Here is a 288,358-nt window from a genome sequence, read left to right on the forward strand (position 1 = left end):
TTTGAACTGCGAGGATAATTTTTCGCTGAAGTCAACAAAAGAGGAATACAAGCTAGAAAAAGGAGGAAATGAGTTGTTTTATGGATGCATTATTCCTACATTATAGTATTCTACATTAGGAATGACTCAAAAGTCATCATAATGATCAGAATAGCATTTGGGAAAAAAATTTGAAGCAGCTTCTCCACTATAGGTTTTCAACCCTAGAAGTCAATTTTTTGACTAAGGTATTTGTAAGAGAGAGAAGCAAGTAAGTGGTTTCCTTTTTTTTTTCATTTTCATAGCTCTTTTGAGACTTTCTAAAGTCTAGAGACATTAACTTAAAAGGCTAGGTGAAAATAAAAACAAGGTGGAAAAATAGAAGTTTCCTTCTCCGCGGCAGGTTTTTAACCCTTTGAAATGATTTTCTACATCCATTGAAAAATCAATTCTGCAAGCATGTTGCACTCATAGATCAATCGTAGGATGCTTATAAAGGATAATGGAAGCTAGTTGATCACATTCGAGAAGGAATCTTGAGTGAAATCTAGCTAGGCAGATTTTTCCCCATGGAGTACTTCATTCTTAATTCTCCGCAACTTGGTGAAAAATGGGAAAGTAAGTCTATAATAAAGGAAATTAACCATTAGGTCAATAGGAATAATGAAATGACATGTAAAAATCTATGAGAAACACCTACATTTATTGATCTAAAGGATTTATCCTTTAATTCACTTGTCTGGCGCGGATCTTGAAGATTAACAGGTGGATTGAGATTTCTATATAGAGATGAACATAACTAATTTTTAAACTACCACTTTCTTATTTGAACTATTATGTTGTTGAATTAGAAAGTGATTTTAGAATTCTCATAGTTACAAGGCCTTACTCTTTGTACTATTTTCAATTTTAAGATTTACAGTTCCTCTCTATTTCAATTAAGATGGCAACAAGATTTTATAGTTTCGATGGACTGAGTGGGATTAAGTCAACATTGCAAAATGTTATAGATACTTCACTCTACTTCTTTTACATGCAATATTTCCAAATAAGGTTGAAGATGGAGCCAATCCACCCAATAATAGAGAAACTTTGAGGAAGCAGTCTAGTGGAAGTAGTCGAGTTCCTAGTAGCAATTCAAGCCCCCGAGCTGATCGTTGAATGCATTAACCATTACAATCTAGATACTAAAAAAATTCTATTGCCAGATCATATAGTTTTAATCTCCATTGACTGGAAAACTATAGTCAGTTGCCTCCAAATTCCAGAACAGGAAGAATTTTCCAAATTGACCATGGGAGGAGCCATGTCAGCGTTCTCCTTGAAGAAGATGGTGTGGTGAAAGGAAATCATGAGGCCTTGGTTCCAAAAACCATGAGGACCTAAGAATAAGGCTCCTAAGACTCTTTTCAACATTGATCTTAAGCCCAAATTCATGGACATCTTGGTTCTTTTACATCGGTTGAAAGGTGAGGTAGAAGCACTCAATTTCATAGAATAATATTTCCTTCTACTGCAAATCATTTGTTCAAACACACATTATGTTGATTGGGCATATGAGGTGAGTGAACATCTATCCAGAGCTTTGAGTGCTGCAAAGTTCTACAATACCTTCTGCATGTCCTCTTTCCTAATTTATATGTTGGTTTCTTTACAATTGTGGTCGAGCCTTCCCTAAATAGAGGATTTTCCTAATGATGTAAAAAGTTATGAATTTTATCTGTGCTTGTAGTTACAGAATAGTTATGAAGAGTATGTCAAGGTTAATAACTCTTTTAGAATGAGGATTTTTATGGAGCTATAGGGATGCCTGGAGAGGATCAAGTAGGATTGCTAGATCCACCTTGTTAGAGGATTTACAAACATACAATGAAGTATGCACTCTGTTAGGAGATTTACAAAAGACTGTTAAGTCTACCTTGTTAAAGGATTTAAAAACTGATTCACCTATTAGGATGAAGCAGTGGATCTGGTTACAACTAATTTCTGATAAGATCCATTATGCACTGATCACCTGATGTGATAGATATAACTTTTCTGCATCTATGTTGACCTTGTTGTATTCCTCTGTTCTGCTGCTGATTCGCTTTCACTCTTCTCAAAATATTGCAATACAACACCATACAATGATATACAACATTTCTATCATATTTTTCAAATGATATAATACATTACATATATATCATTCCAATATTTACACTCGTAAGGTCGGCCAAACACAAGTGAACAAAACATTATTGAGTCAGCCAGATAGTAGAAAACTCGGGTTCCTCAAACTGACTCGATGACCTTCTGATACTCGGCATCCACTACAATACACTGCATTGTCATGCACTTGGTAAGAGTTGAGGCACAGTCCATACTAATCACTCTAAGTAACTTGGAACTCGGTAACCATTGGTGACTTGGTGAATATTGTGTCACTCGGTAAAAACTGAATCCATTGATAACCTTCTTCACTTGGTAAACAATGATTCCTTCATTTACCTTGTTTACTTGGTAAACACTAAGTCCTTCATTTACCTTGATCACTCAATAAACACTAAGTCCTTTGTTTACCTTGATCACTTGGCAAACACTGATTTTAGCTGATGACTCGGTGAACACTGAGAACTTGGTAAACACTGTTGAACTTCCCATTTTCTCGGTGACCACTGTTCAGCATGGTATGAACTGTTCTGCTTGGTAACCACTATTGAACACTCGGTATGAACTATAGACTGAGTGATGAGCTCAGTAAGCATTCAAAATCAAATAAGTGTTGTAACTAATGACAAATATATCATAATTCCAACAATCTCCCCCTTTGGCATTAGTGACAAAAACACTTATGAGCCAAAACTTATATACAACATCTGACATACTGACGTCTGATTATGTTGAATATACATGGCTTCCTTACATATAACTCCCCCATACAATATACACAAGGTATTTACATGAGTTATATGACTTTTATTCACATTATCTCTTTGTCCCTTTTGTACATTTATCTCATCAATATCTCTTTCTGAGTATCTCTTTCTCCCCCTTTTTGACAATAATGCCAAAGAATAAAATAATGTATTTACATAGAGACACCAAAATGTGAGAAAAACTCAGAATGTACCTTGAGAATGAGTTGTAGAGTCTTATCCCAATTCTCTTGCAAGATTTTGCATGTGGATAGAGCTACTTGAACTTCTGCAGAAAGTCCAATCATGATGCAGGAGCATCCAGAGGTATAAGGGCAATCCTGTGTCACCCAAAAAAAATGTACTTAGACTTAGTTTTTGTTTGATGTGTTTTCATTTTTGGATACCCATTTGGGTCAAATAAAGGTTTCAACTCTCACAGTTCCACTATCAATGCGTTTGAAAATCCTAAAAATATAGGAGCATGTATTTGGGCCATCATTTTGGTAAACTAGAAGGTGTGAATTGGCCAGATGAATGTAATCATGATTTAGAGCATTCCAAAAAAAAATCAGGTCAATAGGCCCCACGGTTTGAAAGTTATTGCATTTTTTCGGGTTTTGGAGACCTCCTAAGAATGCTTCAAAGTCAAGTTTGGGGCATTAAATGACCTCAAAAAGGGTCAAAAAATGGGGGACGAGAAAAGCTGGTCCATAGGGCTATAGAGCGCTTCGAGAGCTTTCTGAAAATATAAACGATTCATCAATCGAAGCTACGGTTCAAAAGTTATGCCTCCCGAAAGTTCGGTTACCATTTCTGGATTCTTCTAGATTTGCACCAACTTCTAACGCAGCTTCTAGAACCTTCTATTTTGTCAGTGAATGCCTACTAGCACTTTTTAGTATGTACTCCTAGTCCTTAACCCTCTGGGGTCTATTTAAGGAGATTTCTGGCATTGTAAAAGGCAGTTCGGAGTGGAGTTTGAGAGGAGGTACTGAAAGGAGAAATTATCTCTAGATTTATGCTATTGTAAGCCCTTTGGGCATTTTTTGAAGTTTATTTTCTCTATACTGTTTGTACTAGCTTATTCTCTTAGTTAATGCAATTTCCCTTTTCTGTTGTGTCTATTCTATTGTTGGGTTGTGTCCCCATCAAATCACATGGTCTACAACAGAGAAATTGTTGTCATGGATCAATGTTTTGGAGTATGCAATATGTTTCTGCATTGTGTCCATGATAGGAAGAATCATGTTCTGGATATCTAGCAGTGTAGACCAAATCCTTCCTTCTTCTCTAAGAAACTCTACCTGCTTCTCTGACAAAAATTTGATCCTGAGGTGATGAGATGAGCTTGAACTAGGGTCAAGATTCAGCTTTTGTGCACTTGCCTTCAGATCCTCATCTATCTTATTCAATTTCTCTCTTATCTCCTTAGTATACTCGATAACATCACAAAGCTTAGCAAAAAGAGATGTTACATTATTAAAAGAATTTTCAATGTTGGCCAAAACTATGGTTAATTCAACCTATTTTATTTCTATATGCTAAGCAATGTGCTCAAGCACCTTATTATCAAACTTCTTTTCTGCCTTCTCCATCAACTTTTCTTGACCAAAGATATCCTCATTGAATTTATTAACTACCTCTTCTAATTGTAACAAAATGTGTTGAGAAGTATCAACATCAACACCTATAACCTTAGTAATAATATTCTTCACTCCTTCAATAATATTAAACTCTCTATCTCTCTCATTCCTTAGTTGTTTCTGCTTTGCCTTTAGATCTATATGCTGACTGAGCAATCTTAGTTCATCAACTAAAGTAGTATCCAAATCTATCTTGGGAATGAAAATTTCATTATCCAAGTCTACATCCTCATCCACTATCTTTCCTATAAGCAAAAATTTTAATGGAATCTTTGGTTTTTCTGCTATGCTAACATCTTTGCCTTTGAAAATAGAGACAATGGTTGATGAGGCTGGACTGGCTGTCAAAATTGGAATAGGACCAACTAAAGGAAGACTAAGAGAAGTGCTAACTATGGGAAAAATTGATGTTCTGATATCCAAAACTGATGTACAAATTGGAATATTTGCAATAGAAGAGCTAATTGGAGCAAAAATTGGACCCAATGTGGCTGGGAATGACAAAATTGAAGTGAAAACTGGAAAACTTACTGTACATACTATAGGAGGAATTGATACACCTGATGTAGTGACTACTGCAGTGGATGACTCGATGACTGAAGATGTTTCCTGATGCTCAATAGATGAAGAAGTGGTCTTCAGCGCAATAGATGAAGTACTTGATACTTCCATTGTAGATACCTAGAGCTAAGAGGTGACTGGAGGAGTTTGAGCTATTGATGTCTCTATGGTGCTCACAATCTTGCTCGAAGAACCTATCTCCATAGATTTAACAATTTTAGGTGGAGAGTGAGGAAGGGAGGCAATAAAAGCTGCTACAATTTTAACTGGATCATCCTCCTCCTCAACTGCTTCTTCCTCCTTTTCTTCTTCTTCCTTCTTCATTAATTGCTGGAGATCTTCATCAGTTACATCCATGGTGATAGAGTTATCACCATCCACATCCTCTTCATCAATACTATCATCATCCTTGATTTCCACAGGTTCATCACTTGGCTTATGCATTTTATAAGTATCATTCCAAACATCAGTTGCATTCTTAACAACTGGTTCAATATTCTTTAACAATATGAGACATGTATTGAATCTCATATTCATTCTTCCTTCCTGATCCTTCATTGCCTTTTTGATTTTTGCATCTGTCAGGCTAGGTACCAGTTCTCTCAATTTTTGTTCAAAAATGTCTCTAACAGTTTGCTCGGCGTTCTCCCATTTTACCTTTATTTTATCAAACAATATTGCAGGAATTTGGGAGACAAATTGGTCTGGGGAGAATTTCCAAGTTCCCAACTTCTCCATTACCAGATCTTCAATTTCCTTTTGCTCAGCAAGAGTCTTGGATTCATACTTTAAGGCTTTAAAGTTGCTGATTCCTGCACCAATCCTGAGTTGTTTTAGCCTATCTACAAATGTGAGAAGAGGCTTGCTAAACACAACTTCACTTTCCTTTTTTCCTTTACTTGTTCTCCTTGTGAATACTGCTTGAGGTTTGGTAATGATTACCCTACCTTTCTTCTTCACCTACCTCCTTTTTTGGCTCCTCTTCTTCAGATTCTTCTTCTTCTTCATCCTCACCTTTTCCATCGGTAAGCATTAGAGGTCCAGTGTCAGTTTTCAATTTTTCTATCTTCCTCTTTCCCTTGGAGATTGCCTAGGGAAGCTTGATCTCAAGTTCTATTCTTACCTTTGCCTCATCAAATGTTCTGAATGTAGGCAATTTGGGATACACTGGTTCATTTACCAGTGCCTCAATGATGTCTCTAGTTTCATCAATGTTCAATTCATAGGGAAGTTATTTTACCAATGCAACGCGGGGTTTGACTGCCTGTATATATACTTTGTCACAGTCAACCATGAAACATACATCTTCCTTATAGTCTTCAACAAGTTTAGGAGGAATCCTAAACCTGTTGTTCATTCTCTCCTTGAAATCTTCAAAGTATTTATCCATAACCTTATCAAAATTTACACCCATTTCTACAATAAACTCATTTATCTGATACAAAACTTGAACATCTTTTCTCCATACAACTGTACCTTTAGAAGGGAAAAACTTTTGTACATAGAAAAATAAACAAACTAACAAAGAACCAAATTTACAAGGGTTGGTCTTTGAGGTCCTTATACTATCCATGTTCTTATTTAGTTGTTTCAATAGCACATCTGCTAGGTCAAACTCCATGTTCTTCTTCACAACCTTATAGGCTAAGTCCATAGCCTCACAGGGCACACTATTCAATCTGTTGGAACTACACAGCTTGTATGCAATTACACTAATTCCAAATCTTAGCTCTATAACTAATACATTGTTAAGTTTTAGTCCTCTGCCATCCCATTCAGCTAGGGTTAACTTCTGAAGTTCATCCTGACTTAGGGTTTTAGTGGTTTTAGATTTGCTCAACATAGGTAAACCCGTGATTCTGTGAATCATCTTCTTTGTAATCAGAGCAGGTTTCTCTAACCACAATTGACCATTATGAACACGGCTCAAAATGTATCTTATCCATTTCACTTGGAAATTTCTTGGCAAATGCAGGATATGGGTTAAACCTTTGGTTTCTAGATGTTTGAACTCAGGTTTAAGGGTTCTGTCCACGTATAACTCAGCTAGGGCATTATCCATATCTAGTGTCCCTATCTCTTGAAAAGTGCATTTGAAATGAGTACAAATGTTGTTTATAAGTAGTACCTTGGGTGGAATCTAAAATTGAGCTCCATGTGGGTCGAGTGATTTAGCTATGGCGAGAACGAGCTTGAAGCTAGGTGATTTCCATTTGACTCCCTTCACAAGCATTTTAGAGCCCCTCTTCGCCTTGTTGCTGCTGGTGCTCCCGAATGCCATTGCTGCTCGATGAGTGAATGATTTTGTAAAATAAATTCTTCACTAGAAAATCACTTCAAATCACTTGAACTCACTTGCGTGCTCTTGGAAATCTCTTCGCTCTGTATATTCTAAATTCGCGGTGAAAAATGAGATCAAATTATGCCTTTTTGATGAAAAATCTACCATTAATGCTCAAGTACAAAGGTAGCTAAGATGACCTAAGGTTTTTCAGATAGTCACTGACTTACTCGATAAACCTTGAAGCTCGGTGAACAAACAAAACCTTTCATATTCTCGACCTAGCTCGGTTAAGTCTGAGACCAACCTTGCTCGGTAGATGCATCACAGTGAACTATGTCTTGTATCTGAAATACAGATTTGTCATTTGCACTCCTTCATTCTGGAACTGCTTAGGATATGGCTTGAAGATGCAGTCCCTGATCCTCCTTGATGAGTCTAATTAGAAATGGTGGAGTCACCCACTTCTTGAGTGACATTGCCATCATTTGAACTTTCTAGTTCGGTAGATTTAGGAATCCACTATTGTCTCATCTGTTTTCGAATGTTGTCAGCTCTGTCTTTCTTTTCATCTTCAACTCTTCCTATGTTCATGCAATTCTTAGATATATGACCAAGTTCGGTACATGTATAACATCTTATGGTAGTATCTTTCTTCCTTAGGTGATGCCTTGTATAGTTTACTCCAATGTGTCCATATTCTCCATAATAGTGACATCTGCACCAAGTATTGTAGTCCTAACCAAATAATGCTTTGACAATTTATTCTACTAGATTGAATGATTTAGATCTGCACTTGGATGCCTTGTGACCTTGTTTCTTGCATTTGTGACATTTGCCTTCAAATTTTGGTTTCTCTTTGCATTCATTGGCTTTGTGACCATGTTGATTGCAATTGTAGCATTTACCATTGAATTTTCCTTTACCATTGCTCCAACATCTATTAGATGTATGACCTATCTTGCCACAATGATTGCAAGTAGGTCTTTGATTCTTTTGGGCACCTTGTCTAGAAGATTCACCTTTTTCATTGTATCCAAGGCTTGCTTTACTTTTTTGTCTATGAAGATTCTACTCATTTTGCTAATTCAATTGATCCACGTCTGTTTGAGATTTTATCATCCTTTCATTGACTCACTTTTCAACATTTAAGTCATTTTCCAAACTTTCATTGATTTGTCTTTCAGATCTTAGGTCACTTTGTAAGCTTTCAGTGATTTGTCTTTCAACATTCAGATCATTCCTTATTCTTTCATTTTGTGCTTTGAGAATTCTGATTTCTTCATTTGCATTGGAAAGTTGATCTGTAAGATCCTCATACTGAAGGGATTGATTTTGAATTTCATTGTTCCTTCCTTCTATTTCATCTTGCATCATGTTCCTTTGTTCTAAAATTTCACATAACCTTGTTGACTGGATCTCTTGTTCTCTTCTTAGCATTCTTACTTCTTCTTGCAGAGATCCATTCTTCTCTAAGAGTTCTTTGATTGCATTGTTTGCCTCATTAGCTTCATTTGAACTACTTGATGTAAAAGGTCTTCAATCTTTTCTTCAACATACTGATGATCATTCATTTGTATTGCAAGTTCCTTTCTTCTTTTTAGAGATTGAGAAAGATGCTCCTTTGCTTCTTTGAGTTGAGCCATGGCCACTTCCAGATCTAGCTTTTCATTCTCAATAGATTTGTCAAGTCTGAATATCTCCATTGTCCTTGATCTTTGCTCAAGCTGTCAAACTTTATCCTGAGAACCACAATGCTTTAATACCAATTGTTGGAAATAATCAGGACTAACAAGGTTACTGAGAGGGGAGGGGTGAATTAGTAACTCTAAAACTTTAAATCAATTCAGCATAATAACATATTCACCATTCATCCATTTAATCTACTGTATGCATGAAAAGATAAACATTCATAACACATAAACACACTAATTTGGTGACTTAGAAACCTTCCAATTAGAAAGTAAAACTAGGGTGGGGATGATACCCACAAAACTTCAATACTACAGTATAAAGTTGGCTTGTTAAGGCTTACAATGATCACTTCTGGTGATCTACCCTGTTAGGAGCAAGTAGGATTGCTAGATCCACCTTGTTAGAGGATTTACAAACATACAATGAAGTATGCACTCTGTTAGGAGATTTACAAAAGATTGTTAAGTCTACCTTGTTAAAGGATTTACAAATTGATTCACCTGTTAGGATGAAGCAGTGGATCTGGTTACAACTGATTGCTGATAAGATCCTTTATGCACTGATCACCTAATGTGATAGATATAACTTTTCTGCATCTATGTTGACCTTGTTGTATTCCTCTGTTCTGTTGCTAATTCGCTTTCACTCTTCTCAAAATATTGCAATACAACACCATACAATGATATACAACATTTCTATCATATTTTTTAAATGATATAATACATTACATATATACCATTCCAATATTTACACTGGCAAGGTCGGCCAAACACAAGTGAACAAAACATTACTGAGTCGGCCAGATAGTAGAAAACTTGAGTTCCTCAAACTAACTCGGTGACCTTCTAATACTTGGCATCCACTGCAATACACTGCATCATCATGCACTCGGTAAGAGTAGAGGCACGGTCCATACTAATCACTCTAAGTAGCTTAGAACTTGATAACCATCGGTGACTTGGTGAATATTGTGTCACTCAGTAAAAACTGAATCCATTGATAACCTTCTTCACTTGGTAAATATTGATTCCTTCATTTACCTTGTTTACTCGGTAAACACTAAGTCCTTTGTTTACCTTGATCACTCAGTAAACACTAAGTCCTTCATTTACCTTGATCACTCGGTAAACACTAATTTCAGCTAATGACTCGGTGAACACTGAGAACTTGGTAAACACTGTTGAACTTCCCATTTGCTCAGTGACCAATGTTCAGCATGGTATGAACTATTCTACTTGGTAACCACTACTAAGCACTCAGTATGAACTGTAGACTGAGTGATGAGCTCGATAAGCATTTAGAATCAAATAAGTGTTGTAACTAATGACAAATATATCATAATTCCAACAGTTATGAGGCCCTTGTTCGACCCAAATGGATATGCAAGGGAGGTGCTTCAGATTGGGAGTTTGATCAAACATGTCACCACTCTAGAGGATTATTGGGCAGATTGCAGAGATGAGTTGGAGAGCCATGATTGTGCATTTGCCAGACTCACAGTGGAACAAATAAAGACATATAGCATTGATCTCAACATAGAGGGATTAGAGGATGATGATAAAAATATGTATAGCAATACATATCTTACTAAATTAAGAGGAATTCCTATCAATTCTGAGCCATATGTGGACATGGAGGAGATTTTCGATATTATGATGGCAAGGATAATCAAAAGAACTGGGAAGTGGGTTGACTGGACAGCCAAAAAGAGCTTGAGTAAGGGTGCTACTACTCAATCCTCTCTTGCAGCTGCAAAACCTACCTCATCTCAAAGTATCACAATGGGTGTGACCATAGCTTCCACCCAAGGACCAGCTCAACCAGTGGGCGGAGCTGATCAACCCCCAGACAAGAATATTCCTATACCCCCAACATGTTATGATGGATCCTTGCCAATTATAGGAACCCAGACTGGCACTAAAGAGAAGAAAGTAGAAGGGCCAAAAGACAGTGTTCCTACTCCCGTATCTTCCCCACATACTACTCCTATTCCATCTCCACGCATTACCCCTGTTCCTTCTCCTCATACCACTCCAATCTTGTCCCCTCATCATAGCTCTATGCCATACACAAGTGCTTCCCTTTTGAGACTAGGTGGTTCCCCCATATAGATAGTGGACTTAGGGGATGGAAAAAGTAGCACTAGTAAGTCAGCTAAATCAGATGAAGAGACAAGGAAGACTTTAGAGATGGAGAAGGGCTAGGCTTCTTCCAAACTCATCTTCAAGGACTCAAAGAATGCTTTCTCTTCAACCACTATAGCCATGACTCCAGTGAAAAAGATGTTTACCATCGAATCACTTGAAACAGCTTCCAAGGTGATAGGAACTAATTCTTGGCTAGAAGATACTTTGGAGAGGAAAACTAAAAGAAAAGATGAGAGTATTTCTGCAAAAGACATTGTATCCCACACAGTTTGTTCTAGAACTGCATTGGCAAAGGTTAAGAAGCAAAAAACTTTGTCCATACTTGGACAAGATCCAAAAATAGGGAACCTGATAATGGAGATAGCAAAGCCAAACAAAGGAGGGAGAATTGAGGATATGACTCGTGATGATTTTACTTTGCATTCAATCGACCTTGGGGAAGCCAGGCATGACACAGGTTGGTTTATGGAGATCGAGCAATGAAGTGATAGAACAAGAATTAGAGAGTCTCAAATTGTCCAAGATCAAGATGAAGGTAGAAATAGAAGAGTTGAATAAGTTTATTAGGCAGCTAGTCACTCCACTAGAAACTATTTCTAGTATGTCTATGACTCAAACTCCTAGTGCAGCCAAAGTGCAAGCTCTCCTTTCCTAGCTCCAGGAAGATAGGCACTATGGCCAGATAGGTAGAGAGTGGATTGAGAGACTCAAATTAGAAGGAGTTTCTCTTATAGATCAAATTGGAAATTTTATCCTCAGATTGGAAACGTAAAAGGATAGCATATTATCTAACAATAACACTCTAGTTGGAGAAAGAGTCAAGTGTGATGAATGCCTCTCCCTCTTAAAGATGATCATGCAAATGAAAGCCAAAGAAGTAGTTGAAGCCAAGATTCTAAAGAAAGGGAATGAACCTTTGTTTGAATGGTTCCAAAGTATGTAGTTCAAACTAGAGATGATCCAAGAAGCTGAGAAAGGGCTCAAGGAGATAAAGGGAAAAATAAAGAAGACTCAAGATAGAGGATTTGAGCTAATGAGAGGGTTACACACTGACTCTCAAACTAGTGGCCAAGGAAAGGACTTCATTAGAATAGAAGTGATGAAAAGTAATTTCTCTACCTTTTTAGATAATTTGTTTGTAGTAGCTTCTAGTAGCCAGAATAGAACTGCAGAACTCCAAGTGCTCAGTGGATGGATACATGTGGCCGCAGAAGAGTTGCAAGATTAGTTGAATTTGATAAAAGAGTTGGCAAGGGAACACACAAAATGGCTTTTGAGATTCACCAATATACACGTGCCCAATCATGAAGAACTAATCCCAATAATGGTTGATGCCAAGTCACACAAAGCGAAAATAGAAAAGGGGAAGAAATCTAAATGATTCATATTATACCTGTTGGTGTTTGAAAACGTGTTGGTAAACAGATTGTTCTTCTTCTGATTCTCCTTTTAATTTTCCCAATTTGTAATGAAGAACAACTTTACACAACAATTGGGAAACTATTTCTGAGAATAACTAGTTTCCCTGTGAATTAAGGTACAGCTCCCTATGTGAATAATGTTCAAGGAATTATGTTTCTCTCCTAAACTAACATGGGGTATGCTCTTAACCCGAGAGCAAAGGAGGCAAACTGAATTAAGCCTAAACAAGACTTAATCCAGGCAAGAAAAACTCTCTAATTTATAAACCAAGCAATAGAACTCACAATTCTTATTAATCCATATACTCAGCATCAACTAAACTATAGAACCTATCAACGAAAATATAAATGAAATGATCAAGAACTTCCAATGAATCCTTCTCTGAATCTCCCAAAGCATATCTTACCTTAGTTAATTCATATCTTCATAACGAAAGAATGAAACATCTTTTCTTTCTTTCTCTAATTTGGATTTTAAAGAAAGAAACATAGAAGCAACCATTAACTAACTAAATGGGATAGGAACTTATTGATATAAAACACCCTTCCATTGACTCTACAATATTAAGTCTATTACATCAACAATTTACCCCCTCTCTACTCCAACTCTTTGACTGTATGCAAAAAAGGCTGAACCCCCTTTTGTTTCTTTTACAACCGCTTCTATAAAAATCCCAAGCATATGCCACTTATGGGAATGTGAAATGTTATGAATTCTAGAATCTAAATGGACTAGAGACCACTTTCAAAACCAAAAGAAAAAGGACTATGCCTTTTCATCTATCTCTCCATATGTTTCACCTTCGAGAAAGTGAAATGAACAGACTTTCACCAATAGATAGGAACTTGGAGATAGCATACCACATCTTCCCTAGTTACTACTTCTTCGTGCAATAGCTAAAAATGTTCAAACAAATTATCATCATGCCTTTCTTACATCAAATGGGCCAGCATAGAAATCTTCTTTCGTATCATGTCTTCAAAAGTTGTGACTATACCATCAAGTCAATCTCAAACAACTTTTTAACTATTTTAGTATATGCAGTCTCATGGTGCTTCTCATTTGCAGCAATACTTCCACATATTTGAGCTAGTTCAAGATCACCATGATCTTTGGCAGATCTTGTAGTATTACCATGTGATATGAACATTGCCCTATCCTGGAAAGATGTGTGCAAAAGCCAAGAAAAGGACTTTTTTTGTTTGAGGATCCATTCCTAATCCAATGAGATACTGTATGGTCTTTTCTATATGTCTCATGTCCACACATCCACATAAGTAAAGATACTTATTGAGAAGATCATCATGTCTGTTCTCTTCAGTTGTCCACATATGAGTCCACATAGCCAAGGATGTGGGACTGGCACCGCTCTCATCTCGCACCCCATCTAAAGTGTTAAGAATAGTCTGATAAGCCGGCGATGCTTCCTTGGTAATCATATCTCTTACTAGAAAAACTAAGTAATCATCTATTAATTCACGAGACCACTCTTGTAACTCTTTCACGTCATCGACAAAGGCCTCAGAAGCAGGATTGGATGAAGAGTCTTGTGTCTACCAAGAATTCTCGATGGGTTTATCATGATCTTTGGGATTCACAAACTTTGTGACTCCAAAATCTTTAGCAATCACAAACTTCTTGGGATCAATGTCAATGCCAATAACATGTGAAGCACTTATTTTTTTGGTACCCTTTGCCACCGCAAGATCAATTGTACCAAGACCAAATATTGCAACAATTGATCTAGCTTCCACTTTTGTTGTATTCCAAACCGCTCCAAGACCTGCATTCTGAGATCTTAGAATCGTTTCTCGGGATTTCTACAAGCTGTCTCCATTCAAGATCTTCGTTGGCCTTGCGACTTTTGCCATCTCGGGGATCAAGTCTAGACATATTCTTCAACTATTTTCCTATTCGTTCAACAGATTTAAGACCCTGATTCTCATCACCAACATCGATTCAATTTCCTCCATTGTATGCTTTGTATGGTTGGGGAGTGATGACAATGATAATATTGGAAGTAAAATCATTTTGATGCTTCCTTGTCCCATCGAATTAATGCTTCCGCGATGGCAGACCATGCTTAGACTAATAACCAGTGCTATTCAACAAATCCCGCACCATATTTGGTCACTACTCATTGAACACAGTGCCACATTATAATTCATGATGTTATATTCCTTGAATATCATCAATTGTGATGAATGACTGGTAGTAGATCTTATATTCTATGGTAGAAACATTCTTTAGATCTTGATGTGACAACCAAGTTCGCCATCTTCTTTAGATCTCTTTTCCATAAAAGTAGTTGCAGTTGTGTTTCTTATACATTTATAACTTCAAGAGCTAAAACTGCATGGTAGAATTCTTCCTATTCATCATTTCATAGTGTGCATCTGAAATCTTGATTCTGTGTGCATAATACATCTTCTCGGGGCATCATTGCTACATCAATCGATAGTATCAAGAGTGGACTAACCTAAATAAATTCAACTCTCAAGATAGATTCTTGAATTAGTTTCAAGGCTCAAAGACTATCCTTCATGTATCATCATCGTTAACTTATCAAGAGGCAGATAATTCTCTCCATTTCAATTTACACCCTCTGAGCATTTGAGTTAAATGGCTTGTTGCGGGTTGCTACTCTAAACCGACAACAATAGGCTTATGTGATGGTGCCTGGTAAGATTGTGAAGTGATAGAAGGTGAAGCCTTGTTCTTTTCCTTTGATGCCTGAAGAATGGAGGCATAAGTATGCTTGGTGACTTCAGTTGTAGTTTCTTTAGTAGATGCAGAAGCTGAAGCAAAAATAGAAACACTATCCATAGAAAAAAAAGCAGCATATGTGGCCCAAGTCAGCAAAAACTAGAGTGAAAACAAGGATATTCACTCCCTCCTTCTATCTTCGTGATCATGTTTAGTTGATCAATCTATGATTCATCTCGAACCTCTAGAATAACACTCCCCTTTTTGCATGCAAATTTCATAATTAGTTCCTTAATTATTGATTGAACAGGCTATGCTCTTTTAGCATTGTAAAGAAAATTGTCAATGAAAGCTTGCATGTGAGATGACAATTAAAGTTTTTGACCATTTTAAAAGATATATTTCTAGCCATAAAATTGCATGTAGATCAAGGTGATTAGTGGGTTCATCAAGTAAAAGCAGATTGGGTTCTATAAAAAAAGGCTTGTGTATTAACCACCATCCTCACTATCATAGTAATATCATCCAACTTTCCTCCTGTAACAGAAGAAGACTGTAAATTTCATTCTGAGTAGCATTTTCCACACTAGAATACCATATCATCAGATCTCTCAATGCCACTAGCCTCTTGCAATCTTGAAGATTTTCCACTAAAGCTCTCTACTGCATTACTCAAATAAAGAAACTTTTTCTGATTCCTTATGAGTGTCCAAGAATCATGACTTCAATCACCATTCCATCTGAAAGAGATTATCAATGGGAGCATAATATCCTTGCCGGGTTGGGATCTATCACCTACCCATCATGACAGGACTTCCAAATAACCCACCTAGCTTGAAAAGAAGGCAATTTGAAGGGGAACTCGACAAAGATTGCCTACCTATAACGACTTAGACCTAGACTCAAGATAGACTAGACTGACTTGATATGACCAATATTGCCAAAAAAAAATAGGTGACTTAAAGTTAGGCAACAAAATGCTGGAGGGTTTTCAATTATCCCAATGAGAATATGACATATCTAGGGGCAGCTAACTCCCATTTTCAACATGCCACTTTAGACATCAGGCCAACTATAAGGTTTGACCCTTCTTCTACTTCAGGCTCTGCAAGACCTAGGCAAGTAGACCTTAGATTCAATTGATATTGTACTAGTGCAACACATATCCCTGAATCTATTTACTGTAGATGAAACCCCTTATATCTCCTAATAACTTATGTAATAACACAGATCTATAGTAGCTGAATGGAAATCTATGAAATGCATAAGATGAGTGAGGGTCAAACAATTATGGCTCTTCAACATAAAATGTAAAGATGATTTGAATTTGATTTGATTTTATGTGGGTGGGGAAAGCAGATGAAAACCATGTATAGACAACAACTTAATGACCCTATAACTGATCGGTGTCTGATCCATTGGGAAAATTCATAAATCTCTCTTATGTATTTTGGATATCTAATACTTATTCATATATTCAGATCTCTAATATATCTATTCACCTTGTAAATAGACATCAATGTTAAATTTAAATCTCATTCTTACTTGATATCCTCCTCAATAAACCTGCAACCCTATTGAATCTCTAAAGCATTTACATAATTCCTTGAATTAAAAGCAACAATGAAGCAACATACAGCCTTAAGGGACTACAACTATGACCTAACCTCTTTGTTCCAAGACCATAAAACATCATAGCTCAATTGAGAAAAGAGACAAGATTTAAACTGAAACTAAACATTTTTTGTTCCATGTATTGATTTCCTTGAAATAATACATTCAAATGCATGAAATTGACTCACAAAGAACCTAATAAACTAGACTATTCAATGAACAAATGCTATCATACAAGAGAGAAAATGGTGGGAATGAGAAACTAATGGGATGGGAAGGGGGTATCACAACCAAAGCAAAGCTTCATGGTCTGGAACTAGCACATCCTAGATCTTCCATTCAGAGTTCATCAATTCCAAGGCTAGCTCTACTAAATGCCTTCATTCTAGATAACTTTCCAATATTTTCCAACCCTTACAAAAGAGAAGAAGAAAGTATAAATAGAAAGGAAAGAAATCTCGGATTGAATTTGTAATTGACATGTGCACCCTTAGAATTCCTTCCCAAGAAGATGAAAAAACCTCTCTCTACCTTGTCTCTGTAACTGCTTATCAAATCCCCATGATTTTTGCTTTCAAGTGCATCAAATATCTCAAAAATTTGATCATGAAAGCAAGTAACTGGTTTTTAATGTCAAAGTGAACTCAGAGTAAAAGTAAAAAATCAATTGAATAAGACCTTTAGAAACCAAGAAAACCTCTTAAAATCAGTTTTCTTCACATTCACACCTCTACAAGCCTTTATATCTATTTTCTAACCAATTCTGATGATCAATGGTGAAAAACACTCATTCTGTTGAGAACACCCCAAAATTTGCAAATTGGCTTATAGCACAAACCGGTGAGCACCTGTGCAAAAACTAATCTCAAAAATGCCCCAGATATGCCCTTCTAAAGATTGGACCTCTATCTCAGGTTTGCACATATAAGAATAAATTTTAAAATTTTTAAAAAGGTCTATAGTTCAAACTATAAAAATTCATTATTTGGAAACAAATTTTTCAAATTTGAAAGAACGTGCAGCATATATTTTTTATTTTAAACTTCTTTATATCCCTTCCACTTGTCTTATGGCACCACATGTCATCATGTTACTAGCCAATGACCTCGACCTCACTGCCATGTGTCACCTTTTGACTGGCTTTGAACTCGAGCGGGACCCACCCTATATTCTACCGATTTCTTCAAATTTTTAGCAAGTCTCCAAGCTGCTTGCTAGAATTTCTCAACTTTTTTGATGGCGACTTGGCGACCACTGAATTTCGATGAGATTTTTCAGCTACCTCACCTATCCACATCAACGTCACTACCTCACTACAATTATCTTGTGAGCATCTTTTCTTGGTGAGGTAGTGGCGATCGTCAGATCGTCCACATGTCAGCAATCTCCACCCTCGATTTGTGATCTCGCCATGTCATCACGAGTGCATCTTCATTTAAAATTTCTTCCTAGGCAACCTACCAGCTATCCTTTGAATCCAAATTGACCACGGTGACCCACGAAGCACATGGTTTTCAAAAGGCTTCTCTTTGAGACACAATACATTATATCTATGGGAGAATTTAAAGACATTAAGATGCCATCCCTTCCCAAATGTGGGATATATGGTTTTTCAACTGCTCCACCCGGCTGCATATTTGGCATGAGGGTCTCTTTAAATGTGCGGGCTATAGTTTTTTTTTACACAGGATCCACTCCTTTTCAAATGTATTGAGCTCCTATTTAGGGTCTTTCACTTGTTGATGTGTGGATACTTTTGTTTTAATGTTGTTGCCTTTTAGCTCTACCTTTGCGTGAATCTTCTTTTACATCATGGTGTGTGAGCTTTTTATTTTTTCATCCAAGGTGTTACAGACCATGGCTTTTCCAATTATGATATTCTCCAATGTGTGTTCTACTCATGGCTTCTCCCCTGCTCCTTCTCTCAAAACCGTGGCTTCCTCCACCTTGGTCTTCTTTTAATCTGTCGGTTGCGTTTCTTTTATAGTTGTGCCTTCTTCTATGGATGTTTATATTATGTCTGCTCCTCTTTTATGCATCATAGTTGTCTTCTTATTGTAGGGTTGACTTCCTCCAAACGCCCTGCCCTGCTTATCAAGTAGGTTCTTCCTTTTTAGGCACTGGCTTCTTTGATATGTCATGGGTTACTTTTCAAGTGAGCTTCCTATGGCTTTCCTTTCACTAGTGTGTTCTCTATGATTTTCCCCTTCTTATCATGTGGGAGAGAGCCGTCCATGCCCCTATTTGATGCTTCATCTGTTGTTGCGGCTAGGCAAAAGATGTTTCATACCATCTTTGGCTCTAAAATCCAAATCTTTTAAATCATTCAATAGGTCTTCACCAGGGGCACGTTGTTCCCACAATTTATTCTCCTTAGCAATAGTCTCGAACAAACCTTGGATCTATGATTCATCATATTTTGGTGAAGCAGAATCAATAGATGTTCTCACCAGATGGAGAGCACTTGAATCACCTTTCAACACAGCAACTAGAAAAGGATGATAACTAGATACAGATGAGGTATATTGCAAAATGGGATGAACAATTACTTTCCACCCATCCCTAAGTAGGGAAAACAACAATTCTAATACATGTGTCTGAACTAGGCTTATGCAAATATATTTTCCACCTATTCTAAGCACTTGCTTTACCTCAGAACGAAATTGAATCCCCAATTTAGGACCTGATTTTGGTTCCATTAATGTATCCAAGCCTCCTTTATCTAGAACAACATCAAATGTCCCATCGAAGAACTACTCAACAAGTTTCTCATTGTCATTTTGAACTTGGTGATAATCTGTTTGCAACTCACTCACTTTGCTTTGGAGATGAAATAACTCCTCATTTAGCTTTGAAACTTTTTTAGCCAACACTTCCTATCTTATTCAAGTATAATTGTGTGAAGTAGGCCTCATTCAATTTCTATGTTACTTGAACAAGAACAAAATTGAATCCCCAATTTAGGACCTGATTTTGGTTCCATTAATGTATCCAAGCCTCCTTTATCTAGAACAACATCAAATGTCCCATCGAAGAACTACTCAACAAGTTTCTCATTGTCATTTTGAACTTGGTGATAATCTGTTTGCAACTCACTCACTTTGCTTTGGAGATGAAATAACTCCTCATTTAGCTTTGAAACTTTTTTAGCCAACACTTCCTATCTTATTCAAGTATAATTGTGTGAAGTAGGCCTCATTCAATTTCTATGTTACTTGAACAAGATTCACCTCATATGCCATCTTGTCAATCATGTCTTTTTTCCATGGTATGATTTCCTTGAGAAGTTTCTCTTTGTAAGTTCTTGAAACAAAAAGTCTTCATGGCTTAATCAGACTAGTTTATCCTTGTGTCCCCATCATACCACTGTCAATTATATTTTTATTTGATCATGATGTTTTAATAAATAGATTCATCCCAATCCTTTTCATTTCCTTAAAAATCCCAAAATGTCCTATAAATCTGATGAAGCTTAGTCAGGCCCAAAATGGGTCCGGCTAAAAAAAATTTTGCATTTCAAACAACTGGCTTCTTAAACTAATCCATTGAACACTTGAATCTGACTGGAAATAATCTATATTATTGGTTTGACTTTTAAAACTCATTTTCACCATTTTTTGCAACTTGTCGACTTTGTGCGAGGAGGTCCTTTGACTAGCCTTAAAAAATGACCAGAACACCTGATCAGGCTCTAAAAACTAGCACACTGCTTCTTTGCTCTGCATTCTTGCACCATGTTAGATCTCATCTAATGGAAAATTCAAGGTCAAAAGATATTTGCTGTCAAAGTTGACCTCTCAAAACTGCCTGCACAAAAACATGTCAAAATACAATAAATTGGGTTCGGATTTGGTTTTAAAAATTGGGCAAATGGATACTTGGGAGAACAAAAACTGGGATATTGGTTCTCTATCATGAGAAAATTATGGATCTGTGATTTGGGCTCATGACAAATAACTGGGTGCAAATGGAAATCAGTCAAAGTGGGTTACTTGGATTTTCCAAACTAGAACAATGACTGAAAAGCGATTTTTGCAAATGGAATGGAACCTAAAAAGTGTGCAAATGCATTCGTCATGACTTACAAACTAACACACTTGGAGTATTTTCTGAGGACAATACAAGTTTACAATCCATTTGACTTGACCTATCACGAATCAGGAGATATAACATCATGAATAGGGGTACTAATCAAATCTGCAAATGTTGACAAAGTAAAAAGATAGAAATTCCATTTGGAATCACGTTTGAAAACTAATCAAACGGATTCATCATAAGATGAAACTTGAAACACAATAAGTTTCTAACATCTAAAATGTAATGTAAAATGAATTTCAACATTTTGTTTAACTGGGTCAAATTTATAACACGTCAAACAGGGCTTCCTATAATTCAAAATAACTACACAAATGCACAGAACAGTAAACTACCAACTTTGAGGGGTTCAAAACCTAATCAAATGGATTCAAAAGGACTCAAAATCTGAAAGATAGGTTCTCGGGTATGGACACTAGGCATTCCCAAAGTGGTGAGTTACAAAAAATTTCTAGGTGCAAGATATTCAGATGCAAACACATCCTCTTCTTGTTGTTTGACACTTCGGGTAAAATGCAGATTTGAAATTTGCTCAAAACGAGACTTCACAGAATGGCTCAGAATGGCAATTTAACTTCATAGAATAGGTAGATGCACTAAATGGAAGGTGTTAGAAGCACTAAAAAACTCTTAAGCCTCAAAGGTACAGCCAGGTACAATCTCATTTAAAAGCACTCATAGGGCTCAATTTTCTCAACAGTGCTCAAAATTTGAGCTACAATTTTGAGCGCCAACAATACCCTATTTTTGTTTTCTTTTGTAATTTTGTAATATGAAAAACTGGCACATTTCCATTTGTCACCCTCAGAAGATGAACCAATTAAACTTCCTTTGTAATGGTCATCTCAAAACTCTATATGTATGAATTGAAGAGATTAATGAAAGGTCAGCAAATTTTTTGGTGTGAAGTATTATTTGTTGTTGAGACAATTGAATGGTATTTTATGTCAATCATTTTCTATTCCAGTTACTATTATATTTATTTTGCATTTTATCTTTTATTTGGAATTGGAATAAGGGAAGAACGGAGTTTTACCTCCCCTGTTTCGAGGCAACAAATGAATGTGATAAGTATTGTTATAATTCATTCGACGAAGGGATTCCACTAGTATTTCCAATTTATTAATCATAGTTTAGATTTGAATTAGCTTAGTGAAGCATCAATTAATTATGTGGATGGAATTTATGGATTCATAAGATGTGTGGATGCATAAATCTATTTTAGAATTGAGAAGTTTTACCTGCCTGAGTTGGATTTTAGTTAGGTCTAGCTCGATTATTCCTCTACTATTCTCGAGTTAATAACATACCCTAAAGTAGTTTAGGAAGAAAATAGAATTCATTGTAAATCTATTTTAGGGAGCTATATCTAACAATTCGGAAGAAAGCTAAAATATCAGTAAAGAGCTTTCCAACTATTTGTGATCAGATATTGTTCCAAATTGGGCATTAAAGAGTAATAATCTAAAAGAACAAATATGTTTACCAACATATTTTTAGTGACTCTATTGGGGAGACGAATAGTCACTTGACCATAAAAGCCTATGTCATGAGGGAAAATGGTACTACCTCATGAAAATATAATCCCAATGCTCCAACCTAACCTTGGTTTTCAAGATGACTAAGAGGATATAATTTCATCCCTTAACACATTCATTTGGAGACATAGAAGGAACACTGAACATTACAGGAATGCTAGTCAAGTATTAGAGGAAGAAGAAAGAAAAGTTGAAGCCTTGGAGAGAGTTGTTCAAAGGAGAGATATTCGGAGAGCACAAAGACAATTGAGATGAGAAGCTCAGAGATAAACTAGACCCAGCATCCTAAAACAATTTAGGTTCCTCAAAAGTACCAAGGAACAGGGTGGGCAAGACCCTATCTTTGATAAGCTTACAGAGCTCAACTTTCCTATTTTAGACGTCCCAAAGCAGAAAAGTGAAGGTAAAAGCTAGGGAAGACCCCCTTCCCCTATTAAAAATCAAGATGCCAACACTTCTCATTCCACTTGTCAAGTATTAGCACTACACGAAGTCACTGCCCCTCCAGTTGTTAATTTCCTGCCATATACTGCTAGGACAATCATGGCTGCTCCATGGGCTACAATAGAAGGACCCTTAGTGTTAAACATTTATCATTCACTTTCAGCCAGTTTGAGGAAGAATTTCCCTGAATTCTCAAGTGATGGGAAAGTCACTAAATGAACACATTAAAGCTTTCTTCACAGCCACACATATCTTAGGGGTGGGACATGAAAATGTGGTTGTAAGGTTGTTTGTAGAGACCCTCATAGACAATGTAGTGGACTGGTTTTACCATCTAGCCGACAGCTCAATAACTGATTGGGATACATTGAGGCCAACCTTTGAGACAAGATTTAAGACCATGGAAGATGAATATGCCCTGCTAACATAGTTGACTTCAATTAAGAAGCAACCAACTATGAGCATGAGGGATTTCATTGCCAAATTCAATAAGATTATCAGCAGAATTCTAATTGCTAACAAACCAACACTTGGTAATTTGGAAACTTTATTTATTAGTGCAATGCCTCTAGATGTCAATTATGATTTAAGGAGGGCACATCCCATGGATCTAGCTGATGCACAAAAGAAGGTGATTGAATGTGAGGATGATTTGATTTCTCGAGAAAATGGAAATGAGAACTTCAAACTAAAAGAAGTTCTAGTAATACCATGTCATCAAAGGAGATGATTCAGAATTTATCTAATGAGATGGTAGCAATGAAGAAACAATTACCTAGATTCAATACGAACTATCTGTAGAATTATCAAAATTCACTAGGAAGAATCAATGAAAGTAGATTTCTACAGCTTGCAAGTTCACAACCCAAGTTGCAAATTGAGGCAATATCAAAAAAAGGAAATATGTGTGTCTTTAATTTGACCACAGATCATGATAGTGAGAGTTGTCCTGAGACTGCTCGCATGATGTAGTTATTATCTACTAATGAATTAACCACTGAGACTCCTTGTTCAAAGCCTGATTCTTATCCAAATGGTGACTCTAGACATTTATTTTTGGAATACGAATCAGATTCTAAATCAAAAAGGTGAGTGCTATGCAACAATTGATGGAACTTCATACATAGTGCTTACCCATTGACAAAGGTTGAAGAATCAATCCTCAAGTCATACTCACAAAAATGATTCCAGTCCTCTGATAAGTAATACACATGCTGATCAAGGAAAAACTACCTCACAAATGGGTAAGGATAAGACATCCTTTGATTTCATTCAATTTTGTGAAGAGTCAAAGATTCAAATTTATACTATTAATTATTTAAAGTCACATCCTTCCAAGTTAAAAAGACTGGTAGACTGGTGTAGGGGAAGTACATCAGATGCAAATTGTAATGTAATGGTTGAGAAAGAGGATGAAACGTTGACATTTGGTTTGTTTAACCAACAAGACTCTACAGTTTTAGTGACATCCCCAGGGCAAAAACTTGAGCCTTTTTATATTTCATTGTATATCAATGGATGTAAACTTAGTAATTGTATAATAGATTCTGGTGCATCAGATAATGTTATGCCTTATTCCATAGCCAAAGCCTTGGGTCTCAATCTCACAAAAGTACATGGAAGGTGCTACTCGATTGATGCTAAACAAGTTCCCTTACTTGGGTAGATTAAAGACGCTTAGGTAGCCTTAGCTTCTCATCCAGAAAAGAAGCTCCTATTAACTATTTTGGTAGCTGATACTCCAGCTAGTTATGGACTTTTTTTAAGTAGAAGTTTTTGTCGAGACTTAGGAGGAGAAATAAAGTTGGATTGGTCATAAGCGGTGATACCTATCGAGAATAAGAAGGTCAAAATAGAACCCGAAGAGAAGGCAAAGTTCATAGTTTTGAAATGAGATGACCCTAAAGCTTAGATTCTCTACCAAGAGCTAGAATTCAGCATCTATATGTTGTTTACTAAAGAGGGCTTAGATGAACAAATAGATGAGAGTCAAAGAAAGGAATTTTTTAAAAGAAATGAAAATGCATCGAGTATATGGACACTTGAATTTGATGGAAGTCGTGCTACCTCTAGATCTGGAGCAGGTGTAATATTAATATCCCCGAAAGGAGAATTTGAACCTATGGCTTTCAAATTAGAATTTGGGAACATGAATAATACCATCAAATATGAGGCCTTATTTATGGGGATAATAACAGTGAAAGAAAGAGGGATAAAGAGTTTAAAAGCTCAAGGTGATGCGAAGCATATTGTAAAGCAAGTAAAAGGATAATATTAAGTTAAAAATCATAAGTTGAAGAATTACAAAAAGAGAGTCTGGAATGAAATTGAAGGCCTAGATGTCTTCTCTATTGAAGCAATTCTGAGAGAGATGAATACCAAAGTTGATTCCTTAGTAGTCTCTGCGTCCCTGTTACTTCCTCACCTAGATTTCAAAAGCAAAAAGTATCAGATCAAAATTGTGTATCAATCTACCATTCCAGATAACACGGAATCATGGCAAGTTTTCAATGATGATAAAAGTTTACAAATGTTCCTTGAAAATGACAAGTCTAGTTCTGAGCATGAATCCAATGGAAGTAATCATGAAAGCTCTGATTCGAGTGGGGAAAAGAATCAAATCAAAGAAATTTAGCTAAAAGGTAATATTATTCCTCCATATTTTTGGCTTTAGACAAATTATTTAATAGACATGATGCTTACATAAAGTAGAAGAGAGCAAAAAAGGGGCCAACAATGGGTGAATATGAAGGAATTAATATTGGGGATATTCATAATCCCAGAATGATTAACATTGGGAAGTGTTGTTCGCCTGAAGAGAAAGAAGCTGCAAGAAATCTATTTATGGAATATAGAGATGTTTTTTATTGGAGCTATGAAGATTTGAAAAGTTATAGAGATGGGAAGGTAAAACACCAAATCCCACTGAAGCCTAATGCAGTTCCTTTTCACTAGAAACAAAGGAACTACAATCCTAAAGTCGTTGATGCCATCTTCTAGGAAGTAGATAAGATGTTAAAAGCGAGAATCATTTATCCCATTTATCATTCCACCTAGATAGCCAATATAGTACCCGTCCAAAAGAAGAACAAAGAAATAAGAATTTGTGTTGATTTTTGCAATCTAAATCAAGCATCCCTGAAAGATAACTTTGCTCTTCCTAATATGGATTATTTATTACAAATAGTGGCAGGATCTAAAATGATGTCTATGCTTGACAACTTCGTAGGTTATAATCAGGTCAAAGTTGAGGAGAAAGACCAACATAAGACGGTGTTCACTACTCCTTGGGGTACATTTGCGTATCACAGAATGCCTTTTGGACTTATCAATGCTAGTGCTACATTCCAAAGGTGCATGAGTAAGACATTTGCTGATTTGAAAGATTGAATCATAGTCACATACCTGGATGACCTCACCGTGTTCTCAAGAAAAAGGAAAGATCATATGGAAGATTTGAGGAAATTTTTGCAAAGATGCAAAGAGCATGGAATTTCTCTCAATCCCAAGAAGTCATTTTTCTATGTAACAAAGGGGAAACTCCTAGGTCATATAGTGTCCAAGTAAGGCATTAGGATTGACCCTGAATAAGTAGAGGCTATTCAAAGATTGAGCTTGCCTTTGAATAAGATAGGAGTTAAATCCTTCTTTGGGCAGGTGAATTTCCTTAGAAGGTTTGTGCCTAATTTCGCATAAACAACTAAACACAGAGCGGATATGATCAAAGGAAATTCAAGTTTCAAATGGAATGAGGTGGGAAAGTGAGCCTTTTAAGATATAAAGACCACTATTGCTAATGCCCCAGTGTTATGTCATCCAAATTATAAATGAGATTTCATCATCTATTGTTATGCTTCTGAACACACCCTATCTGCCATACATATGCAAGAAAATGATGAGGGTGTACAAGCCCCAATAGCTTTCATGAGCATACCTTTGAAGAATCATGAATTGAAATATTTGTAGATTGAAAAGCACACCTTTGCAATAGTTAAAGCCCTTAAAAATTTTTGATTTTATACCTTGCATTCACATTCTGTGGTCTTTATCCTAGATGTAGTAGTGAAGAGTGTATTGACACAACAGGATGTGGGTTGTAATGTCAAAGGAGCATAGGTGGCAAAGATACATGAGTATGATATAGAAATAAAACCTACCAGGATAATAAGGGAAAATTCTTTATGCAAAGTGATTACAGAAAACAAGATAACTGAAGAATCGAAAGAATTGGGGGAGAAGCAGTTGGTGTTGGCTGTAGGTCTCTATGATTCATGGTTTGAGAATATTTCTTATCTGTTGACATATGGTGAATGCCCAGAAGGCTTAAATGCAAAATGAAGGTGAGATCTCAAATTGAAAGCAGCCAAGTATGTGATTTGGGATGGTAAGCTATTCAAAAAATCCACTGATGGCACTTTCCTTAGGTGTGTAGATAAACAACAACAAGAAAAGTTGTTGAAAACATTTCATGATGATGCTTGTGGAGGTCATTTCTCATCTTCAGGAACAACTTTTAAGATACTAAGGTAGTTTTATTACTAGCCTAGGATGTTTAAAGATGCATATGCCTGGGTAGCAAAATGTGATAAGTGCAAGATGTTCTTTGGACGTCCTCAATTAGCTGCTCTGCCATTGAGACCTGTTATCATTGAAGGCCCTTTTCAACAATGGGGTCTCAACTTCATTGGTCTGATTAGTCCTATATCTAGTGTCGGTCACTAATATCTGATAACTACAATCGACTACTTCACCAAGTGGGTGGAAGCTAAAGCTACTAAGAAAACTACTTCTGAGGTGGTGTGTGAATTCATAAAGGAGAGTATATTGGTCAAATTCGGTGTTCCTATTAAACTGGTGATAGATAATGCATCTTATTTTTCTTCCATTAAAATTACTGAATTTTTCTTTGGGTATGGAATCACTATGGGTCATTCATCTGACTATTTTCCCCAAGGAAATGGCCAAACTGAGTCAAGTAATAAGAATCTGATGAATACTGTTAAGAAATTGGTTTCAGATAATCAAAAGAATTGGCACAAAAAGATTTATGAGGCATTGTGGGTAGATAGACTGACACCTAAAAGGGAAATTGACATATCTCCCTTTGACTTGGTTTATGGAACCGAAGCTAATCTTCCCTTACCTCTGGAATTAGCCACAAATAAACTAAGAACGGTGATCGAAGATGATGTTTTCAAGGATGGTTTAGAAAAGAGGATCATGTACTTGAGTAAACTTGAAGAAGAAAGGAAGAAAATCATAGACTGCATCACACAACACCAGATGCAAGTGAAGGATCTCTTTGATAATAGAACAAGACCACGAGAATTCATGGTGGGAGATAGTGTGCTGCTTTGGGATAAGTGAAGTGATACTAAAGGAATGCATAAGAAGTTTGATACTTTATGGAAAGGCCCATTCAAGATTCATCAGGCATTTGAAAACAATTCTTTCAAATTGGCATATGAAGATGGCGAAGTACTACCCCTGACCTATAATGGTAAGGATTTGAAGCTTTATCAAATTGCTAACTGAAAATAGGTAACCCCTGTATCTGTATTATAGTTAGGCCTAGTATCTCCTTGTGTTTCCTAAATAGTCCTTTCCCTTTGCTTTTTTTTTCCTATTCTTTTCTTTTTTTTGTTTTGTTGTGTTGCCACCTTCTTCTTTTTTTTACCTTCTTTGTGAAACCAGAGATTTTGAGTTCCTTGCTTGAGTTTATTCAACCCAAGTCCCCAATCGGAGCTAGCTATTGCCCCACTTTTTATCCTGTACCCATTATGAAAAGTGGAAAATGGTCTTGTGTCTCAATAAGGTTTAGGTATGTTTGAGTCTATTTATTTTCCCCAAGTGAAAAGTCTCTCTATCAGATTTTCATCTTCCTCCTCCTGCATCACATAGTCGGGTGGGTTTCCCCTTGTTGTCATGAGTTTTGTGGGTAATCTAAGATCCTTTTCGATGGAGATTCTTAGTTTGCATCACGGTCTTCACAAAATCATTTCCGAGAATGAACCTTCTCACAACTTATTATAGTTTGCACATAAAGAAAATGAAGTCTACAAAAAACCTAGCATCAACTTCTCCTTGGCGAAATTTTGAACTGCAAGGATAATTTTTCATAGACGTCAACAAAAGAGGAATACAATCTAGAACAAGGAGGAAATGATTTTTTTTATGGATGGATTGTTCCTACATTGTAGTATTCTACCTCAAGAATGACTTAGAAGTCATCATAATGATCAGAATAGCATCTAGCAAAAAATTCTAAAGCAGCTTCTCCACTGCGGATTTTCGACCCTGGAAGTTAGTTTTTCGACAAAGACATTTGTAAGAGAGAGAAGCAAGTAAGTGGTTTCCTTCTTTTGAGGCTTTTTGAAGTCTAGAGACATTAACTTAAAAGGTTAAGTGAAAATAAAAACAAGGGCAGAAAAATAGAAGTTGCCTTCTCTGTGGTTGGTTTTCAACCCTTTGAAATGATTTTTCGCATCCATTGAAAAATCACTTCTGCAAGCATGTTGGGCTAATAGCTCAATCGCAGGATGCTTAAAAAGGATAATGGAAGCTAGTTGATCACATTCGAGAAGGAATCTTTATTAAATTTTGGCTGGGCAGATTTTTCCCCATGGAGTACTTCATTCTTAATTCTCCACAACTTGGTGAAAAATGGGAAAGTAAGTCTGTAATAAAGGAAAGTAACTATTGGGTCAATAGGAATAGTGAAATGACATGTAAAAATCTGTTAGAAACACCCACATTTACTAATCTAATAGATTTATCCTTTAATTCACTTGTGTGGTGTCGGTCTTGAAGATTAACGGGTGGATTGAGATTTCTATATAGAGATGAACATAATTGATTTTTAAACTACCACTTTCTTATTTGAACTGTTATGTTGTTTAATCAAAAAGAGATTTTAGAATTCTCACAGTTACAAGGCCCTACTCTTTGTACTATTTTCAATTTTAAGATTTATAATTCATCTCTATTTCAATTAAGATGGCAACAAGATTCGTTGGTTTCAATGGACTAAGTGGGATTAAGTTGACATTGCAAAATGTTATAGATACTTCACTCCACTTCTTCGACATGCAAGATTTCCAAAGAAGGTTGAAGACGAAGCCAATCCACCCAATAACAAAGAAACTCCAAGGAAGTGGGCTAGTGGAAGTAGCCGAGTTCCCAATAGCTATTCAAGCCCTTGAGCTAATCGTTGAATGCATTAACCATTACAATCCAAATACTAAACAAATTTGGTTATCGAATCATACAATTTTAATCTCAATTGATTGCAAAACTATAGTCAATTGCCTTCGGATTCAAGAATGGGAAGAATTTTCCGAATTGACCATGGGAGGATCCATATCCAAGTTCTCCTTGAAGAAGATGGTGTGGCGGAAGGAAATCATGAGGTCTTGGTTCCTAAAACCATGAGGACCTAAGAGTAAGGTTCCTAAGACTCTTTTCAGCACTGATCTTAAGCCTGAAATCCTAGACATCCTAGTTCTTTTGCATTGGTTGAAAGGTAAGGTAGAATCACTCAATTTCATAGTACAAGATTTCTTTTTAGTGCAAATCATCTGTTCAAACACACATTATGTTGATTGGGCATATGAGGTGAGTGAACATCTGTCTAGAGCTTTGAGTGCTACAAAGTTCTACAATACCTTCTACATGTCCTCTTTCCTCATTTATATGTTGGTTTCTTTACAATTGTGGTCAAGCCTTCCTAGAATAGAGGATTTGCCTAATGATGTAAAAAGTTATGAATTTTATCCATGCTTGCAGTTACAGAATAGTTATGCAGAGTACGTCAAGGTTAATGACTCTTTTACAATGAGGATTTGCAAGGAGCTATAGGGATGCCTGGAGAGGAGGTTTAGCCCAGAAGCGATGGCAGCCATTAGCTAGTTTGGTAGCTATTTCATTCAATTCTCATCCTTCTCATATTTGCATCTTGCAACTTTTGACGAATTTCCTCTAAAGCTGCATAGATACCCAAGTGACATGATCATGCTCATAGAGATCATAAGACAAGCTATCCAAGTGAATGTGTTGAGTGCCAGTCTAAGGAAGAAGGGATATGAGTTCACCATGAAGGTTGGGGCTTACAGTTGTGATTCTTGATCTGATGCTAAAAACATGCTCAAGGCATTTGACAATATGTACAAATTAGAGGAATATGAAGGTATGAGGCCCATGTTTGACCCAAATGGATATGCAAGGGAGGTGCTTCAGATTAGGAGTGTGATCAAACATGTCACCACTCTATAGGATTATTGGGCAGATTGCAGAGATGAGTTGGAGAGCCATGATCGTGCATTTTCTAGATTCATAGTGGAACAAATAAAGACGTATAGCATTGATCTCAACGTAGAGGGATTAGAGGATGATGGTCAAAATATGTATAGCAATACATATCTTACTAAATTAAGAGGAATTCCTATCAGTTCTGAGCCATATGTATATGTGGAGGAGAGTCTTGATATTATGATGGCAAGGATAATCAAAAGAACTAGAAAGTGGGTTGAGTGGATAGCCAAAAAGAACCAGAGTAAGGGTACAGCTACTCAAGCCTCTCCTGCAGTTGCAATGCCTACCTCATCTTAGAGTGTCACATCGGGTGTGACCATAGCTTCCACCCAAGGACCAACTCAACTTGTGGGCAAAGGTGATCAACCCGCAAAAAAGAATGTTCCTATAGCCCCATCATATCATGAAGGATCCTTGTCAATTATAGGAACCCTGACTGGCACTGAAGAGAAGAAAGCAGAATGGCCAAGAGATAGTGTTCGTACTCCTGTATCTTCCACACATACTACTCCTGTTCCATCTGCACAGATTACCCCTATTCCTTATCCTTATACCACTCCAATCTCATCCCCTCGTCATAGCCCCATGCCATCATCAAGTGCTTCCCTTTTGAGACTAGGTGGTTCCCCCATTCAGATAGTGGACTTATGGGATGGAAAAAGTAGCACCAGTGAGTCAATTGAATCAGATCAAGAGATGTGGAAGACTCCATAGATGGAAAAGGGCCAGGCTTCTTCTAGACTCATCTCCAAGGACTCAAAGAATCCTTTCTCTTCAACCACTGTAGCCATGACTCTAGTGAAAAAGAAGATGTTCAACATCAAATCACTCGAAACATCTTCCAAGGTGATAGGAATTGATTCTTGGCTAGAAGATACTTTGGAGAGGAAAATGAAAAGAAAAGATGAGAGTGTTTCTGCAAAAGACATTATATCCCTTGTGGTTCATTCTAAAACCACATTGGCAAAGGTTAAGAAGCAAAAAAAATTATCCATACTTGGACAAGATCCAGAAACAGGGCACCTGACAATGGAGATAGCAAAGCTAAACAAAGGAGGCAAAATTGAGGATATGACTCTTGATGATTTTACTTTGCATTCAATCAACCTTGGGGAAGCTAGGCATGACACAAAGGTTGGCTTGTGGAGATCAAGAAATGAAGTGATAGAACAAAAATTAGAGAGTCTCAAATTGTCCAAGATCAAGATGAAGGTAGAAATAGAAGAGTTGAATAAGTTTATTAGGTAGCTAGTCACTCCACTAGCAACTATTTATGGTATGTCTATGACTCAAACTCCTAGTGCAGCTGAAGTGCAAGCTCTCATTTCCTAGCTCTAAGAAGATGGGCACTATGGCCAGATAGGTAGAGAGTGGATTGAGAGACTCAAATTAGGAGTTTCTCTCATAGATCAAATTGGAAATGTTATCCTCAAATTGGAAACAGAAAAGGAGAACATATTATCTAATAGTAACACTCTGGTCAGAGAAAGAGTCAGGTGTGATGAATGAGTCTTCCTCTTAAAGATGATCATGTAGATGAAAGACAAAGAAGCAATTGAAGCCAAGATTCTAAAGAAAGGGAATCAACCTTTGTTTGAATGGTTCCAAAGTATGTAGCTCAAACTAGAGATGATCCAAGAAGTTGAGAAAGGGCTCAAGGAAACAGAGGGAAAAATAAAGAAGACTCAAGATAGAGGATTTGAGCTAATGAGAGGGTTACACACTGACCCTCAAACTAGTGGCCAAGGAAAGGACTTCATCAAAATAGAAGTGACGAAAAGTAATTTCTCTACTTTTTTAGATAATTTTTCCATAGTAGCTTCCAATAGCCAGAACATAACTACAAAACTCTAGGCATTGAGTGGATGGATACATGTGGCCATAGAAGCGTTGCTAGATCACTTGAATGTTGTAAAAGAGTTGGCAAGGGAACACACAAAATGGCTTTTGAGATTCACCAATATACACATGCCCAATCATGAAAAACTAATCCCAATAATGGTTGTTGCCAAGTCACATAAAGCGAAAACAAAAAAGGGGAAGAAATCTAAATGATTCATATTATAACCTTTTTTTGTTTTCTTTTGTAATTTTGTAATATGACAAACTAGCATGTTGCCATTTTTCACCCTCAACAGATGAACCGATTAAACTTCCTTTGTAATGGTCATCTCAAAACTCTATATGTATGAATTGAAAAGATTAACAAAAGGTCAGAAATTTTTTGGGTGTGAAGTACTATTTGTTGCAGAGACAATTGAATGGTATTTTATGTCAATCATTTTCTATTCCAGTTACTATTATATTTATTTTACATTTTCTCTTTCATTTGGAATTGGAATAAGAGAACAACGAACTTTTACATCCCCTATTTCGAGGTTACAGATGAATGTGATAAGTATTGTTATAATTCATTCGACAAAGGGATTTCGCTAGTATTTCCAATTTATCAATCTTAGTTTAGATTCAAATTAGCTTAGTGAAGCATCAATTAATTATGTGGATGGAATTTATGGATTCATAAGATGTGTGGATGTATAAATCTATTTCAAAATTGAGAAGTTTGACCTGCCTGAGTTGGATTTTATTTAGGTCTAGCTCGATTATTTCTCTATTGCTATCGGGTTAAGAATATACCCTAAATTAGTTTAGGAAGAAAATAGAATTCATTGTAAATATATTTCAAGGAGCTATACCTACCAATTCAGAGGAAATCTAAAATATCAGTAAAGAGCTTTCCAACTATTTGTGATCAGATATTGTTTTGAATTGGGCATTAAAGAGTAATAATTTGAAAGAACAAATTTGTTTACCAACAGACTTCTTTTCTATTTTTGCAGCACCCTTCTTTTTCTTTCCTTTAGTTCCAATTTCCATGACATCATCACCTTCATCTTCAACTTCTACTTCTTCAACCAGAACCTCTTCAACCTTCATGTCAGCCATCTTTCTACAAATGTATTTCAAATTCCTGCAACAATAACATAGAAACTCATGAAGCTAGGGACACCTAAAATTCTTAGAATAGAATACATGAGCTCTTTGGAATGAAAAATACTCTGAATGTTCAATCAAATCTTTATATTTTAATCATGCAACCTACTAGCTTCAATAAATTTTGCATGCACGAGCTTTAATACCACCCTTGTAGGCTATCAGCAAAGAATATCAACTGTGTAGTTTGGCCCTAGAGTAATTTTCTATGTTTTATTTTACTTGGCCATGGTTAATTTGTCCTTTCTTCTTAACTGGCATGACACCTCAGCTGTTGTCTTTTCAAATTTGGCTCTCATTTTTACACTGAGTCAAAACCCTTCAATCCTCGTAACCCTAGAGATACAGCTAGCAAACCTTTATGTATGTCTCGTGATGCTTCAAAAAACTCAAAGCATAGAAGCATTAGGGTTCTTTAAGCATGACATTGTAGTTTCTTTTACATTCTTAAGCGACCCCTTTCAACATAACATCTGAAACCCTCTCAACATGCCTCTCCATGCTTACGCTTCAACACATCTTGTACTAGCGTAAAACATTTTTTACAGTTTCATTTTACCCTTTCAGCTCCTATGCATACTTCAATTTGCAAAGCATCGTAATACTTCACAAATCCATCCTCTATTCGTACGCTTGAGACCTTCCCCATAGCATTGTAATGCTCTTTGCCTTTTCAGTATTTTTCTTTACGCCTACACAAGTTGCCTCATTCTCATAGAATCAAAAAGCCTTTGTAACCCACCTCCCACTCTTATGTTTCATCATCCTTCATAGCATTGTAAAGTGCTCATCTAATTACTCATTTACCTTTTTACGCTCATACACTCAAAAAATTCTCATTACCATGGAAAAGGAAATGAAACAGCTCTTCGTCCTCATGGTATACTTAGAAATGTAAGAGCATAATGAATTTTTTTTCCTTCTCAATGAATCAATGACCCAAATCAAATCTCAAAAAAATTGAAGGAAAAACCACCATTGATTTAAGCACATGCAAAAAGGAAGATTTAAGTTAATCTCCACGTGGACTGGGCCCATCTATCATCTTTGACGTGTCATCACTTGATTCACTCATCTCAGGGCCCATGTGGTAGTTTGTTAGGTCCCACATGAGTCTCCCTTATATGTAAAATTGTGAAAACCACTTCATGTCTTCTCATGAGATATCTTTTATACTACAATGGGCCTTTACGCTCTTATGACATCCAATGAAACATAAGTGCGTACACCAAAATGATCCACCCTTCCACTTGTCTATTCAACACATTACTCATACCCCAGTAAAATAATAGGCATGGTTACTTTTAAAACATATTATTCTCATACACTCAAAAGGAAAATGTGTGATTGGAAATACATGAATGAATTTCTTTCATTGATATGGGTTAACTCATCACTATAGAAACGTAAGTCAAAACTTACAAAGAATGTAAAGTGCTTTATACTTCTCCACCCAAGGATCAATCGTGTGCCTGGAAAGCTTCATAGTCCATCACTTTGTTGTTATGGGTTACACAACCGTATGCTCATAAATCAAAATGACTTTACACCTTTACGCCAAAAGATGAAACATGACCACAAAAACAAAAGAAAGAGTGTTCAATGCTTCTACAAGAAACTATAACATCGTAACACTGTAAAGGAGTAGATTTAATAATTTTGCAAACCCTTTAAAAAATTTGAATATAACCTAGGGTTTTATCACACTTAGGGTATTTTAATGATTGTGTTAATGACAAACCTTGAGAATTTAATAAAGTTCAAATAGTATAAGGATCAAGGCATGACTAGGGTAACACAAAATTTTGAAAAAATATTAAAAAGAAACTCTAATCTTTAGGACACAATGATTACATGAATTTTCACACATATTTTTGAAACTTCTTTACATTATGAAAAATCAAACCATCAGTGGCTCTGTCTGGGGATGATAGACTACTTGAGACTATGCAAGAATTCAGAATCTATGGTAGAGCAGACCACATACTTGACACAGTAATGACAACTTCTTCAGAGAGCACAGAAATAAGACAACAGAAAAAAGGAACTAGACTATACAAGAAAAATTACAGAGATTTACAAAATATACATAATGTACAAGGACACCAAGAAACCCTAAAACCATTGTTCATGGAAAATAGATACTTTTAGGAAAAGTACCTCTTCAACAATTGTCCATGAACTGTAAATTCAAGAATATCTCTAGTTAAATCCCTCGGAAAATATGAATCTTCACCATTTGTATCACAAATGTTGTATGGGCCAATCCAGATGGGATCAAATTTACCATGCTTTCCTTTATCTTCCATTCTAGCATTGCACATCAGTACCATATCACCTATTTCAAATTTTCTCTCAATGGCCCTCTTGTCATATAAATGCTTCATCTATGACTGTAACTTGGCATTTTGAATAGAATAATTTCTTCTTGCTTCTTCCAATTGTACAATATCATCCATCCTGAGTTGCATCTCATCAATGATATCATCTTCATAAAGTTGAACATATTTTACATTTCCCTTAAGTTATTCTGTGGAAGTCTAGCTTGTATGCCATAGACCAAATCAAAAGGAGCACATCCAATGGTCCTTTTCATAGTACCTCTATCAGCCCACAGAGCTAATGGTAGTTTTGAATCCTAGGCCTTTTTGTTATCTCCTAAAATCTTCTTGATGATTTTCAATATACTTTTTTTTCTTGATTCTGCCTGACCATTCCCCTGGGGATGATAAGATGATGAGGTGTATTATATAATGTTGTACTTCTTACAAAAACTCTTATATTCCTCAGATCTGAAACACATAGCATTATCATTTACAATTTTCTATGGGCATCCAAACCTAGTCACAATATTATTTAGAATGAAATTAATCACTACTTTACTTGTTGCATTCTTAGTAGGAATTGCTTCAACCCACTTAGTGAAGTAATCAGTAGCCACTAGGATCCAAGAATGTCCACCACTAGACTTATTTGAAATCTCACCAATGAAATCATTCCCCATTGTTGAAATGGTGCATGCACTTCAACAAGTCTTAATGGTAAATTCCCAAAAAATTTCAACTTTCCACTAAACCTTTGACAAGCATCACATATCTTCACAAACTCATGAGCATCTCTAAAAAGTGTTGGCCACCAAAAGCCAGTCATAAGAATTTTATGAGCAGTGGTTTTATCCATATAATGACCTCTACATACACCTTCATGCATATCTCTTAAGATCCTTTTGGATTCAGTTTCATCTAGACACTTCAAAAGGACCCTTTCCATATTTCTCCACCACAACTACCCTTGCATTATAACATATCTGATAGCCTACAACTTCAAAGATCTTTTCTAGTTATCTATTAATCTTGGTGGGGATCTCATATTCTACAAGTAATAAATCACATCCATATAGCGGTCAAAAGTATCCATATCACAAAGATTATCCCTGCAATCATCATCAAGTTGATTGATTTGATTTGCCTCTAAATTGGCTTCTGTTATCAATTTGGCCAAACCTTGACCTCTAACTAGTTTGGTGATCTAAATATCAATGTTAAATTCCTATATTTTGTTAATCCACCTACATCTCCTTCTAGATACCTCTTGTTGTGAAAAGATGTATTTTACAGTAGCAGTAGGGACAAATGCAATAACAGTAGCTCCCATATAGTAACACCTAAAAGATTTTACTCCTTTCACCAGTGCATATGCCTATTTTTAATTTATATCATACTTGAGTTTTGCTGCCTGCAAATACTTGCTAAAAAATGCAATGGGTTATTCACAACCTTCCTCATTTTTCTGTAATAGTACTGCAACAATAGTGTGAAAGGAAGCAAAATAAAATATATGCATTGGCTTATCATAATTAGGTGCTCTAAGAATAGGAGCATCCTTAATAGCTTGCTTGATCTTCTAGAATGCAATGGTAGGTTCCCCATCCCACTTTATTTCAGATCATTTCTTTAACATCCTTGAAATAGGCCTACTAATCTCTGCAAAGTTAGTCACAAATCTTCTGAGAAAGTTAATCTGCCCAAAAAATTACTGCATTCCCTTAACAGTCTTAAGCTTTTGAATTTTTTCTATTGCTTCTACTCTTTCAGGGTCAATCCTCACTCCATGCTTACCAACTAGATGCCCTAACAACTTTCCTTTAGTAATACCAAAATTATATTTCCTTGGATTTAAAGAGATACCACACTTAAGGGCTCTGGTAAATATCTTTTCTAGATGTATGCAATGATCATTCTCATCCTTGGAATAAGTAGTGAGATCATCCTAATATACAACCAAAAATTTATCAATAATATCAAAAAAATCCACATCCATAGCCCTTTGAAAAGTAGCCCCAGCATTAGTAAGCCTAAAAGGCATCCTAACATATACATAAGTAGCCCATGGAGTAGTAAAGGCAGTCTTAAATTGTTCTGATTATTTAACATCCACTTGATTATAACCTGAAAACCCATCCATCATAAACATAAGTTCAAAACCAGTGACCCTTTGCAACATGGCTTCCATATTTGGCAATCCATAATTATCCTTTAATGGAAATATATTAAGATTCCTAAAATCAACATATAACCTTATGTCTCCATTTTTCTTCCTAATAGGAACTAAATTGGACGCCCAAGAGGAATGTCTAATTGGCTTTATAATTCATGCATCTCTTAACTTGATTAATTTCTCTTGCATTTTGAGAGCCAAAGTTGGATTTATTGGCCTTTATTTTTCCCTAAAAGGTTTAGCATCTAGTTTCAAAGGGATTTCATGTTGAAAAAGATCTTCCCTATAAGCTCTTAGGTCATCATATGACCATACAAATACATTTCTATACTTTCTTAACAAATCTATCAAGTCTTGCCTAATTTTAGGAGTCAATTTCTTACCAATATATACCTTCTTAAGTGTTTCCTTAGTTCCCAAATTTACCTCCTCTAGATCCTTAGCTTCATACTTACTTTCATCAACCTGTGACCTATCTTGGTTGTCAAAAATAGTTTCTAAAACAACTAAACCATTTGGGATATTGTTTGTCTTTAATTGCACAACTTCCTACCCAAAAATAGTATCTTTTCCATTTATATTTTCTACATAAGCTGCACATTCAATTTCTTGTCTTGACAACAAACTCTCATAATTTAAAAACCTTAGAATATCTTGATCATCCTCAAATACTTACTAGTTTTGGACATTATCAGGAATAGAAGGTCTAGTTCAAATTTCAACTTTGGATATACCAGCAAATGTAATATCATCAGGATTTATTGCTATATTTGCTAACAAGTCTACCATTTTGTTATTAGTTCTATCTTTCCAAGTTATCCCATATGCATCAAAAAATTCAATCATATCCCATACAACATTCCTATTTTGTTTTAATCTTTTATTTTTTGACACATAAGCATTCCTTACTAATTCAGCTTCTCATATAACATGCAAACATTTTATCCCATGCTTATGAGCTAGTCTAATGCCTAATAGCAAAGCCTCATATTTTGCTATATTGTTGGTACAAAGGAAACTCAATGTAAAAGAAAATTTGTATGTTACCCCTACTGGAGATATCAATAAAATACCTACACCAAATCCATCCTTGCAAGCACCATCAAAAAACATACTCCATAGATCACCTTTGTCTATCTTTGTGTCAACTTCTACTTCCATCTAAGAGTTATACTTGGATTTTTTCAAAGCCAAAACCTCAGCTTGGAATGCATTGATATCTGCATCCACAAAGTTTTTCATATCATCCTCTATGTCTTCTTCTATCATATATACACTTTTAGGCTCCCTATTTACTTTTAACAAATTCCCCTCAATGTTGAAAGTTTCAAAAGACAAATCACATTGTAAACTCCCTCCCATGGTAGCACTCCACTTTCTAGAAAACAACATTCCATATTGAGGTGGAATGTCAATGACCAACACACTCATAGTTAGCTCCTTCTTAGGACAAGTTGCCAATCTATATGGTAAAGCATTAATGGTACCTATGACTGTCACTTCTCTTTTATCCATAGAACAACATCTTCCCTGAGTAGTATCAACCTTAAGGCCTAGTTCATTCATTATTTCAAAAGACATCACAATATTGGAAGCACCAGAGTCAATCATGCAATTTTTCAATGTCTTACCATTTACTAAAATACTCAAGAAAAATGGCTCAACATTTCGCAAACATTGATTTATTGAGTTATCCAAAAATATCTAAGGAATTTGAGACACAACTACTTTAGCTTCTTTGTCTTTTACTACTTCCTTACTGCTTTCTTTGGGATTGTGATTTTCATTACAAGCATATCTCACCTTCATATCAGTGTTCCCCAACCATGATAAAGCTTTATTTATATGTTTAGGGATTCTTAATAATTCAGATAAAGGGACTTTGACAGTGATTTGTGATAACACGGTAGTCATATCTATAGAAGAATCAGATGGGCTATCAATAACCATATTCCTTTTGTCATGATGTTTATCCAAAATGTTTACAAACCTTGGTGATTTATGTCACTTATAGTGATTGCATTTTATGTTTTCTCATCTAACTTCTTGGGAGCATTATTTGGGAACTCACAAACCTTGGAATCATCCATCTTCTTTGGTTCTCATTTTTTTTTCATAATTTTAACCCTCATAATAGGGATTTATTTAGGTTTCACAACTTCCCCCTTTTTAAGATTAACTCATTTTATAAACATACCAGCCACCTTATCATTACCTTCTTTCTAAGCCATGTTTCTAGTTTGCACTTGAGCTATCATGTTGGCAATAATTTTATCAATCTCTTCTTGAGTAGGCTTCCTTAATTTCACTTCTTCTTTGGCATTTATCACATTACATACATTATCTTCACCATCATCCTCATCAGAAAAGACTTGCTACTACATTTCACTCTGAAACTGCCTTTTCTCATTTACATCTCTATTATAATCTTCACAATTAAAATAATCATAGTGTGACTCAAACATGTTACATCCTACATCATCATTGTTTTCTTCATGTTCTTGACATCATTCTACTACAGTCTAATTTATAGGGAAGGACAAGGCTACTACACAAGATTTAGGGGCATCGGGTAATTGACATACAAAGCACCATATAGGCTCAGTTGTAGACTCAAGATCATCCACTAAATTTATAGAAGTTTTGGACAAAGGAGCAAGGGTCACCTTGTTGTTGGTATTTTTAGGAGGAGGGACACTAGGTTGACCATCTTTCCAAATGGTGTTATAGGGGAAATTTTGCAACCTATATTGTCTATTGAAATTTGATTGATAAGGGACCCTGTTTTTAGTGGGATTCCTATCATTCTTTACTTGAGGGAGATTTAGGCTCTTTATAGCATTTAGAACTTGACTCATCTCACTAGGCTCTTGCTTTTTTCCACCTACACTTTTGTGGTCCTCCTTTTTATTTCCCTTGTTCCCAAACAACCTAGGATCATCTCTTTTACTTTCTAATCTCCCTAAAATTCTCAGATTATTTTCTACATTTATAGCAATCCTGAAATAATCTCTTAAAGTCCTAGGTTCTTTATCCCTAAGCTAATATGCCATTTTGCAATCAAAAGAATTCAAGTAGGTTATTAAATATATCTTGTCATCAACTTGCATGGCTTGCATGAGCTTATACATCCTTTTTTGGAATCTACTATTGAATTCAGTGATAGACTCATTAGGTAACCTCTTAATGTTACTAAATTCACTTAGGATATAGCTTTGATTTTGCTTGTCACCATATTTCTCTTTAAAACAATAGTCAAGATCCTTCCAATCAACAATAGATAATTTAGGGAGTTTCTTGAACCATTCTCTAGCATCTTCATTTAGTGACTGAACAAACAACTTCATAATAGCATCTTTAGCCTCAACTTCATAATCACTCATCATATCAAGAAAACTCCTCAAATGGTCCTCACAAGTGATAGCATTGTTTCCAATAAATTTAGGCAATATTTTCCTTATTTCTTGTGGAATGGGGTTAGGGAAACTAGGGATTCCATCAAAACATATTTTCCTATAACCCTCTAACTGGATAGGTCTCCTTTGTAAATCAATCTTAGGATGATGGTCAATATTTCTCTTAGTATTATCCATAGTATTGCTAGTGCTAGCATCACCAACATATTTTTTAAGATCCACTTTCTATGAAAATGAAGATAAGAAAGAAGTAGGTACCTTAGTAGTATTTTGATTTGCATCATTAGATCTACCATCATCTTTAGGCATAGCTGTAGACTGTCTCCTAGCATTTTCCAAGAACTTAATCTTGTTGTTTATCTCAGCTATAGCTGCTTCATTTTTTGCAATTTCCAACCTCTTAACCAAAGCATCCTTTTCTTTCCTTTTCTTCTCCAACTCAATATCAGAAGGTGACATGGAATTATGGCTCTGAATAATCTTTGGTGGTTCCTTATTCTTGACACCAATCTCCTTCTATTTCCCTTTATCTTTAGCCTCAACAGTATGCCCTACATCTTTTAATTTATTGTTGTTAGCTTCTAGAGCACTATAGTTCTTAATATGTTGTATTACAGGTCCTTCTAGTTTCATATTCCAAGTTTCCAATAACTTTTGTTCTTATATCTTAAGTTGTTCAACTTAACCTATAATCTCTAGTTGCCATGCATTGGTTGTTATTTCATTTTTCTTCTTTAGGGCAGAAATGCACCTAAGTAATGTCTATTTTTCTTCAAAGGCTTTTGTAATCTTTTCTTTCCTCTCCTTTTGCAATTTCTTATTTATGGCTTCTTGCTCAGCAAGCTGCATTCTTAGGACCTCAATCTCATCAAGATCAAGGATAGTAAACTCAGAACTAGCAGTTTTTTCATCATTAAAACTCTTAGGATCTAAGTGTTTGGTCCTACTTCAATCAGATCCACCTTTGCCTCATTCATGAGTGCAAAGTGTTTGAGGTTGGATATCTCTTTGCCATTAGTGTTGTCCAATGTCCAAACAATCATGTTTCCCTGAGTAGTCTTCTTGATATCCATCATTCTGGGTTTCTTGGTGTCAGGGGCAACACTCCATACTACTAGGGTCTTTGTATCTACACTGAAACCTAACCCTCTTTTTAGTCCTTCATTGTTGTTGGCTTCATAGCTAATAGCCTTATCTTTCCTTCTCATTTGGTCAAGTACAAAGGCTTTCTCTATATCCCACCCTAGCACAAGAATCGTGCCACTTCTATGAACCAGCTCCTTCGCTTCTGCAGGGGTCATTGTTTCACTGTCTGGATCATATGCCAGTAGCTTAACAACCAATTATTTATTCTTTTCAAGACCCTCTCCTGGCATGAGGCTCAATGTGAGCTCATTTTGTTTAATTCTATATAAAAATCTTTTAAATTCAGATGATTTGATAAAATCATCATCCTCCATGAAATTCTCAAATTGGATGAGTCTATCATCCAATCTGGAGGCTACAATCTACAAATCACTTGAGGCTCTTCCTGCCTCTATAGCCCTTTGCTACAAATAAATTTTCCTGATATCAACAAAATATTGGTAATTTCTTGGCATGACTTGCAAAGCTTTGCTCACCACCTTCTCTAGTATATGCATTGTTTTTTTTTCTATTATTTATTTTGGCCACCCAAGTGGAAGATGATGGTTGTTCTTCCTCTTCAACATCAATCTCCAATTGAACATCTAGCTTAGGGGATTCTCTATTCACCGTTGCCTCCTCTCCCTTTGGCTCATTTGGCATTTGAGCCATGATGTGATCAAAATTTTCAACCATTTTTATTAAATTTTCAAGATAAGAGATATAGGTATAAAAACCCTTGAAATATGGGTTAGTCTTCTTGAAAACTTCCTCCACTTTCCTGATTTCACAATATTTTCCTAGCAACTCATCTACCTCCCTTGTTGCTACTATATTAGCAATTAGGTATTCTATAGGGATTGGTTTGCTAGGAGGCAGAATATAACCCCTAATGGCTTTCACTTCATTGGTTATATAGTTCTCTAGGTCATACATTCTATAAGCTCTATTAGCAAACTTATACTGGCATGGGTAGTCACTCAATTCTTCATATGCATTCTTCCCAATTAGAAAATCTCCTACCTTAAAACTTCTACAAAAAAATGTAGGTTTGTGCAGAGAAGGAGGGATCATTTCTGTGTTCATTAGTAAAAATTGCCAAAAGAATTCTAAAATAACTAATCTATAAGGAAGATATTTAGGCAATAAATGGGGTGGTTGTGGGCATGCATAAACTCTCATCAATGTACACTCCTTAAACACAAATATATCACCCCAATTTTGATCTAATTTCATTTTCTCATCTAAAAAGGAGGTTCGAAATAAATTTTTGAAAACATTGGGGGCCCTAAAGAAGGTATGATCTACCATTCTCATAATAACATAACTGAACAAATTGAAAAATACATTTTCATTTGAATAATGAAAGTTATTATCCCAAATGTGAGTCCATAATTGCACAAGAAACTCACCAAATTCATCAAAATTTTGATCAATTAAGTCTTGACTAATGTAGCCAATGTTCTTGTATAGGATCATGTGCATGAGAAATGAATAATGGTGGAATTTGAAGTCTTTCAATTATCCCTTCTTAGCATTCACAATTTGATGGTGCATGTTGTCCATGATGAATCCCACATAATCATACTCTTTGTTGTGGAAGAGGTCTTGTATGTCACATGCTATCAGAAATAATGAACCGTATACACAGTCTTCTGCCCCATTACTTCCCAACACCTTGCGTAATCCATATACTGTATTCTTAAAGTAGTTTTTGAATTTTCTCAATGGCAAGTAATCCTCTACTTTCTTTGGAATTTTCCCTGCCTTTTGACATTGTAAGGGATGTGGGGTAACATTACATGGTTTAGAAAATAAGTTTTATTCCTCCCAAATTTACCCTGTAAATCATCAATATCAATAGGCACATCCATTTGTCCCTCCAAACCAAAAGCCTCTATGAAAGAAGTCTTGTTCAATGTGCAAAAAATACTTCCATTGTGCCTATGGAATGACCTTGTGACCAAATTGTAAGAATTTATCAAAGCGTTCAACAAGTCCATGCCGACAGATACCTCAAGGAGTATCAATTTTTCCATATTTTTATTCCATGAGTTGCACAATGGCACTTTTTTTGTTTTGTTTTGATAGAAATACAAAAACAAATTAAAACCATCAACCTTAGGACATATTGCATCCCTGCACAAGAAGGGTCCTTGAAAACATGGTGATTTGCTAAAATTGTGTTGGATGACCTTGGAAGAATTTTTAATCAATCCTCTGCATGTTTGTTTGGCTTTCGAATCCTTGACTTCTTAACTGGTGTGACACCTTAACTGCTCTCTTTTCAAATTTGGTTTCTCGCTTTTACGCTGAGTCAAAACCCTTCAATCCTCATAACCTAAGAGATACAACTAGCAAACCTTTATGTATGTTTGATGATGCTTCAGAAAACTCCAAGCGTAGAAGAATTAGGGTTCTTTAAGCATGACCTTGCAGTTTCTTTTACATTCTTACGTAGCCCCTTTCACCATAACATCTCAAACCCTCTCAACATGCCTCTCCATGCTTATAGCGTAAAACATTTTTATAATTTCATTTTACCCTTTACACTCCTACACATGCTTCAATTCATGAAGCATCGTAATACTTCACAAATCCATCCTCCATTCATATGCTTGAGACCTTCCCCATAGCATCGTAATGCTCTTTGCCTTTTCATTATTTTTCTTTACACCTACACAAGTTGCCTCATTTTCTTAGCATTGGAAAGCCTTTGCAACCCACATCCCCCTCTTACGTTTCATCATACTTTGTAGCATCGTAAAGCATTCATGTAATTACTCATTTACCTTTTTATGCTCATACGCTCAAACAAATCTCATATCCGCGGAAAAGGAAATGAAACAACTCTTCGTCCTCACGGTATACTTAGAAACGTAAGAGTGTAATGAAATTTTTTCCTTCTCAACAAATCAATGACCCAGATCATATCTCAGAAAAATAGAAGAAAAAATCACCATTGATTTAAGCACATGCAAAAAGGAAGATTTAAGTTATTCTCCATGCAGACTAGGCCCAACTATCATCTTTAATGTGTCATCACTTGATTCACTCATCTCAGGGCCCATGTGGCAGTCTCTCAGGTCCTACACAACATATTCCTCTGTATGATATTGGTTTACGATTGCTCGCAAGCCAGAAAAACAAAGGATCTTAGAAGAAATCAAAACTTATCTTGCCCTTACGAGTCTCCCTTACATGTAAAACCACTTCATGTCTTCTCATGAGATATCTTTTACACCGCAAAGGGCCTTTACACTCTTACGACATCCAATGAAACATAAGTGCATACACCAAAAAAATCCACCATGTTACTTGTTCATTCAACACATTACTCATTCCCCATAAAATAATAGGCATGGTTACTTTTAAAGCATATTACGCTCATACGCTCAAAGGGAAACGTATATTCAAAAATTCATGAATGAATTGCTTTCACTAATACAGGTTAACTCATCACCGTAGAAACATAAGTCAAAACTTACAAAGAATGAAAAGCGCTTTATGCTTCTCCACCCAAGGATCAATCATGCGTCCAAAAAGCTTCATAATCCATCACTTCGTTGTTACGAGTTACACAACTATATGCTTATAAATCAAAATGACTTTATGCCTTTACACCAAAAGATGAAACATGACCACAAAAACAAAAGAAAGAGTGTTCAATGCTTCTATAGGAAACCCTAACACCATAACACCATAAAGGAGCGAATTTAAGACTTTTGAAAAATTTGGACATAACCTAGGGTTTTATCACACTTAGGGCATTTTAATGATTATGTTAATGACAAACCTTGAGAATTTAATAAAGTTCAAATAGTATAAGGATTGAGGCATGACTAGGGTAACACAAAATTTTGAAAAATTATAAAAAAAAAAGAAACCCTAATTTGCAGGACACAGTGATTACATGATTTTTCACACATATTTTTGAAATTTCTTTGCACTGTGAAAAATCAGACCATCACACTTGGTCAAGCTTGGCAGACAAACTTTGTGTAACTTGTTCTTCTAAACTTTCTTAGTGTAACTAACCCTTGTAACCTTAAGTAGATTACCAATACATCATGTCATCATTGTCTTAACTGATCCTTGTACTTCATTACATAATCATAACTCAACCTTTCCTCTAGGTACTATTGTTACATCTTTTCATCAAATCCTCTTCATCAATGAAATAAGTGATAGTACTTGAATCTTACAAGCAGTTGTCTTATCAAAAAATAGAAGGTTTGACACCAGTGAAAAAATAATGATTGAAGCATACAATCTCCCTATTTCAACAATCTCCTTCTTTGATTAGCTTCTTCAATCCATTCTCAACAATCTCCCTCTTTGGCATTGATGGCAAACCAAACCGATCAACCAAATGGTAAACACCTTTGTTCAATCAAACTAACTAGGTTAAAATAGTAAGACAATACCAAAAATAAAATAATTCCTTGTATTGAAATCTCTCCCTCTATCAACAACTTCCATCTTCTAATTAGGTTAAAAAATTATTTCTTATAACTCCCTCTGAGTTTCTTCATATTACTCCCTCTTACTAGGTAGTTATGGATTTCTCCCTCTTTTGTGCATTTTACTTTCTTCCTCTTATCAATAAATCTCTCTTAGTAACTCTTGATCAGTAATCTCTCCTTCATTCTGATCAGTGAATCTCTCTTGGCAATTATCTCTTGATATCTTCCTCTTGATTAGTCAATTTCTCCCTCTTTGACAACAATGCCAAAGACTTATCATCTTAATATGATGGATATAGGCTTTTTAATTTCTTTAATTTTTCCCTCTGTCACCTTGCTTGTGACTGATTTGGAGTTTCAGTTCCTTGATTACTTTAGGTAGCTCCTAAGGTAACATCCACTACACCAATTTGTAACATATGAAATTCAACTTGTTTGATGTAGGGCATTCCTCTTGTTACTTAGATAGCCTTTGATAGGGGTATTGCCCCTGTTTACCTCTTAGATACTCATGAGCATCCTTAGGTAATGCTTTTGTGAAGATATCAACACTTTTCTCCTTTGTGTTAATATATTCCATCTTCGCCTCTTTATCTTGAAAGTAATGATACTTGATTGAAATGTGCTTAGTCTTTGTGTGCATCACTGGATTCTTTGATATATTGATAACACTAGTATTATCACAGTAAAAGTATTACTAGTTCTCTGATCTCTTCCTTCATACCTTTGAGTAGCTGTTTGATCTGTACAATGTTTGTACAATTTACAACAACTGCAACATATTCAGCTTTAGTAGTAGATTGTGAAGTACTATTTTGTTTCTTTCTAGTCCATGTAACTAGTCTCTTTCCTAAGAAAAATGCTCCTCCACTGGTACTCTTTTTGTCATCAATGTTTCTAGCCTAATCAGCATCAGTGTAGGCTCTCAATTGAAATTTTTTATTCTTTTTGTAGTATTAACCAAACTCTTTTGTTCCTTTCAGATATCTCATTATTCTTTTCATATCCATTAAATGATTCTCCCTAGGATTAATAGAGAACCTAGCAACTATCCCTACTAATAATGCAATATCAGGTCTTCTATGTACTACATATTACAATTTTCCAATCATAGACCTGTACAATGTTTGATTCACCTTAGTTGAATTATCATTCTTTGACAACTTGTGTCCTATCACCATAGGTATACGTACTGGTTTGGAATCCTCCAATCCAAAAGTTTTCAATATTTCCTTGACATACTTTGATTGAGTGATGTATATACCATATTTCATCTAATATACTTGCAAACCCACAAAGAATTTGATCTCTCCCAACATAGACATCCCAAATTCTTGCTTCATCTAATTTGCAAAATCCTTACATAAAGCATCTTGACCTCCAAATATGATATCATCAACAAATATTTTAGATGAGAAAATACCTTTGCCTTTCTCTATCTTCATGTACAAATTGTTGTTATCATCAATCCTTTCAAATCCAATATTCACAAGATAATTATGAAGTCTCTCATACCATGCTTTTGGTGTTTGTTTCAAACCATATAGAGCCTTGTGTAGTTTACATACCATGTTCTTATTGTTAACATCAACAAAACTTTCTAGCTATTCTATGTAAACTTCTTCCTCTAATATACCATTTAGAAATGCAGATTTAATATCCATTTGATAAACTTTGAAACCATTGTATGCAGAGTAAGAAAGTAAAATTCTTACTCCTTCCAATCTAGCAATAGGGGAAAATGTCTCTCCATAGTCATTTCCTTCTTCTTGTGCATATCCCTTGCAAACTAGTCTTGCTTTGTTTCTTGTGACTTTACCATTTTCATCTAGCTTGTTTCTAAATAGCCACTTGGTACCAATCACATTTTTGTCTTCTGGTCTAGGAACTAGACTCCATGCTTTTTTCTTCTCTATTTGTTCAATCTCTTCTTACATGGCTTTACTCCAATCATCATCTTATAATGAATCTCTCACCGATTTGGGTTCCTTCATGCTCAGCAAACATGTATCACTTCTTAATCTATTTATCGTCATTGGTCTAGCATCTTTATCTCCAATGATTTGAGCAGTAGGATGATGTGTTTTAACATACTTAGGCAATCCTGGTTTAGCTCTGATTTCTTCATTCTATCTTTCAACTTCAGAGTCACTGTGTACATCTCTGTCAAGTAGCTCAACATCTCTTTCATGTACACTAATCTCAAAGTCAAAATGTGTATCCACTTCATTTTGTAACTCGACATCTGAATGTAGCTTAGTTTCTAAATACAACTCAACATTCATAGGGTGTGACTTGGCAGTCACTAAAACTTGATGTTGATTTGTAGCTTGATTTACAATATCTTCTTCAACAGGCATACCTTCATAGAAGTATACAAATGATTTGTATTCTTTTGATTCTTTTATAAGTTCAGCTGTATATTCATCAAAGTTCACATTTGCACTTTCCACAATTTTGTTAGTGTTAGTATTTAAACACTTATAAGATTTACTTCTTGTGGAATATCCTAAGAATATACCTTCTTCACTTTTTACATCAAGTTTGTCATTCCTAACATCTTTAAGAATGTAACATTTACTACCAAATACCTTAAAATATTTAACATTGGGTGAGTATCCATACCATCGTTCAAAAGGTGTTGAATGAGTACCTTTCTTGATTTGCACATGGTTCAAGGAATAGACAACTATACTTACAACTTCTCTCTAGTATTTCAAAGAAACATTCTTCTCCATCATGATTGTTCTAACATAGTCCATTATAGATCTATTTCTTCTTTTAGCTATTTAATTTTTTGGAGGTGTTCTAGGGGCAAATGTTTGTCTTTTAATTCCTCTAGCATTACAGAACATCTCAAACTCATTTGATGTGAATTCTCCTCATCTGTTAGATCTCAAACACTTTAGACTTTTACCTGTTTCTTTCTCAACTCTTGCTAAGTACCACTTAAACATTTGGAAAACATTAGATTTTTGTTTCAAAAACATAACTATCATCATCCTAGAATACTCATCAACAAATAACATAATGTACTTATCTATTTTGTAGCTTTGCACATCAATCGGTCCACACAAGTCAGTATGAACAATCTCTAGTATTCCTTTAGAGGTATAAGTTTTGCTCTTAAAACTTGACTTTGCCATTTTTCCTAACTGACATTGTTTGCACATTACATTATCTAGCTTCTTCAACTTAAGAAAACCTCTAACTTTCTTCATGTTACTGATACTAATCAAGTTATCAAAATTAACATGACATAACCTCTTGTGCCATAGCCATACATCATCAAATTTTACAACAAGACAAGTAGCATCCTCTATATCAAGATAGAATAGATTACTTCTAGTTCGATCACCCTTTCCAAGCAGTTTCCCATTTGTGTCATATATCTTAGCAACCTTGTTTTCAAACTCAACCTTACATCCCAAATTATTCAGTTGTGACACATTAAAAAAATTATAGTTAAGTCCTTCAACATATTAAACATTTTCACATAAAATCTTATCTATGAGTTTGATAGAACCTTTTTCCTTTTATCAAACATGGTGCATCATTACCAAATCTTACACTATTTCCATCATAACAATTCAGGGTAATGAACTTACTTTTGTCTCCATTCATGTGATGTGAACACCCACTATCAATGATCCATCTATCATTCTTGTTCACACAAGTCACAAGTGCAGTTACCTCATCTTCATCAAATTTGTCCTTCATTGCAACATACACCACTTCATCATCATGTTCATCAGACTCATCCTTTGTTTCCTCTTCAAAAATTTAACAAGACTTCTTGCCTTTGTCTTTGTAATCCTTACTATCTTCGTCTCTTCTACTCTTGTACTTGTCACCTCCTTTGTAGTTTTTCTTCTCTAGACATCTAGCAGCAATATGACCAAACTCATTGCAATTGAAATAAATGATAGGTAACTTACCTTTGAACTTGCCTTTACCTTTAAGGAATCTTCTTGCTAGTAGTGCTTCAAGTTGTTCAACATCCTCCTCATCTATATCACTGTTAGTAGACACATACTTCTTCTTTTTCTTCTTTTTCTTCTCTTTAGGTTCCTTTAATGATACCTTAGCTTCGAAAGCAAATTCAATCTTTTCAGGTTTGTAATTATCAAGGTTAGATAGTTTAAAAGTAGTTATTCTACCTACCAAACCTTCAAGTGATAGTGTATTCCATGGAATACATCTCATTTCTTGAATTGTAGAAACTCTAATAGCATATATAGGCAATAATGTCCTTAAAAATTTGCTTAGTATAATATCATCATCTATATTACCAGTAGATCCTCTTATTGCATTAACAACTTCTTTTATCCTTTCAGCATATTGAGCAATATTCTCAATTTCTTCCATTCTCATATCATCAAACTTGCCTCTAAGACTTTCAACTTTGGCTCTTAGAACATTTGCATCTCCTCCAAAGATAGTGGTTAGGACATCCCACATTTTCTTTGCATTAGCAAGACCTTTGATATCATCAAATTCGGCATAGCTTAGGGTAGAGGCAATCTCCAGTATTGCCTGGTTGTGTTTTTTCTTCTTCTTCATATCCTCAGTAGTAGGGGCACCAACAAGATCAACATGCTCCACAAAAATGGTAGATTGTGCATGATCTCCAAGTCCTCCAAGGCGTAGCTTCATCAAACTTTTCCATGCAAGAAAGTTATCTCTATTGAGCTTGGGTACTTCTCTTTTTGACATCTTGATCTTTGTGCTTCTAGTACCTTCAAACTAGTCCTCTTAAGCAAATGGCTCTGATATGAATTGTTCGAATACTTTAGAATAACTAAGAGGGGGGGAGGGGTGAATCAGTTATCCAAGGGCCAAATGTATAAATAAAACTTTTCATAGGTTAGTGAACCCATAAAACATTTATACTCATGCATGCATCCATAAGATTATGCAATCACTTAAAACTTGTAGGTTACTGTCAAATCAACTTGTAGAAATGTAAAGCATGAAACATAAAAGATTCATCAACACACTTGACACAATGATTTACATGAAAACCCAATTTGGGAAAAACCACCAATAGCATGCTACTCTTTTCACTCTTCTGAAGTGATGCCTTGTGAAAGGCCAACCCTATTAAAGGTTACAATAAACACTATTAAATGTGACCCTATTAAAGGATTTCAATCACCCTATTAGAAGTGATCCTTGTCAAAGGACTTTAGACCATTCACTTGGAATTTCACCCGGTTAAAGGATTTACAAATGACTGTTAGGTCAACTTTAATCCAAAGGATTTACTCGAGACTGATACAATTGTTAGAGAGTAACAATAAGGCTTTGATCTAATACAATTTACAACTTCATTTGTAGATTATAGATCACTGTTCAGTCCTCAATTCTGCTTGGCCTTCATACTTTGCAGCTCTGATAGCTTGTTCACCCTTCAAGCATTAATCTCTTTAAGCCTTCTTGCTTAACATGCCATTGCAAACTCTTCTTTTAGGTCACTTAATGAAGAGAAACCCTCGACTCCTTGTCTCTCTTAGGTTCTTGCACATGACAACCTTGAAATTATGACATTTCCACAATCCATGAATTATGCAACTATTTTTCTAGGCAAGATTGTGTAAAAAAAATTATCATCAATGTTTCGGATCATACTCCATGATCCATCATCAAGATGAGAGAGTGTAAGAATGTCAAAAAGAATAAGATTGCAAACCAAAGGGGGTATAAGAAGAGGGAGAAGTGGGATGATAAGGGAGGGCACACGGATTGAGAGAAGGTGAGAAGCAAAGAAGAAAGAACAAGAAAAAGAGAGGAAGTCAAGAGAAAAAGGTTTAATTACCCAAACAGAATACTAAAAACCAAGCATTAAGTCAATGAAAAAAGGGGAAATTAAGATATATAAATATAAATGTAAAAGGAAATGATAATAAAAATAAAAATAATATTCAATTAAGAAAGGACATATAAGTATAAATATGCGAGCGAGTATATTACACCCATAAACATGCATGCATGCATACAAATTAAATAAACAAAAGAAAGTAGAAAGTATAAACAATGACACACACACACACACACACAAAATAAATACAAACAAAAATCTAATAACACTCAACTTAGTCATGGTGAAAAAAAATTAAGATTTTAAGTGAATAAGTGAACCTTTCTTCATGACCAACCATTCCTATATACAGGAAATTAAGATTTTTTTTGCTCATTCTCCATCATCCAATTTAGGTTTTGGATGGATTAAGTAGGATACAATGTATCTACCCCATATCTCATATCTCTTCTAGAAACTTTTTCTAGAATCCACTTTGAATTTTCCTAAAAATGGTTTACCTTGAATTTTGTGCCACCAACTCATCAACCTTATCTTCCACCTGGTTCACATAATCCAAGAAAATAAACTTGTCGACTCAGATTCATCAAATTTACAATCTTCTAAACATTGCAATAGCTCGACATTATCAAGCTTCTAATGCTCAACATATACTGCATTGCTCAACATCAATTGTGAAATTACTCAGCACAAACTAAAGTCTATTGGTGCTTGACATCAACTAAACTTTACTCAGCATCCACTACTATGCTCGCCATACACTAGAATGAACTTTTACTCGGCTCCAACTAATTTTCTGCTTGGCTTGCTCTTTCTTTGCTCGACACCTACTATCCACTTGGTCAAGCTTGGCAGACAAACTTTGTGTAATTTGTTCTTCTAAACTTCCTTAGTGTAACTAGTCTTTGTAACCTTAAGTAGATTACCAATACATCATATCATTACTGTCTTAATTGATCCTTGTACTTCATTACATAATCATAACTCAACCTTTCCTCTAAGTGCTATTGTTACATATTTTGATCAAATCCTCTTCATCAATGAAATAAGTGATAGTACTTGGATCTTATAAGTAGTTGTCTTACCAGCAAACAGAAGGTTTGACATCAGTAACAAAACAATTATTGAAGCATACAATCTCCCTCTTTCAACAATCTCCTTCTTTGAATAGCTTCTTCAATCTAATCTCAGCATTAAGGAGACATGAGATGTTTTATGTTGGTTAGTTGGTTGGTGAATTTGTGAATAAGTGAAGAACATAGTTGTAGAGGAAAAGTGAGAAGTTGGTGATTGCGAGTTTTCTTGAAGAGTTGCCAAGCACATTAGAGATGGAGTATGTGATGAAGTCTAGTCAATGAACCAAGAATGAGTCGAATGGAGATCTGAATTTGTCAAGTGGGTTGTATTTTATCAGATCAACCTAGTTGTTACTTTCTAACCATTGTAGCAGTAAAATCCTTTAATCAAGGTTAACCTAATAATCATATGGTAAATCCTTTAATCAAGGTGACATTCTAATGCAATGTTCTAAAGTCCTTTAACAAGGCCACTCCTAACAGGGTGATTAAATCTTTTAATAGGGTCACACCTAACAATGTGTTTTGTAATCTTTAACAGGGTTGGCTCTTAATCGATCTCACTTCATAAGAGTGAAAAAGTAGTAGCATGTTACTTGGTGTTTTTTTCCAAATTGGGTTTGCACATTAAATCCTAGTGTCATACATGTGTGAATGTTGTTTTCATGTTTTATGCTATTAACTGTTATATTTTTGTCATCGACTAAATAAAGAGCTAAGTGATGAGATGAATAAGTTATATTACTAATGAATTTCTATATTGGTTGAGTGGATTTATGAGTTTGAATGAGTTTTTATAAGTTGAATTAGTACATCTAGACCTAAGGATAACAAATTCACCCAACCTCCACCCCTACCCACCCAATTCTAATCATTCTAACATCTTCCACCAACAAAACTATGGTCTTGGGGGGAGGCAAATATGAGAACCCACCCTCCACAACATTCTCCTTTATAATCTATAATCTATAAGTAACCCACCTTCTCAAGTTATTTTGGTTGAGCGACTTTGCAATCTTAGACCACGTGACCACAAACTTATAACATCTTTGGTAGTATAATCCAATATTCTCATAAATAATAGCTTGGGATTTCCCCCCATTTAGTGTTGAGAGTAAAAAATTTTGGTAAGGCTTTGTTAACTACCACATTGACAAAAAATCTAACATACACCAACTTTGATTTCTGTAAGTTAACAATATCAACAAACACAAATTGGCCAAAGGAACTTCCTATACACCTAAAAACTTTATTATCCCAAAATTCCAATGGAAGGCCATGCGATCATATCGAAACTAGGGCTAACCTATAGAGCTCCATGGTAGGATCAAAACCAAGATCCCATTTAACTAAAGCTAAAATATGTATCTAATAAAACTAAGAAAGTGAGAGGATCAAAGCTAAATCTTCAACCACAGTGAAAAGGAATGACCCACTAGGCATAGCCAAAACACTCACACTTTCTTTCAACTTCCATTTATGAGAACATCACTTTTTGACCATGTCAATGTTGCTGTAAATAAGTATTTACTTATTACACTTTACTTAAGTGTACTTAGGTCAATGCATTATTTTATTATTTATTAGTTTGACACTTAGGAGTTTGCGTACTCTTATGAGTTGTCATGTTGACAACATAAGAGTAAGCAACTCTAATTCAACACATGGTGTCTACAACACTAGAGTTTGCATAATAAACTAAGTTGTCATGTTGACAACATAGTTATTAGCACTCTTATTTTAGCACATGGTGTCTACAACATAATTTTATGCACTACACCTTAGTAGGCTTATCCTCTCATCATCTCACTTACTCCTATGCTTAAAGAAGGATAATCCACACTTGATGGACATGTGCTTGGTTGTAAGACTTGTGAGTGTGTTGAGTCCTAGGCATTCTAGAACCATTCCAGAGGCCTTTATATTTAGGCACTCATGGTGTGTATATACATGACATTACATCAATTCATTTTGATATTGTTATTTTGATCATACTCTGTTGGTCTATTATGTGGTTGTGCTTGAGTTACTTGATCTTGGGTGATTTTTCGCAAGGCAAATTCTTACATGGTACCAAAGTTGAGGGAATTTCTCTTCACATAGTCATTCAAGACCATTTTCTTGCTTCACCTCTTGGAGGACCTCAACCAAGATCCAAAGTATCATAGTCATTGAGAGTGTCTAGAGCCAAAGCGGACCTCGTCATTGTGTTTGGAACGTCGATTCGATGAAATTTGACTATAAATTCACCTACCTTAGGCCATAGTCAAATATGAGACAAGTTTATTTTGCAAATCAGCACCCAAAGGACCAATTTGCAAATACAGTATGATCATTTATTAGATCTGTTTAATCTATTTTCAGATCTATATTTTTCATCTGTCATTTTTGTGCAAATTTTTCAGCCCGTTGGGGAAAAAAATTTGCAGGAACCAAGCAGTGAAACCCCAGCCCCCATAGGGAATATTCACAAGGAATATTCCTTTATATAATTGGCATCACTCAATTTGACTTTAGTGCAACTCAAAGCTAGCAGTTTATTTTCATAAATTCCCACTACACTTTTTGGCAAGCGAATTGCCCTTTTCAACACAGTGGCCCGACTTCACTTTATTTTATGCATGAGGCTTTGTGTTTATAAACACATTGGCATCACCTTTTGTGCTAAATGTGGGATAATTCCCATGAATTCTCAACTGTCAACAAAGCATTTCTGTCACCGTCATCATTTCCTGGTAGACCTATCTCCGGTGTGTAGCATTTCAAACTCTGACGCCATAGAACATATTGTCGACCGTTGCTACTTCAAATCCAACACTACATGTTCAAGTGTTTTCATCATGATGTCACTTTTTATCTTCTGTTGATCAACATTTCTTAGTCAGTGAACAACCCTCATCAACATCTTCTATGGTGACACGCGGTAACTACATAAGCTTCCACATGTATAATCAGTAGCAGACTTGACACGACCACAAACCCAAGATATGTGGCACTACCACATCAAAAGACCATCTTAATAAGCTAGCCACATCAATCTTTAATAGCTTAGCTCCTAACATCAGCTACATCATCACCCTGACCATACGCCTACATAGGCCAGACACATGTCCATTTGTACAGTGACATCAATAGTAACGTCATCTAGGGGGCCAACTTTTCACTAACATTAGCATTTTACTATGCTAAATTTGATAGTCGTATGACCGTCATTTCTAGGAAAAATTGAACTACTACAACGGTCATTTGACCATCAAATTTAACCTGATAGTTTTCTACCCAAACCCCTCTTCAGATTCAGTTTTGTTTTGACACTCTGACTTTGGGAGACCATAACTCAGTCATCCAAACTCCAAATCAGGTGTAATTATTTTTTATTTGGGTAGAATTTCTCGAACTTTTTAGTGGTGTTGTTCTTTTCTAGTTTTGGTGCATGAATTTGTCAGAAATTGCATTTTTTGGTGATTGTACTTGTCAATCCTGCATTTTGCAACTTCAAACACTCTGTACGGGCTCATCTAGACACATTTTCAAGTTTTTTTTTTTTAAAGTGCTTAATTTTTTGTCTACTTTCTTGATCTATAATCAGATTATAGGCTTGTGTGGACAAAAATATCACTTTCAGAATTAGGTCCTTTTTTGCATTGTAATGCTTTGATTACTCTTCAAAATTGTTGTACATTTGAGCTACAGTGCTTAGTGACAGATTTGAACCTCAAAAGGTATTTGTAAATAGAAAAATAAGAAGTCCACTTTGTACATTTTAACAAGTGGCCTATTGTACACGCACTACATATAAAGTGCCAAAAGCATCATTTTTGGGGGGGTCTTTTGATTGAGTGAATAATGGGGGTGTCTCTTGTGTTCTTATGTCTCTCTTTTGTGCTCTTTTTCATTTTATGCATCATAGGTTCACCTAAAACTCCATTTCTAACTTCACACAATTATACTACATGGAAAGATATTGTATGGAGTAGATTAATGGAAAAAGGTTTAAATCTATATGTTGATGGTAGAATTACCAAACCCATAGATGCTACAAGACTAGTTGATTGGAAAATTAAAGACAATTAGGCTTTAGGAATCATTTAGAGTTGTGTTCATAGAGATCTCTTCTTCCAAATTTCCAGCTTTAAGGAAGCCAAGCTTGTTTGGGACAAACTTGAAGGGTTGTATGGTAAGGTGGATGAGGAAAAGGGATATCAGATTGATGATGAACTACTTCTCTTGGATCCTAAGAATTTTGACACAATTCAAGATTATATCAACAAAGCTAATGAGTTGAGAGCACTACTTAAAGATTGTGGTAATTCCATGAAGGATGATCGGTTGAATCATCACATTTTGAAGAGGTTACCTTTATAGTATGCATCTTTTGTTTCGAGTTACAAAACTCACAAGTTGACCATGGGAAGTGCCTTCAATAAGCCTACATTTGATGCATTTGCATAAATTTTGATGTTGGAACAATCCAAGTTGATAGGTATGGGACTTCTCAAGTCATCAAAGACAAAGACATTGGTGGCTACTAATGAGAACCAATCAAATCAACAAGGCAAAAGTTCTACCAACAGCAAGAAGAAGAAGTGGAAGCAAAAGTCACAATCAGAGACACAACAATCTTCCTCCTTATAGCAAGGCAATTCTTCTTCCACCAAGAAGGGAAACAATGACAAGAAACATAAACTATTCTATGCATATTGCAAGAAACTAAATCATGATGAGCATCATTGCAAGACTAAGCAAATCGATGAGTTGGAAAACTTATTTAGGAAGAACAAAATCAATGTGCCAAATAATTCAAAGGATTCAACTTCACCCACTTCAAAGGGAAAAGGTCAAGCACTTATGGTTGGTTCAAGTTCTTCATCGAAATGGATTCTTGACTCAGGTGCCTCATATCATATGGGTTCTTCAAAAGGAGACTTTTCTTCATTGAAGCAGTCTAAGGTACCGCACATCTTTATAGGAGATTATACAAAAGTGGAAGTTGAAGGGAAAGGACGAGTGGAGATGGAAAATGAAGAGTTCAAAGAAGTTCTCTATGTTCCCAAGCTTAGCTCTAATTTCCTTTCAATCTACCAAATCACTCACTATGGAGATGTCAATAAAGTTGAGCTCCTTCCAGATTCAGTAATGGTGCAAAATCTCAATGATGATTCAGTGGTTGTAGTGCGTAAAGTCAATCATCACAAAAGGCTTTATTCTTTCTCCCACTTCGTGCCTAAGTCTCCTTCACATGCCTTGTTGACTCAATCCTAATCTCAAAGCACATTATGGCATGAGTAGTATGGTCATCTTGCCTTCCTCTATCTTCATCAACTTTTCTCAAACAATATGGTCAAATGTTACCTACAGTCAAATTTTCTAAAGGTGAATGTTCAACTTGTTCCATGGATATGCATCCAGAGGAGAAGTTTGATAAAGGGAAGTCTTTTAGAGCATCATCTGTTCTCGAGTTGGTTCACACAGTTCTAATAGGTCCTTTTCTAGTGACATTAGTTAGCAAGGGCTAAATCCTCACTTTCATTTATGACTTTTCACACAACACATGGGTCTAATTTCTTGATCACAAGAATGAAGTGTTTAATAACTTTCTAGCCTTCAAGAGTCATGTTGAAAAGCAATCAAGGAAAGCTATTAAGGTTATTCGTATGGATAATGAAAGCAAATATGTGAACTCAAGACTTAAAGACTTTTGTAAACTTGAGAGTATTGATCTTTAAATCCTAGTAGCATTCAGTTCACAAAAGACAAGTGTTGCAAAAATGAGGATTAGAACTCTTAAGTCTATGACAAGTTGCATGATTCAAGCCAAGTCTCTTGATCCAACACTTGAAGTCGAAGCTATAAGTAGTGCCAATCACATATTTAATATATCTCCTCATAATGTCTTAGATGGAAAGACTCCTTTTGAGGCATGGTGTGGCAGAAAACTAGTTGTGAAACACTTCAGAGTTTTTGGTTGTCCATCATGGGCACACATATCTTCAAAGGAATGAAAGGCACACACCAAGGCCTTGTACTTTCATCAGATATGAAGACAATGTTAAGGCATATAGACTTATGGATCCTGAGACTCATGAGATTTTTGTAGAGAGGAATGTTCACTTTGAGGAAAGTTCACCTAGCTTATCCTCTAATCCTCTCTGCACTTCATACACAGTGGAAACTAGTACTAATTCAATAGATTTAGATATGTGGGATCCTACTGACAGATGCAGAACAAGGTCATAGAATCAACACATTCCACATGCATATATTGCCATAGTGATAGATCCATGCATTTCAACACAATAGGGTACACCTTGTCTTCTAGCTCCAACATCAGGGGATGACTACATAGCAGATATTTCAGGTTTGTTTGTGAAGTCATACATAGCAAATTTGGGAGACATCATTGATGATATACATCTTCTCTTTGATGAAGAAGATCCTTCTTTAGTTGTTGTGAGGGCTCACTCTGACCCTCCTGTCCATTCTCTACATGATCAGTCTTTCCAGGTTGATATTGTAGACACCTAAAAATCCTTTAGAAAATAAAGTATTTTTATTTTCTGAAAAATTCCCAATGACATCATCATTTATTAATTAATTAATTATTTAATTAATTAATTAATTAATTTTTATGCCATTAAATCCTTTTATCTTAATTAAAAATATTTAATTAAGGAATCCCTCCCAAAAATGTTTAAATCTTATTTAAACATTATTTCCTTAATTATTAATTATTTAATTAATAAATTGACCAAAAATCCTAAAATAAATAAAAAATTTATTTTTTTCCCAAAAGTTGGCCAATTTCCTTATGACCAATAACCTCTTCCAAAATCTTCTAATCCTTCTTTAATTTCGATTAAAGGCTAATCTCATCATTTCCTACCCCTAACCCCAACTCAAAATATTTAATTAAAATTAAATATTAATCCTCATGTTTATTAAAAAAGTTTTAATAAATATCTCCTCAACCCAAACCCTTGAAATAAATAAAACTTTATTTATTTCCTAAAAATCTAATTTATCCTCATCCTAAGAAGTTCTAGACTCTTCTAGAAAGTCTTCATCCTCATCCTAGGAAATTCTAGACTATTCTAGAAAGTCTTTATCCTCCTCCAAAATCTAGACTCTTCTAGAAGATGTCTTTAAACCTAATCCTAATCCCCTCCTAACCTTGTCACATTCCCTAAACATGGGTTAAGACTTACTAACCCAAGCCAAAGTTAACAAATATCTCCTCCTTCACCCACCCTCATTAAATGCCATCCACTTGCCTATCCCTAAGCTAATTCTAAACCATCCTAATCCATCTTCTAATCATTTGCACAAGCCTAAGCAAGCTTAAAACCTTCCTAATCAAGTCCAAGTCGAATTTGTTCTCATCACCCTCAAAATATCTCAACCATAAAACTTTATGAAGTCCACTAGGTCATAAATGACTCTTACAAGCCCTTTTATTGCTCTTACAAGTCATTATGAGGGTCTTTATGAAGATTTTATCTCTTGAGCCTCCTTTGTTGACTCATCCTTGCCCTTTACTCCATCCTCTCACCATGTGACATGTGTCACTCCTTGATTGGCTATAAGGAAGCACAATCCATGTGCTCTCCTCTCATGCAATCTGAGCCTTCCATAAGCTTTTTCCCATCCTTGCATCTTAGCCCTCAATCCCTCAAGCCTCTTGCCTATAAATTGGATCCTTCCCCTTTGCAAAATAACACAATCCATGAAGTAAAGTTATAATGCTATTTTGAGAGCCAAATCCATTCTAAAGCCATCTATCCACACCAAAAATCCACAATCATCCATTGAAGCCTTTGGAAGCATATTGAGCATACATCCTATCCATTTAGATAAAGCTACTCAACAAGAGAGCTTCTTATTGAGAGAGTCCATTAATGGCTCATATTCTCAATTGAGAGCTCATCTTAGTCTATCTTGAAGTTTATGAATATTGTTTAGTTTGTAGAAGCTTTATTTCAATTTGGTTTCTATTAGCATACTAACATTGCTCATATACATTTTGGCACGCCCGGTGGGACCCTGCATGGGTCATCTTCATTAACTTTTTTAGTCAAGTTTTGTATGTTATTTGCTGATTTTGGCTAATTTTTCTTGTTTTTGTGATTGGTAGGATTGTATAAATTGGTTTTGTAGATCCACATGAGCATGAAGAAGACAAAGGAACTCATAATCTATCTCATAGTGTTTGCAGATTTTTCAAGCTTATAGGTGGACAAAGAACTTGAAATTCTTCTTCTTCTTCTTGTCTATATTCTTCTTATTCCATCTACTTCTTCTTCTTCTTCTTGTGGGAGATCTTGGCCATTTTTTTTTAAGAAAGCAAAATCATACACACTTCTTTTTAGTGCTTAAAATGAACCCCCAAATCATACTTAAATCCATTGAAAAATTAAAAATTTGCAAAAAAGAAAAAATCTTTTAACAAGTGAAACTAAACCAATCTAATCATTTGCATCCTTGCAACATCAAGGTTTTAGATACATTCATGCAAAATTAGGAACACTTCATTTTTGGGAATTTAAAAAGAACTTCAAGTTTCCATTTCAAAAGGTTCAAAATCAACACTAAGTGCACACTAAAGTTCTTTTAAAAAATCTCATAAAAACTAAGAGTCCTAAATGGTTGCCAAAAATTGTCCTAAAAGCTTTGTTATTTGTTCCAAACAAATGTCTTATTGCAAAATCTTGAATGTTTCTTAGGATTTTCATGCATCAAAACAATCTAGGAATATCATTTTTGGGCTTAAAATATGCAAACTAGAACACAAAATCTTGAATGAAAACCAAAGTCCAAATAGTCATTTTCACTTTTGAGTCCAAAACAATCTTGAATGATCTAAGGTTAAAACAAAGCACTTCAAAGTTCTTAAAACAACACACAAAATCTCAATCTTGAATGCTCAAAAGAAAACACTTGAATGTTTAACCACTTTTCTTTGAATGCATGTTGCTAAAATCACTCTTGAATGCCATGGATTAAAATCAAATTTTCCTTGAATGCATGGTTAAAACAACAAATCCAATCTTGAATGCTAAGGATCAATTAACTATTGCAATATCAAACACTTCATTTGGAGCTTCTAAAAATTGAACAAAACAAATCTCTTTTCCACATGCAATCTAGGTAAAGTTTGATTTTTGGACATTTAAGAAACCTTGTTAAGTTAAAATACAAATTTGCAAAAATCAATTTGAGTAGTTCCTTGGACTCACCTCTTTTCTAATCACCCATCAAATATTAACCATTGGTTGCAATCTCAGCGCCATTTATGGGGATGGGTCTACTTGAAAAAGGTGTTAAATGTTCCACAATCTAACTCACTCACTTGGTCTTTGAATTTTTGCTTTAACTTTAACAAAAATTTTAAATGATCAAAACTCTAGATTAAATCGATCACACTTCAAGTTTGGGCACTAAAATTGAACAACAACTGACGTGGAGAGCCTCCGAGCGCGCGCTTGAAATCGAATCTCACACACTTTTGTTTTGGGCTTAAAACAAACTCACACTCAATCTTGAATGCCTTAAAGAAAATTAATCGATACTTGACGTGGAGGGCCTCTGGGCGCGCGAGTTTGCTTTTGTTGACCCTAACTCTTCTTATTGTTTTCATTCTTCGATCGATTTACTTTTGTTGGCGCTTCAAGTTGGAATAAACATTGTATCTTAAACATGAGTGCTTGCAAAGTCTAGATCAGAAAACTTAAGCGTCAGTTGGTAAAAGAACAAATGTGTTTTTTTAGCCCAAGGTCATCCAAGTCTTCTCTCCCCTTGTCGTCTTTCGAGGCCATCTTGGGTGCATAAGATTAGGATCCAAAACCTTGTTTCTTTTTAGGAGGCCTGCTTGGGGATTTCATCACCCCTTGGACGACCTCAACTCCAGCGTTCTGGCGGAGTATAAGAATCGGAAGGTGAATCGAAAGACACCTCTCTTGGCATCAAGATTTTGTCACTCGGGCTAAGCCTCAAGGAACTTTATACCCTTGAGAAGTGAAAGAGGAGAAGTGGGTTACCGCTCCTCTCGGCTGTGTGACATCTTTTTGGTCTCATCTACGGATTTGGGCCTCACGTACCTTGGGTATATCGAGGACTCCTCAGCTAAACCAACTGTCAGCCTTGTAGACAACCATCTAGGATGTTAATGTGTTTGAGGTGACTGATCGAAACATTTGTAGAACATACACACTCCTTGGCGCAAGTATCACTTTCTGAGAATCAAAAACTTCTATCTGGTTGTTTCTATCTATTGCTTGATCTTTTATTTGTTGAATGAATGTTTGCCAAACTTGGTCAATCCTAGCTTAGGGCATACTTAGCGTAGTCATTGCCTATTCCAGAAGTTGAATGAGTTGAAGCAAAACAACCAAGATCTCTCAAAGCCAAGCAAATTCAGAAATTGATGTCAGAGCAACCCAAACCCAAACAGAAGTTCCACAAAGTTAAACTCAAACCATCTCTAGCATACCAAGAACTTTCAGCCAAGAGAAAAGAAATAACACCAAGCCCACGAATTGCCAAACTCCACAAAGTAGAGGCAAAAGCTACCGACGAAGCACTTCAAGAGGCCTGGTTAGAGCGCACCATCAAATTTAGCCAACATCCAGGAGTTAATACTGCTTATACCTTACCAACTAGGCATGATTTCTATGATTAGACACCCTTGTTTCCCCACATCTTCTTGGATAAGCTTCACTTTAGAGTCATTTTTGTAGAAAATCCAGCCATCTTAGGTTATCCCCTTAAGCATTATTAGCTCATCCATCTCATTTAGAATCAAACCATCTAGCCAGCAATCAAAACCTCACATCCAAGCCTTCACAATTGTTGTCACTTTTGCCAAAAGTTTGCCACTCCTAAAATCTTCCAAATCCATCAATCTCACCAAGGTTATCCCTTTGACAGAGCTTTGTCTAGGGTGATCCAGCTTTGTCACTTGTTATCCCTCATCACCTTGAGCTAAAGGTTGGGATCCACAAGTGGTCAATCTCGTGTTCTTCCTAAAGGATCATCAGTCTATCCTTAAGTTGACACAATCACCACCAAGCTTACACATAGGAAAGCAGACCTTTCGTGCTTTGGCAACATATCTTTGAAGTTAGAATCTCCAACCCAATCCTCCTTAGGTTTTGTCGTATAGCTTTGCCTTAACCTAGGAAATCATTTGCATAGAGAAGCCTTCCCCCTTTTGCATCCATCAACATTATTGCATCTCATCCCTAAGAGCATTTTTCATGCCACCCGTCACTCGCTTAGCCAAGAAGAAAGAAACAATGGAGCCCTATCATTTGGATCGAACAGCCTCACCCCCCTTGAGCACTCAGCCATCCTTCAGCGCAGAGAAAGCTATGCCATCACATACTGACATTGAAGCTTTCATGAACCAACCAGGAAATGCAGTATTGGTAAATGCCATTATAGACAAGAACAAAGAGACAATCATGGCTAATTTTCAAAGGGAAAATGTAGGAACCTTTGACTTTGGAAGACCCCCTCCATTATCAGATCCATCTCACCCATTGTTTGGGCAGCTACCACCACCCATAGGCTCTTATGATCCAAATTATCCTCAATATATGCCAAAAGAAGAGCCTCCAGCCAATCCATATGATCCAACAGACCCAAACATACCATCATCCACCCAAGTTGAAATCTCCATGCCGCAAGCCAACCCAGCCACCACCACTCCATCCTTGGTTCATACCTCTCTGCTCCAAACCCCCTTTACCCAAAATAGCTCACCGTTCACCCCCTTCACTATTGCTGCTGTTGCTCCCCAACCCAGCCTTCCAAATCCACCCATCTCCCAAATCAGTGCTAGCATCTTTGGCCAACCTCAGCAATATACAACAGGGATGCCACCCATGGGGCCAAGTAATCAACCTTTCATCACCCCCAGCTTGTTCACTGCAGCCCAACACACAATCCCATCATTTCCATTAGGTCTTGGGAGCTCAATACCATTAGCCACAAATCTACAAGCTACTACCCTCACTCCACAAAGCTATCAAATCCCACAAGCTACTACCAATTTTCTACCAAGCTCCCAAGTGACCCCAGCCCCTGCCACCACTCTACCAAGCTTCCAAATCCAACCACAAAGCTATCAAACCCCATCAGTTCCATTCCCAAGCTTTCAATTCCCACCACCTCCACCACCAACTAATCCATTACCTCCAATTACCAACTACTTTTCAATGCCACTTCTAGGAGGTAATCCACCACCCCAGCCAACCACCAATTATTTGCAAATACCATCCCAAATGGGGGCACAGCCCACATATATTGGTCAAACCCCACAAGCCCCCCGATCCTTTCCCCAAGCCTCTCAACCATCTTATACCTTACCTCCACAAAGCAATCCATTTATCCCATAGCCAGCTTATGTTCCTCAATCCCAACCTCAAATCCCATATCAACAGACCGCCTCGCAGCACATGCAGCAATATGCGCCACCTCCCCCTCAGCAACCTGTCATCCACCATGCAGCTGCCCAAACAATGTACAATCCCTATCAGCAAATCCCTCATAGCCATCCATATTCAATGGCCCCATCCAGTACATACCTACCTCAAGGCACTCCTACATTGGGGGCACCCCAGCCATCACCTATCAATTCAGAATGGGAGCAAATGAAGATAGCTCTGAAAGCCATCCAAGAAGGGAATGATCCGAAGACATTCAGGTTTGAGAATGTGTGTCCTTACCCATTTGACAGAGCCATTACCATGACACCATTTCCCAAACACTTTGAGGTACCCAAATTTGACAAATTCAGAGGAAAAGGAGACCCTGTCACACATATCAAAGAATTTTACATGCACTGCCAGGATGTAGCATACAATGATGTCTTCCTCTTGCGCCTTTTTCCCAAAAGCTTAGCTGGACCAACTCTTGAATGGTTTTATAGAATCCCCTATGGTACAATTAAAAACTTTGCTGAATTATCTGAGGCATTTGTAGCCCAATATGCCCATCTTGTTGAAACAGAGCTATCAATAGTTGATCTTGTCCACACCAAGCAAAAAGGTGGAGAAAGCCTTGCCGAATACCTGCAAAGATGGCAAACCCTTACCACCCGCATATCCTGCACCTTGCCAGAACGCCATGTTGTGAAAATGTTTATTGATAATGCCCATCCTAGCTTGGCTCACCACATGACCATGAACTGTTTGCAAACCTACAAAGATATCAAAGAGAAAGGAATGATCCTTGAGCAAGGACTCATTAAAGATGGTGTGGTCAAGCTTTACAAGGAAGCCAACCAAAATCAATCACATTCCAATGACAAGTCTAGGTATTGGAACAAAAACAAGCACGTTGCAACAGATGGTGTCACTGACACCAAACATGTGAATATTGTTGGTCCTTCTCACAACCAGTCCAACCCACCATATCAACCAAAAAATCAACAAGCTATCAACTACCAACAACAGAATAACCAAAGCTATCAAAACCACACTCCAAGACCCAACTTTCAAGGGTCTAGCAATCAAGCTAATGCCATCAATGTAGCTGTAGGACAAAAGCCTAGATTCCAACCTACACCTAGAAACTATACACCCCTTGGTGAGCCATTGGATGTCATTTTTGAGAAATTAGTCAAAGAAAACCTCATCAAATTTCCTCCTACCCAGCAAACTGACCCAAGCCAATCCAAAGCTGCATGGTACAAAGATAATGAGTACTGCAAATTTCATAGGGTAAAAGGTCACACTACCCTCAGATGCATGAAATTGAAAGACTATGTGCAAGACCTCATTGATCGGAAGGAAATCACTGTTGGTGCCCAAACCTCTCCCAATGCAGGCTTACAGATCTATCAAAATGCTTTTCCTCCACACCACAACCAAAATCCTAGAAAAGCACCTATCCAAACCAACAACAACAACACCAACAACCGTCAGCCAAACCAACAGCATGGGAAGAACAATGACCACACTTCATCCTATATAGACTATGGTAGCCTTATAGGTTGTATATCTGAGAAAGAGCCTTCCGTCAATGTTATCAATATCAAAGGACCAAACAATGAGTGTGCAGTCACCACTTGAAGAGCGCAATTTAACATCGCAGGCCCACCTGTTACACCAACACCATCAGCTCCATCAAAAAGCCAGTACAATATCTTGGAACACCTTGGGAACATGCCAGCCCAAATCTCCATTTTAGACCTTCTTCGCACTAGTCCTGTGTACAAGAACATCCTTGACAGTGCTCTCATAGAATCTCGTGTCCCTTCTGATATCAATGCTACTGATTTTCATAATCTTGTTGGACACCTCTCATCCTCATGTGCCCTATCGTTCAAATCCACCGACATACCCGTGGTCGACCCAGATCACACCCTTCCGCTTCGCATAGCCATAATGGTATCCAACTTTGTTGTAAAAAGAGTAATGATAGATAATGGATCAGCCTTGAATATTTGCACCCTAAAATTCATAAAACAAGCTGGGTATACTGAGGCAGATATCATCAGTGAGGTTATCACCATCAAAGCTTATGACAACTTGGAAAGAACCACAGAAGGAACTATTTTGCTGCCAATCAAGGTTGGGCCAGTCATCCAAGAGACACTCTGCCATGTTATTGATCTAAACCTACCATTTAACATCCTCCTCGGTCGCCCATGGATTCATGCCATGAAAGCCGTTCCATCCACTTACCATCAGTGCATCAAATTTTTGCATCAAGGCACTGAGGTAACCATCCATGCCGATCCAGAACCCTTTGCTTACTGTAATGCGGTTGAAGCTTCATATACAAACCATTGCCCTGGAATTGATATCGGCACATCCATCGCCAGCTCATCCCACACTTATAATGACCCAGAAACCATCCTTGCCTCTACCCTATCTACCGTGAAGATCAATAACAAAGGTTGTGGAGAGTATAGTCTGTCAGATGCATTTGCTGTCGGGGCACTCCCACTTGATCCACATGCCCATGGACGACCGACATATCACAAAGCTAAGGAAATTCCACCTCCTCGATACAAACAGTTTGGCCCAACAACCTTTGTATCCTCGAAAATCCCTCTTCATGAGGAGCTCACTCCAGATATCAACAAATGGTTACATAAGGATGCACCTCAAAGAAATCAAGCACGCCTTGATCACTTCAGCCAAAAGTATCCCCAAGAACATAAGCTCATCACTGACAAATGGAACTATCAAGGTGGTGGTCTAGGACCAGAAGAAAGAGGCATGCAGTGCCCCATCGACGTACACAAGTGGGAATCAAAGTCAGGTCTTGGCTTTGGCATACCCACAACTGGGGGCACCAATGAGAACGGTCACGCTTTTTCAAACATTCACCGCAACCTTGTCGAAATTGAAGACATTCCTGAGGAAGTTGAAAAGAGAGCCTTCGACGATATCCTAGACCAAATCTCCCTCAGAGACTCTGTTCTCCAAGAACTATCCATCCACCTCATTGACCTACCACTCGCCCATCCACAACTCATGGATTGGGACCAACCAAGTGTCATACACATCGATGAGTTCACATCAGAGGAGGCACTTCTAAGATTCATGGGAGCTAAAACTCCTCACAAGAAAACAAAGCCAGATTCTGCCTATATCTACAAGCTAGATCCCAAGGGGTATTTTGGAGAAAATCCCCAACCTAGTTCCGATACACCCAAAACTGGAACTAAGGTGAATCTAAGACTAGCTAAGGCAACGAAGAGAACCCCTCAGCAAGAAAATCCAGAGCCACAAGAAGAACATGAGGATTTAGCATTGCCTCCTCAAGATAATCGACCAGAGGTGTCTTCTATTCTAATTGAAGATACTCGAGAAGTCAACATTGGTTCTTCAGAGATCCCCAGACTTGTTCACATTGCTGCATCCCTATCACAAGACCAAGCTGACCTCCTCTTTGAGGTCTTAAGAGAGAATATTGGCCGATTTGCATGGTCATATCAGGACATGCCAGGACTTGATCCAAAGCTTGTAGTTCATCATCTTGCAGTTGATCCAAAGATCAAGCCCGTCAGACAAAAGCTTAGAAAAATGCACCCCAAGGTGGCATTATTGGTCAAAGCTGAATTAGAAAGAATGTTAGCTGCTAAGGTTATCCGACCTATCGACTACTCAGAGTGGATCTCCAACATGGTCCCTGTCACTAAACCTTCCGGTGACATCAGAATCTGCACTGATTTTAGAGATCTTAACAAAGCTTGTCCAAAAGATGATTTTCCCTTGCCCAACATAGATATGATTGTAGATCTTACAGCTGGACATGAAATTTTGTCCCTCATGGATGGATTTTCTGGGTATAATCAAATCAAGATTGCAGAAGAGGATCAGCATAAGACAGCATTCACTACCCCTTGGGGAACCTTTTGCTACAACATGATGCCTTTTGGCCTAAAGAATGCTGGGGCTACCTATCAAAGAGCTATGACAGCCATTTTTCATGATCTCATCCATAGCATTTTGGAGGATTATGTGGATGATATCTTGGTCAAGTCTCATACCTTCATGGATCATCTTGCTGACTTGGAGAAAGTCTTTGATAGGTTAGCCAAATATCATCTCATGCTGAATCCCAAGAAATGTGTCTTTGGGGTCACATCTGGCAAGCTTCTAGGCTTCATAGTTTCTAAACGAGGTATAGAGATCGACCCCAAGAAGGTCAAGGCTATCTTAGACATGCCTCCTCCCCAGACACTGCGACAACTTCGCTCTCTTCAAGGAAAGCTCCAATCTGTTCGGCGCTTCATCTCCCAGCTTGCAGATAAGTGTACACCATTTTCACATTTACTAAAGAAGGATGAGAACTTCAAGTGGGATCCTTTATGTCAGCGCAGCTTCGACCATCTCAAGCAGTATCTCATCAATCCCCCTATCTTGGTTCCACCAATTCCTGGTCGTCCCCTAATTTTGTACATATCAGCAACACCTACTGCTCTAGGGGCACTTCTAGCACAGCTTGATGACTACAAAAGAGAAAGAGCCATCTACTACATCAGTAGAACCCTAGTTGGTTATGAACTCAATTACACTCCTATGGAAAAAGCTTGTTTGACAGTTGTCTTCTCAACTCAAAAGCTTCGCCATTACATGCTAAGTCATACCATCCAACTAGTCTCCAAGATTGACCCTCTCAAGTATATGCTCTCTAGAACAGCACTTACAGGCCGTTTGGCCAAATGGGTTATGCTCCTTAGTGAATTTGACATCCAGTATGTGGATAGAAAGGCAATCAAAGGGCAAGCTATAGCAGATCACCTAGCTGATGTACCTCTAATAGATGCTTATCCGTTGATCACAGAATTTCCAGATGAGCATATCTGTCTAATTGAAGAACAACCCCCATGGAAACTTTATTTTGATGGCTCATACACATCTCATGGATCAGGGGCAGGAATATTGTTGGTCACACCTCAAGGAGATTACATTCCAAAAGCCTTCAAGCTACAATTCCCTAGCACCAACAATATAGCTGAATATGAGGCCCTCATAGCAGGATTAAAGATAGCTGTAGAATGGAACATTGTTGAGCTACAAATCTTTGGCGATTCTCAGCTCATCATCAAGCAAGCCCTAAATGAATATCAAACCAAAGATGAAAAGCTATTACCCTACAAAGAGCTAGTTGATCAGCTAACCCAACATTTTACAAAGCTTCAGTTTACACAAGTGCCTTGAATACAGAACAAAGCAGCAGATGCTATGGCTACTATAGGCTCGCTCTTGGAAATTCCCCAAGCAGCTACACAATATGAGTTTTTAGTGGAGCAGCTCCTCACACCCGCCTATGCGAATGAGGATTCAAACCGTGTTTGTATCTTGGTTGGTTCCCAATCCCCTTGGTACCATGAGATTCACGCTTACCTTAACGATGGTATCATATCCCCTCACCTCACACGTACCCAACGCCAGAACCTCATCCGAAAATCATCCCGCTATGTTATCATAGCCAATACCCTATATCGTCGGGGTTATCACGATACTCTCTCTCGATGTTTAGACCAAAATGAGGCCGCGATGGTGTTAAAGGAAGTACACTCTGGACTTTGCGGTGCCCACACGAGTGGTATTGTCCTAGCGCGACAAATCCTTAGAGCAGGCTACTATTGGCCTACCATTGAAGAAGACTCCTGTGACTTTGTCAGAAAGTGTCTCCCATGTCAGCAACATGCAAATCTTGTGCACGCTCCAGCACAGGATCTACAACCTATTGCACTACCTTGGCCTTTCGCTTGTTGGGGCCTTGATCTAGTTGGAACTATCACACCCCTCTCATCTGATGGACATAAATGGATAATAACAGCTACAGACTATTTCACTAAATGGGTGGAAGCAGTCCCCCTAGTCTCAGCTACAAGAGTTCAGGTCTCCAAGTTCATCTTGTACCACATTGTTTGCCGCTTCGGCATCCCATCCACCATCTTCACTGACCACGGAGGTAACTTTGAAAATCTCAACATGGAAGAATTATGCACTTCCCTTCGCATCCATCACCGCTTTTCTAGCCCATATTTCCCACAAGGTAACGGCTAGGCAGAGGCAACTAACAAAACCCTCCTCAAAATTCTAAAGAAAGTTGTCAATGATTCCGGCCGTGATTGGCACCTACAAATAAATCCATCCCTATGGGCCTATCGAACTTCCTTCCGTACATCCATAGGCACAACTCCATACTCCCTAGTCTATGGTGCCGAAGCAGTACTACCTATAGAGGTTGAACTTCCCTCCTTGCGCATATCTTTGCAAGGGCAAATATCAAATGAAGAATATAGAGTAGCTTGGCTCACCCAGCTAGATCTCTTAGACGAGAAGCGACAACAAGCCTATGATCATCTCACAGTCTATCAAACTCGTCTCAAAAGGAATTTCAACAAGAAGGTGCTTCCACGACACTTTCAGCCAGGTGACATGGTCCTTAAAGAAAACATGAAAGTCCAAGCAGATCGAGAAAAGAAAGGCAAGTTTGAACCTACATGGCTTGGTCCTTATGTTGTCACTGCTTCCTTTGGCTCTGGAGCTTATCAGCTATCTACACCAGAAGGAGAACTCTTGAATGATCCTACTAACATCATTCATCTCAAGAAGTTCTATGCTTGAAGATCCTTGGTATACCAGGCTTTTGAAAAATACAAAAGAAAAAAAAAATAGTAAAGAGAAACAAGCGTCCAATGGTGAAAACTTGGCAATTCAAGCACCTTGGATAGGTACCTTGGTGAAAACCTGGTAATTCAGGCGCCTTGTGTACTAAAGACTAATCCATTATCTATCACTATCCTATCCCTCATCCATTTACCCACCATCCCATAAGACACACTTGCTTGTTCCCTTGGTGTTCCAACCAAATATCCAAAAATCTGATGAAGCTTGTAAATACCTCCTATACAACTTGTAAATCTTGTACCAAAGCTTGTATTATACCTTGTAAATCTTGTACCATACCTTGTCTATCTGAATCTTGTCCAAGGTTTGTACCATATTCCAGCCTATAAATAATCTTGTATCCTAGCTTGTATACTATCACGTGCACACACAAAACCCCATTTTCACTTAATCTTTTCGCAAACCATCTACCTATCCACCTATCACCTATTATAGACATCCCATCCTTCACAAACATTTCCATCTCACAAAAACCAAAACATGAAAAAACTTGTACATTTGTAACATATCTTGGTCCATCATCTTGTACATCCTCTTTAGCTTAGTACCATTGTATCTATCCAACGTTCGTGTCAGTTCGTCCTTGGTCAACATCTTGCACACATCGCACACTTTGGTTAGATATTCCAATGCATCCTTTAACTAGATTTCCTATCACCAAAGTGTTATCTTTCTTAGTTCAGCTTGCCAGACGCATCACTCATCCAAATCCACCAGCTTAGGTGCTCTCCGATAGGTCCTTGCAGGATATAGCTTTCCTCATGTCTGATCTTGGTCCGTTAGTACCTCGTCCTACCCATCTCGTTGGCAAACGGCTCTCTTTTGGATTTTCACTTTCTTTTGATTTGGGATCTTCCCTTTTGGGTCTTGAAGTATCTTTTCCAAGCAATCTCCTTGTTCCCTCCTCAAGGTTGCCATGATCTTCCATATCATGGTATGTTGCGAATGGGGCAATTAGAGCGTAAGGTCTTGATCAGGTCTTTCGTTTGTTTTTCTTTTCTGCTTGTGGGTTCTCCAGTGTCGTTTCCACGCTGCTTCCTCTAGGATTCATGTGTGATGCTGGGGCAATCCTTGTGTGTTTGTTTTGAGTTAGTTTGTCAGTCCTTTGGACGGTTGGTGAAAAGGCCTTGATGTTCTTGGTAACCTTGGCAATTAACCAATAGTCCTATAGCAAATCTAGTGCTCAACTACATGGTGGTACTTCTCTTTGAAGTATCCCCCCGCTCAAAAAGCTTCAATGGTTTTCCTTCATCTCCATTATCCCCCATCCATATCCAACATCCGTCTCTCCTACCCCAGCTGATGCATCAGTATCTCTTTGAATCACTCATCACTCTTAGCTTTATTGATCCACAATCCTAGTCTTAGGGATCCACCAATCCAAATCAACCCACCAAGCCTCATCTTTCGAGATCCACAATCCTAGTCCTAGGGATCTCCGAAACCCATCTTCCGCCAATCTAACTCTTTGAAATCCTGTTGCATCAGCTTTATAATCCCCTCATCCATCTCCCTATCCTGGATTCTTTTTTATAGCGCTCTGCTCCTTCATCCTCTACAATCCCTAAGATCTTAAGCTTGCTTCCTCTTGTGCCTCTGATTCTCCCTTTATCATTCTCTCATAGTAAGAGTTTGAGCTAACTAAACCTCTTCTCTTAATCCAATTTGAGTCTCCTTGCTCATCCCAGATTCTTGTATTTTTCAAGAAGCCACCAAGCCTCGCTTTCTCTCCCCGCTGCCTTCTTGAGGGGGCATCTCATAGTCCATTCTCTCCTCTTCTGTTCTAGCCTTGGGCATCTTATTTTCTTATCTTTGATGTCATGCCACTTGTGGCATCACATCAAAGAGGGGCAAAATGTAGACACCTAAAAATCTTTTAGAAAATAAAGTATTTTTATTTTCTGAAAAATTCCCAATGACATCATCATTTATTAATTAATTAATTAATTAATTAATTAATTAATTAATTAATTATTTAATTAATTAATTAATTAATTTTTATGCCATTAAATCCTTTTATCTTAATTAAAAATATTTAATTAAGGAATCCCTCCCAAAAATGTTTAAATCTTATTTAAACATTATTTCCTTATTTATTAATTATTTAATTAATAAATTGACCAAAAATCCTAAAATAAATAAAAAATTTATTTTTTTCCCAAAAGTTGGCCAATTTCCTTATGACCAATAACCTCTTCCAAAATCTTCTAATCCTTCTTTAATTTCGATTAAAGGCTAATCTCATCATTTCCTACCCCTAACCCCAACTCAAAATATTTAATTAAAATTAAATATTAATCCTCATGTTTATTAAAAAAGTTTTAATAAATATCTCCTCAACCCAAACCCTTGAAATAAATAAAACTTTATTTATTTCCTAAAAATCTAATTTATCCTCATCCTAAGAAGTTCTAGACTCTTCTAGAAAGTCTTCATCCTCATCCTAGAAAATTCTAGACTATTCTAGAAAGTCTTTATCCTCCTCCAAAATCTAGACTCTTCTAGAAGATGTCTTTAAACCTAATCCTAATCCCCTCCTAACCTTGTCACATTCCCTAAACATGGGTTAAGACTTACTAACCCAAGCCAAAGTTAACAAATATCTCCTCCTTCACCCACCCTCATTAAATGCCATCCACTTGCCTATCCCTAAGCTAATCCTAAACCATCCTAATCCATCTTCTAATCATTTGCACAAGCCTAAGCAAGCTTAAAACCTTCCTAATCAAGTCCAAGTCGAATTTGCTCTCATCACCCTCAAAATATCTCAACCATAAAACTTTATGAAGTCCACTAGGTCATAAATGACTCTTACAAGCCCTTTTATTGCTCTTACAAGTCATTATGAGGGTCTTTATGAAGATTTTATCTCTTGAGCCTCCTTTGTTGACTCATCCTTGCCCTTTCCTCCATCCTCTCACCATGTGACATGTGTCACTCCTTGATTGGCTATAAGGAAGCACAATCCATGTGCTCTCCTCTCATGCAATCTGAGCCTTCCATAAGCTTTTTCCCATCCTTGCATCTTAGCCCTCAATCCCTCAAGCCTCTTGCCTATAAATTGGATCCTTCCCCTTTGCAAAATAACACAATCCATGAAGTAAAGTTATAATGCTATTTTGAGAGCCAAATCCATTCTACAGCCATCTATCCACACCAAAAATCCACAATCATCCATTGAAGCCTTTGGAAGCATATTGAGCATACATCCTATCCATTTAGATAAAGCTACTCAACAAGAGAGCTTCTTATTGAGAGAGTCCATTAATGGCTCATATTCTCAATTGAGAGCTCATCTTAGTCTATCTTGAAGTTTATGAATATTGTTTAGTTTGTAGAAGCTTTATTTCAATTTGGTTTCTATTAGCATACTAACATTGCTCATATACAGATATGATTGTGTATCCTTATGTACAATATTTGTAGGAGGTCTCTTTATCATTTGAGGAGACATTTGGTTCTTTGGAATATGTTCTACATTCATCCTTGCTAGATCCGACATTGTTCTTTTCAACAGCATTGGAAGGGGCGACAGTCAGATTGACATAGGGACAGTTGAACAGGTTTTAGAGACATCATTAATCATTGGGATTTTTTCTACACATTGTGGAATCATCTCATATGTACCTATGACATTGTTTCTTCCAAAAGGGAGGAACATTATTCAACAATCATGGATCAGCTTCTACATTGGAGCAGCTATCACTAATCAACATTCTCATTTGGTGGGGGGGGGACTACCTTGTCTCCTTTCTTCTTCTCTCTTTTGGGTGGGACCTTTTCCTCTATTGGGACTGTGTTCTTCTCATACTTCTCTATTGTATATACTTGATGTATGTTGTATATACTTGATTACTCCATCCATCCATGCATCTTAACTTTTCATCTCTCTTTTTGGGGGAGGGTTTTTCCCATGAGGTTTTCCCTCTTTCTCCACTTTATGAGAGATTGCAATATATTTTGTACATGGATACCTAACATGGCCTAGTAGCCAGGACCCATCTTGCATTTTCATCCTAACTTTTGTAAGCTCAAGTGCATTCCCCTAAGTTGCACTTAAAGGGGGGTGTTGGTGTAAATAAGTATTTATTTATTACACTTTACTTAATTTTACTTAGTTCAATGCATTATTTTATTATTTATTAGTTTGACACTTAGGAGTTTGCGTACTCTTATGAGTTGTCATGTTGACAACACAGGAGTAAGTAACTCTATTCAGCACATGGTGTCTACAACATTAGAGTTTGCATAATTAACTAAGTTGTCATGTTGACAACACAGTTATTAGCACTCTTATTTTAGCCCATGGTGTCTACAACATAATTTTACGTGCTACACCTTTGTAAGCTTATCCTCTCATCATCACACTTACTCCTGTGCTTAATGGAGGATAATCCGCACTTGGTGGACATGTGCTTGGTTGTAAGACTTATCAATGTGTTAACTCCTAGGCATTCTAGAATCATTTTAGAGGCCTTTATATGCAGGCACTCCTAGTGTTTTTGTACATGGCATTACATCAATTCATTTTGATATTGTTATTCTGATCATACTTTGTTGGTCTATTATGTGCTTGTGCTTGAGTTCCTTGATCTTAGGTGATTTTTCCCTAAGGAAAATTCTTATAGTCAATTGATAACTTGAAGGCAATGAAATGTCCAATGAAGCATATTTGAAGAGACGATGATATACTATCCACCACACTATTCGAGAGAAAAATCTTTGATCCATCTAAACCATGCAAATTTTTTGGTTCTTCGAGTTGGTTAGAAAAACTTGATTTTCCCACCAAGATCTGCTTTGAGCCATCACCACTTTTAGTTGACACCACCTTCGTCTAGTCCTTTGGAGCCTCGACTATCTTGGAGAAAGTGCCCAAAAAGGCCAAGTCATCTTTTAGAGAATTAACAACAAGCTCAGAGAGTCAACCCCACTCATAGAACAACTGGGCCCAAAAGCCTTAAAATCCACCTCCCCCGGGGCCCCTTGGTTACATTTCAACACCAAGAGTAGGCCTAGACATACAAAAGGACCTAGATTAAAAGATAGCCTACCCTCTCGAGCCATACAAGTCAAGTCAGAATTGAAAGTCAAAGTTGGGCAGGAAATTACAGAGCACATAAATGTTTACTTTCTTTGTAAAAAAATAAAAGACCACCTCATTAATTTTTTTATATAAGTTTCTCCAAAAGAGTATGCTTATTTTAATGTTAAACAAATTTCAACTTAAAAAGCCTTCTTGTGTTCAATACAACTTTGTACCTTATTAATTAAAAATGTTTGTGCAACAACACACTAAAACTAATTAGGATCTCTTCCTTGAGCTTCTTATGCTTCAATTTTTTTAATAATATGAGAATAATCTTTGATTTTTTTCCCCATCATTAAAGATTTCCTACTAATTCATGTATGAAAGATTTACTAAATTACAAAAATATGAGCCACAATTTAACTCTCTTTATAGATTTTAAATTTAACTTATATTCAAAATTATATATTTATTTCTTTAGTTTTTAACTATTTTTCCTATAAAATTTCTTCTCACTAGAAATAAATTACCAAATTAAATTATATTTTATAACATGAATATTTATATATCATTTTATAATTTTTTTTGATGGAGCGTTCAGCTTTGTTTACCTAGCCTCTTTAGTTAAGAATGAAGGACTGCAAGGTATCTATTCTACCAATATTCAATAATTGAATAATAAATAAATAAAACAAATACAACAACAACAACAATACCAATAATAATAATAATTCCATAAGTTATCCAATACAATATCCTTAAAACCACTTTTTCTTAACAAAAGTTACACAAATTAGAATCCTAAAATGGCATTCAAATCACACAGTCAAAATGGTAAAATCCTTTTAACTTCAGAGAACAAAGTCATTTTCAATGCAATGCTTGACCAACAACTTTGAGAATACAACAATCTTTTAGATAGTGACAGGGTTAATGGAGTAGGGGAACTGATTCATAGCAACCACTTGACTGTTATTATTCAGAAGGCTTTAGAGGCATGTAAAAGGTCAAATAATAAAAATAAGTCTACTAATACCTTTTCGACAAATCCTTGGTATGTTGAGGAGTGTAAGGCAACAAGGAGAAATATAAAATGGAAAGAGGCTAACAAAGAGACCAAGAAAGGGTATATCAAACTTATTCGAACCAAAAAAGTAGAATATATCATTGTAAGAAGGCAACAACTAATATCCTTGGGAAAGCATGACCCCAAACAGTTTTGGAAAGAATCATAAAAAGAGAGAAAGCATATAAAAAACAACATTACGGATAAGAAATGGCTCGAGTATGCAAAGATTCTTTACGAGCACCCACAAGAGGAGAACAATCCTCTTAAGGTGAATACTTTGAAGGAACTCTTCACGATTGATATTATCATAATGAGGATAAAGAAATTGGCAAGTGGCAAAGTGAGTTACATTGATGGTATGCAAGCTGAATTCATGAAATGGGGTGCAAAAATTATTGCGTCTCATACAAAGGATATTTTTAATCACGTTTCTTGTCAAGTTTTCCCATTAGATTAGACTACTAGTATGTTTATCCCACTTTTTAAGAGTGGTGATATCAATAACCCATTAAACTACCACACTTTTATGGTTAATCCACTTCTAAAAAAACTTTTTGGGAGCATGATTGAATGTAGAATCAACAAATGGGTAGAAGGTGAAGGTAAAAGAGCAAGAGGGTAGACAAGTTTCAGACCCAAACACTCCACCATTGATCATTACATCACCCTTTGACACATAATCGAGAAAGTGTGGGACAGTAAGGGGGAAGAAACTTATTGTTGTTTTGTTGACTTCAAGAAGCCTTTGACACGGTACTTAGAGACAAGCTATGGAATACAATGATATGACAAAGTTAGAGCCAAAATCAAAACTAGTGATGGTATGTCCGAATATTTTGGGAGTGACATTGGTGTTAATCAGGGATTCCCTTTATCCCCTACCTTGTTTGGGCTATACATCAATAAACTAGAATATTGGTTAGACAACATAGAGGGGAATGGTGTTCAGTTGGTAGGGTATGTGGTGAAGCTTCTTTTGTATGCGGATGATCTTATTTTGATAGCAAAACTGACTCAAGGATTAAGAGATCATTTAGGGGCCTTAGAAATTTTTTGCCAAGAAGTTGGGATGCAAGTGAATATCTCCAAAATCAAAGTCACGATTTTCTCTTTAAAGAGAAAAGAAGAGAATACTACATTCCTTTTCAAAGGCAACCCATTGGAAATTGTGAAAGAATACAAGTATCTTGGGATTGACTTTCATCATAAACTCAATTAGGAGACACGTAGAGTGAAAATGATTCAAGGGGGTTGGAAAGCTTAATTTCTACTTCAGAATAGATGCTAGACATAAAATTTATGGGATTGGAAAGCTAAGAAGACTCTCTTCAATTTGCTGGTCACACTGGTGGTTCTTTATGGTTGCACGGTGTGTGGGGTGGGGGCGGGGGGCAACATATCAAAGTGTGGATGGAGATAAATAGAGAGAATTCAAAAACACTTTTATCAAAAGTAATCTCAAAGTCAAATCCTTCATTCTTTATGAAATACTATTGTCAGAAGCTGACACTTTTTTGGTAGAGGCTTCAACGTTAATTTGGTTAATTAGCTACTTAAAAAGGATAGATAACATGCATGATAATCGATGGCAGAAAATTGTGAAAGAAGAAGCTCTTAACTATAGGAAGAAAACATGGATGAAGCAAAATATTGAATGGATGGATAAATGAAACATCAAGGTGCATGAGTGTTCGAATGGTAATGTGGGCATAATAAAGTTTGTTAGGGAACAGTTTCAAAGTGCCATGTGGAATAATAACATTGGTAGAAAAAAGGCTTATTACATTAAATAATTCAACCCAACAAGGGACCACGATGAGAAAGCATACCTTGGGGCTGCCATTAAAGGTAAGGCAAGGTTATTATTGGCTTAGTTGAGGATTGGATCCCATCACCTCAAATGCGAGGTAGGCAGATGGAAGATACCCAAGGAGGTTTGGGAGGAGAGGATATGCATGTTTTGTAAGATGGGAGCTATTGAAACATGATGGCATTTTTCTTCTGAGTGCATAGCTTACAACAACATCCAAATATACTATACTTTCATCCAAAAGGTGGTCAACATGCATAATTTGTAATGATAGACTTCTTGATTAAGATCCATATCAAAAGATTGGAAATGGAAAGAAATATAGAATCTGTTTAACACATTCTGTTGGTCCCATAGACTATTGTGGTCTCGTGGATGTCATTGAAATCACATCCATTCATTCACAACTAAGATGTCATAACATCATGTCATATAAGCCAACTGTATGAGCTTCAAATTCCTCCCACAGTACTTGTTTTTCCCTATATTCACTATGGTTTTGTTTGTCGTGCTATTTTTGGTTGTTAGTTCCTGCCTTGGCAGGATACTATTGCTTTCATTCAATTGATTTTTTCAATTCAATTGACCAATCAACTCATAAAATTTAAAAGGTTAAAAGAAACTTCAAATGTTTATATCTTTTTCAAAATTTTCATTATTTTATAAATCACATTTTTTATTCATTCTATAGGACCATCCTATTTTTGGTAGGAAGAAAATTTATTTTTCTTCAACAAAAATACAAATATTTTCTACCAACTCTATCATGCATTAATGAATGCATTAATTACAACTTTATCTTTTCCACATTTGTGACAAGTTGATTAATTTTTTAAAAAATAATCATTTTTATCTTCTGCCTCAAACCAATTTGGACAAAAATGAATGTCTAATCAATATTAATTATCACAATCTATTTTCTTACCAAGATTAAATATAGAGTTAAATATTCTATACTTCTTATTTTAAATATATTTATTAGTTTTAGATTGATGTTTATTTTTGCCAATTGTAAAATGTTATTTCTTTAAGTTTACACTATGTTTTACTAGCTACTATTTTACAATCTTGCTCTAATTTTTTTTAATACCATTTTACAAATTTTAAAACTAATACTACCCCTCAAATTTACTAGATATTTTAATAGTTTAAATTAAGTAATCAACAATTTATTTTTTAAAATTAAATATTTCAACTTTTAATTGAATTGGTAGAATGAGTAGTTCATGCATATAATATAATTGCTACTGTTATTTATATTTCTTAAAACAATATAATTATTCATATTTTTAAAATTCCCTTGAACTCTCTTATCATTCTACATTTACTTGTCCTTCCAATAACATATCACTGTCTCTTTTAACTCTCTCTCCATATCCTTCATTTCTATCTATAAATCTCTATTTTCCTTACCTCTCTTATTTTGTTTTTGTTTTATTTGCAATAAAAGATCCTCTTATCTATTCGAATGGAAAGACATTTTGCTAATAAATCCTAAGGCCTCAATTAGGGTCTGCTTGGTTCGGGGAATTTAAAAAACTAGGATTTCTACAAAACTTGGTTTAGCCAAATCAAGGTTTTGCAAATCTTCATCCCCATTTTTGGGATTTTACTTGAATTGTTTGTTTCACTTGGAAGATGTGTGTTGTGACACATTTTTATGCGTAAGCTTAGAGTTGAAGGCAAATTTCAAGAAGCAGTCCAATCTATTGTTTTTTGACTTCTTAAAAAACATAACCAGATTTTGATTTTCAATTCCTACTTGCTAGTAGGAAGTTGAAAAACCTCATTTTGAGGCAAAATTGGAAATCTGGTATGCTAATTCCATTTTGCCAATTTTGAAACAAATGCAAAAATTTTCAAATCCAAATTTTGAAAAAGCCAATTCCTGTCCGTTTGGTTGCAGGAATTGGGCGAAAATAGGAAAATTTAAATACCCACGTTTGCCAATTCAACGTTTGTTTGTAAAATACAAAATTGGAATTAGAATTTGTCTATCCTAATTTGACCCCAAAATGAGCATAGCGAAATTCTTAAAAAAAGATGGAATAAGAATAGCTTATTCTTATTTCAATTTTTAATAAACCCAATTTGATGGGTTGTCGGGTCCGTGACTTTGTCGTTTGATTATATTTTGTCACTCAAATGCATTTTTGGACTATTTTCTCCATTTATCATAAGATATAAACTAGATCAACATTATTTAACATTTAATATGTATTTTTTTAAAATGACAAAAAAAACTAATATCAAATTTGATATATTTTCTAAACTTTTATAAATTTATCTTTACAAATAAATTTTGTGTTTAGTCTTATTATTAAAACCATGTTGAAAGATCATTTACATATCATATTAATGATATTGATTTAATTTGTATTTTTTATTTTTTTTAATAGATTTAAAAATAAAATGATTTTAGTTTTGAATCTTATACTCATTAAATTAATTTGATTTAATTTAGAATTAAATTTATAATGTACAATATATTATTCTTTTGAATTTCGATGAATTTCAAAGGTTAAGGTATATAAAGTCAATTTAAAAAAAAAAATCTAGTTAAAATAATTTGGCTTTTAAATAAATCAATAAAAAACCATTTTTTATTAAAATAAATTTATTTTTTATAAATAAAAAAATCTTGTTTATTTTAAATATTTCCAAACAAAAACATTATAATTTAATTATTAAAATTTTAAAACAAAACTTATTCCAATTTTTATTTCAATTGTTGGAACTATTTCGATTCCTGGTTCTTGAGGTCAACCAAACATGGTCAAATATATATTCCAAGAATTATTTTAAGAATGCACAAATACCAGGGGAGAGCTTATGCTAGCATAGAGGAAAATTGCATTCGGCAGGGCCCTTTTGAGGATTTCCGGGTCAGTAATTGAGCATTTTGACCGAAATACACCTATAAAAGTAAGGCTCAAATGGGGTGGAGAAAAGAACTGAGTGACCAGAATGGAAGGAATATCGCGACTCATATCTCCTCCCGGAGTTCTCAGGGAGAACATTGCATCAGATGTTACGCAGGCACCCATTGAAAGCCCACCTCTGTAAAATTACCTATGAACATATAAAAATAATTTTAAAAAAAGATTTTTTTTTTTTCAATCTTTAGAACATTTTTAGGTCTGAAGTATTAGTCCAATTTATGGCACTGTTATGCAGTTAATAGGGTGGACTCCCCTGGTGGAGATGAAGCGGATCGCGCAGGCAGAGGGTGCTGTTGCGAGAATTGTTGGGAAACTTGAATTTTATCAACCCCTTTCTTCTGTCAAGGATCGAATTGCTCTCAGGTGTGTCTACAAGATGGGCAGGAGATATTGTCAACTTCTTTTTTGGTTTTGTTTTCACTTAATTAAAAATATGATTGGGTTAGGTTGCTAGTTGTCTTCAACATGTCAACTAGACAAGCTCTAATTATATTCTCAAGATTTGTTAGCATAGTTCACTGTCATCGTATCCCGTCTAATTACTCCCTGATAGGATCACTTCACTTCTACTAGAGTTATGGACTACCTTGTCACGGGGGGAAAAACTCTTAGCTGCCGCCTATAATTTACCTTGTGCAGTCACTATCATCGTATTCCGTATAATTACTACCTAGTAGGATTCCCTCACTTGTGCTAGAGTTATGGACCACTCTGTCACAGGGTAAAAAATATGCAGTACAGTGACACCCATTATTTACCTTGTGCACCTTGTGGGAGGTTGGAAAATGGACCACATAAAATAGAGCACCACATGAAGCACCTGTTACAATATACGATATATGCCCAGGATGGGCAGTCAAATTTCATGGATACTACATTCTATACAACGGACGCTAAAGTGAGAGAACACAAGATCGAAATCCGATCACATCATACAATACATCAGTATGTCAAATATCTTTTCCAAACTGAAATATTCTTTCCTACAATCCTTATTTTTCAATTTCAAAAAAATTGAAGAATCTCAATGGTCGAAGCAAGCTACAAAAAATTATATTTCACACCTAACACTAAACAAAATGTCATGTCAAGAAAAGTTGGCTTAACCATCTCCTGTGTTCTATAAGTCTAGTAGTTGTATCGAGCATTACAGGTTAATCTTTTGGTGCAACGACAACCCTAGCTTGTAACAAGTGGTATCAGAGCTTGGTTACAGGTTCGAATCTCCTCGGGTAACGGTGAGGGGGGAATTATTGGACTAACCACCAACGTTCCCTTCGAGATTCGTGACATGACTTAACTATCTCCTGTGTTCTATAAGTTTAGTGGTTGTATCGAGCATTAATAGGTCGATCTTTTGGTGCAACGACAACCCTAGCTTGTAACAATATTTTGTGCATAAGTGCCTTAAAATTTTTATAGAAGTTGATTTTCCATACTTACATTTGTCAAAATCCTAAGAGAAATCAAAATTTCTTTATAAAGTACACAAAATCTGGACTTAGCGTAAAATTCCCTGGTGACATTGATGAAAATCTGGACTTAGTATGAATTCCCACACTTAATTCAAACAAAATCCAAACATGGCATGCATTTCTCCACTTTAAGTGACATATTTTTGAAAAATTTCTTAAGTGTTGAGATTTTGTCCAAACATGGGTCGATTCTACTCACCTAAAAAGTTAAGACAAAAGGTGTGAACGAAGAGTCTAAATGTAAGATAGTTTTCCCCTTTCGGTTTACAGTAAATTTTGGTTCCCAATATAAGGATTATATTATGATAATAGATAAGCTTCTTGTTACATCCCAATTTTTGACCTAATTTAAAATATAGCCGTTGAGGTTCACATGAAGTTAGTTGATAGTTTAATTCGTTATAATCTTGTGAAATGGTAAGATGGTTAGTCGTTATAATTTCAAGAGAAGATAACAAGCTAGTTGATCATTTATTACGAATTTATGGAATTGAGAAGATGATTAACCGTTATGATTATTTATGATTAAATAATTTATTATGATAATATAATTTAATTACAGAGAATTTCCTTGCAGAAAACACATCGAAGGGGTGGAAGCATTGTCAGAAAAGAATTAGGCATAGGAGCATCACCATCACTGGGCAGATGGGTTGAGAACCTAGCGACTTCAAACAGGATACATCTATGGGACCCCCATGAGGTATTTAAATAAATAATTTGAGAAACATAAATAATTGAGTTAAAATATAAAACGTACCTTAGAGGATTTAATTTGATCATTCACCTTATTATTATAATAGATATATTTATATACGTGCATATAAATATAAAAATGATATGGCACCATTACATTATAATAACTTAATATAATGATGTCACCCTGTTAATATATTTACATGTACATGTATAAATATAAGATTATAATAATATTCAAAATATAATAACATTTGAGTTATAATATTCAAATCATAATCTTCCAACTCTATTCTTTTCTTTTTAATATTCTTTGCTTTTAATCGATTAAAACACTTGGCATGATAAAGTGGCAATAATCAAACTTTAATCTTTCCAATTTCTCTTCCAACCTTTTTATTTTCTTTTTCTTCTCTTTTTCCAATCGATTTAATGCTTGGAATTCGAATGGGCAAATAATCTTTTTGTAACCGGTAGGAGCCAAGGAGTCATATTTCGCTCTCCATTTAAGGAAGCCGTGAGAGGAGTTGGATTTATTATTATTTCCATTCGTTTTACACATTTCCGAATTCCTTCTGCTGTTTTATTTCCAAATTTTTTTAGCACCTGACTTCATCTCAGTATTCAGTATTTTTTACTGTTGCCAATACCCTGCATTTATCAATGAGTAACTTTGATCAATCAGAATGATGTCTTCCCTTTGTCGTGCAGGTAATTCAGCTAAGAATATGAGATTCTATGTTTTGTAGGTGACATCTCAAGCAACTAGAGGAAACCAATTAGATTTCAAGATCTTCAAAGCATTACTGAAATTCTTATCAGCTATCGTTTCGATATGTTTATTTTCAAAGGCAGCTGGCTAGGCACTTCCGGTAGCAGCACCCGTGGCACCTGCCATAAGTCAGCCAGCAGCAGTTGTTACCGTAGCACAGTCAACAGAAGCTCAGGAACTTCCAGTAGAGAACGTACCAGACGGAGGAATGTAGGAATATACGGACCCAGTGCAGCCCGAACAACCAGAGGTCATGGATAGAGCCAGTGTTTTTTTGAGACAGCAGTTCCGACTCGTTCCTGACTGGCGTGGCCCATCCATTCAGTCCTCCAGCTATTCCGGAGTAGCACTTGAACCAGAGCCTCAGTCTCAGGAGGAGGGAATGCCACATGCCGTGATTGCGCCGACAGCAGAGGAGGTGGCACTGGATGTGGGCATGGCTCCCGCTGATGAGGAGGACAATAGTGATGCAAAATGGTCATTGGAGGACTTCGCCAAGGAGGATTACGGGTCGGATGAGGACAGGTGCAGGGACTACCTCAGGACTATGAAGTCTACATTGAAGAAGGGGCATGATGTGGCGATTCAGGCTCTCACTTGGCGAAGGGAGTGGCATTTGATCCGAGCGTATATTCGTGAGATTTGTCCTAAGCGATTTCAAACTTGTTTTGTGGATAGAGGTTGGCCGGCAGTTGAGACACCAGAGATGTTGGCAGATTGGGCCACTGAGCCAGAGTTGGGACCGAGCGACACTCCGATGATGAAGTTGGCACATGAGATCGTGGGACTGTACAAAGAGGTCTACGATGCGCGGCAGCGTGCGGAGGCGGATAGGGCAGCAGACAGTTTTGCAGCTCAGAGATCTCTAGCGGTTGAAAAAGAGGCAAGAGAAAAGTTAGCCACTGATAAGCAGGCAGCATGGGCAGTAGAGCGGGCAACACTATTGAAGGATATGGCAGTAGTGGTACAGGAGAAGGACGCGGCTATCCGGGATAAAGATGTGGCAGAGCATGAGTTGCAGTTGGCCAAGAGACAGGCTATGGATGCTGCGCTTCTCCTGAAGGAGGCCGTAGAGGTTAATTCACAGATTCAGACAGATCTGTGCATCCGTACTGACCAGGTGTATGAGTTACGTCGTCAACAACACTCTTCTGAGACACCTTCTTCTCTCTAGTATTTCTTTTATTGTTTGTGGGTTGTCTCCTAATTTTGCTAGTCGTCAGGAGACGACTTTTCTTCTTGGGGGGGATGATGTCGTCAGTAGAAATTGTGTATCAGCTGACAGGACCCTTCGGAAAAGTTTTCATATCAGCCGACGGGTACCTTCGGGAAAGTTCTTGTTATGTAGCCGACGGGTCCCTTCGGAAAGGGTTTTTGTTATGTAGCGGACATAATGTATCTAGCCGACGGATACCTTCGGGAAGGTTCCTCGGAAAGTATTTATAACCCCTTCGGGAAGCATTGTAAGGAGGATACCAGAACCGAATGTACTGATTGATATATGCGAATAATAATAAGAGTTCTGCTATTCGTGCTCGGGTTCATTATCTGTGTGCGTTTCTTAATTAATCTATGCAGTAAAACATAATCCCTATGATTTATAGTGAGCTTTCTTCTTACTTTCATTGTATCCAGTTGAATAGTATCTCCTATGGGAGAGTTTTCCCAAATGAAATAAAACCTGAAAATGAAAAGGTATAATAACATTGAATTTCATAGCAACAATTTTCAACATTTATCATGATGATATCTTGTTTGAATTTACAGATTGACCTTCTTTAAATTTAACCTTGTTCATGGCAAGTGAAAGCCAAGTAAACATGGTATGGATCCATAAAATTATTATGCCATTGGATATTAGAATCAACTCTAGAATCTTTAAAAAACATAATCATGTAATCACAGATTGTGAAATGGTGAAGAGGTGTAAACAAAACAGAATGATCATAATCTTTTAGGCACCTAGGATTCACCGGCAAAGAAGCCATGAAATGGTGAAGAGGTGAAGTGAATCTATAAGAACACAGAAGAGAAATCAGATATGATTAAATTAATTAATTAAACAATTAATTCTGCAATCTTTAAGAATATCTTTTCCAAATCAAAAATCGTGATAAGTTAGAACGTATATGTTATTCATGAATTTGTTGGGAATCAATAGAAAGAGCCGGTTGTTCTAAGAATTTCGAACACCTGGGACTCACCTAGTTGTGTAGCCAAGGAAATGGGTGACGAGGTGAGAGAAAGGAATTTGCAATAACATGAAACAGTATCGGTTATGACATAACAATGTTTATCATTTTTATTTGAATTATTTAATAGTTCATGTATGATTCTGTTAATTGTATCCTCCTGCTTTCAAGTCGAATTGAGTGTTTAAATACCAAGATGCTCAGTAGATGATAGATGTTCCAAGTCCAATTCCGGGTAGGGAGTACCTTTCTTGTTAGAGATTGTGTGGCAGAATAAGTTAAGGTCCGAGGTTGGGTGGTTAAGCCCTTGACAATGTTTCACACCTCCCTAAGTTGTCAGACGTGTATCAAACAGAGATACGCTATGTATTCAATTGTTTGTTGGAAACAAGTATTTTTACTTTTATGATGTATATGCAAGACTAAGGTAAGAGTAATTGAGTTATTTTACATTTAGTTGCGAGAGATGGGTTTATCTGGTGGATTGTTATCTTTCATTTATATGAATAATAACTATGAGCATATCTTCTAATCATATGTTATTGCCATAGTGAAGCAATCACAATGATAGAAATGATACAGTGGTATCTGAAGCCCTAGTTGATCCAATGATAATTGAAGCCCTAATTGATACAGCGGTTTGTGATGCCCTAATTGATACAGTGGTATCCGATGCCCTAAATGATCCAATGGTAATCGATGTCCTAGTTGATACAATGGTGTTAAATGGTAATCGCCATTTGATTATGATATAGTGGTTTTGGATGGTAGTTGTTATTTGATATTATTATAGTGGTATTTGTGGACTAACCTGGGTGGTTGCAGAAGCATACCTACAATGATTTCTTGGTTCAAATTCAATGGTATGTGGATTTTAAATTCTATAGTGAATTCATTTATGGTGTTTTAAGTGCTTAGATAAGAAATTTTGTTTAACTAATTTTTAACCATCAATCTCTTTTATATGAACGAAACTGATTTAACTGTCTTCCTATGAAAATGAAGTGATAACTGTATTTCTGTGAGTATGTTAGTTGTTAATTAAGACCGGGAAAGTGGTTGTTACACTTCTATTATTTGTTAATGGTTATCTATTTATAATCGATTATAAATATTAAAATGTTTCTAATATTTTGTTAGCTGTAGTTTTTTGTTAGCTTTCTTTAGCATTCTTTTAGCTAGAATAGAATATTTCTATTCTTTACGATCGTTTCCTAAGGAAACATCGCTTTATTCTTTTGTATAAATAAGACCTCTCGGTCTTTGTTAATAACAAGTAAGTATATTACCAATTACTTCATAATATGGTATTAGAGTCACTTCTTCAAATTTTTTCAAAATCATAATTTCTTTTATGAAATTATCATACCCTAATTTTTGAAATTATTTTTTTGAAATATTTGCTTCGAACTAGGGTTTGTTTAAGAATATTGATGATCAATATTCATGTTTTTTTTTCCAGCCGTTTTTGAAAAAATGTGACTGATTTTTGGACATTTTTGTCCATTTTTTCTGCACATCTAGGGCTGGGAGTGACGCCAAGGGTTAAAAAAAATCCTTAGTAACACATTTGTGTTAGAATATATAGTCCACTGATATAATTGAGAGGAGGGGCTGAATTAGTTGGCCAACTAATATCACAATTATCAACCTTAAATAAGCTTAACCATATGAGTAATATAAACTAAAACCACAACAAGATACTCATACACACTAACACTAGATATGTTAACTAGGGAAACCCTTGATTAGAGGGAAAACCTTGGTGGGGATGGTACCCACAAGATTATGTACTAATATAAATATTCCTTGTTAGAGGATGAACCTTGTTAAGAGTCTATGAATACATCTAGGACATACGAGTCCCTATTAGGAGACTTTGAATCCCTGTTAGGAGATTCCAACCTTGTTAGGAGTTGTGCCAATCCTATTAGGAGTTGTGGAATAGAACTAGATCCACTGCCCAAACAACTTCAAGGGCAAGACTAATGAACCCAATGTTCAAATGATCTTTGTATTATTCCTTACAGAATAATAGAATTGTATTGTACTGTTCCTTCCTCTTTCTCTGTCTTGTCAACTAGACCTCTGCTCCTTATGATCTTGTAACCAGATCACAAATCTCACATTCAATAATCCCTTGGATCGCTTACTCGCATTCAGTAAGCACTCTAATCCTTTTCACACTTAGCACTTTAACAATGATAACAATACTTGAATACCCACTTTACAATTAAGGAAAACATCTTTCATTTATACCATATCTTCATAATAATTCCTTGAGTCGGCCTTGAGGCTTTCCTAATTAATTATGATAAGCTAATCAATTAATTACAATTACAATAGCACTGTCGGCTCACAGTCTATACAAAACTTCACACGTGTGATACTAGGGCTTGCGCACTCGCTGACATCATTAGCTGGCTGTTCTTTATCATTGCCTGACTGTGCATCTCTTCATTGCATCTCAGATGTAAGATAGCCAAAAAAATCAGGAATTTCTTTCCCAATACTCAGTCTCTAAGCTACTCTTTGTAAATTAGGTACATCTTCCGTACATCTTCGATTTAGACATTGCACACTTAACTATGTCATAAGGACATTGTGACAAACATGTCTGTAACTGCACATCACTAGACAATCAAACCATTGTCCGTACCATCAAGATCTCTGTCTACTACTCAGCCAGTCTTTAGAGAAATCGTGCTATGTTGACATCAATGACAAACACAATCATGAATGCAACATGTCAATACTCTTGAATGCTCAGGATACTCCCCCAAAGTACTATCATCAACATTCATGCTAATAATCTCCCCCTTTGGCATTGATGACAACATAGATTACAAAACATCTAAGTTCCAACAATACCAAACAATGTTCTGATGCTGCTGCAGACCAACATCAGTTGTCCACACGCTAAAACAAATATAAAAATAAATAGATCAATTGTTTACTTCAAACTAAACAATTCACAATACATCAGATGTATATTCTTGCTTCCTTTCACGAATCTTTCTAAATCTTTCTAAAAAGATATCTCTCCCCCATACTTAAGAGATGTGTTTTTCATGCATATTCTCCCCCATTGACATCAATGTCAAAGACCTCAATCTCAATGTTACAACATACCAATTGTTAAATGCCAATTGCTAATATGCTGCACCATTTACCTCAATCTCAATGTTACAACATACCAATTGTTAAATGCCAATTGCTAATATGCTGCACCATTTCATCGACCAGCTCAAGGGTCCAAAGGCATTATTCAATTCCAAATACCAAGAGTCGTCAGTGACTCAGATTATCATAGATACTCCCCTATACTGGAAGCATCAACATCCAATCCAAGCTAACAATAGTGCTGTGTACCACTGGACTAATGCATTCTTTGCATCATCTACTCAGAAGTAGGCAGGGGCATAACCCCAAGCATACCTCTCAAGTATTCAAATGTATCTTTAGGCAAAGGCTTCGTAAAATATTTGCAATCTGATCTTTAGTATTCACATACTCCAATCTAATCTCCTTTTTTACTGCCTTCTCTCTTAACACATGATACTTAATAGATATATGCTTAGTCTTAGAATGCAATACAAGATTCTTAGACATACTCACTGTACTTGTGTTATCACAATAAATGATAATAGGTTCTTTAAATTCAATTTTGATATCCTTCAACATCTGCTTCATCAACATAACTTGATTACAATTATTTGCTGCTGCAACATACTCTACCTCAGCAGTTGTTTGTGAAATACAATCTTACTTCTTGCTTAGCCAAGAAACCAATCTTCCTCTAAGAAAGAATGCTCCACCACTGGTGCTCTTTCTGTCATTCATACTGCTTGCCCAATCTGCATCAGTATATGCACATAGAGTGAACTCACTCAATCTGCCATACCAAATTCCATAATCAGACGTCCCTTTTAGATATTTGAATTTTCTCTTCACCACTGCAAAATGATATTCCTTAAGATTAGCTTGAAATCTAGCTACAATCCCAATTGCATTTGTTATATTTGGTTTTGTGTGAGTCAGATACTGCAAACCTCCAATCATGGATCTGTACTTCTTTTGCTCTACTGCAGGTGTCTCATCTTTGCTGGATAACTTGTGACTAGTTATCATAGGTGTACCAACAGGTTTACAACTTTCCAAGCCAAACCATTTCAATAAATCTTTCAAGTACTTAGCTTGTGAAATGAAAATACCATCACTATTTTGTACAATCTGCAATCCTAAGAAAAACTTCATTTCTTCTATCATACTGATTTCAAACTCATTCTTCATCTCTTCATCAAACTTATCAATTGCTTCATCATTACCTCCAAAAATGATGTCATTAACAAATATTACAATAATCAGCAAACCATTTTCAATTTCTTTCAAATACAAGTTACTTTCTGCCATACCTTTAGCAAATTCAAGCTTTGCCAAATAATTGTCCAACCTTGTATACGAAGTTCTAGGTGCTTGCTTTAGACCATATAAAGCTTTCTTTAATTTGCATACCATGTCTTTATCTTCTGATAAAGGAAAACTTTTAGGCTGCTCAATATATACCTCTTTTTCAAGTTCTCTATTCAAAAAGGCTGATTTAACATCCATCTAATAAACCTTGAACTTCTTATTCGCTGCATAAGCCAAGAACATCCTTACTGCTTCCATTCTGGCTATAGGTGCATATGTCTCCTCGTAGTCTATGCCTTCTTGTTGTGAATATCCCTTGCATACAAGTCTAGCCTTGTTCCTCACAACTTCGCCTTGCTCATTCATCTTGTTTCTAAATACCCATTTGGGTCCTACCACATTCTTGTCTTTAGGTCTAGGAACTAACTCCCATGTATCATTCTTCACTATCTAATCCAATTCTTCCTTCATTGATTGAATCCAATGATCATCTTTAACTGCACTTTTAGGTTCAACTCAAGATATCAGACATCTCCTCATTTAGTCTGTTCCTTGTCATCACACCTTTGTCGTTGCTTCCAATTATCTGCTCAGGAGGGCGATTCCTTGTCAAATTCCTATTAGGGGTAGGAGTTGACATCTCAACTCTTATCTTTTTTCTCATTTCAGATCTCTGTTGTCCTATTTGCCTGTCTAACAATTCTAGAATTATCTTCTACTCCATCTAAATTATAATCTACTATCTTTTCTTTATTTCCAAACTTTTCATCAATCTTTACATTTGCGCATTCAACTATTGTCTTAATTTTGTAGTTGAAACATCTATAAGCCTTTCTTTTCAATAATAACCAAGAAATATACCTTCATCACTTCTTGGATCAAACTTACCAATGTCATCATCTCTCTTAATGTAACATTTGCTCCCAAATATTTTGAAATACTTAACTGATGGTGAATGACCAAACCATAGTTCATAAGGTGTCTTGCTCATACCGTTTCCGATCCGTACTCTGTTCAAAGTATATACTATTGTATTGACTGCTTCTCTCCAAAATGTCTTAGAAACATCATTCTCAAACAACATGACTCTTGTTGTTTCTGCTACTAATTTATTTCTTCTTTTAGCAATCCCATTTTACTCAGGTGTTCTAGGTGCATAGAGCTGCCTTTTGATTCCATTCTCTTCACAAAATATGTTAAACTCTCTAGAGATGAACTCTCCTCCTCTATCAAATATCAAACACTTTATCTTAACACTAGATTCATTCTCAAATCTATTATTAAATCTCTTAAACTTTTCAAAAGCTTCAGATTTCTCTTTAAGAAATGCCACCCACATCATTCTAGTGAAATCATCATCAAAAATCATAAAATACCTTTCACTATAGAATCCTCTTGTTCTAGAGGGACCATTTAGATTTGTGTGAACGATGTCTAGCTTCTTTGTGGTAGTGAACTTCTTGCTAGGAAATGATACTTTCTTTTGTTTAACCAAAATACATTCCTTACACACAACATTAGTAGGCTTTGTAATCTAAGGCAAGTCTTTGACTGCAAAAGTGCTACTAACTTTCACAATATTATCAAAGTTTATGTGCCAAAATCTTCTATGCCACAACCAACTGTTATCCACTTTAGCTACCAAACATGTCACTTCAGTAGGATTCAATTGAAATACACTACCTTTGGATCTAGTGCTAGTTCCAATCATCTTACCATCTCTGTCTTTGATAATGCAAGTCTTCTCAGTGAATTGCAACAGATAACCCTTGTGTTAAATTCTTGAATCTCTGCAAATGTACTAACGATTGCCATTGTAATTGATTGTTTTCCAAATGCATATTGAATGACTTATAAATATGAGAGGAAGAGACATGTCTCTTCATGAAGAGACATGTTTCTTGAGGTTAATCATCATTATATATAAATAACATAGTAACAATAATATATATATATATATATATATATATATATATATATATATATATATATATATATATATATATATATATATATATAATAAGTATATATATAATATAATTGAATGATGATTTACCAACAACAATGAATCTCATGATCGAATCAATCTGCCTGTAACTACAAACTTAATTCCTTGTTCACCAAATGTCCAACACTCAACAAGTTATACTTCAATCCATCAACAAAATAAACATCATCAGTGTTAGTTTTACCATCAAGAGTAATATATCCAATTCCTGTTATATGACAGACTGCATTGTTACCAACTCTAACAATACCTCTACCACGATTCTTGAACTTAACAAACTTATTCATATCACCAGTCATGTAATGTGAACAATCACTGTTAATTATCCAATCAAATTTCTTTTCTACTTGGGAAACTAGAGCTCTTTCTTCTCTAATTTCTCTTTCAAGATCATCTTCCTTGATAGCCACAAATCCTAATTCATCATCACTTTCACTTTGACCTTTTCATTAGATTCTTCATCTTCATTTGCATACAAACAGTCTCTATCTCTATTTCTTCTAGGTTTGAACTTTCCCTTATACTTTTTCTCTCTTTTAAGACATTTAGATGCATAATGACCAAATTCATTACAAGTCCAACATTTAAAGATTTTTGTACCATTTTTTTTTTTCTCACAAGAAGGGCTATTTCTTCCTCAGTCTTCTTGTCTTCATCAGATCTGTTGCTAGCAACAAAATCTCCACATATGCTTGCACTCCTTGTCAAATTAGGTCGAATGTTCAGGGCACTGAAAGCAGTTTCGACTCTTGCTAGATCTCTAGACTCTCAGATCTGCTTCTGCTAATTTTAATCTTCCAAGCAACGTTTCCTTTGTGAAATCCTTAGTGCAGGGCATTACTAGCTGAATCATTTGAGCTACTAGCTTGAATGGTGGTGTCAAGATTTTCAAGATCTTCCATATAACTTCATCATCTTCCTTGGTTCCACCATGAGACCGAATTCGTACAACAATTTCTAATATTTTGCCAACATAACTTCTTATAGATTCATCTTCCATCATTTTAGCATCTTGAAATGCACATATCCAATTCTGTAATCTCATTCTCTTTGCATGATTATCATCTTCAAAAGCAGATTTTAATGCTTTCCAAATTTCATAAGATGTTACAAGTGACTTTACCTGACTGTATTCATTCTCTGGAAGAGCTGTTGGTAGAGCTTCGCTTGCTCTCATGTTACGCATGAATAGATCTCTCTCTTGTTCATTGCATCCTTCAAGCTTTTCTTCTTCAATGATTGTCTTCTTTTCCTTTGTCAAGATCGAATATCTTGGACCCATGCACAATAGATGAGTCTTCATCTTCTCCTTCCGACTGTCATAGTTGGCCTTATTAAATCTAGGACTATCCTTTCTGAAAATATTCGCCATTGATCTGCCAAAGCTGTTAAGCTTATCCTTCAAGGACCTGATGCTTGGATACCAATTGTTAGAATATATAGTCCATTGATATAACTGAGAGTGGGTTGGGGGGGTGAATCAGTTATCCAACTAATATCACAATTATCAACCTTAAACAAACTTAACCATATGAGTAATATAAACTAAAACCACAACAAAATACTCATACAAAATAACACCAGATATGTTAACTAGGGAAACACTTGATTAGAGGGAAAACCCCGATGGGGATGGTAGCCACAAGATGATTTACTAATACAAATATTCCTTGTTAGAGGATGGACCTTGTTAGGAGTCTATGAATACATTTAGTACATACGAGTCCCTATTAGGAGATTCCAACTTTGTTAGGAGTTGTGGAAGACAATTGGACCCATTGCCCAAACAACTTCAAGGGCAAGACCAATGATCCGATTGTCCAAATGATCTTTGTATTATTCCTTGTAGAATAATAGAATTGTACTGTATTGTTCCTTCCTCTTTCTCTATCCTTTCAATCGAACCTTTGCTCCTTCTGATCTTGTAACCAGATCACAAATCTTGCATCCAATAGTCCCTTGGATCGCTTACTCGCATTCAGTAAGCACTCAACTCCTTTTCGCACTTTGCACTTCAACAACAATCACAATACTTGAATATTCACTTCACAATCAAGGAAAACATCTTTCCTTTATACCTTATCTTCATAATAATTCCCTGAGTCGGCCTTGAGGCTTTCCCAATTAATTATGATAAGATAATCAATTAATTACGATTATAATAACATTGTTGGCTTACAGTCTATACAAAACTTCACATATGCAATACTAGGGCTTGTCCACTCGCTGACATCATCAGTTGAATGTTCTTTGTCACTGCCTGACTACACATCTCTTCATTACATCTCAGATGTAAGATAGCCAACAAACATCAAGAATTGCCTTCTCAATACTCAGTCTCTGAACTGCTCTCTGTAAATTAGGTACATCTTCCGTACGTCTTCGACTCAGACATTGTGCACTTAACTATGTCATCAAGACACTTTGCTGAACATGTTCGTAACTGCGCATTACTAGACAATCAAACCCTTGTCCATACCATCAAGATCTCTGTCTACTACTCAGCCAGTCTTTATGAAAACCGTGCTATGTTGACATCAACGAAAGACATAGTTATGAATGCAACATGTCAATACTCTCAAATGCTTAGGATACTCCCCCAAAGTAGTATTATCAACATTCATGCTAAAAGATTTGCGCCTATAAACTATGTTTTTTGCTGCAGATTTGCCATTGATTTCAAGCTTTTTTCAGCTTAGGACTTTTATGTTCGAAACTCTAATTTTTGGGCCCAAAATTTTTGTTTGATTCCTATTTCTTGATGGGTTTTTCGAGAGCTCAACTGGGTTTTCATCTGATTTTTCTAGGTGCCTCAATTTTGGAGCTAGCAGATCCAAAAATTGACAACATATATTTTTTTTCGAGCTCTTTTCTAGGTCACCTTTCAAATTTTTGGGGTCTTCCATTTTTTGCTTTGAAGAATGTGCCTTCACAGATTTTCACACTTTTCATTGAAAAATGTGCTATGGCATCGTTGACTAATATTCTACTTGAGAGCAATTCCAAATTCAACGGTCAAAATTATGGCACTTGGAACTAGCGAATAATAGCAATTTTTGATTATTAGAATACTGATCAGGTTTTTTGGGTGTTACACAACTTTCGACTGTCTGTGATGTTGATTAGGATACATGAGATTTGAATAATCGGGAACCGGTGATGCTTCTCAAATTATCTGTAGCTGATGATTAGCTCAGATTCCATCTAGTAAGACAGTTGCCCAGATATGGGCACATCTCAAAAATCTTCATGAGACTTTTGACAAAAGTAGAGCTTTCTTTTTGAATAACACTCTGTTTTCTATTATCATGGATGGGCGAACATTGCTCCAAGCTTACCTAAATAGGATTCAGGAAATTCGTGATCAATTGCTTGTCATTGGTCGCAAGATGGAGGAAGAGGACATTGTGATTATCACTCCCCGAAGTTTACCAAAGTTCTACAAGCATTTTATTGAGACTCAACATCAGGTCTTTCGGTGTTGATCTAAAGTTCACGAATCTCTGCACACTTCTGCTTTAACAAGATCGGTAAAAATAATAGTTCGGTAGCAGTTCCAGCTCCATCTCGATAAAGAAAGCTTTTACTACTAAATCCTTTCAAACAGATAAAGGCAAGTCTTAGCAGTCTTCTCAGTAGAAGTCCTTATTTACCGCATAGATTAATAAATGCACATAGATAATGAACACGAATAGCATAACTCCTTAGATTATTCACATATGCTAGAACATTACATTATGCTTGATAAGATGAATGATTTACAATGATCCCAAATGGGGTATAAATACTATCCGCCGAACATTTTCGAAGGAGTCTGTTGGCCACAAACATTATGTTCGCTACAAACTATTTACCCGTCGGCTACAAAATCTTTACCGACGATGTCGGCTACAGAATACAAAAACACTGATGACAATCAAGTCAACTGACAGTTTCTACCGACGACATCATCCCCCCCAAAAGAAAAAGTCGTCTCCGGACGAAAATTACAAAATATCTGAGACAAAATATATTAACGAACTGATTACAACAAGATAAATTTGCTTCTAACACATCACTTTCACCTTCGTGCCATGTCTGTAGCCTCTGCTAACACAATACTGCCTCCTTAATGAAGCTGACCTTGATAGCCACCTGTGCTGCTTTTTCTGTTTTCAACTCCTCGGTACCCTGAGCCAAGTGTCACTGCACTGCCTCCAACTGGATGATCAGCTCCTCCTGAGCTCTCTACGCAACCACCAAGACAACCTCTCGGCCAACGCCTACTCCCAGTGCCTCTGGTACACAGACACTCCATGCCTGTAGCAGCTTCAAGTTTTCTCAACTAGTCACACTTCACGACTAATATCCGCAACGACTGGGGGTCCAGGGGGCAACGCCCTCGGCGGGGTCGAGGGGCATCGCCCCCGTGGGGTCCTGAGGCAGTGCCCCTCGCCGCCAAGACCAAATTAGCACTCCGAAACCCACAGAAAAGTCTATGGAACACACCATTTCTGTCGTTTTTTGCCGATTCTCAACTCGTTCTAGCAACCACTGATGTTTCCCCTTTCCTTTAGCATCATTAGTTACTCATTCCGAACTGCTTCAATTTGTCGATGTTTTTTTTTTTTTTTAAATTTATTTATTTATTTTTATTTTTTAATAGCTCCTCTGCAATCCACCACAAATTCCTTTGGATGAATATGCGCTTCAATATCTTGCATGGGAAACTGTCCGTGGAAGAAAAGCTTCGAAATGCTGGAGCCGTGGACTTTAACGGAGGCGGCATCCACCCAATCGCAACTGGCATTTGGATACAACCCGCGGAAGAGGAGTCTCGACGCGGGAAGGGGAAATCGGGACATCCGCGAATGGCTGGGAGAAAGTCTCTGCGAAAAGACTTACTCTTCCTATGATCGCTGCATGAAACCCAATCTGAGTGGCAGTAGAAGATCTTCTCGTTGCTACTCCTTTAATAAGCTCTGGCCCCAAAAGGTACTCTACTATCACTTCGCATATCAATCGCTTGTTTATTGATCTCCAATCAAAGGTTTAAACACAGGAAAGAACTCCGCGGAAGACCAAGGCACCACGTGCGGAAGGGAACAAGCTGCGGAAAAGAATTAGAACCACGCAGAGAAGATAGAGTCCCCGAGAGAGAAAAAAAAGATCCGTGAAAAAGTAAAGGTAACCCGTGGAAAAGACACGTGGGAGGGAAAGGTCTCCGCGGGGACATCCACCGACGGAGCCCGCAGGAAGGGTCCACTGGACACCTCGCAGGGAAATGCTCGTGGGACATCCTGCCCACGGATACTTTCTTTTTCTTTTTTTTTTTTGAACAATTAAAAAAATACAGCACCTTAATTTTGCCTCAAGGTGTTGCCGTTCTGCAACGACAACGACGAGGGAATCATCTGATCATTCTGCGACAGTGACGGCGACGATATCTTCCTGGCACGGTAGGATCCGTTGACTGTGTGAGGTACCTCTTGCCCGTCCAACGTTCTCAACTTTATCACTCGATTGTCGCCGACCTCCCGGATCTGATATGGTCCAACCCATCTTGCCTTAAACCTTTCCCGTTTGATTTCATTCCGACTGTCGTACTTGAGTACAACTACACCGGCTGAAACCTGTCGAGTTTGTCGTGCCACGCCTTATGTCTGTTTTGTGTCACCTCCGTCGCCCACTGTGCCTGTGGTTGTCGCGCATCTAGCTTATTTCCTTGCTGTCGGCACTCTTCAAGTAATTTTATGGTGCGATGCATTCTTTTCTTCTTGTGCGGTCTGTTCATCGTGTACCGGACAGTGGAAATTTTTTTTTTCTGGGTTTGTATTGTATGTCCTTCCCTTCTTCAGCCGTAACCTCCTTTGCGTCATCTGCTTCTCTGTATTTCTTTGGACACTCATTTTCCTCTTTTTTCTCACTCTCGTCGACCCTTAGCATATTACATCTCAGAAAGAGTTCGTAGTCTTCTATTTGCCAGTGGTAAAGGCCATTCACCAAGTTTAGGTTGTCGTCATTCGATCCTCTTTCAAGTGTCAATACTCCTTCGTCCGGTTCCATTCTCCTCTTTCCTTCGTCGTCAATTTCGCCTTCACCTTCTGAATCTGACGATGCTACCTCCTCACCTACCATTTGTGTGTGCAGGTCAATTATGAATCTTTTGCCTCCGCGCTCCATTGATAGGGTATTTTGTTTCCAATCATGTTTTACTTTTGCTTGCGCGAAGTTCGTCCCAGAATAACATCATATCCTTTTCTTTTCAATGGAATGACCACGAAGTCCAATAAAAATGGCTGTGTTCCAATAGTTACCGGTTGCGCCCTTAAGGTTCCCAACGGTTTGATCCCGTGCTGGTCTGCCGTGAGCAATTGGAATGTATGTGGCCACAACGTTGGTTTTCCCAACTTCTTCTAGGTCTCCTCCAGTAAGACATTTACGCCAGACCCTCCGTCGACTATTGTGTCTGTGAGAACATGTCTGAGGATCCCCATCTCGACAACCGCCGGATGTCGTTTGGATGTGAGTGCCAGCAGCATTGGGTCTGTTGTCATCACTTCCGTACTGTCCCTTCCTGTGTCCTCCATTGCTTTCGAAAACGGTGTATGATTCAGAATGGCCGTTCGTAACTGGGGTATTGTGAGAAGGAGGTCACTTATCTTGATTAGTACCTCCATTTGTAAGATCTTCTGTACGATGTTTTGTTTCGCGTAGTTCCTTGCCAAGGTGTCGGTGATGTCTTTTAACTGAGAGGTCTCCGCGGACGATGCCTTCTCAATTCCGCCCACGCTTCCCCCAGTTTTCTCTTTTCTTCCGCCGGGTTTGGGTACACCTTTGCTTGCCTCTGTGTAATTGCCACAACCTCCTCTTCATCCGTGTCGACAATGATCAAATTTACTCTAGACTTTGGGCACTTAGCATCTTCATGGTCGTTGGGTCCGCACCATCTGCATAATAATTTCGATGTGTTTACCATTATACAATCCCGCCCAAAATGACCCCACAAATTACATGCTCGGCATTGAACGATCAGCCATTCGTTTGCATCATACTGGGTTTGACTTCGGCTCCCATTATTATTGTTATTGTTCGCATTGTTGTTATTTTGCCCTCTGCTATTATTCCTGTACCCACCCAAAGTGGCATCATTAATGTTTGCATTTCCGTTCCCACTTGACGTGGAAGCTGCCTGTGTAAGAAGCACCTACGGAGATCCTTTGGTTTTCATGTTAAAGGGGCATTCCTTTGTCGAATGGCCCATGATTTGACAAATGTCACATAATTGGTTCTTTGGACAGGATCCTTTAGTATGATCGTCGGTTTTACACATCGTGCACCACAGCTCACTGCTCTTTGTCTCCTTCTGCATATTTTTAAACTCCTTCATCATGCGGATCATGTCTTTTTGTAGGGCATGGACCTTCTTGCTGCTGCCTTCATCGTTGCTGCTATCTTCTCTGAAGGGCTTGTCGTTATCAGAATCAGATGAACTCGTCTTCTTCTTCTTCTTTGTCTTCTACTCACTTTCCAAGTTCAGTGCTCTGTTGTATGCTTCTATTGTGCTTTGTTGTATGCTTCTGTGTATGACAATGGTGGCACAATTTTCATCTTCTACCGCAACTTCGAGCGTAGGCCTTCCATGAACCATCTTTTCTGAAGTCCGTCTGCTAGCTTACTTTCCATTTTATTCATCAAATCTTTTAATTTCCTGGCATAAACACGGACAGTTTCATTCTTCCCCTGCTTAGTATTGAAGATCTCTGCTACAATTTCATTATCATTCCACAACAGTTTAAATTCTGCCAGAAACTCTTTTTTAATGTTATCCCAACTGTTTAGCTTTTGTGGATCTGTATCAGTAAACCAATCAATTGCCACCCCCTGTAAGGTGGTCGGAAATTGCCTCATCCAGTCATCTTCATCAGTTATGCCATTTACCCTCCAGATCGTTTCACATGTTTTGCAGTGTTGAATGGGATTGGCCGTACCATTGCCATCAGACTTCGACAGTTTTTCTTTTGGTCCCGCCATTATGATTGGTTTTTGTAAACAGGCGTTGCTTGGTCCTGCAACACTGGCACTGTTCACTCCCACACCGGTGGACTGTTCTTCCACACCGGCAAACTGTTCTCCCACACCGGCGGTCTGCACTCCCACACTGGCGGTCTGCAATCCCACACCGACAGACTGTTCTCCCACACCGGCGGACTGCACTCCCACACCGGCGGTCTGCACTCCCACATCGGTGGACTATTCTCCTACACCAACGGACTCAACAGCTACAAACCTTGGTGAAGAAGGGTCTTCTGAAGTTGTCCCCTGTGAAAGTATATCCTGGACGAAGAGTTCACTCCATGCTCTTGCTTCGTCGGCACTCCGAGCCGTGTGAGTCGATGCTCTTCCGTCTGGATTCTCTTCCCTCGGCGAACACAAATTCAAAAACTCCTCTGATGCTTCTTCCACCAATTCCACCTGCCGCCGAGTTTCCTCCAACAATTCTTCCGTGCTCCAGTTTCCGTCGGCAATCTTTTGAAATCTTCGCCGTCGTTCAGCTTGCTGTGCCAGAATTAAATTCTCTTGCGTAGTACGAATTCCATATTTTTCCTTAGCCTTATTTCGATCTTTGTTAAGCTGATTTGGCATTAATCTTCATTCCTCCCACCTTCTAGGTTCATAAGGCAACGACGCCAAATGTTTACCGCATAGATTAATAAATGCATACAAATAATGAATACGAACAATAGAACTCCTTAGATTAGTCACATATGCCAGAACATTACATTATGCTTGATAAGATGAATGATTTACAATGATCCCAGACGGGGTATAAATACTATCCGCCGAACCTTCCCGAAGGAGTCCTTCGGCCACAAACATTATGTCCGCTACAAACTATTTACCCATCGGCTACAAAATTTTTACCGACGACGTCGGCTACAAAATTTTTACTGACGTCGGCTACAGAATACAAAAACACCGACGACAATCAAGTCGGCTGACACAGTTTCAACCGACGACAGTCCTCTGCTCCATCTTCCAAAGGCTCTCAGAAGAACATTCAATGCAACTACTACCACAAGTTTGGTCACATGAAGGTTGAATGTCAGAAACGCTTAGCTGCCCAATCTAAGCAATCAAGGGTTTGCAACCCCAAGCAAATAGTGCATTGCACACTAACTAGACAAAATTTGCCTTTTACGCTTGTTATCTACCAAAATTGCACCCTGTTAAGTTTGCAGAAAACTTAACCTTTTGGAGTAACATGGAAACCTTCCAAGGTTGTGGGTGAACCGTGGATGGAATGAATCTCCGGATTCTAGACCGGCTTCCTATCTGGTAAATCACTTTACACTGCCTGAAATTAATTCTTTTTATGGAGGAAAAGGGAAGAAGGATAACAGTAAATAAAATTTTTAAATCCTAAGGGTGATGCACCTGGAAAGTATCCTTTGAGATCTAACATATAACCAGCACATAGTAAAACGGTAACAACGAAACTCCTTTGCACGACTCAATAATCAGAATCCCTGCAGCAATAACTGATAAGAAGGCTAAAATAATAGTTTCTAAAGTAGAATAAATTACTCACAATCTAAAATTGCTCTATAACACAACTTTCAACCTGCAAAAGACTGAAAAAATCCTGTAGAAGGCATCAACATGACACACAAATACAGAAAAAAGAGAAGGCACAAGCTAAAATCACTGTCCAAAAGTGCTGCAAATCTGTATATCTCTCCGAATAATGGGTTACAAAAAGATCTCTACTACTGTCAGGAAGTCTGAAAACTTACAAAACAGCAAGACAGAGAAAAAGAAGAACCTCTACAAAATGAGCCTTCAACTCATACTTATCCACCTTTCACCCAATTGCATTTTGAAAGCCATAAATGCTGGGTCGGATTAAACCCCAAAGGCCAAAATTCAGTCTTTGAAAAGACTCCAAAAGGTGTACAAAATCCCCCAAAAGGCATGGCCTGAGATATCTTCACAACTGCCCTTCATAAATGCAGTCACATCTCCCATCAGACTCCAAAAGATCTCCAAATTGCAATAACTCCACTTTAAAGATAAAAATCCTCACTCTTATGACTCAACACTCAGTCATAATGATTTGCAAAATATCTGCTTTTAACTTTTTGACTCAGCAAAATATCTGTTTTAACCTTTTTGACTCAACACTTAGTCATAATGATTTGCAAAATATTTGTTTTTAACCTTTTAAAATAAAAGTAAGCATTTATTTCTTTGCACAATAATAATTATTAAATGATTTATATTCCGTAAACAAAATATAAGGCATTTAATATTTATTAAATAATAATTTATTATAATATAGTTTATTCTTTTTGTTTTATAAATATTAATTATTTTATATAAAATATTAAGTGATAATATTTAATCACTCAACATTTTATCAGAATAATTAATATTTACTTAAAATAACAAAAATAAACTATTTTTGCAAGAAAAAATGTTTAATTTTAAACCCTTTAAAAGAATTAAATAAAAATATAATCTTTGCAAAAAATTAAAAAAACCACTAAGTATTGAGCAAAAGGTGAAAAAAATGTTTTTTCTTTTCATGTATAACCTTCCTGCAGCAAATCATAAAACCTTCCTGCAACGAGTTGTAACTTTCCTGTAGCATGTCATAGCCTTCCTGCAGCAAGTCGTAACTTTCCTGCAGCAAGTCACAGCCTTCCTGTAGCAAGTCGTAACTTTCCTGCAGCGTGTCACAGCATTCCTGCAGCAAGTCGTAACTTTCCTGCAACAAGTCACAGCCTTCCTGCAGCAAGTCGTAACTTTCCTGCAGCATGTCATAGCCTTCCTGCAGCAAGTCGTAACTTTCCTGCAGCAAGTCACAACCTTCCTGCATCAAGCTGAAACAGCCCCTGAATGCTGAGTTATCTCTTTCTATAATATTCAAAAGAACATTTTATGAGGTTCGAGCACGGGCTCGTGACACTCATAAACTATCTTTCCGTGATTTGCATCTGAATTGAGCCTTGGTGAAAATTTAGATGACATTCTTGGCGACATCTACTGGAAGTCTACCTGCTAGACTTTGGGAAACCAGTAGCCTTGAAAAGTCCATTGGGCATGGAGTCACTCATTTCTCAAAAGCAACCTACTTCAATTTTGTCTTTCACTCCTTGTTTACCGAGCATAGATGTAGGATTTGTGATAGTAAAAGCAATTTTGCTGTCATGAATTTTAGGTGTATTCTGAATAAGGAGTGGGCAGTAGTAGCAAACTCATAGTTGTAGTTGTAAACAGATTGATAGCTCTTGGAGGCTTATTGAAAACTGGGAAAACTGGAAAAACACCTACTTAACTGTGCATAACAGCACTTTAGGGAAAACCGAAAACTGACCTATCCTAGCCTAACTAACAATGAGGAGCTAAACAAAACCATTAACTGGTTGACAGAAATATTGGCCTTTCCTTCTTAATTTGCAATGATAAATATACATGTTGATAACCATGACGAGATGGAACCATGATAAAATCTTGATCATTTTTTGAAACACCTTTAGCTTGATAAGACTTGTACTTACTTGACCAAGCTGATCGAAAACATCATCGTTGTTGGATGAATCTGCAGTAATCCACACTCCTACAACAACATCATCTGATGAAAAGTTGATATCAGGTGTGTGTGCACCTGCTCCTCCTTCAATGGACTTTATATCCGCCAGATGTCTGATAGGACAGCCTCTAGAACAAACAAACTTGGAGCTTTGTTTGCTGATTGGTTGCTCATGATTAATTGTTTGAGGACGATGGCCTGCTGCTACAACATCTTGTTGTTGATTTAAAACAACTATTTCAGGTTGCAATAGTATCTGATCTGGTACCTTGTTAGTTTGTTCATACACCATTGCTCTTGTTGAGGATGGCTTTGCATCTAGTTTTAAACAGAACTTTTCTAGATCATCCCAGAATTGTTCTTCTCCCAAATCTTCTTCATCTTTCAGCACAGTTGATGTATTCAGAATAGCATGAGAAGTTGCAGAAATCTCCTGAAATAAAGGCAACAAATTGGTATCATACTGAACTAATTCTTGATCTTCCGTATCTTGAGCGGATACTTTGTCAGGTATAACTTCATCATTTATGTCCTGCTGTTGCAAAGCTTGGATGGATATACTTTGAACATCCATACTCCCCTCTTGCTCAGCAAATAAGGGTAACTCTTCAAAGAAACACACAATGGTTTCTTCTTCACCTATGTCTTTTCCTGCAACTAATAGAGCCCCTTCATCATGCTGTTCAGAACCTTGCTGTTCAAAAACGTTTTGTCCCAACTTGGCTTCCACAGTTATTTCTTCATTCCGTAGTTCAGAATGAGTTGTAGTAACCTCATCTTTAGTCTCTTGACTTTGAATTGGCTCCCATGGGGTATCTTTGACAAGATTAGGCATTTCATAACTAGGATACCTGGTCCATGAAAACTGCCTTGTTTGAGGATGAACAGGAAGATGGACTTCTGATTGAGCCTCTAGTTGTTGTACTTGTGCAAGTAGCAAATTAATTTGCTTCTCCTTCTCTCGAATTTGCTGAGCAAGTACTTCTTCATGATGAGCTTGAGCATCCTTGTTCTTCATGAATTCATTCAATAGGAGTTCCATTTTTTCGCTGTACTTCTCTAGCTTTTTATCATGAAATTCTTCATTAACTCTTAATGTTCTTTGCAAATCGTCTTCTTTTGCAGCTACAGCAGCAGAAATCTTTCCCATCTCTTCCTTATAAACCTTCTGTAATGTTGTCAGATTGCTTGTAAGGGCCGCCTGATTCTGTTGTTGTCCTATAATGACCTCTTCATACTGCTTCCATCTGGCATCAAATTGCTTCTTTGCTTTTGTTCGCATATGCTTTTTCTGGGTCTCCAACAACTCTTCATGGTATTTTCTTTGCTCTTCCATCTCTTGATGATGTTGCTCCTGACCGACCAACATCTCTTGTTGTTGGGTATGAGCTTGAAAAATAGGCTCTTGTTGCTGCATATCAAATCTTTGTTGATGCATCTCTTGATGAGGCTGCTGGTACGCATGTTGACGCTTCCACCATCCTTCAATAGGGGTGGGTGGGCAGCGAGCATAAGATGAATGCTGTTCTTTAAATTCTGGCATTTTGAGGTGACTGAAATTTAGAGAATGGAGGAAGAATTTCATGAAATGGAGGATGATAATCCATTGTAAGCACTAAATCTGCTTAAAACTAGTAGATATGGTTGCTGAGTCGCTAGATATGCAAAATAATGACCTCTCACAGGTCTATTCTATGCTGACAGCATATCAGAATCAGCACAAAATTTGAAAATACTATCGTAAAGACCAATTCTAAAAGAGCTTAGTCAATAAAACTATCCCACCGGGCGTGCCAAAACTGTTATCTACCAAAATTGCACCCTGTTAAGTTTGCAGAAAACTTAACCTTTTATAGTAACATGGAAACATTCCAAGGTTGTGGGTGAACCGTGGATGGAATGAATCTCCGGATTCTAGGCCGGCTTCCTATCTGGTAAATCACTTTACACTGCCTGAAATTAATTTTTTTTATGGAGGAAAAGGGAAGAAGGATAACAGTAAATAAAATTTTTAAATCCTAAGGGTGATGCACCAGGAAAGTATCCTTTGAGATCTAACATATAACCAGCACATAGTAAAACGGTAACAACGAAACTCCTTTGCACGACTCAATAATCAGAATCCCTACAACAATAACTGATAAGAAGGCTAAAATAATAGTTTCTAAAGGAGAATAAATTACTCACAATCTAAAACTGCTCTATAACACAACTTTCAACCTGCAAAACACTGAAAAAATCCTGTAGAAGGCATCAACATGACAGACAAATACAGAAAAAAGAGAAGGCACAAGCTAAAATCACTGTCCAAAAGTGCTGCAAATCTGTATCTCTCCTAATAATGGATTACAAAAAAATCTCTACTACTGTCAGGTGCTGCAGTAGCAGAGCGGGAAATAGAATAAGAAAGGTTTATGTTTGTGTGTTTTAAATTTAATGTTTTCAATAAACGTTCTACATGTGGTGGCATACCTAGAGTAGCAGTTCGATGAGCTCTCCAGATATAGCCACCTAGGACCGGGTGTAGATTCTTTAAATTAGAATAGTTTTAATGATTGTCAGATTCCAATAATAGGTAGTAGGCAGTTTCGGATTCTTATCCTTTTTTTTGATAGAAGACGGAAAAGAAACATGTGGCCTACTGCATGATTGTCAGAGTCCAATAATAGGTAGTTGGCGGTTTTCGGTTTCTTATCCTTTTCTTGGATAGAAGACGAAAAACCGTTTCTCATCCTTTTATTAGAAGAGGAGGGTCAGTTTTAAAAGGCCAGTCGGCTATGTAAAAGAATCGAATTTTTGGAGAGAGGGCAATAAATTTTTTCTTTTCATGCAGGAATCGGTGGTCCAAGTTGTGATTCAAATTTTGAATGAGATATAGAAAGTTTTTCAGTTTTGTGAATATTTGCAGAAGATAGAATACGGAAGAGGATGTCACCTTTTCGAAACCCTCCAAACTTCTGAACTTTGCGGTGTCCACCATGGAGGGATCGAATTTGGGAGAGAAGTCCTCCACTCTACTAACTGAGCTAATGATCGGACCTGAGACTGCATGTAAGTAGATCGAGATGCTCCAGAATCCGCAAGTCGCTTTTTATTGGAAACTCGGGCTGAGACAATAATCGGGTCTAAACTCCAGTACCGGTTATGAAGATCGTGTACAGGAAGTACATGCAGCCGCACGGAATCTAAGGGTTAGATTGGTAAATTGATTGATCTTCGGCATTTTGTTTTCTTTCCCGTAAGTCTCCAAGAGGTTCGGCTAAGAGGAGAAGTAGATAATAGCTTGTCCGCACCAACAACGAGAAGATATTGAACCGTCAGGATCCGTGTGCAATGGTCTACGATCATAATAATTCTTACAATCTTTGCATGTGATAACTTCAAACAATGGATTGACTTCTTCATCGACGGTTTTGTTTGAAAATCAAAGCCAAAAGGACGCGGACTGTAGAGATGATGAAATGGATGAGAGGGGAAATGGGATCAAGATTCAAATCATTGCCCATTGGAAACATTAATGAAAACAGCTGCCGTCACCCATGAAATTGTTGATCTTGAAGTGATATCAGATGATGAGATTTCTCGTAATAAAGATGTTTCAATAGAATGAGTTGCAGATCCTGTCTAGTCCAATGTTAAGTCTGGGTCCGAGTACAATCCTGAAGGTTGTGGATGCCCCTTGAAGTAACTCAGTTGAGTGAATATTCCTCCTGAGCTTTCCAAGGTGCGGCTCTGCATCATTAGGAAGTCTGAAAACTTACAAAACAGCAAGACAGAGAAAAAGAAGAACCTCTACAAAATGAGCCTTCAACTCATACTTATCCACCTTTCACCCAACTGCATTTTGAAAGCCATAAATGCTGGGTTAGATTAAACCCCAAAGGCCAAAATTCAGTCTTTGAAAAGACTCCAAAAGGTGTACAAAATCCCCCAAAAGGCATGGCCTGAAATATCTTCACAATTGCCCCTCATAAATGCAGTCACATCTCTCAGCAGACTCGAAAAGATCTCCAAATTGCAATAACTCCACTTTAAAGACAAAAATCCTCACCCTTATGACTCAACACTCAGTTATAATGATTTGCAAAATATCTGCTTTTAACTTTTTGACTCAGCAAAATATCTGTTTTAACCTTTTTGACTCAACACTTAGTCATAATGATTTGCAAAATATTTGTTTTTAACCTTTTAAAATAAAAGTAAGCATTTATTTCTTTGCACAATAATAATTATTAAATGATTTATGTTTCGTAAACAAAATATAAGGCATTTAATATTTATTAAATAATAATTTATTATAATATAGTTTATTCTTTTTGTTTTATAAATATTAATTATTTTATATAAAATATTAAGTGATAATATTTAATCACTCAACATTTTATCAGAATAATTAATATTTACTTAAAATAACAAAAATAAATTATTTTTGCAAGAAAAAATGTTTAATTTTAAACCCTTTAAAAGAATTAAATAAAAATATAATCTTTGCAAAAAATTAAAAAAAACACTAAGTATTGAGCAAAAGGTGAAAAAAGTGTTTTTTCTTTCCATGTATAACCTTCCTGCAGCAAGTCATAAAACCTTCCTGCAACGAGTTGTAACTTTCCTGCAGTGTGTCACAGCCTTCCTGCAGCAAGTCGTAACTTTCCTGTAGCAAGTCACAGCTTTCCTGCAGCAAGTCGTAACTTTCCTGCAACGTGTCACGGCCTTCTTGCAGCAAGTCGTAACTTTCCTGCAGCAAGTCACAGCCTTCCTGCAGCAAATCGTAACTTTCCTGCAGCGTGTCACAGCCTTCCTGCAGCAAGTCGTAACTTTCTTGCAGCAAGTCACAACCTTCCTGCATCAAGCTGAAACAGCCCTTGAATGCTGAGTTATCTCTTTCTATAATATTCAAAAGAACATTTTATGAGGTTCGAGCACGGGCTCGTGACACTCATAAACTATCTTTCCGTGATTTGCATCTGAATTGAGCCTTGGTGAAAATTTGGATGACAACACCTTCATGGCAAAAAGACCTACAGATCATGTGAAGTCATCTGCCTGGTGCATTGATTTAGGCGCCTCTCATCACTTCACCCACCAAAGAGATTGGTTCACTGACTACCAACCTTACTCAGATTCTGTTATTTTTGGTGGCAGAGAAGAGTACACTGTTTTTGGTAAAGACAACATTTAGATACAGTCTGTTGGGAGGAATCTCATTTTCCTTGATGTGTATTATGTTCTAGGGATGAAACTAAATCTACTATTATTCAGTCAGTTACTGTGACATTCTCCACAGTTGGATGTCACCTTCAGTTCACACCAATGTACCATCACTGATCGGACGACTCAGTCAATTGTTGCAGTAGGTCTTGAGGATCATGTTCTTTTTTGACATACTAATTCTAGTGATTCTTGTGACTTAGCTATGGTTGCTCGACAGTCTTTTGTTAATACACTTCAGCATCAGCAGTATGGGCACTTAAATGTGTATTATCTCTCTCAGCTTGCTTAGGAAGAGCTTGTCCTCGGTTTGCCAGAGATTCAAACTCAGTAGCTTAGAGTTTGCGATGCATGCCAGGCCAGGAAGCAACATCACACACCTTTCACCAGTGGCGATTCCTGGCAAGCTTCTTAGGTACTTCAACTTGTTCATGCCGATATTTGTGGCCCTATGGCCACTCCTTTTGCTCTTGGGTCCAAGTATTTTCCATTGTTTGTTGATGATTTCAGTTGAAAAATGTGGGTGTATATTCTTAAAAAGAAATCCGATGCATTTCTTCTATTTCAGAAGTTTAAACCTTTAGTTGAAAAAGAGTATGAGAAATCTATTATTACTTTCAGATTAGATAATGGGGGCGAATTAGTTCTAATGAATTCTCTAACTTCTTGGATACTCATGGCATCAAACGCTAGTTAACCACACCCCACACACCATATCACAACAGTGTAGTTGAACGTTGGAACAGAGCAATCACTGAGATGGTTCAATCCATGCTCGAACAGAGACATATTCTCAAGAAGTTCTAGGCAAAAGTAGTCAACACTGTAGTTTATCTTTTGAACCGATCACCCACAGTGGCAATCAAAGGTAAAACTCCGGAAGAGGTTTGGTTAGGTCACAAGCCCAGAATCAGTCACTTGAAGGCTTCTAGCTCCCTTGCTTTTGTTTGAATCCTTGATGCATCATGTACCAAGTTGGATGCCAAGATAAAAAAAACTCATGCTTGTTGGATATAATAGTCTTCACAAAGCCTACCGCTTGATCAACACTAAGACATCTCATCTCCTGTACAGTAATCGTGTAGTCTTTGATGAGCAGCGAGGCCCATTTGTGCTTGTTTCTCCTGTTCTTGATCCAGCTGACTTGCCTACGAAGGCTCATGATTTGGGAGTTAGGCTTCCATTAAGTCCACTTGATGGGAGGGCTCTAATAGCTCCTGCATCTCCAGCTATACCAGTGATCCCTGCACAGATACCTCCATCTTCTCCTACAAGATCACCTCGCTTTGTAGATGCTTCACTTGAGTTTGATCTAGATTCTTCTGATGAGGAACCTAATCACCAAGCATCTCTTGATACTAATATTGGTGATTCTCCTCTTTGGCCTAAGCAATGGGCTAAGACACTTGCTAATCTTCATAATGATGAGCTCATTGATGGGCGAATTGCTCAGAAAAAGAACAAACCTATAGAGTTTGTTAACTTTGCTTTTCAAACATATTCTGAGGCTAAAAGAATTCCAGAGTGAGAATAGGCCATGACATCTGATTACCAGAGCCTGCTGAAGAATAACACCTGGGTCCTTTATGATCTTCCACCAGGGAAGAAACACATTGGTTGCAAATGGGTTTAAAAAGTCAAATACAAATCTGATGGAACTTTGCATAAGTACAAAGCTTGTTTAATTGCAAAGGGCTTTTCTTAGAGTCAGGGCATTGATTATGAAAAGACCTTTGCTCTTACTGCAAAGATGAGCACCATCAGATTAGTCCTAGCCATGGTAGCATAGTTTGGCTGGAAGGTCCATCAGATGGACGTCAAGATTGCTTTCCTGAATGGTGATCTCCATGAAGAGGTCCACATGACGTAGCTTCTTGGTTTCAAGGTTGTTGGTAAAGACTATTAGGTTCTTAGATTGGTGAAAGCTCGCTATGGCTTGAAGCAAGCCCCTAGAGCATAAGTACCTTAGTGATCAAGGCTTCCAAAGTTCTTTAGACTCAAATTTGTACATCAAGACTACTGACAATGACATCATCCTTTTGGTTATTTATGTGAAGGATTTGATCAACACTGACAGTTCAACATCTGTGATTGAGGGAATCAAACAGAACTTTGATATGACTGACCTTGGGCTCATGCATTATTGCTAGGTGTCGAGGTTTGGCAACAGTCTTTTGGTATATTCATCTCTTAGTCCAACTATGCCAGGGCTTTGTTAGACAAATTCCGTATGTAGGATTGCAAGCTTGCATCTACACCCATGGAGAAAGATCTCAAGTTATCAGCCAAGTCTGATTCTCCTCTTGTTGATGATACTACATACATGCAATTAGTAGGCAACCTCATCTATCTTTCTACTACTAGGCTTGATATCAGCTTCACAGTCAGCTATATTTTACAGTTTATGACAACTCCTAAGGCTGATCATTGGATGACAGCCAAGCGTGTGCTTTGTTATGTGAAAGGTACTTCAGATTATGGACTTCTTTACACTTGAAGTTCTAATCCTAGACTCAGTGTGTTCACGCATAAAGATTGGGCAGGTTCTTTTGAAGATAAAAAGTCAACTTTTAGATGTGTTCAGTTTGGGATCAGGTGCCGTCACATGGACCAGTAAGAAGCAGCAGGTAGTTTCTCTTTCCTCTATAGAGGCTGAATACAGAGGGACAATCAAGGCAGGTTGTGAAGTTGTTTGGCTTCGTCGGATGCTTGGGGACATGCAGATGTCACGAGTAGGACCAACCACTTTGTTGATAACGAAGACATTATCAAGTTAGCTCAAAATTCAGTCTTCCATGAATGAAACAAGTATGTGGATGTTCACTATCACTACATAGGATGATTTTTTGAAGATGAGACAATAGACCTGCAATATGTTCCTACCACAGATCAGATTACAGACATTTTCACCAAGTCTGTTGGTCCTGATAAGTTTGTGAAATTCAGATGACAACTTTGTGTTGTGGATAGATTAACCATTAAGGAGGGTATTACGATACTAGATAAGCTTCTATTATTAGTTAATGGTTATTTGTTTGTAATCTATTGTAAATATTAGAATGTTTCTAATATTTAGTTAGCTATAGTTTTCTATTAGCTTTCTTTTAGTTAGAATAGAATATTTCTATTTTTTACAATCATTTCGTAGGGAAAACATCGCTTCATTCTTTTGTATATAATAGATATAGACCTCTCGGTTGCTATTAATAACAAACAAGTATTTTACCAATTACTTTGTAATAGATTATCCCTTTAAATGTCTGAATTTATCTAGAGACAAGTCAATTTTCCTTTTTGAGATAATTATTTATTAAGGATGATGAATTTTTTTGTAAGGGAACTAGTCTATCCAAACATGGGTCGAAATTCCCCATTTATGAGAGGAAAACACAAAAGCTTTTAAATAAGAGTGAGTATTTTTCCTTGCATAAATCAATTTTCCTACTTGGATGAGGAGAGAGAGGTGTGGATAGACTTTATGGAAGTGTGGAGAATTAGTCAATATTTGCAAGTGCTCATATGAATCACTTTTCCCTTGGTGTTTTTTTTAGTAAATAAATTAATTCAAAAAGGGGAATCCATGGAGTCAAATGTTCAAAACATAAATCAAAATAAAAGCTAGAACCTAGAAGACTAAGGCTTAGAGTAGCCTATACTAGTGACCAGTTGACTCCACAACCTTCCTAAGTGTACGTCTAAGATAGTTCATGGAAAAATTTACAACCATTTCTCTTCCTGTGTTCGGTGCTCAATCTCAGTGGTATTCTCATCCTCACCATCCTAACCCTCAACCTCAAGGTCCTCCAATGGGTCTTGTTACACTCTAGCCTCCTCTGTCATTGCTATTGCCTTTGGCTCTTGATCGACTTGATCAACCCATTCTAAGTCTTCATCATTGAAGACAAGATCATCAATCTCAGCATTTCACTTTGCGTCTGGATTAACCTCTAAAATGATCAAAGATGTATTAGTGCCCAAGATCTGTCTATGACAAAGGCAAAGGTTGTAATGAACAAACACAAGATCATTCATCCTTTTCATTGCCAACTTGTTGCGCTTCTCTAAGTGTATATGCTTAAACATATTTGTATTGTGCTCGCATCCTGAAGCACTACATGGCTGGCTCAAGATACGATCTGCAATCCTTTGTAGATGTGACACTGAAGTACCAAACATTTCCTACCATGCATTTGTAACAAGAAAAAAATTAAAAATCAATTCTACAACTTTGACTTTATCAATGTAAAATGGTAATAGAATGGGAAATTAGAATCATAGATTTTTACTTGGCATCAATAGCGTCTAATTTTTTGTAATGTCCCTACTTACAAGGGCTTATAATATTGTCCTATTTTTTCCAAGGAATCAATTTAAAAGATTATCATTGCATTATTTAATCAAAATAATTCTTCATATTTGTATATATTCCTATCCTATCTACTGCATTATATGTATAGGCTAGGTCATTCCGGGATTGGACAAGGAGATTGCATTAAAGGCTTGACAAGACCTTGGTCCTCGCCTTTCAAATGAGTGCTTTCCATCCCTCACCATGCCTAGATGCTATACCGTACCTCAGTCGTCGAACATTATAGTGGGTTCTCATAGCTTGATAAACCTAGGCCCAAGAGTTGATATATTCCCCTCTTGCCTTAGGACTCAGCCCTACCCTCTTATCCACTTAGTTCTTACTGATTATCATAATCTTGAGATCTTTCTTGAATCATTATCTCTTCTTAATTAATTACATCGATTAGATGTTTATTTCTTTTATTTAATTATATCAAATGAAAGAAAATGTTCATTCTTATTACCTTGGTATTTCTATATAATTATGTTACCTTATTATTATCATAATTAATATTAAACAACATTTAAAATAACAAATATTTACCTTATTACCTTTTTTCCGTGGGTGTAGAATGACATGGTTCTTGGTTGATGTGGAGACATGTAGACTAACTCCTTCCATGCTGTCTTGTCCTTTGGCGAATTAGAGGATATTCTTGGTTGATGTGGAGACATGTAGACTAACTCCTTCCACGCTGTCTTGTCCTTTGGTGAATTAGAGGATATTGTTGGCGGCATTGATTTGCTCCTTTCTCCACCTTTTTCGGTGTTCGTGTCCATTTTTTTCCTGCCATCCTCCAACTGTACGTACTTCCCTTTATAGAACTCCAAAAGGTACGATGTTTTCGATTTAATTAAGCGGTTGGTAATTTTGTTCTATTTTATGTTCATTTGTGTTTCTTTTTTATAAGTGCTTTATTTGAAATGTTATAACAATTATGTCAATTAATAATAACAAGTATATTTTATTAACAATTATACTTCTTTTAATTTATTATAATATCTAATCGACAATTATGTTATAACAAGTATGTCAACTAACAAGTATATTTTATTAACAATTATACTTCTTTGATTTATTATACTATCTAGCAATGCTTTACACATTATATTTATAATTTATTTAACGATTATATTTCTTGATTTACTATTATGTATAATCAACAATTTTAAATAACAATGATTTACACATTATATTTCTACACATATATCTGAATATCTATGTCAATGGTGGCTCATGACAGTCCGCCCTTGTCCTCAAGCAATTTGGGGTGGCTCAAGATTTCTTTGCCCATCCAGGTAGCATCTTCTTTTGGAAGATTTTTCCATTTCACCAAGAATTGTGGGATAACTCTATTCCTTAACATTTTTTCTCGCTTATCGATGATAGCCTCTGGATCTAACACAAGCTTTCCCTCATCATCTAATGGTGGTAGTTCCTTGCATGGGTTAATTTGTCTTCCCAAAACTTTCTTGAGTCTGGATACATGAAAAACATTATAAATCTTGTTATCTTCAGGTAATTCGATCTAATAGGCTACTTCGCCAATTCTTCTTATGACTATGGTCCATAGAATCTAGGCTTTAACTTTTCCACTCCACTTGATTTAGTTGATATTTGCTTGTAAGGTTGCAATCGCAAGAAGACCATGTCTCCCATTTCAAATGTTCTTTCAATATGTTTCCTGTCTGCATAAATGTTTTGTTGGTTTTTGGCATGATGGAGATTTTCTTTTAGAGTTTTCATCATGTCTAGATTGCATTGAATGAAATCTTTTGCTCTAGGTACTTTAAAATCTGTAAAAATCAAATTCCCGAATGATGTGGCTTCATAGCCATATTGGGCTTTAAAAAGGGTCATATCTACAGACATATGGTGAGTAGTATTATAACAATATTCCCCTAGGTGTAGCCACTTGACCCAGGCATTTTGTTGTCCTGTGACAATTTCGTAGATAACCTTCTGTCCATTTATTTACGATCTTTGTTTGTCCATTTGTTTGTGGGTGATAACTTGTACTAGGAGTCAAATCTGTTCCCGCAAGTCAGAATAGTTCTTGCCAAAATTGATTGAGAAATCTAATGTCTCTGTCGCTGACTATATTTTGTGGTAGTCCATGTAGCCTAAAAATTTCTTTAAAGAATTCTCCAGCAATTTGTAGAGCCTTATAGTCTGTGCTTATTACAAGGAAGTGTGCATACTTAGTCAAACGATCCACTACCACATAAATACAATCCTTTCCTTGTACCTTGGGTAGACCTGTTATGAAATCCATTGAAATGCTTTCCCATTTTTGGCTAGGAATGGGTAAAGGTTGTAAAAGGCTTGTTGGGAGGCTTGGCTCTACTTTATTCCTTGGACATATCATGCATTCTTGGACATATTTCAACACATCCTTCTTGAGACTCTTCCATGAAAATCATTCTCTTATTTGTTTATAGGTTTTATAGTATCCTAGATGCCCTGCTAATGGATTATCATGATGTTCTTTTAATATTTTTCCCTTCACTTGGGAATTTGAGGTTAGCCATATCCTTCCTTTATACAGGATGAGATCGTGCACTATTTTATAATCATCATTAGGTAGTGTTCTTTCCATTATTTCTTTAGCTTGCAGATCTTTAACATATTCTGTGATAATATCATTTTTCCAATCTGCTGTGATGTTGGTTATGATATTTATAAAATTCTGTCATGATAGTGCGTCTGCTACTATTGTTGGTTCCTTTGACATATTCGATGTCAAAATCATAGGATTGAACCTTACTAATCCATTTCTATTGACGATCATTGAGATCCTTCTGGTTCTTAAAGAATCTTAGGCTGTTATGTTCTGTTTTGATGTTGAATTTACCACAAACCAAATATTGTCTAAATTTAGCTAGTGCATGAATTATTGCCAACATTTCTTTTTCGTAGATAGAATAGCGTCTTTCAGCTTGTGTAAGCTTACGGCTCTCGAATGCTATGGGGTGTTTGTTCTGCATGAGGACTGCTTCGATTCCTTCTCCTGATGCATCACATTGTAGTTCAAAGGGTAGTGTGAAATTTGGAATAGCCAAAATTGGGCATGTCCTCATTGCTTCTTTCAATTTGTCGAACACTCGTGCGATGTCATTCCAGGCGAATGCTCCTTTTTTGGTTAAATTAGTTAAAGGGGTGGGTATTTTAGAAAAACCTTTAATAATGCGCCTATAATAGCTACATAATTCCATAAATCCTCCGAGCTGTGTTAAGGTTTTGGGTTTTGGCCAATCTCTAATGACTTGGATCTTTTCATCATCAACACTCACTTCCTCTGCATTGATTTTATGCCTAAGATAAAGGATTTCTTTTAATCCAAATTCACATTTTGATGCTTTAGGAAATACTGATTCTGATTTAAAATACTCAGAATTTCTTCAATGTGTATATGGTGTTCTTCCCATGTTTTACAGTAAATGAGAATGTCATCAAAGAATACAAGTAGAAATTTTCTTAGTTGTTTCTTGAAAATTTGATTAATGCATCATGATTGAAAAGTTGCTGGTGCATTAGTAAGGCCAAATGGAAGAAAAAGGAATTCAAAATGTCCAGTGACATCTGAAAGTAGTTTTATGCACATCTTCTTTCTTCATACGAATTTGATGGTAGCCAATACCTAAGTTGCTGGTACAGGTACGGGGACATTGATATGATATGCTGGCACGGCAATTTTTTGGGGGCAGTTTGGGTACGTTTGGGTACGGCCATAAATAAAAACATAAAAATTATAACTATGTAAATATTTGCAGGCTTAAAAGTAAAAACAAGATCAAAATTCAGAATACCACAGATTATACATGGTAAACAAACTCAAAACTGCCATTAATATTAAAAATTAAAAATATCTCAAAACATGAACTTTATGATAGATTATTCAAAATTTCAATGCATTCATTGGTTCAACATTAAAATAGCACACTTAGTAATTATTATGTATCAATGATATAGGCATCATATAAGATCATCAACATCAGAATAGAACAGATCATACATGCTGCAGCTAAACAAACTCAATACTGCCATTAATCTTAAAAATTCAAAATATGTCATAACATGAGTTTTATGACAACTTATTGAACTCATTGTTCATTGGTTCAACATTAAAAGAATACGCTTAATAATTACTAATTATGCTTCAATGATATATGATGCCGCATCATATAAGATCATCAACATCAACATCATCAGTGACAGTGACATTAGATGATGCAAGTAGATTAGAATCACATGCAACCTCACTACTACTTGCACTAGGAGGACGGTGGCTACCCGATTGCACATCCAGTACAGATTGTGTAGCAGCTGAAAAATCCAAATCAGTTCGCTCCGGATCTACATCCCAAAACTTTATGCCCCCTTCCTTGTACTCATTTGACTATGAGCAAGAAGGCGCAAGTTGGAATGCACATAAACCGGCTCTTGCAACCAATCGATTGCATTTCACTGAGTGAATAAAGGAGTATGTACTCCAATTTCGCTCAGATGAGGAGGAACTAGCAACCTATTGAGACAAAGTGAGGGGCATAAAAAATGTCATTCAAATTTTAAAGTTAAGAATATTTGTTATTTTTACAAATTGTAAACAATATAAAGTTAGAGAGTGCAAAAGGAATGGAAAAAATTTACTTCTGATAAAAGTTTGATTGCAAGAGTTTGGAGGTGCGGTGATGTATGACCATTAAGGTACCACCAAGCATGAGCATCCTTTGTATACTTGTCACAGAGAGCGGAAGCACTTTGACCATTGGAAGTTACAAAATCAGCAAACTCGCTTGTAACTATATTCTCCATTTCACGATCAGGGAAGAGTTTTGCAAGTGCTTTCCTATACCCTTCACTAACTTTTGCATCTCTATATGGTGGTACCCTTGATGGCATAGCAAGAATTTCATCACTATAAAATTTGGGAGTCAATGCAAATGCAAGACGATGGAGTGGGATGGTCATTTTATTCCACCGCTCAACACAAATTGTTTGCACCTCTTTGAAGAATGTTTCTTCAAGATCGCTCCTTTTCATTGATGACATGCTTCATTTTCTCAAGCATTGAATCAATTCCATCATATACCTCTCCCAAACATGGATGATCCGTGTCGGTATAACGGATCATACTCATGATAGGCTCAGTAAAACTAAGAAGATATTCCACTCGTTCTCACCAAGTGTCATCCAATATCATTTGTTTTACATTTGTAGCCCTTTTAGTGTTTGATTGCCTCCATAATGACCAGCTTTGACTAATAACCATACTAGCAAGTGGCTCTCGTACCTTCACAAGTCTCCTCAACACAATTGTGTTGGATGCAAATCGAGTCTCAACAACCTATTAAAAAATAAAAAATAAAAAATAGAATTGCAAACTAAAGATGTGCTAAGTTTAAAAACTGAATTCATAATTATTAAAGTGAAATACAAAATTCAAAAGTTAAGAACTAAACTTAAAAGTATTTCAATTACCTTTAGCAACTCCAACTGCGAAAATGATCTAAAAATGGCTTGTGATATGTGATGGTTTGTGATGAACATTTGGATCTCTTTAGCTTCTGCATAGATATATTTGATCCAATTTATTTTCCTACCCAACTTTTGTAGCATAAGATTGAGAGTGTGCACTGCACAATGGGTCCAAAATATGTGCTCAAACCGTGTCTCAATCAACATGCCTGCAGCTTTACAATTCTTTGCATTGTTTGTTATTACTTGGACAACGTTTTGAGGGCCCACATCCTGAATGCATTGTATAAGGATGTTAGCAATAAATTGTCCATCCTTCACTCGCCCTTCACAATCCACAGCTTTAAGAAACATTGCCCCTTTGGGGCACACTGCAATCACGTTCATTAATAGACGATTTTTGGCATCCTTCCACCCATTAGAAATAATTGACACCCCTATTTGTTTCCATGAATTCCTAATTGGAGCCAATGTAGTGTCTATGCTTTTTACCTCCCTAGCTAGTAAAGTGCTACGCACCTTCTCATATCCTGGCCCCATGTACCCTTTTGGAGCCTCATTTACTTTTCTCAACATATCTTGCCAATATGGTGATCTCACAACATTAAATGACAAACCATTTGCATATAAACATCTTGCAACACTTCGATCTGCAATCTCCCTATCATCATTTTTAAATGGACTCTCTAATGGCCCCTTGCTTTTCTTCACATTAATAGGTTCTTTAGTTCTACCTAAAAATGGGTGGCTCTCTACTTTAACATCAAGAAAGTCATTATGAGATGGAGGAGGCTTACTTGATCTCTTCCCTTTCTTTAAAGGATGGTTTGTGCCACGAGAAACTCTTGCATCCTTCCTCTTGCTCTCTAATATGGTCAGCTATTTATTGAGGCGGTAATCCATTGCCATCCTCTCCTGGACATGCTTTGATACCCTGTTGGGGAATTGCACAAAGATGGGCTTTCACACGACTATATGAACTTTTGTACCTCAGATTACAAAAATTGCATATCCAAACAAATGTTCCACCCCCTTTAACTTGTTCTATCATTTGGACATGTTTCCACAAAGGTGAACTTGGATCGGTCTTGAAGTTGGGAGACTGAGAGCTAACCTCAATTGTCATTATCCTGTTAACAACAAATTAAAATCCAATTATTAAATAATAGAGATAAAAAAATTGATCAACTATAAAAAAATGAATTAATATAATTATAATCATAAATTTATAAGTTATATTTTAATAACAATTTTATATTATTATTTATTTAATACTTAAAACTTCTATTATTGATTATTTAATATTTTTTTAATTTAATTAATACATTAATATACACAATATTAATTTAAATTGCATTTTAAATTTTTTTAACTCAATATTAGAATTAATTTATTTTCCCATTACTATAAATTATAAATTTAATATTGTTAAATTATAATATATGAATATCAATTAATTTTACAACATTTTTATTAATTTAATAAAATTTTATTTGATTAACTTAAATTTTCCTATATGAATACAAGAATTTCAAAATATATTTATACCTCTTACCAACCATAAAATTATTAAATATACAATAAATATTAAATAAAAGTTTGAACTTTGTACACTTCAAAATAAAAAATAAAAGTAAATATTAAATATAGAATAAATATTTAATAAAAGTTTGAACTTTTTACACTTCAAAATAAAAAAACAAAAACAAAATAAATCTATTTTGTATGCCATTTGATAAAAAGTTATACAACTTTAAGAAATTTATATCATATTAATAAAAACATTGGATAATCTGCAATTTTTAATTTAATAAACATATTAAAATGTGACATTACAAAAACTTTAGTCTAATCTGTCGGAGGGAAAAATATTCATGGACGGAGGAAGAAATATTCACGGCTGCGTTTGGTCCGGCATTTGCCCTCTACAATCAATGTTCCTTGCGAGTTGATCTCCTCCTACCAACTGCACAGATTGACTCTGCAAAAATGAAAGCCCCTGCCTACACGTGTTTTTCTCTGCAAAAACCAAATCTTAAACCGACCTTCTGCAAAGTTGTGTGTCAAAGTGTGTCGAACATGTATTAGTATCCTATTTATTCTTTCAACAGTGCGTTTAGAAAAGAGGTTTCCATTTTTTTACAGTTGACAAAATGGGAAAAACATTCCCAAAATCAAACAATCCAAAGAAACATTCAGAAAAATGTTGCTTTTCATTGAGATTCGTTTTAGAAATTTTTCGTAGAAGTTAGATTCGACGAGATTTTGTGGGAAATTAATAAAAACGTTTCAGCAAAACCAAAAATGGACCATATGTGAATCGCACTAGTATTTCAATGGTTTCTGTTTCCAGTACGTTTCGTGCCTGGAAACGACGGGGCACAGGCTACGAATCTGCAACTTAGGCCAAAACGTAAGTCAATTTTGGAGAAGTATTGTGCACCATGTAGCTTGTCGATTAATTCATCTATCCTAGGTATAGAATATCTGTTCTTTATTGTCTTTTTATTGAGAGCTCTATAGTCTATGCACATTCTGTACGTTCCATCTTTCTTTTTTACCAATACTATGGATGATGCGAAAGGACTGGCACTGGGTTGAATGAGGCCCATCTCAAGTAACTCCTTTATGGTTTTTTCAATCTTTTCCTTGAATTTATGAGGATGTCTATAAGTTGTTGCTATGACAGGATTTGCTCCTGCTTCTAGTTCTATTGAATGTTCAAATCCTCTCTTTAGGGGGAAGCCCTAAAGGGAGTTCTTTAAAGACACCTTTATGTTTTTTGAAGATAGGTTGGATGTGCACATGAGTTACTTGATTTTCTGGTGTAGATTTGTCTATAATCATACATTGTGCAACCCACTTTGGTTGGTTGTGTCGAAATATTTTTTCGATTCTTTTACATGAGATTATTTCTGGAGTTTCATTTGGTAGTCCTTTTAGGGTGATTTCTTTTCCCTTGTGTTTAAAACATATTCCTAGGTTGGGGTGATCCATGATAGAATGCCCAAGGGAATCTATCCAAGGTAGTCCCAAAATTACATCGTATTGTAAGTCTACTACATAGAAATTCCTCTTGATTGTGTGTTCACCCAACTTAATTTCTAGATTAGAAACAATTTTAGAGCATTGCTCAATTTCCCTGTTGACAAAGGCCGCTCTAAATCCCTTGAAGTCTCCTTTCTCTAATTTCCTCCTTGCAACAAGACTTTTACTGATAAAGTCATGAGAAGCTTCGCTATCGACTACGACAATTATTTTTTGTCCCTTGATGATGCCTTTAATTCTGAAAGTTCGGTTTCATTGGTTTGAGAAATTGTGGCTATGGATCCTGTAACTTCTTCCCCCCTTGCTTTTTTGTTTGGATGTTCTCCTTTTATAGTATGGATATGACTTACTCTTTTGCATGTGTGGTTATATCCCCATGGTTCCTTACATTCAAAACATAGATTTTTTCTTTTTAATTCATTAATTTGATCCATTTTCTCTCTTTCCTTGAATTTGTGTCCCTTTTCCCATGGGTTCTTACAAAAGTAACAAGGTTTACCCGTCTCTTTAGGTGGCAGAATTTTGGATTGATCTTTGGATGATGGATCATCAAATTTCTTGGCTTTAAAAATTGCATCTTCTAGTGTAATTGGTTCCATGGCGCTCACCATACTTCGAATTGAATCTCTTAATCCTTCTACAAATAGGTAGGTAAGCCTTCTTTGGGATATTTCTGGCACAAATGCAGATAATCTTTGGAATTCATTTGCAAATTCACTCTCAGTACCTTGTTGTCTTAATAGAGTCAATTCTTTGAAGTACCATTCTGGATCCTTTTGATCAAATCTTTTGATGAGTTTTTGGGTGAATTCATGATATAGGGTTATGTGTTGGTATCCATGATTTTTTTGTCCATATTGCCACCACTCGTGTGCTATTCCAATTAAATGTAATACTGCAAATTTGATTGAGTTATCTTCTGACATGAGACTACATGATAGATATGTGTCTTAACTTTTCTACCCATGTCCATAGAAGAATTTTTTTTGTTCCATCAAAGTCAGGTAAAACTACCTTGTTGATCTTCCTTTCTAGATCTCGATTGCATGGAGTTTTCCTTTTGCGATTGTAGATGTCCTTCATTTTTGTGTCATAGTAGTCTTTAAAAGGTACATTATTCCTTAATTCTGCAACTGATTGGGAATATGTTTCTAAAATTCTTTCTACATTATCATTTGAGTCTTCATTGGCGTCTTCCCCTCCCCCTTCTTGGTTTTCTGGCGGTGCAAAAGGAGGTGTAGATGAGTTACAATTATTCTCAGAATGATCTGAATTAATATCCCTCAAATTGTAATTTGTGTTGTTTGTGTTTTGGATGACTTGGAGGAGAAGTTTATTTGTTTCCCTATTTTGTTCCATGAGTGATTGAGTGATTTGGGCCGTTTGTTCCTTAAAGGCTTTTAGATCTTTACTTAGTTGAGCACTCATGGTGGTGTCACCCTTCTTCCTCTCTCTTTCTATTGCTCTTTGCTCTCTTTGATTTGTTTGCATTAACTATCCTTCACAGGTTGGTAGGAGTCCTACTCTGATACCACTGTAATGTCCCTACTTGCAAGGACTTATAATATTGTCTTGTTTTTTTGAAGGAATCAATTTAAAAGATTACCATTGCATTATTTAATCAGATTAATTCTTCATATATGTATATATTCCTATCCTATCTACTACATTGTATGTATAGGCTAGGTCATTCGGGGATTGGACAATGAGACTGCATTAAAGGCTTGACAAGACCTTGGTCCTCGCCTTTCAAATGAGTGCTTTCCATCCCTTGCTATGCCTAGATGCTATACCATACCTCAGTCCTCGAACATTGTGGTGGGGTCCCATAGCTTGATAAACCTAAGCCCAAGAGTCGGTATATTCCCCTCTTGCCTTAGGACTCAACCCTACCCTCTTATCCACTTGGTTCTTACTGATTATCATAATCTTGAGATCTTTCTTGAATCATTATCTCTTCTTAATTAATTACATCGATTAGATGTTTATTTCTTTTATTTAATTATATCAAATGAAAGAAAATGTTCATTCTTATTACCTTGGTATTTCTATATAATTATGTTACCTCATTATTATCATAATTAATATTAAACAACATTTAAAATAACAGATATTTACTGTAATGACCCTGCTCAAATTTGCCCTCAAAAATGCTGATGAAAGCTCAAGGAATTTCATCAAACAATTCACATGCAAGGGACATATGACTGATATAGTATTTCAGCTAGCTTCAAATGACTTTTTCTTCAATTTGCATCAATGAGAATTTTGTGCTAGAAGACTACAATGGACTACACAATGACCTAACATGAGTGTGCTACTATTTTTGACAATATTCAGTGCATATTTATGATCTAAGCATGAGAAATGAACACCTACTGCCAACTGGCATTTTTACAAACAGTTGGTATGCAAACTAACTAGCTGATAAATAATGATATTAAATTGCTTAAATGACACCAGTGACTATTATCTTCTCAATTGCAATGAAAATTACAATGCTCATGAAATATGGCCAAGACTTTGGCATTTACATGGATTACAAAATGATAATGCTGGTATAATGCACACTTATAGCTGAAAGCTTATAACACCCTAAAAAACAATACTAACAAAAGAACCTGGTTGTAGATGGCTGTAATAATTTCCTTCTATGCTGCCCCTTCTGCTTTGCTTTTTTTGAACTGCTTTTTCTGCCTGCTTTTTTCGGTTCTGCTTTTTCGGACTGCTTTTTCGTATCCACTTTTTCAGCCTGCTTTTTTGGTTTCGCTTTTTTCGGACTGCTTTTTCGTACCTGCTTTTTCAGCCTGCTTTTTTGGTTCCGCTTTTTCGGACTGCTACTATGTTGAATCTCAAGACCATATCTTTCAATGGCGTCAAAATTTCCAGCTTGAAGGGATTTCGTCCTCCAAACTATTAAGACAAAATCTCCAGAAAATTTTCCAATTTCTTTGATATTTTCAAGCATGCGTAAAAGAAGCTCTTCCATTTTTTTTATAGTGTTCTCACAAGAGCTCCATTCTTCGTTTTCTCAATGTGGGATAAAACATAACTCCCTTTATGTAACTTATGTCTCCAATGTGTTATAAAATAAAGGGGACTCTTTTAATTTAAATATTTCCCACAAACTATAGTCTATGCATTAATAAAGTTAAATATTTAAATTTAACTTTATAAAATAGCTTTATCAATGCATAACAAATCTTATTAATGATAAACAAGTCTTCTTGTCGATTTTAAACAATTACCATTGACATACCGCTACCACTGGATGTCCAACCATGTCCAAGATGACTTACTATAAATAGTAAGTATGCCCAAAGTTGCCTCAGAACCCATCAGAAAGACCTGCAACTGAAACTATGTAGGCCAAATGGCCTCTAAGTCCCTTTAATGTCCTGGTTAGCCTACGAGACAGTGGGGAAATAGGCCAACGAAAACAACATGCTATGAATGCTAAAAAGGGAACATTACAGTCCGCCCTTCCCAAAATTGCTTATCCCTAAGCAATGGTCGAACAACAACCCAATCAATTCACCTGGATCCCAAATGTAGTCATGAACTATACTGTTGTCAGTCAACATAGGCCCCTGCAACAACCTCTGAAAATTAACCAAGAGGAATCCATAATCAAATTGACAATTACATTTCAACCAAACTCCAAAATCACAACTGCCACAGTCAGAAACCCACGAGACACAAACTCTTAGAACATCAGAACCCAAGTAAAGTGGACAAATCAAGCTGCCAACACAGTAAATACCATCAACGCATCCCACTGGTCTATATGGAATGTACAATCCAACTCTGCAACAATGGTGACCACTCCCACATGAAACTACACCAAATACAAAGAACCCACACACTGTACATCTACTGCAGTTACCACAACTCTGTAGATTACCGACCATTGTCTCATAACCATAACCCCCATGCACCGCTAATGGTGAAAAGACATCACAAGATAAACAGCAAGAAATGGAACCCAAACCAAATCTGCCTGCCATCAACTCCTCAACACATGGATCAAAAGAAAATCGATGAACATATCCTTTAGTATAATGCCGATAAAAAGAACCAATCTCAGTCAAAGACTCATCTTGCAGACGTGATATGACCAACTGTGACTGATCATCAGCTAAGTCAGATGATGATATAGCCAAGGGCGCAAAATCAACAAAATCACTAGTCTCTGTGCCCTTCAAGTCAAACATACCACAATGCTCAGCTGCAGTGCCTAACTCAGCTGAACCTACCTCCAGTGGAAACAGACCAAATATGCCAATACTAGTGTCGTGGACAGATATATCCTCATCTCCATTGCCTCTATCAACCTCGACCATGGACATCCTCGGATCACCAGACACCACGGTCAGTGACTGTACAGAATCGAGTAAAGATTGAAGTCATTCCAACAACACGGTCACCTCAGCTAAATGAAATTGTGACTCCTCGAAAGCCAACTGTGTACTCTCAAGAAACTCAGAAGTCATCTCGAGCTGCTGAGTAAGCTCACTCACCTCATCTTCCTTGACCAATAATGCGTCGTATGTTGTACTGCCCCATTCCATAAGATAATCTCTGTCAGCTACCAACTGCATATAATTCTGTCTCAGAATCCGAATAGCCTCCCATAAAGAGTAGATCTCTGTCAAGGAAAGATAACTGCCTCCTTGCTCATCACTAGTAGGAGAACCCCATCCATAAACTGCTAACAACTGGCGAGCAGCATCAAAATGTTCGCACGAAATAGCAATGTCTCGCTCACTAACTCTCAGCTGACTAGACACATGATTGTGCTGGCTGGTCAAACTCCTATACTCTACCCTTGGTACACTGTCCAAAGGAGTAACCTCATAATAGCTATCGTCTGTAATACTGCCATCCAAATTCTGTAGTCCAACTGCTGAACTTGTATCATCGAATGGAGTAACTGAAGCATCAACATAAACCTCCGTATCAAAGGAAACTGTTGAGGAGACTAAGTCCTCAAAACTGTCCACAACATCCCCCTGGGTGTCATCTGTAATAATTAGATCCTAGGACTCTTCTGTAAACTTTGTCATATCTGAGAGATCATCAACCCATTCCAACAAGAATGGTCGACTGGATACATGAACAATGCTCAACAAAGGTGTGTAAAAACTAATTCCAGCATCAAACAAGTTGCTGGCATGGATGAGAACTACACCTGGCAAACTACTAATCAAGTCCATGATGGTGCAACAGATACGACTACCAAAGAATGATAAATATCTCCGGTCAAAATGATCCCAAGTACTAAGATAAGGATCCCAACATCTAATCCATGAATGGAAACCAACTGGCAATTCAAGTAAACCTCTCACCTGAGTAATGTGAACAATACCAACTGACTTCACGAACCTGTCTACAGTCTCTGAATCCGGAGTGTGAATGCTAGACGTACTCATATCATCATCAACATGTGACCCGACTGTAAAAGGAAACTGAGTCCTTGCTATATGCGCTAACTCCCAAACTGAACTCACCTCAAGACAACGCTCGTCCACATGTCCCTCAGAATCCTGAAGAGCCAACTTCATTGCCTCCATGCCTTCCTTGATCTGTTGTAAGTCGTCACAAGAAGAACTTGTTGTGACTCCTTTCTGTCTCTCTTGCAGTTGAATCATCCAAATGTGATTCTCAATCAATCCATGTATCCTATCATGATGGGCTAAAGCCGTGACAATATTCTTGTCCCTTATCTTCCGCTGGCTTGCCAAACCAAGTAAAGAGCTACTAGCCTCTATCTCATGTGAAGAAGCATCCAACTGTGCCTGATACTCACTTTCTGCAAAGTCCTGAATGCTCACTTTCTGATCAACTATACTATTCTCAAACATGACAGTATCCCCAACTGCTGTAACTTCATCTAGCCCAACTGTACTGGAATCACTATCTGTGTCAATCACACAATCCGGTGTGCCTGTGATATCACCTTCTGATGCAACTGGCTCAACTTGCACAACATCTGTAACCCCTTCTGCCTGTGAAGATGATGCAGATAAACCATTACCTGAAGATGTTTTGAAGTCTCCCTGTATCGAATCTGCATGTCTGTTAAACTCCTCATACAAGTTTCTGCCTGTCATAGGGAAGGTATGATCCTTAGGTCTATCAAAGCATTCAATCAGTCTCTCCGTAAACTCCACATATGAGGTAATGTGTGCATGACCCATAGTGACCATACCATGATGCCACCACTTGTGTGCTAACCCATCCAGGTGAATTGCTGCATACTTAATAGCTTCTTCCTCAGGCATAAGGTTCAATTGTAAGTATGTGTCAAGCTTTTGAACCCAAGCTCTTGCTGTAGACTTCCCCGAGCCATCATAATATGGTAACTGAAGTTTCCCTACTTTCTTTCGTAGCTCATAGCTCTGGTTCCTGTCATGTCCACATGGCATATGCTTCATCCGCACCTCTATATATTCCCTAAAGGTGATTGCAGCAATAAAATTTGGACCTCCGGCTTCCCAATCTCTCCTCAGCTGGTCCTGTATATCAATGATCTGGGGCTCTGGTACGGGTTGCTCTGGAGCTCTAGGAGGAAATATGGGAATCATGGGCCGCGAACTCACTGTCCTAGTTTGCTGGGGTGCATGACCGAAATTGTTCCCAACTTGTTCGCCTCCATTATGTGCCCCATCCTGATTATTACCATTCTGATTATTTCTTCCACCCACATTAGCATTCAACCCCATTTGACAAGCCATCATCTGCATCATAAGCTCAAATCTTTGACTCTGTTCCTGTGCTCTTTGCTCTGCTGATTGCTGTACCTGTGCTAAGGTGTCTAATAATTGTAAGAATCTTTCCTTTCCCTGATCTGGACCGGCATTCATTTTGTCCAACATTTTTTTCCCTATCTGGCTATTCCAAATTCCCTATAAGACCTCCACAGGATGGCAGGACTTATAGCTCTGATACCACTGTAATCACCTTGCTCAAATCTGCCCTCAAAAATGCTGATGAAAGCTCAAGGAATTTCATCAAACAATTCACATGCAAGGGACGTATGACTGATATAGTATTTCAGCTAGCTTCAAATGACTTTTTCTTCAATTTGCATCAATGAGAATCTTGTGTTAGAAGACTACAATGGACTACACAATGACCTAACATGAGTGTGCTACTAATTTTGACAATATTCAGTGCATATTTATGATCTAAGCATGAGAAATGAACACCTACAGCCAACTGGCATTTTTACAAACAGTTGGTATGCAAACTAATTAGCTGATAAATAATGATATTAAATTGCTTAAATGACATCAGCAACTATTATCTTCTCAATTGCAATGAAAATTACAATGCTCATGAAATATGGCCAAGACTTTGGCATTTACATGGATTACAAAATGATAATGCTGGTATAATGCACACTTACAGCTGAAAGCTTATAACACCCTAAAAAACAATACTAACAAAAGAACTTAGTTGTAGATGACTGTAATAATTTCCTTCTATGCTGCCCCTTCTGCTTTGCTTTTTTCGAACTGCTTTTTTCGGTTCTGCTTTTTCGGACTGCTTTTTCGTACCCGCTTTTTCAGCATGCTTTTTTGGTTCCGCTTTTTTCAGACTGCTTTTTCGTACCTGCTTTTTCAGCCTGCTTTTTTGGTTCCGCTTTTTCGGACTGCTACTATTTTGAATCTCAAGACCATATCTTTCAATGGCGTCAAGATTTCCAGCTTGAAGGGATTTCGTCCTCCAAACTATTGAGACAAAATCTCCAATTTTTTTTTCAATTTCTTTGATATTTTCAAGCATGTGTAAAAGAAGCTCTTCCATTTCTTTTATAGTGTTGTCACGAGAGCTCCATTCTTCGTTTTCTCAATGTGGGATAAAACATAACTCCCTTTATGTAACTTATGTCTCCAATGTGTTATAAAATAAATGAGACTCTTTTAATTTAAATATTTTCCACAAACTATAGTCATGCATTAATAAAGTTAAATATTTAAATTTAACTTTATAAATAGCTTTATCAATGCATAACAAATCTTATTAATGATAAACAAGTCTTCTTGTCGATTTTAAACAATTACCATTGACATACCGCTGCCATTGGATGTCCGACCATGTCTAAGATGACTTACTATAAATAGTAAGTATGCCCAAAGTTGCCTTAGAACCCATCAGAAAGACCTACAACTGAAACTATCTAGGCCAAATGGCCTCTAAGTCCCTTTAATGTCTTGGTTACCTACGGGACAGTGGGGAAATAGGCCAACGACAACAACATGCTATGAATGCTAAAAAAGGAACATTACATTTACCTTATTACCTTTTTCCTGCAGGTGTAGAATGACATGGTTCTCAGTTGATGTGGAGATGTGCGGACTAACTCCTTCCACACTGTCTTGTCCTTTGGCGAATTAGAGGATATTGCTGGCGGCATTGATTTGCTCCTTTCTCCACCCTTTTTGATGTTTGTGTCCTTTTTTTTCCTGCCCTCCTCTAACTGTACGTACTTCCCTTTATAGTACTCCAAGAGGTACGATGTTTTTGATTTAATTAAACGGTTGGTAATTGTGTTTTATTTTATGTTTATTTGTGTTTCTTTTTTATAATTGCTTTATTTGAAATGTTATAACAATTATGTCAATTAATAATAAGTATATTTTATTAAGAATTATACTTCTTTTAATTTATTATAATATCTAATCGACAATTATGTTATAACAATTATGTCAACTAAGTAGTATATTTTATTAACAATTATACTTCTTTGATTTATTATACTATCTAACAATGATTTACACATTATATTTATAATTTATTTAACGATTACATCTCTTGATTTACTATTATGTATAATCAACAATTTTGAATAGCAATGATTTACACATTATATTTCTACACATATATCTGATATGGTCATGAGCTGTCATAGACATCTCCCAAGCACGTTGCATTCATATTGGCAAACTAGAGCACAGCCATGATAGGGTTGGTGAATTCCAACACATATTCCACACGAGCCCACCAATCTTCTTCTAAGATCAATGACTTGACCTTTTGGGTCCTCTTTGAATTTGATTGCTATCATACTTCCAATTCCAACACATATTCCACATGAGCCCACCAATCGCCTTCTAATATCAATGACTTGACCTTTTGGGTCCTCTTTGAATTTGATTGCTTCCATACATCCCATCAGATCAAATGTCTCTCACACCTTCACAAGTCGTCTCACAACAATTTTATAAGATGCAAACAACCTAGGATCATGTTAAAGGTAAGTTAATAACAAATTAAAAATATGTTAATAACACATTACTAAATATATAATTCAATTTTGTAGAACATGAAATAAATGAAAATAAATAAATAAATTTTATCTTCAACAGTTCCAATCTTGAGAAAGTTCTGAAAATTACTTTGGACGCATGGTGGTTCTTAACAAACATCTTGATCTCCTCGTCTTCTTGGTAAATTTCTTTCATGCGCTCTCTTTGGGTGCCAATTGCTCGCATCACCATGTTGAGGGAGTGTATGGTGCACGGTGTCTAAAAAATGTGCTCATATCATACCTCAAACAAAGCATCTACAACCCTACAAATTTTTGCATTGTCTATAATTACTTGGACCACTGTCTCATTAACCACCATCTTTGTGAACTAAATGAGGATTCTGGAAATGAATTCTCCATCTTTGATTTCCCCTTTACAATCAACTACTTTGGTGACACCACAATAACATTCATAAATGGACAATTTGAGCAATCTTTTTATCCATCAGAAACAATAGAAACATCTGATTCAACAGCTCTCTTGCTTCCATTTTAAACACCTTGTCCAATGGACCTCTCTTGTGGGTGGAATCTTCTACTTCATCTACCACTTCCATAGAGGGTTTGGGCAAGAAGAGATGTGTGGAGGTTGCTACTGTATCAATGGGTAAATACATTTTTTAATTTTTCAAAAGTATAAATACTTTGTTTTCCTCTTGCAATCATTTTTTAGTATCTTCTTGTTCTTTTATGAATCCCACTATTTGTATAGGGGACAACCCATTTTTATTTGGGCCCTCACGCATATTAATCCCTTTACCACCAGGGCCCATAAAGTGAAGTTTCACTCAAGAATAAGACCTATTATATTATTTATTGGAAAAATTACGTTTCAAAATATATGCCCCACCTCTCGGAACTTGTGAAATCCTTGTAGCATGTCTCCATGAAGGAGATCCTTTATCAATTTTGAACTTTTGGTATCCTTCCATACCCATTTAACTTTGACTATTGACTATTTTGCAATTTAAAAAATAAAAATAAAGAAACAAACTTGAAAAAAATCATCACAATTTTTTTTTTTTAATCAAAAGACTTTAAAGAATAGGGTTTAAATATTACGATAATAGATAGTTTCTATTATCTCTGTTTAGTATCTAATGGTTTTCTATTGTAATCTTTTGTAAATATTAGAATGTTTCTAATATTTAGTTTTCTGTTTCTAGAATAGAATGTTTCTATTCTTTATAATTGTTTCTTAAGGAAACATTGTACAGTCTCTTGTATAAATTGATCTCTTGATCATTGTTAAAAACAATCAAATATTTTCTAATTACTTTGTAATATGGTACCAGAGTCAACACTCTAAATTTTTTCGAAAATAATTATAATTTCTTGGTTGAAATTATCTGCATTTTATTTTCGAATTTTTTTACATGCATATTTGCTTCCAACTCTCTATAATCCGACTAGGGTTTCTGTTCTGAGAGATCTGAATCTGTCGAATTCCGGTTCGGTTCTGCAATCCATTTCTGTCCAGTTCCGTCTATTTTCTGAACATTTCTGCCATTTTTTGTGTTTTTTTTGCAACAAGGTCATTTTTGTTCAAAACCCTAATTTTTGGGTTCAATTTTTTTTTCAGATTCCTGATTCTTGATGGGTTTTTTGAGAGCTCAACTAGGTTGTCATATTTTTCTGGGTGCCTCGATTTTTGAGCCAATCAACCTAGAAACCAACAACATATTCTTTCTGGGTCTTTCGAGCTCTCTTCTGGGTCACCGCTCAGATTTCCTGGGTCTCTACTTTTTGAGGGTTGCATATACTTGTTTGCATGTGTTGCTTTACCATGCAAAGTCTTGTGTTTTGCCTCTCTTAAAAATTCTGGTGGGTTTTCATAATTTTTTCTTCAAAAAAAAAATTCTGATAGGTTTCTATAAATTTTCTCTTTAAAATTTCTGATTCCTGTAATTGGCAAAGTTGTGTGGGATTCCTTTGTGATTTTGTAATTTTTTCCTCAAAAATTATCTATTGGGTTTTACCATTTTTCCTAAAAAAAAACGAAGGTTTGTAATGTTGGTTTTTGATTGATTTTTCATCACAAAAATCATTTTGGGTTTTGATTGATTTTTCACCTAAAAAATCATGGCTTTTTGCAGTTTCATATTATTAAATGCTTACCTTAGATGCTTAAATCTCCTTTGTGGAAGCTATTTGGCACTCCATGAATGATCTCTTTTGAAAATTCCTTTTGCAAAATAAAATGCCACAATGGAAATAGAATGAGTTGAGAGCATAAGAACAAACAAGATGATGTGTTTTTAGGTTGATGTAATGTTCTGATCATTAGGGTTGCCTGATGAAGAATCACAACCATTGAGTGGCCACAAGAAAGATCTATAGGAAGGCTGTACGGAAGGATGGTGTGGATTGTACGGGGCCTGGAAGTTTGTATGGTGAGCAAGTGAACAGGGCCGTACGGTAGTGAATGTGTGCACCATATGGTATTTCAGACAAGGCCGTATGATAGAAGATATGGAGATGTGGGGTACGGTGAATGAAGGGCACTGTACGGTGAGGGGGGAAGGATATAGACAATTGAAGCCGTACGATGTGGAATGGAAGCCAAGTTGATAGTCGTACAAAATATCCTAGAGGCCGTATGGTAGTGCTAATGTAGACCATACACTCAACAATGTAGGTTGTATGGAAGGTGATTGGGGGGTTGACAATGATGAATGAAGATGCTAGAAATGTGAAGGGAATGAATTATGGATTGAGGCAGAAGGCTGCATGGGCAACGGATAGAGGTACAGAGATGGTCGTGATGCCAGAGGGAGACGTAACCAACATACGAGACCGATCCACAAACACTACTAGAATGAAGTAACCAAAACACAGAAGATATAACAGACAATAAATAGCTTGCAAACAATAATGAAGCTTCGACTTGCTAGATCTGAGCCTGGAATTACAATAATGGAGTAGGGTGAGGGCTGAATCCCATAGAAACTAGAAAGCCAAGTAGGGAAGATCTTTCACTTCCGAAATGGCAAACAATAGAGAATTCCAACGGGAATTCGCATTACAAAGAAATAATCCAAATTGCATACTAACTACTACCTACAAGCCGTGCTTAAATACCTGTCGGGGAAACCTTTCCGAGGGTGTACAAAGATAGTCGACCGCTACACTTACCTATGGAAACAATTAAATAAAATGGGTCCGAGATATACTAAATCAATCAGAACCATAAATACACATATTACTAACTTGGCCCCAACTTAATTAATTAAAGTAACTAATTAAAGGTCCTTTTGATATATTATTTAAATTTTGGGACCAGTTAATTAATTAATTAAATTAAAATATTACATTCAAATTTGGGGACGTGACAAATCCTCGCTGCCCAAAGATTGCTTATCCTCAAGCAATTAGATGAAACACCAACTCCAGGGTCCTAAATCGAACGTGTAGGCGAGATGAGTTAAATGATATCAATCCTCCGAGCATCACATTGCCATCAAAATTTCACTGTGCCACACTGATATTGTCTCGTCCTGACTCACCAAGATCCCAAACTTGAAATTCATTTGTGTAATCCATCATGATTGCCACAGGGAAATAGACTTCATAATCAACCAATTGTAAAGAAAGCTCTTGCAAATACTCCTCAAACGAATCCACATCAAAAGGAGGCTGAACAACTACCGGTAGAGATTGGTTATTCAAAGGGTCACCGGTAGAACCCAAATTTCCATCAAGTTGATCGTCGGGTGTTGGTTCAATGATATTTGTGCAAGTACCTTCTTCTAGAATCATTTCCTTCATCCTGGTCTCAGGTACCAGGTAGATTCTGTCTTTGTGGTAAATGATTTTGCCAACCGCCTTGTATCTGTCATCCTGTACTTGACCATCCAATAGTTGGCTCGCATGAGTATTCTTGGAGTATTCGACTAACAGATCTGCCCTCCAATCGGCTGGAAACTAGGCCATAGTGTAATCCAAGTCAAAGCTCTCCATTCTCCCACAACATGTTGGCATAATCACCAGCTCTGATACCACTGTAATGTTCTAATCGTCAGGGTTGTCTGATGATGAGTCACAACCACTGAGTGGCCACAAGAAAGATCTATAGGAAGGCCGTATGGAAGGATGGTGTGGGTTGTATGGGGCTTGGAAGTTTGTATGCTGAGCAAGTGAATAGGGCTGTACGGTAGTGAATGTGTGCACCGTACGGTACTTTAGACAAGGTCGTATGGTAGAAGATATGGAGATGTGGCCGTATGGTAGAAGATATGAAGATGTGGGTATGGTGAATGAAGCGCACCGTATGGTGAGGTGGAAAGGATGATGTATGGACAATTGAAGCCGTACGGTGTGGAATGGAAGCCAAGTTGACAGCCGTACAGAATATCCTATAGGCTGTATGGTAGTGCTAATGGAGATCGGACACTCAACAATGCAGGCCATACGGAAAGGTGATTAAGGGGTTGACAATGATAAAGTAAGATGCTGGAGATGTGAAGGGAATGAAATACGGATTGAGGCATAAGGTTGTATGGGCAATGGAGAGAGGTACGGAGAGGGTCGTGATGCGGGAGATGAAACCAACATACGAAACTAATGCACAAACACAACTAGAATGAAGTAATCAAAACATAGAAGATATAATAGACAATAAATAGCTTGCAAACAATCATGAAGGTCCGACTTGCTAGATCCAAGCCAGGAATTACAGTAATGGAATAGGGTGAGGGCTGAATTCCACCGAAACCAAAAAGCCAAGAAGGGAAGATCTTTCACTTCCGAAATAGCGAACAACAGAGAATCCCAATGGGAATTCGCAGTACAAAGAAATAATTCAAATTGCATACTAACTACTACCTACAAGCCGTGCTTAAATACCCGTTGGAGAAACCTTTTCGAGGGTGTACAAAGATAGCCGAGGGCCACACTTACCTACGGAAACAATTAAATAAAATGAGTCCGAGATATACTAAATCAATCGAAACCACAAATACACATATTACTAACTTGGCCCCAACTTAATTAATTAAAGTAACTAATTACATGTCCTTTTGATATATTATTTAAATTTTGGGACCAGTTAATTAATTAATTAAATTAAATTGTTACATTCAAATTTGGGGACATGGAAGTTGAATGGTTTCATAAAGGGTTGTATAGTGTTTTTAGGAAAAATATTAAAACAAAAACACTTCTATAAATGTTTTTTTGATCACTTTAAGTGATCCCACTTGCCGATTCTCTCGCATGTGGGTTAGGCGTGCACAAGCTGTGTGCCACAGCCTGTGGATGTGCATTATGGCACCTCTGCAGGCTGTGGCGTGCATCCTGTGCTTACCCAGCCTGCATCCACATCTTGTGTGAGCCTGCGGGAGGCACATTCAGCAACTAAGTTATAAGGTTGGGGGAAATATCATAGACATCATCATTACTTCTCCATAGTTGTTAACGCTGAAATATGTCTTGTTTTTTTCTCCAAAAGATATGGAATTCCTTGTAAGATGATAAATAGCTGTTCAGATTTGTTGTTTTTTAGTTTGTATTTTACTTAAAGCAAGGTTTCATTCGACAAAGAACTTGTAAGCAAGATCAAAACAGGAGACAAGGTCCGACTTAGGAGAGAAAAGACAAGATTATTTCACATTAGCATCATTATGACACACTCATTATCTTGTTCACATATTTTACCTCTAAGTTATAGTATATGAAATGATTATGGGAAATAGAAAAGAATGTATAGTCAATGCTGAAGTCAAAATGGCCAACTAGTACATGACATTCTGAATTTTTTATAAGCAGATTATTCAATGAACAAGACCAGGCAGATCTGCATGACACCAACAATTCTGGCCATAGATTAAAAATTAAAAATGGGATCTGCATGCTTTGTAATAGTCATATCAAAACAGTCACTTAGCTTTACTCTTGTGTCTTGGACTACAAGATCCATCATGGAGCTGAATGATTTTTTTTGTTAGGAACTAAGAATCTATTGAGGAATTCAGCTCCTCACCAAAATTCATCAATGGATGAGGAACTAGAAACCATTATCTGGAGTTTGATCTTAAACACAATGATTTTGAAATAGTGCAATAAAATCTGCCCACATCCATCATCAAGAGTCGTAGTGCTCTCTTGGTCATGGGATTAACTACATAGAAAATTGGATGTATTAATAGTTTTTTTGGTCACAAAAATTAAGTTTTATCCATTTTTAACCCTTTTATAGAAGCAATAAAGAAAAACTGAACTATGTGGTCAAACCTTGTTATTGGACCTTTTTTTTATCAGTGGTTTGTAGGGTTGCAGTTGGAGAGCTGTGAATCTGAGCTTCTTTTAAATGATTAGTTTCTGATGTTTCCATTTGCAATTTTTTGTTGGTACTGTAGGATGATTGAGGATGCAGAAGAAAAAGGGCTAATCACTCCAGGAGTGACTACTCTAGTAGAACCTACAAGTGGCAATACAGGCATTGCATTGGCATGTGTTGCTGCTCAAAAAGGCTATAAATTTATTGCAGTAATGCCAAATACTTATTCTATTGAACGCCGAATGATAATGAAGTGTCTTGGTGCAGATATTTCCTTGACTGGTATAATTCTAAACATTGGTGTGTTATAGTGTTGTTCCTCTATCTCTTTCTCTCTAATTAATTGTTTGATGAGGTGAACAGGAGTTTATCAATATGAGTACAAAAGAATAGCACAATGAGCCCAATCTATGTGCAGGGAAAATCACTCAAATACACACACACCTCTCTCTCTCTCTCTCTCTCTCTATATATATATATATATATATATGAACTTGTTTTATATTCAACAAGTGGGAAGAACACTGTTGAAATGCTATTGATAGTCTTTGACTGAATGCACTATTTTACAACATTTCTTTGAAATCTCTAATAGAAAGATTATCTTTGGCAGTAACATATCTTGGAAATGACATTTAAGACATCTTTAACTATAGTATCATTTTTAGGGGTTAGGACTGGCTTGGCAAATAAAAAATATAATTGTGATTCAATTAATCTTTGATTTAATTGGTAAACAATTTGAGTTGGAAAATAAGAATTTGTGAAAATGTCCTAAAAAAGGGAAAAAATGTCATTTTAAATTTTAATATGGTTTTTTTAAATTTTTATTTTGAGGTTGCTGGTTACTGTGCATAGTGCATACTTTAATTGTAAGTTTAAAGTTTGAATCTAGAATCAATTAAAAATTATAAAAATAAAATTAGAGTGGGAGCTTATGAGGCTATGATCTGTAAAAACCCGAACTGGCTCCCAATTTGGTTTAATGATGCACAAACTCTTATTTGCAATATTTAATTGTTTTACAATTTATATTGAATTTTATCTAGTTGATAACTGATAACAATTACAAGAAATTTGAAATAATATAATGAATTCCGACTATAACTGGAAACCGATTCTTTGCATTTAATATGAAGAACAACAAATCAGAAATATATATTTTAACAATGGCACCTAGCTGTAGGTAATTTGCCAAATTGTGCCACCGAAAATGACTTCCCTTACTGCCAAACTCAGCCGCAATGACTGATATTCGTGGCTGTCCTCGGCAAATGCAAAACATTGGAGTAGTTGATGTGCAATGGGCTGTAACGTCACTCCCTCTATATATCAGCACGCTGCCAACATGTACCGCAGGTCTGCAAATTGCCAGTGTGACTGAAGGTTGGACTCCCCACACGTGTGGCAGTATATTGTGGGTCTTGAAACCAATGGTGTCCAGCTCTTTGGTAGCTGAATTTCGACTCCAAGCTCACCCAAGCAAGTATTACTATATGGGATGCTGTCACTGAATGTTAATGGGCAGCCTTCAGTAACAAATCGAATTTCCAGAATGCCGTCTCCAAAATGGATGAGCAAATTCAATTCTCCTCATTATCCAAGCAGTGATCACAAACCAATCTCCAAGACACAGAATACACAGAAGGAGATTGTGCAAACGAATATCCAATCCACTATACTTCAGCAATGGAATGAATACACACTTCTCAGCTAGATGAATAGTAGAGAAGTTAGGCAATCTTTGCTATATCTCAGCAGCTAAATTGCTAGTGCAATTCTCAGAATTTTCAACTCTTATACATCAGCAAGGGCATACAATTAAGAACCCAGGAAAAAGCCACAAAGACACAAAATCAAATATAAAATCAAGCGTGCTTGACTCATCAAATGGACTCATATTTATAATCTCCAAATGGCACAAAGTTTCTCAAATGAACTTCACTTAAGAAGCTTCCCACACATAATAAATTGCCATCATAAACTAATTTATTAATTGAAGTTGCAACAAGTAGTCTCATCCAGCAAAATGATGTTGCAACAAGTAATCTCATCCAGCAAATAAAAAGTGACCCAAGTAGTTCAGATAAGTTTTGTTTAAAGGGGGATATTCTTTGGTATAAAGAGCGCTTGTATCTCTGCAAGAATTCCACTCTTAAATACAAGATTCTCAAAGAACTACATGAGTCCCCAATTGATGGTCATTCAGGATTTTTGAAGACATATCATTGGGTCAAGCAAGATTTTTTTCGGGAAGGGCTAAAAGGTGATGTTCAAAACTTTGTGGCTGAATGTTTGGTTTGATAAAGATATAAGGGGGAAACAATTAAGACATCAGGTCTCTTGCAACCTTTATCTATTCCTAGCCAACGTTGGGAAGAGGTATCCATGGACTAAATCACAGGGCTTCCCAAATCTAAAGGTCATAATGTCATCATGGTTGTAGTTGATCGCCTCGCTAAATATGCACATTTCATTGCATTATCACACCCTTTTACAACAAGTATAGTGGCAAAAGTTTTCTTGGAGAATATCCAAAAACTACATGGTACACCTAAGGTTATTGTTAGTGATCGTGATCCTATCTTTACTAGTCACTTTTGGAAAGATTTATTCTCTTGTTTGGGTTTTCAATTAGCACATAGTTCTTCATACCATCCTTAATCAAATGGGCAAACCAAGGTTGTTAATAAATGTTTGGAAGGATATCTACGTTGTTTCACTTCAGAAAAACAATCTCAATGGATAGATTGGCTACCTCTTGTCGTCGAAAGAAATTGCGTATCAGCCGACGGGTCCCTTCGGAAAGAAAATTGTGTATCGGCCGACGGGTCCCTTCGGAAAGGAAATTGTGTATCGGCCGATGGGTCCCTTCGGTAGAAGTCTTGTTATGTAGCTGACGGGTAAAACAGTTTGTAGCGGGTATAATGTACCTGGCCGACCGATACCTTCGGGAAGGTTCGTGGGAAAGTATTTATAACCCCTTCGAGAAGATTGTAATCATTATTATCATAGGAGAAAAGCATGATGTATTGTTGGTATATGCGAATAATAATAAGAGTTCTGCTATTTGCTGTTCATGTTCGTATTCATTATCTGTGTGCATTTCTTAATTAACTTATGCGGTAAACATTTGGCGCTGTTGCCCGATGGATTTGGCACGCAGGCAGGCGGAGATGAATTAAATACCGAACCAGTTGAACAAAGACAAGAGTAAGCTGAAGGAAAAAGATGACATACGCGTTGCGCAGGAAAATTTAATTTTGGCTCAGCAGATAGAGCGTCGAAGGAGGTTTCAAAAGATTTTCGACGGAAGCAAGAGCGCGGAAGGATTGTTGAAGGAGACTCGACAACGGCTTGATTTGGTGGAAGAAGCGAGGGAGGAGTTTCTGAACCTGCATACACCACGGGAAGAGAATCCTGACGGAAGCAGATCGACTCGCACGGCTCGGAGTGCCGAAGGAGCACAAGCGTGGAGTGACCTCTTCGTCCGAGATATACTTCCGGAACGGACAGCTACGGTTGACAAACTCTCTTCTTCACCAAATAGCGCGGAAGTCCAAAATTGCGCGGGTGTTGAAAACACTGCGGAAGCAGAAAACTGCGCGGGTGTTGAAAACAGCGCGGAAGCAGAAAACAGCGCGGGTGTCCAGAACAGCGCGGGTGTTCAGAACAGCGCGGGTGCTCAAAACAGCGCGGGAGTGCAAAACAGTGCAGGTACACAACAAAACCCTCAACATACAGTGATAATGGCAGGTCCGAAGGAAAAATTGCCTAAATTTGATGGTGATGAGGCAACTGATCCCATTCGACATTGTAAAACATGTGAAACGATCTGGAGGGCGAATGACATAACAGATACAAACGAATGGATCCAACAATTTCCTGCTACCCTACGGGGTGTTGCCATTGATTGGTTTACTGATGCCGATCCACAGAAATTAAATAGTTGGGATAACATTAAGAAGGAGTTCATCGCAAAATTCCAACTTTTGCGTGATGATAATGAAATTGTCGCAGAAATATTCAATACCAAGCAAAGGAAAAATGAAACTGTACGGGTCTTTGCCAGGAGGTTGAAGGACTTAATCAGTAAAATGGAGAATAAACCGGCAGATGGGCTCCAGAAAAGATGGTTCATTGAAGGCCTTCACCTGAAGCTGCAGAAGAAGATGAAGATTGTGCCACCATCCACATACAATGAAGCGTACAACCGGGCAATGAACCTCGAAAGTGACCAGAAGACAAAGAAGAAGAAGAAGACCAACTCATCTGATTCAGATGACGATGCATCCTCAGGAAATGATAGCAGCGATGACGAAGGAAGCAACAAGAAGGTCCGTGCTCTCCAGAAGGACATGATGCGGATGATGAAGGAATTCAAAAACATGAACAAGGAGACTAAGGGCAATGACCTATGGTGCACGGAATGTAAGAAAGAAGGCCATACGAAGGGATCCTGCCCGAAAGATCAATTTTGTGAAATCTGTCAGATCCTAGGACACTCGGTCAAGGAATGCCCTTTCAATTTAAAAACAAGGACACCATAACAAGTATTCCTTTCACAGGAGGCATCCCCATCAGGAGGGAACGGGAACACCAGTACGGAAGGTGCCACATCAGGCGGATATAGAAACAACCGGCGCGGTCCAAACAACAGCAGCAATAACAACAATGGTGGCAACAACAACAATGGAGGAAGGAGTCGGATTCAGTACGATGCGAATGGTCGGCCAATTGTTCAATGCCGCGCATGCAATTTGTGGGGTCACTTCGCTCGGGAGTGCACAACGACGAACACACCGAAGCTGCTATGCCGTTGTTGTGGACCTGGAGATCATGATGATACTAAGTGTCCGAAGTCCAGAGTGAACTTGATTACCGTAGGGACAGACGAAGAAGAAGTTCTGGCAATCACTCGGAAACAAGCGAAGCTATACCCTGACCCAGCGGAAGAAAAGAAGAGACTAGAGGAAGCAAGGGCAGAGATCCAGAAAGTAACACAGGTAGAAATAGCACACCTGAAGGACATACCTAGTACCTCAGTCAGGAACTGTGCAGAACAGAACATTGTCCGGCAAATATTGCAAGCTGAGATACCTGTCAGAATAAATGATCTGTTGCTCACGATGCCTCAACTCCGTACGGCCCTCACAAATATAGTCCCAAGTGCTAAACAACCCGTAGAACAAGACAACGACAAACAGGGGGGTACAAGTGCAGAAGATAAGATGTTGTTAGCTCTTTCCTCTGGACGCTATCCGGCGGTTGTTGAAATGGGCATTCTCGGGATTGTGCTAATAGACATAATCGTCGACAGAGGATCCGGTGTCAATGTGCTACCAGAGGATACTTGGAAAAAATTGGGACGGCCGACATTATGGCCACCTACCTTCCAGTTGCTAACGGCCGAGCAACATGGAATCAAGCCATTGGGAGTCCTGACAGCACAACCAGTGACAATTGGAACACAACCATTCTTGTTGGACTTCGTTGTGATTCCTCTGAAGCGGAGGAGATATGATGCCATTCTGGGCCGAGGGTGGTTGATACAAGCCAAAGCAAAGCACGATTGGAAGAAAAATACTTTATCACTCGAAAGCAAAGGCCGGAAGTATGTCATCGATCTGCACACTCAGATGGTCGGGGAAGAAGCTCTATCGTCAGATTCCGAAGGAGAAGATGATGAGAGGAGGCAGAGTATGGAACCCAATCAGGTTGGAGTCCTACGATTGGAAGGAGATGACGATTTGGATTCAGTAAATGGTCTTTACCACTGGCAGATAGAGGATTACGAGCTCTTTCCAAGTTGTAATATGCTAAGGATCGACAAAGGTAAGAAAGAAGGAAATGAATGTCCAAAGGAACACAGAGAAGTCGATGGAGGAAATGAATGTTTGAAGGAACATGGAGAAGCCGAAGGAGGAAATGAATGTTCGAAGCAACACAGAAAAGCCGAAGAAAGAAATGCGGGTATGACTGAAGCTGAAGAACAGAACATACAGTACGAACCCAAGAGAAGGAAAGATTCTACTGTACAACTGAGCCGGAAGAAAGTATTACGTCGAACCACAAATATAGTAGAAAGGTACCAGCAGCAAGAAAGACACATGATACCGTCTGCACAGGCAACAAAGAGGAAGGGCTCAATAAAAGTTGTAGCAGTACAGAGTGAAAGTGTTATTGACGGATAGAAGGGGCAACTGATGGAGTCCATGCTACGGAGCTTCGGGAACAAACTGGGCGGTATGGAGATGGCACAGAACAGGCGTAGCAGGTTTCAACTTAGACAGTGGGTGTTGAAGTACGACGATCAGAATGAGATCAACCCAGGCAAGTTCAAGGTTAAGTGGGTCAGGCCGTATCAAATTCGGGAAGTGGGTGATAATGGAGCAGTAAAACAATGGATGCTAGACGGAAAAGAAGTTGCCGACACAGTGAATAGGTCGAAGTTGAAGGTTTGCCATGAAAGAAGTAACGCACCTCCATGGGCGAACAACTGAGAGAAGAAGACTGTAAGTACTGTATATATGTAAATATTGTACATAATTGTTCCAGAAGTGAGATTTTCAAAAAAAGAAAAAAAAAGAGAGACAAAAAGCACCGTACGGTTTTCCATAAGTGAAGTATGGATTTTGAAGCACCGTACGGTTTTTCACAAGTAAAGTACGGATTTTGAAGTACCGTACGGTTTTTCATAAGTAAAGCACGGATTTTGAAGTATCGTACGGTTTTTATAAGTGAAGTATGGATTTTGAAGCACCGTACAGTTTTCCATAAGCAAGGTACGGATTTCATAGTGTCGTACGGTTTTCCATAAGCAAGGTACGGATTTCATAGTGCCGTACAGTTTTTCATTGGCAAGGTACAGATTTCTCAGCATCGTACGGTTTTCCATTTGTAAGGTACGGATTGCATAGTGCCGTATGGGTTTTCATTGTTAAAAGTACGGATTTTAGTGATATCGTACGGATTTCACAGTAAAGGGCATTGTATGGTATGCAATATATGTAGGAAGGAGCACCATCGTACGGATTTCACAATAAAAGAGGAATACCGTACGGTTTTAACATCTGAAGAATGGTGTACGGTTTGTGTAGTACGGTTTTTTCCAGACAAGGTACAGGTTTCAAATTTGAAGTATGGTTTTAAGGCAATGTACGGTTTCCACCTTCAAAGTTGCTCTGTGCCTCAGAAGATTAACGTACGGTTTCTGGAGCCAAAATTTGTTAATTTTCATTGAACAGACGGTGGGATATTGCAGTACGGTTTTTTTAAGTAGATTGGAATCCAGATTGTGTCAAGTTGGAAGCCGTATGGATTTCATCACAGAAGGGTGACAGGAGGTTTTCTAAAAAAAAAAAAAACGACGACAGAATCAAGTTGTTCAGAATGAGTGACAGATGATGCCAAAGGGAAGGGGACGCATTCGTGGTTGCCAGAAAGAGTGCAAAATCGGCAGATAATGACAGAAATGGTGTGTTCCGTGCAGTTTTGTGTGGGTTTTAGAGTGCTAATTTGGTCTTGGCGGCGAGGGGCAACGCCAAGACCCCGCAGGGGCGCTGCCCCTCGACCCCGCCGGGGGTGTTGCCCCCTAGACCCCCAGTCGTTGCGGATATCAGTCGTGGGAGTCTGACCAGTTGAGCAGACTTGGAGTTGCGGCAGGCATGGAGTGTCTGTCTACTAGAGGCACTGAGAGTAGGTGTTGGCCGTGAGGCTGTCTTGGTGGATGCGTAGAGAGCTCGGGAGGAGCTGATCATCCAGTTGGAGGCAGTGCAGCGACACTTGGCTCAAGGTACCGAGGAGTTGGAAGCAGAGAAAGCAGCACAGGTGGCTATCAAGGTCAGCTTGAGGAGTCAGTATTGTGTTAGCAAAGGCTATAGATGCAACGGGATGAATTTGAAAGTGATGTGGCAAATCAATATTGTTGTATTTGTTGTTTGAGTTTTGTTTTGTTGTCGTCAGGAGACGACTTTTCTTTTTGGGGGGGGATGATGTCATCGGAAGAAATTGCGTATCAGCCGACGGGTCCCTTTGGAAAGAAAATTGTGTATCAGCCGACGGGTCCCTTCAGAAAGGAAATTGTGTATCGACCGATGGGTAAAACAGTTTGTAGCGGGTATAATGTACCTGGCCGACCGATACCTTCGGGAAGGTTTGTCGGAAAGTATTTATAACCCCTTCGGGAAGCATTGTAATCATTATTATCATAGGAGAAAAGCATGATGTACTGTTGGTATATGCGAATAATAATAAGAGTTCTGCTATTTGCTGTTCATGTTCGTATTCATTATCTGTGTGCATTTCTTAATTAACTTATGCGGTAAACACCTCTTGCAGAATGGTGGTACAATATCTCTTTTCATAGCTCATAAAAAATGTCTCCATTTTTGGCACTTCATGGATATCATCCTCCTTCCATCACATCATCATTAAAGGTGTCACCAAGAGTTTAGGCAGTGGAGGACCACTTGCTTCATCAACAACAGGTACTTTCCGAACTCAAGGAGAACTTAGCTATGGCACAAAATCAAATGAAACAAGTAGACCAACATCATAGTGAAAGAAATTTTTAAGTTGGGGATTGGGTCTTCTTGAGATTGCAGCCTTATAAACAAATCTTATTGAAGCAACAAAAAAGGAATAATAAGTTGTCTCCAAGATATTATGGACCATACCAAATCATGCAAAAGATTGGTAGTGTTGCCTGTAAGCTTGAGTTGCCACCAAAAACAAAGATATCTCTAGTTTTTCATGTTTCTTGTTTGAAGAAGGTAATTGGGCAGAATATTCCTACTCAAATAATACTACCAGAACTTGATGAAGAAGGAAGAATAATTTTGAAACTGGAGTGCATTCTTCAAACATGCATGAAGAAGCTGAGGAACAGAACCCAAACTTAGTATCTCATCCAATGGAAGAACTTACTAGTTGAAGAGGCCACATGGGAGGATGAGGAGTTCATTCAAAAGAATCCATACGTGGTTAGCATTGAGGACAATGCTGCTTTCAAGAGAGGGGGCCCTTAATATTGGTATATATAGGGTTATGAATAGTCAACTTGTGACTATCTTAATCCTTAATTAAGTCATGTTATCATTATTATATTATTATTTAGGTAGGTAGGTCGGCCTAGGTGATATGTAGGGTTGTGTCTATTCAACCTAAGCATAATTAGGTATATATAGGAGATTGTGAATCTTATTTCAACATCAAATTGTGAAGTGTGTTCTCATTGGAGATATTTGGAGGTTGCCCCCTCAAAGTGGCCTATTACTCTTAGTTATTATCAAGTATTTATATAATATTTCATATTATTTCTTCTATTGTGCAAGATATTTCATTACACTGTTGGCGTTTTGTTTGATGACGGATTGCTTGAGGGCAAGCAATCTTTGGACAATGAGGATTTGTCATATCCCCAAATTTCAATGTAATAATTAAATTAAATTAATTAATTAATTGGCCCCAAAATTTAAATAATATAATAAAAGGATCTTTAACTAGTTACTTCAATTAATTAATATGGGGCCAAGTTAATATTATTTGTATTTGTGGTTTTGATTGATTTAGTATATCTTGGACCCATTTTTTATTTTAATTGTTTTTGTAGGTGTTGCCGTCGGCTGTCTTTGTAAACCCTTAGGAGTTCCTCCGAAGGGTATTTAAGCACGACATGTAGGTAGTAGTTGGCATGCGATTTGGATTAATTTTATTTGTATTGCAAATTCCTGTTGGAGTTCAGTATTGTTTGCCATTTCGGAGGTGAAAGATCTTCCCTACTTGGCTAATCTGGTTTCAGTGGGATTCAACTTTCACCCTACTTTGTCTTTGTATTACTTGCTTAGATTTGGCAATTCTGCACACCATCTTTGTTTGCAAATACATATATCTATATATCTGTGATTGGATTTCAATATTTGTATTGGTATTAATTGGCATTTTTGGCAAACATATTCACTTTGTTTTGGCATCTCAAAGTGCAGCTCAACCCATCACCCTGACGACCCTCTACAACTTTTGCACCCATCTGCACAACTCCTAGACTTCACTGTATGGCTGCATTTCAAACCGTACGGACACTCGTGGGATGTGGAGTGGGGTGTTTGTGTTTTGCTTAGGGAGTACGTGCATAACCTATTGTTTTAGCAAGCATGTGTGCACAATGCAAAGATTTTGGAATCTGGAGTGATTCTTATACAACATAGTAAGAATGTTGGGAAACTTCAAATAGGGGGAAAGGGCCATAAACCAATTCTTTTACTCTTGCACTTTGAGCCAAGGAAAAATGACATACTCCATACTAAGCCAGAATCTCAAGGCAGGAATAGGAGGGGTGCTAATTGTATCCCAATAGTAAGAGCAAATGGGGATATGAAACAGGGGGTTACACTCATGTGGGAAGGTTGAGTAGAAACAACATGTTACACTCATGAGGGAAGGTTGAGTAGAAACAACATGCAAACATATGCATAATGGGCTTCAATGTAAATATTCTCTCCTGCTCAGATCAAGAGCTTGCAAGAGATCATCTAAGGCACACACATCATGATATTTACTCTCAGTTGATGGGACTAATTTGTAATCTTTTGTTTTGGGATGTTAATGAAATGAGAGCTACCTGCACTGGTAACACTTTGCCAAAGAAAAAAAAGAAAAAACTTCATCCTTTTTAAAACTAAGCAGAAACTTTATCCCTTTCTAGACAAAGTAGACAATCATATAACTGTTGTATAACTGCAGTTTAATGATTAATCATTGCCAATTAATTTTTGTTAGTCTATTTTGGAACTCTTTGCCATATTTCTTCTACTTTTTCGTTTTTTTATTCTTTAATCTCCCATAAATTTTGAGAGTAGATGTTTCTAGCAGTAAAGCTTCCCCTTGTATAGGGCCGAATTATTTTATCTATGTATTCCACTTATTCTTCATATTTTTTTAATTCATGCAAATAAGTGAGGGCATGCATGAATAGCAATTTTTTAATCAGATAACATTGAACTTGTTTGCCTTGTTGTTTCTGAAATAAATAAATTAACAACTTGCTTAATATCATCTTGATAAATAAATGTCACTTCAAAAGGCATAAACACTAGTATTTTTATACAATTTGTAGTTATAAGTTATGTATAATTGATAATGACAGCGAATGTTTTTTATTTTAATCTCAGAGCTCACAGCAGCAAGTTCTAGACTAGCTAAGTGAAATTTCTAGGGATAATGATTCTGTTGTCCTCATGGTTGAGTGTATGTTTCCAATTCATTCAATGAAAGTTAGCATACATAGAGAAATTCACACTGCTTCGTGAATATATAATTGTGGCAGATTAGCAATCTCCTGTTCTTGCCATGTTACTGTAGTTAAAGCTGTTAGTGTAGTTAAAGCTGTTACTCAATACAGGGAATGAAATACAATACCACATCAACAAATGAGAATGGTTACAAGTTAACATTTTTGCATGCAATTCGTTTGGAATTCGCTAGATTATTTTCTTTTTCTTTATCTTATAATAACTGAACCAAGGGGGTTGCTTGTGTACCTTTGAAATTATGGCCGTTGATTTGATAACAAAATCATCATTTTCATTTTCGGATTCATCATTATCGTTATTCACAATCTATTTTCTATATTAATTCTCCGAGTAAATATGTTTTCTCTATACACCATGCTTCTAATCATGCTATGAATAGGGTTCAGCCTTACAATATCTGATGGTTCGTGATTGATGATGCAGATTCTGCACTTGGTTTTTCTGGGGCAATGCAAAAGGTTGAAGAGTTGACAAAAGCTATTCCTAATGTTTACATGTTGGATCAGATTAGTAATCCTGCAAATCCTGATGCACACTTTCAAAGTACAGGTTGAAATATTTTTGTTTTATGAGATAGCTTTTCTATTTTAGTGTCTTAAAATGGTAATATATTGTCTTTGGGCCTAGAATGCCATTGTTTCTATCATATGAAGTGCCTTGTTACAGTTTGTGAAATTTATGGATTCAAATCACTATAAATGTTAAGTAATTGATTTTGACAATGCATCCTTATTGCCTTAGCCTCTTCTTACATATATGTTTTTGAACAATGCAGTTATCTATCTATAAGAACCTAATAGTAATGTGTAATGTTCCCTTTTGCACCTAGTCAGTTTGGCTTCCCATTAATCTATTCTCGAGTTTTTGTATGCTAAACAGAGTTGGTTATGGGACCCAGTGTTATGTGGAGAGTTCAAACAGGTGATTTCAGAGTTTTCTAGTGAAGTTTCTATTTTTAGCATATACTATTATAGTAAGTGCTGTTTTGGACACTTGGTCTCAACTTTAGTTTCCTCTCAGCTTCACATGAAGTGTTTTTGCTTTCAGACCTTGGTGAGTTTCCTAAGGTTATAGGAATTAGATTTTATGATTTTCACTTGAGTATTTAAGAAGGTGACTGGACTTTATAAACTTAAGTGAAAAAAGAGTCTCCCAAAAGTGATGCCTAGGAAAGGGGTGTAATGTTCCTTTTCTGGTGTTGAGTATTGCCTTGTTCTATGATGAGCCTTGATGGATAAACCTGCACGTGAGTTAGAAGATTCTATACAAACACATATAGATAATTAACATTATCAGATTTCCACAATCCATTTGTAAAATAAAATAAATTGTTTCTGGATTTGATTGTGTGTGTTTTTTTACCATCAACGTTTTGAATCATACTACATGATCCATCATTAGGATGAGAAAGTGCAGGATAGTAAAGATATGCACACTGAACCTTTCTCAAGAGCTATAAGAAGAGAAGGGGAGAACACACACAATCATGCAAAGAATAAGCGAACAATAAGTGAAAGTGCAGCGCTCGATAAAATAATAAAAATGAGATATGAAAGATAAAGGACACAAAGGAATAAAATATATAAATGGAAAAAAGAAGAAAGAAAAAACCCCAAAAAAGAACCAAGGTGACAAAATTTAGAAATTAGAAAGAACCAAAATCAAACTTAAGAAAACCACGTAACAATTACACTAAAAGAAAGTAGACATATGCAAATGCGTGAGTGTATATACATGTGTGTGTATATATATATATATATTTAATATTTATATATATGTACATACATATAGGCATATATACATATACACACACACACACATAGATATATACATATATGTATATATGTATATGTACATATATATATATTTTTATATATCTGTACATACATATATATATATATATATATATATCTATATGTACATACATATATATATATATATATCTATATGTACATACATATATATATATATCTTTATATACATATATATATATATATATTACTTTAGAGACAAGTTTGCGTTTATATATAATATATGAATCTATTTAGCTGTGTATATTACCTACCTATAGGTATATATATGTACGAAATTATATATGCTAGTATGTAACAAGATAAGAAATTGAAAAAAACAAAATAAAAGGGGATTTTTGAAGGAGACTACAAACCAACAAAGACAAACACACCAATGAAAAATTCCTAATACCCGCACAAAAATCTAAAAGAAAATAGACCCACTAAATAAATAACTAACAAGATCAAGAGGCCACTTATCAAAATAATAATAAAATAAAATAAACAAATAAAATAATTCTCTCTCTCTATATATATATATTTATGAATATAGTTATGTATATGTATATATACATACATTTATGTATATATATGTGTGGTTTGTGCGTGTATATATATATATATATATATATATATATATATGTATGTACACATATATATCCCTATATGTTTATATATATATACACATACATATATGTGAAAGTATAAAAATGAGAGCAAGAAAAAAACAATGCTACTACACATGAATATATAAAAGTGTATAAAAATGCAAAATAAATTCTTAAGGAAAACCATAAACCAACAAAGAAAAACACACACATACAAAAACCTCAAAGCAAGTGGACCCACTAAATAGAAATCAACAAGATCAAAAGACACTCGTCAAAAAACATTAAAATAAATAAAAATAAAAATAAAATCACTAAATATATAACCATAAACTAAATATAGTAACTATATACATAAAGGAATCACCAACAACTAGAAACTATATAATCAAAAGAAAGAGTTAAGAGAGATAAAGAACCATGAAGACAATCCCAAATTATAACCAAACCAATTACACTCGGGCACACTAGTATCATGATACTCTTGCATGTCCATAATGCATGGTGTGGGTGTGTGTGTGTGTGTGTGTGAGAGAGAGAGAGAGAGAGAGAGAGAGAGAGAGAGAGAGATCACCATGTACCAAGAAAGAGACAACATGCACCAAGAAAGAGAGAAGTAGAGAAGAACAATTTCAGCAACCAATAGGCAAACAAATAGAGAAAGAGAAAGAGAGGGTAAGAGCAAGAGAGAGGGGGAGGGAAAAGGGAACAACACTACACAAAAAACAAAACAAAAAGCACGAAGGGGAACCACGAGAGCATCAAGGATGGTGGGGTCTGTTGAGCGTGCCAAAATGGAGGCTATCAAGTGTATTGAGCAGGGGGTGCCACGAATGGTTGATGGACCACCCATCACCACGGTTGAGGTTAATGGGATGGTGCCTAATGGCAATGACTTCTTTCAATTTCTTCTTTTTTCCATTAATATATTTTATTCCTTTGTGTCCTTTATCTTTCATATCTCATTTTTATTATTTTATTGGGTGGTGCACTTTTCACTTATTGTTCATTTATGCTTTGCATGATTGTGCATGCTCTCCCCTTATCTTCTTATAGCTCTTGAGAAAGGTTCAATCTACATATCTTTACTATCTTGCACTTTCTCATCCTGATGATGGATCATGTAGTATGATTTGAAAAGTTGATGGTAAAAAAACACACACAATCGAATCTAGAAAACAACTTATCTTATTTTAAATATAGATAAGTATAAAAAAGACTATCTATTTCCCACTTAATTCTTAAGGAGAGACTATAATGAGGTTCTTAGTTCTCCGAGGAGGATCTCCTAGGGCTCTAGTTGCCTTTAGGGCTATCCTAGAATGGTCCTCAAGTATTTCACCATCTCAGGATGCCTTATCTCTTCCTAAGGCTTTATGGATATCCAATATCTTGGTATATCTGTCCTTATAATCCTTGGCCTTATGGATACCCTATAATTTGGCATATCCATCCTCACATATGCATGCCATTTATTCTAACAACATATACTAGCATTTAGATATGTATAATCTCTGCCTTAATTCCGTACTAGGAATTACAGTAGTCAATTAGAATGTCCTTGATCTAATCCTTATTTGTTGGCTGATGTAAACCCTTTTTTGCAAATGAGGTCTCCTCTCATTAATTGATCAAAACAAGTTCTGAATATCTTCTGTCAAGTCACTACCTCAAAAGACCCTCTATCCACAATAATTAGTGTATGAGGATTGTTGTCGGTAAAATTGTAATTCAACCGACAGGCTCCTTTGGGAAGGTTCTTATTATGTAGTCGACGGGCCCTTCAGTAATTGTCATGTAGCTGACGGACCCCTTCAGGAAGGTTCTTTCGAAAGTATTTATACACACTTTGGAACCATTGTAAGGATCATCATAAGCATAATGTAATGTCTTTGGCATATGCAAATAATAAAAGGAGTATTGCTGTTCTTGTCTATTGTTTGTGTGCATTATTCTATTTACCCCATGCGGTAAACATTTGGCGCCATTGCCCGATGGCCCTGGCACAAAGGCAGAGGAATGAAGACTAATGCTGAATCAGTTGAATAAAAATAAGAATAAGCTAAAGGAAAAAGATGAAATACACACAACACAAGGGAATTTAATTTTGGCACAACAAGCCGAATGCAGACGAAGGTTTCAGCAGCTTGTCGACGGACACCAAAGCATTGAGGAATCGCTGGAAGAGACTCAACAGCGGTTGGATTTGGTGGAAGAAGCGAGGGAGGAATTTCTTAACCTGCATACGTTGAGGGAAGAGAATCTAGACAAAAGGGGATTAACTCGCACGACTCGGATTGCCAAGGGAGCATGAGCGTGGACTGAACTCTTCGTCCGAGATACACTTTTGGAATGGACAACTTCGTTTAACGAAAACCTTTCTTCACTAAATAGTACGACTGTCGAAAACAACGCGGGTGTTTAGAACAACACGAGAGTGCAAAACAATGTAGGAGTGCAGAACAACGCGGGTGTGCAAAACAGCGTGGGTACACAACAAATCCCTCAAGCTCGAATAGTAATGGCTGGACCAAAGGAGAAGTTGCCAAAGCTTGATGGTGATGGAACAACCAATCCAATCAGACACTGTAAGACATGCGAAACAATTTGTAGGGCGAATGGCATAACAGACACAAATGAATGCGTTCGACAATTTTCGGCAACCCTAAGGGGTGTCGCAATTGATTGGTTTGCCGATACGGATCCCCAAAAATTAATCAATTGGGACAATGTTAAGGAGTTTACCACCGAATTTCAATTGTTGGGTGATGACAATGAGATCGTAGCAGAGATGTACAATATGAAGCAAGGCAAAAATGAAACAGTTCGAGTATATGCCAGAAAATTAAAAGACTTAATAAACAAGATGGAAAGTAAGCCGACAGATGGGCTGCAAAAGAGATGGTTCATCGAAAGACTACACCTGAAGTTACAAAAGATGAGGATTGTGCCGCCATCGTCATACACTGAAGTATACAATCGAGCGATGAACTTGGAAAGTGAGCAGAAAACAAAAAAGAAGAGGAGTAGCTCATCTGAGTTAGATGACAATGCGTCTTCGGAAGAAGAGAGCAGCGATGACGAAAAGGGCAACAAGAAGGTTTGAGCCCTCCAAAAGGATATGATCTGAATGATGAAGGAATTTAAGAACATACACAAAGAGACGAAGGGAAATGACCTATGGTGCACAAAATGTGAAACAGAAGGTCACACGAAGGGATCTTGTCCAAAGAACTAGTTTTGTGAGATCTACCCGATCATGGGACATTCCACAAAAGAATGCCCCTTCAATATGAAAGAAAGAGGACCTCAACAAGTGCTCCTGACCCAGGAGGCTTCCACGTCAGGAGGAAGCAGAAACACCAGTAATGAGGGTGCCACTTCGGGAGGATACAAAAATAATAGACGAGGGCAAAACAACAACAACAATGCCAACAATAACAATGGAAGCCGCAGCCGAATTTAGTACGATGTGAACGATCGCCCGATGGTTCAATGCTGAGCATGCAATGTGGGGCCACTTTGCCCGAGATTGTACAATGGCAAATGCACCGAAGTTGTTATGTAGATGGTGCGGTTCTGGAGATCATGAAGATGCCAAGTGCTCGAAATCAGGAGTGAATCTGATCACCATCAGGACGGATGAAGAGGAGGTTCCGACAATCACACGAAAGCAAGGAAAACCGTACCCCGACTCGACGGAGGAAAAGAAGAGATTAGAGGAAGCACGAGTGGAAATTGAGAAGGCAACGTAGGCGGACAAAGCACACTTGAAGGACATTACTGGTACCTCAGCAAGGAACTGTGCAAAACAGAACATCATACGACAGATATTACAAACTGAAGTACTGGTCAAAATAAATGATCTGCTGCTCACAATGCCTCAACTCAGATCAGCACTCACAAACATCGCTCCAACTGCTAAATTAGCAGAGGAGCATGGAAGGGAGAAGGAAAGTGAAGCAAGTGCAGCGGACAGAAGGGAAAAGGAAAGCGGAGCAAGTATATTGGATCCAATGCTGTTAGCCCTCACATTCGAACGGCATTTGGCAGTCGTCGAAATGAGAATTCTGGGAATTGCTCTAATAGGCACAATTGTGGACAGAGATTTAGGGGTAAACGTCCTACCAGAAGATACCTAGAAGAAGTTGGGACAACCGATGTTGTGGTCACCTACATTCCAGTTGCTCACGTCAGACTAGTATGGAATCAAACTGTTGGGAATCTTGATGGCACAACCAATGACTATTGGAACGCAGTCGTTCCTACTCGACTTCATCGTCATCCCGTTGAAAAGGAGAGGATATGACGCCATTATGGGCCGAGGATGGCTCATACAAGCAAAGGTGAAGCATGACTGGAAGAAGAATACACTATTAATGGAAAGTAGGGGACGGCGATTCACTATTGATCTGCACATGCAAATGGTGGGCGAGGAAGCTGTATCATCTGATTTTGAAGAGGAGGATGAAGGAAAACAGTGATTGGAACCCAATGAAGGAGTCCTACGGTTGGAAGGTGGATCGACGGACGATGATTTGGATTCGGTGAACGGCCTTTTTCACTGGCAAATGGAGGATTACGAGCTCTTTCCAAGCTGTAATATGTTAAGGGTCGACGAAGGTGAGAAAGAAAAGGGAAATGAATGTCCGAAGGGATATAGAGAAGCGGAAGAAGGAAAGGCAGTTACGGCAAAAGATAAAGGGAAGAACATACAATACGAACCCAAAAAAAGGAAAGATTCCATCGTACAGAACACAGTGAACGGACCGCGCGGAAAGAAAAGGTTACAACGCTCCACGAATTTACTAGAAAGGTGCTGGCAGCAAGGAAAACACATCATATGGTCTGCACAAGAAACAAAGAGGAAGGGCTTAATAAAAACTTTAGCAGTACGGAGTGAAGGTCCTAAAATCAAGAATATAGCTATTGACGGCAAGGAGTGGCAGCTGATGAAATTCATGGTACCGAATTTCGAGAACAAATTGGGCGATATGAAAAACTTGAGGGAGAGATCGTGTAACTTAAATAAACTTGATGACCGACGATTGCTAGCACAATGGGCTACGGAGGCAACATAAAACAGGTGCAAAGGATGGCATGATAAACACTTGAAGCTGAACAAGTGCCAATCGGGACAGTGGGTGTTGAAGTATGATGGACGAAATGAAATCAAACCAGGCAGGTTTAAGGTCAAATGGGTCGAGCCATACCAAATTTGAGAAGTAGGCCATAACGGAGCAATAAAGTTGTGGACATTAAATAGACAAGAAATACTAGAGGCAGTGAATGGCTCAAAGCTCAAGATGTACAATGCTAGAACGACCTCGTTGTAGAAGGACAAAAGTCGGAAGGAGAATTGATTTTTATTATTAAAAAAAAGGAAAAAAAATGGAAAAAGACAAAAATAAAATAAAATAGAAAGTCACTGTATGGTAACTTAAGTTGGGCTGGAAGGCACCGTACGACCAATTTAAAGGAAGGATAGTGTTAGAATCTGAAAAGATTAATAACCCAGAAAACTAGTGCAAAGAGTAAATATCTAAACTATGAATGCAAATGATACAAAATCAAAATAGCATCATAGAGTTAGTCTCCAAGAGAGTAATGCAAATGCTGGAAGCAAAATAGCATTAAGAGGATGCAAAATAAGAGATGCAAATACAAGCCAGGTAGCATGCTTATATAGGCTAGGAAGAGGGAGGAGGTGGCAACACCAACCAATGAGGAGCAACCATCTATCGGACTAAAGATAGCAAAGTATCTTCCCAAGATAGCTAATAGATGCTCACATGTAGGAAGATGACACCTCACAACCATTCACCTAATAAGACATGCTTTATTAACCTAAGCAAGATTATTAAAAGTGTAGGAAAAACCTAGCAAAATAGGAAAAATAAAAAACTACACTAACACCCCCCCATAAGCGAAGCTTAGGTGGATGTAGAAATGGGTCCCGGCAAGTCAAGCCTGATGAAGTACCCATGTACATAAAATTCCCCCAAAAGAGAGAGAAAAGAGACTCCCCAAAGAAAATTAGGACTCCAAGTGAGAGGAAGAGGCCCCCCCAAAAGATGTAGCATCCTGCACCTCCAGCAAAGCTTGCAAATTTTGTCCGGTAGATCCACTTACATCGAACAATTTTTCTTCCTTTAGAAAAAGGGACAAGATCCCAAGTGCGGTTCCTCATCAAGGAACTATACTCTTCCTGCATAGCTGTATCCCACTCAAAAATACCAGAAGCCTCATGAAAGGACTGTGGATTTGAGGCAGTAGCAATGAAGATATATAGAGCATCCTGGAATTGTGAATGAGTCTGCTTGGTGTCTGATGGATCCCCAACCCAATCACCTGAAAACTGCAAGGTCTGTCTAGCCCAAAGTGGACCAGAAGATGGAGAATCTAGAGGAGAATCATCAACCTGTGAATGATGACTAGGAGAGGAAGGAGGTGAGTCCTTTGAGTCACTCTCTACATCAAAAGTGGAGGTAGAAGACTGCTCAAGTGAATCTGACCCATCAGGAGATCTATCATGTATTCCAAGTGACTCCAATGTCAAAGTAGAAGGCAACCCTGTGACCATGCTCTGCTGGTTAAGCTGATGCAAGTAGTGGAAGTTAAGATGGCCAAACTGCTCATGCCATAATCTGCTCACATCATTAGAGTGAGTGAGAAAAATAGTCAAAGGAGGATCAGGAACAAGGTGAGAAAACATATAGAGTCTTGACTGATGATCTGCTCTCCCAACTGCAATTGTAGAATCATTGTGCAACTCACGTATCTCCACTGAATCAGGAGTGAACTCAACCCGCTTGCCTAAACCTTTGTGAGTGATCTGGTGTACCGATAGGAGATTAGTTGACAATGAGGGTACATAAGGAACATCATGGAATGTGCCATCCCCCACATCAACAGACCCTCTCCCGCACACCTCAATAGGAGTGTTGTCACCCATCAACATAGAAGGCATAGTACATTGCTCCAAGGATGCAATTTCTTCCTTAGATGAAGCCATGTGGTGTGAAGCACCCGAATCAAGAACCCAAGTGGATGGTGAGGAAGCAACTGCAAAAAGGGCCTTGCCCTTTCCTTTCCCCTTGCTGTTTTCTTTTTCTTTGTTAGACCCTTCATTAGAACTTTGTTTGATAGACTCAGGAACACTGATATTATTCTTCTCAAGAATGTATGTCAAGTGATCAAGTTGTTTCTGCAAACATTTATGTTCATCATGACCAGGTCTTTTACAATAAGCACATTTGACCTTTTCTTTCTTAGGTTTATTGCCCTTGGAAGATGGTGTATCAATAGTTGCTTTTGAAGAAATTGGCATCTGATCCTTCTTCTCCTCGCTATTCTTTTGTTTCTTGTCCTTACTATTGTTGTTACTACTTTGTCCTTGTTGTTCTTTTGTGCCTTGGTTGGCAGCCAAGGCATGTGACTTAGAGGACTTAAGAATGCCCATCTGGATTAGCTTGTCCTGTTCTCGAGTGAGATTGATAGCAAAATCATCTAAAGATGGCATGGTGAATTGAGTACCAAGTGCACCCTTAGTAGCATAGAAGGTAGAGACAAACACAGAATATTCTGAACTTAGCTTAGAGAGAATACTAAGAATCAGTTGTTCATCTTTCTTTTCAATTCAACATTGTTTTAACTGCAGCCTTAGTGATTTCAATTTGGTGAAGAAATCTTGGATTGTGTTGAAATTGCCTGGACTCAAACTTATTAATTCATTTTCCAACATATGACCCCTCATTGAATCTTGTGTGCCAAATAGTGTTTCTAGCTTTGTCCATACTTCATTTGGTGTATCCAAAGACTCAATGTGAAATAGCAAGTCAGGAGAAACAGACAAACACAATGTTCCAAATGCCTCATCACATTTGTTAAACCACTTAGGCTTATCTTCATCTTTAGCAGGTTCAGTTTCAAGTCCCATAGTTATCCTATTTAATCCAGCTTTCCTTAAGTGAATTGTCATGCGTGATTTCCACTCAAAGTAATTGTATGGAGTTAGGATGGGCATATTTGTTTGATCCATGATGAAGAAATGCAAAGAAATGCTAAAAAGAAGAGAACCCAGCCACGACAATGTCCCCCCCTCTTTACTCAATCAAAGAACCCCCCCTCAAAGAAATATGATTTGGCACTTTATTTTAGTGCATTTACAACTACCACTAGAAAGAATTACTTAGTGGTCTTGATTTCAATGCATTACAAACCCTCATGAAGAGCATATGCTAGAAGTGAAACTTGGGCACAATAATCAAAGAAACAAATAGCACCAATGTGATCTACTCGAAAAATCATGCACTTTCAAAAAAAGAATCACCTCGATACGAGGTCGTATGAGAAAGTTATGATCCTCCGAAGTTTTCAAAATGAGAATTGTGCACAGTCACGGCTGAGAATCTGCAATTTCTGAAGAATTCATGCATGAAAATCAAAAAACAACTCCACTAGTGGATAGAGCACAAAAAAATAGCCAAGTTCATAACAAGAATCATCAAAATCGGAGTCCGTATGAGCAAAAACGAGACATTTGAAAACTGCATTCAAATCTGCGACTGCCAACGGAGAGGGGTATGGCTGTAGCTTTTCATGCTCGATCCTGAAAAATATACAGCTTGCATGCAAAATCTAAAAGATACCCAGATGGTTTTTCGGGGCTACAAACAAAACCCAGAAAGCGTTTTTCTTGCTGATGAACAGAAGATGTTGCTGTAGTGTAAATCAGACGCCTTTAACAGTAAAAAACGGCTCCAAAAATCAGAAAACAACCCTAGCAACCAAAATTTGACATGCAAATGCTGGATCAGCTTCTTAAGTCCATCAATGGCATGCTGGAACCTGCAAAACTGATTAAAAACTCCAAATATGCAAGTTGGTTGTCAGATTTGAGATTGAAACCCCAGAAAAAAACTGTTTTTGTCAAAACTTTTCTGATTCTCAGGATCATCCAAAGATGCAAGAGAAGAGCATACTTCGTTTTTCAAAAAACTACAATAAAGTTTATTTGCCCCCCCCGAATCTCTCAAATAAGGAAACTAAAATCTACTCTTGCACATAGAAAAGCTCTGATACCATGTTAGAATCTGAAAAGATTAATAACCCAGAAAACTAGTGCAAAGAGTAAATATCTAAACTATGAATGCAAATGATACAAAATCAAAATAGCATCATAGAGTTAGTCTCCAAGAGAGTAATGCAAATGCTGGAAGCAAAATAGCATTAAGAGGATGCAAAACAAGAGATGCAAATACAAGCCAGGTAGCATGCTTATATAGGCTAGGAAGAGGGAGGAGGTGGCAACACCAACCAATGAGGAGCAACCATCTATCGGACTAAAGATAGCAAAGTATCTTCCCAAGATAGCTAATAGATGCTCACATGTAAGAAGATGACACCTCACAACCATTCACCTAATAAGACATGCTTTATTAACCTAAGCAAGATTATTAAAAGTGTAGGAAAAACCTAGCAAAATAGGAAAAATAAAAAACTACACTAACAGATAGAACGTACGAAAATCAAGGTGGGTAGGAAACTTAAAAAACCGTACGGTCACTAGTCTGCACCTGAGAGGCCCCATACAGAAATTTCAGTAGCAGTACGGTCTTGTATAAGACCCCCATACCCGTTCGAATTTTTAAGATTAAGTTCTTTGTTGGGCACATATGGATTTTGAAGATTAAACTCTTTGTTTGGACACGTACGGATTTTGAAGATTAAATTCTCTATTTGAACACCATATGGAATTGGAGGTTGACTTCTCGGTTTGACAATGTATGGATTTTGGAGGTTGATTCTTCTATTTGGCACCGTACGGATTCAATTCCACTGTATGTTTTTCATGACCTTACGGAGTTCTACTGCTGTGACCATATGGATTGAAGGATCGACAGAGAGCTTTCAGAAGGTATTTCATGGCCGTACGACACATTATAACTAGACATTAGCACCGTACAAGGTTCTTATTCAGTGCATGTGTTTCAAGTACCCTCATTGTACGGTTAGATGCGGATCTTTTTTTATTGTTTCTGGGGCACCGTACGACGATTTCATGCAGTAATCGTACGCTGTCTAGGGGCCGATTTCAGTATTCCACCATACGACGAATGGGGAGAAGGAGATTGGCTGAGTGAAGCTTTGCAGAGGATTTTGTTGTGTTGTGGTAGCTGGATTTGAACCCTGGGTAGTTCGTACTTGCATTTTTGTTTTGTTGAGCTTGTTTCCAGAGCACGGTAGGGGATTTGAAGTGGCGAATATAGATCAGCAAAAGGAAGCAGTCAGAAGAGGAGCAACTAAAAAAAAAAAAAAGACAACTCGAAGATTTTCAAAATGAATAATGTATGATGCCAAGGGGAAAAGAAAGACATAAATAGGTGGAAAACGCAAGCAGTTGCTAGAAAGTGTGGGATTGGAAGAAAATCGTAAAAATAGTGTGTTCCATGTAGTTTTGTGTGGGTTTGAGAGCTAATTTGGTCTTGGCGGCGGGGGCGTTGCCCCTTGACCCCCAGTCCGTGCAGTTATCAGTCCTGGAAAATGTGACCAGTTGATGAGACCTGGAGCTGCTGCAGGCATAGAGTGTCTATGTACCAGAGGTAGAGAGAGCACCAGAGCAAGCCTTTCGAGAGAGGTGATACGCTTTGAGGCACTTGGAGTAGGTGTTGGACGTGAGGCTGTCTTGGTGGATGCATAGAGAGCTCGGGAGGAGCTGATCATCCAGTTGAAGGCAATACCGCAACATTTCGCTTAGTGTACCCAAGAGTTGGAAGTAGAGAAAGCGGTATAGCTGGCTATCAAGGTCAGCTAAGGAAACGGTATTGTGTTAGCAAAGGTTGTAGATGCAACGTATTTTGGAGACCAATTTGGTGTAGGCACAGAACAAATGTGAAAGTGGTTTGGCAGAAACAGATCTATCTTGTTGTAGTTAGTCAGTTAATGTATTTTGTTTTGTTAATTTGTCCCGGATATTTTGTAATTGTCATATGGAGATGACCTACCTTTTTGGGGGGGATAAAATTGTAATTCAGCGGACAAGCTCCTTCGGGAAGGTTCTTATTATGTAGCCAACGGGCCCTTCGGTAATTGTCATGTAGCTGATGGACCCCTTCGGGAAGGTTCTTCAAAAAGTATTTATACACCCTTTAGGATCATTGTAAGGACAATCATAAGCATAATGTCTTTGGCATATGCGAATAATAAAAGGAGTACTATTGTTCTTGTCTATTGTCTGTGTGCATTATTCTATTTAGCCCATGTAGTAAACAAGGATCACAATAATAGGCTAATCCTTGAAACTCTGATATTAACAAAATTGGGGACATTACAGTCCTCCTTCCCAGATTGCTTGTCCTTAAGCAATCCGAAACACAGTGAACTCCAACCTCCACCTAGATCCCAAATGAAGAAGTATGTGACACCCCTATCAACATTGGACCAACTTCATATCACTAACATCATCAGGACCAACAACCTAACCTGCAACATGGTACTCAGAACCTGTGCTAATGATGTAGGAGTTAGGATTCTACCAAAAGACAACTTTACAAAAAACTCAGCAAACACTTCTTTCCACTCACCACCCACATAATATATACTGGACTGGAATCCTGATTATCAATAGTAACCCTTGCAAAAGATGAAGCCACAAGAGAACCAAGTGCACTATGTGGTTCTCTGTTGCTCTCAACAAATGCACTCACCTCCACTGTATCCACAATATCTACATCCTCATTAGAATCTATAGATACAAAAACATCACCAACCACTATAGGAAACCAAATTGTATATGCAGATGGTGTAAATTGAGCCTAGCTCCGCTTAGGTGAGTAATCATCGCCAACCTAAAAATCAATACTATGTACTATAAACAACATACACCTAGACATCTAAGGTACTGCTGCTAAGTACCTCACCGGATGGCTCATCTATCACAAAAGTAGCTGTAGATATGACAATATCATCGCATGTGCTTACTTCCATTGTTGTTGCATCACCATCCAATGCACAATCCTAGGAATTCGTGTCAACAACTGTATCATCTGACTCAACTTGACATGAATTCCCATCATACTCCACATCCACTATGTCCAACTCATGTGGTGTCTCATAAGAAATGTCATGCACATCTGTAGCCACTACTGTATCATCACATTTTCTTCGAAAAAGTGATATCACACTCTGCTCAAATCTCAGATTTGAAATTAGTTGAGTCATCCATTTGTTATTTTGATTCAACCCATTTACTAATACATTCAATTGTTCCAAAATATTAGACTCTATGACAGGTTCTTCATCCCTAGGTGGTAAATTACGCTGTTTGTGGGTATAATGAATACCAAACCTCCCGTCACCATCCATAAATCTGAAAACCAAATCTCCAAAATAAAGCACTAATCAAGCTAAGCCTAATTCTTGTAGGCTGGCAAGAAACTATTCTGATACCACTCTAATAACCTTGACTGTTTATAGCTTAATCAAACATCTATTTCATTCAAAACCCAACATTCTGTCAAACACTTGGCATGCTTACCTAATTTCACTGTAAAGAAGATTTTCTAAAATTCAGACACCAAATTAGAGATTGTAAATGGTTTGCTCACAATTTACAAGACAATTTGGGTTTCAGTTTTTATCAGAACAAATTCCAATTATTTATTGTGTAAATCTGCCTTAAGAGCTAGCATATACAGGACTGAAATAATGAAATGCAATTCCCAGGAAAATAATAGGAAACTTTGGAACTTTTATTTGCAAATGTGATTGACAATGTAAGACAATATTTACTAGTAAATTTAGTACAAATGCAGATGATAAATAGGAACCTGTTCAGTGTATGTAGGAATGTCTATGCAAGGACAAATTGCCTTCAAATATATGTCTGCCGCCCACCATTACTGAATACTTGTAAAGACCTCAAGTTGACTCCAAGGGAATTACCAAAACAAACACTGAACAAGCTTCTTGATTCTTATTTATAAATATGGTGAGTACAAGCAAATTTCTCATCAACTAAGCTTTTGACAACACCAATGATCAAAGAGGATAACAAAATTATGGTACCAAACTTCCAATTTAAAAAAATGGTGGAACCTGATTTGAAATTACAGACCATTAATAAACTTCCGCCAACTGTAAGGAAGGACCTACACCATTCACAATGCTGACCCCTCATGCGATATGCCAAGGCAGTTGTTGTTGCCGAGTTTAGGAATTATAGCTATCTCCCTGCGATATGTATTGGCGGCCAAGATTAGCGTCCAGGAAAGATGTCTTCACTAGCAAGGTTATGACACCAAGCTGTAATTAATCTCTGCAGGCCGAAACTTCTCATTATCTGCCTCCCACTATGGATGAATACCATAAATCACTCCAAGCGTTACTCCAAGAATCTCAACCACCTTTCAAAGGAGCCGCCACTTTTGATTAACCTATAATCGATGTGCAATTGGATTGACAATCAGCAGACCCAGCACTACTGATTTCTTCAGAATTGCTTAATCTTCTGATCCACAGTTAGTATAGTTGGAGATTTGGATAATTGTCTACCTCAGCACAATTATCAATGGAAGAAATTTCAGAACTTCATCAAACCTTTAGGCAATTGTAAGAGCAAGCAAAAAAAAAAAAAATTCAAAATGCTCTTCTCTCCAGATGAAATCATATTTAAAAGATTTTGTGCAACTTGGCTTCACCTTGACACTTCTCACTTAAATAACTCTTTATAATATAAAGTCTACTTACTTTATAATATAAAGCTCATTAAATAATCATTAAATCTCGAATTAATCCTAATAACCATGACTTCATCTGATTAATTCATTTGAGGCCCGAAAATAGAGTGATAAGTACTCAACAATGTCAGAACTGCCTTGACCAAAAATAGGATCTGGCCATAAGTGACTTACTAAAAATATTAAGTCCAAAAATAGCGAAGTCATATCAAAGACCCCCAAAACCGAACGTCAACTCACCAGGATCGTGCTGATGAGCTGACAAATCAAAAATCCAAGAACCTGCTATATTGGGGACTTTACAGTACTACTGCCCCAAAGTGAGCCTATGGGTTCGATTGGCATGCCCTCCTTCAAAACGCAGCCTAGAAAGACTATCTCCAACTTGAAATGCAAAACTCTAGTCCATAGAATGCCACAGCAAGTTTCAAAAAATGAATCACATGACCACAAGAATAATTGCAAGGCTGCAAATTGAATAGCAGGTCCAAAAAATGGCTTGAAATCTTCAATCTGCAAACATAGGGGTGCTAGCAATGTGCCGTCCACTCTTCTACAACCCAATTCAAACCTCCAAACCCCACGGGACTAATTGGGGTGTTCACTATAAATCATACCTCCAAGAAAGTTTCAGAATTTGCAATACAATTGATTCCTTCACCAATTTCGAATGCCACAACCAATGATTACTTCTCCATAGATACAAAAATCACAGTATGAGAGAAAATGCAAATTATTTACCTCAGCATAATTGTCAATCACCAAATTTAGAATTCTCATAAGTTTTCAAACCCTTAGCCAGATGCTCTATAAATTCAATATAATAATCAAAACTATTCTCCTTAACCACAGAAAATAAAGTAGGAGATGTTGGCCAATTGTATACTTCAACACAATTGCCAATAACTTCTCAGAATCTCAGACTCAACCCCTGTACTACAATAAGGGCCACAAAATATTAGAACTCAGAAAAAGCCACAAAGACAACAAAAAGAAAATATATATTGAAGCATGCTTTTTCCAATGAAATGAGCTCATATTTATAATCCCTTGTTGGCAAAAGCTTTTCAAAAGAACTCAACTTCAGAAATGCGAAAATTTCCTAAAAGAACTCAGCTCTTGAATCTTTCCTACACAACTCTTTTAGTAACAAATAATACTTGGCTTAGGCATATAATTAATTAAATAAATGCCCCCCTCCAATGATGACTCAACTCTCAACTTAAGTGAAGTTATAAAGTTAAATTATAATTTTATAATAAGCATTTAATAAATTAATAATAATTTGGCCACTAAAAATATAATAACTCCAAAAATACCATTTAAATATGCCGTCTGAAATAGGAGTTACACCTAATTATTTCTCCATGTGACCAAATGCACTTTCCAAAAATAGAAAGGGTCCATCTGAATCAATACTCAACTTACCACAAATAGTAAGTATACAAACCTAAGCCTAAATGAAGTCCAATTTGAGCCAAACGAAGACCATCCTGTAGCTTACTGAATTGTGGGGAAGATAAGACTCTCCCAAGCCAAACCACTGCCTTAGAAGACCTTCTATCCACAATAATTAGCCTATGAGGATCACAATAATAGGGTAATCCTTTAAGCTCTGATACTAACAAAAATGGGGACATTACAACAAGACACACTAGAAGGAAATAAATAAAAGATAATATGGGGGCAAGGGAAAGCTTACATAACCACTCAAGATTGGATGTAGATCTACAAAATAGTCCTTATAGGTATGCCTCCTAAAAAAGCACTTGAAACCTTGTATTCATGTGCCACATAGATTGCCATCATCACTCACATCCATTATTTATTTTTTCCTCTCAATATTAGGGTCCTCCTAAATATGAAACCCTAACTTTTTAACCCAAAGATTATATATCCATGGACTACAAAATTTTGGAATAAAAATAAAGTGTAAGTTTTGCAACAAATCCAAATCTGCTCATCATCTCTTCATTGTGAGTTTGCAACTGATTGCTTGAATTGGGTCTGGAAAAGACTTATTTTATGTTGCGTATTCCTATTTTAACTACTGCACCTATTTGAAAATTGGCCAGACTTACATTAGAATTTCACCTTTGGTAGTTTTTGGTGGAGATTCCTACCCTCCACAGTCATTTGGATTATTTGGAGAGAAAGGAAGTGTAGGACCTTTGAATATGTCTTCAATTCTTTTAAAAGAGTGAAAAAGTTGATTTTTAATGAAATTTAATGTACCTAATTAATAATATATCTGTTTCCTTGTTTAATCGTTGATTATGTTTGCAACGTATGTATGTCCGTATTTTTAACTCATCCCACATGTCTTCGATATTTTCCTTCCATTTGCATGTATCATAAATTCCTAATCACTTTCACAATAACGCTTGGTCTGATCTCTTCTTTGATATTAATTCTCTTTTGACATCAATGGGATTTTCACCCATAGGCATTTGACATCAATGGCATTTTCACCCATAGACATTTGACATCATTGACATTTTCACTAATAGGTCTTTGACATCAATGACACTATCTCCATCCACAAATTCCTTCAACATTGATGATGACTCCAACTTTTGACATCAATGACCACCCATAAAATGATATGATCTAAAGGGTTATATCCATTAATGTAAGAAGATAAAAAAAACTTGGGAGATTACTTTTGTGAAGCTAAGCCAATAGAGGAAATATTCAGGAAAATGAAGGATCATGAACCTTGAGAGGCAATTGGTAATTGTAAAATGGTGTTGGACATGAAAATGCAACAATTTATGGAAATGGAATCTCAACCTATGGAAGCAATCTCATCTATCCACTTTTGAGATCATTGACAACATTGTAACACAGACATGTTATTAAAGATGTAATAAATGTTGCATCATATGTTTTGTTTGTTATCTTTGGAGACATCATCTTTGTATTGATATCAACACTTAAACTTGATGTTGCTAAACTTACTGGTTTTTGCATCTGTTTCTAAACATATTCATAATTGAATCGAATGCTAAATTTCAGTTATACTTACATTGCCGTTTCTGTTATGGCAGAGGATCATAAGAGTATTAGAACTAAAAGCATGGAATGCAATTTTTGTAAAATGCATTCTAGGATTGTTCTAGTTATATGGAAATATGTTAATAGTTAGTAAGCTATTTGGGCCTAGTACAATAATCTTGTTAGGGCATAACACAGAATTGAAAACATATTAGACACTATAAACATATGTTGTTTACACCATTACGAAATTTGTTTTCTGATGATTTTGATGATATGATAAAAAGCTAACTTTGAGTTAAATGATAAGTAAACTTAGAGGAGAATATTCAATCACAGAATTTGATCACCACAAAGTGGTTAGAAAACTTCCAGTAAGCATCATTCATTGATGCATCAAAAACAGAGATTATACTGTTCAAGTTTTTCAAATTACCACAATCAACAACTCTAAAAAATTAACCTTGAAGACCCCAACATTAGATATTTCACAAGAATCAATATTTCTCTTTTTGATGTAAATAATTTCATTGCACCTTATATGTTTAATTTTTATGATTTGTATATTTATTTATCCAATATCATACAATGTTTTCAGGTCCCGAAATTTGGCAAGATACAGCAGGCAAAGTGGATATATTTGTTTCAGGTTCTGGAACAGGAGGAACCATAACAGGAGTTGGAAGATATTTGAAGATGAAAAACCCATCTATTAAGGTTGTCTGTGTTGAACCTTCTGAGAGCCCTGTAATTTCAGGTAAGACACATTAGACCATAACTCTAAAACTTAGAAGGATTCCAATTATTTGACAACTTGGGGAAATTGTTATTACATATTTTAGTTCTGGCTTTTCCCAGATCTTAGCGGCAAGAAAAGAGTAAAATATGTAATAAATTTGATGAACTTTATGCTCCTGTGGGGTTCGACTCAAATTCAAACCTACCCAATAAGAATTGAAGAAATAGGTTAATGCCACTATGATAGATAAAAGGACAAACTTGCAAAATCATGACAAGAGCATCTTTTTTTGTTCAGCTATAAATTAGATTCATAATTATCGCAACTTCATTTTCATCAATGTCATATTTTCATAACAATTTAAAAAATTGACTACTTCCATCCATATGATCGAGAGACAAGTTATGGCTGTAATCTACTATGGAGAGTCATCTTGTAGTTTGGTTCTATGATGTTGGGCTTGTAATCTCTGGCAGACTAATAATAACAGCTGAGATGATGTTATTTCCAAGGTTGCATGGGTACGTGGGTACGGGAACGGGAACGGGTACGGGTACGCATATTTTTCAAAATAGGGGACGGGGGTATGTGTGTAAGCCTAATTTTTTCTATATAATTAATATTTTATAGAAAATATAAAAATCAAAATATCTGTCATGAGTCATGACATTGAGCATTCAAAACAAGAAATTTGAAAATATAAGCCACAAGTCAAATATATATATATGCTATTGCTGAATGTTTAAAGTATTTTTCATAATTGGGGATGGAGGTACTTGGGTATGTCAAACTTAAAAATTACACTTTTATATTTATAAAAAATCTGATTTTATGAGTCATGACAATGGTTTTTCAAAACAAGAACAGTGATAAAGTTTGCAAATGTAATGTACTGTTTTCAGTTTCAGATTTGCTATATGTTTGAAATAATAATACATGATAAATGCTTAGATGCATAACAAAGAAGGCAGACTTTAAACATGAACAAGAAGATCCTAAACCATATGACAATGACATATTGCAAATGATAAACTTTTAACTTGAACAGTGATAAAGTTTATTGTTAATGAGTATCAAAGTTTCAAACTGATTTGGTATTGAATTAAGTTTGATAAACAACAAGCTAATACAAAAACAAAAAACCAAAAAAGAAAAATCAGAATCTTAATCAAGGTCCTTAGCTATGATGCTCTCCACCGAGTACCCGGTACGTGGGATACGTGTACCCGGTACTTGGGTACGTGGGTACGAGTACCAGGGGTGTGGGTACGAGTACCCATGCAACCTTGGTTATTTCTGGAACAAGCTGTGTTAATATTGTGCTAATTTTAAGCTGGTGCACGACGGCCTATTCATTGGGATGTCTCATGAAGACTTTGGTATTTTTGTTTTGTTTTTAATGTTGTATCAAGGTTGTGTAAGGTCCCAAGGACCATTTGAAGTCAATTCAAATCATTTTGTAAGGCTATTAAAGCCATAAAGTTGAGATGATGCTATTTCTCGAACAATCTGTGTTAATATTGTGCTAATCTTAATCTGGTGCAGGAGCACCTATTCGTTGGGATGTCTCATGAAGACTTTGGTATTTTTGTCTTGTTTTTAATAGTGTATCAAGGTCGTGTAAGGTCCCAAGGACCATTTGAAGTCAATTCAAATCATTTTATAAGGCTATTAAAGCCATTAAGTTCATATTACATAATAACCTATAAGGCTTGATAAAGTCAAACATGGTTAAAGCTTGTAGAAATGTCCAAAATGAGTAGAATGGTGTAATTGGACTCCTGTTGTCCATTTTGGCATGTATTGGGGTCATTCAGCAAGTTTTGTGATCATATTTCAAATATTGCAAGAACCTGTCAAAAGTTGTAAAAAATGCAAAATAGGTGATTGGAATCAGTTGGAGTTGGTTGAAGGGGGATGAAAAAGGTTAAAAAAACCTCTTTGTACGAGTCATTGAACAGGAGAGATAGAGTGGAGTGAAGAATTGCATGCTAGAGTATGAAGAAATCAATAAAAAATAGTTAAAATTCTGTATTTTTCATATTCCTGTGACTGTTTTCTTGCAAATCCGTACAGTAGTACAGCCTGGCACTGGCCCAAACTCATTTGGAAAGATAGTATGGTGAATGCACTTTAGTTTAAGTTTCATTAGATTTCATAAGGTATTTTGAAAGATATGAGGTTCTCTATATAAACTGTCAAAAGCCTTATAGGGTAAACATAAATTCTTTAAAATTGTGTTTCTCCTTATCCACCTGGTGGAAAAGACTACAAATTGGTAGATTAACTCTTTGATACATATGCTTGAAGATCTCAAAGCCATGGATTAAAATATCAAGTTTTTCTTTCTTTTCATGGATGCCCTGGACCACTGTCATGTTGATTTGTCTGGTAAAGGTGGGTACAGTTGTTTGTTTTGATGTTTGCTATTGAATATAGAATCACCTGTGTGTGTGCGTATGATAATCAAAGCATGCCCAATGGAACAATGGCGTTATAGTGACTTGATCAGTCATCTGTATTAGAATGTTGCAACACCAGTTGTTCCATATGTATTTTCCTCGATGTACATTTCATTTGAATTAGGACATTTAAATAATCATTTTATGACAAAATAAGGAAACAACAGTAAAAACTCTAAATGCATATCCATCAACATTATAAAGCATAACATCACCAAAAAAATGAGAAAACATCATGATAACATGTATAATCTAAGTTGCCAGTTCAGATTCTTGGTTGGACGCAGGTTCGACATTTGCTCAAAATCTTTTTGGGCTGGGTTTGGATTCATCCATACAATTTTTTTTTTTTCAAAAATAAATTTATATATATGTAAAAATATGCTGCAGCAAATGAATTCATACACCATTATGCTTGTATTAAAGCAACTTAGCAAAATACACCTCCACATATATTAACAATTTAGTTCAAATGAGATGACAAAATGTTAAATACACCACCATATCAATGTTTCAGTTAAAAAACAGTAATGTCAACATTATTAATCAGTCATATGTGATCAAATATCATGTCATCAAAGAAATCATCATTATGCAGTTGCATATTTGAAGCACAATTAGTACCACTAGCATCAGTAGTCTCAGCCACAGCCTCATGATCAGCTTCATCATCACTAAGAATCTCATGATCACCATCATCAATTGCAAGTGCATCAAAGTGGGGCTTCCAACTCCGTAGACTCTGGTTCAACATCCCATGTTTTGCCTCCCCCTTTTTGTAAGTATTCTCTTTGTGAGTTGTGAGCCTCAATTTTGAATGCACAAAGACCAAGTTGTTTGTCTTCAAGGGGTTTATTTGGTTGTGTTTTATTGAGTGGATGAAGGAGTATGTGCTCCAATTCCTCTCAGATGATGATGAACTAGCAAAAGCTATCAAGATTAACAAATTTGAAATTATAGAGGGAAGAGTTTTGAATATTTATCAACAAAAAAATTGAAATTAGAATCTTAAGATTAAAAACTTACATGTGATAAAATTATGATGGCAATGGGTTACAAGTGCTGGTATATTTGTCCAAGGAAGTACCACCATTATGAGCATCAACATTGTTCTTGTCTTCAAGAGCTTTAAGACCACAATCATCGGTGGTCATGAAACTCATAAACTCAAACTTCACTACAGGTCGTAGGTGCTTGGGAAAGAGTCTTTGAAGGGTTGTCATATGCCCTTGAGCAACATTAAGATCTTTGTATGGGGTAACTCTAGTGGTACTCCCCTTGAGGACCAATTGGTTGTAGAACTTGAGGCTCAATGCAAAGGCAAGTAGATGCAAAGAGATAGTCATTTTGTTCCATCTCTCTACCATGATTACTTGTAGCTCCTTGAAGAACTTTTCATTAGGATCTTGCTCTTCCCATTTATGATATTTCTAATATCCTCAATCATGGAGTCAATGCCATCATATACCTCACTTAAGCAAGGCCTATTTATGTCATTGTATTGGATCATGCTCAATATAGGCTTGGTGATCTTCAGAAGGTACTCATGACGATCCTACCAAGAGTCATCTAATATCAATGCCTTAATGGTGACTGCCTTGGCACTATGAAATTGCCTCCATATGCTCCAATTAGCACTAGTTACCATTCTAGACAATGCCTCTTTAACCTTGACAAGGCATCTCAAAACAATAGTGTTGGAAACAACAACCTATTTTAAGATCAAAGCAATAATAAATAAAGTTTAAATTCAAGATTTAAATTTAAATTTAAAAACATAGAAAGTTTACTAAACTAAAGTGATTAGATTTTTAAAACATGTTTAAATTTTAAGCAATTGAACTTACCTTAAAGAGGTCCAATTTCGAGAATTGTCTAAATATGGCTTGCGTCATATGGTGAAATTTGTTACAATTTTTCATATTCATTCAAATTGGTGACAATTAGAAGCCTCATTGCTAGATGATTTTGTTTCTACAATACCCTAGTTTGTGGTTATTATGTGATCTTGATTAAGTTTGAGTTTATTTGCATAATAAGGGAAAATCAAGTACATTTGCATGTATAAAGGAGCTGAAATGAGAGCACAAGTTGTAAAGGAAAGTACAACATCATATGTGCAGCTTGAATAACATGAATCTGTTCAGTAAAATGTCAAGTGTATACAAGAAAAGGTGCATGTGATGATAATCAATGAAACACATGGGCTCACACAAGCCGTGAGCATAGCCAACAACATACTAAGTGCCCTAAAGATAAATAAATGCATACATAAAGATAAGAGAGATACAAGGTACTAGACATTACCTGAGAAGAAAATGCAGATGTTGACCTTTTGCTTTGACTCCCACATCCTTTCAGCACCTAGCTTGCCTCAGAACCTGCAGGGGTTTCAAGAAGAGAAAGGTGGGGGGGTTGGATCCAGAAAGATCTAAGCAATGCCTGATATCCTGTAGACGATCTTTCAATCATGCACACATATAACCATCCTTAAAGCATCAAATACCCCGCTGCCTATACTCAAGACGTGCAAGGAAATCAAAGGATGATGCAGAAAGAGAAATGTACCATGTTTTATCTAACTTGTTTGTTCCATGTGCAGGTATAGAAGATGTCGTGTATTGCTTTCCCATGCAATAAATGCCTTGATTAGAAAATAAAAAAATTCCAAGGGGTAGCCCCTTGAAGCTCCCCTTGGGTTTGATGATTCTCTAGTCAAGAACACCTACGGATTGTACCAAGGTCCCTCTTAGTGCTACACATCAGTGTTGTGAGGGAAACTAGTAGCTCCATCATTAGCAGTTGCCCGAATCACTCCAGCACCAAAGGGCAACATTGTTGCAGTCTCAAGTCACAATCATAATGGAGGCCTTATGACCACTGGAAGCAAAATCAGCAAGCTAAAGGATCACAATGAAGAAAGCAAATGAATCAAACAAGACACTCAGAAACGTCATGAGCTGCATCATCAAGTGCTACAAGAACAAGTCACAAGCCCACATGCAGCAGAAATGCATAATCTGGAACATGGTAATGGAAAGTACAAGTGCAGATTTGATACCAATAAGAATGCATCAGCAAGGCATGATGATGCACATATGCAAGTAATTAGACACATTCAGCCCCTACTGGAGTATGCTACATGTTCAACACAAGCTACAGGAGGTAGCAAAAGAATTGGCAAACATAGACTGTAACACATTTTGAGAAGCATGTTATAGAAATCAGCATAAGCTACAGGAGGTAGCAGAAGCAAGAAACAGATCAGAAAAATCAAGTCATTTTAACATGCAAGGTTCACAACCCCATATGCATCACTGGAACAGAGAGCCCCTTCAATCATTTATGGAGCATGTTACAACTTCAAGTGTTCATGGATCAGCAAAATAGATATCAATGCAAGCAATTTAATGAATACATGGTAATCTTTTGTGCACCCACTTAGGCATGCAGCCATGATTCCTGAAGCAATAATGCTTTCTCATATACTGCAGAAGCCAAGTAAGGTTACATGGTGAGAACCCAACACTTGCATACAGCCATAGCCAGGTCAAGCCCTATAGTCCATGAAAACACATTTCATATATGCAAGCAATAAATTAGAAACAAAGCAGCAAGAACATTAAAATGTAAACACTCAGAATGAGTGACATAAGCATAAGCCTGCGGCTTGGAGAAAGCGAACAACAAATGCATTTACCAAGAAAGTGATCCAAGAAGTAGATATATGTGTAAAGTTTAATAGATCATGTTTGGTGTAGACTTATCAAAGAGTTTGATATGTATTCTGAAATATGATGGACTGATGTCTTCCTGTTGACAAAATTAATATGCTTGCTGTAAACTATAATATCCTTCTCTCTGATCAGTATTGCCAGTTGTAATTGATATGATCTGCAGAATGAAAATTATACCAATATATATATATATAAATTGAAACATGGCGCAATAGAGTCATGACTCTATATGTACATGTTCCAACCTACATATTGGTTCCTTTAAGTTAATGATAACCAGTGTCATATAAACTAAAGTATTAACCCTGACATTAATATAAGATACCGCCCGACATAAATCAAAGATGGCACTTCACTATATTTAAAGGTCTGCCGATACATATACCATCGGTAGTGAACAAAATATGATGGCAACACGTACTCTTGACAGCAAGGTTTTCACATTTCTGTTCATGGTTGTAGTCGTCGTTGTATCTTCCTCTAACTTTTTCCAAGTCCTCTTTCCGGCTGATTGCATAACTAACACTTCCTTGTCCTTTTGTGTGAAAAAGACAAAAAGAGTTAGGTCAGTTGCTGGAATCCCCTGTACAACTTATCCCAAGTGCTTGGCTGGTATGGTTGTACGGCTTCATCTTCTTGTCATGATCTTCTAACTAGGACCTGTCGTACAATAACTACTCCTTGTGCCTTTTGCTTAGTGATGTATTGCCTTAAATGGTTGTATTATGTATGATGATGGTTTACTCTGTTTTTGTCCTGCTATCTCTTAGGGCCCGTTTGGTTGCTGGAATATAAATTAAGCATTGGCATTCGGAATGCTGACTTTGGGATTCTAGAATTTGGAATCCAGATTATGATTAGGGAATTCAATTTGGGACCGTTTGGTTGACCAGGAATTCCTAATGAGAATACACATTTCCTCCGTTTGGTTGCACATTGTAGAATTGGAATACTAGCCAAAATAAGCATTATCTTCTTTATTTAGTTTTTCAACATATGAAATATATTTATAATATATCATTTTCACAAAATTTAATTTAATTTAATCATATTAAAACCATGTTACAGAACGAAAATACTAACTCCATATGAAGGTAATCCCATTTATCTGCATTCTCATGTTTTGAAGAAATCAAGCTATTTTGAAGCCAGACTTTCTAAATGCTGGTCTCTAGAAACTTCTCGAGTTTTTGAAATTATTTTAGAACTTCCTCTGGATGGCTTTCCCCAGACTTACATTGATTGCATTCGGCTTATGTATTCATCTAATTGGAAAAGACATTCATCTTTTTAAAATGTAGATGATGCCCTACGCATTTTACCAATTGCTTATGAATTGCTTTTTGAGGAAGGAATTCGTGCTTGCATGGAATATTTGGAAGCAACTTTTTGGACTCCTCAACAAGAGCTTAGAATCTGAACTCTTCTGTTGTCTTTGTAGCTAAATATCTCGACTGATTTAGTTGAAAGACTTCTAATATCTAAATCCCTTTTTGAAGAAAAATGAGAGCTTTTAAGAAAGACACATACCGAAATGTTTTCTAAAATTCTTAACAAGCCCTTTGTTTCAAAGGGCGTGTCTCTGCGTCATATGCAAGAAACAGTGAAGAAACAGATGGTTGAATATTTTGAGGAAGATAAACATCTGGCTATTCAAAAACTATGTAGAGATGTGCAAAGGCAGCAGCGGTGACGGCAACAATGAAAATAACGTGCAAAATGAGCGCCAAACCAATTTAGGTCGAATGAGCGGACGTGAGAAAATAATTTTATTTCAATAATTTGTAATGCTCAGTTTTGGAAAAATGGAATTAAAATGAGTATTTGGACAATTCCACCTATTTTGGTGGAAGACCGAATCCTTGTTTTGGGGGGCAAATAAGGATACCAGATTCTTCTTTTTTCTAATTCCCATTCCCATTCGACAGACCCAAACAGTGGATTCAAGGATCTTAAGAATTCCATATTCTAATTCCCGTTCTAATCCACGATCCAAACAGGCCCTTAATGTATACTATGTTCTAAATGCTTCTATATTTGCTTGCCCTCCTGCACAAGTGTTTATGCTATAGGCCATACGGTTCTACAAGCTGAATCCATATGGCATGCAACCATTCCCTAATATGTTGTTCCTAGCCATACAATATGTGATGATGCTCTACAACTTTGCTATTCCTATTGTACGGTGTATGGAAACCCCTCTGTGTGCTATTATAACTTCTTAAGGTCGTATGATGTCATCTTTCTATGCTAGCCTTGCTTTTATAACTTCTCAAGACCGTATGATGACCTCTTTCCTCAGACCGTACAATGTCTCATGTTTCGATGTCCTCAACTGTACGATATTTGCTCAGGCACTTTATTTCCTTCTCCTTATGCCCTTGTCGTACAGTGTGCAGTGATGCTTTATACCTCTCTATCTTTGTTGTACGATGTGCTTGTCCCTACCATGTGGTGTATGGTGGTCACCTCTGCGTGCTATTATAGTCGTACATTATATGTGTTTATGTACTTCTTGTTATCCTTCTTATTTCATATGGTAATCATCTTCTATTTTGTCATATGGCCTAACATCTTTGCTCTTGGGTTGTATGATTACTTTCCTCTAACCGTACGGGCCCACATCTGCTCCTTTTGTTGTATGGTGGATGTCGTACGGTCGATGCCTCTCTAGTTGCTTTGTGTCGTATGGCTTTAAAGTTTCAGCTTTTCCATCTACATCGTACATTATATACTGTATAGACTCCTTTGGTGGTACAGTTCCTCTATCTGTCCTCTGAATGACTATACGGTCGTACGGTAGTCAGCTTAGTCTTCTATATGGTTGCAAGGTCGTACGGTATCTTATGTCTGATTACCCTCCAAGTCATACGGTATATATAATCTCTTGCTGCACCCAACACACATGCTTTATCAAAGGTGTATAGTTTGTTGCTCTTTATGTTTTCCTTCGTTACTGTGGTCGTCTCCTGCAAACAAGTCTTTCTTGACCGTACTGTACATTATATAGCCTTCAGCTTACTACTATTTTGTATTTTGTGGTTGCTCTATTAAGATAGGCTAATTTTCTCTATTAGCTTCTTATTTTGCACATCTTTATTATAAGTATTCATATTTACTTATCTTACATATATACATTACTTATTATTATGTTTAGACTCTCACTGAGTTGTTCGTCGATGGAGGTGTGTAATTTCTTTCATGATAGACTTTCAGCTTTGACCCATTCACTATATCAGGCCCTTCCTTCTTGTCGAGCGTCCATAATTTTATTGCTTCATTATTGCCAACTTTGCAGATCTTGTATGACCTGACCCATTTCACTTTAAACTTTCCCAGTTTGATTTCGTTATGCCCATTATACTTCATACTTCAACACTAGTTGGCTTGGTGAAAACTTATTCAAGTGCTTGTCATGCCATGCCTTACATGATGTAGGAGCATCCTAGGCTTTCTTGCAATCCTGCATGTTGGAGGGTTTTTGGTTTGTGGTTGTGGACTCAGTCACCAAAGATGTGGTGCTTGGTCACTATTGGGCATAGTTTATGCCTAGGAGCTCGGCATACTCTAAGAGCTCGACATACAATATGGAGCTTGACATGCACTATGGTGCTTGGCAAGGTCTTGGAGCTCGGTGATGTCTGTGGAGCTCAACAATGCTTGTGAATTTGCTAGTGCTCAGCTTGGTCTTGTTTCCTGGTTGTGCTGAGTTGTCTGTGAGCCGACCTTGGCATTTAATTTATGTATGGGTATCTAATTTGTGTTGTAGCCAACTTGTGGCTCAACATATATTTAATGTGAGAGATTTAATTTAGTTTGTAATGAACTGGGCCGATTTGTGGCTTAGTTGGGTATAAGTAGGGGGTCTTGTAGAGTCTTTAGGCATTAGGAGATCATGATCATCTAACTTGGAGAAGGGGATGAAGGGTAGATGCGAATTTTGAAGAGCTAGGGCTGCGGCTTGAGAACTAGAGGATCACTTGGTGGACCTGAGGGTACAAGTGTGGATTTTTCTTGGTGTTCTTATCCAGTTGTGGATCTGGACTAGCTGTGTTTGGGATTGTGATTGTAAGTTGGATCTTGTGGGATCTTTCAGAACTGATATTGTAATTGTTTTTTGTATTTGGCCCTAACCCGAAAGGCCTTATAGCCGGGCATATTGCATGTAATCAGTTGTTTTATGAATAAAGTTGTGATTTGGTAGTAGATCTTGCATTTTTGTTATGTTTCCACTGTGTGGTTGTTTGTTGGGAGTTTGGACATCTCCTTTGGGGATTCCCTTGCCTTGCATTGCGTCATTACGCCCGTACTGTGTAACCTCAGTGGCCCACTGTACTTGCAGTCGTTGTTCGTCGAGTTTATTTAAATTATACAATCTTTCCCTTAGAATTCCCATATCTCCTAGTTTGTTTTCAATGGCGATTCTTAAACTTGGTATCTTGGCCTCCTGTCCATACATCAACTGAAACAGAGTGTGTCCCATGGTTACCTTGTATGAAGTATGGTACGCCCATAACGTCGGTAGTAGCTTTTCTTCCCAAACCTCTCTTTCAACTGTGCAAGATTTATAAATTACTCCGACTAAGATTTTATTCATAGCTTCTGCTTGCCCGTTGGCTCTCGATAGTACAAGCTCGATAGGGAATGGTATATCTTGAACTCTGTAGTGAGAAGTCAAATGACGTGATTCACGAAATGTCCCCCACGGTCGCTTGTTAACTGTAGTAGGATTGCGTACCTTGTGATGATTTGCTTGTAAATGAATTTTGTTGTGTTGGCTACAAAGTTGTCTCGTTAGGCCCGCTTTTCTACCCACTTGGTAAGGTACTTTGTCACTACCACAATCTACCTGCATCTCCTGGTTTTACTTACCATGAGGGGTACAACAAAATCCAACCCCCATCGTTCAAATAACTCTAGTGCATATGAAGGTTTGAGAGGCAGGAGATCCCTCTTCAGCGCTCTCCCAACCATCTGACATGTATCACACGCAACAACCCACTCTCTGGCATCGTTGTGCACATTTGGGCACCATAACCTTGCCATAAGTGTCTTCCACGCAGTTGTATCCAACCCCATGTGTCCTCCCTTCACGTGCTTCCTTCAACACCTTTGGTATCTCCTCTTCTAGAACACATTGTCTTAAAATCTGGTTGGGTCACATCTTATACAACTTGTTCATTAGCTGAAACGTTCAACTCCTTAGCACCAATTTCCTCCTCTCATTCGGTGGCATTTCCCTAGGAAATTGTCCTATCGAAAGATATTCCCCGATACTTGTTGGATGCTAAAATCTCAGCACACTTCTATTAGTCATTACATCCAAGATTGCTCAAGAATGAGGTCTCAAATGGTGGTTCATAGCTCTCTATTCATGGAGTGCAAGGGTTTGTAATGGAGGCCCTCAGTTTGACTTAGTTTGTACCCATGCAAGTACACCATAAAACGAGAGATTCAAAAATCAAAATATATATGCAAATGAAGATGCAAGCTAATCTAAATGATAACAATGCAAAGCAATGCAAGAAAGAAAATCTAATCTATGAAAGGAAATAACAATGCAATATTAATCTATGAAAACAAATATGGACCTAAGCTAATATGAAAATGGAAGGATGGATCCTGATGATGGAAGCCATGGATGCATGAGAGAAGAAGACAAGAAGATAGAAGTTCTCCACAAAAAGTTTTAACATTTAAACTCCTCTAAAAATCGCTCTCCAAACTTGCAGCATAACAATAACATAATCGTGGATGTCAAAAATGAGGAGAGGACTCTCCCTTATAAAGAAGAATGAACGATTAAGATTAAGAGGCAATAAGTTTTAATCAAGGGTAGAGAAAGAATGATCCGTGTGAGACAAAATTCCACCAATGAAAAAAGAGGAGGAAAATTAAATGGAATCCCACTTAGAAATATGTGCATTTAAGTGTAGAGGAAAAAAGAATTTATTTAATGATTATTTATTTTATTTCCTTTTTCAAGTGAGATTTTATTTAATTAAAGGGAGCAAGTTCGTTTAATTAAATAGGAAATATTTAATTAAATTAAAAGAGGGGGTTTTTCTCTTAATTAAATGTGGATTAATTATTTAATTAAAAGAGAGGTTTTTTTAAAATAAATAAGACTTAGGATAAAATGATAAAACTTTAGGAAATGTTGAAATAATTGAATTAATTACAATTTGATCAAAAAAATTTTACAATTTGATCAAAAAAATTAATTGGAATTGATTTAATAAAATATTGCAAACCATTGATTCAAGAAATTTGATAAATTGAATAATGGGGGCCATAGTCTAGGCGACCATTTTAGGGTGCATACATTTGCCCCTCTTTGACTAATGTGTGATCAATTTGGGAACACATGTAGTCAAAGAAAGAAATTGAAGTGTGAGATCGATTTGGGATCACAAAACAACCCAGATGTGTGGTCGATTAGGGAACACATCAGGACAAAAAATACAAATAAATTTTGACTTAAAAAAGTCGAGGATAAAATTGATAAAACTGAATCAAGGATTGAAGTTGATAAGTACTGGCCCCTCGTTATCAAAATCGAAATGAGATAGAGGAGAAATAACAAATTGATAAATTTGGTCAATTCAAACTAAAGATAAGGATCTTGATGTAAGATGAAAAATATAAGAATCATAGAACCAAGGTAGATCATCAAGCATGAAATATTATGCCCCAAAGGTGAATTAAAAGAAAAGAAGTGAGGTGAAAGTGAATGGAAGGTAGAAATTTGGAAGATATGGAAAGAAACAGAAAGAAGAAAAGAAAATTTTCCATAAGAAATAGAATGCCCCAAAATCAATCAACTATTTAAGATAGAAATTTCGATTGAGATCACGAAAGAAGATAAGGAAATGAAGACCAAAACATGACCACTGTTGATTAAAAGTCTACAAGAAAGATTAAGGGAAAAGCTTCTCAAACTCATAATGTAGCCTAAAAATGCAAACTATCATGAAGTCTAGTAGTACAAGCTACATGGAAATACAAAGGTGGACTTGCAATAGAGCAATTGTAACATAGGATTTTGTGTTAATCATTCATTAGAGAATGTAAAAGAACTTATTTTCATCATTGGGCCATTATTAACGTACATCGAAAAATCACACAATCATCACTAGTCACAAGCGCAACTATGAAGATATGAATGTGATTTATATCGGATTGGAAAGTGGAAAGATTTTAACATAAGCATCAAAGACATAAAGGTCAAGATGACCTCGATGTTAGCTTACCTAATTTAATGTAGCAAAACCATGCTCGCATCAAGGCATAGATGCTAGGATGACCATAAGAATGGTTGTGCAAAAGCAGTCAAGGATGATGCCTCAAATCTCCTTGGGACAACAAGAGACGCTCTAGAGTTTCAAGACCACACCCACAAGTAGAAAACAAATAAAAACATGCACCATGCCCCAAGTCCTCTCACTATGCATCCCGGAGAGACTTATCAGACAAGGACACTCAACGAAAATCAATAACAGTTAGCACACAAAGAAAAGATCATGACATAGGTCAAGCATTAAGTATTTGTGTTAAAATATTTAAGTGTGTTAACTAATACTGAGTTTCGAGGATAAGGATCAAATGTTTGCAAGCAGGTAAGATCACATGACGAAATTGGGTAAGACCAAACCGATAAGTGTTGAAAAACACTCAATGTCAGGGGTTGTATTGAAAAATACAGTTGGGGTGGTGTTGAGAAACACCATTTGTGAGGTGTCCTAAAGACTAACGCAGCCAAGAGACTAAAGCTAACATAGTTATGCCCGCTAGACAAAGACCAATTTAAAACCAAGGCAACAAAGACAAGGCATGATGGAGAAAGGCCAAGTGTCGAGGATACACGCTAAGAAACAAGGGTGCAAAGGCCTCAAATAGCGCCCGTTTCTAGGTTTTCACCACTTGGATTATTATTATTATTTTTGGAATATATAATATTTTTGGAGATACATCAAAGTGCTTATTACTAAGATGATCATTTTTTCAGGGCATTTTCTAATTTTTAGAATTTTAACAATATATCATTTTTTTTGGATTTTTGAAATGTCATTTTTTTGTATATTTTCAGGATCAATAAATATATACAAAGGATGCCCCTAGATAGGACGGGATCAAACTTCCAAGCAAGATCACATCATGTAGTCCCGATGTCTAGCAAGGTGGAGGACAAGAGGAATTAACAAGCTGGTGAAAGAGATCGAAGACGAGAATGAAAGAGAATGAAGAGAAGAAATCCTCAAGGGCAAACTCTTGAAGAGTACCCAAGCTAGGGAAAATTGTCATGTAAGGCACATTTGGACAAGCAATGAAAGGCCAACATAGGATAAGTCATGAAAGTGTAATGCAAAAGCAGGAAAGGATGGAATCCAAAGAAGTAGAAATGTGAAGAGACTTCATAGCATTGTGTTTTACTCTTTTTTTTATTAGATCAAGACCAAATGGAAAAAGGATAGTGAAAGGCTAGAATGAATGGAGGAAAATAGATATTAAGGCTAAACATGAAAAGAATGAAAGAAAGATCATTGTAAGATAGCGCACAAGATAGCCAATTGTCTGTGTATAGGTCAACATTGTCAAGATCAAAGAGAAATGACGGAATGGATGAAAGATGTAGAAGAACTACGCATGATGCTTGATTGCCAGGTTTTCATCACGGTACTTATCCCAGGCGCCACAAGAGAGTGGTTTTCACCAGAGGACAAATTTATTTCTCTTTAATTTTTCTACCAAGGTGCCTATTTCTAGGTTTTCACCAAGGCATACTTTAAATTTTTTTCTTTTTTTTTTCCTTTTTTGATTTAAATTTTTTTTTTTTTTTATTGAAGAAGGCAAGCTTTTTAGATAATGCTCCTTGAAAGGATTAACTATGATATGCCAAGGATTCAAAATGATATGCTCAAAGATGCTGACAGGGAAAGGAAAATGGAAGAGTAAAAAGGAGGATAAGGTTTTATGCAAAGCAAGTGAGGATGAAAGATAGGAGGAATAGGAAAATGAGGAAAAATGATAGTGAAAGGGTAGATGGAAAGGAAGGCAAGATCAACGTCAACACACACCTTAAAGGGTGGCGAGAGGATGGAGGAAATGTAAATGAAGGGATATGGTGAATGGATAGAAGAGGCACAATTTGGGCGCATGGAATGGAAGAGTGCTTTTAGAAGAAGATGAAGTGGAAGTCTTTGGAAGCTTGAATGTCAACTTCACTTGTTGCTCAAAATTAGAGTCTTTCAAGAGAGACTTTGGAGTCAATATAGTCATAGGCTTTTCATTTCTTTTTGATGATTTAGAGAGAATATCTTCAATGATGAATTTTGGAACCCATACGTGTTTTGTAGTTCTCTTCTTAAATACCTCTTTTAACTTTATGCCTCTACGTCGATTAGAGGAGACATGGTGATCTTCATTTTTAGATGGATTCTTATATTTCTTCTTTTTTTTGTATTGAACATTCAAGTTACTTCCAAAAGACTTGGGACTTGTGGAAGGAGGATATGATTGGTTTAGATGGGTGGGTGGATGAAAAAGATTCAAGGATATGCATCTATGTTGATCTTGAGGAAGGATAGGAGATGGAGGGACATAAGGACCCAAAATGGATGACGAATTAGGAGAGTTAGGAGGGGAAAATGAAGGGACATAAGGACCCAAGATGGAAGGAAGACATGAAGCCCTTGGTATTGGTGGAGGAAGTCCAAGGATGGATGTGGAAGATGAAAAAGGATAATCAATAAGTCCATCAACATCTATATGACAACCAAGGACATCAACATCTTTAGAGTGAGGATTAGGATTTTCAATAGGATCATGAGCATCTTGAATAGGAGCAACTTCTTTGATAGGATTGTTTGGAGCTTGAAAAGACTAAGGAAGAGTAGAAAGTGGAAGTAAACATGGAGTGGTAGAGCAAGAAGATGGAATACTTTGATCTTGACAAATTTCTTTGGATAGAATAGGCATAAAACTTTGTTCACAATTTTCAGTAAGCTCAAGGGAAATAGTGGAAGTAGTGTCTTCATCATACTTAGGAGGTGGATAAGACATAGGATATAGAATAGTGACATCTTGAAGGAGATGAAGGGGTGCTTGATCTTGATCTTTCTTGACATTTTTATCTTTAGCCTTTTGAGAGTCCTCTTGACATGGAGCCACTTCTAAGGACAAGGGAGTTTATGAGGTTTGCACGATAGGATCTTGAAGGGGTAGCGAAGGACTAGCTGAAGTGGGCATAGTAGACATAGTGCTGCATGAAGGTTGAGGATCTTTAGTCTTAGAAGAATGAAAAGGGTTTTCAGCCAAGTGTAAATTAGCTTGAGTTTCTTTTAGAGATAGCCCTTGAGGATAACTATAGGGAACTGCATGAAAAGAATTAGGACCTTTGTTTGATGGAATAATGTTGGATAGCTTTGAAGTTTTGAGAGATGCATAAGTATTGGAAGAAATGGAGGTATCAAGGAAACCATCACTAGACATAGGTTCATCAACATGATCTTGCTCAAGAGAAGCATCTTCATTACACAAGTCTTTAGGAATTTCAACATCAATAAGATCTTGAATTATACATTTAAATGCAATACAATCTTCAGTTTTATGACCTTTGCATGTATGGTAGCTGCAATAGTGATCATCTCTCCACCAATAAGGTTTTACCTCAGGTTCATAAGGTGTAGAATATTTGTATGGTAAAGTAATGATCTTTTTTGCAACTAAGGTCTCAAGCACCATGTCATATGAAAATCCCAAAGGAGTAAAAGTTATCTCAAAAGTATGTCTAGGACCATTTTTGTTATTCTTATCTCAGTCAAAGATAGACCCATCATGAAATATTGACATATTTTCAAAGGAGTTATTATTCACTTTCTCTCTCAAGAGGTCTTTGGATCTAGAATATGAAGGCAATTGATGTCTTTGAGTAGAGATGTAGACCTTAAAGAAGATTCACATTTATGTAATGGTATTAAGGAAGATTCATGTAATGATGAAATCATTTTCTCTAGCACTTTCTTCGTTTCTATCATGTGTCTAGGGAGACTACTAGATAAGTCTTGATACTTTTTAATGACAGAGGAGAGCTCATGATCATCTAGACTTGACTGAGGTTTGGTAGCACAGGGTTTGAAGCCTATAGTGGTAGTGGATGATAGGATGACCCTAAGAAACGTTGATACCAAATTAGGATAGAAAAAACACTCACTTGTCCAAAAGATATGTGATAAGATAGAATTTTGCAATAGGCATAAACCAACACTATTACAGAGGAGCTCACAACTTTGGGTGAGTACCCTAGCACATATGGACCAGGAGGATGATTTACCAAAATTATAAATAATTAAAATTGAATTTTTATAAATGTGGATGGACAAGAGATTACTAAGATTCTCCAAGCATAATATCAAAGAATCTAAAGGTATATCTTTCTCAACAAGGACGGTCTCTAACTCACCGACTCCAAACAAGGTCACTTGTGAAATCAAAGATCACTAATTCAAAGGATCAAAGCACAATAACCCAAGGTGCAAACAAACTTCTAACAATGGGGTAAGTAGCTTAATCTGAACTGGATCAACCTAGAGAGACTAGAAATAACAGGATAGCAAAACAGTTTGATCATAAAGTCTCGACTCAGGAACTCAAATTTTATTTGTTTTAAATATCCAACTTAGTGTGATAAATTTTGAATCATAAACCAGGCACGCAAGACAACAATTAGGAATTTCAAGCAAATATCTTCAAACAATGAGCAAGGGACAAAGAAACCTTGCACATGAACAAGAAAAGTGTCATAGTATCAATCTAATCCCTAGAACCACCATTGTGTATGTTCTCAAAATGTTTTCCAATCACACACGTAGTCCTAGAAAAAAAAATTTGATAGTGCCATGGTTCTTAGTAATGTTCAACTCTACAGCTTTTGCAACCTAGAGTGGGCAAAATCCAATTCCGGTGCACCAGGGTTTTGACATATTTTGAGAATTTAATCAATCGGAGATATTGAGGAGATCTGACAACCCAACAAAAGACTACACCCATGAGGATTTTCTCCACAAGGACATTTATATAGCGGTTGTTACTACTACGTCAAAAATGGCTATTATCGTTTGAGGTTCCATCCACGTGGTTGACCCAATAAAGGGAATGTCCACTACGGTTAACCCTCTCTAATCAAGGAAGACTCACAAAGTTGTATCACATGGGGACTTAGTTTGGATTCAATGGTTCCAAGCTTTTGATGTGGCCAAAACGAAATAGAGCATACTCCTTTAGCCTCTTCACCTTACCCAAACATAGCAAACAAGATTCTTTGACACGTTAATTTGAAATTACCTCACCAAATTTTTGAAAAAGCCAATAATAGACACCACTAATCTCAAAAGAGAAAGTATCAATAGATGTTGAGGACAAATTCAAGCAGAATAGTGAGATAATAACAAATATCCTTCTCTACTTACAAGGGGATCTATCATAGAGAAGAGCTTTGCATGTAAGGCAAGCAAATAAGGCACATTCCCTCAAGAACTCCACAAATACATAGGGCCTAATTACTATGTGAAACATGCATGAAAGTAAATCTAAATCCAATTTTAGAGCACCAAATGAAGTGCGAATCTATGAAAACATGTAAAAGCACTCAAGCCAAACACATGAGAGGGTTCATTTCATTTCCAAATCCAAATGCTATAGAGATCCAACAAAATACCTGGTAATCCTTGCAACGTGTATTTTCTTTGTTGAACCTTTCGTTTACGTTTAAATGCCCGCTCATAATAAACAAAGCAACAAGCAAAACAAATAAACACAAGATATGCAATATATATTCAACTTATGCAAAGTTAGAGTAGAATTTGAAAATCTGATATTTATGAGTGATAATAACCAGCAAATAGCCCAAATGAAAGTTCACATCATGCATTGATCCATGTGAAAATTAAATGCAAGCAATTCATTAAATGCCCTTTTTTTAATATTGATTTTTGACTTAGTCAACAAGATTGGACCTATATGATATGAATTTGGATCCAAAACCCTAAATGCAAAAAAGAGAGCTCTATCAAAAATTAGTGAGCTTTCCGAAAATGTCAGAATTTTGAAAAGATCTTTTCATTTATGCCTTAGGGAGCCATTATGTCAAAACAAATCAATTTTTGCAAATCGAATTATTGAGCCTTAATATGACCTCTAAAATCAAAACACAAAGAACCAACCCTATTTAGAATTCAAAGACCTTTTCAAAAATGTAGGCTTTTCTGAAAAATTTGCTAAATTGCGCCCTAAAATAATTTTTATTGAAAAATCAAGATAAAATTATAAAAAATAGAAAATACTTCGGAAAAATCTGAAAATTTCACTAAAGCTTCTCTGATATGTCGCTAATTGGCAAAAAAAAATTCAGACTAAAACACCAAGCCATTTGGGAGATATGTTTAAATCTTTAAGATCTAGGGCTTTTTGTCTCCAAACAAATTTGCATAAGGGGGTTAGCTCCAAAAATATCTAAAACTAGCAAGTAAAGGAGGGTTGCCCCACGGTGGGCGCCAAAGATGTATGCTAAAATGTGAGCACACTTCTACGAGTCATTATATCCATGATTGCTCAAGAATGAGGTCTCGAATGGCAGCTCATAGCTCTCTATTCATGGAGTGCAAGGGTTTGTAATGGAGGCTCACGGTTTGACCTAGTTTGTGCCCATGCAAGTACACCATAAAATGAGAGATTCAAAGATCAAAATATGGATGCAAATGAAGATGCAAGCTAATCTAAATGATAACAATGCAAAGCAATGCAAAAAAGAAAATCTAATCTATGAAAAGAAATGACAATGCAATATTAATCTATGAAAACAAATATGGACTTAAGCTAATATGAAAATGCAAGGATGGATCATGATGATGGAAGCCATGGATGCATGAGAGAAGATAAGAAAATAAAAATTCTCCACAAAAAGCTTTAATGCTCAAACTCCTCCAAAAATCGCTCTCCAAACTTGCAGCATAACAATAGCATAATCATGGATGTCAAAAAAGAGAAGGGCTCTCCCTTATAAAGAAGAATGGACGATTAAGATTAAGAGACAATAAGTTTTAATCAAGGGCAGAGAAAGAATGATTTGTATGAGACAAAATTTCACCAATGAAAAAAGAGGATGAAAATTAAATGGAATCCCACTTAGAAATATGTGCATTTAAGTGTAGAGGAAAAAATAATTTATTTAATTTTTATTTATTTTATTTCTTTTTTCAAGTGAGATTTTATTTAATTAAAAGGGAGTAAGTTCTTTTAATTAAATCGGAAATATGTAATTAAATTAATAGAGGGTTTTTTCTCTTAATTAATTAAATGTGGATTAATTATTTAATTTAAAGAGAGGTTTTCTTTTAATTAAATAAGACTTAGGATAAAATGGTCAAACCTTAGGAAAATAATTGAATTAATTACAAATTGATCAAAAAAATTGATTTGAATTGATTTAATAAAATATTGCAAACCATTGATTCAAGAAATTTGATAAATTGAATAACAGGAGCCCATAGTCTAGGTGACCATTTTAGAGTACATACACTTGCGTACTAAGATGGTAGTACGACAATTTGGAACAGTTGTGCATCTGGGAAATCGTTGTTGACTTCTTCCATTGGTTCTCATGATTTGATCCTTGATAAATGGTCTGCACTCACATGGCTTTTTCCAGGCCGTACCACGATTTTGAATGTGAACTCCTGTAATAGTAATATCCATCTGCTTATCCATCCCTTGATGATCGGCTTGTTCACGAGATATAGCAATGCTTAATGATCCACATAAAATACGAATGGAGTTGCCAGTAGATAATGTCTAAATTTTTGTATGGCGTATACCATTCCAAGTGCCTCTCGTTCTGTTGTACTATAATTCTTCTCTACTTTAGATAGTAGCCTACTTGCAAAGTACACCAGATGATCTAATCTATGGTCACTTGTTTGTGCCAACGTTGCTCCAATTGGATAGTTCGACGTGTCAACATGAACATAAAACTCTTTATCCCAGTTTGGATAAGCCAAAATAGGCGTTGTAGCTAATCTTGGTTTTAGTCCTTCGAAGGCTTCATTTTTCTTTGTATCCCATTTGTACGGTTCTCCTTTGCAGGTTAGTTTGTCAAGCGGGTAGGATATTTTCGCAAAGCCCTTAATGAACCTTAAGTAGTATCCTATGTGTCCTAAGAACGATTTTACCTTCGTCACATCCGTCGAAGGTGGCATTTCCAAGATTACCCAGACTTTGTCAGGATTCATCTTTAATCCTACTTTGCATACTATGTGCCCTAATAGCTTCCCCCGCGGTAGCATGAATCTACACTTCTTCAGGTTCAGAGCCAGTTTCACTAGTCTGCATCTTTCCATGCATTCTTATAGTGTAGTCATATGTTTATCCTCCGCACTAAAAATTGACCAATCGTCCAAAAATGCCTTGAAATTCTTGACTAACATCTTATCAAATATGTGCAAGATAATTCTCTATAATGTTGTTGGAGCATTATATAGTCCAAACGACATCCTTTTGTAGGCATATACTCCATCTTCCATTGTGAATGTTGTTTTAAGCCTATCTTCTTCGGTGATGGATATTTGGTTGTATCCAGAGAATCCATCCATAAATGAATAGATTTTGTGCCCCAAAAATTCTTCCAAAATACTATAGGTGAATGGTATCGAGAACAGATCCTTGATTGAAACTACATTCAGACATCGAAAGTCCACACATATCCTTATTTGAGTGGTGTCCTTTAGAGATATCACAATCGGTAATACCCACTCACTCGCCTGCACCCTAAAAATAATGCCTTCTTTAAGCATCCGATTGATCTCATTAGTGACCCATGCAGCATAATTTTTGTTCATCCGGTACAGCCGCTTCCATACGGGTATTGCTCCTATTAGTGGTGTATGATGGACGCATAATTTCGGCGGTACCCCTTTCAAATCCTTATACGTCCATGCTAACATGTCCTTATATTTCATAAATATTTTAAACAGTGCTGCCTTCAGGACAGGATTCCAGTCATCTCCCACAAATATATTCCTCAGGTTAGCTTTGTCCCTGAAGTTCATTGTCTTTAGATGGGTTCTTCGTATTTAATAGGTTTATCTTCACTAAACGTATGTGCAGGCGTTTCATCTATCTGTGCTTCTCCTTTCACTTCTCTATACTCCTTTGGAAATTCAGAAATTCATTATCTTCTTTTCCATCTTCAACCCCTAAAATGTTACAGCTAGGAAAGAGCTCGTAGTCCTCCATTTGCCAATGGAGTAGGTCGTTCATCGAGTCCAGGTCGTCATCATTAGATCCTCCTTTCAATCTCAATATTCCTTCTTCGTTAGGTTTCATTCTTTTCTTCCCCTCCTCATCTCCTCCACCTTCGCCTTTGAAATCCGATGATGTTGCATCATTTCCTACCATGTGTGTGTATAGGTCGATTACAAATCTCCGGTCTCTGCCTTCCATGGATATAGTATTTTGTTTTCAATCATGATTCACCTTCGCCTATACCAACTAGCCCTGTCCAAGGATGCCATTGTACCCTTTTCTTTTTAATGGTATGACCATAAAATCCAATAACAATGGCTGAGTCCCAATGGTTACAAGTTGCGCTATCAGGGTCCCTAAAGGCTTGATCCCATGTTGATCGGCAATGAGTAGTTGAAATGTAAGTAGCCACAACATAGGCTGCCCCAACTTCTTTCATATATCTTCTGGTAGTACATTCACTCCTGATCCTCCATCTACGGTTGTGTCCGTGAGGATGGTTCCTAGGATACCCATGTCTACTATTGCGGGATGTCTTCCCGTAGTAAGTGCCAGTAGCATTGGGTCTGTCACAGTCATTCCGTTACCATCTTTTCCTATCTCTTCCATTGCTTTTGGGAGTAGTGTCATATTCAGTATTGCAATTCGTAGCTGAGGCATTGTAAGAAGGTCATTCAGTTTCATGGGAACTTCCATTTGCATTACCTGTCATATAATATTTTCTTCTGCTAGGTTCCTCTTTGAGGTGCCGACAATGACTTTTGTTTACGATGTCTCAACTTCCATTTGTTTTTCTAATTCCGCTCATGCTTGTTGCAACCTTTTATTTTCCTATTCTACGTTTGGATAAGTTGCCTTCTTTGCTTGCTCGCAAGTGATGGCTAATGTCTCCTCATCACATGTTTCTATGCTTAACAAGTTCACCCCTTGCGTAGGGCATTTCGAATAGACATGGTCTCCCAAACCATCTGCACAACAACTATGGTGTTTCCTTCGTGATACATGTTGTGAGGTTTTCACACCATCGCCCCAAAATTCTGGGGACCCCCCCTTTTTTTTATCGGCTTGGCAAATTTTTGGATTGCCCAAAATTTTTGAGTTTTGAAAATTTCACGCCTTGGCACCTTCAGGGCCAATGGGGAGAGGGTTAGATTTATTTTCACCCGGTTTCAGCTTCATTTTCCAGAGCCACCAATTTCATCCTTAGACCGAACAATTTTTAAAAGAGCAACACTTGGCAAGATAAAATTGTAAAATTTTGCACTTAGACATTTTCTTTTGAAAATTTGGATATAATTGTATAAATTTGGATAATTTTCAAAAAATGAAAATTTTGTTAAATCCGGTCTTTTGGAAAATCTTGATTATTTTTGGTGAAAAGGATTAATTTTTGTGATGGTGAAATAAAATTGCAAAATCGATTTTAGGCTCTAGAGAAATAATTTTATTTGTGTTAAAAAGCTAAAATTGCTTAGCAAAATCGATTTGGGTAAAAATTGCAAAAAAAATGGCTTTAATAGATTAAAATTGCCTTGAAAACTTTTTGCTTGTAATGAAATTGGTAATTTAATATTGAAAAAATGGCTTTTGGTTAGCCAAAATCCAAATTTAATGACGTATTAATTACTAAACCCCCCATTAAATGAAAATATTTAACACCCTCAAGGCATTATTTTATTTTTTTTTGCAATTTAAAACTAATTGGCAATTTAGAAAGTTAATTTTCATCATGGCAAAATTAATTTTGGTTAAGTATTTAATTGTGGGCCATAATTTTGCATTAATTATTTGTTTTCCTTTCTCCTAGGGTCCAAGAAGAAAGTTGGGTATAAGAGGAGCCTCTCTCCCATTTCTTCCTCACTTCTCACTTCTTCTCAAGGTGTTGGTGATTTTGTAAGAGCAGATTTGCACTCTTCTTGCTTGGTGAATTTTGTGGGGGCCGAATTTTGTGGAAGGCGAAATTTGTGGGAGCCGAAATTTGTGGAGGGCGAAATTTGTGGGAGCCAAAATCTGTGGGAGCCGAAATTTGTGGAAGATAAAATTCTGATTTTTTTCAAGAGGCTGCGATTTTTGTCCTAGGTTGGGTAATTTTATTTGGAGGTGAATTGCATGATAAATTTCTGATTTGCAAAGGGATTTGAAATTCTTGAAGTCATATCCTAAGTTTCAAAAAGTCGCTGTAAGATTATTGGTTAAGGTGAATTTTCATCATCTAGAGTTGCAAGGGGTGCTTAAGCTGACATCCATCTTTCGTTCTAGTCTAAGGATTGCTCCCCTTGGTTTTTCTTGCCTTTTGGTCCACCACTCTACCATTCTGTAATAGGGCGACGAGCATGGAGGATGGTAGTGCAAGTAAGAATCCCAAGCGGGCGAACACTAAGAAAGACAAAGAGGATAGGATGCCCAAAACTTCCTTCTCGAAAATGAAGAGAATAATCGACACCAATATCGCTACAGTGGATATGATATGGATGAAGGACAGACTAAAGGAAGGACAATCCCCCTTGGCTATAGGTTAAGGTGAATTTTCATCATCTAGAGTTGCAAGGGGTCCTTAAGCTGACATCCATCTTTCGTTCTAGTCTAAGGATTGCTCCACTTAGTTCTTCTTGCCTTCTGGTCCACCACTCTACCATCCCGTAATAGGGTGACGAGCATGGAGGATGGTAGTGCAAGTAAGAATCCCAAGCGGGCAAACACTAAGAAAGACAAAGAGGATATGATGCCCAAAACTCCCTTCTTGAAAATGAGGCGAATAACCAATACCAATGGCGGTACCATAAAAGGATATACAAAAGGCAGTTGCACATCACGGCCTAGGCATCGACACTTCCATTACGACCATGATGAGCTACAACGAAGCAGCCCTTTATTTTGAAGACATCAGAGAAGAGGATGTCAATGAAACAGCTTTTGGATCGAGGTTGGATGAGTTGGGGAAGGTTGCTATCAAGAAGAAGCATTTGGGCACCCTTTTCTCTCTCAATGCTTTTATTGGATTTGAGAAAGAATATGAGAAGGATCACAAAAGGATACTACAAGCAACAAGTGGCGTGGCGAAGTTAGCGGAACTCAAGGCGAAGCACACACCTTGTCCTTCTATGAAAGAAGTTAACGAAAGGCTAGCTAAGTTCATTGCCTTAGCTAAGAAGATGAAAGAAAAGGGAAGATTTATATTAGAAGATCATTTGATGTAAGCCCAAGTGGCAATTTCCCTTTCTTCTAGAATAGGACAAGTGTCTATTTCTGATTGGCCACCATTTCGGTGCTTTCTCATTGGTTGCCACTTTTTGCACTTTTTTCATTGTTCCATTGATGAGGTGGCGGCTTCTCATTGGCCGATGGGTTGGCAACCTTAATTAGGGTTTTGAGGATCCAATTTGGATTGTTGATCTTGTTTTGATCTCCACCGTCCGTTGTATTTCCGGCCCCTATAAAAGGCCATTTGCTCTCATTTGTAAAGTGGTCGGAGAAATTGTTGCGAAGATAATACCAAAATTGCTCTCTTTTTCATTGTTGCGATTTGCATGTTGATTAAGAACATTGGGTGTTATTGCATGTTTTCTACTTCCACTTAGTTAGATTTCTTTCAAGTTGTTTTAAGTTGGTTTCATTTCAAGTTGCTAAGTAGGAGTGAAGTAGATGGATAGTTGTATGGTAGCATTGGTAAATGTTTGATAGGGATCAATACTAGGCCACTAGCATCCTAGCAACTGGTTGGGAAGCTTTGTGGGGTAAGCTAGTTTATTATTCCTTTGAATCATTGCACTTGTGGAAGTGAGGCCACTGGTAAGCTCTCATTAGATTCGATCCCCGTCCATTTGCTAACCTTCCATTCATAGGAGTAGGACTAGAATAGTGAGTAGCTGAAGCTTAGAGAGAGAAGTTAGGAGTAGGTCAAGCATTAGAACACATCCATTCACCTTCCACGACCATCGCTTTCCCATCAACATCACCATTGGAAGACACATCCTCCATCATCACTACCATCAACATTATCTACCTCCGCACATTTCACAAACCGAGCCACCATCACCATCACTCCACCAAAGCCCAAGTCATCCTTGAATGAATAGCGTAAGGCTGCCTACGTGATTACTAGCAAATCACATCGATAAAACTGAGTGAGTATCCACAAGAGTAAGGAACATTGGAGTTATTCTCATATCCCATGAGCAGTAACTTTTCAAGAGAGGAGTTGTATGTTTGATATCCTATATCGAATATTCAAATCCTAATATGTTATGTAAGTGATACAAAACTCGCATCAACAGTACAGTCTCTAGCAAAGTGTCCCCAAAGGTTACACACATGACATTGTATCATCGGCCGTCTACTCGAGTCATATTGTATCCGACTTTGGCCCCCATTATTGTTATTATTATTATTGTTACCGCCTCGTCCACACAAGTTATTGTTACGGTACCCTCCTGAGGTTGCTTCGTTGTTCATGTTCATTCCTGCTCCTGAGGTGGACACTTCTTGTGTTAGCAATACTTGTTAGTGTCCCTTCGTCTTCATATTGAACGGGCATTCCTTTGTGGAATGTCTTGCAATTTGGCAGATATTACAAAATTGTTTTTTTAGACAGGAGCCCTTTGTGTGGCCCTCCTTACAATCTGTACACCACAGTTCCCCTCTTTTCACTGAGTCGGGATTCCTTTTCAGATTTTGAACTCCATCATCCGTAACATGTCCTTTTGCAATTCTCGAACCTTCTTACTTGACTCTTCATTGCTGTTGCTACTTTTCGAAGATGAATTGTTTGTGTCCGACAATTTGTTTTTCTTCTTTTTGCTCATTTTCTGCTCACTCTTTAGATCCATTGCCTGATTATATGCATCTATGTTTGATGTTGGAGGTACAATTTTCATCTTTTTGTTCAATGTTGGTCGTAGCCCTTCAACAAACCACCTTTTCTTTAACCCATAAGTCGGTTGGCTTTCCATTTTCCACACCAGCTCCTTCAGCCTTTTTGTATATTCACGGATTTTTTCGTTCTTCCCCTGTTTTGGCTACTATTTTGTTATTATCCCTTAGTTGTCGGAATTATGCTATGAATTCCTTCCCAACTTTTGGCCATGTAGTTAATTTTTGTGGATCGGTATTTGAAAACCAATCAATTGCTACACCCCATAGGGTTGCCGGAAACTATCGGACCCAGTCATCCTGGTTCGTTACACCGTTCGTCATCTAAATCATATCGCATGTTTTACAGTGTCTAACTAAATCGGCCTTCCCATCACCATTAAATTTCAGTAATTTTTCCTTAGGTCCTGCCATCATTAATTTCTTCAGAATCTGTGGTACTTGTTGCGTACCCGTGTTGTTCTGTACTTGTGTTGTTCTAGGTACCTACATTGTTATGAGTACTCACATTGTTTTGCACAACTGCACTACTTCGGACAACCATACTATGGACAACTATGTTGTTTGGTGTAAAGAGATCTTCAAGTGAAGTTGTTCAATTCTCTACACGTACCCATTTGGCAGGTGTATCGGGAACAAAGAGTTCACCCCATGCTTGTGCTCCTTCGGCACTTCGAGCCATGCGGGTTCCTTACCTTCTGTTTGGATTCTTTAACCTTGGTGTATACAAGTTTAGAAACTCCTCCCTTGTCTCTTCTACCAAATTCAATCTCTAGCGCGTTTCTTCGAGCAAGTCCCCGACACTCCTCGGTCTACTAGGTGAATGCATTCCCTCCGTCAGTGCTCCTTCAGCCGCTCGGTGTCCATTGGTAAGTTGCTGAAACTTTTGTTTGCACTCCGCCTGTTGTGTTAAAATTAATGCTTCCCGTGTTGTGTGTATATCATCCTTGTCTTTTATTTTATTCCTATAGCAAATTCGACATTAATCTTCATAACACCTCTTGTATACTAGGTTCGACTGCTAACGGTGCCAAATGTTTATTGTACAGGGTAAACGGATACTTATCGCATTAAGGTATTAGAATGTAATGCAGAACAGGATACTTTATTCATATAAGCAATATGTAAACAATGCTTACAATGATAATGATGATCCAATAGTCCATTCGGACGATGTACATATACTTTCCGGTAGGGGTGACTCAACCGTCATGCGACCTTTCGGATACAACTCTACCCGTCGGCTACAATATGGATTTTACCAACAACAATCAAGGTCATTTTGACACACCCATGCTGCCTCAGCTAGTCGACTTGAGCTATCCGCATGAGTCGCGACGAGACTTGGAACATTAGTGTGTACATACATATATACATAGTTATGTGCGCACACACATGTAATTAAATTAAATAATTAGTATTATATATTAAAAAATAAAACATATATCTCTACTTTAATTTTAGCATATAACAAAATATAAAATATTTTGAAATATGAATTTCATTCTTTTATGTTAAAAGAATTTCTATAAAATGCCTCACAATATTCAAAAAGTATTGAAGTAAATCCAATAGATATTATTATGAAAAACAAATTATGTCATGGTTAAGTGCACCTTCTAGCATGCATAAAAATTATGTTCATGTCAACTGTAGATCATGCTTTATTGATGATTGATATTTTCGGACTCTTCAAAGTTCAGTTAATGGTGGAAAAAATGTGGTTTTTGTTTTCAAACTTTAACTGCAACGGTTCAAAACAGTAATTATCCCTTGGAAATGGCTGTCCATGACAAAAAACACATTTCGTCTGTTGAAACGTGAAACAGAGGCCTTCCATTGTGTTCAAGGTAATAGTTTCGATGTTGACTAATTCATAGTTTGTGATCCTATTTTGCTAAGTTTTATGGAATTTGTGAAGTTTGATTGATGCAAGTTTTATGTTCAAACTAGTTGCTTGAACATGGTTGAAATTGATTGTGGACATTTCAGTTTATGTTGGACGTTGGAAGTAATGACATGTATGTTGAATATCATATTTTGCATTAGATCTTGCTGTGGTTTATTAATTAATTTAAACTGGTATTGCATATCTTTGAGATTATTACACTGCATAAGAATGTATAGAATGAAAGCTTTTTAAGGAAACTGGACAGTTTCCATAGTAAGGTTTAAAAGTTTATTTGACCTTCTAAGAATATAAAATTTGTTGTAATGCAAGTTTTTATCATCCTGTCTGATTTATATTAGTGTATGAAACTTTCAGTTGAATTTCCCTGTTTTGTTTGTAACAAGGAAGAGGAGAATTTGTTTGTAACAAGGAAGAGGAGAATGACCACCACATACAAAGCCTGGCCAAGCATCTAAATTAAAATAAAATTAGTGCCAACGTCCAAAGCATACAAGATATCACCTAGTTTCTCTTTCTTCTGCATTCTGTGCTTACATATTATTAAGTATGGTCCCTATATTTTTTGAGCATTTTAGTTAGTTTGATAATTCTGGGACAGCTTATTGTCCCTCTGAGTGTTCTGAATTCAAATCTTTTCTTACATTGTTCCACAGTGCAGGCTTTCATAGGATTTCAAATTAGATTGAAACATGTTTAACTGTTCTGTATCTTTCTTTTATATAGAAAATCACTCTGGGCTTCCACATGCTACTGTGAGGATGGGTGATTAATAGACCCAATTTGGCCTCAAGTTCTTGTCACATATTTTGGTATACAAAATGTTCTTAGTATTCCTGAATCCTGTTAAGTGCATTCAGTGTATTTTTTTTATCTGCAGTTTTCTATTTTTGCTGATTTAGTTTTCATCTCGACACATTCCTGCTGGGGCAAGAAACATGGACCAAGGTGAAATCCTTTCATTTACACAGAAATAATTGCTCATTTACACCATTGAGATGATTGTCACACACCATGACAATCAAAGTAACTTAAAAACCGTAAAAGTGCACTTGAATCTGGATTTATACAATTCTGCATATACAAGTGACTTAAAAACACATGCAACATGCACATCTAAGCATTTATGCAGGGAATCAAATATACAGCACTGTGTGAGGCTGGATTTCAAGGAACTGTTTTAGTCCCACTCCCTCAAAAGTCATGTCCTTGTAGTACAGATTGGATTTGGTGGTGGAATAGTTGAATAAAATAGTTCTATCCTCACAAGGAAATCAATGACCTGTCCTCCACTAAAAGGGTTAATCTAAGTATATGGAGAATAAATAGTGATCATGTTCTGGAGCTCAATATTGCTTTGTTTAATAACTGTTTTCCTTTAGAAATGGCTGGCTTGTGCATTTTCAGATAAAATTAGCATTTTGTAAGATGAGTTTGAGAGCTTCTGGATTCAGGTGCTGGGTACTATTTTTTTCCCTTATAGATTAGCACTGTCAACACAACCTACGTAGTACACACGATTAATAAACAAAATTTCATAAACAAAGAAACAGATAACTACACATCTATTAATGCGAGTGCAGATTTATTGTTGCACTGTTTAGTTGGAAATAACATGCACACCTCTTAATTTCTTAATGCTATCAGATTTCCACTATCCATGTTATTTTCTTCTGGATTAGTTCCTGTAAATTTCGTTCATCAATGTCTCGAATCACACTCTGTAATTCATCATAACCTCCTTGGATCTCTTCCCATTCCAATGATAAATCATATTACAGAGTGTTGTTTAAAATGTTGATGAAAAAGAATTTAGACAATCTAATCCAGAAAAAAATCAGAAAAATTCTTAATTTCTCGTTAAACTCTTGTGTTTGGTATTTCTGCGAGGCTTCCTGTTAAATCTTTTTACAAACACTTAGTGCATGTCATATCAGGTGGGCAAAAAGGAAGCCACAAAATACAAGGGATTTCACCTGGATTTATACCAGACAATTTGGAGATGGCTGTGATTGATGAGATTATTACAGTTTCGTCAGACAAAGCAATGACATATGCAAGGAAGATTGCCAGAGAGGAAGGATTGCTTGTAGGCATTTCATCAGGTGCAGCATATGCAGCTGCATTGGAGGTAATTATAGAACACCCACAATCACATAACACTAGTTAAATCGCATCTCTTTGTGAATTCTCCATGAAATGACTGAAAAATTTAGTTTCGGTGCTTTCAGGTTGGACAACGACTGGAGAACAAAGGAAAATTGATAGTGACAGTATTAGCAAGTGCTGCAGAAAGGTACTTAAGCACGGATATGTTTTCTTCCTTAAGAGAAGAATGCATTAATATGAGCTTCTGAACAAAAATGATCCTCAGTTCTCTTGGTCCTTTTGGTATTGACAGCAGTTGAATGAATGTTTTCTTCCTCTGATTTTGATTGAAAATATATGATAAAGAATATCTCTTGATATTGTGAAATCTGTGAAAAGTGGCGAGGATCCTTTACAATCTTCCTCCATATGGAAGAATGTGTACCTGTCAAATTAGTTTAACTTCCTAGTTTCAGATTTCAGAATGAATTTGACTGCTATTCCTTTATATTTTGAATTCCTTTTCAAATGCTGGTGGTCATGTCATAAGGAGTCAGGACGCAACAAAATAAATTTGAAATATCTGAATGCAAAACGGCAAGCACCAGGCAAGGATAAGTAAAACGCGAAAACTGGTCTTTCATTATTTCATTCCATATATACCTACAACATACAGATTAAGTTCAACATACTATATTGGAAAATGTCAATAAAAATCATTTTCTTTTCTGATAATAGGTCAAGGACCTATTGTTACTCGTTTATATAAGCAAAGAACTAATGTTTTCATGTCTAATTCTAATTAATTGCCTAGCAAAAAATTAGTGAAGTTTTAAAATTTTTAACTGTTTTATTTTTAAAATATATTAAAGCATTAATTCCTTTTTTTCTATTGGCTATTTCCAAAGTTTTAAAATTTAAAACTGTTTTATAAAAAAAATATATTAATAGCATTAATTCCTTTTTTTCTATTGGCTATTTCCAATTTAGCTGGAGTTTTATTATTTTCGAATTCAAAAATAACAAAAATCTTCTGAGTTTGTCTGGAAGTTTCCTGTGGTTCCTATTTTTTGCTTGGAAGCTTCACATGCTTTTATTGTGGGGTGATCTCAAGTGCAGTCATGTAGAGAGCGCGTGCATCCTTCTAATGGCCCTAGCTTGCTTGAATTGATTCTGCTGATCAAACGCTTACGCTCGAATTGTTTGTTTAGCAGACTTTAATCGATCATGACCGAAACTGCTGCATAAAAGGCAAGTAAATGTCAGGGCTCTAACCGAATCGTTTGAGCTGTCCAATGGATTCTCCTAGTGAAGTTTTTCATTCGAATCCCTACACTGTCACAGTTGAAATCTTTTCAAATCTGACCTGTCTTGGGCACTCTAACGAAGAAACAGATTTGCATGAAACCCTCTCCGTCTTTTGAGTATGGGACGATATCCATGAACTGTGGTGATCTGGAAGTGGCGTGGAGGGGGGATGGTGAAAAGCCAATCCTCGATCTAGCTGATGAAAGATCAGTACAAGCTCATATGAATCATAAAAAAGGCTTCCATGGTCCCATGACGAAATAAATTTCCAGCTCTTTGAATTGTCTTCTATTGTCTTTTCTCCTCTTTTCCGCTCTTTCGGATTTTATGCCTTCAATTTCCGTCTATTGCAGGAAAAGTAAGCCGTATTTCCTTACCGTTTTGCCTTTTTCTATTTGCAAACAATTGGTGCCTCTAGAACTTGGCTGACACTGGTTCAAAATTTTCATCTAATGTTATACCATTTTTGTCATAACTTCACTGAGAAAGTAGTTTGAATACGACAAGCATTGCCGATAGTGAGGAATCTGTGAGCGGTGACAGTAGAGGAGAAGCGGCTCACTTCATTAACGTTCAGATCTACAAATGAATATAGATATGTTTTTAGAGCTATAAATGATTATTAATTTTATTTTGAAAAAGTTAATCTCAATTAACTGATTCGTACACCCAATCGCATGGTGCGGGCATAAGATTAGGTACTCTCTCCAATATTTGAAAGTACTGAACATGGATAACTTCTAGTGATCTTTTTTCTTAATTCTTCCCTTTACCAATTTGTTGCCTTTTTCCTCTTAAAATTTTGTGTGGACAATGTCAGTAGTTTGATAAAAACCAAATCTTTGTATGAAAGGTTGCAAATCATCTAAAATTGCTACCCCAAAATGCAACTTTGAGGCTAAGGAAAGGTTGCAAATCATCTAAAATTGCTACCCCAAAATGCAACTTTGAGGCCAAACAACCCTCCTAAGTGTTGGGACTCAAAATTGAAGCCCTGATTTTGAGTACCATTCTAAAAACCAAGCTTTATAAGCGTTTTTTAATACATGTGTACTTGATTGTCCTTTGGAGGCCTAAGAGGTGTTTAATGTTTCTAACACCTTGCATTCAGTATGTCTACTTGTCCCATGAAGATAAATTGTCATTCTGAGTCATTCCATGAAGTTTCTTTTTGAGCAATGTTCAAATTTGCATTTTTGCTGTAGTGTCAAACAATGAAAGGAGGCCTAGTTGGCATTTGAATATCTTTTACCCAGTAATGTTTCATGACTCGCCGCTTTGGGAGCGTTTAGTATCCATACTAGCGAACCTATGTTTCAGATTTCAAGTCATCTCGATATGTTTTGACTAGATTTTGAATCTCTCAAAGTCGGTTGTTTATTGTTGTCATGTTGATGCAAATTGTTCAGAATTCTAGGATGCCCTTTTTGACCCTTTATAACTTTGACTCAGCTGACTGAAATGAGAAAATTTCTTTTGCATTGCATTCTAGAGGTCAGAAACTTGTTATGTTTCAATTTTGAGCTTATGATGAATTTGTTTGATCAGTTTTTGAATGTGATTCCAATTGCAATTTAAGAATTTTTACTGGTGTCAAGAAGTGCAGAGTTGTTAGATCCCCTGTTTGGGATGTCATAACTTTGAATCTGTGATAGGTGAGATCAAATGTATTTTACCGTTGCATTCTATTATGAAATTTTTTCAAGTGTGTCAGTTTACAAATCTTGATGAATTTGTCTACACACTTTTTCAAGTCCATTCCATTTGACTTTTCTACCAGTGTTTTCAGTCCTGCAAATCTCAGTAGCCCACTTTGACCACTTGTCAAATTTGCTCAGTTATTCGTCATGAGTCCAAATCCCAAATTTATATTCTCCTCGTGACAGTGAACTAATGTACCAGTTTTCATGCCTCCATCTACAGTTTGACTTGTTTCCAAAGCCAAAATCAAATGCATTTTATGCTTTTTTGACATGTTTTCTTGCAGGGAGTTCTGAGAAAACAACTTTGACGGTCAATATCTTTTGATTGAGAATCTGTCATGAGACAAGATTTGGCAAGGTACAAGATTGTTCAACAAAGAATTAGCGTGTTTGATTTTTAACAGCAATGCAAGGTAGGAGAATCCTCAAAGGAGATGTCCTAGCCCCCAACAAATAACCACACAACGGAAATACAATAACAATGCAAGATCTGATATCACATCACAACTCTTTATTCATAAAATAACTGTTACATGCAATGTGTCGCGTTGTAAAGCTTTCCTAATTATGACCAAATACAAAACAATTACAATAACAGTTCTGCAAGATCCCTCAAGATCCAACCCATACACTAGCTAGTTTAGATCCACACTCTAGTAGAAACCTCCAAGATCTCAGCTTGTGCTAGCAAGCCACCAAACAACCTCCTTGTTTTTAAACCGCAACCACTAGCTCTTCTCAGAAATTCGCAACTGCACCACAATCCTGCTGTAAACTGCCTCACATTCGGTGCTTTATCCACAAACTCAGGAAAACTCACTCCTCTACTTCCTCCTCTCCAAGCTTCTACTAAGAAGAGATCACACCTTCAAGCTGGATTAGAAATGCTCATATGCCTTGCTTAAATAGGCACTTACCACCCAAGATGTTACCAACACAACCAATGTGGGATAAAAGGTAAATGCAACTACCTTGCAACAAATATTTAATTCCCATCCAAATAAAACTAAACACCACCATGTGGCCCAACAAATATTAAATGCATGATTTAATAAAATGACCACAAACTTCTAGAATTCTACCTACACACCTTGATAAATGGAATGACAACCATTTTTATTTATTTTTCTATTTATATCACTTATGCACCTCGAAAATAGAAATTCCCTTTTTCTCTTTTTTTCCTTTTCTTATTTTTATTTTCATTATTTTTTTCCTCTAATTTTTGTCACCTTCTCTCGTCCAGAAATTTTTTTATTTAAAAAAAAAAAAATTTCGTGCAAGATGCTCTTGCATCAAGTTCAGAGCTCGTTGTGGTGTGGGTTAGTTTTTAAAGCCAGTCAGAGGACCTCTCAACACAAAATTGATAAGTTGCAAAAAGAGTGAAAATGAGTTCTAAAAGTTAAATCAATAATGCAAATTGTTTTCAGTCAATATCATATGTTTGTTTGATCTATTTGAGATGTTAGATGCTTGAATTTGAAAAAATAAATTAGCCGAACCCACTTTTGGGGCCTGGTTAAATTCATTAGATAAACAAGTCAATAGGATTAAAAAAATGTTCAACGTAGGTGATTAGGATAATTTGAACAATTATAATTATCCCGAGTGGACATCTCAGCATTAGAGATAAGAAGATGTGAAATAAATAAGGAATTCCTATCTAATCTTCAAGAGATTTCTAAATTGCATTTGAAGTGTCTTTTAGTTGTTGCAATTGAGTGAGATGGGTCTAGACTTTACTCTCGAGATGTCTGTGAAATATCTTTCATCTGAGCAAATAGTTTGCATTCATCAGTTGCTTCGCCAAGCTAAATTTGATGATCCTAGTGGTGATTGTCATAGCCCTGCATAGGAATACAGTCTTTGTCTAAGGATCATAAAAATATTTGCATCCGGACATGGTTGCAATGTACGAGGGAAGGGTATTAATGTATTTCGATTTGCAAACCAGATTACACTTTTGTTTGAATAGGGAGGAGATGTAATCACAAGGACTGTAACAAAGCAGATCAATGGGAATGATTATAAGAGAAACCAGACACAAGATAAGATTGGAGTTTTTGTGAGCATTGTCAGCACAAAGATTCCTCTCAAGGGAACAAGCAAAGAATACTATGGAGATTGTAAAAAGAAATAGCATTTGCCATCAAATCTCCTATTCAACAATGTTGTGGAAATGATTCGAAAATAGCTTAAGAGATGTCGTGTTGTGATGTGGACAGAATGTGGAAAGCATTGATAGGCAGATCAAGTGCAGTCACATGAAAAGCAATATCACTAATGGGATGCCAGTTTGAAGTAGAGTATCATGGTTGGGTATGCATATGTGGTGAAAAGCATCGGTGGTGCATGGCAATGTTTTAAACTTTTTTCTCAATCCACCCACAAAGCTCAGTGGAACACATAAAATCACATCCATTGCTTTTTCTTGGGAGGAGTACATGAGAAACTTTGAAAGGAGCAACTTGCATTATAGGCTCTTGAAGGGTGCAGCTCCTACCTAAGTCCTCACAAAGATGCTACCAAAATGCAGTGGCCTTTGTTACAACAGGCAGGGTGACATATACGCAGAGGATGGAAGGCATCTGAAGGATGACCAGTCAGTACGTAAGGAGGCTATCCAAGTCAAAGGAGACATTTAGAGCTAAGTAACTAAAAAAAAAAACTCCAGCACAAGATTTTTCTAGTCGAAGGAACAAAGCAATCGACTGATGAAGAAATCACTCTTGCTGCAAATTTATGTGCGCTAATTTTCTCTAAATGAGTTAAGGTCTTCGAATGAACCAGCTATTATGGGATGTAGAATAGGTGTGTGAAGAGAGCTCCACGACCAGAAAGATGCAAAGCTCATGACATGGCACAACATTGAAGGATTCTGCAAAGTTATTTGGCAATAATGAGTGAAATGTTTACAAAACCTAGTTGTTCTCCAGCTGGTCCCTTTTTGCGTGGGCAATTGCATTACAACACATGACAAAACAAGTGGATATGGCTATCTTAAAGTACATTATTGACCATGATTTCAAGGCTTTGGGAATACCTATGCCTTGCCACGGTGATGATAAATGGAAGCATGGTTTGTGTGATGTTAAGGAGAAACGTGATCATGAACTATAAGCTTCTCCTCCAGAATGTATGGCAAGAAAGTCGCTTATCCCTCCTATCATGTATAAAGAGCCAGAGAGAAAATTTTCAAAGAAAGAAGGAAATTAGTTGGAAGTGAAATATCCCACATTCACTAGGCACAAGCACCTTTTAATTTTTTAAATAAACTTGCACAACATTGTTTAAGTGTCTTAAGAGATGATTTTTAAAGCCACTACAAAGCTCGTGTGGGCCCACTTTGCCGATTGAGAGACCATAATGAAATTTTGAACAAGAAGGATGCTAACATGGTTGTAGCAATGTGGCACAATGATGTGGATTTCTGGGCAAATCACAAAGCGACAAATGGACAAATTGAGATGTGACACATGGCAGAGGTTCCCAGATGTGGCACGCTTTCCAAGGTGCTAACGTGGTAGAAGGTGACATGTGTTGCAACGTTGCTATGTCACGATGATGTAGCACCATGCTAAGGTGTCATGCGACATAGTGACCTATGATGTGGCAGAGTGACATGGCGCAGTCATAGGATAGTGACATGGCGATACTGATTGGATGCTAATGTGGACTAGGGTGCCACATCACGATGTTGCTATGTTGCAATGATGTGGCATTGTGCTAACTGAGATAGTGACATGGTGACCACCACATGGCAGAATAGAGGACCAATGAAAAAATGACACATGGCACCTAGGTGGGTGTTAGATGATGAAGTAGACTCCAGCGAATCAAAATGTGACATGTGTCACAGGAAAGTCAAAGCTTGTTGACCCGAATGGAAATTTTGGTGAAAATTTTCAAAATTCAAAAAATCATTTTTTTATTCTTTCCTCCAAAAATTCACATGTATAAAGTTTTTAAATAAACTGGGTGATTTAAATCTAAAGTCTTCACTTTAGGTTAAAATTAGTTATTTCCTAAGATGCAGACATGAACCCATGATAGGAGCTGGATTTTCAAAATGGGATTTTGGGCAATTTCGGTAAGCAAGTATAGCAGTATTATATATCGCTAGAATTGGGAGAGAACAAACTTTCTGTTTTTGGAGTTTATTGTCGACAGGAGGCCATTGGTTCAAGTTATGCGAGGATTTATCTTAGGTACCCAATTTTTAGTTTCATTCAGTTGGGGCAGTTCATATTTGATTTCTAGTGAAATGGTGAACTGAATGAACATAGGAGGTAGTAAAAATACAGTTATGGACAAATTTTGTCATATCTAAATTAGTTGAATCAAGGTATTATCAACATTTCATGATACATTTCAGATATTTTGGTAACACAAGGGTTATTGAGGAATATATATTTTGGGTTTGTTATAGAATAATGATGAAAACCATATCAAATTTCATCGGTAGAAAGATGAGAGATGGTTTACAATAGCAAGGAATGAGGATTCAAGTGGACACATGTCACTTTCAGATCAGATTTGGGATTTCATTCCTTTTCTATATCTTTCTCTTTCTGATTCATTGTGGGGGTTCCAATCTTGAGTTTTCTTAGATTTGTGAGACCAAGGGTTCCAGTTCTAGAGAAAAATTTCTCATTACTGTGATACTAGGTTGGCAGTTTTCACTATGAGATCATGGGTTCTAGTTTTGATGTGTTTTCACTACTATGATACCACATTCTTTAGCATATTTCTCTTGTATGAACAATAGTAGTTAAGCTACTATAGTCAGTTCTAATTTGTTTAGTGGTTTTATGAATTGTTTTACATGCGTCTGAATGTATAGTTTCAAAGAAATGAATACAATAAGAAAGAATATCCTTAGTTTCATTCTGATTCTCATCTCCATCTTTGTAATTTGCAATCTTATGTCATTTAGGGACAAAGAACTGAAACTCATTTGCATCCCCTTAAAGTTATATGTTTGATATATTTTGTTGTTGGAACAAAGGGTCAAGTAAATGCTTGATGTATTTGACAGGGTTGCTAGTTATTTGAGAAGGATATTTCATGAGAATGAGGTCTTTATGAATATCGATGTCTGATTCACAAAGTGATAAGATAGATTTGATATCTTGATGTATGGAATATGTCAACGGTATCATAGATGTATGTGTGTAATTCGTGGAATTGCCCAATGTATAAGGCATTGATCAACTATAGGTTCAACTTGTTCTTACTGCTGCATATTTGAGGTTTTGCTAAAATCAACATTTTAATCATCCATTTCACTTTCCATTTAAGAGTTGAAAGGATGCCCTCACTTAACGTATCGATTTCTTAGGCCATGTTATTAGCTATTTCATGTCTGGGATATTTGCATAAGTACAAAAGATATAAGGGTTTAATCTGCTTTGTTAGATTTAGGTGTATGTTTCAGCATTGGTGCCATATAAGTGAATTTGAGGTCCACTTGCTTAGGTTTTGCAGAGCCTAAAGTAGAAGAAGGGTCTAGCCTTATAGTTGGCTCGGTGTTGGAAAGGGTATGTTGAAAATGGGAAGTAGCTACCCCTAGATGTATCTTGTTCTCATTGGGATAATTTGAAACCGTGATGTTTCAAAACACCAAGTAACCCAAACCAAAAGACTATGGACCAGTATTGTATATAACATAAGGCACCCAGTTAATGTTGTTGGACAAAACATCATAAAAAAAGAGTACCAAATTTATAACTAAACAGGGCCACTAAAGTCCACCAATGCCTAATAGCCTGGAGGACTCTAGCACTCCATCATCAGCCAAGATCCTATGAATTGCTACTTATAAGCTGAGGGACCAACTACAGAGAAAACAATGATGTCTAGACAACTAAGTATCAAATTATCCCCCTGTTTAAGCTCCAAAATAATTAGCTAAATTACTTCATTTTTTTCTTCTGGATTTAGATTGTGTATATCCATCTTGAGCCAATGTTATGAGTCACACTCTGTGAACCATCATCATCATCATCAAGGCAAGAGAATAGTAAGGAGATGAAAAATTATATAGGTTCACCAAGTGTGACCCGAAACATTGGCTCAAAAAGGATATACACACTCTGAATCCAAAAGCAAAAAAATAATATTATGGATTGTGGAAACCAAGGTCACCAAGAGACGGGGAGACTTGAAGGTATTCGTTACTTGTACAAGCACTTGGAGACCACAATTTTTTTAAATAGTGTAAAGAGTCTAATACTAAATACTAAATACTAAATAGTAATATTGTAAAATTAAAAGACTAAAGTAAATAATAATAGTAATGTCACATTAATATAGAGTCAAACATTTCAAAACTCAAATAATCACATTACTATATCTCATAGTCATACTTGTTTTCCAACATATGATCATGGTCATATTAGATTGATAATCGCTGAGATTATCATTACATGTTCAAATTTTAAGTGCAACAAACTTTAGTTTGATGTTAAATTGTTCATATGAAAACAAAAATGAACAAACTTAATATAGTAAACAAAAACTAGAAATCTATCTAGTACTAGTATGTTGATGGTACTATCATCTACTCCACAAGGTTGTGATCATTCATCTCAAAGCCTTTAGCTATCATTCTCTCCAAGAAATCATTTAAATTGTCATTGGTCTTAATTTTTGCATTAAAAAATATTAAAATGAGAGCTAAAATACATAAAATAATTTAATATTATATTTTACATTTATTTTTATCAGGGGACTTTGAGGAGAACTCAATTTTTGGATTAGGACACTAGGAGACTTTTCGAGACTTTGTCATGAAGTCTTCAACCCTTTTTGAGGTTGCCAGAGATGTGAAGAGTCTCCGAGACGTGTCTTTTAGGTAGGGGGAGATCGGTCTCCCCCTAACCATGATAGAAACACATATGCAACTAAATTACTTGTTTGGTGGTTGTTGCGTTGATATTTAAGAGTTCAAGCGGAGAATCTTCCATAAATCTAGATTGCGCTCAAGGACAACTGCCAAAGAAATTCCTGTGGCAGAAGTTCCATCTAATAGTAAAGATCCAAACGAAAAAAGACTATCTCCTAGCCAACACAAAATACTAAGAGAACACCATGGCAATTAATAACTCCACCTTTATGAGCCACATTGAAACATCTTGCACAGACATGTAGTTGATGAAACATCTTAGACCACCGGTCAGAACTATCTCTGAAGCGACCCATGGGCACAAAAGGCTCTCATCACTACTATTTGTCGCAACCCAAAATCTTCTGACAATCTATTCGAGAGGGATTGCTCCTTTAATGTCCTAATTAAATTATCTTCATTCACAACTCTACCTAGTACCATGGTCAAAATTGACACCTAAATTGGCAAGCCGATTTGCTTCTCTAAAACAATGGTTTGTCTTACAAGCTTGAAATCAAAAAAGGTACCTCCAAACTTCCCCCTACACATATTGGAGATCCCAATTTATAGCCTTCTTTGAGATTAAGGCCAAGGTGATGATTTGGGAATCCCCCTCAATATATAACTTTGATATATCCATGCTAATTTATAATTTCAATCCTCGCAAAGCCCTTGCTTCTACTACATTAGGTAGTTTGGAGAATGATGCCTTTCTAATATGTCCATTATGATCTCTTAACACATAGCCAACCCCCGAATAATGCCTTTGTAATAGTCCATTATGATATCTTAACACACAGCTAGTCTCGAAGTACCTATATTCTCTTTAGAAGCTCCATCTAAGTTATAAGCTTCATGTATAAATTTGATGGTAGGACTTTCCACTTTTGACTTTTTCCCAAACAACACACCTTTGAAGGGGATGCTAAATTAGTATTCAAAGTTTCGTTAGATTAATATTGAAAACCAAGTATTTGGAATTTATACATTTCTAAATTCTTCTTAAATAGTAGGTTAATGCTTCTACTGTTGAATACATGTCACGACCTCCTCCTCATTAGGACTACTTTTTAAGGGTATTGAATGATCCTTGTAGTGGTTGTACTAGGCATAATTCTCATGACTCGTGGCTCAATGTGGATGGTGCTATTTATTATCTGTCAACCTCATGGGGGCCAAATAGTGGCAAGGTCTTTTTATGAATTGGTTCTCCCTCTTGTGAGAAATGCAACTTAATGTGGTGAGTTCCATAAAAGAGCAATTATTAGTGGAAGTCATAGCTAAGCAAGGATAACTTTAGTGGTGAATATTTGCTAAATGGAAAATTTCACACATAAGGGACCCTAAATTTGGCAAAAAAATTTGCACTTTTGGCGTGGCCATGCCACCCACACTTTATTGAAATTGGGTCCCATTCTCAGACCAATCTCCAATAATGATAAAAAATTATATTTATTTTGGCGATGATGTCGCCAATTGAACCTAATCATTCTAGATGGTAAATTAAATATTTTCACCTACAATTTCTGAGGCTTGTCTTATTCGATGGTCACATTCACCAATATGTGGTAAGACTTTAAGTTGGGTTATATGTTAAGTACATATACTCTACACGTGTCTTTATTCCAGAGACTTTCCAAGTAAGTTTTTATTATTTTAATCTAGTTGTCATTATTCTAGAGACTTTCTCTAAAACTTGTTGTCCTTTAACATATTGGCCCGAAATATGATTTATACTCTTGATTTAGGATCATATATCTAATGGTTATTAAAATGGGTTACCATGTTTTAGGTGATATAAAAATATGGTATCTAGTTGTTCTTACTTTTAATGACAAGTATCTTCAATAATTAAAGATTCGTCAGAGTTTTACAGAATTTTCATATGATGGGAAAAAAAAAAAAACTGCCAATGAAATTGAATTTTTTCCTAGTTTGAAATAAAATCACTAATAGAAATTATTATTTTTCCCCATAAAGTAATGCTAGAATCACCAAGATTTTATATTTTTTTTTGAAGGGGGGTTTCTTAAAGTTATCCTTGTAGCCAAGACCTCTTGATTGGTTAGTGAAAATATTTAGAAAATTATTTATCATCACTTGTTGATTCTATAATTCTCATCACATAGTGATTTGATTGTGATCATATTTTTCTAAGTATTATGTTTAGAGTTTCTTATATGGCAGAACTTTCCAGCATATGATTCTCTCATTCCTATATTTTAAAATCATATAGTAGATATTTTAAATTAAAAAAATTAAAAACATCAATGGGCCCTTGGTCTACTAGTGAAGTTGAACGGCTCACAAAGAGCCCACCAAGGATCAAGTCTTTTTATATTAATCATCGAGAGTTCAAAGAGTAACAAAAAAACAATAGAGACCCAAGGGCAACCAGCAAGCCCAAGAGGTCAAACCAAAGAATCAACAATCACATAATATAAAGAACGAAAGTACAAAAAGAGAGGAGGCTCTCAAAATAGCTAAGTGAGAATATCATCCCAATTTTCTAACCATGTCATCTAGCCTTGTGGACCTTCCATCCAGACAACCTTCTTCCTTTCCAAAATCTGAGCATACATGCCAAGTTTCTCATTTGGAGGAGTACCATTGTTTTTAATTTCTTTAATCAGGTTATCAAGAGCTTTGTCAAACACACTTTTTTCTTCTATGATACTGGCCCATTTAAATCCGTGGTTCATTTCATATACGAACATAGAAGCCTGTCCATCCTTAAAAAACCTCAACAACTTTTCACATTCTAGGTTCATTATGCAGCAAATCTGCGAAGCAATCTTAAAACGGGTGAGTTTTCTGTAAAACCTAGTAAGACTTCTATCAATGCCTTGAAATTTGGCTTCATTTCTAAATTTTCAAATGTACCAAAGAATGAGAGATGAAAGAATGTGCCATAAAAGGTTAGCATCTTTTCTTAATCCTTGTATAAAACCAGTAACAATCTCAAAAGTATAAACATGTTTAGTAATATAAATGTCGAACATTAACCAGACTTCTTTAGCAAAATTACAATAAAAAAAAATATGCCTCATAGTTTTAGGGACTCTACAAATGGAACAAGTATCGAATCTAGTAAGATGATTTCTAACAGGAAGCTTGTTAAGAAGGAGCTGCCATTTAAAACATTTAACTTTAGGGGGAATAGGGGATTTCCATAAAATGTCAAAGGATTTTTGCCACTCAATAGAATTGAGATTACAGTACCAAATCTTGTTAATATGTTCAGTCACAACAGTGTCAAAGTTAAGAAACTTATAAATATCTTTGGCTTTAACTTTGGTAAGCAGAGATCCATCCCTCCATCTAAAAGATAAATAATGATGGGAGTCCACATCAGTACTCCTAGGCAGATTTAAAGAAAAATAGGCATTCTTAATTAAATTATAAGTTTTGATTTAGGAATTAGGAAGGTCAGATTCTGGATAGACTATACTAGCTAATGAGAGTATTATGTTCCATGATGTCCATAATGCATTTAATGTCCTTGGAGTTCCAGGATCTAGCAGAGCATCCTTTAATGAGAGCAAGAGGTTTGTCAAAATTAGTAAGGTTCCACCAGATAGAACACTCTCCATGAATAGTATACTGGTAGTCAAAGCTGGAATTGTCAATGAAACCTCTGACCAACTCCCAAGCCTTCCTAATGGATCTAAAGACCCAGGTCCCTTGAACAACAACAACAAAGCGGCTAGCCACCAAGTCACATAAAGGAAGACCTTTCCAAGATTTGGCTTTTTTTGGAACACCACATTGAATATTATTTCTGATAAGAACCTTCCAAGGCTCATTACCCTCAAGAGCTTGGAAGATCCATTTGGAAGCAAGAGAGATTCCTTGTAATCTCAGATCTTTCAAACTGAGACCACCAACTTTTTAATCCAGATGACACCATTTCCATTTCACCATGTGAGCTTTTCTTTTTCCTTTACCATCTGACCAAAGGAAATTACGAATGGCCTTTTCAATTTCAAGGATTTGGTAGTTACTAAACATCCAAGTGGATGAGTAATATATACTATAAGAAGATAAGATTTTTTGACACACTTGAACCCTTTCTACAAGAGAAAGAGTTCTATGATTCCAACTATTTAATTTGTTCATAATCTTATTCTTAACCCACTCCCACATATCCTTGAGAGAGGGAGCAACACAAAAAGGGATACCAAGGTATCTAACAATCTTGTGAGGTCCACGCCAAGAGTAGGAAAATTGATTCAACCAATCAGGAGGAGACTCTTTCTAGCCAAGCATGATAGATTTAGGACTTGAAACACGAGCTCCAGAGGCTTTCCCAAAAATTTCAAACTTTTGGTTAAGGCAATGGATATTATGCTGAGAGAGCTCCAAAAAAAGGGAGGTACCATTGGCAAATTGAATGTTTAAAAGTTCAAAATTATCAGGGAGGGTAACTCCATGAACTCTAGGAGAGAGGAAATCATCACGGAGAAGGTAAAAAAGAGCATCAGAAGCTATGAAAAATAGGGCAGGAGCAAGGGGGCAACCTTGTCTAATAGAGCGAGAAAGACTAAGAGGCTGTGAAAGATTACCATTAACTTCAATAAGAGCAGTGGCATCGGCAAGAATTTTTTTAACACAACTATAGAAAATAGGAGGAAAACCAAAAGCTCTAAGCATTTTAACAATGAAATCCCACTCAATTTTGTCATAAGCTTTTTCAAAATCAACAAGCAACATAGCACTATTTTGATTAGAAGTCTTAGCTCATTCCATAGTTTCCCAACTAGTGATTAAGTTTTCTAAAATGTATTTGCCCTTAATGAACCCAGTTTCAGTAGGGTAGATAAATTTGGGAAGAACTTTTTCAAGTCTGGTGGCAAGGACTTTAGCAAGAATCTTGTATGAAACATTAAGCATAGTGATAGGCCGCCAATTCTTGATAAGGGCTTTGTCACCAGACTTGGGTATGAATTTAATAATACCAGTATTAATAGAGGATCCCAAAGAACCATTCTCAAATGCCTCAGAGTAGACATTATAAAGATCATGCGTAATCCAATCAATATTAGCTTTATAAAATTCAGCAGGGAGCCCGTTAGGACCTGAAGCTTTATCATCCTTAAGCTTATGGATAGCATCAGCAATTTCCTGAGGGGAGACAATATTTTGAAGCTGGATAAAATCCTCCTCAGAAATTTATTAGGAATAAGGCTCATACAACGATCCCTGATATCAACAGAAGTGGGGGAGTCTTCAGAAGAAAAGAGATTAGAGTAGAAATTGTGAAAGGCATTGATGATGTCAGGAAGAGACAGAAGTTCTCTATCCTCAACAACAACCCTATCAACTCTTTCCTTCACATGTTTTTGTTTTAGAAAGTTAAATAAAATTTTAGATCATTTATACCCAAATTGTAACCATTGGTTTTTGGATCTGATATAAGCTCCTTTAATTTTATCTTGTTGGTGTTTTCTAAGTTTATTTCTAGCAAGAGAAACTTTCTTTTCCAGAATCAAAGATGAAGGCTTGGCTTGAATATTGGCTTTCAATGATAGAAGATATTCAGTTAAATTATTTTCAATTCTTCTAAAATATTTGGCTTTTTTTTGACCGAAAGTCTGGAAGACCTTTTGCCAAGATTCAATATTACTATTCCATCTAACTATATGTGAAATATTTTTATTGTTCAGATTAAAAGTTCTCACCATTTTGATAGCAATCAAAACATTGGAATCAACAAGCAAGGAGGTATTAAGAATAAACTTCTTAGAATGAGGGGCACAAAGAGGGATAGCATTTCTAAAGTTGATGGTGGCAGAAATTGGGGAGTGATCGGATAGTGTGGTGGGATGGACATCAATAGCAGGAAAGGAAGCAGAAGAAAAGAATGAGAAAGAATCAAGGTTGGCGTGAAACCTGTCCAGCCTAGAATAAACCTGATTGGCACCCTGTTGGAAATTGCACCAAGTGTATTTAAGAACAGAGTTGTCACAAGGTTGATCATAGAAGGGATAAAAAAGATTAAGAAGTTTTTTGAATCTATCCCAACTATTCTTTTCTGATCCTTTCCATTCAAAAGGAAAACCTCCAGACTTATCAAGATCCGACTCAATCATATTGAAATCCCCTCCAATAATTCAAGGGATGTTAGGCAGGTTAGACATCCAATCCCAAAGTTGAGATCATTCTCGATAATTATTGGAGGCATATAATGAACAGATACTGAAGGAAACATCACAGTCTTTAATAACAACCCAAACCACTCTATTACATGGAGAAATACCCGAGTTATGTATATGATTAGCCCATTTAGGATGTAGAAGAAGAGCAACTCCTCCTTTTCCTTTAGGATGGTTGGAGAAAATCTTAGCAGCATCCTTCCAAATGCAATCAAGAGCAACATCAAGAGCAACATCAAGAGAAAAACCAACAGTTTTAATTTCTTGCAGCATCAAGAAATCAATATTATTATGCATATTAACAAATCTCTTAACAATAAACTTGTGATCTGGAGACTCAAGGCCTCTCACATTCCAAGATAACATCTTCATGAGGAACTAGGTTTATTGGTTCTAGTAGAGAGACCATCATTGTCTCCATTCTTTTTTTTGTTCTTTGACCCAAGAGGTCTACCTATCTTCTTGGAGGGGAGAAATTTCATATTCCCAACCTCATCATCACTGTTTCCCTCACAATCCAAGCCCATGGAAAGATCCATGCCAGAAGAAGGGTGATTATTGTTAAATAGAGGATTGGCATAGATGACCTCTATCGTAGAACTATCCTTGATTTCATTCAAAGCAGAGAAGGAATTTTTTGTAGAAAGATCCTTAGTGCTATCATTGTTTGGAGCACAAAGATTAGAGCAAGACAACCTTGGGTTTGGAGGTAAACAGTTTTGAGTGTCTACCATAGCATCGTCAGGTTTTTCTTTATCAACATGTGGAGTGTTGTCCAATAGTAATATAGGACTGGGTTGAATGATTTCAATAGGATTATTTTTGGCCCTTCTTGATCAGATTTGATCTAAAGCCAATTGTTGGGCATTTTTTCGTCTTTTATTCTTTCGATTTGCAACAATCTGGAAATCATCAGGACAAGCGGGATTATTGGGACCAACTTCGTTAGAGGCAAATATAGGACAATTTGGAGTCGATTTGCTAGTAAATTTTGAATCAGAGAAAGGGTTGACAAATTGTTGTGAGACGCTTGGAGTGGAGAGAGGAGTAGGGTTAGGGTTCTTAGGATGAGGAACAAAGGGCATAGGAGAAGAAAATGATTTGATCCTAGAATTTGGGTTGACAGTTTGGGTAATCGATAGAGGGGTATTAGTAGATATAGGGCTAGGATTTGGTTTCTCAAAAGTGAGATTCTCAGAAGTGGTATTAGGGTTCTTGCGGTTAGAAATAATAGGACAATCTTTTCTTTGATGGGCCTCACGTTTACAAAGGAAGCAGGCATTCAAGCCCCCTAGAATTTCGATAGGGAAAACAAAGAACTGACCATTGATATTAACGTTAAGATCCACTGGAATGTTAATCCCTGGTTTGATGGAGATTAAGACCCTAGCATCAAGATTAGGTACCAATCGGGTAGTTTCATCAATCCTGATGATCTTGCCAAATTCCTCAAGCAGCTGGGGTAAAAATTTCCAGAGAAAGGAAGGAACACTTCGCAAAATTAACCTTCTAGGGCATGATAGGGCTAATATTTCATCTTCAATTGCTTCCTGAGACCAGGGAAGATCCTTGAAAGAGGTTTTACCTACCATCTAGTAATGGCGATTTAGGGCCTCTAACTAAGACTCATGATTTTGGAAGAAAATAATGAAAAAACCCCTTTGAATCTGTCTGCAAAAAGAAAATTTTAAACTGATTTTGATATTCCAGAGGCTGTTAAACCAATTGTCTAAGAATTTTCGAGGAGGGCATTTATCCACATCAATGCAAGCAAAAAAGATCGTAGTGTTTGCTAACCTATCTTTTTCTAAAGAAATTTCTTTTAGCATCTCACTGTTTGGTGAAAGAAAAGAATTAGTCGAGGCAGAGATAGAGGCCTTACCATCTCCGACTGGTTCCTTGCTTCCAAAAGCTTTAACAAAGCGAGCCACTGGGGAGATGCCATTAGAGGCAGGAGCAACTGTCTCAGCAAAGGACTTTTTAAGGGTTTGAGTAGATGAAACGACATCCGCAGAGGTAGAGGAAGAACTATTAATGGGTTGAATGGCGGGCGAACTGATATTAGGGGTGTTGGGGAGGGCGCCATCATGTGGGACGACGTCCATAAATATAAGACAGAGATTATGCACAAGCAAAACAAAGGAAACTTAAACCGTAAAATGGAAAGAAATGAAAGCAAGAAAGAAGAGGGGTTGAGTATCAAACCACGTGGAGGAGAGAGACTCTCCTCCACCTCACCACCGGGTAGCTGATGCCAGTTCCTGAAAGCAGATTGTAGCCAGATTGTAAGCCAGAAACCTTTGAAAAAATTCACTAAAATCTTTCGCAATGCAGACCAAAATTAAATTTATTAAGAAAATAATTTGTCCCAGGGATCAAGTCTTGCTAATTGCAATTCTCGAAGACAAAAATATGAAATATTACAAAAGACTTAGTTATTAATTTATTAAACATTGAATTATATTTAAAAAATCAAAATGATATCTAGCCTTAATATGTTACCCATAATAATGTAGTCAAAAACCATGAAAAAAAATTAATTTTTTTTGTTTTACATGAGGATTAAAAAAGACAAAAATCATGGAACGATATAAAATATTTAGGAAATTTTAGTTATTAATTTTGTTAAATCTCTATTTTATAAAATTGATGATGAGATATAAAATAAAACCATAATTCTGAAAACATGATTATTATTATATAATCTTGTAATACTTTTCAATATATTGATTTCATTTTTTTTAAAAAGAGGATATAATTAGGATGAGATGTGTAATTACAATGGTAATAAAGGGGAAAGTGTAATTGTATAGATGTCTTAACTTAAATTTGATGTTTATTTACATATTAACTTATTAAAAGCACTAATACATTTTTTAAATTTGTGATGGAGAAAGTATTTTGTGGTTTTCTTTTAAAAAATCATGCCCGCATTCATCAGAATTTCAACAACCAGAAGAAGTTTGGTCATTAGAATTTCGATGACCGAGCACTATTAAAGAAAAAATCCAAAATCAAATTTGTAAACAAACATTGTCTGTGGAACCACACACAAAGCATGGTAGATAGTTGGTCTAGTAGATAGAAGCATATGCATAGACAATAGAAGAAGAGATTAAAGGGGCAAGTGCAAATATGAAGGTAGTAGATCTAGTTGATCTAATTGCTTATCTAGTTGCTCATGTGATACAGAGGTAAAAAGAAGCTCGTTGATACAAAGGTAGCATAGCTTGTTGAGCCAAAAATTCAAGTGAGTTTTCCTTTCCTAGAAAGTAATAAGTCTTTTCCTTTCAAATTGATGCAATATTCTTTGTTCTTTTAAAAACCCTTGAGGGCTTCTTTAGCTTGTATTCATTCTTGAAGAAGAAAAATGGTTCAAACCCTTGATCCTCTCTATGTATCTAGTTGTCAAGTTCTGTAAAAAAATGTAGACACATTCTGCTCTATTCTATTGTTCATGGTCATTTAGATTAGAAGGTCCAAATCGTTTTCTTGATTCATAGTACCATAAACTTCCTACTGAAAAAAGGCCACATTGGTAAGAAACATCACAGTTCCGTGAACTATAAATGAATAGTTGACATATTAGTTGTTGTCCATCAAATTCCCTTTTGTGAAAATTATCTATATAAAAAGCAATCATGTTTTGTTTTACTCAAATCTCTAGTAGACCTATATGAATTTTGCACTCAATTCATAGTGACATGTGTGATCTAGTATATTCTAGATTGGCCTAGTAAAAAAAACTCAAAAATGTATTTTGTAGAATCTAATTTTTATAGATATTATACATATCTAAGCTAGAAAAAATTATATTACAAGGTAGTTTTTGTAGTTTAATAACCTAGTGAAGCATACCTTCTTTGGTTTAATCCAGTTGGACCAGAAGGGCTTAAAAATTAGATCACTACTTTTGAAAAATATCAAGTTCTAATTCTAATTAATATGTTTAGATATGCAGTTCATACTCTTCAATGCTTTATGAGCAGTCATTGTTGTAACTTTGAGAAATGTTATGCCAGTAATCTATTTAAAGGACTTAAGAATGTTAGTGTTATGTTCACATTCTTTGGAATTGATAGCAATACATGCATGTAGGAGCATTGTATGTGTCCTCCAATTTGAGGGGATCCATATTAAAGGGTAGTACACATGAGCGCACGTGCGCAAGAACCCAACACAAGAGGCTCAAAAAACATGTGAAGGCTTCATAGACCTCAACATTGATTTTTAACATGATTCCCAAAACCATCATTAGAGATAGTCTCAAAACATTGAGCATCAAAGAGACAACTGAAACTAGGGGGTTTTGAGAGGGTTCTTAGACTAATCTAGGTTATGACTTGGCTCCCATAACCACCTTAGGTTTTGAAATGGCTCCCAAAAGACTACAAAATATTTGAATGATTCCCCAAACAAGCGACATAAAGATGTGATACAAGAAAAAAACTAGCTAAAATGGAACTCAAAACCATCCAAGTATGGCAATGTAGATTTCCCAAAAGAACAAACCATTTCCCCTAAAATAAATTTCCTCCTTCAATAGAAGGGGATCAAACCTTTATAGAATAGTTTGAAGAAAGAGTGGTCCTCCTCAAAAACCTCTTTTGATACCATCCCTCCTCCCAACAAGCAACAACAAGAGAAAGCACTATATGCCATAGTCAGTGAGACAGTCTCAAAATATTGAGCATCGAAGAGACAACTGAAACTAGGGGGTTTTGAGAGGGTTCTCAGACCAATCTAGGTTTTTACTTGGCTCCCACAACCATGTTAGGTTTTAAAATGGCTCTCAAAAGAATACAAAATATTTGAATGATTCCCCAAACAAGCAACATAAAGATGTGATACAAGAAAAAACTAGCTAAAATGGAACTCCAAACCATCCAAGTATGGGAATCATAGATTTCCCAAAAGAACAAATCATTTCCCCTAAAATAACTTTCCTCCACTTCAATAGAAGAGGATCAAACCTTTATAGGATAGTTTGAAGAAAGAGTGGTCCTCCTCAAAAAAATCTTTTGATATCATCCCTCCTCCCAACAAGCAACAACAAGAGAAAGAACTCTATCCCATAGTCATTGAGATAGTCTCAAAATATTGAGCATCAAAGAAACAACTGAAACTAGGGGGTTTTGAGAGGGTTCTTAGACCAATCTAGGTTTTGACTTGGCTACCACAACCACCTTAGGTTTTAAAATGGCTCCCAAAAGAATACAGAATATTTGAATGATTCCCCCAAACAAGAAACATAAAGATGTGATATAAGAAAAAACTAGCTAAAATGGAACTCCAAACCATCCAAGTATGGGTATCATATATTTCCTAGAAGAAAAAATCATTTCCCCTAAAATAACTTTCCTCCACTTCAATAGAAGGGGATCAAACCTTTATAGGATAGTTTGAAAAAAGAGTGGTCCTCCTCAAAAACCTCTTTTGATATCATCCCTCCTCCCAACAAGCAAGAATAAGAAAAAGCACTCTATGCCATAGTCATCGAGATAATCTCAAAAGATTGAGTATCAAAGAGACAATTGAAACTAGGGGGTTTTGAGAGGGTTCTCAGACCAGTCTAGGTTTTGACTTGGCTCCCAAAAGAATACAAAATATTTGAATGATTTCCCAAATAAGCAACATAAAGATGTGATACAAGAAAAAACTAGCTAAAATGGAACTCCAAACCATCCAAGTATGGGCATCATAGATTTCCCAGAAGAACAAATCATTTCCCCTAAAATAACTTTCCTTCACTTCAATAGAAGGGTATTAAACCTTTATAGGATAGTTTGAAGAAAGAGTGGTCCTCCTCAAAAGCCTCTTCTGATACCATCCCTCCTCCCAACATGCAACAATAAGAGAAAGCATTCTATGCCACAAATATCCTTGACCTTGATACACACCACCACCTCCATAGATAATGAAACCACCTCAATAAGACATGAGAGAAAGAGAGATAAAAAAAAAAAAAAAACGCCCAATCCACTAGAAAGTGACAAAAATGGACCTCATAAAAATAAGGGGAGGATTCAACTCTATAGGAAGTCTCCAAAAAAAGAGTTGGAAGAATGTCCATAAGAGTCCACCGGAGAAACAAAAAAGAGAAGCAACGCACTCCACCTAGGTTTTGAGCGACCCCAAAACCTAAAAGTATCCTTAAAATCAAAAATAGCTAGAAGCCAAAGTGAGGGGTTAAAATTTTTTAGCATCCAACTAGCCATAACTACAAAAACCAAGCAAAAAAATAAAGGATAAATCTCCCTTCCACCTTAAGACGCAAGCTAAGCTTGTAGTCAAAAAAGAAACAAACAAAACTGAAAAATAAAATGAGAGCATGGAAGATGTAACATTAAACATTGTTAGGCCAAAGCCACTAAGGAAATTGATCCACACTAGTCTGGAAAAACCACCAATGTGTACGAAATAACCATAACTAGACGAAATATGCCTCTCTAAGGGGAGTGAATAAAATTAGTCTTTAATAGAAGCCAACCTAGTGGCTTCAACTATAGAATATGAATTATAATAGCACTATGGTTCGACAAAAAATATCTAGAACCTTTCAACACTAACCCACTAAAAAACCCCATCCAAGGAAATATCAAATCCTACCACAGTTGATTCTCCAACCTAAAGGAGCCAAATAGAAATGCATAAAGATGAGCCCTCTTGGTGGCTACAACCATAAAATATGAACAAAAATAGTACATGGGCTTACTAGATGTCCTAATAATCTACATCATAAACCCTCTAGAAAATGCCCAAAATGAGTGAAGAAAAAACTTACACAATAAGGATATAGCTAGAAAGAAAGAAAAAACCAAGCTACATCTACCCATAACACCTTCTCAAAGGCTAGATCCCTAAAACAGAGAGATTGCAAAGTCTAGATAGTCAATCCCAACATAGATCATGTGAGAGTCGAACCAAAAAAACACCAAACCCAATCTCCACTATGGGAAAAATAATTTAAGAAAGGAGTCTATGAAAGCATAGGGGAACGAATCCCTGATCCACGATTTGAACCACAAACCTTCCCCATCATGAAATTCAAGCCAAATTCAAAGAAAAACTTAAAAGGGTAGAGTTATTGTCACGAAACTCATGATCCAATGCTCCCAAAATTCTCTTTTCAACCATAGCTAGAGAAGCCAAGTCTTCTCTCCAGTGCCACCACCCTTTAATTATTTCAATAACCCCCACAAAAAATCTACATCCTTGGCATATCTGTCTACCTCATCATTTGAATCTCCACCTTCTAAATCTATCACAAAGGGTCCCTAGCAAAAAGATAAAACCCTAGATTTTGAACCTTCACCTCTCCTTTTCATCCCCATTCCCAAGAATTTTCATGCATCCTAGCATCTATACAGAAGGGCCTCTTGTTAACTATAGAGTATGAGACCTTAAAATTAAAATTGATGTCAAAATACAAAGCGAGAACAAAATTGAAGCAAAAAACCAATTAATAAAATCACAAGAGGAAAACTTGAGGTTGGGAAATGAATTTAAATCTTTCAAATTTAAAAAGGCACAAGATCTAATCAAGGATGCATTTCAACAATTTTTTCTTCGCATGTAACTTATACTGAATAGATATCAAGACATCATGAACATCATAACAAGATAGAGGAAAATTGAGCTTAGTTTGAATCTTGTCAATATGTATTTATAGAGAAAGCAAAAATTGTTGCAATGTCTTGAGAAATATAGTAATCGTACGGAGGAAGAAATTGACAATTCATTGAAAATAATGATTGATGAGGTCAAAGTTGTATTACAAGAAGTTGATTTTTTTTAAAGAACATCATAAGTATCATGGGCATATAGCAAGGGCTTTGGATAAATCCAATGATTTATAGGGAATATAACCACTTGTATTTGTTAAAGATGTTGGAGAAACCAAGGTGCTCTGTGATGCAAAAATGCTAGAAGAAAAATTGCTTAATTATCTAGATAGACTATCATAATTAGATTACATTATCATAATTTTGAACAATTAGAAATTCATTATAGCCAACCATGTGTATGATTCTCATCGGAAGACATGTGTTGATGTTATACAACTGGATAATTTTTGGTGTTTAGATAAATCCTTTACTAAAGAGGTTTCAATGTCGTGGTCATTTCCCTTGCAATGAGTAATTTATAGTGAAAGTACATCTATTTAAAACAAAAATTCATTAATTTCAATCCATATGTGCTAAGATGCTCGAATTACAACATGACTGTAAGAAATTGTTGAATTGGAAGCCTTTTTGTTTCAAAATCCTTACTACAAAGAATCCAACCCTTCAAAAATGATTTGAGAAGGATTAAATATGTATATCCCACATGTTCCAATTGAATTCCAAGTGTTAATAACTACTTGGTGTTATTTTGTGGTGAGTGATCAGGGAAGTATTGTACATACTGTACATATGGTCGACATGTTGTAACCCTAAAGTGGCTTAAAAATACTTGTATGAAAGGGCTTAGGGTTAGGGATTATTTCATTGTGGTGATGTAAAATTGGTTCTTGCAGCGGTATTGAACTGTAAGGGATTACAGATTGTAATCAGGTTGTAATCACTGGATCGTAATAATATCATACTTGTTTGGTGGACACAGCCTAGGGATTGGGTGAATCATGTTAAATCTTGGTATCTTGTGTTCTTTTCTGTGTGATCTATTATTTTTTGATATTGTTTATATTTGTATGTAATTGTTATTTATGTCTATGGTTTAATCCTAACAAGTGGTATCAGAGCGAGGTATTTTTTCAATTATCCTTTGTAGGAAAGTCTCACGGTTGGTGAGAGTGATGGCAGACGAGGGTAAGCTGAGGGTTGACAAATTTAATGGGCAGAACCTGCAATTATGGAACATGCAAATGGAAGACTATCTTTATCAGAAGGATTTATGGAAGCCATTGGAAGGAAAAACCAAGAATTAGGGATCTATGTCAAATGACGACTGGGATCTTTTGGACAGAAAGGCACTTGGAAGCATTTAATTATGCTTGGCACCATCGATGACATTTAATATTACAAAAGAAAAGACAACAGAAGAGTCAATGCAAACCCTAGCAAAATTGTATGAAAAGCCCTCTGCTTTAAACAAGGTATTTCTCATGCAACACTTATTTAATATGAAAATGACAAAGGGTGGATCTGTTGTGAATCATTTAAATGAGTTTAATACTATTACTAGTTAGTTATCCTCTATGGGTATCAATTTTGATGAAGAAATTAGGGCTCTCTTGATTTTGTGTTCTTTGCCTGAAAGTTGGAATGATTTGGTAATGGCTGTGAGTAATTATACTCCTGGATCTAGTACCCTAAAATATGATGATGTGATCGGTGTTATTTCTAGTAAGGAAACTCGTAGGAAATCCTCAGGTGGATCTATATTATGAAGTCCTTTAAATGCACAAAGTAGAGGCAGAACAACTGAGAGATTAAGTAATTTCAAAAATTGTGGAAAATCAAGAGGAAAGTCAAAGGGGAGGAGGTCTCAATCAAGAGGACCGAATGACTTCTGGTACTGTGGAAAACCAGGGCATAAAAAGAAAGATTGTTGGACTCAAAAGAAAAATGAAGGAGATAAACTAGATGGAGACAAGGAGGCAAATGTGGTAAGTAACAAATCCAAAGAGGATGCTTTGTTTTTGTCTTTAGAAAGTGTTGATGATTCATGAGTTTTAGATTTTGGTGCTTTATTTCATGCTACACCTCATAGAGGTTATTTCATTGATTATGTCCAAGGGGATTTTGGGCTTGTTTATTTGGGGCATAATGAACCCTGTTAGATTGTTGGAAAGGAAAAAATTAAGATTAAGTTGCAAAATGAGAATCATTGGCTACTACATGAGGTAAGACATATTCCAAGGCTGAGTAAGAATTTAATTTCAGTAGGGAAACTCAGTGATGAAGGTTGTGTGGTTATTTTTAATGATAAAAATTAGAAGGTTTCAAAAGGTTCCCTTGTAGTAGCAAAAGGTGTGGAAGTAGGCACCTTATATCTTTGTATAGATCATATTATTCCTTCTACTTTAATTGTTTCAGAAAAAAATGAATGTTCAAGAACAATTGCTACAATTGAGCAAGGAGAACAAATAGTTGTAAATTCTAATACAACGTTGTGGCACAACAGACTTGGGAACATGAGTGAGAAAGGTATGAAAGTACTTCATTCAAAGAAAGTTCTACCAGGTCTAAAATGTGTTAATATGGATTTCTATGAAAGTTGTGTGTATGAAAAACAAAAGAGAGTGAGTTTTGTGAAGATTGGGAAGGAAAATAAAAGAGAGAAATTAGAGCTTGTGCATATAGATGTATGGGGGACCAGCTTAGGTATCTTCCTTTGATGACTCTCATTATTATGTTATATTCATTGATGATGCAACTAGAAAAGTATGAGTTTATTTCCTTAGATAGAAATCTGATGTATTTCAAACTTTTAAGAAATGGAAATGCTTGGTTGAAAATGAGACTGGCAAAAAATTAAAATGTCTCAGATCTGATAATGGTGGTGAGTATTACAATCATGAATTTGAAGATTATTGCTCCACTAATGGTATTCGTAGACAGAAAACTATTCCAAAGACTCCACAAGAAAATGGAGTGGCTAACCACATGCACAAGACTATAATGGAGCATGCAAGGAGCATGAGGTTGCATGTTGGGTTGTCCTTACACATGTGGGAAGAGGCTGTCAATATTACTGTATATTTTATTAATAGAGGTCCCTATACTCTTTTGGGTTGTGGTATTTTAGAGGAAGCATGGACTGGTAAGAAGGTGAGTTATTCTTTTCTCAAAACCTTCGGTTGTGAAGCTTTTTCTCATATAGATTCTAAAAATAGAGCTAAGTTGGAAGCTAAGTCAAAGAAATGTGTATTTTTTGGATATGACATTAATGAATTTGATTATAGGCTTTGGGATTTTGAAAATTATAAAATTGTAAGAAGCAAAGATGTCATATTCAATGAGAAAGTGTTGTACAAAGATATGTTGCAGCAACATGCGAAAAAAGAAGATGATTATATAATGTTGGATGATACTCCAAAAGACTATGTTTTAGCCATTCTTTATGATGTGCAACAACTGCAACAACAAATACCACACACACCAGTGAATCTTAGATGGTCAACAAGTCTAACTAGACCTCTACAAAGATTTTCTCCCTCTTTGTATTCTATTTTACTTACTGATGCTAGTGAACCTAAATGTTATGATGAAGCTATGCAGGTGGATACTAAGATTCAGTGGGAGTCTGCAATGAAAGATGAAATGGAACCTTTGCTGAACAATAAGACATGAGATTTATGCAAGTTGCCTATAGGTAAAAGGGCTTTACAGAATAAGTGGGTTTACAGGTTGAAAGAAGAGGATGGAGGTAAGAAAATATTTAAAGCCAGGTTAGTTGTAAAAAAATTTGCACAGACAAAGGGCATTGATTTTGATGAGATATTTTCTCCTATTGTTAAAATGACTTCTATCTGTATTGTTTTAAGTATTGTGGCTACTGAAAATTTGCATTTAGAGTAGCTTGATGTTAAAACAACCTTCCTTCATGGTGTTTTGGATGAAGAGATATATATGGCTCAACCACAAGGATTTGAGGTCAAAGGTAAAGAGAACTTAGTGTGTGAATTGAAGAAAAGTTTATATGGGTTGAAGCAAGCACCTTGACAATGGTATCTAAAATTTGACAGTTTTATGCATGAGCATGGATATAGTAGGTATCATTTAAATCATTGTGTTTACTTTAAGAGTTTGGATGATGATAGCTACATTATTTTATGTTTATATGTTGATAATATGCTTATACCTGGGTCTAACATAGATCAGATTAAGGGGCTGAAATGGCAGTTAGAACATGCATTTGCTATGAAGGATTTGGGGGTAGCAAAACAAATCCTTGGTATGAAAATTTGCAGAGATAGGAAGAATAAGAAATTGACACTATTTCAGGCTAATTATTTTGAGAAGGTGTTGCAAATTTTCTCTATGGAGAATGCTAATGCTGTCAGCACACTTTTACCTAGTCATTTAAAGTTGACTAAGGAGATGTGTCCCAAGACACAAGAAGAGGAGGATAAGATGTCCAAAGTACCCTATGCTTCAGTTCTAGGAAGTTTGATGTATGCTATGGTATGTAGAAGGCTAGATATTGCACATGTAGTGGGAGTCATTAGCAGGTGTATGAGTCACCCAGGAATTGAGCACTAGAAATCAAATGGATTCTCAAATATTTGAGAGGAACATCTAGTAAGTGTTTAGACTTTGGAGGCTCTATTACTGATTTACAGGGCTATGTTGACTTAGATTTGGCAAGGGATATTGATACTAGGAGAAACACTATAGGTTATGTCTTTACTATTGGTGGGGTAGCAGTGAGTTGGGTTTCTAGGTTACAGAAGGTTAATGCTTTATCCACTATAGAGGCAGAGTATGTTGTTGCTACAAAGGCAGCCAATGAGATGATATGGCTTTAGTTCTTCTTGGAAGAATTGGGACACCCTAAGAGGAATAATTATTTGTTTACTGATAGCTAGAGTGTCATTCATCTTGCCAAGAATTTAGCTCTACATTCAAAGACAAAACACATTCAATTGCGATACCATTTCATTTGGTCAGTTTTGGATGATGGATAGTTAAAGCTGGATAAAATACATACAAATGAAAATCCATTGGATCTTTTTACAAAGGTAGTGACAAGGGAGAAGCTGAATTTCTCTTCAACTTCAGTTGGTCTTCTAGACTGAACATGAATAAAAGAACAACAGAGTCCAAGGTGGTTTAATCCAGTGGGAGCCCCATGTGGTAGAGGTATTGTTGTAGGATCAATCTCCAAGTGGGAGATTGTTGTCTAGTGTGGAGTCTGATCAGTCCCCAAGTGGGAGATTGTTAGTTTGTGGTGACTAATTAGGAAAGTATTGTACATAATTTATTAAAAAAATTGGCTCGTGCTTGACGTTGTGGCCAACGTATAGCTAACATATGGTCGACATGTTGTAACCCTAAAGCAGCATAAAAACATGTGTATGAAAGGGTTTAAGGTTAGGGATTATTTCATTGTGGTGATGTGAAATTGGTTCTTGTGGTGGTATTGAGTTGTAAGGGATTACAAATTGTAATCAGGTTTTAATCACTGGATTGTAATAATATCAGATTTGTTGTTTAGTGGACGTAGTCGAGGGATTGGGTGAACCACATTAAATCTTGGTGTCTTGTGTTCTTTTCTGTATGATCTATTATTTTTTGATATTATTTATATTTGCATGTAATTGTTATTTATGTTTGTGGTTTAATCCTAACACTTGGCACAATCTTGTCATTTTGTGCAAAAAATTGTTAATCAAATTGCAAAAGTTGCAAAGTTGGCAAAGACAAATTTTACAACCTTGAGCATTTTGATGCTTCATTGCAATCCAGAGGTACAAAAGCATGTTTTAATGCATTTCTAGCCTATTTAGCCTCTAAATAAGCCCCCTATCATTTTGTTCAACTTTTTACCTGTTAGAGTAATTATTTGTTCGCACTTATTAATTAAATCACTTTGATTTAATTAATTAAGTTTCCTATTACTCTAGTTTTCTTAAGCTATCTTGTAGGTGCATATAATTAATATTTTATTAATTATATTGTGCAACCTAGCTTTTTTAGGCTTTAGGGCTTTTGTTCACCTTTAAGGTTGAACTCTTGTAATTCTTTTTTCAAACATTCATTCAATCAATCTGGGAATACAGTTTCTCTCATCTTGTTGAGTTTTTCTAGGCTTCACTTTTTCCTCCGTTTTTTGGTTTCTCTTCAGTAGGTTATTTGCATGCAGGTGATCTTGGCAATCTGTGAAGTTGGTTTTCACAACTTCTACATGGTATTAGAGCCTCCCTGCTGCTTCATGGTTTGAAGATTTTTGAAGATGCGATTCAAAGTCAGAAACCCAAGCTTTTTTGAGGTTTCTTTCTTCAATCGAGAGGAAGAGCATTTTTTCAGAGCACTTTGGGCCCAAACGGACAATGCCATTCGATCCGAAAGGCCGTTTATAGTCAGGATCCATATAAAATTTATCTTTTTTAGCTTCAGTAGCATCAGGAAAAAAAAATTTGCCTCCCAGGAGGTCGTATGGATGCATTTATTGCGAGTTTTCAAAAAAAAAAAATTAAAATTTTTTGTTTTGGGCCACTCTGCCCAGCGGCCACCCGCGCGCCACTGGAGGCCGGCCTGCGCCCCTGTGGCCACTGTCTCGCCGCCCGCCTGCCACCCTTCAGGCAGCGCTGCCGAATCTTGCCGCCCCTGTGGCCTCCACCCGTTCACAGCCCCGCTTGCTTAGCAGCCTGCGTGGAAGATTACGCATAGTTGGAGAAACTTGCGGGTGACACATGGCAGGGGTGCCACGTGGACCTTGCCATGTCACCTGCCGCACTGCCACGGGGGTGCCACATGGCAGTCTTTTTTTGCCTCGACGACCTCCAGGCTGTCAAATTTTTTTCCTTGAAATGCTGACATCAACATGACATCAGCTCTACATCAACACACCTGCAAGCACTCTAGGTCTTTTTTTGACCTACTCGCAGTTTTTTGGCCATATCTTGAGCATACAGAGGTCTTTTTTCAATCCAAAAGAAGCGCCGAAAAGCTAGTTCTGAGACAGAGATAGTGGTGTAGTAGTTTTTTTGGTTTTGATGCAATTTAGCTTCCTATTTTTGCAGTTAAAGTCTAAAGTTCTATTTTTGACTCTGACGAGTGTTTCTTATGTGTCCCATCTCCATTTTTTGAAAATGTGATATTTTTGGAAAGCTGATTCTGTCTATTTTTCAGAAATGATGAAATTTATTTTAGATTCTACCCCATGCTCTTTCTATCATGTTTTTGGCATTTTTCTCTATGATGGATATCTTGGGTATTTCAGGTCTGGGGATCGTTTTCTTGGCATGTGATCTCTTCTTTTGGGCTGTACTATATTTTGTATCAACTTTTTTCTTATTTTGATCATTGTTGATATCATTTGTAAGCATCTTTATGCAAACACACTGAGATAAAGTGCCACTCTTGCGTTTTGAGATCTTTTTCATCATTGTGGTTTGTTGTACTCGCACTATTTTATAAAGTGCCATGGGGGGGATAGTTTTTTTTTGGTTTTGTGCCCTCTTCTTCTTTTTGCTTCATGTAGTGTCAGTGACACGTGCCTTTATAGGTGTTTGTACCTCACTCTTGATGTGTTTGGTTCTTGTGTTGTAGGAGATTTTTGGCCCATCTTTTCAGTTGCCTGTCACCTCACCTGTTTGCATTAAGGGGGGGGTTATATTGTTGGTTCTAATGCTTCCTTGGTTCGATGGTTCATTGGAGTGAGCTATGTATTCAGTATTTGATCCTATATACTAGGCGATTGCAATGGCTAGCTACCTATGCATTTCAGTGAGATGGATCACCTACCATATAGACACTCTTAGTTCGTGTCTTCTATTTTCATGGAGGATCTTCAGATCAGTAGTTTCTTTCTGACAGAGTTTGTGGCTTCTTCTACTTCAGTAGTTTTCTTCATGATCTTCTCTTTGTTCCTATCTTTTGGAACATTCTTTGCTATCTCTTTTTGGAGTGGGGTTTTTCCCACTGGGTTTTCTCCTTTGTCTCCGATTTACAGAGATTTCCTTGTTTTGGGTACCTGATCAAGCCTTATTGTCGGGGCCCATTTTTCCTGCTTTCATAGTTGTGCTAGGTTAGCTTACCTCCTGAGCTTCGCTTAAGGGGGGGTGTTAGAGTAATTATTTTTTTGCACTTATTAATTAAATCACTTTGATTTAATTAATTAAGTTGCCTATTACTCTAGTTTTCTTAAGCTATCTTGTAGGTGCATATAATTAATATTTTATTAATTATATTGTGCAACCTAGCTTTTTAGGCTTTAGGGCTTTTGTTCACCTTTAAGGTTGAACTCTTGTAATTCTTTTTTCAAGCATTCATTCAATCAATTTGGAAATACAGTTTCTCTCATCTTGTTGAATTTTTCCAAGCTCTGCTTTTTTTTTCATTTTCTGATTTCTCTTCAGTAGGTTATTTGCATGTAGGTGATCTTGGCAATCTGTGAAGTTAGTTTTCACAACTTCTATATTACCTACTTAGCCAAATTTGGCACATTTGGCAATATTTTGGCCATAGTGAACATCTTTTGGCCAAACTCGGTATCATTACAATTTAAATACACTAAGACCACTCCAAACTCACATTAGGATTTTAAACTAGCCTTTCTTGGTATCTTGACCTATCATAGGTGTTGGAGTTGATGAAAGCCAACTCCAAAGACGCCCAAGATCACCTGCATGCGAAAACCTGTCAAAGAGAAGCCAAGGAAGGAAGAGCGTGGAGCAAGGGAAAAACCCTAAACAAACATGAGAGACCACAAGATATTGAAACAAAATGAAAATGTATTTACAATATACAAGAAGTGATATGATATGAAATACAAAGAGAGAGCCCGTATATAAAGAGCTCAAGGAATATTCTAAAATAAGCTAGAAGATGCTAGGAGATAAGTGTGACAACTAAGCATACATCCACATAAGGTGGAAAGTCCTCGAACAATGTGAGAGGATAAGTATGACTTAGGAGAGAACAAACTCCCGTATTGTCAACAATTTATAACTAACTCCAAGAGTACAACTAATAAATAAAATGCATTTACCTAAGTAAGCTTAAGCAATAGAATAAATAATTAGTAAATTAATTATTTACTCTAACACCCCCCCTTAAGTGCAACTTAGGGAAATGCCTTAAAATCACAAAACTAAGATGAAATGTAGAACGGGTCCTAGCAACGAGGCCATGTTAGGTACCCATGTACAATGCAAAAGAGAAAGCAACCTCTGTAAAATGGGGAAAGAGAGAAAACCACGTGGGGAAAACCCTCCCCCCAAAAGAGGTAAGAACCTAGTGAAGAACTAAAGAAGCCTCCAACTAGGGAAATGTCCCCTAAAACAAGAACAATGAGTGATCATGTAAAAGCATCATTGAAGCATGAAGAAGCCGCAAATCTATCAAATTTATGATCTAAGGAACCTCCATGGAAGAAGAAGGCATGAACCGAGCATGTCTATATGGTAGATGATCCATCTCACCGAAATGCATAGGTAGCCAGCCACTGCAATCGCCTTGTACATAGGATCAACCACTGAATACATAGTTCACACTATCGAACCATCGAACCAAGGATGCATTAGAACAATAACATAACCCCCCCTTAAAGCAAATGGGGTGAGATGAGAAGAAACTGAGAAGGTGGGCCAAAGTGTCCTGCAGACGAACCAAGAATGACGAGAGAGGGAAAGAGGTACAGACACCTATAAAGACACGGTCAAATTGACTCTGCATGGGCTAATTTCATGGAAGGGACACTCACCTGACAAAGGGAGAATGCCTAAAATAGCAAACAACTATCCCCCCCATGGTGCTTTATGAAAATAGTGCATGTACAACTTACTCAAAACAACATTCATGATCTCCGGAATGCAAAAGTGGCACTTTATCTCAGTGTGATACATAAAAGTGCTTCAAAATGATAGCTACAATGATCAAAGCTAAAAACAAGCTGCAACATTACAAAGTACAACCTAAAACAAGAGAAACCATGCTAGGAAAACGATCCTCGGGCCTAAAACACTCAAGATATCTACCATATAGCAAAAATGCCAAAACTATAATAGAAAGACCATGGGCCAAAAAAAAAATGACCACATTTCTGAAAAGGTGACAAAAACATCTTTCCAAAAATATAAAATTTTCAAAAAATGGGCATAGGAAACAAAAGATATGCATGCCGGAGTCAAATATAGGACTTCAAACTTCAACAAAAAAATGGGCTATAAAAAAGCATCAAAACCTAAAAATACCTACAACAAAGTCTCCGTCTCAGAACCAGCTTTTCGATGCTTCTTTCGGATCGGAAAAATACCTCTGTATGCTCAAGTTATGGCCAAAAAGTTGAGAGTAGGTCCAAAATGACCCTGAAGGAGAGGTGCAAGAAGGTCTGATGATGCAAGGATGATGTCATGCTGATGTCAGCAGAACCTGCGATTAAATTTGACATCTTGCCAACAATCAAAGCATAAAAAATGCCACGTGGCAGTCACATGGCAGTACCACTTGGATGCCACATGGCAAAATGCTAAGGTGGCAAGTGCCACGTGGCAGCCCTGCCACATGTCAGGCGGCAATTGGCTACTGACTCGGCAAAAATGTTGACTATAATCCATGTAGAGCTGACACCTGTCGAGCGGAGCGAGTTGTAGAATCGGCAGAGCGGAGCGGAAGGGAAGCTACACTGGCAGAGGAAAACGTTTCAGGTGGAGTGGCCGACAAAGTTCTATGGGAGGGCAGCGCCGAAGTGGTCCGCAGGTGACGGCCAGGCCATAGCGGCTCTGTAGCAGCGCTGGTAGTGGTAGCGGTTGGTGGGCTGCACGGTGGTGGCCGTAGGGTGGTGCGGCGGTGGCCGCCCGGTGGCCCTTATATATATATATATATATATATTTTTTTTTTTTAAAAATCACCGAGATTGTCTGTACGACCCTGTAACCAAATTTTTTTTTGCCTCCTGGAGCTCTGTGTCCAAATTCAACAAGTTTTATATGAATCCTGAGTGCAAATGGCCTTCCGAATCCAATGGTGATGTCCATTTGGTTGAAAGTGCTCCAAAAATTTGCTGATCCCCTGATTTGAAGAAAAAATGCACAAACAAATTAGGGTTTGTGACTTCAAATCACGGCTTCAAAAAATCCTTCAACGAAGCTGCAACAGGAATGCTTTGATACCATGTTGGAGTTGATGAAAGCCAACTCTAAAGATGCCCAAGATCACCTGCATGCGAAAACCTATCAAAGAGAAGCCAAGGAAGGAAGAGCATGGAGCAAGAGAAAAACCCTAAACGAACATGAGAGACCACAAGATATTAAAACACAATGAAAATGTATTTACAATATACAAGAAGTGATGTGATATGAAATACAAAGAGAGAGCCCGTATATAAAGAGCTCAAGGAATCTTTTAGAACAAGCTAGAAGATGCTAGGAGATAAGTGTGACAACTAAGCATACATCCACATAAGGTGGAAAGTCCTCGAACAATGTGAGAAGATAAGTATGACTTAGGAGAGAACAAACTCCCGTATTGTCAACAACTTATAACTAACTCCTAGAATACAACTAATAAATAAAATGCATTTACCTAAGTAAGCTTAAGAAATAGAATAAACAATTAGTGAATTAATTATTTACTCTAACAATTGGTCCACAAGCCAAAATTTGCTAAGGTTTTTCACTTCACCCTAAGGTGATCCTACACCATTGTCCATAGGAAGAAAGAAACTATGTCATAGTTGAAGTAAGTAATGTTGGATCTATGCCCATCCTCTCGAATTCTATTTTAGGTACCCATGTAGCTTTTGAGTCATTCATGCCCTACCATTTCATCAAATGTTCCATATACACCTTGTGTCTAGTTTTCTTGGCTACCCTTGACCCAATGATCTTCTCTACTTAGGGTTTTGACTTAATTGATAAAGATAAATCCTCAGCAACCTATGTAATGTTAGGCATCTCTTTACTATCAAATGGGATTGGGCCTCTATAGGACACCAAGTCTCCTATGTTCAACACTAGGGATAGTCCAATATTTTTTGTTAGATCCACTTTGTAAGCATTTTGTACATACTTTGCCTAGATTTTACAAGGTCATAATCTCCTCATCTACAACTTATTTGACACTCCCTTTTGTAACCTTGCTTTGTTTAGATGGACCATGACAAGATCCCATGTTTGGAATTGCATATCCTTCTTTCTTTCATATGCCCTTTACTTGATCTTAGTTGTATTTTCCACTAGTGTTTTCTTAACTACATCATGAATTTCCTTCATGCACTAGGAAAAATCCTTTGCATACCCTCTTCTTATTGTTACAACTCCTAATCTTTGAGTTCACAAATGTCTCTTTAATGTATCCTATAAACCACCTCAAATGGGCTCTTACCTGTGGTCCTATTTATTGTATCATTGTAGGAAAATTCAGCTTGAGGGATAACTTGGTCCCATGTTTGACCATACTCCTTTGTAAGGCATATTAAAAGGTTTCCCAAACTCTTATTTAACACCTCAATCTACCCATCTATTTGGGGGTGGTAAGCAAACCCAAAAGAGAGATTAGTTCCTAGCCTCTGACACAAGCTCTTCCAAAGATGACCCATGAACTTGGAGTCTCTATCTGATACTATGCTTATTGGCAACCCATGGATTCTTATAACTTCCCTAAAGAGCAAGTTAGCAACTTGGCATGCATCACATGTAGTCTTGCAAGGTATTAAATGTGTCATTTTACTAAATCTATCAAAAACTACATAAATGTTATCATATCCTTGTTTTGACTTGGGTAAGCCTACCAAAAAATCCATACTAATGCACTCTCATGGTCTATTAGAAATAAGAAGAGGCTGATATAACCTTGCATTTGATGAAGTCCCCTTGGCTTTCTAACAAATAGTTCAAGTTTCTACATAGCTCCCAATATCTCTATTCATCTTGGGGCAATAAAAAAATATGAACAAGTTCTAGTGTTTTATTCACTCCAAAATGACCACTAAGACTTCCATTATGTTTTTCTTGGATACGGTTCTCCCTCATTGAACCTTTAGGCACAAAAAGTTGTCCTCCCTTAAAGAAAAAACCTTCTTGAAGAGTATAGTTAGCATAGTCATTATGAAAATGTTTTTGAAATTCCTTAAATACCTTATATGGAGTAGAGAAGTCTTCATCTTCATGGTAAGGGTTTTAAAATGATTTATACCAATGCTCCTTAATTGTATTTCTTGCACTATCAATAAGTTTATGCCCAATGCATCTGCAACCTTATTTTATTGCCTGTTCTTGTGCTTGATTGTGAATGTGTAGGCTTGGATATTTTGCACCCACTTCATATGTTTTTGACTAAGCTTATCTTGTAAATTTAGGAAGCTTAGGGATTGATTTTCATTAGGTACCACAAATTTGTTAGGAAGGAGGTAATGCCTCCATTTTCTTAAGGCTTGCACCAATGCATACAACTCCAAGTCATATGAGGAGTATTTCTTGTTAGCATCACTTATCTTTAAACTATGGAAAGTCATTGTTATTCCCTCCTAACTTAGGATTGCTCCTATGACAGTGTTACTGGCATCAAATTCCACATTAAACAATTTATTAAAACCAGGCAGTGTTAGAATAGGTTGTGTAGCTATCTTTTCCTTCAAGGTCTCATATCCCTAGTTAGCTTGCTCTATCTATTGAAACTTTTCCTTCATTCTACCCTTGATGGTGTCTAACATTGGAGCACAAATCTCACTAATTTGTCTAATGGACTTTCTATACAAGTGTGCTAAACCATGAAAGTTCCTTCCATGTGTAGTTTTCTTGGGGGTAGGTTCAGTATTGCCTCCACTTTGGTAGGATCCATCCTTAAATCTTCTTGTGATATAACAAACCCAAGATAGACCGATTGTTTTTTCATGAACTCACATGTCTCCAAGTCTATTGTTATCTTTTCCTCATGCAACCTTTGCAAGACAATGTGTAAATGCTTAAGATGGTCAACCTTAGTCTTACTGAAAATTAAAATGTCATCAAGATTGGCAACAACAAACTTACCAATGAAGTCCTTCAACACTTCAGTCATCAACCTCATCAAGGTGTTAGGGGAATTAGTCAACCCAAATGGCTTGTCAAGTCATTCATAGAAACCCTCTGTGGTCTTAAAAGAAATTTTCCAATCATCCCCCTCCTTGGTTCTTATATGGTGATAATCAATCTTAAGGTCAATTTTGGTAAAATACTTGGCTCCATCTTAATAATCCATCAAAACTTATATTCCTGGGATGGGAAATCCATATCTTACTGTAATTCTATTAATGGCTCTAGAATCAGTACATAACATCCATTTACCTCCCTTCTTTAAGGCTAAAACAATAGGGACTAGACAAGGATTAATACTTTTCCTAATGAGGCCATGGTCAAGGAGTTCTCGTACCTATTTTTCAATCACTTCATTTTGTTGTGGAGTTATTTTATAGGCAGCCTTATTATGTAATGAGGCTCAAGGAATTAAATATATTTGATGGTTGATGGCTCTTTTGAGTGGCAAGGTGGTTGGTTGTCGATCACTAGTTGTCTCCTTGTACTAATCCATCAATTCTTCAACCTATGTTGTTATGTGAAACTTCTTGTCTACCTTCTAGTTTTAAAACTAGAGAAAATCCTACACCTTCACCCTATTCTAGAGTATTGAGGAACACTTTCTTTCCTATCAAAAGCACATTAGGGCCTACTGATTTCACTTCCCCTTCTAGAATAGACTGAATCTTATATGCGACCCCATCTTTCTTAAAGGAATATAAGTTCTTGGTTACATCATGAATAACCTACCTATCAAACTACCAATGCCTTCTTAATAGGAGATGACAAGCATCCATAGGTAAGACGTCACATAGAACTCTATTCTTGTATGTCCCTATTGTGAAATCTATGCAAGCTTTCTCATTAACTAACACATGTTGACCCTTATTTAACCATGTGACCATATATGGGTTGTTATGTGGGATTCTTTGCAAATTTAACTTACTAATTACTTCATTAGAAATAATGTTGTTAGTAGATCCTAAATCAATGATAACCTTTTATACCTTACCTAGGATTTTGCACTTGATTTTGAACAAGGACCTCCTTTGGCTTGGTTCCTATTTAACTGGATCCTTAATTAGAGTCCTCCTTATCATGAGAGTGTCTCCTACTTTTGAGTCCAATGCCACTTTAGGTGACTTGCTTCTCTCGGCCTCTTCTTGTACATAAATGACTATTTTCTCTCCACCTTGGGATGTGGAACTCTTTTTAGGACATCTATATGTTGTATGACCAAACTAATTACAATTATAGCACTTCATAGTAGAGAATTAAGACCCTCTTCCTAGGCCACTAGATCTTTCTCTAAAGTTGTTACTAGAACTCCTTCCCATTTTGTAACCACCTTTGTTACTAGTCTCCCCACTTTTCACTGTGAGCTTAAACTCTCCTTGGGTTCTTTTCTCTAAGCTTCTACATCTAATCTCCCTCTATGACCTCTATCATCTCTTCCAGTGCCTCTACCTCTACTATTGGTTTTATGTTTCCTCTTGAGCTTCTCTTCCACCTTAAGAGACAACTAAGCTTAAAAGGCTAATCTCTTCTTGTATGTTCCACTTCAAACCACTAAGCTACCTTGCTACTTTAATTCTCTAAGATACCCCACTACTTTAATGCTCTAAGATACCCTAGATCTAAGGCATAAACTCTAGAACTCCTCAATGTAGATACTTACATCTAATTGCTTTGGCTTAAGTTCTACCTTTTCTTGTACAAGTGCACTTAGTAATCTTTAGGAAGATAGGTCTCCCTTATTTTGGCTATCATCCCTTTCCAATTGGCTATAGGACCTTTCCCTTATTTTTCTCTTTCAACTTGCACAAACTTCCTCCAAGTGAGTGCAACTCCTCTCATCCTTGACTTGGCAACCTTAACCTTTTGGGCTTCACTAACATTTTCACACTCAAAGTGATTCCTCATTGCTTCTATCCACTCCATGATAGATTTTGCCTCCATTTTATCACTAAATAAGGGTACACCTTCTAGGGTTCTACATCCCAAAGACTTAATAGATTTAAGAAGAGACTCTTCTGCAATACTGGATGAGGCTCTAACACTTCATCCTCTATGGACACTTCTTTGAGATTTTCTTGCTCCTCCTTCCTAATGACCTTGTCACATCTTATGTATTATGGACTACTTCACCAAGCTTTGCCTCCAACTCTACAAGCTTATCTCTCAATTGCCTATTCTCTTCTTCTTGATCCTATACCTTCTTTTCCAAGTTTGCATTGGTCACCATGATGGTTTCCCCCACTAATTCAAAGTCTTACAATCTGATATCTACCCAAGTCCTGGTTTCTTTGATACCAATTTGATAGGTTCAACCTAGTTTCCGAAGACTCCAAATGAATTCAAGAGTCTCTTACTAAGTTAAGGATTGTCCAATCTTTTCTATAGAACACTCTCCAAGAATCCACCAACTTGACTCACCCAACTATCCCACTAGGATGTCCTATCAAGATCATATTACCCTCTCTCCTACCTTAATCTTCAACAAGACCTTCAAAATTTGGCTTAACCTCCAAATCAACCAAGGTAACTTGTAAGGGTGTAGAGGTCATGGAAATTCTACTAACATATTAAACAAGATGAAAGAAATTCATTTTTAGACTTATCCTTTATTGATCTCTTCATTCAAGTAATTAGGTCTTGTAGCCCTTTTAAAGCCTAATTAGCCCTCCAATCCTAGTTTTTAGGGACTAACTCCCAAAACTTGCAAATAACCCACAAAACTAGTTTACTTTTGTTATACCCTTTTTGAAACCCTAAAATATTTTATAGGTTTCATATGGTCATGGTGCACGTACATGCCCTTATGCAGAAATGAGGGTTTGCAATCTTATTCAAAGGGTTCTTGACTAGTCACAAGTAAATGACTTCAAACACCAACAAAATGGTTTCAAATTTAATTCCTACTTCTACCACACCTTGTCTAGAATTCATCTCACATGCCTGAACAGTTGGATTGGTCCTTTCAATCACACTCTACAAATTTTACTCCTTTGTTATCTGATTGCATCGTGTCAGGTTATCATCCAAATTGCCTAGGGCATAGTCTTAAAATTACATAATTTTCTTGGTCCCAAACCAAAACAAAATTACTGTACATTGCCCTCTCTACAAGACTTCCAATGGCTATTAAAAACCAAGGGTGGAGTTGAGAGAAAATGAGATTCTTTCCTCAATTTACTGAATTGGTCTAGGGACTATCTAATGACCTTAGAAATTTTATTATGTAGACAAAGATGAACATAAACACTCACAAAAACTAGAAAAGAAATAATACAACCTTACAATCTATTTACAATGAAAATTCATTAATTTCAATCCATATGTGTTAAGATGCTAGAATTGCAATGGGAATGTGTAAGAAATCACTAAATTGTCAAACCTTTTTGTTTCAAAATCCTTACTAAAAATCTGCCAACCCTTCAAAATGATTTCGGAGGGCTTAATTATGCATTTCCCACCTTTCCCAAATGAATTCCAAGCTTTGATAACTACTTGGCATGACCTTGCCATTCTGTGCAAAAAGTTGTCAGGCTAATTGCAAAAGTTTGAATGTTGTCAATGACAACTTTTGCAACATTTAGCAACCTTGGGAATTTTGATGCTCCCTTGTAATCCAAAGGTAAAAAAGAATGTTTTAATGCAACTCTAGCCTATGTAACCTCTAAATAAGCCCTCCTATCACTTAGGTAAACTTTTCAACTACTTAGCCAAATTTGACACATTTGGCAACATTTTGCCCATAATGAACATCTTTTGGTGAAACTCGACATCATGACATATTTAAACACACTAAGACCACTCCAAAATCACATTAGGCTTTTCAATTAGCATTTATTGTTATCTTGACCTCATAAATCTACAAGCCAAAATTATCTAGGGTTTTTTCACTCCAGCCTAAGGTGCTCCTACATCACACCTCCATATGAATTGTAAATGTGGAAGGAGAAAATTAAATGTACAAAATCCTCAAAATGGTCAAATAAATAGCCCTAAGATTAGTTGTAATCATTAACCCAAAAATTACCAACTAGAGTGATCCCTTGAAAACCTCTAGCAAATGACTACCTAGAGACAAAAAGACCACTGTTTATATTATTGGAAATGGATAGTCCAACCAAAAATAAAAAATAAAAACCATAATAGACAACAACATCCATCACAATTACCTCTCATATTAGTAACTAGAGAGTTAAATACCAATTTGCCAAAACCATCTTCATAAGAAGTAACTTCAATAGGTATAGCCTCAACCTATAACTTCATCCTACACAAAAACCAAGGCATAGTCCACCTCAAGAGGTAGGATAAGGGTAACAAACACCTACTAGTACCAAGCCTCTATTGTATTAAGATCACAATATTAGGAATCCCAACCATAAATCATAACCATTAACTAAGGGAAGTAAGGAAACCAAACCCCAAGCCCTTGGGATAAACATGAATGATCACTCCCACAACTTCATCCTCCTCATCAAAGAGAAAAGAGGTAAAACTTAATCTCAAACTACTAGGCTCAAAAAATTAAAAATATCTTCATCTCTCCAAAAGACTAAAGAGTCAATACATATTTTTACATACCAGAGTGAAAATGGACCACCAAAAAATGGGAAACCCAAATTTGCACAACAAGGACAAAGCTACCAGTAGAAAAAAACACCAAACTAGTAGAAAAAAATCCAAATCACAAAGAAAAATAGGGCTCCAACCAATTCCCTACGAGAGGGATTCCAACAACTAATGTTTTAAATCTTAAGGGACAGCTCCTACTATTAGTATTAAAAAGACAAATAGTCATGTAATGAAGGAATAGGCATAGCCCCAAGAAGGAAGAATGCCAAATGACATGGGCATAGCTGGAAGGAGGAGCAATCTCGATTACCACATATAAAACATTTGATGAAACACAACACTATCCACCAAACCCAAAACTGCTTCACACACCATCCCCAAGTCCCTACATGATGAGTAGAAATCCCACATCCACATCAGAGAAATGGGACTACAACAATCAAACATCTCCAAGGAGACACAAGAACAGGGTATATTTTAAGAAACCCCCCCTCTGGAAAAGGTGTAAAAATCTAGCACAAGGTGTAAAACTTCCAATAAATTTTTAATTTTAGCGACAATTTTTTTTGGCTTACAAAGAAAACATAATAATCTCCATTGGTGAATCATTCACAGTGTCTCAAATAATGTGAAAATTGGGGGCGAATTGTGTTTTGTTTTAAACCACAATAATATATGTATTGGTGAATAAAAAATAAATCATAGTAAAATATTAATTTTGTGGTTGAATTTTTGCATTGTACTTGATAGAAAATATATACATTGGTGAATGATTTAATTTTCAAAGTTAAACATTAATTTTGTGAACGAACTTTTATTTGTATTGAGCATAAAGAATAAACAAGATTACATTGTCTTATGACCTTATTATCGGTTGAGTTTGCATAGTTATAAACAGGCATATACAATATTTTACAAAAAATTTAGCTTCGTCTATGATCATCTATGTTCTCATTCTAAAATATTGTCTCTAGAGACAATAGCAGTCTAGTCCTAGGGGCTTGGATTAACAACTATGACCAATGTTGGAGGCCTTATAGCAATCATGATGGCAGTAATATGTTCTACTCTACCTTCTTTAATCATGTCGCGAGCTCTCCTCAACCCCTACTTGAATGTTGGAGGAACAACTAGGATATTTTAAGAAACGTATCCAAACATTACTTCACTTTTCAGCACAATGTTGGCTCCTTCCCACAGCAACTCCTTGAATTTTCTTTCATCCACCCTAAGAGCAAGAGTAATCTGCATGGAGATATTAAAATATATGAGTCTCATAATATAAAGAGACTTAGTAAGATTCCTATCAATACCAACAAAAATGTCATCATTTCTTTTCTTCCACAAAAGCCATAATATTTCAACTGCTATCACAAACCAAAAAGAATTACAACTATTCTTGGTAGCCCTTACTTTCCTTGATATATAATGATTAGGTTAAAGTTATGATGTATTTGAAACCCAAATATATTTAGCAAACATGCATTCAAAGAAGATGTGTAATGTAGTCTTTGGTTTCTATAGCATGAGCAGAAGTTATATTCCTTGTATGGCGTAAGTATAGGTAGCTTGTGCAAAAGGAGCCGCCATAAGAAGCATATTTTCTTAGACTCAATCACAATGGGTCTTTTCCCACAAATCATATAGAATGGTCTCCCATTCTTTATTGGTGAAAGAAACATTCCATCAGCTATTTAGATGGCAAGCATTAATGCTACTACAAAAAATGGGCTTCGGTCTACTTTTACCTCCTGCCAAAATTCTCCTAAATTTTTGAAGGGCAAGTTGTTGAGCATTGAGAATCTATGCTTAGGTTTGTCACCTTGTAGATCAAGACCAAAAGAAACTGTATTTAAATCTGGCAACCCACAAAATATTGAGGGTTTAGAAGAATTCAACTCTTACTTATATATGTATAATTTTTTCTTGCAAGGTGTCCAATTTCTCTTAAAGTTGCAACATACCAATTAGAAGTCAAGGAAAAATTCTTAACTTTCTTGCCAGATGCAGGTCCATTTTTAGGGTTGATAATAGGGCATTCTTTCCTTCTATGCACCTCCTTTTTGCACAGGAAACATACATTAAGCCCATCAAGGAAGGTAATACGGCATGCAAATTGGCATCCTTCTATTTCTAATAAAATTGTATCAGGATTCAATACCCAAATTAATAGCAACTAAAACCCTAGTATTAGAGTAAGTGAGCTAGTTAGTGGTGTGATCAACTCTAATAGCAAGCCCGATGGGAGAAAGGGCTTGAGGAATGAAATTTCGTAAGAAAGGGGGAATATAATCCAGTTTAATCCATTTAGGGCTTGACAGTGCCACGACTTCATTAGGAATGATAAAACCAATTCTCCAATAATTCCTACTTTCCACTTGCTTCTAATGGTTCAGGGTTTTTAAAGAAAATGTAAAAGAAGCCTTTTTGAACTAGGCAAAACAATGAAATGTGAAATCTATATTTTTTGTTCCACACATCAACAACCCAATCATTCAAAAAATTTATGGATGGGATGGAATTTAGATTTTGGGCTACCAAGAATATAGTTGTATATTTTATCCAATCTATTTGAGTTTTTATTGCTATGGACATTTGTGCATTAATCTTGATAACAAAAGGGCTAGTACTAGAAACCTTACCTCCCTCCTCCTAGGGTCGAACTGCTTCTGGTTGATGATACCTGAAGAAGCATGTGCCATCTGGGATGGGTAGAATACCTTCAACAACACCCTTGAAAGTCCAAAATCTACAATCCGGTCTTGACTTCTCCCTGTCCTGTCTTGGGCATCTCCATTTTTGCTTAACCTCTAATTCCATAAAAGGTCGAAAAAACTAAGCAATAAATGCAATAAGAGCAATAAATTTGACCAATGGTTAGGTACAAACGCTAAATAGAAACCTTCTTAGTATTCGACCAGTTGAAGATATAAATTCAAATGTTATCAAAATAACTCATAGTGATAGTATTATTGACAAGAAAATATATATCGCTATTATTAGCTTAAAATGATATCAATTCCCAATTTAACCATTGATATGTGTTTCATTGATAACGTTCATTAAAGTATAGCATCGATGAAGTAACTTATCTTCTATGTCGATCTGTGATGGAGATATCGTCAAAACATACAACAATATCAAAACAGTCAAATTAAGGACTTCAAAAATGTGTACAAAGTGTTACACTAACTCCCGATGAAGTTATTGGGCAAATCATTACCGATAAAACTCAGTCAAGTGATGTTCAAATGTTATCAGGATAGACCATACCGATAGTATTATCGACGTGATAGCGAATAGCGATATTGTTACTTTATAATGATATCGATACCTAGTCAACTTATCAATACAAGTGTCATTGATATTGATCATCTATTTATAGCATCGATGAAGCACATTATCTACTATGTCGATCGTCATACTGATAGTATTATTAGCATGATAAGAAAATAGAAATATTGTTACTTTATAGTGATATCAATACCTGGATGACTTATCAATATAAGTTTCACCAATATCAGTCATCTATTTATAGCATCGATGAAGCACATTATCTACTATATCAATCATCGATTGAGGTAATGCCAAAACATATAACGATATCAAAATAGTCAGACTAACTAAGGGCTTTGCAAATGATTACAAGTTGTTATACCCATTCCTAGATAATTGATTGGGAAGTGTGTTCACTAAATCTTGGCTAAGTGATGTTCAGATGTTAGCAGGATAGGTCATAGTGATAGGATTATTGGTGTGAGAATAAATAGAGATGTTTTAAGTATATAGTAATATCAATACCTGATTGAGTAATCGATATGTGTTACATTGATATAGTTCATCAGAGTATAGCATTGATGAAGCATCTTGTATTCTATGCTGATCCATGATGGAGACATTGTTGAACCATACAACAATATGAAAATAGTTGGACTAAGGACTTTAGAAATGCCTACAAGAAGTTATATTGATTCCCAATGAATTTATTGGGAATTTCTTTACCAATAAAACTTAGCATAGTGATTCTTAAATGTTATCAGTATAGATCATATTGATAGCAAAGTGATGCTCAAATGATATCGGTATAGTCATCATCAGATTGTAGTATCAATGAAGCACATTATCGACTATGTCGATCCTCGATTGAACTACTACCAAAACATATGATGATATCAAAAGAGTCAGACTAAGGGCTTCATAAATTCTTGTAAGATGTTATACTATTTCCGAATGAATTCATCAGAAAAAGTGTTACCGATAAATCTTGGGCAACATAAGTTTAAATTGTTATCAGGAGAATTCATAGCGGTAGTATTAGCATTCTGGCAAAAACTATCAATATAGTTATTGTATAGTTTTAGTGATACCCGATCAATATATTGATATGTGTTTCATCGATATAATTCATTGCAGTAAGCTATTGCATTGACCAAGTCCATTATCTTCTATGTCGATCCTCGATGGAGATATATCCAAGGCCCAAAACATACACTGAATGACGAACTTTAACAATCGGACTAAGGACTTCGAAAATGCATATAATATGTTATACTAATTCTTTTTTTTATATTATAAATGGAGGGATCAAAAAAGAGCACCAAAAAGGAGGAAGACAGGGCCTCGACCAGCTAATCAGAGAGTATCAGAGAAGAAGGTCCAACAAAGAGGACCATCAAGTAAAATACATATAGAATGGAGCAGTACAAAAATCCAAGAGAGTCAGCAAAGCAACCACAAAAGGACTAATCCTGAAGGATGAAATCTTCAAACTTGTTGACCCAGGATGTCCAACCAAGCGGTCCATTCATATAGCTTTTTTCTGTGCCATCAATTGGTGGAAGACATGAAGATTATTAGCAGAGGGGGCTTTTGCTGATTTTAATTTTTTGCAAGAGCTTGGCAAGGGCTTCATCAAACGCCATTTGATTGTCCATTGTAGTAGCAAGCTCGTACCCATTTGGCATCTCGTAAATAAACATTGTGGCCCAGCCATCACGCAAAAAACTGAGCAGCTTTCTTTTCTCTAGGTTGAGCACACAGCAGACCTGTGAGGCAATTTTGAAATATATGAGATTTCTATGAAATCCAGTAAGAGATCTGGTAACACCTTGGAACTTAGAATCATTTCTAAATTTCCATATATGCCACAAGATAAGAGAAGAAAGAACTTGCCAGAATAAGTTAGCATCTTTTCTAAGTCCTTCAATAAAACTAGTAATAATAACCAAAGTATAAACATAATGAGTAATGCAAATACCAAACATGAGCCAAACTTCACGAGCAAAGGAGCAGTCAAAAAATATGTCTCATAGTTTCAGGAACTCTGCATATAGAACAAATATCAAGAGAGGCATGCTAGTTTCTAATGGGGAGCTTGTCCAACAGGAGCTGCCATTTAAAGCATTGAATTTTAGGCGGAATAGGAGCTTTCTAGAGTTTATCAAACACTTTATGCCAATCAGAGGAGGAAAGGGAACAATACCAAATGCCATTAAGGTGGTGGGAAACGAAGGTATCATGATTAAGAAATTTGTAAATATCTTTAGCCTTGGCAGCAGAGAGGAGAGTACCATCTTGCCACCTAAAGGAGAGAAAATGGTGAGAATCCACATCAATAGTATGGGGGAGATTAAGGTGAGACCAAGCCATTCGGATAAGATTATAAATTCACTTATGAGAGGCAGGGAGATCAAATTGATTGGCAAGGACTTCCCAATTGATAAGGTGATTATGCTCAAGAACATCCATGATATACTTAACACCTTTGTTGGCCCACAATTTGGCCGAGCAACCTTTAGTCAAGGCAAGGGGCTTACCCTTGTGCAGAAGATTTCACCAGATTGATCTCTCCCCATGAAGAGTATAGTGATAATCAAAGGCCGAGTTATCAATATAGTGTCGAATGTTCTCCCAGGCTTTCCATAAGGAATGAAAGACCCAAGTTCCTTGCATAGATAAGGGGAAACTGCCAAAAACCAGGTCGCTGAAAGGGAGATGCTTCCAAGATTTAGCACTTTTAGGAACTCCGTTTTGAATGTTATTTCTGACAAGCACTTTCCAGGGCTCGTCACCAACCAAGGATTGAAGGATCCATTTAGAGGCAAGAGCTATTCCCTGGAGTTTGAGATCTTTTAAACCAAGCCCTCAAAGACTTTTCTCCAGATGACACCAATCCCATTTAACATAATGCACTTTCTTAGATCCTTTACCATCAGACCAGAGAAAGTGCCTAATGGCCTTTTGAATCTCCAAAATCTGATAATTACTAAACATCCAGACAGAAGAGTAGTATATACTATAGGAGGAGAGAAACTTTTGACAAACTTGAACTCTCCCAGCAAGGGATAGGAGCCTGTGATTCCATTTATTAAGTTTTTTGAAGATTTTGTCTTTAACCCATAACCACATATCTTTGAGGGAAGGCTGCATCGAGAAGAGGATACCAAGATACCTAACAATCTTGTTAGGACCTCCCCAGGAATAGCCAAATTGACAAACCTAGATAGGAGGGAGGTCACTCCATCCCACCATAATGGATCTGGAGATACGAGCTCCAGAAGCCTTGCTGAATAGATCAAGTTTATTACGGAGGGAATTTAGATTATCAAAATTGAGCTCAAGGAAGAGGGAAGTGTCATCAACAAATTGAATATTAAGGAGCTCCGAGCTATTAGGCAGAGTAATACCACACACCTTAGGGGAGATGGTGTCATCTTTAAGGATATAATAAAGAGCATCAGAAGCAATGATGAAAAGAGCAGGAGCAAGAGGGCTTATACTAATTCTTGATAAGTTCACAGTTGTATTATATATCGATCATCGAAATATAGAAATGTCATCGGATAGAAATATTTAGGGCTATATCAATACACGATGAGAATATAGATATGTTATATGGCAGTAGTTTGAGATGTACAAAGGGCATCAAAGGAATGCATATCAATAAAGAACCTATTGTCATGTCTGATTCAAATTCCAAGGCCAATCAATATTTTAAAGGATTATATTAAATGCACAAGAAGAGAATTAAATTCATATTGCAGACAAAGAGGACTAATTCATTCAAATTGTAAAGTAGTTGGTGGTTGCAAGTGAAAACAAATTTAGGGCCAAACAATCTTACGAAAATAAAAAATTACATAATAATGGAGCCATCTTCATCATCTAGTAAGAGGAAAGCTACAAAGAGTATTGAGAAAGGAAAGAAACAAAAAGTAGAGGATGAGAAACCTCCCAGGAAGCTAAACCAAGATCTAATTGACCAGATGCAACTCCCAAGGCCTAGGTCAAGGTGCTCAAAGATAAATTTGCTTGAGATAGATAAGTTAGAGGATAAATTTTAAAATGTAGGTGATGTATGGTCAAGGTTTAAGGGTTATGGGCTCTTTCTCTTCCATTACGTACAAAGAAATAAGGAGATCCCTCTATGCAATTTCTAGAAGAAAATTTTAAGTAAATTGATTGTGCTAATTGTGTTTGTGAATGTTAATTGCCAGAATTATTGATTGACAATTATAAATAGGAAGAGAGATGTATCTATGGTGGATTCAGAGAAGTGTTTATGAATATATGAACAGAAGCCATTGAAGAAGTTTTCAAATTGGAACTAGGGTTTAACAAAGAACTTTCCTTCACTAAACTAAAAAATGGATATTTTGCAAATGATATTGCTCACAATGCATGGAAATAGCTCTACATAAGGAGCAGGGTGCATTAATAGAGGAAGATGGCCCTCCTTTCAATATCAATTTATTTAGAACTTACCTCTAGATTACACACATGTCATATGGACAAGTAGGAGTACTTGAAGTTCCAGATTTAATGAATGAGGGCCCTATGGTACTAGTTACAAATGTACAAATGTTTGAACCAAGGGCATATGACTATGCAACATATATTGCAAAAAATATTCATGATTGTTTTATCAATTTTAATGACATTGAAAATCCTATTTTCAGGTATTATTTACTATTAATGCATGGGTAAGTGCACAAACTTGTGGTGCCAAAAGGGGGGTATAAGTGGACACCTTTTTCCTGAAATCAGCAAATTCTGGACTTCAACAAGAATTTGAACATAGTTACGCTCAAAATTTTAAGATATGACAAAAACAAAAGTCGTAGTCCTTTGAATCTAGTTTCTAAACTACTAATTTTTTTTCAAAATGGTTTAGTTTTAGGTCCTCAAAAAAGGGGGCCATAGAAAGTGGTACTGTTTATTCCAAAAAAACATAACATAGTACAAAGTGTGGCCCCCCTAAAATTTTAACTTTTTTTTTGAAAATTTTTAATCGCTCCAGTCAAAAGTTACCTAACACTATGTAGTTTATCCCAGATTTTTTGGGTAATTTTATAATGTGTATTTTTTTTAATGAATTTTTTATTTAGACCCATCCCAAAAACATGAAATATCTATGTGCTCCCCCTAGAAATGATTGAAAACTAATCTAAAATCAAAACTTCTTTTTTTCAAAGTGTGTAGAATGGAGTCTAGTTTCTAAAAAACTAAGTTGTTTCAATGAATGAGCTAAAATCTACAGCCCAATTAGTACATGGTGGTTTTTGACAAAAAATGAACATACATTCAAAATAAATTATAGATGAAAGACTTAAAATAGTTCAAATTAAAAATAAATTATATGGTTAGATAGCTAACACAGAGACCTATAATGTTATGTAACCTGATCTTATCGATACCCAACCACGAGGAATCTTGAAGGGGAGCACACAAGAAAATTCAATCATTTTTTGTATGTTTTTTGGAAAACACGTCTCAGACCTGTTTATAAACTCCAAACCTTTGGGTTGGATCTCCAAGGCAAAACCAAGCCTTAGGCTTGGTTTTAATGCAAAGCTTTGAATAGCGCGTGTGCCCTATAGCGCGCACACGCTATTAAAATGCTATTGAATTTGAGGTAGTGCGCACACACTATTGAGACCTAAATTGCAAACCAAAACCAAGAGAGAGCTAGGGGGGGTGGGGCGAGGGAATGGCTATTTGTGTGTGTGAGAGAGATAGAGAGAAAGCAGGGGATCGGAGAGGGGAGAGAGGAAGTGAGAAAGAGTAGGGGTGGCAGAGAGAGTATAGGATGGGAGATAGAGGAAATGTGAGAGAGTAGGGGTGGCAAAGAGAGTACAAGATGCAAGAGAGAGGAAGTGTGAGAGAGAGAGTAGAGGTGGCAAAGAGAGAGTATGGGATGGGGGAGAGAGATTGAAAGTAGGGGATGGGAGAGAGAGGAAGTGTGAGAGAGAGTACAAGTTGGGAGAGAGAGATTGAGAGTACGGGATGGGGGAGAGAGAGAGTAGGTGGTGGGAGACGGTGTTGGAGAGGAAGAGAGAGAGAGAGAGAGGATGAGAGTGCATGTGTGTGAAAGAGAGAGAGTAGGGAATGGGAGAGGGGGAAGATAGAGTAGCTTGAGAGAGAGTAGGGGATGGAAGAGAGAGTAGGCGATGTGAGAGGGAGTGGGAGAGGGAGAGAGAGAGGGGGGATGGAAATGTGTGTAAGAGAGAAAGAGAGAGAGTGTGAAAATGTGAGAGAGGGTAGGGGGAAGCAGAGAGAGAGTAGAGAGGGAGAGAGTGAGAGTGAGAGAGAGAGAGAGTGAGAGAGAGTGAGAGTAGGCAGTGGGAGAGGGAGAGCGAGTGAGAGAAAAAGTAGAGGATGGGAGAGGAGAGAGGGGGGATGGGTGTGTGTGAAAGAGAGAGAGTAGGGAATGAGAGAGGGGAGAGAGAGATAGAGAGAGTAGGGGATGGGATAGAAAGAGAGTAGGCAATGGCAAAGGGAGTGGGAGAGGGAGAGAGAGGTTGGATGGAAGAGAAAGAGATTAGGCAATGGAAGAGGGAGAGGGAGAGGGAGAGAGAGGGGGGATGGAAGTGTGTGTAAGAGAGAAAGTAGGGGATGGGAGAGAGTGTGAGAGTGTGAGAGAGAGTAGGGGTGGCACAGAGAGAGAGTGAGAGTAGGGGATGGGAGAGAGAGTGAGAGAGAGAGATAGTAGGCGATGGGAGAGGGAGTGGGAGGGAGAGAGAGAGGGGGAACGAAAGTGTGTAAGAGAGATAGAGTTGGGGATGGGAGAGAGTAGGCAATGGGAGAGGGAGTGTGTGAGAGAGAGAGAGAGGGGGGGGGAATGGGAATGTGTCTAAGAGAGATAGAGTAGGGGATGGGAGAGAGTGTGAGAGTTTGAGAGAGAGTAGGGGGTGGTAGAGAGAGCTTGTATAGGATGGGGAGAGAGAGAGAGAGAGAGAGAGAGAGAGAGAGAGAGAGAGAGAGAGAGAGAGAGAGAGAGTAGGGGATGGAAGAGTGAGAGTGAGAGTAGGGGATGGGAGAGAGAAAGTAAAGAGGGAAAGAGAGTACTTGAGAGAGAGAGAGAGATAGTAGGTGGTGCAAGAGGGAGTGGGAGAGGGAGAGAGAGGGGGGATGGGAGTGTGTGTGACAAATCTAGAGAGTAGGGGATGGGAGAGGAGAGAGAGAGGGGGGGGATGGGAGTGTGTGTCTATGAAAGAGAGAGAGTAGGGGATGGGAGAGGGGAGAGATAGAGTAGGGGATGGGGGAGAGAAAGTAGGCAGTGGGAGAGGGAGTGGGAGAGGGAGAGAGAGAGAGGAGGAATGGGAATGTGTGTAAGAGAGACATAGTAGGGGATGGGAGAGAGTGTGAGAGTGTGAGAGAGAGTAGGTGGTGGTGGAGAGAGCTCGTATAGGATGGGAGAGAGAGAGTGAGATTAGGGGATGGGAGTGTGAGAGAGAGTAGGGGATGGGAGAGAGAGAGAGTGAGAGTAAGGGATGGGATGGGAGAGAGAGAGAGAGAGAGAGAGTAGAGAGGGAGAGAGAGAACTTGAGAGAGAGAGATCTAGTAGGCGGTAGGAGAGGGAGAGGGAGAGAGATAGGGGGGATGGGAGTGTGCGTGATAGATGTAGAGAGTAGGGGATGGGAGAGAAGAGAGTGGGGGGATAAGAGTGTGTGTGTTTGTGAAAGAGAGAGAGTAGGGGATGGGAGAGAGTGTGATAGTGTGAGAGAGATTAGGGGGTGGCAGAGAGAGAGTACGGGATGGGAGAGACAGAGTGAAAGGATGGGAGAGATAGAGTGAAAGGATGGGAGAGAGTGAGAAAGAGAGTAGGGGGCAGCAGAGAGAGAGAGAGTACGGTATGGGAGAGACAAAGTGAAAGGATGGGAGAGAGTGTGAGAGAGTAGGGGATGGGAGAGAGTGTGAGAGAGAGTTGGGAATGGGAGAGAGAGAGAGTAAGAGTAGGGGATGAGAGAGAGAGAGTAGAGAGGGAGAGAGAGAACTTTAGAGAGAGAGATAGTAGGTGACCTGGGAGAGGGAGTGGGAGAGGAGGAGAGAGAGGGATGGGAGTGCGTGTGACAAATCTAGAGAGTAGGGGACGAGAGAGAAGAGAGAGGGGGGATGGGAGTGAGTGAGTGAGTGTGTGTGTGTGTGTGTGTGTGTGTGTGTGTGTGTGTGAAAGAGAGAGAGTAGGGGATAGGAGAGAGTGTGAGAGTGAGAGAGAGAGAGTAGGGGGTTGGCAAAGAGAGAGTACGAGATGGGAGAGATAGAGTGAAAGGATGTGAAAGAGTGTGAGAGAGAGTAGGAGGTGGCAGAGAGAGAGTACGCGATGAGAGAGATAGAGTGAAAGGATGAGAGAGAGTGTTAGAGAGAGTAGGGAATGGGAGAGAGTGTGAGAGAGAGTTGGGGATTGGAGAGAGAGAGAGAGTAAGAGTAGGGGATGGGAGAGAGAGAGAGTAGAGGGGAGAGAGAGAACTTGAGAGAGAGAGAGAGATAGTAGGTGGTGGGAGAGGGAGTGGGAGAGGAGGAGAGAGAGGGATGGGAGTGCGTGTGAGCGATCTAGAGAGTAAGGGATGGGAGAGGGGAGAGAGAGAGGGGGATGGGAGTGTGTATCTGCAAAAAGAGAGAGTTTAGGGGATGGGAGAGGGGAGAGAGAGTAGCCCAAGAGAGAGAGAGAGAGAGAGTAGCGGATGGGAGAGAGGGGCGGATGGGAGTGTGTGTAAGAGAGAGTAGGGGATGGGAGAGAGTGTGAGAGAGAGTAGGAGGTGGCAGAGAGAGAGAATGGGATGGGGGAGAGAGAGAGAGAGTGAGAGTAGGGGATGGGAGAGAGTAGGGGATGGGAGAGAGTGTGAGAGAGTAGGGAGAGGGAGATAGAGAGAGGGGGATAGGAGTGCATGTGACAAATATAGAGAGTAGGGGATGGGAGAGAAGAGAGAGGGGGGATGGGAGTGTGTGTGTGTGTGTCTATGAAAGAGAGAGAGTAGGGGATGGGAGAGAGTGTGAGAGTGTGAGAGAGAGTAGGGGTGGCAAAGAGAGAGTACGAGATGGGAGAGACAGAGTGAAAGGATGGGAAAGAGTGTGAGAGAGAGTAGGAGGTGGCAGAGAGAGAGAGAGTACAAGATGAGAGAGACAGAGTGAAAGGATGAGAGAGAGTGTGAGAGAGAGTTGGGGATGGGAGAGTGTGAGAGAGAGTTGGGGATTGGAGAGAGAGAGAGTAAGAGTAGGGGATGGGAGAGAGAGAGTAGAGAGGGAGAGAGAGAGAGATAGTAGGTGGTGGGAGAGGGGAGAGAGAGAGAGAGAGAGCAGCCCAAGAGAGAGAGAGAGAGAGTAGCGGATGGGAGAGAGGGGTGGATGGGAGTGTGTGTAAGAGAGAGTAGGGGATGGGAGAGAGTGAGAGAGAGAGAGTAGGAGGTGGCAGAGAGAGAATGGGATGGGAGAGAGAGAGAGAGAGAGAGTAGGGTATGGGAGAGAGTGTGTGAGAGAGAGTAGGGGATGGGAGAGAGAGAGTAGAGAGTAGGGGATGGGAGAGGAGAGAGAGAGGGGGATGGGAGTGTGTATCTGTAAAAGAGAGTTTAGGGGATGGGAGAGAGGGAGTAGCAGATGTGAGAGTGTGAGAGAGAGTAGGGAATGGGGGAGAGAGAGAGAGTAAGAAGTGGGAGAGGGAGGATGGGAGTGTGTGTGAGAGATCTAAAGAGTAGGGGATGGGAGAGGAGAGAGGGTGAGAGAGATAGAGAGAGTAGGCGGTGGGAGAGGGAGAGCGAGAGAGAGTAAAGGATGGGAGAGGGGAGAGAGAGAGAGTGTAGGGGATGGGAGAGGGGAGAGAGAGTAGGAAGAGAGAGAGAGTAGGGAGATAGAGAGAGAGTAGGGAGGGTGGAGAGTGATGTGTTCACCTAAAAATGGTCAAAAAGAAACTTTGGGGCCCATTTCATTCATTCTCTACTTTTGTTCTATTCTGCACTCTGTTATCCCAATAGAAATTGCGGGTTTCAACACAGCAAACACTCTTTCAAGGTGGCAAACACTATTTCAAGCTAACAAACACTATTTCAAGGTGGCAAACACTTTTGGAAGCTAGAAAACACCAAATCCAATCATTGGATACACAATTTGAAGACTTTTTGAATATTCCTTGTATAGAAAAGGTTAGTGCAATCTATTTTAAATATTGTTTATTGATATATAGATACAAATTTGATTATAATTTGACATGTTGTTTAATATATAGTGAATTCATTGAAATTTGTATATTTCAATGAAATGTTATTTCGAAATGGTTAGAAATTTGACAAGTCATTTTATATATATATTGTGCATTCATTCAAATAATTATAATTTTTATATATATTTGAATAATTTGTAATTTACACATTTTAAGTAATTCAAATGTTTGAATAATTTGACATGTAGAAATCATCATCATGCCAAGGAAGAAACCAAAAAATCAAACAAATGAAGATAGGGAGAGAGATTTGGCAATTAAAAGAGATAAAATGAAATTACTATGTGAGCAAAGAAAATTGCAAAACAATAATGAAGAATTGACTTTCAAAAAGGATCAAGAACCACCGGTACCAAGAAACAAAGAGGAAGAATTGAAAAGACAAAGAGAACGAATGAGACTGTTACACTCAAGAAGACAATTGAATTGTGAAGCTACACCATCTTCTAATGTTGGAGTCATATCGTCCGCTACACCATCTTCCAAAGTTGAAGTCATATCGTCCTCTCATGTTGAAGAGACACCGATTTGTAGATCCAACGATATACACACTCCATCATGTCATGTTGAAGGCACAACATCAACACATCAAGTAGGTGATATTCCATCTTTTGCATCTTATTGCCAAGGCACATCATCTTCGGTTCAAGGTACGCAATACACTCAACCTTATGTTGATGTTCAAAATGTTGAGAGAATTGAAGAGATTATAACACCTTCTAGAATTCATTTTAGAAGACCAAAATATTTGATTGATATTGATAGTAACATTTTGAAATCAATGCCTGACAAGATTAGCAAGCGTACTTGTCAAAGAAAAGGTAATCATATGTGGAGATTATTTTTTGATGAATTAAATATTATAGGTCAATGCCAATTATTTGTTGAAATGATGAGGAATTTAAAATTTAGTCCTATCATGAAGATTCTTGGGCTAAGAATGATGGATGATTCAAATGAAAAAAACATTGTAAAGAATCTAATGAATGCTTATGACAAAGTGGGTTCTAAATCACGCACCAAAGATAGTAATATCTCAAGATGAATACTTACATCGACAATAGTAAGTAGCCAAATGAAGAAAGCTCAACTCATGAGAAAGATAAGCAAAACATTAAAAATTGGTAGAGGTACTCTAAGGAGAGCCATGCTAAGGCGTGAGAGATTGAAAGATCCAACAAAAAATGAGTTATGGACATTTAGCGGTAGACTACTGCGAAAGGATAAAGAAATTAGTGAAGCCTTGAAATCATTGATCGAAATTTTTTTTAAAATAACACACGTGTTTCCCCTAATCAAAGAGATGTTGTAAGAAGGAGGATTGGTAGCCAAAATCGCGAGCCACATGCGAAACATTTTTTGGACACAACTCAAACACAATTTTTTGCAAAATTTATTGGTATGTATCCTCAAATTTGAATAAGTCAAAGATTTTTTGAGATGGGTAAAAAATTTTATGTGAAGATAAATCACACACGCACAACTTGTTGTTGTAGGATACATATTGAATTTTCTAACCATTTTGATGTTTTTAGGCATATATGCGTAATTTTGCATTCTCAGTTTGTTTTGCAGGATTGTGACATAAATGAGCCACCAAGATCTTCAAGGGAATTCATATCCAACATTTTATGTGAAATAAGGGATGGCCAACAATTTTACAAGACATCATGTTTGGATGTTACGTGCTTATTTCGTGGTTCTTTGCAACTTTTATCAACTTGTCAACATATGGATAGTACACATACAATTGGAAATGAAATAGTAGATTACGAAAAATTTAAGATAGTGACATATGCTCTAAAAGATGGGAAACATGGTAAAAGATGTGATTTAGTCATTAAAAAGATTCCAGTGTATGAGTTCATGAAGATTTTTCATGAAAGCATTATTTACGAGTATGCAAGGCATACCCATAGAGCTCAATAGTTGAATTAGCAATTCAAGTTGTGCAAGGATACGTTTCCACTGGATACCATTGTTTTAGTTGTAGATTTTGCAGAGAACTACACACTACAACCACAAAATGAGGTGCAAGAAAAGTATTATACTTCTCAATAGGTTTCCATATTTGTTCACATAACATTCATGCATTCATCTACAAGTACAGAGGATGACAGGAAGATTTTGAGGGAGTACCATTTTTACATCACTGATGATCAATCACATTCTACGAAGTTCGTACATGGTTGTTTTCAACTATTTTATGAAGATTTGGCTAATAGGGGCATCACATATCGTCAGCACATTATTTGGTCAGACAATTGTGCATCTCAATTCAAGAATGCACGAATGTTCTATTGGTTGAGCAGGATGGACAAGTTGTGTAGAATTAAATACATGTGAAATTTTACAGAGGCTGGTCATGGAAAGGGAGAGCACGATGGTGCAGGCGCATGCATCAAAAGAGCCTTAGCTCATGAAGAACTAAAGTACAAAGATGGAGCAATATTGACAGATGCAAAATCCATTGTCTAGTGGTGTAACACTACAATGGGTCCAGGTAAGGAAGGTGAGTCTACGGTTCGTAGATTTTTTTGGTTGATAGATAATACTAACATTGCACCATATCAAGATTGTTGCACACTAACAGGATCTAGTGAGTTGCACTCTTTTAGAAGCTCTGATGTAGGTTCATGGAGTATCCACACATGAAAAATGGCATGCTATTGTCCATCATGTGCAGAGGAAAATTGGGATGACTGTGAGTCGACCTAATGGGTGGACAAATGGGATATATGGGTTTTGGACTTAATTGACACCTATCGTCTCCCACAAGCACTGGAAATGGTACAGATGGAATCGTCTATTGACTTTGACCGCTTGTCTGATCTAGTGCAACCCGGTAATATATATATTTATATATATTTGTAATTTCAATATGTAACTTTATAACTTTTATGCAAGTATTTTTTGAATTAATGACTGCATTTTGTACATTTGTCACTGCAGGCCATGTTTTTTCTATTATTGGACCTGAAGACAATGAAGAAGGGACAGATTATTATTTGTGTCATTGTGTTCAAGCCAAACAAAAATTGGATCACTCGGTTATAGATGGTGAAAGTTTAGAGTACCATGTCGGTGCGGTGGTTGTAACCGACACATGGCTTAGACGATATTCTATGAAGAACCCTAACTTGTGGTTATTCGAGGATTGGCAAACAGAGAGGAAGATTCTTCATTATTCAAATCTTGTTGTCGCATCAAATGTCCACTTGATAAAATATGGTGGAAAACCACATAATAAGAATCTTTGGAAAGTTCGCGAGTCAGACCATGAGGCAATACTTGAGACATTAAAATGTTGAGCAGATCCAGTTGGCTCATTAGATTGAATACAGAGAGAGGGAGAGAGAGAAAGAGCGATCAACTGGATCCAAATACATTGTTGCAACCTCTTCCCCAAGACTGTCCACATGACTAAGGTGGACCGTATTGTTATGATGCGTAAGTGATGAGATTTAGTTTAAATCATAGATTTTATGTTTTGATTTGTTTAGAATCTAGATTTTATGTTTTGATGTCTCCAATTTTTTTAAAGCTAGAACAATATTTTTCATATTTTCTTATTGTGACAATATTTTTCTTTCATTGCATGTTCTCTTGGATGGCAGGAGGGAGAGAAGAAAAATAAGTAGATTTCCAAATAGCCAGCCACCCTTCTTCATGTAATTTATTCATTTAAGGTAAAAGTCCCATTTCCTTTGTTTGGCTTTGGTATTTGGTTATTTAAAGTCATTATTCTAGTTGGACTTTCGTATGTTTGAATTTGGGATTGTTTAGTGTCTATTTGTTATGATTATACTGAATTATTAATTCTATGGTGTTTCTATTATTTAATTATTTAAAATAAATTAAAACTTTTTGTATAAAATTATTATTATTTATTTCTATCTATTTGTTATGATTATTTCTATTATTTTAAATAAATTAATTCTATAATATCTCTATGATGAACTATTTATATTTCTAAACTTTACATATTTTAAATTAGATATCTCTCGACTTAATTTACCAAAAAAATTAATTAAAATTTTAGGTATGCTAGTAGTACACCATGACCAACAATCAAACTATTATAACAATACAAATACATTTAAATAGTAATGTAAGAATGGTTTAGTTCACATAAAAAATAAGTCTATCTTAGATATTCTAAATACATCACAAAACTTTATCGCTTCAAAAAAATTGGAATTTCTCCCATCTACTTGAGTTCCTATCAATTGTCCATAAAACTGGGAAAGGGAATAGGTGCTATGCTCCCAATCCCAACATCCTCCTGTCCACTACTAGGAGATGTGTGTAATGTAGGTTTCAGCTCCATCAACTTAGTCATTTTTTTCACTAGTTGATTGGGACTCTCACCATTTGTTGCCAACTATGGTGACAATGCTTGGGGTTACACTTATTAAGAATATTTCCTAATCTAGGGATTAGAGCATTGAACATATCAGAATGTGATTTATGCTATGGGAGAAGAGGTATGTTGGGCATACTAATTGATTCTAGGGCTAGTGCAATTACATCTCCTTCCACTAGTGTTGTAAATATAATTTCTATAGTTGTTGAAGGTGCACCTCCAATATTTGGTCTATATCTCTTTCAAACATTTAGATTATCCTCTCTTTCTTTCCTCTTCTATTCCTTTAGTGAAACCTTCTCCGCAACTCATTTTCCCCTCTCTATAGCATCTAAGATCTCATTTCTTGCAATCTTTTCCTCTCTCCCATCTTTCCTATCCCTGATCTTCTCCTTCATGTAAAGTGGATTAGCCTCAAATAACTTCTTAGTCTCTCTTGTTCCTTATAATTTTGTATCCTTTTCTTTGGTAGCTATAGGAATCTACTGGGTAAACCACTATGTTGTTTTCTGTCTAGTGGCATGTAACGTATAAAATCAAGATCTCCATCATAGTCATTTTGGGCCTGGGTATCAAAAAATTGTTAACTATTTATTTCATCATGGTTGCCACCATTTGCAAAGCATTAGATGACGTCCTTGGGGTCAACATGTGGTGGGAATGGAATTAAAAGGGAAACATTTTCATCCCCACAAGTATTTGGTTACCCAAGGTTTGTGACAACCTCCTACAACCAATCTGGTTGTGAATCTTGCATTAGCAAGCTTAATCTAATATCAATGTTTTTTGTATGCTCAAGGTTTTATCTCCTATAATAGTCCACTGGCTGGTTCAGGTTTTCTAGTTGGGTATTTTTAGGTGCAATTGTACCTAGTCCCTTCATATTTTGTCCATAACTCCTCAACAAAGTGTTAATTGGTTCATTTAATAAGCCATTGATTTTTAGGAAGGATTCAATAGTGATTTCCTCCCCCTCACTTTACAACTCATCAATATTTGCATCATCTATAGTAGTTGTTTCTTCTGATCCACTACTTGTGGGTTGTGGTTTAGATCCCTATTTTCCATTCTCATCAACACTGAAGCACTTTCTTGGGCCTATATCATTCACTAAAACCTCCCTATTCAAAGACCATATCCCTATCCTATGGAAACCACTCATTATATTATCGGGTGTAAGTGCCAAATTGGAGGCTTTGCTGGATAACATTCCTAACTCCTCACGACCAATATTGATTTGAGGGTTCCTAGCCAACCACACATTCCAAATATGTTTTAAGTAAGATTTTAATGGTGAGAAAAAACTAACATCCAATGATTGACACCTATAGATGGTATACGATACAAGTGACACACAATCTATGCCCAACTTCTTTGCTTTATCAATTATTTTCCATGTCATATGGATTCCATGATCATCAAATACTATAAGACACCTTTTTGAGAGAAACACCCCACATGGAATTGTTCTTACAAAGTGGTCTAGCCAATTCAAGAATAATTATTTCATCATCCATCCATGTACTTGGACTGCCATGCAGGCCTTGAGATCATAATTGAAAATGTAGTTTTTTATATGTCTCTTAGCCTTGAACAAATAAAAATTGGAATTCTCTAACCAACAGTAATGTAAGGAGACCCACCAACAAGAAAAATCCCAAACTTGAGGTTTCTCAACACTCAACAATCAAATTTCAAAACTGTTACCAACACTTACTACTAGGACAATTTCTAGTTTTAATGGTCAAACTCCCAAACCATACAAAGGACCCCCCACTGTTTTTGCATTTTTAAACACTCTTTTTGGAGACCTACAATAACCTCTCTCACTTTTAGGAGATCACACTCCGTTTTCATTTTACGATGCCATCTCGGGTGATGCTGAAACTTGCAATGTCGGCTAGTACAAAGTTGCCAATTGCCAAATCTCTCTCACCTTTCCTCATGGGATCAAACTGTCTGCTTTGTTAGCTCCGCGTGGTCAGGTAAACCCTATCCCCAACCTCGTCCTATCCCCTTCAGTGATTGAACATTCTCAAGCACGCCAATCCAGAATGTCCCCAAGGGTCACTAAATGCCATAGGGCTGCGATATTTGACAGGGCATATCTCGGAGCTCGTGCAAGGAATGGATGCGATTCTAGTTCCTACAGGACCGTATTGCGGATACCTACAATAACCTCTCTCACTTTTTGGAGATCACACTCCATTTTTGTTTTACAACGCCATCTCGGGTGATGCTGAAACTTGCAGTGTGGGCCAGTACAAAGTTGCCAACTGCCAAATCTCTCTCATGTTTTGTCGTGGGATCAAACTGTCTGCTCCGTTAGCTCCGGGTGACCAGGTAAACCCTATCCCCAACCTTTTCCTATCCCCTTCAGTGCTCGAACGTTCTCAAGCATGCCAATCCGGAATGTCCCCAAGGGTCACTAAATGCCATAGGGCTGCGATCTTTGACGGGGCATATCTCGGAGCTTGTGCAAGGTACGGATGCGATTCTAGTTCCTACAAGGCTGTGTTGCGGAGACCTACAATAACCTCTCTCACTTTTTGGAGATCACATTCTATTTTCATTTTACAATGCCATCTCGGGTGATGCTAAAACTTGTAGTGTTGGCCAGTACAAAGTTGCCAATTGCCAAATCTCTCTCATCTTTCGTCGTGGGATCAAACTGTCTGCTCCATTAGCTCCGGGTGGCCGGGTAAACCCTATCCCCAACCTTGTCTTGTCCCCTTCAATTCTTGAACGTTCTCAGGCACGCTGAACCCGAATGTCCCTAAGGGTCACTAAATGCCACAGGGCTGCGATCTTTGACAGGGCATATCTCGGAGCTCGTGAGAGATATGGATGAGATTCCAATTCCTACAGGACTGTGTTGCAGAGACCTAGAATAACCTCTCTCTCTTTTTGGAGATCACATTCCATTTTCATTCTACAATGCCATCTCGGGTGATGCTGAAACTTGTAGTGTCGGCCAGTACAAAGTTGCCAACTGCCAAATCTCTCTCATCTTTCATCGTGGGATCAAAGTGTCTGCTCCATTAGCTCTGGGTGGCTGGGTAAACCCTATCCCCAACCTCTTCCTGTCCCCTTCAGTGCTCGAACGTTCTCAGAAACGCTGAACTAGAATGTCCCTAAGGGTCACTAAATGCCATAGGGCTGCGATCTTTGATGGGGCATATCTCGAAGCTCGTGTGAGGTATGGATGCGATTCTAGTTCCTACAGGACCGTGTTGTAGAGACCAAAAATAACCTCTCTCTCTTTTTGGAGATCACATTCCGTTTTCATTTTACAATGCCATCTCAGGTGATGCTGAAACTTGTAGTGTTGGCCAGTACAAAGTTGCCAACTTCTAAATCTCTCTCATCTTTCGTCGTGGGATCAAACTGTCTGCTCTATTAGCTCTGGGTGGCTGGGTAAACCCTATCCCCAACCTTGTCTTGTCCCCTTCAATGCTTGAACGTTCTCAGGCACACCGAACCCGAATGTCCCTAAGGGTCACTAAATGCCATAGGGCTGCAATCTTTGACGGGGCATATCTCGGAGCTTGTGCGAGATATGGATGAGATTCCAATTCCTATAGGACCATGTTGCATAGACCTACAATAACCTCTCTCGCTTTTTGGAGATCACATTCTGTTTTCATTCTACAATGCCATCTCGAGTGATGCTGAAACTTGTAGTGTTGGCCAGTACAAAGTTGCCAACTGCCAAATCTCTCTCATCTTTCATTGTGGGATCAAACTATCTAGTCCATTAGCTCCAGGTGGCCGGGTAAACCCTATCCCCAACCTCTTCCTGTCCCCTTCAATGCTCGAACGTTCTCAGGCACGTTGAACCAGAATGTCCCTAAGGGTCACTAAATGCCATAGGGCTACGATCTTTGATGGGGCATATCTCGGAGCTCGTGCGAGGTATGGATGCGATTCCAATTCCTACAAGACTGTGTTGTAGAGACCTACAATAACCTCTCTCACTTTTTGGAGATCACATTCCATTTTCATTTTACAACGCCATCTCGGGTGATGCTGAAACTTGTAGTGTTGGCCAGTACAAAGTTGCCAACTACCAAATCTCTCTCATCTTTCGTCGTGGGATCAAACTGTCTGCTCCATTAGCTCTGAGTGGCCGGGTAAACCATATACCCAACCTTTTCTTGTCCCCTTTAGTGCTCGAACATTCTCAGGCATGCCGAACCAGAATGTCCCTAAGGGTCACTAAATGCCACAGGGCTGTGATCTTTGACAGGGCATATCTCGGAGCTTGTGCGAGATATGGATGAGATTCCAATTCCTACAGGACTGTGTTGCAAAGACCTACAATAACCTCTCTCTCTTTTTGGAGATCACATTCCGTTTTCATTCTACAATGCCATCTCGGGTGATGCTGAAACTTGTAGTGTTGGCCAGTACAAAGTTGCCAACTGCCAAATCTCTCTCATCTTTCATCGTGGGATCAAACTGTCTGCTCCATTAGCTCCGGGTGGCCGGGTAGACCCTATCCCCAACCTCTTCCTGTCCCCTTTAGTGCTCGAACATTCTCAGGCACGCTGAACCAGAATGTCCCTAAGGGTCACTAAATGCCACAGGGCTGCGATCTTTGACGAGGCATATCTATGGGCTGTCAATACTTCGACTATACTTTAAGTCAACGATTATCAATATGTGAAAAAATGGAACTCGTTGTATTTTGAAGTACTGAGAATATGGCCTTGCCCTTCCCCAGGAGTTTCAAAAATGGGAGACATTAGGTAAGAGAGTGAAAATGTTACTATCGCTTCAACGCACATGACGCAATTGGAAATGCAAATTTTGATGGTAATCATTTTGTGATAAGGGAGAGACTAGGGATGATCATTGTTACTATCTCTCTAGTAGTGTAATTTTGTTTTCTCTTGAATTTGGTGGTGGGGGATCAGTGGTAAGTCTCCTTGGATATTCCTTCTTATGATGTTAGTGACAAGTGTTGCTCTTTGAAAACACTTGTACAATATTTTTTAAATTATTAGATAAAAACAGAGAATTGTAAGTATTAAACATGATTAGCCTTTAGTTCCTAGAAGATCTTTATTTCCCCATCAATGCATTTAGAAAGTTAAGTTTTAAGAAGATCATAAATAGAAAAAATTAGAGAAGCGATTTAAACATTTATATTGATTGGAAACACGTGAGTCTTGAGTTTCCTCTACCTTTTAAAGAACGTTCCTTAGCTAGCAGACCTAATTCCACATTCCATAAGACTGTCATTGCGCTAAAGATTTAGGAAACCAACTGCTCTAAGATAAAGCTTCCCGGTCAATAATAATCTAGCCTATTGAGGTACATAATACTTCTCAATTAAACTTGTGTTAATTCAATATTAATTTTGTAATTAACTACAATTTCAGTATCTGTGTACAGGGGGTGACCGAGAAAACTATTTGAGGTCCAATTTGAAAATATATTTGTAAGGATCTCGACCAAGGTTCACAACTTCGATGATTAATACATTCATTCAGGCCAGAACCTCACTACAAAAAAATAATATATAAAAAAGGTAGTGAATAACGTCATGTCTAGACCCAAATCAACTAATGAAAGTCAAATTAGCATAATGTGGAACAAAAAAAATGCATTGAGTGGGTTTTCATAAAAAAGCTTTATAATAAAATTCATGTCTAGAATTGAAAGACCTTAAAGAACATTTATGCTTGTAACACAAATGGCCATTCAAAACTGAATATGATTACAATATGTGAAATAGCATTACAAGAACTTGTAATGCTCTTGTGAACATTGTGTTAATTCTTGTAAGAATCCCTAAGATGCTTGTTATACTCAAAATTTTGTTGAAATTGAATTAATTTTTATCCTGTCGGTTAATTGGCTTAGGGTGATATATGCTTCTTGGATGGAATAATGAGTTCGTGATTAACTCTGTATTAAGATTCATAGCATCTTCTAGTTATTTGCAAAGGAAATTTATAAATTACTTGCTAATGTCATATGGCTTGCTTGAGAAAGATGTTCGTATTCTTATTGATGGGTACTAATGACTATCCACATTTAGTTCTTCAATATCCTATTTGACAAGCTTTCCATAGATATTTCTTTGCCATACTAAGTATTTTCAAAAACATATTTGAGTAGAAGGACTACAATAGATACTACATGATGTTTTAACAAATAAAGTAATGGGTTAAAGACTATTATTTCCAAGGTATTATGTCATAGTATTTTAATTGTAATGATCTTAGACTAATGATATTCTTGAAGGTAACTTCGACATGCAGCAAGAAAGACAACCTACAGCCAAGGCTATATTGTGCCTACAACCAAAGCCATAAATGCTCACAGCCAAAGCCACTAGTGCACATAGCCAAAGCCATGGATGCTTATAGCCAAAGTTACAAGTGTTCACAGCCAAAGCCATGAGTACATGAAGTTGATGATCACAATTGTTTACAACTATTCACCAGAAACAGCTTCTTTGTAGTTTTTGAGAAATACTAATAAAGCAAAAAAGAACATCTACTAGTTGGTAGACATAATGGCAACTCTCTAGCAATTGAATTTAATTTCATACATGCACATATCTAATTTAATGTCATACACGAACATATCTAATTTAACGTCATACGTGAACAAACATATAATATAAAATGATAACCAATAATGTCGTATATGAACAAACATATCATATATTAACCAATAATGTCATACATCAAATATAGAATGTCATATGTACATCAAATGTGTATCGAATATGTCTCTTAGATGCCTATATATATACATGGCAAAGGAAAAAAATCTCTCTCTATATATATATATATGTATCAAATATCTCAACTACATCTTTTCCTTTCCACAAGGGGAAGGAAACAAGTCCCTTGACGTCCTTTGCCGTCGTGTGGAGGGAGATAGTGGAGATGACGGGGTCCTCCTGACACGCTCACCTGACCTCTTGTTGAGGCTCTTCTCCAGGTCCAACTGATACAAAGAAAGTAGATATGAATCAATATTTATTATACGTTGAAATCAAATATATGTACTCACAAAATCAATTATTTTCTTACCGCCAACAAATACTCACTCTGTAAGTCCACCTCAAATGCTCGTGGATGATCAGGCGTGACAAGACCCTACAACAATTCAATAAATATAATCACTTATAAATAACATTAGAAATTTTGAGATTAACTATTATAAACAACAACTAAAATGAAGAAAATTCTTTCATACCTCCGTCAGTGGCTGTGAGCTAGCCACAGCTGCGGCCACTCCACTATCAATAGACTGTCGCAGATGAGGAGGTGTGTCCGACATCATGAGCTGTATGTCATACAATACTTGTTATATCTAACATGAAACATGGAATAAATATAATCAAATGAATTAAATTAACTTGAAACAACTGTACTTGTGTGAAGGTCGTATGATGTCTCTACTCTGCGTCTGTGGTAAAGGTTGAGGGTCCTGTGGAGAACTGATGCACATGCATATTTTTTTTGGTCAATCCTTAATATGATTACGTAATAAATATATGTATTAATTAAAATGATTAAATTGATACATACCTCAGGACTCGTCAAAGGGACAAAAAATGGGCCTGGAGGATCGCTGCTAGGCCCAGGAACATTTGACCCTAAATTTTGAACAATGTCAATAAATCCTAATTAATTAATCATTCACTATACATATGAAATGTGATCAAATTAGTAATTTACCTATGTGTCAATGCCAAATGTCTCATTCAGGAACTGATCGGTGACAAGCCCATCATCTGCACCATCTCTGACATGAGTGCCAAATGTGCATAGGGATCCACATGAAGTGCACATGTGACCACGACGTATAGAAGGCTCCCCCTCAACTAATGGGCTCGTGGAATGGATGAGGGTTTGCGTCAAAGCATTAATGGTCCCTAGAGTGCTGGCCTCTACATGTTCCTTCACAACTGAAGGAATAATCACATGCTCGCGCTGTGGATGAACCACGACTGCCCTAACTACATTAGGGTCATGATGTGCTCCTGGCCTCTCAAATGATGACCCCCCACCTCTACCCTGGGAGTCTAACATATCAAAATAGTTGGGGATCTCCCCAAGGACAAACTCACAATATAATTTCTTCAAAAAATACATGGGGACCTCGTGATTGTTGCAAGGAGGGGCATCAAAAACCATCCACCATCTATCCCAAAAATTATTTCTAATAGCATCATGTATGCACCAATGGATGGGGAATCATTTAGTACCCTCTCTAATAGTATTTTTCTCACCGAGTTTTCTAAATAATGCACATATACTACCTTTTGGTATTTCCTTTTTTCTAACATCTTCATATGACAATTTATTTGCATAAAATCTTTTTTGTTCATCCCTCTTAGCTTGCCAAATATCTAACTGACCACTAACTGAGGCTATCTGAGTGTTAATGGATTTGAGGGATGATGCCAATTGAGCCCTCATTGGATTGGTTTGTCCGAATTCTTTCAACCGAACAATGATTCCTTCTAATTCAGTTTTGCCTCTCTCTATTTTATTTCTTATATTTTCTTGTGTGCTTGGTGGAGGTCTTGCAATTGGTTCGAGTTGTGGAATTTGTTCTTCTTCTTGATGAGGGTTTTGGTTTTGGGGTTCTTGAGGGTTTTGATGTTCTTATGGATTTTTTGGTTGATTATGAACATTTCCTGCTAAAAAATCAATTGAAATTCAAATAAATAAACAAATCTAAATGAAATTTGTAAAAACCCTACAAAAGAATATAAAAAACTTACAAAACAATATGAAAAATATATCAAACAATGCAAAGTTAGGTTTATATCACTTGCGGCATCGTCGTGGGTGTGCTTGTGGTCTTGGATTTCGTCAACGAGGAGGCATTTTGGCAAATGGTGGTGCAAATGTTGAGTCTTCAACTCGCGTACGCACTGCTCGCTGTAGGAGTAGAAGAAAATGCTGATGAAAATGATGGGCTGTGGGTTTGCAGCCCATCCTATATACTTTTTATTTTTTAAAAGCGCGTACGCACTATAGCGTGCATGCGCTATAGTGCGTATGCGCTATAGTGCGTATGCGCTTTTTAAAATAGGAAAAAAAAAATTCCTTGTCACCTTTTTGGCACCACAACTCGGTGCATATGCTCGCATATGATATTGTTCTATGGTCAATAGAAGGGTATTTGGCCAGAAGAATTGAGGCTAAATTTGCAAAACAAGGACAAAGAAGACCAACCTATGCAACATTGGACCTTGATTTGGGATTCCAAGTATAAATCTTTAGATTATGTAACATTTTAAAAACTAATTGTTGAACCTTTATATTGCATGTTCAAATTTCTAGTTCACCAATCCATTTCTAATGAGATTAAAATATTTTTGAGACCTTATGATTTTGGTCTGGTAGAGTTTGTCAATCATAAATGGGAGGATTGGTATGTATACAGTGAATTCACTTGTTTTAGAGTTTAGGGATTTGAGGATACACCATAATGACTCCCTAAATCTATGCCAAATAGAATTGCATACCTAGAAATTACTAGGCAGATGAGTATTTCAAGTAAGAAGCATTTTCGAGGCACAACATGCAAGAAAAAATTTCTCCTAGGGACTCTCATTTTTGGAGACTTTATTGTTGTTTCATCAAAAGCCTCTGAAGTGATAGAAAATTAGAGGAGGAATATCACATGTTACATCATTTTCCCAGAAAAAAACTATGACCCAAAGGGGTATATACATACATGTCAAAAATCACAATGTTTGGGAGATTACCTCCATGTAACCATTGAAAATGAAGATTTGTTCAAGAACCTAGAAGAAGATGAAGCCCATAAAGTAATTGATGAATACAATATGACATTAATGGAAAAAGGAAAGAATTGGCACAATTTGTTGCAGAAGCCCATGATTCAAAGGAAGAAATGATTGATGATGTCATCTCAAGGGTTTGTGCAATTGAACTAGTAGAGGAGGAGCCTAATAGAGATGAGGCAATTGCTACTAAATTGAATGTTCATCAAGATACTAGGTTGGAAGAATACAACTTTTTAATCTCTGATGATAAATTTATAAAATTCAAGGAATTTGCTACCTTTTTGTATAATTTTAATGGGAGAAAGCGCATAGAATCTATCGCAACCATAACCCCAAAAAATGAAGAAGCAATTATTGCTAAATCTTAGGGAGGATATCAAGGAAGATATGGATGTCATGACTCTAGAGAGGGGGAAGAAATTATTAGTGGAATTCATTTTCATCTTGTTTCCAAGTTGGGACCTAAGTGCATCTTTCATCTTTGATAGCATGCTCAAATCTTAGAATAAGGAATTCAAGTTGGACATACAAGGGTAAATGATATTTTCATTGGATCCAGATTTGTTGAGGAAGAATAGACTGTGTTGTTATGGACCATGTATCCCTCACATAAGAAGCCTAAAATAATTAATGTAGAACAAGAATTTGGTCATATGATGAGGGTAAGAGTTGGAGAGGTTGATCTTGTTGCATCGGCATGAGCTAGGATTGATCTGTCAAGATTGATGAGTCACAAACTATAAGGACTCTGAGGGAAAGAGATCAATACAAGGCAATGTATGAGGATGTTTTTAGAAAAAGTGGACAGACAATCTAGTTCTATCAGCACCTAATGAAAGTGAAAAATGGAAGAAGAAAAGTCATAGACTACAAGAATAAAATAAGAAATTGACAAAGCAAGTGCAACTAGTTCAAGTTGACACTGCCAATGCCTTTCTAGAAAATAGGTTTGAGAGCATGAAAATACATTTGAATTCTCTTTGGCAATCATATACTAATAATTATGGTAATAATTTGTGTCATGAATAGCTTAAGTAGAGATTAAATATGAAATTGGATGATAGCGTGAATGTTGGCGATGGCCAGACTAAAGCAATAAAAAGAATGATTGGTGCTCATGAGGATTTTAGAAAAGATTTGAAGGTTGAATTTGAAGGATTTAGAGATCCCATCAAGCAAGGCCTCCCACCATTGATGACTAAGAATAGAGATATATATGATAAGCACCTATGGATCACTCAGTGCCAAAAGTTGCTTGATAATGCCTTTGTTGCTACCCAAACTGACAGTTTCAAACTAAAGGGAGAAATGAAGCATATGGAATAATTTGTTGCATTGGAGGTTCTAATTTGAAACATTATAGAAGATGTGGATACATGTGCATCACCTAAGTACCTCAAGCATGTGGCTGTGTGTTCAAGATTTATGGGAGATTAATTTCTCCATATGTCTAATTTGTTTTATAACAAACTTTCCAAACAATTTCATATGCTTATGTTAAGTTCCATATTTATTACTTATGTTAATACGTATACAAAAAGTGTTAAATAATTGATTACATTTGTTAGAGAAATACAAAGATCATGCTTGCAGCTTCTTCAGACTTCAATTCTTCTTGACTTTATTTTCATTTTGGCTAAGTTACGTGTGATAAAATATTTTATAGGGTTTTATTGATCATAAATTTGTATATGTATTTATTTTGTTGCTTCAAATTTTTGTGACAACTTATATGGATTTCTTCATCTTAAATCTACATATGTATATGTTTAGTTGCTTAAGATTTATGTGACAGAAACATACTGCAACAAACATTCAAAGAGCACATTCTTGAACATATACGAGGCTAATTAAATTGTTAAAAAACTTATGCCAAAAAAGTTACACATAGATAATAGAATCTAGATTTATCAAGTTATCAACAATTATTCACATCAATTCAAATGAAGGTTGCATTTGGTAATATAATAACAAAATTCATGAATTATAGTTTTATAATTTGTAAATGTAATATGACTGAATATGCAAGAAGCAAAGAAGAACTATAAATAAATAAAAACTAAATGCTAAATCACTTCATAGTTCATTGGCTCAGTCTGATATGTGATGCTTCCATATCCCAAATGGACTCTAGATCTTGAAACTGGCTACTACTAATAGGTTCCTCTTCATTCTAATTTGGGTATTGAAAATCAAAAAATTCTTCCTCTTCATTTTGACTCTAAGACCAAGATCCATCATTTGTCTCAGAATTAGTAGTAGGAAAACAAGCTTTTGAAGTGTTGCAAAGCCCTCATCTTTCACAGATAGAATTCCAAATTGCTAGTGTCCTATCATAAGGAAAATCTATATCTCTATACTGAGTTACAAACAACGTCAAGCAAGTTTCCAAATTTTTCTCTAGTTTGTTTTTGATCTTTGATGTCAAAAACCCCAATGCATTGAAAACTCTCTCATCTTCCACTAACCCCAATATCATTGTTTGACATAAATCAGCAAGTTTGAAATATTTTGGTATTGAATTACGCAATACTTCACTCTAACTCATCCTTTTCCAAAGCCTTGTTATTAAACCAGGATCGAATGGACTCTAAAAGTTTTCCATCTATTGTTTCATAAACAATGCAAATTGTTTACATTTTTTACTAAGGTTATTTGAATCTTAAATTCCTTGTATTTGTTGTCCATTGCAATGTGCATTTTTTGAAAACTATGTTATCAATTCGTTGAGCTTTATATGAAAGAACTTTGCATCATTTGGAGTATCTCTATAGTGTTTCCAAAATTGAGGAAACACACAACCCATGGGTTCAATAATTTCTTCTTGATGGAATCTTTCATGAATCTCACTTGAAAGTTGGTAGGAAATAGACTTCACATTTTCACTAACAAATTTAACAATCCTATCAAAATCTTCCTTTCTGACTGGCAATACTCTATCTCGCTTGCTTGTCTTACATTCGTGCATTGGTATTTAAAATCCTTTCACAAACACACAACTCATTTTTTGTGTTGAATCCTAAAAAATTCTTAGCATGATTCAAATTTGTAATTGAGTCCAACTTGGGAAAAAATGGGCTATGAACTGTGAGATTTGAATACAAATCATCCAGGGCTAGGCATGTCATTTTACATAAATCACTATACTCATGAATATACATAGTTTTGTCTTGGGATTTCTTAACAAGTTTGTTCATTAAATCCAACATGGCAAGAAGACTAGCTAAAGTTAATAGGCTCTATATATCACTTAGCTTATTTAATAGATTAGGAACTTTGTCTACTGTGAGACATTGCTCATATATTACTCCAATGAAGGATTGATATTCTATTAGAATGAATTCTATTAGTCCATGCAAAGAGATCCATCTAGTCTTAACATCCTTGAGAAGCTTGTTTCCTATTGTTACTCCCTTAGAAAAATATTGAATTTTGCAAAACGTTTGGACTTCTGCAAAAGTAGGAGTAGAGCTCACAGATTAAATCTTCAACTTTTGTCGACATTGTAGGAAAATTACTCACAATCTTATATGCTAAATATAATCAGTGGGCCATGCAGTGTATGCCAAGCATGTAAGGTGCAATACTAGTTTGTAATCTTGCACAAAGACTAGTCCTCGCCCTTGCATTATTGTAGCTCCATCTACTCCAACATGCACTAATTTCTTAGCAATTGTCAAGTCATCCATATCAAAAATTTCATTAAGTTCTTTCTTAACTTCTAAATATAAATTTTCTACAGTTGAATTAGCCCTCTTTTTATGAACACAAAATAGATGAGCTCGACAGACATGTTCTTTTATAATATATAAATGCATATAGACTCAATAAGTGTTATCTATCATAGTGACTTCATCTATGGATGATGAAATGAATTTGGATTCTCTTAGTCTCTCCTATAAATTTTTTGTTTCCACCTCAGTAAGACAATTTTTTATTTCCCATCAAGCACTTGTTGACCAATGTGACATAGGATAATGAGAAACTCTAAAAAAAGATAATAAATTACTATATTTTGAAAATTCTCTCATAGGATGGACTTAGACATAATATGAAAAATAACACTCATCTAAATGGGCTTTGTCATGTTTACATCATTGGCTGCATGTTGAAGCCCAACCTTGATTAGGTTTTCACTACTATCATTACTAATTACTGCCATTCTCTTATTATACTCTTCATATTCTATGGCATACTTAACATAAAGACATTCTTCCTTTGATTTCAATCTTACTACTAGTATTTCCTTTCCGTCTATAGTGTTTTTTCATAAACCTTACCAATATGATTTTCTATAGTGTCAAGCTTTAGCTGCAACTTCTTCTCTCTTTTAGTTTTCTAGGTACAAATTGTACACCTGCATTTAGTTGGTTGTTCATCATTTCTTGGGACTAGTTCAATGAACCAATACTTTTCTACCCAGTCAAACTTAAAATTCTTTTTCATTTTCCACTCCCACCCTATTTTTATACTCTTTCTTTTCTTCATACCAACCTCAATATTGTTTTAGTCTTAGCAATTTCATCCAACTAAATTTTCTTATTATATTTTTCCCTTACAACATCTTGTGTTTTTCCAACATTGTTATCCTCATTTGATGCATTAATGACAACCTGAGCTTTTGGTGGTGGTGAGTTACTGTGATTGGCTTATGCACTTGTAGTTGCACAAGTTGATGGACCAAAAATATTGTCAATTCTAAAGAAATTCTTAATGGTATTATCTCTATTTTTTTGGCCTTTTGATGGCCTCCAAATCTCTTTGCTTCCCCGAGGAGTCTTACCCTTATCAACATGTAGCCTTCTACTAACAATCCCTTCACTACCCTAGGGAGTCTTACTTTTGTCAACATGTATCCCTCTACTGACAATCCCTTTATTGCCCTAAGACTAAGTAGTATTAGTCTAAGACTCACTCTCCTTTGACATCTCAATCCCTTCACAACCTTAAAGAGAGCCACCCTTGTCTAACCTCTCACTTGGAATTAAAATCAATAGCAATACAATGGTCTTCACTCTAGAATGAAGTTATGAAGCTACGTTATTTTGGAAAACATAAATATCTAAACTTCATAATAAGACTGCATAGTTTTGAAAGATTGTGATTAGAAAATGAATAACAATTGTTCAACGTACCATTGCATATGTTAATGAGCTTCAACTTTGCATTCGATAGTGAAGAAAAAATTCTTAAATCATGATGATGATATTCAAGGCTCAAGTAGTGGTTCATAAGTGAAGAAATTATTTCCTACCTTCTTCCTTTATGCTTTCTCTAGAATTCTAATTGTTGTTTAATGTGTTGCAGGATTGCAAAGTTCTAAATGAAGATGCTAATGCTAACTCACATAGCTCCAAATGTTTTGTGATGGGATACAAAAAGACTAAGAAATCTTAAAGAGCATGCAGTGTTTAGAATTGGAATTTATATCAAATTGATTCTTGAAATAATGAAATCAATTTCCATTTTTTGAATTTTGGTGAAAAGTGCTCACTCCACCAATTTGGAATCAATAGCCATAGGCAAAATGGGTGGACATAGGAAATCAAAACTTAATAACAATGGGCAAAATGGACAGGGTCATGCAAAATCAAATGTAATTTACCAATTGGCGAAATTGAAGGTAGTTACAGTATCAAAGCCAGTCAAATTCAAGGTGACTACAACTAGCAATAACGTGAAAGGAAAAAAATATTGGTGATGGATTACCAATAACACCCAGTCATCTTGGTGCCACTAAAATACACCCTACACAAGAAGCTCTCAAGTAAATGCCACATTTGTCTGGTTTCATATTCTCTTTTATATATGTATTTATATTATTTATATTTCCATCCTTAATAAATAAAAATATCATAAATATTGCTAAAATATACTATATCATAGGCAAGAGCCTACAACACATCGATGAATTGCAAACCTCTCATCAGGGAGGTCTAAGGCTTCGACCGATTACCTATTTAAAAAAATACTATATCATGTCTTAGGAATAGGGATTTCATAATGTATGATGAGATTATAGCTTCTTGTTGTTGGTGGACATAGCCCACTTTGTGTCTTGTGTTCTTTTTTGCGTGGTTTATTATTTTCTAATATTGGTTGTATTTGCATGTAATTGTTATTTATGTCTCTTTAATCCTAAAGCAAATGTTATTAGCATGCATAAAACTAATTCATTTTTAGTCATCTAAACTCTCATTTCTAATTTTGACCAATTTACAACACCCTTGCCATTCCTTCCATTTTTAAGACCACTAATAAATCCTTTATATAAATTAAAAAATCTTTGGAATTTCAAATCTAATTATTTATAATATGTATTACAATAGAAAATTATTTTTAACCTATTAACTCTTGCCCTCTAATTTTAACCAATTTGCACTCTAGTCTTCTAATTTTCAACTAGATTTTTAAAATATTTTTCAAATTTCAAATCTTACAAATTATAATATACATAATAAAAATAAATTAAACTCTCATCCTTCAATTTTAACCGTTTATGCTCCAATTCTCCAGTTTTAAATGAATTATATTTTTATTTTTAACTATTTAGACCCTCTTCCTTTGATTTTAACCAATTCACACTCTTGCCCGCCAACTTTTAACAAGTTACACCTAACAATTTTCCTAAATTAAATCATTGATAAATTCTTTAATTTTTATTTTAAAATATAGATAAAAAATAGGTCCAAGTAATTATAACATGTATACAAGTAGATAATTTATAAACAAATTAAACCCTAACTTTTAAATTAAACTCAAATTTAGATTATTCAATGAATTCTAAAATAATTTTTAAATTTAAAAAAATTATATATATATATATATAACTCACTATAATCTTATTCTTACTCTTGAATTCTTTAAAATTCTAATTTTTGTACTATTCAATGATAAAATTCTAATTTGAGGATCACTCAATGAATTTTTTTAAAAAATCAAAAAAAATCAAATAGATTAAATCAATGTAGTCCAATATAGCCTTGCCCTGGCTATACCCTTACCTTTGAATTATTTAAATCTATTTTTAGATTATTTCCTAAATTTCTTGACTTTTTTAAAACTCTAATTTTTAGACCACTCAGTGAATTGTTTGAAACTCTAATTTTTAGATCATTCAATAAATTTTTCAAAATTCTAATTTTTAGATCATTCAATAAATTGTTTGAAACTCTAATTTTTAGATCATTCAATAATTTTTTCAAAATTCTAATTTTTAGATCATTCAATAAATTGTTTAAAACTCTAATTTTTAGATCACTCAATGAATTTTTAAAATGAAATGAAATGAAAACTAAATTGAATCAATTTAACCCATTATAACCTTATTTGCCTTTGAAATATTTAATATTCTAATTTATTGTTCACTCAATGAATTCTTCAAAACTATGATTGATTGATTAATCAACTTACTTTTATCTGGGTCTAATTTTTTTATCATTGGTTAATAATCATTTAATTTTTATAATTGATTGATCAATCACCTTTATTTTATGATTGGTTGATCACTCATTTTTAAATTTTTCTTTTATGATTGGTTGATGAATCAATTTTCATGATATGTGCACATTGGTGATGCTAAGAAATAAGTCAATTAGATAGCCAAACAAAAAAAAATAAAAAATTGACCTGCATACTCAATTAATCCAATAATATGTGTATAGGTATAGGTGTATGTACATGTGTGTGTGTAAAATTTTTGATACTTATATTTTGACTTTAATTAGAAACATACATACATACATACATACATACATACATACATACATACATACATACATACATACATACATATATATATATATATATATATATATATATATATATGTATGTATGTATATGTATACACACACACACACACGTATATGTATACACACACACACACACACACGCATATATATATATATATATATATATATATATATATATATATGTATGTATGTATGTATGTATGTATGTATGTATGTGTGTGTGTGTGTATATATGTATTTATGTGTGTGTGTGTGTATGTATATAAATATGTATCTATGTTTACACACACACACACACACACACACACACACACACACACACACACACACACACATATATATATATATATACACACACACACATGTACAGATATGTATATGTATATATACATATATACATATGTATGCATGCGTGTATACATATATATACATATACATATATGTATATGTATATATACATATATACATATGTATGCATGTATGTATATATGTATCTATATGTATATATTTATGCATGTGTGTATATATGTATGCATGTATCTATATGTATATATATTTCTCTAATTAAAGTCAAATAATAAGTACCAAAAATAATAAATAACCAATTGAAATATTAGGTAAACTAGTAGGTACATAATATAATAGAAATTGAGTGTCACATTATTCTTAAGACAAATGAGTTAAGTAAGTTATACAAAAATAATATTGATTCAAATTATTTTGATATGTAACTGGTTTAAGGAGATCTCGTAGATGATAGGCTCAATTTTTAAAATTATTTTGAAAGAATGCTAGTAATGTCATTTTTTTGTTATTTCAATTTTTTTAGTAATAAATTTTAATAATACTTTTAATTATTAAGCTGATAGACTTATATGTGGGAGCTTTGCTCCTGGATTTTATAATTTTCGGCCGAAAAATTGTTGGCCCAACTTAAAAATATATTTTGATTGTGAAAAACAAAAATAATATTTCAAAAAGTACTATTATAAGTTAGTTCATTATGTCTAATACTAATTTGCATTCCTAAATTTATGGTATTTTGGTTTGCATGTGATCTTTCCGTTAACTTGCATATAAATTGTACTAATGCCTTTGAAAACATAAATTTTTCGTTATTTCTTCTCATAATCATTTCACTATTGCAAACTTCATTTTTCAAATTGATTTTCCTTTCAAGATAATTTTTAAAGTTATTCATAGAGAAAATGTTTATTTTTTATGTGTTGATGAATACAAAGATCCATTGATTTTTCTTGATAGATTCATTATTTTTATTGTATAATTTTGTTTGAGAACAAATAGATCTATTTTAAAATTCTTTTTGTGTAAATATATCTGTAAATTTGCAAATATATCAGAATGTGTTTTCTCCTCAAAATGTCCATTGTTTCTCTCTAACATTTTAATGAGTACATTAAGGTTGAGGTTAAGATCACTTATGGAATTATATATTTATAAATAATATCATTGAAGAGTTTTTTTAATGAGTACATTAAGGTTGAAGTTTAGATCTATTATGGAATTATATATTTATAAATAATATCATTGAAGAGTTTTTTTTAATTTTCTTAAATCTCTCATTATATTTTTGTTTTGTTGTGGTTTATTCATTTTTAAGAATTAGACTATTTTGTTATTTTATTTTACTTATACACAATAATACAACAATGTGCTTATTCTATCATTATCCTTTGTGTGTTATTTATATTTTGTTATGGTAAACATCATTAAAGATTGTATTTTTCTTTTCATAAATTGCTTTCTTTTTATTATTTTCAAACATTTGCTAGAAGTATAATAATAAATTAAAAGCATAGCCTAAACTTCTAATTGCCCACTGAAACCATAGTTGTATAGCATGTTTTTGAAAAAAATGAACTTTATAAAGGTAAGATGCATATTTTTGAATTTTAAAAATTAAATAAATTATTTGTTTACAAGAGACTTAGCTATAAATAACTAGTTTTATTTTGCACTACTTTATTTTTTAAAATAAGAAAATAATAAGGAATTATGTACTTTTTATATATAATTATTTTTATTTTCAATTTAATAATTGAATTAGAATTTTTTATTTTTTAATATTTAAAAAATAAATGTTTAATACAATTAAATCTTATTTTTTAGGTTAATAATAATGTAAGTTTCCTTTATTTTGTTTTAAAATTTTAACATTTTCAATTTTAATTCTAGAAACAAGTTTCTATTTTTTTGTTAGAAAATGATTTTTAGAGTTTGCATGATGAAAATGTTCTATTGTGAATATTTAAATTTGAAATATATTTATATTTATAAAAATTTTTAATCTTGGGAAGTTAATGCTTTAAATATTTTCAGTCAAATTTTATTTTATCATGTTTTATTCTTCTTAATGTATGAATTTTGGAAATAAATAATAGAATGTGATATAAAGCATAGATTAAAAAATATTATATAACTAGAATTTGTTATTAAATATAATTAATATTAACTAAAATTTCTATTTTTCTCTAAACACCTACTTATCATTTGAATTAAGAAATATTTTAAAATTATATTAAAATTCATAGTGGTTATTTCATTACTTATTTGTTACTATTTTGTTTCATTATATCATTGAATTATTTCAACATATTTTTAAAATTACATGGTATCATTTTGATAGATTTCTATTAATTTGAACACTATCTAATTTGTTCAAAAGCAAAACAATAGTTATAATTTAAATTTAATTATAAAACATTTATAGTAGTTAATCTATGTTATGTTTAATTGTTGTAAAGATGCTAAGTGATTACATTGATGTAGGCTAGTACGAATTTGATAAGAGATGAATTAATTATTAGATTGTCATTGATGTCAATTGACGAACTTAGTGTTTTCAGTACGTTACTACATATTGTGTGGATAAATAATGAGTTGAAATATGTTTCTAAAGTTGTTAGTCTAAAGCAAGACAATGTTATGTGTCATGATGTTACATTTGTGCTCCCAACTTTTGATATGAAGAATTTAGTCAATTATGTTTGATGAGATCAAATTAGGTGCTTAACAATCATAAGTGATTTGAATGTTATTTGAATAAATATTTTTCAAAAGCACAATTAAAAATTCAAAAAATTAATTCGAACATGTATCTTGTATTTCTATATCAACAAAATATCCAAATTCAATTTAGATTGATATTAGATGTTATATGTGTTATTTGAGATTATCTTTTAGGCTACAGGTCTATGACATATTTGATACCATTTTTTTTTGAAATATCTTCTTCATAGTACAAGACACATTACTCCTATATAATTGTTGCACGTAAATAAATGTGCAATTGCTAGTTTTTTTTTCTTGTTAAATCTATAAAACACTATCTACAAGTTCCATGTTCTTATTTTAAAAAATATTTATATCATTTGATTATCAAAATATATGTGATTTTTTTATTGAGATTTGTATATACCAAATAAAAAATGGTGAAAATAATGATGGAGTGTCCCAAAAAAAAAATCTCCACTACACAATTTGTTAGAACCAATCATATCGTAAATAAATATTTATTTTGCTAAGGAAAAATCAAATATATAAATTTGAACTTTATGAAAATTAAAATTATTTTCAAGACTAGGAAAATAAATATTGGAAATTAAGACAAAGTGAATGCAATATACTATCTACACTAAAAGGATGTTGTCAATGGGTCCTTAATCTTGAAGTTGAAAGGTTCTTATAAAACGCACAACAGATTAGTGAACATAAGGCTCTCACATTAATAATCTCATTCTTATTGAATTCTTTAAAACTCTACTTTTTGTATCTTTCAATGAGTTATTAAAAATCCTAATTTTTGTATCAATCTAGTCCAATAGAGCCTTATCCTTGCATTTGAATTATTTAACTATATTTTTTAAATCACACAGTAAATTCCTCAAATTCTAATTTTATATCACTTCATAAATTTCTTGACTTCTTTAAAACTCTAAGTTTTAGACCACTCAATGCATTTGTTTAAAACTCTAATTTTTAGATCATTCAATAAATTAAAAAAATCTAATTTTTAGATTATTCAATATATTTTTTTTAATTCTAATTTTTAGATCACTCAAAGAATTTTGTATTTAAAATAAAATTCAAAAAAATAAAAAATAGATTGAATCAATTAAACCCATTATTACCTTATCCACCTTTGAAATATTTAATATTCTAATTTCTTGATCACTGAATGAAATCTCAAAACTATGATTGATTGATTAATCAACTTACTCTAATGATTAGTTGATAAATCAACTTACTTTTATGATTGGGTCTAATTTTTTATCACTTAATAAATTCTTCAAAGCTCTATAATAAAACAAAAAATTAACTTACTTTTTGCTTGATCAATCAACTTACTTTCTAATTGGTTGATCAATCAAATTTCATTTATAATTGGTTAATCATTCAATTTTTATAATTGATTGATCAATCACCTTTCTTTTATGATTCATTGATCAATCAATTTTGTTTTTCTTTTATGATTGATTTATTAATCAATTTTTCTTTTTCTTTTATGTTTTTATTATATGTGCACTTTGGTGATGGTAAGACACAAGTCAATCAACTAGCCAAACAAAATTTAAATTTTTTTTATCATTGTTGATGACCTACATACTAGTGATGCTAAGACATAGTTCAATCACAAATAGTGCTCAATAAACTCAATTATATATATAATGAAAATCAAAATATAAGTACCAAAAATAATAAATAACCAATTGAAATATTAGGTAAGTTAGTAGGCATAGAATATAATAGAAATTAAGTGCCACATACTAATGAGTTAAGTCACTAAAGTTGATAAAAAATAATATTGATTCAAATTATTTATTTTTAAATCTATAAAAGGCTATCTACGAGTTTCATGCTCTTAGTTTTTAAAATATTTATATCATTAGATTATCAAAATGTATGTGATTAATTTATTGAAATTTTTATATACCAATTTAAAATGGTAAAAATAATGATGAAATCTCCCAAAAAAAACTTATCCATTACATGAATGTATTTTGCTAAGAAAAAATTAAATATATAAATTTGAACTTTATGAAAATTATAATTATTTTCAAAACTAAAACAATTTTTTTTTGGAAATGAAGGCAGAGTGAATGCAATATACTATCTACAATAAATAATATTATATTTGTGTTTGTTGAAATGTATTGTATTGAAAAAGATATGAGTGTCAATGGGTCTTTGGTCTTCTAGTCAAGTTGAAAGGTTCTTATAGAACTCATGAGAAATAAGTCTTGGTGATTGTAAAGCTCTCAAATTGATTGAAAAACCAAATAAATTAATTCAGTTTTGACTAAAAGAAATAAATTAAAATTTAAGAAATAACTATATTGTAATTTTAATTGAATTAATAATTGTATTCTCTTATCAAGTGCATTTTGACTTCCAGCTAGGCATTGTCCCTTAATTCATTTTTAACATTAAACAACTATTTTATTCAATATATAAAAAACAAAAGGTTGTTTAATTCAATATAAAAATTGAAAACTAATCAATTATTGCAGCATAGATGGGTGTCCTTTTGAGTGTTGTATAGATGCCGCCTATATGAATTCTGTTATATATATGTAATTAGCATTGTGTTATGTCTACAATGGAACCAAGGAAAACCATGAAACCTCAACTTTGCAACGACATGTCAAAAGAACATGTGGGTGACAATTAGTCATCACATGATATACTCAGTGGAGAACACTACAAGAATTTAATCAAACAGAGCTCATCTAGAAAGGAGAATCAAACTTTTTCCCTATGTGAAGGGAAGCTCCTTGTTCATGGTCTTCCCTTTTTGTCTAATGTCCCTCCTAATATCATTTTGACTCCACATTGTTCTTCTTGTTAGTTTTAGGTAGCTTGGACAGTTGTTCATCCATATGTGATTAGTTGGAAAATAATTGTTAGAGTTACAACAAATATTTGTTAATTAATTGACTCCTTCTAAAAGCCAATAGTAATCTATTGGTTAGGTTGTTTTAATCGAGAAGCAACTAGAAACTTCTTGATTAACTTGTCTTGATCAAGAAGCAACTAGAAACTTCTTGGTTAAGTGGTATAAAAGGGGGTCAAGGGAGGCATTTGAAGAACAAAATAGAATAGAGAACAACAAGAGTTGTAGAAGCATTTACAGTGTTAGTAAATGAGTTTACAATGTTAGCAAGGGCGTAATGATAGCATTGGGAATAGCAGTGGGGAAATATCAGTAGGAAAAATTAGGAGATTATCTAAATTCTGCCAGTGAGAGGCAAGGAATTTTGTATCTCTTGATTTGTTGAAGTCAATATATTTTCCATCTGCAGAACTGGTTTTCCCAGGGATGATTTGTCCGAAAATATTGTGTTGTGTTCTAAATTTCTTTCCGTAATTTTATAAGGGAAGTTGCAGTTGCGTTATTTTTTGATATTAGTTGTGAATTTATTTTTGGTAGTTTAATAATCATTTCCAATAGGAGATTAATAATCAATGACTGCAATAGTGTTAATTTTCACATGGTATCAGGCAGTGTTGAGGGTAGAAGAGTTTTTC

At 36.5% G+C, this 288,358-nt stretch overlaps 1 protein-coding gene, 1 long non-coding RNA gene and 2 pseudogenes across 3 annotated transcripts; 2 read left to right on the forward strand and 2 right to left on the reverse strand.

Moving 5' to 3' along the window:
• Nucleotides 1–13,521: 13,521 nt before the first annotated feature.
• On the reverse strand, nucleotides 13,522–42,698 carry LOC149541150 (stearoyl-[acyl-carrier-protein] 9-desaturase, seed specific, chloroplastic pseudogene; annotated as a pseudogene).
• A 42,047-nt stretch (nucleotides 42,699–84,745) lies between these two features.
• On the forward strand, nucleotides 84,746–204,830 carry LOC149541151 (cysteine synthase-like). 2 transcript variants are annotated; one of them, XM_089802142.1, is made up of 7 exons: nucleotides 84,746–84,834; nucleotides 84,973–85,100; nucleotides 141,626–141,828; nucleotides 153,282–153,407; nucleotides 172,594–172,752; nucleotides 203,945–204,138; nucleotides 204,239–204,830. In XM_089802142.1, the coding sequence occupies exons 1-7, from the start codon at nucleotides 84,763–84,765 to the stop codon at nucleotides 204,362–204,364; spliced, it is 1,008 nt and encodes a 335-aa protein (XP_089658268.1). In that variant the 5' UTR covers nucleotides 84,746–84,762; the 3' UTR covers nucleotides 204,365–204,830. The 2 variants fall into 2 exon arrangements, with proteins under 2 accessions (XP_089658268.1, XP_089658269.1); XM_089802143.1 differs by having other exon boundaries at nucleotides 153,282–153,401.
• An 11,455-nt stretch (nucleotides 204,831–216,285) lies between these two features.
• On the reverse strand, nucleotides 216,286–222,429 carry LOC149541152 (uncharacterized). Its single transcript, XR_016356071.1, has 2 exons — nucleotides 222,033–222,429; nucleotides 216,286–216,790 (listed from the first exon to the last, which is right to left on the reverse strand). It is a non-coding gene; the product is annotated as an uncharacterized LOC149541152 (long non-coding RNA).
• A 64,991-nt stretch (nucleotides 222,430–287,420) lies between these two features.
• LOC149541153 (galactinol--sucrose galactosyltransferase-like) overlaps nucleotides 287,421–288,358 on the forward strand; it is an 11,584-nt pseudogene continuing 10,646 nt past the window's right edge.

This window comes from Cupressus sempervirens, chromosome 9 (assembly GCF_028749045.1).
Source record: "Cupressus sempervirens isolate cs-2001-9-10 chromosome 9, ASM2874904v1, whole genome shotgun sequence".
Lineage (NCBI taxonomy): Eukaryota > Viridiplantae > Streptophyta > Pinopsida > Cupressales > Cupressaceae > Cupressus > Cupressus sempervirens.

Bases quoted from the DNA above. Each gene is read 5' to 3' on its own strand.
- LOC149541151 (XM_089802142.1), top strand. From the start codon at position 84,763: ATGGAAGGAATATCGCGACTCATATCTCCTCCCGGAGTTCTCAGGGAG. The intron at 85,101-141,625 runs GTGTGTCTACAA...TTGGTACTGTAG, and splicing joins AAGGATCGAATTGCTCTCAG to GATGATTGAGGATGCAGAAG. The intron at 172,753-203,944 runs GTAAGACACATT...ATGTCATATCAG, and splicing joins TGAGAGCCCTGTAATTTCAG to GTGGGCAAAAAGGAAGCCAC.